The following is a 277,437-nucleotide window of genomic DNA, read 5'->3' on the forward strand; positions in this document are numbered from 1 at the left end:
AACCTGTTTTCTTGAAAAATTATTTGGACTAAAACAAATGCTTTTAGTGGCCACTAGTCATGCTCTATTGACTTGTAATGGTGACATATAGGCTTAATCAGCAAAAATATGAATGCTTACTTTCCTGAAAATGGAAAATTCATTGCCCTGAGTAGGTAAAAAGGAAACACTGCACTACCCAAATAACCTCATTTCTCTCTGCCTTTCCATGTGGCATGTATGAGTAATAATCACTTCTCATTTCACTATTATCTTACCACCAAACACATTTTTCCCATTATTATTACTACTGTTTATTATTCTATGAACTTTTAACTTCTAATTTAATACATGGAAATTGACTAATTACTGAACTACTTCCTCAATGGGTATTAGATATTTTAATAACAGGAGATTGTGGTACTGAATTCTTTTTGTTTTGAGAAAAATTTCTTTTTAAATTTTTTTTTTGTATATTATACAAGGATGAATTTTAAGAAATGTCATGAGTTTTCTTTTCTTACTTTACTTTATCAGAATGAATTCTTTGGTTGCTTTTAATAGGAATTTAAAATATCATTACAAAGTAATAATAATTGATTCTTTTCATAAGAAATTGACTGTTTACGTGATATTGAGATCATTTTCAAGAACACAAAAACTCTTCTTCCCTCAATGGAATTTAAATTCAACAACACCTAACAACTATTGCTTTTCAAAAAATACAATAGGAGTAAGTTGATGTGTTTGTTGTGAATGACACAATTATGACATATAATACAATGTGGGGCCTATTAGATCCATAATTCCAAATGTATGGCTCACCAAATGGAACCAAAAATAAGAGATGAAAAGCCAAAAAAAAAAAAAAACACATCATCATTATGATATAATAATCAAGTAAAAGCAAACAAGCACATCCAAATGATAGTTGTCACAAATCACTAATGATTTTGTAATTATAATTTATTTTTAATCATAACTTTTACTCCAACTTATCCTAAAAATAGTGCATTATTTTAAAAAGTTAGATTATTCTTTTATTACTTCTATTAAAATATTATTATTTTATTTTAATTTTATTAAAGTAGTCAATTTATTTGTTACTGTAACTCACATATAAAAAGACTTAAGAAATATATTGAAACTAAAAAATATATCCAATTTATATGATTTTTAAAAAATTTCAAAATTCAATTTAAGCAATAATTTTTAGACAAAATATTAAAAAATATAATTTTACATATATATAACTCTATTTATAACAAATTAGTGCATATATTTATGTTCAAAAGATATTATTTTAATATAATATTTGAATGTGAATTTATTTATATGACGTGACACATATAGTATATTTTGAAAAGAATAAAAAAATAATCATAATAAACCAAATAAATTAAGCTACATTAGCAAAAAATGACAATTTATTTTAAAATACTTTTTTTGGCTAACTAACAAAAATAAGTACAGTAATTTAACAAAAAAAAATACATATTTAAATTTAAAAATTAGGGTGTCACAGACATATTTTTGGAAACTTATATTAATATTTATGTCTGAAAATAAATATAATTCTTAAAATGAAAGAAGTATTACTATGTTTAAATATGAAATTTGTTTTCTTAAAAAAGAAAAAGATCACCGACAGAATCTCAAACGGGGATAAGAGGGCAACTTTCACGCCCACAAGATGTGTCGCTTTCGATGGTTTTGCTGGTTGTCTGATTCCACGTGGCAAGATCAGGATCACAAGGGCAGCCGCCAGTACATGCGGGGCCCTCCGGAAAACAGTCGTAATTTGAACAGTGGCTGGCTAAGGGCAAGTTGCAAAAGCAGTGAGGCGGGGGTCCACTGAAATTAATCACGTGGCAACGGATCCCATAGAATCAACCTCGAAGCACGTGACTGAGAAAGATTAGGAAAGTTTGGGGGGAGTGCGAGTGATCAGACCCAAACCCAAATCCACAGATGTCTTTTCAATTTTTTAATTGCAATTCCTTTCTTCTTTTTTTCTGCTAATGATACAAATTGTTGCTATCACTGCAATTATTTAATTGGTTATTTTGAAAGATAACGATTTGAAAAAGAAACAACAGAAAAAGATGAATCAATTTGCATTTTCTGACGTTGGAATCATTATAGAATAATAGAGGCCATGTTTTTTCGTCATCAAGTGAATAATTTGATGATGGGTTTTCCTTTATTCTATTATTCCTTTTTCAAAACAATATACCTGTGGAGTTAAGCCTTCAAAATAACCTTAAAATTAAAGTAACATCTCCATTTTACCTAGATTTTTAAATCGTTTCCTTAAATTACAGTAAATTATTTTTATTTAGTTTTTATAAAAAAAATAACTTATTTTGTCTATCGTATTCAGAACTATATCTATTTGATATTAATGTAAGCCTATTCATTTCCTCTATTACTTATAATATATATTGAAAATTGGAAGTCATGTTACTTGGAAGAAAATTAGTACTAATTCATAAAGGTGTGTGTTGAGTAGAAGAATTATCAGATCCTCAAAGCCCCATTTCTCCAGTTTATGAGTCCAAGTCCATCCCACTCTCGCAGACCTCAGTCACTGGAATGGTAATGATTCATCCAAGTGGGCCGTATCCAAGCTCATTAAGAGATTGAAAAAATATATATATATATATATATATGTCCTTTTCTTTTTTTATCTTTTATTAAATTTACCGTGTTAACCTTTTTTCTTCTTTTTTTTTTACTGTACTAAATATCAAAAATATATATTTTTTTAATTTTTTTAAATCCGTTTTGATATTATATTTTTAATTTTTTTAAATCCGTTTTGGGTAATATTAACTAAAAAAATTAAAAGATTAACTGAAAAACAGCTATATTATATTTTTTTTAAAAACTTATACAGTAAAAATGATAATTTTTTTGTTAATTTTAGAATACATTTGAAAAGTTCTATTAGAGATTTGCATTCTATTTTGTGTATTAGAATCAAAGCTACAAGATAACATCATATGAAGTGAGAAGTAAAAACAATGTATAATGTATAGAATTTCAATCATATCAAATGATACATCTTAGTAACATTGTGTCGTAAAAAAATCCCAGGAACATCTCTCATAGTTGAAAATTTCCTACTGATTACAATGCAAGTAAAGAAGAAACCGCAAAGGGGTTCAAAATCAAAGTCATTTGAGAAGAAAAAAGCATAACGAAGAGGGTAGACTAGTCTGAAGTTTGACAATGAAGAAATCAGAATGATCATGCCCCGGCTATTGGAAGCTCGCCACATTCACTAATAACTACCCTCTTTCTGGGACGATCACCTCTGTCGGTTTCTTGTGACTCGATCAACTTCACAATGTCCATGCCTTCTAAAACCTGCCCAAACACTACATGCCTCTGATCCAGCCACGGCGTCTGCCATTTGCCAGATGCAGATCAAAGTGTCAATATGTAAAGTCAAATGCCTGTTATTGCAAAATCTTAAAAGCTTTGTGAGCCTTTTACTTCTACACTTGATCATCAAGAAACATAAACGAGCTCTAATTGAATAAAAACCATCCACGTGCTACGCTTCGATGATGTTTGCTCAACTAGAAAAATTTGGATTTATACAATGTAAATCACATAGGTATGCAAATAATTAATTTGGGTATGCATGATAACCACGTAAATCACAATTAAGAAGAGAAACTTTACTCGTAACATAAAATTCAATTGCATTCTTGATAATGCAAAAATATTACATCAGCAGTCAAGTAGAAGACAACAGGTGGCAAACAAGTGAGGCAGAATAACCAGAAGAAACAAACCCCTACAGACTTTCTTCCAATTTTATGGCCCAACTAGGAAGAACATATGCAAATTTAAGCCCATTTAACTACATCAAGGTTTCCAATTGCTCCCTAGAGAGCAGAATGTTTGAGGTAGCAGTGAAAATTCCCTATTTCTTTTCCAATATCCCTAAAGACTAGGAAATTATCATATTACTAGCATAACTACATACACTCGATCCAAAATTTAATCTAAATAAAGGAATGTGCTGCTTTTTTATTTACTCAAAAACAAATCCTGATCCCTATTCTGATCCACATAGTAGAATAACATGTGCACATAATAATAACAGGAAATAATGATGCATGTGTAAACATATCTGCTCATGGATCTAAATATAAAGCAATTGCTCTACCTTGACAGTGCAAATGAAGAACTGACTCCCATTGGTGTTGGGGCCTGCATTTGCCATGCTAACAACTCCGGCTCCAGTATGGGCCACTGCAATCCACATTTCAGAACACACATTCAACGCCATATAAGTAAGCAATTAATATACAGCACAGGAAAGGAGAAAAAGATACTCACCAAAACAACATGTGCGTGTTTAAAAATCAAAAGATATAAAAAGGTCCTGATTTTCTGACTGCTTATGTCTTAAACAAAATGATTATAGGGGTAATATACAAGGGATCAGTTAAAAAAAATTCATTATCCATCTTCAGCTTAAAAGAAACTACATAAGTTAGAGATTTCATTGAGAATAGACTCCAACCAATAACAAGAGCTAAACATAATAATAAAACTTACGCTTGAAGTTTTCATCTTTAAATGTACGACCATATATGCTTTTACCTCCAGTTCCCTGCAGTAATTTTCAAACTCTGAGTATAAATAGTTTCCAAATAAATGCCTCAAGTACAGAAATAGCTGAAAGTTGTAGAAATGCATATGCAGCAAAGGAAAGAATTTCCCTATCTGAAAAACTCTAAGACTAATGAATGAATCTCTAGATATTAGATTAACCTCAATGTATTCTCTTGTTTCAGAAATAATAAAATGTTTTTCAAAATTTCTATGCAATGTTTATAATAAGCTCAGGATTAAAATTAAGCTAGACAGGAAAAATCCTTAAGTGTTAAAGGAAGCACCCACATTTCCTTTATCAAAGTCTCCTCCTTGAATCATGAAATCTTTGATGACACGATGAAATGCGGAACCCTTGTAACCAAAACCCTTCTCACCTAATCAAGATACAAAGCCAAACTAAATTAAAACACATTCAAAAGCCTAATAAAGTGAGAGAACTTTAAAACTTAAAGTTCATAAAGAATCCAACCTGTGCATAAAGCACGGAAATTCTCTGCTGTTTGGGGCACATCATCACCATACAATCCAATAACAATCCTTCCAGCCAGCTTGGGCACCGGATTGCCAATGCTTATATCAAAATAGACTTTGTTGGTCACCTTTGATTGCAAATCTGCCACCTAAAGTATAAATTATAGCTCCAAACTTTAACACATACATATATACAAAGCACGTTCCTTTTTTTTAATTCAATTAATTGAGAACGACACTGCAAAGAGTTAGTGACATAAATTAATAACTAAAGTTCAAGAAAACAAAACATATAAATTAATTAAACTCAAAACGACCAAAATAAACAGAATATCCAGTAAATAGCTAAGGACCCAGAAAAATCCAGACCTCAGAAGTAGCTCTAATCGAGCTAATAAAACGGGTTTTGTGTTTAGAAGACGTCGTAAGTGAAGAGAAGGAGCCAGAAAAGAACGAGCTTGATGATGATAAATATGAAACATTTGTTGCCTTTGAAACCTTCACCGCCTTGAAAGTACTGCTTAGTGCTTTGACCTGAGGCACGTTTCTTGGACTTGGAATTGAACCCACATTTGGCTGCAATATAAAAAAAAAAAAGAAGAAAGAACAAAAAGAATTGAAAACAGGGGTTTTTGTTAGATAAGAGTGATTGGTTACTGAGAAAATGAAGGCAAAGAAAGAGCAAAATGTAATTTACCAGAGTTGTGAAAGGAGCCGCCATAGATGGAAACAGTGACTGTATGAGTTGGATATTAGAGCTTATTTTACTGATAAGTGAAGAGAAAGTGGGGATTTTGGGTTTTTGCTTTGTGCAGAGAAATCAGGCAATTCGGGACTGCACTAACATACGGCATGTCGTTTCTAGGAAATGACAAAATGAGTCCTGAAAATAGAATCCCTAAATTGCAATATACACTAAATACCCAACTTCCACCACCACATGGCATTATCTATGGCAAAATAACTTATAAATATCACTAATAATAGTTTAAGTCCTAATTAACATAAAATTTACTGATAGGATCATATGAATATACTAATTTTTCAAATAATTAAAAAAATAGTGCAATATAAGCTAATAACAAAAATTTTAATTATATAAAATTAATTAAAATAACAAGTTAAAAATGCCTAATTCAAAGGTATTTGATATGTTAATAATATTATGTGAGTTTGATATATAATATTAAAGATTTCTCAGTTTTTTTTTTATAGTACCCATCTAAAGTTTAATAGGGTTTTTCTAAATAGTTATAAGAAACATTATTTTTATAATAATTACTGTCTCTAATTCTTATATGTGTCATTTTTGTCATTAAATAATTTCAAAAGAATATCTATATTAAAATTTAATATTATAGGTTAAATATGTCTAGTCATATTATAGATCGTATTTCCATTTAATAATTTAATGAGTTTTAATAATTACAATTTATTGAATTTAATATTCAACAAATGTATTATATATATATATATATATATATATATATATATATATATATATATTATGTTTATATATAAATTTTTTATTTTAATACGTGTACTTATTTATTTTAATATGATTATTTATTTTTAAGATATAAATTCAAATTTACGTGTAATTTTATAGTTTTTTTTATTAATTTATTGATCAATAAGTTATATTCGTAATTAAATCGATTCTAATATTAAGAAATAACATATTAATTATAATTTAATATTATATTAATTAATAAATAGTTTTTTAGTCAAATAACAATAGTAATTCTATCATAAAAATAACATACTAATTATATTTTAATATTATATTAACTAATTAATTAATATATTACATTTCTAATTAAATACTAACTCTAATTCTAGAAAATAACATATTTAATTATATCTTAATACTATATTAACTAATAAATAGTTTTCTAATCAGATTATGATATTAATTATATTCTAAAGAATAATATTATTATATTTTAATATTATATTAACTAATAAATTAATTTTGTAACTATTTAATAATTCTAATTCTATAATATAATATTTTAAATATATGTTTAATGTTATATTTAATAAATTAATTTTTATTATATAACAATTTTTTTAATAATAATATTAATATAAAAATTAAAATTAATTAATAAATATTTTAAAATGGTTTTTATATTATTTCATTAATAAATTTTTAAAATGTATAGAAAATAAAAAAATTTAAAATAATTAATTTGTTTTTATTTTTTAGAATATTATATATTAATATTAAATATTAAATTTTTATTAAATTATATATATTAATTTAATTTTATAATTAAAATAATAATAACATTCACGTAACGCATAAATAAACGATCAATGCTTAATTTTTTAACTTTTAATCTTATCAAATGCCATTTAAATTATTATAAATGATCATAAAATAATATTTAATTAATTAAATTTTTTAGATTTTCATCAGTTTTTATTGTTCTTAAAAAAAAATACGTGTCACTCAATCAAGGTGCTCACTCCTAATTATATATATTTTTTTTTACATTATGAATTTTATTGGATTTTAGATAGCATTTTCCTAATAATAATTTTGAGAAGATTTTATTTAAATCATTATCCTCCCCATGGCACTGGGGTTGTTGAAGCCGTTGATACCTTCTATTGCCTTTCCTCACTGTTCTCACTCTTCACTTGTTGCTGCCACTGTGCCAATTACCATTTCAAAGAGACTACCTTCCAGATTCCCATCAGCTAAAATGGCCACAGCTGAAGCTAATACTAATCCAAATTCTATCAGAATCATTGATTCACATCTTCATGTCTGGGCTTCTCCACAGGAGGTAACTTTATAACCCAATACAATTCTAAGAACAGCTATCTTTCTTTTTCAGAATTGTAGGTTTGTCTCATTTCGACGTTTAAAATCTTTCCATTCTTTTGAATGTTTCTCATCATCAATGATAATTAGACACTGTGTGTAATTTTGCTTTTTCTTTTTCTGGGTTGCAAAAGGCTGCAGATAAATACCCTTATTTCCCTGGCCAAGAACCCAGTTTGCCTGGACATTTAGAGTTCTTGCTTCAGGTACAATTTCTTATGAACCTTAATGTGTGTGTGTATATGTTTTATGTTAGGCCGCTTACTTATTTTAGTGAAATCTTCTATTCAGAAGTCATCATGATCCATTTTCATGATAATATTTGTTCCCTTATTGCTATCTGGCACTCATTTATGCAATGTCACTCACTATATAAGAACAACTTTTACAACATTATTTATTTAATTTTTTTTGGTTACCTGGTGAAAATATGCTGATAAATATTCTGCTAATATAAAATGCATATGATTCTATAAAAAGATAAATATTTCTCCATTTTATGTAGCCCCAATATGGTGTTCTATAACGATCTGTATGTTCCATTAGAGACGCTTCGTCCTCCTCTCAGCTCCAACTTCTGTCCGCTTACTAATATAAACGAGTCATACACAACACTCATGATAGCCCTTATCTAACTTTTGGATTGTTCCTTTTTATCTTTGCAGAACATGGAAGAAGCAGGCGTACATGGTGCACTAATAGTGCAGCCCATTAATCACAAATTTGATCATTCTTTAGTGACAAGGTCAGTAATAAGGATAATGGTATTTGCAAATTAATATACCAAATAAGTTTAACCCAATCTAGACATGACTGTTTGTGCATGGGATGGATACCATACTTAAGATACTTGATGCGGATCCAGCACATAGGTAATACAGCTAAGAAAGAAACTAACAACCACAGATCAATTTGGAGTTGATCTCTTGTTAGGTTCAGCCTGTAGATTTCTTGACTCTCTCTACATTTGAAATAAGATTAACAAAGAGTCTAAAGTCAATATTCTGGTATTCGCAATTGCTAACTCATTTTTCTGCTCTGATAACCTGGCACCCTAGTGGACATTCACCACTCTACCAGAGAATATTGCCCAATTCATAAATTTTGTTTTGACAGTGTTATGAAGAAGCATCCAACCAAGTTTGTTGGTTGCTGCCTTGCTGACCCTGCAGAAGACGGAAGTGGGCTTAAGCAGCTTGAAGAACTTGTCTTGAAGGTCCAGTTTTGGTATAAGATAGTCCAATAATTGTCTTTTTCAGAAATCATTTTGATACTCTTTTTCTTACTTGATACTGCCAGGATGGTTATCGAGCTGTTCGCTTTAATCCCTATCTATGGCCATCTGGTCAGAAGGTAATAGTCTTCTAATACAAATTGTCACCAATTCCCAGAATGTTTGACATGACATTTGAGGTAGCTTATATGTCATTGGATGCAAAAATGTTTTTTGCCTATTTCTTGTGGTACGAATTGATAGGGACCCAGTGACCTTTGAGTAATGAAATCAACTATCATAAATACAGTTTTGGGTGAAAATCTTCTTTTCTTTATATGTTTGTAGATGCATGTACTGCCAAGTGATAGAATCTGGAATCTGAGATAACCAACCTGATAAAAGGAATAAAAGGGAAAAGGGCTATCTTCAGTGCAAGGTGGGTACAGGGAGGGGCATCTGCTGTAAGAAGCCATCCTCTTGCATTTTGTGGGGAGACTAGTCTGACTACTCAAACCCACGACTTTCTCTATCAAAAGAGGAACACCATTACCATAGCCAAGCAAGCTGAGGGGAAATCATCACTAAGAACATTCTCTCACTTGAAATGTTAAGCAATGGGGTTTAAGCACGTACAAGAGCAATAAATAAAAAGCTTAATCACTTTGCATTAGCTCAACAGAAATTGTTTACTCAGATAATGCAGAACTCGAGTTCAGATCTCTAGTTTACTTTAATTAAAACAAATATTTGATGGAATTTATGTTCCATATCACTAAATAATTGACAAATGATGGGAGTTGATCCTTTTCAGATGACAAATGATGTTGGGAAGGCATTGTTTTGTAAAGCCGGAGAACTTGGGATACCAGTTGGTTTCATGTGTTTTAAGGTACTACTGTTCTTGTGTATTTCCTCTCAACCCAAGTATTCAAAGTGATTAACATGACATTGTGTGTCATTATGCCACAATAGTCCTTTTCATGCTCGCGTCTTGGATAATATTTACAAGATAAAATTTCAGGGGCTCGATCTTCATATAGCCGAAATTCAAGAATTATGTACAGAATTTCCTTCTACAGTTGTATTGCTTGATCATTTGGGTTTCTGCAAACCATCAACGTAGGTTCTCTTGCATTTTGGCTTTCGTTTTCTATATTTAATTGGTTGAGAGGCTGAATTAGGTTGTTCTTGTGCATACATGTCATGATGCAGGAACTATGAAGAAAGTCTTACCTTCTCCGAGCTTTTAAAGCTATCCAGGTTCCCAGAGGTATGGTTCTAATGATTGTTTTAGCTATTTATAATGCAAGCTCGAGATACTGAAAACCAGTCTCATATCAGTAGGAGAACACTTTATGCCTCTAGCCTTCCAGTCATCAATACATAATCAAATAAAGTCCTTTTTCAATTTCCACCTCAGATACTTGATTTGTTCACAAACATGTGAAATGGCAGGTATATATCAAATTCAGTGCCCTGTTCAGGGTGTCAAGAATGGCTTACCCATATCAAGATTTGGCACCCCTTCTTTCCCAAGTGGTCTCCAGCTTCGGTGCAAATCGTATCATGTGGGGCAGGTCAGTCTTTACGAAACCATTTTTTAAGATGGAGAAAATAGGAATTGAGGAGTAGAGCTCTAACGGAAACATTAAATGAAAATCTGTGACATATTTTTGCAGTGATTTCCCCTATGTTGTTCCAGAATGCGGGTATAAAGGAGGAAAAGATGCAGTGTCTTCAGTAGCCAGTCAAATACCTTTACCCACTTCTGATTTGGAGTGGATTATGGGTAAAACAGTCATGCAACTCTTCAAAGGACAATGGCTTCCATGAGCAGCAAATTATCATATACAAAGAGTCAATTATTTAAATTTTTTGCTCCTTTTTACATATCCCACGTATTTGGGCAAAATAAAGGTGGCCGACAGTTTGATCAATTTGCAAATGGCGCCCGCCTGTCATAATATATAATTCCTACTTCACCGAGACTTGGGGAGCAAACAAATGCACAGATCTCAACCATTTCATTTCACCTGGAGCACTAATGAGAATGCCTGAAAGACTAATTCTACTTGCAACCGTTTTTAAGAATAACTCTGATATGTCAACTTCTTATACAAAATCATGTTACACAATAGCCAGATTTCCGGGCATTTGTTACCGACCCCTGTATCATTATCGCTAATGTGGTGTAAAACGACCGCACGAAAGTGGGGAAAGAGAGTAAAACAAAACTTTGAAGAAAAAAATGAATTAATCTATCTATGCTTTACCTATGAGAGCTGTGAACCTATACAAGTTGTAAATCAGAAATATACAAAAAAAAGTGACACAGATCAATTGGCTAATCCTCAATCCGTTGGATTTCACCCATCATGATCCGGTTGCTTGTTACTTTAAAACCAAGGAGAGCGGGATCAATTTGCCTTCCTTTCTTTCCTTTCTTTTTGCCACTTCGGCCCCCTTGTGTTCCTTCCGATGATTCTGACCCTGCAGTTGTCATGTGGACCTCTGGAGCAGTGGTCTTCTTGGCATTACTTTTAAGCATGTCTATAAATGATGGCTCTGACACATCAGCATCTCCACAAGATGAGGTCCGCCGGAAACGCGCATCCTTCTTGCCAGATGCCATATCTGTGCTCTGGTTCACTGGATTTGCCCCTGCATATTTTAGGTACAAAAAAATATTATTCTTTATAATTGCACACAAATAAACACGGCAAAATTGAAGTGGCGGCCTCTATCAATTGTTGCAATGCAAGTTGCTAAATTCAGTAAATGTGAAGAGTTCCATAAAGTGAGTGGTTAAAAGATAGAATCACACCTTCAACAACAGTTGAACTTTTCCCCCTAATAGCTGTATCTGATACCAGCTCAGACAGGCCTTCTTGGGATGATGAGACACGAGCAACAGGCGGTCGCCTCAACAATACATTCTCTTGTCCTTTAGGTAGTGATGGTACCCTATCAAATAGAGCATAACACATCAAACTCCAGGATTTCTGGTAATATTAAATTTGGAAGGCTGAAAAAAGCAGTTAAGCAGCATGACTGTACAATTACATAAAACATTCCACATAGTTGCAAGAAAAGTGAACCAATTCAAACTATGACCGACAGGCAGTCATCTGAATGCATGATACAGGATGAGCATAACCATTCAACATCCTCAATCTCATTCCCTTTTCTTGCAACCTAACACTCTCATTGTGGAAAATTTAAATGGAAATGAGCAGAATAGAGATTTCAAATAACAATAGAGATACAGAAATGAACATGAAAAGCAACACATGAAAGTAAGGATGTGTTATATACTAAGTAAACAAAGAAAAAAGATAAACTACACAAATTCTTCTATTTTTTATTGCAATAACAAAACTGCCCTTGCAAATTTAATACTGTATATGTTGAATGGATATAATTTCAATACACCATCCACATATAATATCATATGCCATATATTTAAAAAAAAAAATAACAGTAACCAAATACCTACTAGCTTGGGAACAAAATTAGAAATGAAAAGAGATTTTATGAGCAGCCAATTGAACATTGATAAAACTCACTGTTATATATAAAATAAAAACAATAAATAAAGCCAGTCATAAGAACACTTAAGGCTTCGTATTACACAGCATTTTAAAAAAAGAGATGCAGAGAATCATAAAATGGGATTTGAAGTTAGCCATTGAGGTAGACTCTGACTACTAATGTAATTTTTTTAAGTGCTTCCCATATTTTTTTTAAGATAAAAAAAATACCTCAAAGAGTTGATATTTTCAATACTTCCAAGAACACCTTAAGTATACAATAAATTTTTGCATGCATTTGAACCTAAAAGTTATACAAAATGAAGAGTTTCAGATGAACTTTAGTTTATTAATATAATGTCCTGGCTCTTAGATATGAGCAAAGCCTGTAAAATAGATATTATTTACCCCAATAAAATGTCAATCCAAATATTCATACAGTGGTAGCATTGACTACTAAAATAAAGTGAAAATCTAAAACTTATTCCTGTCAACTATCCACAAGCTCAACTTGAAAGGAAAATCCAAGTTTCTTCAAACACAAGCAAACAAGGATTTCAAAGAAAAAAGAATTAACTTACTGATTTATAGCAATATCTTCACCGAATGAGTTTTGTGGTCCAATCTTGTCATCATAAAAGTCTGCATGCACACCAGGAAGACTAATTTTTAGAACTTGTATAAATATAGACCATAAGAATGACATCCAAAGTACTTACTAGGAACACTGAGAGAAGAGTGCCTGCTAAGCGCATTTGCCGGAACCTCTCCATGATCAGTAGTAGCCAAATGCGCTTGCTCAGCTATGCCATTATGAATCTCAGAAGCTGGACCCTTTGTCATACCCTGGCTTTTGGCTCCATACTTCCTCCCTTCTACATCCATATATCCTCGATTGGCAGAGAGCTTCTCAATGAAGCTCAAATCGTTGAGAACAGCTTGGGGATTCTCACTAATGCCTAACAACGATGAATGCCTCTCGTATGTTGCTCCAGATTCGGATCTAAATGGTAATTTTTCTGTGCCCCCAAAATTATTGCCCTGTTCACCAGCTGAAGAAATCTCTGCCACTTCACAAGCATTAGAACCATAAGACCCTATTGCAAATGAGTTGTTCAGGCTGGCTTCTTGGTCTGATACAACACCGAAAGGGTGGTCCGAAGAGCTCGATCCAGTGTAGAGGCCTGATGGCAACCTCTTGTCCAAAGATAACCCATCACTTGGCTGTAGAGAATCAGCAGTTTGGTGACCTGACTTCTGATGTAGCAATTCCATTAACAATCGCCTGGATTTGTCATCATTTGATCCATCTGACATCCAAAGACTCGAGTCTTCAGCAGCCATTTTAGAGTCAGACTCCCTTTTCTGCCGCTCGGCATTGATGTGCACTTGTTGCATTCGAGATTCCATCCAGTCATTTGCTAGTGGCCCACTGCTTTCTGGCCAGCGGCCCCCAATTGCATCCAGGGCTGGAGCATGGAATTGGTTAGGAACTAAGGGGTGATGAGGATTGTGAGGATGGCTGCCAGAGGATAAAGTTCCTACTTGACCAGCAGACTGCATTCGTGTACTCAACTCCTGCATATCTAACCCATGAGCATGAGCCATAGCATTTACAATATCCATATTCATTCCTGAAGCACCAGCAGGCAAAGAGAGAGACCTCTCAAATGGCATTGAACCAGGCTCATAAATTCCTTGCCGCAATCTATCTTGAAATGAAAGATTTCGCTCAAGGTGACTCAGCTGGTCCTCATGTGGTGTCCTCTGCTGCCGCTGATAAAAATCTAACGCGCTTATTCCTGAAGAGTGAGCTTGGGGATTACCAGCAATACTCCTAAGGAAGTGATCATTTTCATTAACTGGCCATAGGGAATCAATGTGCCTCTCTTCTTCCATATTCATCCGCTGTCTCAATCCCATTGGCAACTGCCTTGCCTGAAGCTGTTCTTGAAGAATTTGATGTTCTAGAGATTGCATTTTTCCATGTTGTGCACGTGATAATAGTTCATAAATATCTCTCTGCTGATCTTGCTGTGGTGTCTGACAAAATTTTGCCCGAGTAAGCTGCTCCATAGATGGAACAAGATGCCTCTGTGGGTGATGGGACCGTTGTTGCAGCTCATGAAGAAGTTGCTGCTCCAACAAAACTTGATCACGAATGGCGCGGGACTGTGAGAGGCCAGGATCAGGCATCTGACCATGCAGCAACTGTTCCAGAAGCACCTGCCGAGCTTGTGACTGCTGTCGTTCCTGCAAAAGCTTTTGCTGTTGATGGAACTGCTGCTGTTGCTGTAACTGATGCTGTTGGAGCTGAAGTTGCCGCTGTTGTTGTAGCTGCTGCTGTTGTAGCTGCTGTTGCTGCATCTGAAGTGCCAAAAGATGTTCCAGATCTGGCACAGGATGGTTTGCCAACTGTTGATGGTGAATAAGATTTTGGGCTGGCACATGTTCTAGAAGTGACTCATTTAAATGTGAATGAGATGACAGCATATTTCTATGCTGGAGCTGCTGCTGCTGAAATTTTCGTGACATAAGCTGATCAGCTAAATCAAGATGATTAGGCTCTTGTTCAACAAGTGACAGACGGTGAGCTGCAGTGGCTTCTTGAAATGAGCTGGGGACAGAATGCATATCTTGTCTATACACATCAGCCCATTTCTCTGCAACAGAAGCTGGATCATTTATAGCAGCATACGGGGCAGACCTTCCAACACTGGAAGATAAATCAGATGGCTCAGTTTGTCTAGCTTGAGAGCCTTCAAGCTCAGACCAGAATAAACCAAAAGGGTGCAATTTGTTATCTCTGTGGTAAGGTAAACCAGGTTCAGATAATTCATTTGGAAGAGATGGGAGACCATTTGAATTTGCCAAAGAATCAGGAGCACTCCAAGATGAATGTGTGGTAGGATAACCACTACTCCCTGGTCTTCCAGGAAAAACAATTTCTGAAAGATCAGAAAGAAACATTAAGATATAGGAAGAATATTTGGTGGAAAATATAACTACAGTACAAAAGATACTAAAAAACTCGAGGGAAAAAAAACCTTCATCTTGTGCAACAAAATCATGAAAACTTTGGTCCTCTGAGTGTGATAATTGCAGCGGATTCTCAGGCTCAGATACTCTCGACTGAGCATGCTGAATTGAGAGGGAACTGAAGTCAGACAACGGCTGGCACAGGTCATTTACTGCAGATGAATCAGTATTTTCTGGAACTAAAGTAGCAGGTAAATCAGGCTCCAGCTTTCCACCTAAAGCACCAGACTGCTCCAGTTCAGAACTAGGAAAACCTGCTCCCATCTTAAGGCGTGGCATGACCTCACCTAAACTTTGGAAAGGTGTGCCTTCAGGAGCATCTGCCAAGCGGACTGGCAAGTCTGTCCCAAAATAACCTTCTTCAAACCACAATATAATATCAGCTCCAAGAAATGGTCCTTGAGTAGTCCCATGAGGATCAACGTAATAGAAATACAAGTCCTCAGGTGAAATAACCCTTTCAAGGTCTTTTGCTTCATTTTTACTCGCCAAGTGTGATATGGTGCTACTATGATCTTGATCAGAAGTGGGTAAAACGAACAGAGAATTTGAATCATCAGGAAGCTTAGTGTCGACATCAAAAGAAGAGGCAGACTTAAAATCATCAGGACGAAAATGTCTAATCAAAGCAGAGTTCATCATCTGCCCATTTTCGCCAATAGCAAGCTGAGAACTGACATTGAAAGAAGTGCTGATCTCTATTGCACTTGAAACACCATCATCTTTCAAGAATGTGGCAGTGACTTCATCAGCAGTAACCTTGTTTCCTTCTTCATGATCCACCTCTTTTTCTGGAACAATGTACACTCAGTTTCTTTTAAAAATGAAATGGTGCTTGCAAAACAATTCTCTTATTTTTTATAGAAGTTATAAGAAGAAATTGCATAGGACAAACTGCATGAAAAAATGAATACAGTGCTCACCATTTAACACATTTAAATGTGAATCATGGTTCCATAGGGAACTATTGTCATCGATATGATATGCCCCGTTGCTTGCAGCGTCTTGAAACGGATCAGCAGTCACATCAAAGGGCTCGGACAGAAGGATACCCAGTTTTTCTTCATTGGATTCATACTCTCCAACACCTGTACATAGACAAGGAACATGGAAAAATATTGAGAAAAAAACTGAAGTAGAACATGGAAAAACGTCCAAGCCACTGAGGCCTCCCTTTCCCAAATGAATTGTAAGGCACTCCACTTACCTGAAACACTTTCAGAAGGCCTCCCTTTCCTAAATGAATTGTAAGGCACTCCACTACTTGTGATCTTCCCCTTCCATATGCCATTGAGTATAGACTGCCAGCATCATAAACCAAATAAAGAGTAAGAATAACTTGGTCCAATCGAAATGCTTTCATCCAAATGATACAGGCATCATGATACACTGAGATAGACTCAAATGGAATAACTTACCTCTTCCTCAGCATCAGGAGGAACAAAAGCCAATGGTTCAATAACACCATCTTCAGTTAAAGGCAAAGATTCCTCCATTTCCTCAGGCATTGCAGCAAATGATGAGTCAAGCTTATGCTGACGATAAATGTCGAGAAGCTTGCCCCTTGGGTAGCAAAATTTATCCGCTGTGAAGTTTGGCTTGCCAATGACACTGCCACTCTTGTATGACTGAGAAGCAGTAGTGAAACTTGCAGATGAGCCCCTACTAATAGCATTTGCACTTCCTCGTCCTAGAGCAAACCCCATATTTGAACCTTCGGCCCGCCCTCTCTCATTTCCAAATCCAGGTGCAGCACGGTAGGAAGTGGATCCTGCAGAATGAACCTCCATTCTGTGCCGCGGTCTCCACTTATCACGAGAATCTGACTCACGTTCAGAAACAGAACGGTTGCTAACAATAGATGATTGATTGTCATTATGAACATCTTCTTTCTCTTTATCCACATCTGTTCTTCTCTCAGCTCGGGAATCCTTTTCTTTGTCATCAGGACCCCACCTAGAAGACCATTTGCTATCTCGACGTGCTTCATGCCCAGAGTTTCGGTTGGTGCCATCGTGCCACCTTTCAGAGGAAGGCAAAACTCTATTCTCCATTGTTTCTCTAATTGAAACACTGTCAACACGACGTTCTGTTTTCCTACGATCTCTTCGAGCACCAAGTAAGCCAGTTTCCCTTTCCTCTTCACGCCAGCGGCGGCTGCTTTCATTCTCAGTAGCTATCCTTCTCCAATCTTTTTTGTCATCAGTTCCATCTAAACGCCAACCTTCCTTCTGGCTTGCATCATTGGTATTTCCAAGAGCTACTGAAGTTAAAGTGCGCATGTCCTGTTATACACCCACGGAAAGTCACTCAGCATGAAAAATGCTAATGAGAGCACTGGAACAAAGAAAGTAATAAGAAAAAATCAAGCCCGAAGAAACAGAAATAGCATGAGGCGCGAGGCCTAAACCTAGTGGCATGTCCTAGACTCCCAAGTAGAAATTGCATGGATTGCTCTTTCTACTCGTGTACAAAGTAGGGAAATAACCAAAACAAAAACTATTAAGGCTCTGTATCTGCTTTAGCTTTAGAGCACTTTAGCAACAGCTAACAATGGCATCAACTAGGCAATATTATAGAACTCCATGCCAAATGCTTCCCTTGTAAAAGTAGCTCTCAACCTCAAAAGATATCTAGTACAAAAATAATAGTAACAACAACAACAACAACAACAATAAAACCAGAAAAAGTTAATCCAAGGAAAAGCTTTTCTCATCTTCACTTCATTTATTACTAAGCCGTAAGGTCACAGAGGCATAATTTGTTAACCTTTTTTTACATTTACAAAAAGAAAAGAAGAATATGTATGAGATATTTCTCTCATTTTACACAACGTGGACATAAAACCTGAAATAAAAGAAGAAAGTTGAAGGTTCAAAGCACATTTCCAAGTGTGAGAAAAAGACGTAGAACAGGAAAAGATATTGTGCAAACCACAGGTTCACTAAACGGCAAAATAAAAGAGAAAAATTATAAACCAAAAGTCAGAAAGGATGTTGTTTCTGCATCACATCTAGCTTCCTGCAGCCTGCAGGCATACACCAAGTACAGAATCTCACAGGGAAAGCTCTTCTTATATTATGGTAATAGTAGTGAGTTGATAAATACATAGATGAAGACCAAACATCAATGTAAAGAAGCTTAATAGAGAAACTAAGAAACTACAATAGATGGAAAATAATCTAAGATGAGGGAGAATATACCATCTTGGTCTCACTTGGTTTGCTATAAAGCCACTGAGGAGACAGCGGAATGCTGCTTTCAGATGCCAATTGATCTGGGACAAAATCAAAATCAAAAGTATTATTCACAAAACCAAATAATTGGTTTACCAGTTAAAATCCAATTGCTGAAAGCAAAAGAAAAAACACAAAGGAGATAGATAGATAAAGCAACCTTTTGCCTCGTCATGCAATGCCACATGAATCTTTTCCTCGTCATTTCCAGAAGCTTCAACTGGCATAACAGTAAATAGAAACAAACAAAGCATCAGAAAAATGTATAAATTAATGAAGTTATTCGTCAGCTACATTACCGACCTCAGTGATTACTTATAACTTATCAATTCGTAATGTAATATTCACATTTCAGTCAAGAATAACAAAACAAGTACTAAAAATTACTTAAAGGTTCGCCTCCTCAGTACCTTCTCTGTTTTTTTTTAATTTAAAAGGGAAACTAACAATCTGAAATATAAAGTAAAAAAACATTTGGAGGTCGCCGATAAACAAATCAATTATTAACAGCAAGCAAAATAGTCGAATCCAGAAAGGATAACCTAATTAACAAAAAATAATAATAATAATAATAATAAACAAAAGAACATCGATCTTAACTATTATCAAATAAGGTAATTAAACAATACCTTTTATTTAAATAAAAGCATTACAGAAAAGAGAGAGAGAAAGTGAGTGAAGAAGTACCTTTAGGGTTAAAGGAGTGATCGGAGGGTTTAGAGGAGAGGAGATCATCGGGCAGATCGAGCTTGCGGTCAGCCATCGGACGGTCAAGAAATAAAGAAATCAAACGATTGAAAGAAGAATGGAAGCGAGTGCAGAGATCGAAACAGACAGACAAGCGAGAGGTACAGTTAATTACAGATTGGAGAATTAAAAACGGGAAAAAAAAAAAAAAGAGGAAGTGAAAGGAGAAGCTGGTTCGCCTCGAGAGACAGAGACAGAGAGTTAGGGTTTTGAAGGTTTGATTGAGAAACAAATTACTTTTGTTGTTTGTTCGAGCAGAGAGAGGGAGAGAGATAGAGAGATTAGAGAGGAAACGGGTAGAGGAGAGGAGGGCTGGGCTTTTTTCGGTAGATGTATACATGTATCAACTTTTATTTTTATATTTTTATTTTGGCTAAATGCATATTTCGGCCCTTCAACTTTGTGTGATTTTATAATTAGACTCCTAATTTTGACTTTGGTTCAGTTAGGCCTCTAAACTTTGTGTTTTATACTTTTAACCTCTTTTTTACAAATATTGTGCTCCCATTTGAAAAATATATTGTGATCTATTTAATAAAACTTCATTTATTTTTTATTATTAATAAAAAAATTAAATTTTAATTATTATTATTAAATAAATTTACAATTCTTATTTTTCAGCTTTAATAAAATTCAAGTTCAATTTCTTAGCAATTTACTATTTACTTTGACTATTCTAATATATCATCATTATGACAATAATCACAAGTTCTGTATGAAATCCCAATACTGCAAGGATATAGTAAGCCATCTATACCAGCTCAAGCATAATCTGCAGATATCTACCATTGTAGAAATATGTTTTTATTATTTTTAGTATCAATTTTTCCTCCTCAAATGGATCCTAATAGAATCACATGTTTTCATATTAGATATTAAAATGAGTTTATTGATGATAATGAGTAACATAAAAGCTTTTTCTTTTTTTAGACTTTTAAATTAAATTACAAGATTTGGAATTTCTATAATTAGGCATATGTTTGATTGATAAGCAAAGAATTAGATCGTCAAGAATTAAGATTGATTCTTTGAAGAAACTGAGCATGATAACGATGATTAATTTCATAAAAATTATAATTTTAAGAATTAAAAAGAAATAACGATAGAAAAAAACTAACAAAATTAAGAGACTATGATGATGCTTAGAATTTAGAATGGTAAGAGTGAAGAGATTACTGAAATTTTTGCAAAAAGTAAGAAAAATTTAAAGATTTATAATCTTCAAAAATATCAAATAATAAAAATAAGTTAAGAGATATAAAAAGAATGAAGATTTCTGATAAATTTTTTTAAAAAAGAAATTGAAATTGTTAAATTTATAATCTATCTAACAATTTATGATTTTTCTTCTTTAAAGGAGTCTTTGGTTAGTAAGAAAGTAATAGATAATGAAAGAAAATATGAATATTCTTAATGAAACATTTAATCCACTTTACTAATAAAATATTTTGAATTTATTTGATCTAAAAATATGTTTTGGATTTAGTTGATCTAAAAATATGTAAGTTATGTACTTATCTGTTATAATTATATGTTAATATTATTATTTTCTTTCTAAAATATTTTTGTGTGATATATTTTTCCAAAATTAAAAATCAGAACACCAAATTCAACTGAAATAAAGTCTAAACGCCCAATTGCATAAACTCACAGTTGTAGGGACCCAAATATATGCTTAATTCTTTTACTTTTTATATATTTCTTTTTCGTACATTTCAGGTTTTTCCATTTCTTTTCCTACTTGAAATTCTCTGTTTCCTTTTTTTAATCAAATAAAAATAAAATCTTTCCAGCAGAAGCAATGTTTTTATTTTATTATTTTGTTTCCTGTTTTTTGATAAAAGGAAAAAAAAAAAAAAAAACTGATGCTCTATGTTGTTTTGGTGACTGTTGATTGATAGATTATGGATCTAATTACAACTAATTTGTTATTTGGTTAAACATAATAATAATAATAACGTAATTTAAAAAAAAATTGAGCTAAATAAGTCTTAATAAAATTATGCTTGTAAGTGCAATGAATTTGAACAGAAATTATGAAGAAAACAATTAAAGTTCAAAATATACAATTCAGAAAAATTTTAAGATGTATAAATATATATTCTTTAGATGTTTTACATGGTCATAAAATTATTTTGTTATGATCTTTCATAAAAATAAATAACTTTAGCAGCAAATAAATCTAATATTATTTTTCTAAATACTATTTATGTACATTAGATGCTCTAGAATAATACTACAAAAACAGAAAAATAGAATCAATTAACATAATTAAATAAATGAAATTTGTACGAAAAAAGAGCAATTAATTCATTAAAAATTTCATTTTCTTGAATTGATCTCAAAGGCCCACAACAATATATATTATACTTTTTCATTGTTTCGACATCTTCCTATGTAATAATGATGTTATCAACATGGCCATAACTCATTGCGCCTCAAAATCAATGCAGTCAGAACTGATTTAAAATTTAAAATTATAATTTAATTTTTAAATTTTTTTCAAAAGTAAAATTCAGCTAAAGTTAATTCTATTATCATTGTTATGATGAGATTAATATATAATTTAATTAAAATTATTAAAATAGAACACATATTTATAGTAAGAAATTTTATTTTTATTATATTAGGATAAACATTAAAATTAAACTATGTTAAAAATAAAAATTTTACTCAAATTTAATAAAATATTAATTTCAAACGATTTTAATATTAATAGAAATCCTAGAAAGTAAACTATAATATTAGTTTTAAATTTTCAAATGCATTGATTTTTAAAGAAAGAAATAGTAATTAATTTTATATATAATAAAATCGATATATAGAGCTACTATTGTTTTAGAGTAAATCTTAAGAGGAGTGACTCTTATTGGAAAGTTTCAATAATGTATATATATTAAATTTTTGATACAAATTCACCTATACATACTACTAGTTGATACACTTTATCATTGATTTAAGACCATTTCTAATATTATTTTTAATTTTAAATAATATAATTTCTATAATAGAAAATATCTTAAAAATATTTATTTAAATTCAATGTACTACTTAAATTTTATCTTTATTTTAGTTTTTAAACATTTATAATTTTAGTTTCTCTTTTATTTATTTTTTAGTTATTAATAGAAAATAAAATTTATTTATATCTACTAAATGTATTTTATGATGCATTTATTCAATATAAAGTGGAAAATAGTTTTAGCTCTTTATAATTTTACTCTTTCCTTTATATAACGTAATACATTAAAATGTTATTTTATTACACGACTTTTTAAAATAAAAAGATTTGATATATATAAATATTTAAAATATTATTTTATTATATGACTTTTTAAAATAAATTTTTTTGATATATATAAATATTTAAAATGTTATTTTATTATATAACTTTTTAAAAGATGCTCTAATTGTGCGACCCATTAACTTTTTCCTTTTTTTGTTAATTTTTTTGTTGTGAAATAACTTAATTTTCCTGATTGTGGTAAATATGGTTCAATTAGATTATAGAAAGAGAAAACTTCTCTGAGGCACATGTGCAGAAACTATAAACCAGCTAGCATAATTAATAAATTGATTTTATTTTTTAAAATTATGTTCATATGCTGGATGAATTATGAATAACAAGCCATGTGGACCTTATCATTAATCAAATGAGTGTAGTAATTTACTTTCTTTTTCAATTAATGATAATTAATCTAACTAAACTAGTTGACCAGGCTCGGGAGAGAATGAATACCTACCAATTTAATACAACACTTAAAAAGAAATGATGCAGGCGTCTAGAATTTAATAAGCTGATAGTGTTGTAGATATTTAAAAAAAGGACCCTTTTATCTTATTTCGCGAGATTGTAGTATTTGACTTGGCCACAGGGACGCTTAAGCGAACATACTTCCCAAAATGACCAGAAAAAACAAGAAGAGAAGGAAAAAAGAGAACTTCCTTCTCTTACTTGTGTCAACCTCACTAATCACTGAAATGGGTGTTAATCTTGAATGGGCACAGGTCAGGTTGCATTACACATTTAATTGGGGACAGAGAATGATTAAACAGAGATCTTGTGATGGTAAACACACTGACTGACTGATAAATGAGAATGCTATAGAATTTGATGCTATGTCACATCCAGGGATTCTGATGCTATTGGATAAGGCTGTCTTGATCATTCTCCAGGTACCAACCATTTTAAAAACCAGAAACAGAGATGTTATGAGATCTACAGAGCTACCCTTTGGATAACAGCAGAATATATAATGTTAAAAGGAGAAACAAAAGTCAATCCTAAATGGGCACCTCATGGTCTGGGAGGCTCTACTTTCTTCTCTAAGGTATCGGAAATGCTCCTCTAAGAATCATGTGCACAGTCCGCACAATCGCACAACTCCAAGAATACGGACAATGACATAAAAGAATCAAACAAGAAGATAGGACGATCACGCAAGAATACCAAAAAGCAAGCAAAGGAATTCAATCAACAGGCACTAATTAGCATATCCAAACTCACAAAAGGAAATCATATTATCAAGCATCGTACACTGAAAAAAAAGAAAAAAAATTTCATACATCAAATAAACTGTAAGGGCTCACCCGGTGCATCGAGTGCTAGTTTATTGGCCCGGAACAACTTGCACCAGGGCTCGCCCTCAGATCAAACAGACTATCTTGAAGAGAAACTAACTTTTTCCGGATGATTTCTTACAATCTTGAGTTGATTCTAAGCAATCAGCTAAACCAGCAGAATGCCTCTTCTTCTTACTCCTTTTAGACCTCTCACACATAAAAGCCCTCTCTAACTGCTCAACTCTCTGTGAAAGTGAACTCAACAACCTAGTTTGCATCTCATTCCTTTGGAACAACTGCGTCATTAAACCCATCATTTTCTCATTATCCTCCATCATCTTCTCTAACAATTCTCTACTCTTTCTACACACAGCCATCTCCTCCTTATTTCCTTCACCACCACAAAATTGATCTTGATCTTTCTCATTATCTCCTACTTCCTTCTCATCATCAGGCTGCTTCTCCAAGGAATCAGAGGAATCAGCTTGGCTGCTCTCCCCTTGAATACTACTACCACTACTACTACTCATTTCCATACATTCACTCACATCAACATTTTCCCTAATTGCAGTCAATTCCTCAGCTGGTGCTGCTGCTTCTTCTTCTCCTTCTTCTTCTTTGCTTACATTAGAAACGCAATCACATGTAGAATCAACAGCATGATTTTGTGTCTGATTAACAGCATTCTCGAAATTATTTGAATTGAAACTAGAATCTTCAACGTTAGGAGGTATATCTGTTGTTTCTAGGGTTTGATTAGCCAAATCTTCATCCTTAGCCACATTATTAGCGACAATGGAATCAACTAATTCTTGTAATTTAATAACCTTCTTAATGACAGCTCTTCTTAAATCCCTAACACCAGAATCAACACCGCGAACAGAATCCAACCTCAACAGCAAGCGCATAAGCATCTCATTAACCTTCAGTCTCTCTTTACTATCTTTCCTCATCAACTCCCTAGTTTCACTCATTAATATCTTCTCAATTTCATCAACTTCACTCTTAATTTCACCAATCTTCTTCACACTCTTTCTCACCATAAAACCCCTAAACACCTTCTGGATATTAACTGCACCGTCCAGCCTTGTTTCCTTCGACATTAACGGTAACGGTAACTGCCGTTCCGATCCGTCCGTCACAGGGATCATCACGACCTTACAAGAGGGCGGGGTTCTATGGTCGACAGGTACCTGTTTGGAAGAGTAAGGGCTGTGGTGGTGATCATAGTAGCGAGAGGATTGCGGATATCCGAACCGGTTTGCGTAGAATGGATAATCCATATGATCAATCAACTACGGGAAGAAGAGAATGTGATGATTATTGTTTTCGTTTGGAAATTTTGTCTGATTTTTAATGAATGATGAGAATGGTTATGGTGTGTGTTGGTATTTAAATTCGGCGAGAAACAATTAGGAATGTACTACTACGCATTGAAGAAGGAATTGCGACGCCAGGAGGTTCCAGAAGTTTCAGTGATATTCTTGGCGGGATAGATAGATGGATTTGAGGTTTGACGAAGTTTGGGGCGGTTCTAGATAACACTAGAATCTTCTACTGGTTGGTTGAATCGAATCGTGCACTGCGTAGTATTGTATAGCAAGTCTCGTGTGGGCCCTTAGCATGGCCCATATATTAAAATAACGAGCTTTTCGTGTAAAACAGCAAAAGAATTTAAAATTCGTATGTGAAAAGGTATTACCAGATAGCAAGTCGTCTTGCGATACATGCATTTGCATCTATATATTGTGAAAACAAAGATTAATTATTAATGCACAAGATAATCAATTATAAGTCCACCTTCTATAAATATATTCAATCACATAAATCAAGTAGTACCAAAACAAAATCGGTCGCAGTAAAAAATATAAAAAAGAGATTGTTGCCATCCCATCTAATCATAGGATGTGCACAGATAATATGAAATGAAATTAAATGCTTCCACTAGAAAGGACTATTTGTTAAAAGAAAAGAAAGCAAATCATGAACTAGCTCAGAATTGTAGTATATCATATTATATATTGAATGTTACTTCCAAGAGCCTATTCTGCTAAATGCTCATTTCTTTCCGCATGAAAGATATATGCACTCTTTCTACAGACACTGAGAAGGGGAAAAAGAACGAAGCCCTCTTCAGAAGTTACAGAGGATTAGATGATATTCATTCTGTTTGGGATGCTAATACCAGCCCTCTTCAGAAGTTCACTAGACGCTTCCTTTGCCATTGAAAGTACTTTTTCCTGTCCAGAAACAGCACCAATGAGTACAGTATTAAATTCTGTTGGCGAGAAAGAAGAAGGGTCTTTTCTGGTGGGATGGGTGGCCCAATCTAATAGAAAAACTAAGTTCTACTTTCTCAACATATCCAAGCCCAGTACTTAAACTTCTATGAGATTTTAAAAGAGATCGTATTCCACTAAAAACAATAGTAATAAAAATATTAAACAAAGACTCATTCTGTTGATTAATATGAATGCAATATATTTAGCCAACAGCTGTCTGCTATTAATCTAGACTATACATCATTTAACTGATAAGCAGGAGAATGCTATTGTAAAGTACCTCATCCACATTCAAAATCTTCTTGTCCTTCATAATCCACTTGCCATTGCACATTATGGACACAATATTCTCAGTGCGCATGCAGTAAACAAGGCCTGAAATGCTGCATGATGGTAAAAAGCAAATATATAGTCCATGATGAACACGTGTTTCATGGAAATTGATGGCTGATGTTACGCCCTTACTTCACAACACATCCTAAGTAGATGTTTAAACTCACATCATTTTAGATGGCAAGAATTTTACGTGAACAGCTAAATTTACATTATTTTAATCTTATATCCATACCAGTCATGAACAGGAACCATAGACCATGTACTAGGATTGATCACGATCAAGTCCGCCTGCCAAATTAATAAAATATATCATAATCAGCATTAACTTTCTAGAAAAGAATGTAGAAGTTAGATATTGACTTAATTGCAGTTAAAGCATACGCCAGATAGACTGGGGGATGCGGGTGGGAAGAGCAACTAATTTAGCTAATAGTCCAACCTTTTTCCCAACCTCAATTGATCCAATTTCATCATCCCAGAGTACTGTTTTCGCACCATTTATAGTGACCATCTTGAGAACAGTTTCAGCTGGGAGAACTGTAGGATTAGTTGTTCCATTTGTAAAAACTTCTCTTCCTTTATTCATCAAAGAAGCCAGATACATTTCATCCACTGCAAAGACATGAATTCTGCATAACTTTCCAGTGATATGCTAATTAAAAAGAAAAAGTTGCTCATAAGTAGATATTTAGTATACAAAGATCATTAATCCATTTTTCCTTTTCACTATTTTTCAGTGAACGGGAATGCCATACTACTTGGTACTGACAGCGTCCATCATTCTTTTCATAAGAACCATTTCTTGTTAATACGGGGTGGCAAAATTTTGCATGTCAGTAATAGCTAATCCTGATATTTAAAATTGCAAGAAGAGCAAAATGTGTGCAAGCATTTCCTTCTTGAGAGTGTGGGCAATCTATCAAATAAACTACCCACTAATATGGAAATTACTGAACATGTACAAAAAGTGAGAAAACAGAATATCAGAAGTGAAACAAACCCATGCTCATTCTATTATTTGATGGTGCACCATCAGTTCCCACAGAGACACAAATGCTGGAATCAAGCATCTCCTTAATAGGTGCAAATCCAAGCATTCGCATTGCAGAAGCAGGACAGTGAGATACTTTGACCCCAGCTCTTGAAAGAAGACCAATCTGGTAGAGACAAGATAACAGTACAAACATGAACAATATGATATTGGGACTAGCTGTAGGCAAAGTGTAGAAAACCGGTATTTTCTGGTAACCAAGAAATTATCAATGCATTAACAGCATTGAGTACAAATACATAACACAAGTCAGACAGTTGACGTTACAATGACATGCAAAGGAAAGAAAAATTAACAAAGTGAAGTTTGTCTACAGACTTATTAAGTACGAACTCCCATTCAGAAATGCTAGTTTCAGATCACAATGCAACTTCCAGAGATGCTTCACAGTGAAAAAAACGAAACACTTGCAGAGTTAACACGTAACAACCTAATCTATGAGAAAAGTAGCATGGGATATATGAAGATTTATTAAAATAGTTGTCAGAGTTTCAATAAGGGAACGCAATTGTTGTTGTAATTCATAATAGTATGTAATTCCTAAACATCCAAGACTGTAAGAAAATTGTGAGAACCTAAAACACATACAATCTAGCTCTAGGGGCAGGAATAAGCATGGGAAGCTACAGCCTAAACCAATCTACACGACAATCTCAAGTCCACATACTCACTCAAACTTTCTATAAAATGATGAAAAGAGTTCCCGAAAAAGAAAAAATAGTAGCAGCTATTCACCTCGGCATTGTTGACCCAAACTGTGTGAGCAGCAAGTAAGTTCTTTTGCAAAAAATCTATCTTATCCAGGAATGTAACAGTTCCATGTTCCACTTTTCGTGTATCCATCACAACTTGATTCTCATAAGCTATTTCTGAAACATGCTGAGGATTAGGAAGATTAAATAAATCCATATTTCAAACACAGTAGAGCCAATAAAAAGCAGCAATAATTTCTTATAATAAAATTTATGCATCAAAGAGATAGAGAGAAAGAGAGAGACACTACCATATGGATTCCAGTATTCAGTTCCCTAGCTATATCTCTTGTTTCAAGTAATAGACGATCAGTTGAATTCATAATTTGCCTGATTCCAAACCATACCCTAATGCGCCCCTCTGCTGTATTATGATACTTCTCGTAAAGCTCCTTTTGAGACTGTTCCCTTGAAGTGAAAATCAGACACTATATCTAAGTTCTTTAACAACAAAAACGCACGCACATGCACATATCTCTATATATAACCTCCAATTAATTCTAGACCTGAATACAATCATCTGTAGTTCGACTGGCCCAAGATGGTGGTAAACCTTCACCAGAATCCATAACTGACTGAGTTAAACAAGCTCGTAATCCTAATTCCTCAGCTGCTTTAGCCATTCCAGATACATGTTGCCCTCCCGCCTCAGCAAAACAAGTAACCTAATTCGAACTAATCCATCAGATTTCTTTCCAAAACCAAACAAATGATGTATAAGATTTCGATTCTTGATTCTTGCAAAATCATGTCTCTCTGGTGGCATGACTCCATTTCTTTCAAAATGCTGAAGTCTAAAATTACAGAAGGTTAATTACATTGGATTCTAGCCAATTCTCGTGTTTGGATAGTTCGAATTCAATTCTTTCAACTTCGAAAAAGAAAAGGCGTTTTGCCAATTTTACAAGAATTCAATTCTTAAGTTGAAAAAATTGGATTCTAACAACTCATACACGAAAATTGACTAAACAGAATTGGAATGAATTCTTGCAATTTTTTTTAGACACTCAATAAATATGCAATTAAAGAAAAAAATAACACCAACACCAGAATGGATGAGTTCAATTCCACAAAGTAAGGTGGAAATATAAGAATCAAGCTCAGTCATATTAGATTCATAAGGCCAGATTCTACGGTGCAGCCACGTCATCAAATCCACGTCATCAGCTATCCCTCTACCTAGCTGTTGCGAAGTGTGAACATGCGTGTTAACGAATCCTAGTAGTTACGGAACGCACCGTGTCAAATCAATTAACAAATCATAAAATTAATTAGAGAAAGTTAAAAAAAAAAAATGAGGGAGGGAAATTGAGATATAGAACCAACCAGGAAGCAAAAACTGGCCGTGGAGGTTGATAATATGATCTGCGATTGTGGAGTATTCGCCGAGAATATCGGAGGATTGACCAATCGCTTTGATTTTATCTTGTTCGATAAAGACGCCGCCGTTTCTAAAAACTCGAGATTCAGCGTCCATCGTAACAATCGCCGCATTATGGAGTATTATCAAGACTGAGCTGCTTGTCTTCGTCGCCATTCTGCTTTACTCCGTAGACAGTACTTTGCTGCACGCACTGCTCCAAATGACAGTGAGTCAAAGTTTTGACTTTTTGTATCTATGTTTACTCTCTTCCTCTGAAATAGCACAAAACGCTTCGTTTTGGATAAAACATTTTTCCCTCTCTTCTTTTTTTGAAAACAGAAACTAAAATTGTATTAAATAAAGAAAATTACGTTTGAATCAGATTTTATGTGCAACCTATTTAAAAATAAACTTCTAATATAATTCATTCCTACATGAGTTTTGGTATTTGGTATGCTATATATAAAAATAGAAGTCATTTTAAATTAAATGAATTACAAATTTATATTTGATGTAAGTGTTAACATTCAATTTAACATTTTAGTTCTTTAAAATGCCATTCATATTTTTTTTTAAAGATAAAATAAATAAAATGTCTATTTATACTTGCAAATATTAAAATCTCAAATTTAAAAAGTATTTTTCAAAAATTTATACATAAATCTTATTTATTATTAAATAGTGTGTATATATATTTATATATCAGAAGAATAACTAACTAAAATTAAATTGAACTAAAATTGAATAATCTTATATTAAATTTAAAAATTGTCATAACTACTCTAAAATTAGAATTGAAAACTTTCATAACTACTCTAAAATTAATATAAAAAGAAATATTTGCAATATATGTTTAAAAAATACTGGTTCTCTAGTTTTTTTTAATTTACGGTATGATTATTTTTCAGTTACTTTATCAAAAAATAATCAATATTATAATCTTAAAAAATTAAAAATTATATTTTTATATTTTAACACAATAAAAAATAAAAGGATACTGTAAATTTAATTAAAAAATAAACATAGATAATTTTATTTTATTTTTTCCATTAGAGTTACTGTACGGCATAAGGAAAACTATGAACATCTTTTGTGCCAACTTTCCAAAGAGGAAGGAAAATTTTTCCCCCAAAACATAATGGTTAGGACTTGAATATTGGACCATGCCAAAGTAGCGCTCGGTTTCTAGTCACTTTTGACAAAAGCTGAAAGTAGGGCGTTTTAGACCTTTGTTATTCACTTATATTAGATTGGATGACCCATGCAACCATTTGGTATTCATGGGATTAATTATGGCATTTATTTTTGCTGATTGAGACATTTCCAAGAGGCACCTAATCACTTATGATAACAGTACGAGGACTATTGCACCTCAATAGTGGTTCTCATATCAATTTAATGTCTAATATTAGGAAGTGTTTAGTTCAAAAATGATATTAAAAATCAAATTTATCTAGAAAATGGACTAATGAATGAAGAATACTCATCTATTTATAAAATTTATAATTTCTTTTTTAACTACTTAATGTGAATTATCTTCTTGTTTTAGTGTATAGATTTTTATTCTCTTTGAAATTCTTTTATTAAATAATTACAATTTAAAAGGAAAAAAGAGTTCGAGATCTATTTTGAGATAGAACTGTCCCTAGCCAGTAGACTATATATCCGGTAGTTGTATTTTAAAATTAAACTCGGAAGACTTCAATTTATAAATTAATTTTTTATCATCAATAAGCAAATAGAAAAAAATAATTAGTAAGGTAACAATATAATTGATTATTAAATTTTATATTTAATTTTGTTTTGATTATAAAATTTTGATTTATTTAATTTCTACCATTCAAATTTAATTGTATTGTAATTTAGTCAAATTGCAATAAAAGATTGGAGATGATAAAAATATTCAATAAAAAGGATAATTAAAAAAGAAAAATACGACATACTATTTTCCTATTGATAAGATAATTAAATTATAATTAAAATTAAATCTAAATAAATAAATTGAATAAATAAAAATTTTATAATCAAAATAAAAATATAAAATTTTAATTATTTGCCTTAAAAGAATCTTGCAAATAATTGAGGCAAATTAAATTCAAGAACTGACATCATCACATGACAAATTGAAGGTAGAAAAATATATTAAATTCAGAAGTTAGTGTATGGGGCTCGAACTAAGACATAAATCTGTGAGAAAAAAAAACATGCATATTAATATTAAATCCAAAATCTCTGCCATAAGAAATAAATAAATAAATAAATTGCAAAGGTCAACTTAGATGAACAGGCATGCGTGGTAGCGACATATTAAGTATATGTATATCAACAAAGGTTGCTGTATGAATTTTTCCTTTCAAATTGCTCCTTTTAAAATAATTTTTTTTGAAACGAAAAAGAAAATTAAAATATAATATATTTTTTTTTATTTTCCTACTTATATATAATTGCGCATAATCTATTAAACATTTAGAAAATGTGTATTCAAATTTATATAATACCTTTTTTTAATCCAAACATAAATATAATACTTGAAAACTAATTAGTAATTATCTAATGATTAAGTAAAATAATAAAATTAGAAAAGATTTACATATAAATTGTAGTCAATGCATGAAGGAGTCATTATTTTTTTTTATATATATATACGTAAAGTTAATTTAGAGCACGTTAGACATGATTTGTTACCGATGGTATAAAGTTTTAATACAATTATATCCTCATAGTTCAAATTAGAGATTTTAGTTAAGCTATAAGAGATCTTTATTATTTCATTTATGTACTCTTTGATGTGAGTTATATATATATATATATATATAAAATGTGCTCTTTTTAATGAAATTGACAAAAATGGCGGCTTATTTTTCTTTTTTCTAACCATTGCCTGCCACATTCTTGATATGCTTTGTATCACTATCAAAAATGGACTCCTCCACCTTTCTACATTACATCGACCCATAAATTTATCTACTTTATCTTTTGTTCTTTTGCTCTTTTTAATTTGGGCTACCAGTTCTCCTCTTTAGCTTATCTTAATTAAAGGACGACTAAGCAATCTAAGAACAAAACCCAAAACCCAGTAAAAAGAAAATCTTACTTTTGGAAGGATTAAGGATTATAATTGCAACAACTTGTTTATATTATATATGAGAAATTCTCTATACCACCCCATCAGTAGGTAGAGTTAATTACATAGATGATAATATAAATATAGTAATTAACACGTAATTACTATTAACCTTGTTCATGATTAATTAATCTCAATCAACATAAACATATATATTACGATACAAACTTCCCAGAATACATATGAAAAAGATGGATCATTTCTTTCTTGTTCAAAGATCATGAAAATCTAAACACTGAAGATATAAAACACAGAGTTCATATATTACAATGTAGTTTTCTTACATACTATGATTTCATCACACATACTTGACAAGTTGTAGCTAAAGTACAAAAATAAAGACAGAACCTTTTGCTTTTTTGGACATTGATTGGAAAAGGGATATGGAATTCGGAGACATTAAAGTGCCGCACTTGAAATTATTAAGAGCAAAAGAGAGCAGGCATGAACTGGGATTGGTTCAGCATCTGATGTCAAACTAAAAGTGATTTAAAGCGGTCGTTCTCGACGGGCTGAGAAGGCGATAAGACCCATAATTCTTGGAAAAGCCACAACCTTGTCGTCGATGAGGATGAATAGCTTCGTCGTCACTGGAATCCATAGCCACAAGAACTTTGCAGAAGATATCCACGTTGCATGGAAGTGCAAGAGGGCCTTCAGGATTATACCCGTATTCTGATTCAGCTTCTTCAAGTAGAACTTTGAAAAGTGGATGATTTGCGTATTCTGTCTTGATCACGAATCTTTGTTTCTCTGGTCCAACATACACTGAAAAACATCCTTCAGGAGCTACCCTGCGTTTCCTTGAACTGCTGCTGCTGCTTCTCTGATCATCATCTCCAATTGAAGGGTGGATATGGAGGTGCGGAAGTGATTTGCTCTTAGTTATTAGACTACCAACTAGCCGTGATGTTCTCTTGCTGCCACGGCCGAGTGATTTGCATCTCTCCCATGTCTTGATGATCAGATTTCCTTTCTTTCTTTTCTCTCTAGTAAAATCCATTGATTATATATATGTATATATATATTTGGAACAGAAGCTAACTAATTATGATTATGTATGTATATGGATGTTGAGCTCAAAAACCACACACAACATCTCTCTTCATTAGTATATAACAAAAAGAAAATGAACTTGTATGAAGTTATGAACATGAAATCAAGAAAGAAGATGGATTAATAGACACGATTATTTTTCTTTGGAAAAATAAAAAAGAAGAAGAAGAAAGAATGCTTTCTAGTAATATATAGTGTAAAATTTTGGAATTTAACCTCTGTCATAAACCAAGTGAAACATGAACTTATTCCTTGGCCTCATTGTGTTACTCATATCTATCAAAATCAACAAAGAAAGTTGTAATCATGAAAATTAAAAGAAACCCCAAAGAGAAGCAAACCAAGACATTCACAAATGATGATCAATTATAAATAAACTGATATAGAAATTGAGGGTTGAAGAGAAAGTAGCCACATAAGAGAGAAAAATCTCTTCAGAATTAAAGAAGGAGAAGATGACAGAATAGAAGGGAGCCTTCTGCTCTGATCACTTTGCTTGATCAAGAGGGCAATTCTAGGCAGGGAAAGATATGTAACCAACCTGTATATATATAAATCCCTTAATACACAAAAATATAAATATATTGTTAAAGATAACCCACTTGTCAACGCAAAATGAAAAGTCTATTTCTATATTTTTATTGGTTAAACTATTTCTATTTATTTAAAAAGAAAAATGATCTGTGCCCCGCAAAAATTAAAGTAAAATGAATTGTCCATTTTTTTTAATGTTTTCTACTATTTGATCCTTACAAGGACATGAAGAGGCTAATTTCCGTCAACTAGCAAAAACAGCTGCTAAAAAGTCAATTTGACTCCTGAAGTATTTTGTAATTAAGGTCTAATTTGTCTCGAAACCAGTTCTCAAGTACCCACCAAAACGTTCTACTAATGGATGATTATCCACAAAATCTTTTTTATTCGAAAATCTCAATAAGCCATTTCTTTCTCCTCCTCATATGACAACAAGGATGGTTGGTCTAAGTTTCAAATGACTCATTGTGATTTGAGCTTCTCAAAGATAGCAGTGTTATTACTTAACTTCATTTGTAGCAACGGTTCAATTTGAAGAAGGAAGCTTTTGAGAGAAAGTTGACCTATATAATTTTATTATGTGATTTAGACCGTGGTTGTAGATTTAAATATAAAAATGAACCCTTTATTTCAAAAGCTTTATATCAACTAATTTTTAGACGATTGAATTGAAGCTAATCAGCTATAAATAAAATTTAGTGTAATAAAAAAAACAAATTCATGTAATTAAGAAAAAATGACTTTGGACGAGTTAGACTTAAAAGATTAGTTCATATGCCAAATTGAAACTTTACCAAGAAATAAATGTAAATAAAATCAAAAAAATTCTCTATCATACATGGAAGTGGAGAAGCAGGTTTTACTTTTATTAATTGTGGCAAACGACAAATCAACGGGTGTTAAATATATATATATATAGAGAGGCTGGACTAATTGTACAACTAAGTAATAATTATCTAGTGCATTATTTTGGCACCATCAAAAGGCCACCAGTAGAATATTATGATTATAGAAGAATAATTTAAAACCCAATACATGCATGTGTAGAAATATTACTGGCAATGGGGGAAAAGGCAAGATCCTGCTTGCTGCCTTCCTACTAACTTTAGCAGCCAAAACAGAAACCAATTTAATTTTCTAAATTGTGCAGCTATCTTCTTCTTCTTCTTCTTCCTTTCTTTTTCTCTTCACTATTATTACTTTAAAAAAATTTCAAGGAAATAAAGAAAAAAAAACTATTTGTGAAAGATTAAAGCCAAGATCCAAAAGGGCCAAAAACACATAAACTCAGCCAATTACAAGCTCCTGGAAGAAGTCTTTTTCCTTGAATTTTTATGTTCTTTAATTGGTTTTTTTTCAATTTCATTCCTAATAGCAAGTGGATTTTGTTTTTTGTTTTTTCTAATTAATTTTATTGCTTTGGAAAAGAGAGGATCACTAATTTTTTTGAAGTGATGTTTGTGCCTTGAAGAAATTATTGTACGATTTTGGCAAATCAGATTTAGCTTACAATGAAACCACCTTTAACAGTGCAACTGTTTCATTTTTCTTTTCTTCAAGATTTCTCTTTTTGCAGGGTAGATACTATATATTAATAGATTAAGACATAAATTATAATTAAAAAAGAAAAATAAATAATCCATCAAATTAATTAAAAAATTAGAAGAAAAAAAAAACATTACCATAAAACATCTTATTACAAGTGAAAACTTAACAAAGATTAAACAACAAGTTACCCATAATTGATGTGAAATTCCTCAAAATTATTTATAGCAAAATAATCAATAAAATACTTTATTATTTTGATAATTAATTAGAAATTTCATAAAATAAAATCTCTTCTTCAATCCCACTAATAAAAGAAGATCCAAAGTTGAAATCAATGAATTTACAGAGATATAATTTGGTTTGACCCAAATACTATGATGATCAATAATGTAGACCTACACTCTTCATACATTTTGCCACAGCAACAAAAGATGTGGCCACAGTTTTCACTTTGATAGCTTCTCTTATCTTAATCTTCAACAAGGATATGCATAAAGAACATATGGAGCTTAGAATATGACATAAAAGTATTTGGAGGGGACAATCTCAATTATTGGTCCTCCATATCAATTATGCTATACTATACTATACTATATAATGAAAAGCCTGTACAAAAATATGTACATTTATCATGCATTAAAATTTAGTATATAGAGTAGTTTAACGATAAAATATTATTTTAATAATTTTAACGTATTTATATATTAAAAATATTTATATATTTTTAATGACGTGTCATATGCCAACCTCAGCAACCTAATACCGTGTAATATGCCAAGTGTAGGCTTGTCATTGTTGAAGAAAATTTCATGGCCGGTGGAGTGGAAGTTCTAAACTGATGCCTGTTATTTTATTGCATTTTATTTTCCTCTTGCCATGGAGAATTTTTTTTTTTTATTAGTATTTATTTTTGGGTTTTATACTGATGATAGCAATTATAATTAATTTAATAATTCTAAGTATTATTTAAAATGCAGTGTAAGTATATGGGAATCTCAGGTATAAATACATTTTTCACTTACTATAACTCTAGAAATAGACACATAAATTAACATTTTATAATGTGTTATTGAATGTCAGCAACTAATACATAACCACAATTAAATTTGGTGATAACTCAATCTAATATAAATAAATAAACTTGTTCAAATTAATATGTAAGAGAGGCATGTTTGTTGTTTTGTTTTGACTGTGTCAACAATACTTTGAGAGAGGAAAGACTCAATTGATTGGGTTCCGTCACCTAATGACACGAATCATATAAAATATAAAAAAATTAATCTCAAATGAATCCTCTAAGGACATAATTATCCGATTCTAATCTAATGGTTAGATATTTTTAAAGTGTTGATATATGATATCATCATAAATAATAATGAGACTATTTTTCTAATTTATTAAAAAATAACCCTTCTTCTCTTACTACAATAGATAAATAATAGTTGAGATTTTTATTAGATAAACTAATGAAATGGTATCATTTGGATAAAATATTTTAGTTGAGGAGTTTTATAAAATGTATGGATTTATTTTTTGACAAGTATAAAAATTATTTAAATTTGTAAATTTTAGAAAAGGTTATTTTTTATTTTCACCTAGAATGTAGAAAAGTCTAAAATCCACAATTTTTAAAAAAATGATGGATATTTTTCTATTCTAATTTTTTCTCTTATAAATTTATCTTATTTCAGAATTTTTTTTAACTTTAAATAAAAATTTACTAGTTTTATTTTAATCCACATGATAGAATTCTTAAATACATAAATTCCAAAATTTCTCAAGCCAAATTTTATCTAAAGTTTTTTATAAACACACACAAAAGGAAAAATAAACAAATAAAAACATGAATCTAAAATTTTTTTCCATCTTCATCTTCATCTTCGTAAGTTGCCTTCATGTTCTTTAGGTACCAACAATCAGATTTTGGCCAAGTATTAAATGTCTGAATATTGATAATTTGATTAATTTAATATTTTAATTTTTAATTCAATTTGATAGATATCTTAACCAATTTTAGATGTGACGACACGACTCAACAAACCATTCATTAAACTCATGTCTAGAGAGGTGTAGGGTAGGATCGAAGAGCTTAGTGTGAAACGCTCGGGAAAAGAGTAGAGAATGGGTTGTGCGCCCTCCAGCCCCATCCTACTCAAAAGAATGAAGAGCAAAAAAAAAAAAAAAAAGTATTGTTGATTATATTAAAACTAGAGAGAAATTAAAAATTTGATTTATCATGGGCATGAATTTTATTGCTAAGATAATAATCTTTATACGCAATGCTGACATGAATAATTTTTATTATTTGTGATATTTTAATATTTTTTAATATATAGTTTCATCCAACACTTTTACCATGTATTATACATAGATGTTTTAATATTATTATAAAATAAAATTTAAATATTTATTAGAATAAATTAAAAATTAAAAGAATCTAAGAGATTATAAAAATAAAATCTAAGTGTTTATTATATTAAATAAAAACTAAAATGTTAAAATAACTGTACGTTCAAAATTCAAATATTATGATATCAACTTTTTTTATTAAAAAATTGTATAAGTGAAACTTGTACTACAAATTTTTAAAGTGAGCCTTAGAGTTAAAATAATAATAATAATAGTTTGAAGTATTGCCAACTTGGCACACGTGGAGATGAAGGTAAGAATTTGGTTTTTCACAAATTGCTATTTCTGGTTTAAAAGAATTACATTATAAAAATAGTACATTTTAGAAATTAATTAAGAAATGGATAGATGTTAAGACAAACCTGAATTGATTCTTGGTGCTCTTATATTTCAGATGTGGCGCGTAACACCCCATTTACATCCATTTCCAGATTGTCCGATGATTTTGTTCGTATCAATTAATGTTTCAGAAGCTTAATAAAAATTAAAATTTAAAATATATAAAATAATTTCAGATATGTATCAATAATTTCTAACTCTGACCCCTCCCACTTTTAGCATTCAATGAAGGCTTCTTACAAACTAATTACTTTTGAAATAAAAAAAAACAAATAATAATATTTCAAGAAAAAAGTGTGACAATTTTAATGTCCATATCAATTTGGCAATTATATATATAAAAAAAAAAAGAGTTAAGATAAAAAGACAACTGGACATCAATGGTTTTCCAAATCAATTACAATCACAACTACAGTAGCGCATTTTTTAATACCTCCTTCAGTTTGAGTTATTGTTAAATCCTTCCTCTATCTCAAATAATTTTTTTTTAATTATTTTTCATTTTAATATTAGAATATATATAATAAATTTTATGTTATTTATAAAAATAATTTAATCTGATTTAGCTAGTTTTTTTATTAATATATTAAACATTTTTTAATCTAAATAAAGTATTTATAAGAATAATTTAATCTAATTTTCTTGGATTCCCCACTATTAGAAATCCACATCCAACTAGAATTTAAAAATAACTCTATAATAAGAAGCTATATACAATATAGAAAATAATCCCTTATTATCTGGAGAAATATTTCTCCTTTTTAAAGTAGGAAATTACTATTCTATTAGGATTTTTGGTCATATCTCAATCATTTTATTTTAAAAATGTTAAACTTATATAAAAATTAAAATGAATTAAGGTTATACTAATTAAATATAAAACAGATAATAATCTCAGATTAAGAATTTATTTAATATATAAACTTTGATACTCTTTTATTATATTCTTATATACTTTGAAAAGTACAATTCATCTTGAATTTACTGGTAGATGATTAATGATGTATTTAAATTAATATTCGTAAATGTACGAACTGAATGATAGGTTAGATAATTTCATTACGAAATCGATCTCACTAGTAATTATAGAACATATATTATAAAAACCAACTATCACACAAAATACTGAAAATAAATATATACTCTAAGCCAATGTTTTGAAAATGATATTAAATTTAATAAAAAAATTAAATAATCATAAAATAAATATGCAACTACAATAATTAATATGAACTATATGATAAAATAGTATTTAGTCTAGTTTATACTTAGTAATCCCTTTATTTTCCTTAAGTCCAAATCTAACAAATGAGATGATGATGTATTTTTTTTCCTAAGTCACTCAAACTAATGATGCAACTTAAGTTTCTTATACCAACATATATTAAAGTAAACATGATATTTCTAATACTTTTAACCTAAAGATTTTCATAACAAATATTACTATTAAATTGATATGATAGTCAGCCAATAATAATAGATGAAGCTAATGCATATATGAAGGTAAAAAAAGCATTCATTAAACTAAAAATATATAAAGTTCGTACATAAGTAGAAAACCAAACTAAACACTTATAAAACTTAGCCTGACATATTTAACCCAATAATCATTGTAATTAAATAGAAGACATAAGATATATAAAATAAAAAAACTAAAACTCTCTCAAAATCTAAAGGCCCTTCAAGGAATAAAGAAGATTGATCATCTCTTTCTACGTCTATAAAAGATTTATTTGATTCTTGAAAGAATGATGCAACAAAACTAGCTAAATCTAGAATGTGATGAATTATAGAGATTTCTGCAGAGAATAGTAAAAAAATTTCTCCCCCTCAGAATCGTAACAGCAGAACTCTTTTGTTTTAATTAATTTCTACTTTTTATAGAGATGCATTTGTTAGAGTTCTTTTCTCAGCACATAACTAGTATAATTATCTCTTACTGTCCTAAAAAAAATAAACAACTTAAAAAATAATTATCCACTAATTATATCATAATTACTTAAATCCCCCTTCTTGGGACTTAATGAATTCGGCTAGACCCAAGCTATTTATAGCTCACGTGTCTGATTTTCGAGCCTTTTACAGCCGGAGTCTAATTAAAGCCCATTAGTGCATTTTTAGCTCAAATTCTTCTCTTCGGTGATTATTTCTTGAATTTAGACAAGAAAACTAAAATGAAGTAAAAACATAGATTTTCACCATATTATATATAGAAATATATCATTAATACTCTAAAATACCTTTAAATATCTATATATAATTTGGACCAATCAATAAATTGCCAATTATGACTGATTCTAGTATTTAATAAAACTATTATCAGCTAGTCCTAATATTAAAATATACATCAATTATATTTTTGATATCAATGTATTTATTATCATTTCATAATAATAATAATAATAATAATAATAATAATAATAAATCTTGTTTATATATAAATGTATAGAATATTTATTTTTTAGTTATAATTAAAAAAATTAAAAGAAGTCTTAGATTGTAATTTGAAAAAGCTAATTACGCTAAAGTAGTTAGTTAGATTAACATTTAATTTTATATTTTGTAAATTATATTATTAGTTATAATTCTACATAAGGATAATTTAAGCCAAATATTATAAGACAAGTAGCTGTGAAGTCGGAATTATATCAAATATCAATTACTTTTGTTTTTTGAGCAGAATTATTTTTAAAATTTTAATTAAATACTTTTAGATAGTTGTTAAAGACTAAATAACCATCACTTACTCTCAGACAGTTTTGTTAATTACAACTAATTATGCTTCTAATTACGTAAAATTTATTTACTCTTTATTGAATATAAATATTTCGACTCCCAGCCACATATTTTTTTTAAATAATCTTTTCTCTTATTTTCTTAAGGAAAAGGGAAAAAGTTTTTTTTAATTTTATTTTACCGAATTTAATTTGGATTAACCGCCTCTATATAAACAAGCGACATTAGGGAGAACGTTGCGCCACAACTTCTTCACCAGCGAAAGACGAAAACCTTTTTTGTTTCTTCCTTTTCTCCTTTAAATATTTTCCTCGCTTCCCAAATAGAATTTCCAATGGACAACTCCTCGGTAACAGTGAAGCAAGAAAGTCCTGAACCAATCGTCAACTCATCATCATCATCATCAAAACATAGTTTTAGCGGTACTACTGGTACTGGCTCAAACGATTTTGGTATCAGTTCAGATATCAATGAGAACAATAAGCGAAACAGGAACACTAGTGGTAGTTGTTTTGATTCCTTGAAAATACCTAAAGTTGAGAATTTCTCTGCAATGCCTGCTGATTCTCTTGGTTCTCTTCAAGATAATAATGCGAGAACGCCTTCTTCTACGTTTGATCAAGAAGTGCAGTCACCGTTACCTTTAACGGCTGTTTACAATAATCAAGAAATTTATAGTAGTCGTAATAATAATAAGGCTGCTACTGCTTTACGTTGTTGTAAGCAGTTTTGGAAAGCAGGAGATTACGAGGAAGTTACTGCACATGATCATACTCATTCTGCCGGTTAGTTTTGCATAATTCTACTTTTCTTAAAAGAAAAAATTATTATGAGTTTTTATTTTATTCAAATTTTATATACAAGCTAAGTGCATTTTTTTGATTGTTAAATATTGACTATGGATATTTGTTATTTAGTTGGCATGGACCATGTAAGGATGCATCCGAAGTTTCTTCATTCGAATGCAACAAGTCATAAATGGGCACTGGGGGCTTTTGCAGAGCTGCTGGATAATTCTTTAGATGAGGTACTTAATTATCGCTGTTTTAATTTGTACTTTCACTTACTGTTATTCTTTTTTATCCTAACAATTCTGTTGTTTATTAGTATAATAATGGAGCAACCTATGTGAATGTTGATATCTTGAGAAACCAGAAAGATGGTAGCGTGATGCTGCTAGTGGAAGGTACGTAAATATATGTGCTGGCAGGAGAAGAACTCCTGTCTAATTCAATAAGAATCGACACACATGCACTGATGGATGAATTTCCATTATCCAGGCCATTTTCATTTAGGTTAGATTACTGTTATAATTGCATTATATTCATTCATTGTAATCAAGCTTTTGCGAATGCAGATAATGGCGGTGGAATGGATCCGCATAAAATGCGTGGGTGTATGTCTTTTGGGTATTCTGATAAAAGCAGGGAGGCTGACTCTATAGGCGAATGTGAGCTGTCTGCCAGTACACAACATTACAGAATATATTATTATCCTTCGTTTCTAAATTTTTGATATGATTATGATTTCAGATGGAAACGGGTTTAAGACAAGTACCATGAGGGTCGGGGCAGATGTGATTGTCTTTTCCCGCAGCAAAGGGAAAGATAATATGAGGTTGGTCTCTTTATATTTTAAAGAAAAAAATTGGTTTTGGTTAATTAATTCCATTTATATATGTTAATGTTCTTGTCCATGGCTTGTGCTAAACGACTTACTAATCATAAAAATTGCATTTCTTTTAGCCCTACACAAAGTATTGGATTGCTGTCCTACACATTTTTGAGAGCAACAGGAAAGGAAGATATTGTGGTTCCCATGGTAAAGATAAAAAAATCTGAAATTTTTTTATTTAATAAATTGCATTATTTTCTTTGATAACTCTCATTATTTCTTTTTCTCTTTTTGGATTTTTTTTTTTTCAAAAAAGATTGATCTTGAGAAGAGAGGGCAAGGTTGGGACAAGAAGATTAGATCCTCTTTGAATGATTGGAATGCCAATTTAGATATCATATTGCAATGGTCACCATTTGCAAGTGAAGAAGATCTTAATCAGCAGGTAAGGAAAGTACTATAGCATTATCTTGCATGCTTTGTTTAGTGATTTTCCCTGTTTTGTTAAATAGTTTCTCTCTTGGTATTACTTTGTTGTTCTGTAGTTCAATTCCCTGGAAGATCATGGAACACGAGTCATAATTTATAATCTTTGGGAGGATGAGGAGGGAACAATGGAACTTGATTTTGATGCTGATCCACATGTATGGCTTAAGCATGCTTTTCTTTTTTCACCTCTTAAATTCATAGTATACTATGATCTCTAACGGAATGTATTATTTGTGGCATTTGGGATGACAGGACATACAAATAAGAGGAGTGAATCGAGATGAGAAGAGTATACAAATGGCAGAAACATATCCCAATTGCAAGCATTTCTTGACCTACAAACATTCATTAAGAGTAATGTTCAAATATTTCTTGATTTAACTTTTATCATTTTTCATATGTGCAAATGCATACTCTACAGTCTTGCATTATGCATTCTATTGGTTTAGCATCGCTGAGGATATAAATACTGACAATTTGCACAAGTACCAGAAAATGTAAATGTGCATGTTAAAATGTTGTACCCTGAAACTGCTTTCTAATTACAGTTTTGGTTTATTTTCGTTATTGCTAGAGTTATGCAGCAATTCTCTATCTGAAACTTCCAATTGGCTTCAAAATTGTCTTACGTGGAAAGGATGTTGAACATCATGACATAAGTGATGACATGATGCTAGCAGAGGATATAACATACAGACCTCAATCAGGGAATAATCTGAATGTAATTCCAACCAAACCTAACATGCTGTCTTGTTCGTTTATTCTGTTGTTAATTCCCTCTTCTGCTGCCTCAGGTCAACACTGATTTTAATTTGCTGTGCTGATCTCTCTTTCCACTTCAGGTGGTTGCAAAAGGCAAGATTGGCTTTGTGAAAGATGCTCATCACCACATTGATATTCAGGGATTTTGTATCTATCATAGGAATCGACTCATTAAGGTTAGTTCCTGATATATGCTTTAAAACATAGGAAATATCGTTTCTGAATGATTAACCTGTAGTTGTTTCTCCATATTCTGTTTTCCCATTCTGAAATTTGTCTATAATATTCAAACAAAATGGTGCACATTGAAGGACTAGTATCATTATTGTGCTTATGAATTTTGGTTTTTCAGGCTTACTGTAGACTATGGAATGCTGCTGGAAGTGATGGTCGTGGGGTGATAGGTACTTTCAAAGATTCATTCTGCATTCCACATTGAAGCATATATATCATTTACTTATTTATTCTTCCTGCAGGCGTGTTAGAAGCAAATTTTGTTAAACCAGCTCATGATAAACAAGGTTTTGAGCGTACAGATGTGCTGCAAAGACTAGAGCTTAGACTGATTGATATACAGAAGAGATATTGGTTCGTTCTTCTCACTTTTTTTTTTTTTGGAAATCTAATTTCTTTCTTCTGAAGATGCAGAGTTTTCCAGATTACTTTTCATAATCATTTGTCCATTTTACTATCTCTTTCAATAGGAGTAGAAATTGCCATGAGATTGGTTATGCTCCAAGGTGCAATGTAAGGAGCCGCACTTCTTCAAGCACAAAACGCTCAAATACTAAAGGACAGTGCTCTACTAGTGCTGCTAATAAACTGCCAGCGGTTGCAATTAGTCTAAACCAACCAAGTTCTACCACTGGTGATCAAAGATGTGCACCAACTAATGCAGTTAATCTGGCCGGACAAGGCTCTGCAAATACTAGTAGGACACCCTTTTCTTCTGCACAAGGCCGTCGCGATTGGACTGCAAGCATAAGAAGTCAGCAGATATCCACAGATTCGCATTCTACCCAGGTAAAGTTCTACTTATGAATCTTCTCATTACGATTATCATTCTTGCTGTAAAAAACTCATTGGTTTCATTAATACTCTCTAAATATATATCTTTTCTTGAACTCTCCCATTAAGCAGCAAGCTTACATCAGTCAAGGACATACTAATATCGATACAGAGAGAATAAATACCATGAAAGCAAAGGAGGGTCCTGAATCAAGTGAGAGGTATGCTTAATGAGCATTATGATAGAGATCATGCTAGATAAGGATTTAACATAATCCTTATTCTCTTGCAGGTTGAATGGACGAACAGCAAACATGATGGATGTTTGTATCAAGTCTTTACAATCGGAAAGGGACAATCGGCGAAAACTTGCAAGTCAGGTATGTAATTACTCTCAGTTTCAAAATTAACATTACCCATTACGATTAATACTAATCCTTTATATTGATTTACCTGTTCTTTGTTTTTTTTCTTTTAATTAATAGCTTGAGGAGAAAACCAATGAGCTTGAAGCTGAAAAAGAGAAATTAAACGAGTTGGATCAAATAAATTATCTTCTGATTAATGCACTACAGGAAGAAAGGAATGCATTTGCTCAAGAGAAGAAGGTGTTGGCAGACAAATTAGAGGTAAGAACAAATTTAATTGACCATGCAAACATTTTCATCTTTGGTCCAAAATACCCTTATGGAACTAACTATCCATTGTCTATACCTGAGTTTGGATTGTTGTGCAGGATGCTTTGAAGGAAATTGATGAGCTGAAAGAGAGGGTGAGGCAACCAGAAGATAGCAAATTAAAGAGCTGTAAAACTGAGCAGCAGTGATTTCCAATCTCCAATATTTTTCTTTAGCCTTTTTTTTTGGGTCCCCAATTGGGGAAAAGGTATAATTTTGTAGGGAAAGTAATTAATATTTTATATTACATGAGCGTGAGATTAACAGCTAAAAGTTTCATTTCATGCAAATGTTTGTACAAAAGTATATCCAATTTAGTATTATATTGCGCGCTCCATGTTACAGAGCTATGGTCAAATTGGCTTTTGCATGCTCATGTCTTCTTCTTTTTTTTTTTTTTTTGTGGAGGACTAAATGTATAATTTTAATCAGGCCAAATAAATATTCTAATCCCATTAGCTCCCCGTAATTAATTATTAATTATGAATGATTAATGGTAATAAATAATTTAATTAATATATCTAATTCATAATTGATATCATATATCAATGTAAAAATGGTTTTACTGATATGTTAAAATAAGTCTAAAGAGAATTCCTTCCAAAACTGAACTCATTCGAAAGAATACAGTAATCGAAATAAATCTAATTCCCTCTTTTTTTGTCACATCTAAACATTCATCCCTTTAACCTTTATCTTTCGTTTATTTTTATTTTTTCTTTCCCTTGCACAATTAATTCACCACACAAATCACTAATCAACCTTATTTAAATAAAGAATTTAGAAATGGTAAGATCAGGTTGTCTCCTTTCTAAAATTTCTCTTGCTGCTACAAACTAAAAGCAACCCAAAAAGCCCATTTCATTTTCTTTCACTTCAATCCCCACAACTGAACATGAACATACCCAACAAACCCAAACCTTATCTACTGTGACAACAACAATATCAACAAAGACAATAACTCTATGTACAATAAGCTCCAAATTCTACTTCAACAAGGCTTTAATAAACCCACTTATAGGCCTCTACCAGATCACTTCCTATCTTAAAATCATCATTCTCTTTGCCATCTGATCTTTGCTCTTACTTCTCTGCATGCCCAATTGCATTACTACCATCAGTTGAGTCACAAGGGGATTCCCACTTTCAAGATTGATGTGTCTGCATATATTGCTTGCATTCTGGTGGTAATTACATATTTAATTTTTGTTGTTAAGACAAAAGTTAAATGATAGTTGTAATGATCTTATCAGAAGAAATAAATTATGTTCCTATACTCATTTGTTTTTATCATACATATAAAAGCTCATGTAATTTATAAATAATGACATATTAAACACACCAATTTTGAAATAACTTGAGCAAACCTATTATGGGTTTTGATTCTGAGGGCTATTGGGTGGAGATGGAGGGAGGTACGGTATCCAGGTTCTTGGATCTCTTAGATTAAATGCAGGTGGAGGAGGAGGTGATGATAATGAAGGAATATGAGGTATCCAAGTCCTTGGATCACCTAGATTAAAAGCTGGTGGAGGTGGAGGTGGAGGAGGTAATGATAATGAAGGAATATGAGGTATCCAAGTTCTTGGATCACCTAGATTAAAAGCTGGCGGAGGCGGTGGCTGAAAGAAAGATGGTGTTGGTGGAAGAGGTGGGAATGGGAAAGGCAAAGAAGGTGGTGATGAGTATGGAAATGGAAAGGGAGGAAATGGGAAAGATGGAAGTGGTGGTAATGGAGGAAAAGGTAGTGATGAGTATGGTGGTAAAGGAGGGAAAGGTAATGGAGGCAGTGGAGGAAATTGGGGCAGAGGATATGGCCAAGGGAAAGGTGGGAAGTAAGGGAGAAAGCATTTTGAGGAATTGAAGGAACTTAGCAACTCTTCTTCATTGTGATTTCCACACAAGGTAGCATTTGTTTTAGCTGGCTTGTAACTCAATGCATTCAAGCTGTAAATACAGTGATTATCTTGCTTGGATTTGATTGATATTTGATCAGTTGTTGTCTTTGATCCAAGAACATTACAGGCTGGAGTTGAGCTGCTTATCAAACTTGCTTGGCAAACAGATTCAATTGCTGAACCATCTACACAATCAACCCCATCAACATGTGGTACTTCTAGCTTGTATGTTCCATATCTATCTGTCGTCCTGTTAACGGAGATGTTTATTTGCTCTGCTGTTTTTGGTGCATTGGCTTTGAATGTGCATTGTATTTGAACATCCACACCTGAAATCAATAGCCATTTACAAGTTAAAGATATTAAAAAAGAATAAACACTTATACACAACAATTCAACCCTTATTGCTCCCTTCTTTGTTAATAAAACAGAATGAAGAGATATTGCAAATGAGTTGTTCTTTACCTGGCAAGAAGTAGCTGTGTCTAGAGAAACTGTTGGTTGAACAAGTATCACAGTAAACAACACCAACAACACTAATGCTAGATGATATGTGATTTGCATGTTTAGCTAGGAGGGAAAATGGATGAGCAAGAAAAGTTGCAAGAAGAAAAAGAAAAATGATTGGAGCCATGGCAGCAAACATAGGAGAAGTAGAAAGAAGCTTCTATAAAAGCATCATCTACACTATAGTTATGGCTAGTAGTCTATTACAAAATGCATATCAAAGCTAGATTTTATTATTCTAATAATTCTTGAAATATGCAAATAATGAACCCGTGAGTAGTTGGTGTTAGGACCAACTGTAATCAGAGTGCAGGAAAAAAAATTCTTTATCAATTCACTACAAACAAAGACATGTGAAGAACCCTTTTGGATGGTTGTGAAGAGCAAATAGCTTGAAAACTCTGTAGTAGATTGACAGATAGTGGGGAATTGGGGATATCAGGCTCTACAGTTTTCTTATTTTTAAGGTCCACGAAATGAAAATGACAACTTTGCTCCAAGGGAAAGATTGAATTTTTTTTCTTTCTTTGGCTGCCTTTTTGGCTTGCTTTATGACTCACCATTGTCATTATTGTCTCTTGTTCCTTTTGCGTATATATGGCTACAAATTCATGGCAACTAAATGACAGTCACAAGGCTATTTCTTTTTCCCTTTATCATGCGCTCTTCCTTTAACCAACATATTTTGTTCTTTTTACATCCTGCAGTCAAAACCCAACTTTTGTTGTAAATTTACTTGGCATATGTTAATAATTGGGAAGTTTCAGGAATTGTGAGACAGGGGTAGACTTGGAGAGAAAGAGGTCCTCTTGTGGTGTTAGAAACACTTGTACTTTGTGTACCACTTGAGCAATTAGGAACATGTATCTTTTTTGTACCCGAAGAAGTTCTGGACTAGTTGCTACTTCAAGATGAAAATTACAATCAAAAGCACCATGTGAAGGATAATTTTCTGCAGTATATGTAGAATTTATGTCGCACATTGTGAGTGATGTTAATAAGGATCTATCATCTGAAAGGGGACCCATTTAGATATGTTAAAGATATTCTGCTACTAACATCCAAATCTTCTCAAGTGGGGGCATTTAACTTTTTATTATCAAGAGGTTTAAAGAGAATATACCCAAAAAATAGGACTTAGCTTAAGCATTCTGCAATGTTAAATCTCCTGACATCAGATTTACAAATTAGTGTAATGTTATTGTCTTACAACAATATGTTTTCGAAGGAGTACTAATGATCCAATGTATGTCAACCACTTCAAATTTGAAGCCAGCATTCCACATTGAGAAAACAATCAATTGTAGCTGCCTATTGGCATCTGGCAGTGGCCCTGATAATCTTTTGTCCCTGGCTGCAGGACATATGGGCCTTAAAATGCCAATTTTTGTAAGGACTCTATAGGACCCATAAGTCACTGGAAAGTGAGCAAAGCGCTGCCCAAATCACAAGAAAACAAGAGAGATGACTTGCCAACTGTATACTCCTTCCATGTCCCGCTAAAGCAAAATTGGGCCTTATATTGTCAACCATAAGGCCTTCAAACCATATATGTCCACTTCTATTCGTTTGTTTTTTTTCTTCTAAACTTGGTAAAGTTTGGAGGTTCCAATCGTTTCACACCACATCACTGACACTATTGGTAAATTCCATTGACTATTCATTTATTAGAAAAATGGGCTTCCTTAAGCCTCTTTTTTTTAATGGTTATTACACATCCACTTAATATTTATTTATAAAAACTATATAAAAAAAGAACAAAGCTAAATACATTAAATCAATATATGTTCTAAATTCACCAAAAACAAGTATATATGTTATATATATATATATATGTTGTAAAAACAATAATATATCCTGTGAATAATATCAATCTTTTGGGATTTAGGAGAGATAACTTTTGAAGGCGTGGAATCCTATTGGGACATGCCTATTTACCGAGCATGAAACCTGCACTCATTTTCAATCTAAAAAAAGAAAAAGAATTGCACTCAATTTGTTCAACTTATTGCCAACATCGCTCAGTGGTTGCTGATATGTGTTTGGTCAGTGCATTTGTCGACTTGGGTCAAGTCAACTGGACGTCATAGGTACCTCACTTAATGTGGCAAAATAATTAAAACAATTTTGGATATTATTATTATTATTCTTCCTCTAATTAATACTCAATTATTTGCAGCTTAAATTTATAAGATTAAGCTAAGAAATCTCTTTTAAGTATTACTAACCCAGTTCATCAAACTTCAGGTTCAGGAATAAAAGCAAATATAGAAGGAAGAATCTGTGTAGGAAATGAAAGTATGGATTATATTACTTCAAGAAAACATCCAGTACAGAAGTTAGAAGCTCAGTTCATATATTATCTCATATCATAATAATAACCTCTGATAATCCTACAGTGAGCAACATCATCAGAAACTAAAATTAACAACATAACTTATATATGAACCCTTTTTCTTTTGAAAATGAAAAGAAAAAGAAAAGTTAGATATTCATGAGAAATTAAAAACAATGTCATATGACAATCAAAGCCAAAGAGCACCAGCTTCCTTAAGAAGAGGAACAAGAGTTCCATTAATATGGGAAGCCATAACTCTATCCATGGCGCCAATAAGTTTACCGCCAATGAAAACAACAGGAACTACGCTTGAATAATTCCCAAGTAACCTCATTAAAGCTCTTTCAATCTCTTTCCCTCTTGGGTCTTGATCAAGCTCATAAACAGTCGGATTAACACCCATCCCGCAGAACAATCTCTTAACAGCATGGCACATGCAGCAACTACTGATACTGAATATCACAACTGCACTTTCTGATGCTAATCTCACCACTCTTTCAATTGGGTCTGTACCCATCATCAGTGGTACCATGTAGTACCCATTACTACTCCATGACTCTGCTTGATACTGCATCTTTCTCTATTTTTTGCTTTTGCTTTTGCTTCGAACTAATGAATTGATAAACTGGCTGAGTGATATTGGTGCATGGTGTTGTTGCGTTACATATATATATATATATATATATATATGTAGTAGTAGTAGCAGCAGTATGTAGTGGAAGGGTTTGTCTGTTGCTGTCGCAGCGCGTGCTAAGAAGATGCATAGTAATGTTTTGTTTTTGCTTTAAAAGGATTGTTGTCTGTCGTGAGAAGACATCATGTGTTACACTTATAGAATTTGCTGTGGTAGCAAATGTGTCAGGTTTAGAAGGCGGCTATTTGTCATTTGTCTACTCTACAGAAGTCACCAAGAAAAAAAATAAAAATTAAAGTAAATTAAAATAAAATAGACAGAGGCCATAACTCTAGTTTCTATATTATTACTTGTTATTATTGTTCATATGCCTTTTACTTTTCTACTTCTTCAGACCAAATGTAGAGACATGCTTACAGGCTTTTTCTTTCTCCTCTTCTTCTTCTTCTTCTTCTTATCTAATGTATGGAGAAATAGACGGCTATCTGTGTCCTTGCTGTCGGATCTTGAAATTAAGAGGTTTACCTTTTATTTGATTTGCTTTTGATATCCTTTTATGACGCAATACGCATGTTGGCATAAGCTAACAAAATCAACCATCTTTTTAATTCTTGTATGGTTAATCGAGTTATTAAGAATGAATGGTGTCTCTTAATTTCGTGGCTAATTAATTAGAACTCTCTTATTTTGAAGACGACGTATATTAATGCAAAAAGGGTGTGTAATATTTGCTCCACCACTAAGCATTACTTAGAAATTACTTAACATTGAAAACAAAACTGCAACGTGTGATAATGTATAATCATATCCAATTAGTAACTTTGGTTGTATTGATGATAAATGTTATGGGTTAAGGACAAATGTATTAATTGTTTGTCTAAGTTTGAGGATTTGGAATTCCACTTTGAAAGTATCTAACACCAAATTAAGACCAAACCCATCATGAATCAGAAACCAAACAACACCCACAGGTTGCTTTAATTAAATCTCTGTGCAAATGTCAACATTTTTTATGTACACGGATTTCTCCTAATACCATGGATTTGACCGAGAAAAACGCATTGCATTTTTGTCATTAAAGCTTAAACTGATCTAAGCCTCCTTTTAAATGTTGCCTTTACATGTCACATAATCAATACAAACAAAATATACGACCAATTTCAGGCAGTATTTTATTAGAATGTTAGATACAAATATATTAATATGGAAAACTGGACCAGTACTACAGTATTTTTCAACTCGATTAGCAGCTAATTAACTAAGCAGAATTAAATGTCCAACTTCAGACTAATTAACTCATCTAATACTAAACACACAAGTTAACAAAAGTTTTTTACTTCTCTTATTACATACCAACTAAACCAAAAAGTTAAAAAGGAACATATCTTTCCACTTCATAGTACAAAAACTCCAGTTAGCACAGTATACAATTGGGTTAGAAAATGCAGAGAAAAGTATCCATGAATGAAATATTAGCAAATAATAGAAAAAGAAATAACATTATTCAGTGACCATAAGAAGCATAAGAAAAAGAGGGAGGGATACATAGGCAAATACTCTCTGCTACAAATGTTCACCTAAAGCAAAGACAAAAAAGAAAAGGCGTGGCCTGCAATAACCCAGATCTAGGCCCATATCCAGGCGGCGCTGCTGTTGGGTACGGTTTGCGTCGAATACCGGCTAAATATCAGGATTTCTTACATGGACCCATCTATTTGAATCGGGTAGTAGGGGTCCGACCATTTCCTGTGCAATTATTATTATTATTATTATCTTTTCTTTTGACCTTTTTCAGCTGTCAATTTCTGTCCCTTAACCTTCTTCTTCTCTTCTTTTTCCCATGCAATTCCTAGTTGACCTTTTAGGGTTATGGCAACTTGAAACCTAAATATTTTAACAGTGATAATTGCTGGCAATTGAAAAGCTTAATTTGTCAGGGGAAGAATTATAAACAGGATTCTAATGAATCAAATGAATTGAGATTTATAATGTCAATGTTATTATCGCATTGCTGCGATAGTGATTTTCTAACCATTAATCATATCCTAATCCATTAATGTTCTATATATCTAATAAATCTATTTAAATATTAAAGTATTTACTTATTAAATTTTATTTTACTAGCTTCTTTTTTTTTCATTATTTAAAATATTTAGTATGTATATGAAAAAAATATTTATTTTATATACACATTATTATAACTAAAATTGTATCAAATGTAATCATATTTGTGTTATCCGTTCAATGCATTGATTGTATGTGAGTTTAGATTTTCACATTATTAATTTATTGCATCATATTTAGTTAATACCTATTATATTATACTTAAATTTTTATAAATAGTACGAATAAAATCAATTAAAATGAATTGTTATACGCCTGTAGTTATAAATACCATTTTTGTGATGTCACTAATTTAACCACTTGATTTATAGATGGAAATGTATACATCTAAAATAAAATAACCACTTCCTTTTTTTAACTTTAATTTATAATTTGGATTTTTTTTATGGAACTTTTTCTGTAGTGCATCTTATAGATACTAATTTGAGATTTACCTTATATTACCCTAAACTTCATGTAAGTTTTAATTTGGTATAGTATATTGCTGAAGTTGTAGTGAATCTTTGTTTTTTATTTATTCAAGGACTAACAGACAGACTATGAACTACATAATAGTGATAAGTCAATTTATTATACTTGTCATAAAGATAAAATTTACTTAGTGCAGATGAGAGGACTTGAACTTGAGACCTCTCACTTCTAGCTTAAAAATATAGTAAATTTCATTTATATTATAACGTGTGGGTAATTTAATAAGTAAAAAGAGCCAACCAAGTTAACGGGTTTAATAGAGATTATTAGGAAGTTAAAAGAGAGAGAACTAGAACATTTTAATTAATTTATTAAATTTAATGAATTAAATAGTTAAATAATTATAAATTAAAAAAACATGAAAATAATAGTATAAAAAATTCACATAATTAATAAATTATAATGAAAAATCATTTCAATAGGTTGCATAGTTTTGTTGATTTGTTTTAGGATAAAAGCTGCCTAATAAATGGATGCAATTTCTTTCTCTTTTTTTTTCTTATTAAAAGGAGATTTTGATGTAACCAAAAGAACAAAACAAGATTCTTGAAAAAGATCAATGATAGAACTCAGTTCCTAAAGGAGCTTTTTCTAATTAGCCTTTCCAAAACTACTTCATAATTCAGTTCATATGATGCAAAAGAAACTCCTTTTGGCCAAAGCAATTCTTTTGTCAAAAGCATTTGATGTGTGTTCTTATGCCCGAAAAACTATACCAAAAGAAAAAAGGAAAAACCCCTTAGAAGCAAATGATCAAAAATTAGTATACAAAAAAAGAAAAAGTCTGAAAAATTGTACACAAAATAAAAAGAAAACATTCAAACATTACACATAAACCAACAAAAGAAAGAGACTATCTAATTGAATAGTCTGTCTTAATTTCTTTCCAAATTGCTATACTCCAAAACTATGTTCTCCTCCTTGCCATTGAATTTGGATTTCCATCAAACAATTCATCAATCAAATTCTCAATATCTTCAGGCTGATACTTTATGTACTTCTCCGTCTGTCTACCGGACGAGAAGTATTGCTGAAACCTTCCAAGAAACGACCGATAAGCTGGAATAACAACAGCAGATACAGAAACTCTAAGCTCAGATTGCAGCTGCTCATCACTAACCACCCATGTACTTTGAGTCTTGTGTATTTCATCAAACATAGAATTAAACATCTTGAACCTTTCTTTCAATACAGGCTTTGCCACTTTGCCATTCACTTGCAACCCTTCATGGACAAGACATTGCAATAGTTTGCCCCAAGTCTCTCTTGTATAACCCTTATGATATTGTCTTAAATCAGTCGATCGTTTTCGACACCATGTAGCACCCATTATGTCATTGATCTCATTGCTTCCTTTAATCTTTTGCAGTATATATCTTCCATTGTTCATCAAGAACACAAATCGCAATGCAGGATCTCTATACAATTTTGATTTCATTTCAAGATTTTCATCAAGCAGGTCCATTACCATGTTTAACTGAACTGCAAATGGTGATGTTTTTGGTGTTCCATCATCGTTGGCGCCTATCTTGATCTCTTCTGTTGCCTCTGATGTTGCTTCTGCACTTGCTTCTATTTTATGTTGTAGGAATACCTGTTCCAATGTGTCCTTATACTCACAGGCATATTTAAGATAATTCATTGTGTAGCGAGTTAATGGATGAACAGCACCGCTTGGAACAGGAGTTTTGCTATGGTCTCTTCTTATTGAATTCTCAAGATTACAGAAAATGCTTACGGCTGCTTCTCCAAGCCTGCTTTTCGCAACAGAGGTTTCTGATTTCAGTTCGTCAGAATCAATACTATAAATGGCAGGAATAATATCCCTTAATGTTTCGTACATGTCCAAGAACTTGAACAACTTTTCTGCTGATCTTTTTGTTAAGGCAACAGCTTCTGCAAAATTGAGAAACCTGACCGTTACTGCTAATGCAAGATCACTGAATAATCTTTGAGAAATTGAAGGGTATTCTGAGAAGATAGAATCGCAAAGCTTCTGTTCACTGGGGAACAGAATCGAGTAACAATGCTTAAGGACATCATTCCATGCTGCGATTTCTCCTTCCAGGGCATCCCATTGTATTTTTTGTACATCTTCTATGCTGATATTATTGAATCCTAGCTTGTCCAGTTCGGTGTTGAAAGCATATCGCCGTATCATGTTATAAGCCATACAAGATTCCCTTTTGTATCCTAATGAAATCATCGCCGTCGCGATTTTGTTCATAAGGGTGATTGATTCTTGAGAATAAGCAGGGAATTCTTCTTCTTGGGTCGACTCGAGTTCTGATTGTACTGTTCGACCCGAATCCTGATGATGCAAGCTGAAAGATGTCGCCTTTAATGCCTTTGGCGTTTTAGAATCTGCATTGTTATTGGTATTATTGTTGTTGTTGTTGCGATAGCAAATATCTAAAATGGCTCGAAACTCGCTGTCCAATAATGACACGGCCATGTGCAAAACAGTGCTTGCTCTGTTAAGAGAAGCAGCAATTGTTGGATCATGAGTGAACCGATTGAATGCATTGATCAACTTGGAAATTCGAGACAAACAATCAAAGAAGGACGAATCTTCATCTGGGTTGTCACCGAACCTATTAGAATCATAATCGGACATCTTTTTCTCAACCATTTTCAATAACGATTCAACACAATTCGGAACCTCCAATGGATTGTTAGACTTATCATTATCGGTCCTTGACAATGTATCAACAAATCGATCAACATCTTCCAAGGCTTGAGAGAGACTTAAAAATTCAGGAAAAGAAGAACTCTCCTCAGCAACAATATTTCGTTTATGATCAGACTCGCCAGAGTGTTCCTGCTGAGAGTCTGATTTTGAATTAGTGGCATCTTGTTGTTCGTTTGGTGCAATGCCATTAACAGTTTCTGGTGGGTTGTTAGTAGCATCCATGCAAATGTTTTGGAAAAGAGAAAAGATGTATACAGAAATGCAGGGAGAAAAGACAAGTGAAGAAGATGATTATTTTGGTAATTGAAATTTTGATAAAATTGTTGCTAAAATTTGTTTGGTGGAAGAGAAAGTGTTGTGGAAACCGTTAATTTTACGGGGGAGGTGGGTATTGGCTCATTGACCGTTGACTCTGTGCTTCAGAAAGAAGGGTCGGGTCGTGCAGACGAGTGTTCCATGTCTATGTGTTACGGAAGTTTTAGTTTAGTTTAGTAATTTAGGTGCACATGTGTTTGGTCGTTATGAATGATTACCTTACTTTTTTATTACCAAAACAAAATCCAAATCTTGCAATACAAAGAGAGAATATGTCACATGCCTTTGAGGAAGAAATTGGAGAAGAATAGGGTGGATATGAAATTATATGGATTGAGAGGGAATGTGTATATATATATATCACTTTAGATTTCCATGGTCTATGCAAATGCAATTCTATCTATTTCTAGGTATAAATTATAATGAGATAAGAATATTTATTTATTTTTTCTATGAAAATATTATGTGGAATTATTCTTTATTCTTAATATATTTAATTGAATATCAAATTTTACTCAATTTTCTCATTTAATATTTTAAAAATAATAATTTCATAACTCGAGCATATTATTAAAGATAAGATTAGTTCATTATAGTTTTCAACTAACATTTATAAAATAATTTTATCGTATAGATTACAATTAATTATTGAGCTAAATATTTTTATATTTTAATATTAAATAATTGAAACGTAATAAACTATTATCTCTTTTTTTAATAGAAAAATAGGGTAGTATTAATGGGCCCACAAGGCCCAAACAGTATAAATGATACAAATACAAGGAGAAACCCACGCAACTAGGCTTAAAACTCTTAAGATAATCGGCCCTATGGTTTACAAGGAGAAAGAGTTTACAATATGACTCCTCTTAGAAAACACTTCTTCCTCGACAAATTCTAGGGCAGCCACAGCTGCCATCTTCTCTATGGTTAGGGGCCACAAGATCAAGCCATATAAAAGAACATTGCACTTATTTAGACCTAGCAGCCACCGTTTGCAGCATTGATTAATAGCTTTGAAGCTCAGTTGATCGGAAATGAAGTTGAAACATTCTTTGTCGAAACAAAAATTATATATCTGTAAGCCCTCATCATCCTACCTTTAAACAGTAGAACCAGAGGACTAGGGGAAGGATTCCACCCACTCAACCACTCATGGATCTTTCGATCTGCTAACTTACTTTCTTCTCCATCTCTAGGTACCAACATAAGGTGGCATCTTATAGGATTAAAGCTTGAAAGAAAACCGACTACCGCCGTACAAAAACGAAATCAGTTTTGATTAATCAACTAAGCCAAAAAAGATGCAAAAGATTCAACATTAAAACCAACAAGAATGAACCAACAAAGTAAATTTAGAAAACTAAACTTACATATACATAATAAAATAAAAATTCTACAACCCAAGCACCAAGGGAGTCGCCTCTGATAGTTGAAACTACCAAAGGCAGCCTTACAGGAAAACTCTAGCTTTGAGTACTGGGAAATTTCAGAGCAATAATCTAGAGAGAAGAAAGAAAAAGGAGTAGTTTCTTATTATATATGTTGCATAATAAATTATTTAATATTGTATAAATAAGAATATAGTTTTAAAGTATGCAAAAAGTTTTCCATTATAGGGGTGAAAAATCACAACACTCCATTTAATAGTGATGCACCAAAAGAAAAATTGTTTTTATGTTGGATTGAAGCAAAAATAAGAACAATAAAGGTGGGTTGAAGAGCTCCTGTAAGTTAATTTTGATGGTACGAGTCACCATACTAATAGGTTGTAATGCTTCAAAAGCTGATCCTTCTAATGGGCCACGAATCAATTAACTTAATAGTGAGGTCACATGATCAAGGGCCAAAACTATAATATTCCTAGTCCTCTTCTAATTTCTGAAGGTTAATGTGATCTATATTAAGATGCACATTAAAGAGAACAGTACTACGTCCATGGCCATTTCATTCTACCAAATCTATTTTCTTTTGAGGAATCATTTTATCAAATCTTAAAACTTAATCATGGGTTGTTTTACCAAGAAATCATTTCCATGCCACCATTTTTGTCCACTCTTTGGCATAAAAGAAGAGACCCGCCAAACTTCTTTTTCCTTTTTTAATAATTTATTAAAAGTTCGGATAGCCAGAACACATAAATAGTCATTCTTTTTATATATTATGATAAATAATAAATCATTATCAATATTAATAGATAATGAATGAAATTCGAACTCAAAATTAAGATTTTTTCATTTTTTCCGACTAAAAATATTATACAAGTCAATTTGAATTAGTCCGCTTCTTTATATTATATACTACAGGGGAAGCTTTCAACTTTCATTAACACAAGCATTAGAATTTGCATCAACTCTTTTTGAGGGAAAACATAATGATTCAACTTGCGCAAGTGACATGTGCACTTCTTACTAGGCTTCAATTCACAGGTAGGAGAGTTAATGTTAAAACAATAATACTAGTATTTACAAAGTTGCATGAGCCTTCAAGCAACCAACTAACATCCCATTAGTTTCACATTAAGATCTCATCAATCCAGTTTGTGGAAATTGAAAGATGAATACAGTGTCCACCACCATAACCATTAGTGGGTATAAATTGTAAAATGAGGTACACATTGTGGTGGGGTGATAAATTAGATACTTTAACCTTATATGAACAAGCAAAGTCAGCAGTTGGCACCTCCTACTAGTCGATCTCCAATTTTAATAGGCTTGTTGGAACTTCTCAATGAAAGACTCAATTCTTGGAATCTGATTGTCATTGTTATAGAAGGTACAGTTGACAATGGCATCATCTTTAGTTATTTATTTTTGACATTCATAAAATATCATATACAAAAAAAGTACAACTCAACATTAAAACATTGTACTGAAATTTCAATAAAACTATATTTGTGAAAACCTAATGGATAGAGCATAAGATTGAGATCTCAGTATATTCCATTAATCTATTAGTCATTAATTAAAGCTTAGTTTTAGTAATCTCATAGTGATAATCTTAATGACGTTCGGGCAACATATACTTCAAAAGTCAAAGAATAACTTTAAAATAGACTGAATGAGTTCCAAAAGAAAAATACTTTAAAATGGCTAAAACATAACATTTCTGAAGAAAATAATTCTTACCCACAATGGTAAACATTATTGGTAGCAAAGAACATGAAATTAATGGAGCATGTGATGGTTCAAATTGAGATTTATAAATGGTTATATAAGATATCTTTATTAGTTGACTAAAGAATGCTTCAAACTTTGATGAATAGCATGTGGAGGGACACGTTACATATGTATGAAGGGTGTTAATTAGTTTGTAAACTTTGAATTCATGTGCGAACAATTGGTCAAATATATATCCCATTACAAATAAAATTTGCCATAATATACTTTTAAAGTAGCATTGTTTTGTCTTGCCATTTAGAAGAATTAAATACGTCTGCTTCTTGGGAAATGGACGATTGATAATCCCACCATATATCCAATTGAGGATGAAAGTGGTGGCATGTTGTGGGGGGTTTCATATTGGGTCATCAGACGTGTACCCACATATATTAGCTAACAATAATATTGATGATTTCTTTCTTTGCTTCTGTTTCTTGGAATCTTCCTATGCTTTTGTTGAGCCTTGAGCTGTTGATTTTAGAGCAATGGTGTTCTCCTGGAACCTCCTAATCTAGTGAACAAGGCAATAAACGTTAGCTTTGTTAAATAAATCTTGAACTTTTCTTGACTATTATGAAAGTAATGAATTCTATTATTCAAATGAGTGGTATAAATAAAATAAATAAAAAATAAAAAATATGGGTCATTCTCCTTAGTTAAATCTGAAAACATTCATACTCATTCAATAATTAAAGGATCTCATTTTTAGTTTTTGAAGTAGAAGAATGAGTAAAATGAATGTCCATTATGTCTACCATATGACCTAAACATGGGAAGAGATTATTACTGAATAGACATAACAGAAGAAGAATTGAATAAAGTGGAGTCAATACTCTAGGATGCATGTAAATACAGGAGAGGATAAATGGAGTGGAGTCCCATTTCTCTCCATTTTCCTTATGGTAGATGCATCTACATGTGCAAGATGTTAGCAATTTAAACCAAGGAAATGATTACTAGCTTTATTGACTTTTTTGTCTTCCAATGTTAAGAGACAGAAATGGAAAACTGTAGAACATTAAAATATATAAAATTAAAGAATAATATATTTCTTTAGACTTAGGTTTTATAGAATAAGAAGCAGTTTACAGTCCATGTGACAACTATTTGATCAGTGTGCTCGTAGGTTTTTGCTTAGGAAAATCTTCAATTATGAAATACTTAAAATTTTAACATTATTTTATAGAATATTATTACAATAAATGATCTCTGAAGGGCACATTACATTTCTTCTTTTTCTTTATTGAGTTTTTCAAATGACAGGTTTATGTGTAACCAAAAACTGAAGAATGTAACTGATTAAATTCACACTTGTAATATGAAACCATAAAATATAGTTTTTCAATAATTCACAAAAGCAACAATTGTGTAGTTTACTTAAACGCCTTGGTCTAACACTGACTTAATTCATATATCGTAAGTTCATTTGTTATTGATAGTAAGAAATTTTTTAAATTTAAATTCTTTTTTTTTTATTTTTTTATGACGAGCGAGACATAATAAATTACCTTCTATTGTATTATTTAGTACACGATTCGTTGAATTTTTTATAAATAAAAGAAATATATGTTGATTCCACATAAATTGACACAAAAATTAATGGTTTTTTCGTACAAGGTAGAGAAAATAAAAATTGAAATTTCAAAGTTTATATGTGTAACGATCTCGGACCCAGATCACATGAGATATTATCCGCTTTAGCTCCTGCTAACCTCATATGATTAGTTCAAACTCTTTATATACATCTTATCAACTATTTTTCGCCCCATTTCGATATGCAATTCGATTTATTCATGTACCCTCGTACCTTAGAATGCTGTTATCCTAGAAGCCTGCCAGAAGCCACTCTTTGTCTAGACATCCTATTCTTTTCCGATGTCCACTTTTCGCTCTCATCGGACCGCTTCTTTAGGTCAGGCTGTCATATTTCTACTAGCTTCCGCCTAATTCAAACTCTCCAAATTGATAAAATCGTGAGGCCAGTAAAAGCTAAAATGAACAATATTTTATGTGATCAAATTCTGGATCGTTACAATATGAATATGGAATCTTTTCTAATTTGTTGATATCTCCCTCAGTGTTAATCCTTTTTCATTAGCAAGAAGAAGATGAAGATCCGTTAATTTTACTTTTGCTTATTTTTGCTTTTGGAATATTGTCGGTGGCACGTTATCAACAGCCAAACATTGCCCTATAAATAATCAGTCATCATCTTCAACTATTGTCCAAAAAATATATAGGAGACAAACATGGCATTGCAATTGAGCCACTTGGATTTGTATGGCATTCTTTTCAAAACCATCTAATAAAGAATTGTTTTTAAAAATAAATTCTTTTGTTATATAACACGAATAATTTAGATTAAATTTCTTACAAAATAATTAGGATAGATAAAAGTGGAAAGCTGAATCAACAATTGAAATAATAATTATTATAATTAATGAAATCCATTATAAAATATAATTAGTAAAAGTCATTCATGTGTTCTATAGTACGAATTTTTTTTGTAAGATATTATATTTAGGAATAAATATAAAATACTTGTTATATATTTGTGCATTTAATTAAACATAAGAAAATCATAACTTATAATGCAACCAAAAAATCCAAAAACAGAATATATGATCGGGTGAATTTCTTTTTGATATTGTGTTCACATTCAATATTTAGAATTGTCATTTCTTAATGATTATGAATTATAACTAAGTTGAAAATTTGAAAGAAAGGAAATTGAAAATATCAATGATATTGAGGAATGGATGAAAGAATGTCTTTAATTATTATTAAATTACTTATCCTATTGCTCATATTAGAAAAGATGAGTTTTTTTTTAAAAAAAAATCATTAGTATTCATATATACAAATTAATATGATGCCTTGAACATTATTTAGATGAATAAATAGTAATATAGAATCTAATTAATTGATTGTTTAGCAAAAAATAACACAAGGCCAACATGGTTTCAAAGTAGAAATGGGTTCAGGGAAGAATAAAGAAATAAAATGTCTAGTAGCTAACTTTCTTTCTTTTTTTTCCCTGTCTAATAATATGCATATATGTGTTTGAAATTAGGCATTTTTTCTCTATTCTTTTTGCTATAGTAAAAATTTAAAATTGAACAAGTAAATTTCCTACTATTAGACCTACTATATGAGAATGTACTAATCTAATTATTATCTAAACCAATTCATTAAATAAATATAATAACAGTTAAAAATTTATTTATTGGTTAAAAAATAAAGAATTTTTTATATTATTTTTACTGTGTAAATCTTTTTCAAAAATACTATTTTTTTAACTTTTTTTTTTCAAAAAAATACAGTATGATTATTTTTCGATAGTTTTTTAGTTCTTCAATAAAGTATTTTTAAAAAAATATTAAAAATATTAAAAAAATTATATTTTTGATAAAAAAATAGATATTTTTGTAATTTTTTTCTAAAAAATACTCAACCTTATTGTATGAAACCTAAAATGTGGAAAAGCATAATTTTTAGCAGATGGTTGAATCAAATATTTTGAAACTTCAAATCAAAGGCAGCATTCTTTCTATAATGATGATTCCCATTAGTTAAACTCTCTCAAGATTTTCCTAATGTTCACACCTTTCCAGTTTTCTCCACCGTACATAAATTAATCAAAATATATATTGTCTGTCATACTCTTAATTAACTTCAAATTAAATATGAGGCTTAATTGTTAAAAGAAGAAGAAGAAGAAGAAGAAGAAGAAGAAAAACGTCTACCCTTTGTTGTAAATTTAGTATATACTTGTCATTTACATTAATAATGAACTAAAATGTTTCTTTCCAAATTAACATCCAACAAAATTAAAAGGTCGAAATTGTCCAAGTGTCAAAATATGTTCAAATTGAAAAAGTTTAACAAACCTATAGAATCTTGGTGCCACATCATAAGAATACTTAGCCTCATAATTTAGAGGGAATTTGACCCATATTTTATGATGTTAAATTAAAATATATGATGATTAAAAGTTCATATTAAATTAAATATCATCGTATTTAAGTAGAATAGATAAAATAAATAGAATTTGTTAAATTCAAAAATATGAAAAGTGAAAGATTTATTTTAGCATAATGTACAGATAACAGGAGTAATTTCAGCGTGCCGGGTACGAAGTGTTGAGAGAATTATTGAGCCATGAATCTAATCGTAATCTTAATATTAATAACATTAAGGCAATACTAATCTTCACTGCAATAAAAGTAGACAATAATATCTGATCAAATTATTATGGATGTGATATTTTTCTTTGCCATGTTCACCTTCGTTTACTCCGTCAGTCAAGGCCATTGACACGTACACGCTTTTCACTCTCTTAAAAGTTTTAATCTTTACACTCTTTTTAATCGTAAATTTTCATCTCTGTGAAAGACCCGTCAACATAATCCGCTGTTAAACCCAAAAACACAGCAGAGAAAGAGAGAAATATAAAAATAATGGTCAAAGAGAGAGAAGGCGGAGAAGAATCGAATATGGATGTTGTTTATATTATGTTATAAAAGTTGCGTGGGTAGTGTACAGTGATGGCGTAGTGTAAAGTATAAACGAACCCGAAAGATTAAAAGAAAAAAAAAAAAACTCAAAAAGCCGGCTCCTTTCTGTTTTCACTGCCACCAATTTTTTCTCTTTCCTTTTGTTTGAATTCTTTTTTTTTTTTTCTTTCTCTCTTTCTCACATCACCGGCAAACAAGCAATATCTAGAGTCTGTGTGTTCTATTGTTTATTTTTAATCTGTTTTTTGTTAATTGTTATTGGTATCTTCACAACTTGGATTCCTTTGCTTTGTTTATTTGACTCATCATCGGCTAGAAAAAGAAGAAAGAAGAGAAAAGATGCAATACCCACTCTGAGTTTATAGGTTTCCCGTGATGGGATTTTTGTGAAATAGAGTAAAGTCTTGAGTTTTGATAAAAAGTGAATATCTTTTTGTTATTGATTTATAGAAGATGGGCTGTTTTCCTTGTTTCGATTCAAGGGAAGAAGAGACTCTCAATCCACAGAAGGAATCTGATGATCGAAAGCAAAGCTTGCCCACTGAGTCTTCTAATATATCCAAATTATCTTCTGGTTAGTTTTTATTTTTGTTTTTCTCAGGTTGTTTTTATTTTGTTATTTTTAGTATCCAATTTCTTCACTTTATGATCTGATCTGGGTACTTCTGATTTTCTGTTGTTGCTAGCCTTGCCCTTTTTCTCTTTTTATTATGTCATTGAGTACTTGATGGATTGTTTTCATAACATAAAATTTTGGAGCTTTTAGAATTTAGGCTTCGGTTTCTAGTAGACCCCACCAAATTTTGATTCAGTTTGTAAAAGGGTACTAATTTCTTTTATGAGATGAGATCTTCTGATCACTTTAGTGAGTTGGGTTCGATCTGATTGATTGGTGATGAAAGATTGGAGAGTTTTAGGTGTTATCAGCTCAATACAATTGAGAATTTGAGAAAATCATCTTTACCCTTTATGAGATTGAGTTTTTCATTTTATTGGTACTATCAATTAATCAAGATTATTTTATCTTCTTGGTCATTATGATGCAACTATTTTATTGATCTTTATTTATAAGGTCATATGTTTTGATCTAAATGTCTAGTTGGGAGCAAATGCATAGTTATTTAACTGAGTATTTTGATTGAGTGAGATTTGCAGGAGCTGACAGGCTTAGATCAAGAAGCAATGGAAGGTCAAAAAGAGAATTACCAAGTCCAAAGGATGGACCTGTTCCTGGTGTCAACATTGCAGCTCAAACATTTACCTTTCGTGAACTTGCAGCTGCAACCAAGAATTTTAGGCAAGAGTCTTTCATAGGAGAAGGAGGATTTGGGCGTGTATATAAAGGTCTTCTTGAGACCACTGGTCAGGTAACTTCTTTAGATTGTTTTTGTGTTTGTTATATTATTTGAACTCATGAGTGTAGATTTTATAGATATTTCCTTTTTCTTGATGAATGTCTTTACCCACTTCAAGGACAAAAGACCAAGAATTTTGAATCTGAACTTGTGATGATTTGTGAAGCATGATATTTGAAGGATGGTGCATTTATCAGTACATTTGAATCATGTCATGTTATTCTTAAATCTGCCTTCAAATATTAGTTGTAGAGGTATTTTCTTTGGCATCTTTTTAACTAATAGGGGGATGAAATATTTGGAGGAATTGAAGATTATCTCTGTTTATGACAACTTTGAACTCAAGGCTTAAAGACCACTAGACTATAAAAAAACTGCGCTACTGCTATGACCTAATAGCATGATTATTATACTTTTGTTTTCTGATCTGTCTACTTCTTAATCAAATATAACGCATTCTGACCCACCTATTTGATACTGCAAACCAGTGGAATCCTATCTGATGTTTATAAGTTCACTTACTTTATTTATGTCACGGCTCTCCTCAACTTGTAGGCTAGTTAACGATAGGTGTATACCAGTAAGCTTTTTAATGTTTTACTCCTACCATGGAACGTTCTTACTACATGCTAATGCTTCATGTTTCAAAATATGGGATAAGCCATTGTCAAATATGGTAAGAATATGTTCCACTGGAAGTTTGGCATGCATAGGTCTGAGTTAGGTTTTGAAGTTTTTGCTGTTCCTTGAGGGATTAGTGATTAAGTTATACTGGCTTAGGAAGCAGTGACACTGTTAATTTTATTCTCTCTTAACTTTGTCTTTGTATCTCTAGGTTGTTGCTGTTAAACAATTGGATAGAAATGGCCTCCAGGGTAACAGGGAGTTTCTTGTAGAGGTTCTCATGCTCAGCCTTTTACATCACCCTAACCTTGTGAACCTGATAGGCTATTGTGCTGATGGAGATCAAAGGCTTCTCGTGTATGAGTTTATGCCACTGGGATCATTGGAAGATCACCTTCATGGTAATGACTTATTGTGCTTTGAACTTTCATTTTCAATTTTTGCCATTTGTCTGTTTCCTTTTGCCCTATCAAGTTCAATAATTTCTTCTGCATTTGTTTTAGACCTCTGTAAATATCTGTTATGCTGAATGATAAATGCCATTTGTTGAAATGTCATTCAAACTTGAAAGGAAAACAAAATCTTGAAAGATAGATTCTCAAAGGATAGGGCATGGCATGCTTCATTATCTATGTTGTAGGGTAGCTAAAAGGCTTGTCCTCTAATGTTGGTTAAAATAAGTACATGGGCAAGGTCAAATCAGTTGGACTCTTTGAGTTTCTGAGTGACAGCTAAGATGAGTACTTTATTTATTGGTATTCTCTGACCTTAGTGACTACAAGAGTTAATATCCAGCTCTCTTTCCCCCTCCTCTTTTTCAGTTTCCACATGGGCGATGGAAAGTTTACCAGTAGATGGTGACCTGATGCATATCCCATCTCTGTGTTTCTTTCAATTCCTTTATTTAATCTTTAAATATTGGTTATTTGCCAAGTTTTAATTTAACTAAATTGCATATAAGAAGTAGGGTCACGTTCTTTTGTAAATCATAAACCTGAGCCTACCTTAGGCATGTCTAGAAATGTTGATTAATCATTTCACTAGATGCTCAAGAAGGAAAGAAAAATTAGTAACAGTATGGTCATTGACTGGAAGGAGTTCAGACAAACAAGTAAACTTTAGGGTCCTTATATGCAATATTAGTCTTGTTGCTTTCTGAGTTATATAAACGATACATAAGTTGCCAACCATGTTTTGATAGTTTCTTTTAGCAGTATGTTCTGATATTTGACTAGATTTTATAAAAGGTATAACTAATTTGCTGCTTATTAGAACTCATGGAATGATCCTCTCAGGCTAGCTATCCTGGTTTCTGACATGAATTTAAATTTGCTGACACGCTCAACTACTAAATTTCTTAGTCAACCTATTTATATATTTATACAGTCTATATTTTACCGTTGATGAATAACTTGGGACTGAAGACCAAAGATCAAATAGTGTTGGTTAAAATTTCAATGTCTTGGATACAAAAGCAAATCTAAGGAGGACATATTAAATCCAATATTTGGTCAGATTATTGGTTAAAATTGAATAATGAGCTATCGAGCTTGGAGTCTCTTGGATGATTCTTTCTGATGGCTTGCTCTCTACCAGAGAAATATCTATTCTGGAGTCTAGATTCTAGAAGCTAAACTCTTCATTCATCAAATTATATCTGTAGTTTACACAGGTATAGAAGCATTGGATGAAGTATCAGTTTTAAGATTCTTGGGCCGAGTATTAATAATACTTAGATGTGTGTACCATTTTAGCAATTTCTTGCTGCTGTACTGACCAGTGGTTGATGAATCCTTACACTTACACAGATCTGCCACCTGCTAAGGAACCGCTCGATTGGAACACAAGAATGAGGATAGCAGCAGGTGCAGCCAAAGGTTTGGAATACCTGCATGATAAAGCAAATCCTCCTGTTATTTACAGGGATTTTAAGTCATCCAATATATTACTTGATGAAGGATTTCATCCAAAGCTTTCTGATTTTGGGCTTGCAAAACTTGGCCCCACTGGAGACAAGTCGCACGTTTCCACCAGAGTTATGGGCACTTATGGTTATTGTGCTCCTGAATATGCCATGACTGGACAATTGACTGTAAAATCTGACGTGTACAGCTTTGGGGTGGTCTTTTTAGAGCTGATTACCGGGCGTAAAGCCATTGACAGCACTCGACCACATGGAGAGCAGAACCTTGTCACATGGGTAATACTTCTAATCATCCTTTCATCTTCTTCTCGTATATGTATTTATTCTGTGCCTTTGTAATGATTGTGTTCATGGTGGTCTTATGAATATGCAGGCTCGTCCACTATTCAATGATCGTAGGAAATTCTCAAAACTGGCTGATCCACAGTTGCAGGGGCGTTATCCCATGAGGGGACTCTACCAGGCTCTAGCAGTGGCTTCTATGTGCATACAGGAACAGGCTGCAGCACGTCCTCTCATTGGGGACGTGGTCACTGCTCTCTCTTATTTGGCAAACCAGGCATATGAGCCTAATTCAACGGGGCATGGCCGGGAAAGAGATGATAAAAGAAACAGAGATGAGAGAGGTGGACAGTTATCAAAGAGTGAGGAAGGGGGAGGGTCTGGACGAAGATGGGATTTGGAAGGGTCCGAGAAAGAGGATTCTCCTAGAGAGACTGTTAGGATGTTGAACAGGGATTTAGATAGAGAACGAGCTGTTGCAGAGGCCAAGATGTGGGGAGAAAACTGGCGAGAAAAAAGACGACAAAGTGCTCAAGGTAGTTTCGATGGGAGTAATGGCTAACACCATTGGCACCATTCTTCCACCATCTCTCCTTTCCTGACTTCGCCACCAGACCAGCCTTGCTAAGAAGCATTGGAAGGAAGCTAAAGCACCGAGCTGGTCTGCCCATATGCTCTTAACTTTCTCTTTTTTCTTTAGTTCTTTTTGTGTTGAACATAGAACAAGAAGATGAAAAGGAAGAAGAAAAAGATATAATTGAGAGAGTGTACATTATCTGCTACAAGAGCAAGATAAGAACAAGACGTATTTATAAAAATTTTGAGAGTAAAAACGTCTGGGTCATGTTCTGCTTGCTCTTGTTTAACAAAAACACCTGCTGCTGTCTGCACTTGGTAGTCTTTTTTCAATGGCATTTTACCAACAAGATCTATGTAATATTATCGACTAGTTTATGCTGCGGTTCCCTCTTAATACTTCCTTGACCAGAGCATACTTCATTCATGCTAAAATATCTACTAAGAGGATATTTTGGATGCCTAGCCAAGACACCTGCCTTCTGCATTGCCATTTATTTAGTTTGTTCATGAAGATTATAGAAAACTTACAGCAGAAATGATGGATTGCAATTGGTCTTCTGATCTGATTGAGAATGAAATTACGGTTTAAGAATTATTCATAAATTCACTCGAGAAATAAAAAAAAGAGATTCTTTTCCTATTTTATGTTTGTTTCTTTCAAAACTTATTGAGAGGAGATACTATTTATATTATTAAATTAACTCTCTTTAATGTAGACAATTACTTTTTATATAACCTTTCTTTGGAAGCTACGTAATTTAGATTTGAGTTTGTCTATTGATTATGGATGGATTCAACCGTGAGTGTTGTTAATAAATACTATCGTAGTCATAAATAAATTTGACTATATTCAAAAAGCACATACTAATTTTATTATGAAAATAGAGAATTTAATCCTTTTTCACTTTATGGGTCACGTTTTCATTAATTAGCATATCAAAAAAAATATCTATAGAAGGATTTGGAACCTTCTACACGTTGCCACATCTCTAAACTGGCCAAAAATCAAGAGTGAACCAACTGGGGTCACAAGTTGTTGCTAAAAATACACCTTAGCCGTCAATTATATTTATATGTGAATCAATCTATTCATATAAAGACAAGCTATCAGTTAAGACCATTTTAAGGGGCAGCCTACGCCAAATGCCATGTCTTTGATGTGATCTCAAAGTAGGTGTCACCACTCATTTTTTTACTCCAAAGCTAGGGTTCTACCTCCAGAAATATACGGGCAGTAACTCGTTGTATGAATAATTACGTAGGCATTAGTTTATATAAATTGATATATATATATATATATATATATATATATAAATAATTAAAATAAAAAATATTTTATATCCTTTACGAGCTTAAATATAATTTCATGAATAAGTTAGTTCATGAATAGATTCATAAGTATGCAAACGAGTTAACTCGCAAATTAATGAGTCGTATTAACAAACTTGAGCTTGATTGTTAACAATAATGATCTATTAACAAACTCGGACGAACTTTTACCGAGTCGAGCTCCGAGTAGTTCACGAAAGACTTGGCTCGTTTTCTATTGTTGTTTTATAAATATTTTATTAACTATTGCAATACTATTCATGTAAATGAGTTATTAAATTAATTTCTTGGATGACATAATACAGAACAATAACGAAGACAACAAAATGAAAATTGCTCTTCTTTTATGCTTTTACATGGGCAAGAGAGTTACATTTGTGATCGAAAAGAAAAAAGAAAGTGTACAACATTTAAAGGGAAATTTTAATTTTGACAAGCACATGTGTGACTCAAACTGAATTTTCATTGTTTGGGTTGAAATCATTTGAAGCTTGCATGCTTTTCTCATTGTTATCGTTATTCTTCTTCTTATCCTCATCTATCTGTTCTTGCTGTTTTGCTTCTTGCTTGGATTCGGGTTCAATATTATCAAATGGGTACACCTCAGAGTTGCCTAATGTGCTTAGTACGACAATAGTCTTTAGATGTTCTGGTAGCTTTTCTTCCAAAATAACCTTCTTTGCTTTCCTGTAGATTACATATAACACCATCTGAAGTAGTCCCAAGATGAACCCTAAAACGTTTGGGAGCTATACCAAAGAAACAAAAAACAACAATCAACAACAAATCTTTTGAAATAAAATTAATGAAAAAGTTCCTATATCTATTATTTCTTTTAATTGTATAAAGTCCGTTTCTATATAATTCTTTTGTCATATATATATATATATATATATATATATATATATATAGAAGAGGACCACAACATTTATTTTGATCCTCCTTGATGAATTATTATGGAAATTAAAGAGGAAAAGTTGTAAGGTTATAGAAAAGAACTTACAGCAACACACGTGTCCTTGGTGGAGAGGCCATAGGCAAACCACATGATTGCACTCAATGTAAGGAAAAATGACAAATTGAATGGCATGAACTCAACACTCCTTGTTTTAATAACTTGTGCCTACAATAATTCAGAAAAAGAAAATCTTTACGAAAAAAAATAAAATTATAAAAAGAAAGTGTAAGAAAATTAAAGATTCATCATTCAGATGTATGATAAATTAATTATTTTATAGTTTAATGTGCTCACCACAATGCTTAAGGGTGCTGCAAAGACACAAACAGAAACTGCAACACAAATCCAACCAAGAACTTGGGCACGAACTGAGCTCTTCACTAGAAAATGTGAGAAGAGGATGATAAAAGCAAATAAACCCAAGTTCATTGAAGTAAGAACTTTGAAAGTTGAGACCTGCATGTACATATTCAAGAATTATTTAAATATATTAGTAATCATAATTTGGTGAAAATAATCATTGATTAAAAATTATTCTTGGATCGTTATTTTATATATAAATATATTTAAGTACCCTGTTTTTTTTTGTTGCATAAATGATATACATGATAATGTATATAGTCTCAATGACACATCCAAATGCGTTGATGGTGACAAGAAGGAAAACGTCCTTTTTGAGCATTGCATAATAGAGCCAAAGCATTGAACTGAATAATGCCACAAGATATGGCAGTGATTGGAAACCTTCAGTGGATTTCTTTCTGTAAATTCGATAAAATGTCGGCCTGCAGTAAAAGAAAAAAGTAAAACCAATTAAAAACATTGAGTAATGCTTTACCACCGGTAAGGCTCGTGCCCGACAGGCTCTAGATTACTCTAGATAAATAAATTAAGAAAAATACAGCAAAAGCATACTTACACTGGAGCCAGGTATACCAAAATTGAGATAATGTTACCTGTCATAAATGATAAAAGAAATAAATTGATTTAGTATAAGATCTATCACTTTGATTATAGATAACATGAGCACAGTTACAAAGATTATCGACATCACTTTAAAAAGGTGATCAAATCTTTTACAAAGTGCAATTATTAATGATGAGGTAGATATATATAATAAGGGAAAGTACTTACAGGAACATTATCAAGAATATTACATTGTATTAGATCAAATTTTTCTAAATGTTCATATACATTATGACTAAAATGGAAATATACTTCTATCTAGAAACCAACTGGAAATAGAAATCTTATAGGACAAGAAGTTAATTTCTTTTCATAAGTTAAAGCAAGGGCTAACTGCATGCCACTAAAGCAAAGATTTGAAGAAGAAGGGAGCTATTTCCTAAAACATAGATGAAAAAAAACAAGAGAAACCTGAGATCATAACAGCAACGAAAGAAACACAAACATAGGTGATAAAGTGAGGAAAGGACAAGAAGGATTGAAATAACTCAAGCTAGCCCTTTCCAAGAAATGAAAAAGTGAAGTGAAAGAGTAACTTTGGCGTTAATTATATACCTAAGATGCCAAACGCAAATGCCAAAGGAGGGTGAGTGCTTATTATTGCCATCTTTAAGGAATAGCAGAAAGAACCCTTTGTTCCTTCTCTCTCTTTCTTTCTGTATATATACGGAAAGAAAACAGCAAGCAAAAGAACCTGAGGGCCTCAAATGCACAAGTGAAACCCTAGTTCTGTAATGAAAAAGAAGTGATGGAACTTCAACTTCAATCTCATGCAGATAAAAATGAAGGCAGTGGAGGTATGTATATATATATATATAAGTATCTGGTTTAGGTATGAAATTAAATTGAAGTCATCGTTGTTGCATGACAAGTGGAGACTTAGTAGGTAGCGTAGCACAAAATCATTCTTAATTATACAACCACATATCCCTCACCCACGTGCCCCCTACTTCGCGTGCCAATAATTCCAATCTTATGGCCCCTCTCTCATTCTTATTATTTTCACTTCTTTCTTACTCGCTAATAGTTACCTTCCTGTCTTTTACATGCTCATCGTCGTCGCCCCTAACACCTGCTGCTGCTCATGCAAGCGGCTTAGCAATTTGCTCTTTGCTAACCGTTTGTGTTTATTGGCGTATTACAGTTAATTAAAGATCAAACGAATTCTAAATGAGGTGATTATGGTTTTTTTTAGCTCAAATAAAGTTTTGAATTCGAGTTTTAAGTATATAATTATATTAAAATTTTTAAATAATATTTTATTATATATCTTACATGTTTTAAATCAGTTAAACTAATTTTGGATACTGAATAGAAAAAATTAGAAGATCACAAACCATTTATTGGATTAGTAGTTTAATAATTAAAAACTTGTATTTATCTTCAACATAAATTACTTTAAATAATATGTAACTTACCAAAACGCGATGTGATTTTATTATGTTCGAATTATGATGTAGAGTTTATTTATGAAATGAATAATTTTTTTAACCCTAAGAAAAAGGGTATTGGAAATAACAAATTATGAAGAATTATTAGGTAGGGATGGAAAGCACTCGCCAAGGTAGAGCGTGAAAGATGAGTAAATTAATTAATGTTGTGTAGGGTTTTTTACGTTACTAAGGGAAGACAGCAAGGGTGTCTCCAGCTTCTGGCTTGATAGAGCTTAATTCACGTGAAGAAATTGTCCAAATTACACTCTATTTTAACAAAAAACAGAGAGCTTTTAAGCCGTTTCTTCTCTACCACCTTCTCTCTTCTTCCTTCTTTCTCCTCAAAAAAATACAATACATTGCGCGTAAGCCCTACCTCTGTTTCTGTTTCTGTTTCGTTTCTTGTTTGATTGTGCTTCTTCACAGATCTTTCTATTCCTTGCTACATCTTACATTAAATTACGTCTCATACAAGACGTCTTTTCCTTTAAAATTTTCTTTTCCCTTCGAGACCCTTTTATATTTTCTTTTCTTGATTTTTTTTTAATTATTTTTTGCAGTTATATGAGTCAAAGAAATGACAAAATACGTGACATCTAAATAATAATGATTTGACATAGGTTGTTGTATATACATTTCTCAAATGATTGACGTAATAACTCTTTTACATAAATGGTATTACTAATTAAACATTAGTATATAATAAGAATAGAAGCTTGATATGATAGTAAGAAACTATTAATGTAATGAATTATTACATCTATTATTATTCTACATATTTGGTTTTTATAGCTTTTATTAGTACGTACCTCCTTATAAATAAACTCACTAATTGAACTATGATTATAGGTAGATTATATTAATACTTTTAATTAAGAAACAAAGAAAAATGAATTAAAATATAAAAATTGGAGTCGCTATTATCAACTGCATTCATCTCTCCTTTAAATTGTTAAAGACAGAGTTTACACTTATTGGCTAAAAGAAGGAAATCTATAAGATATCTTATTTCTCTATCACTTAACGATCAGAATTAGAAAACAATGATCTGAAAGCTAAATCAGCTGCACTATAGAACAACTTTTGCTTTTTTTTTTTTTTTTTTTTTTTTTAATTTCTTTGGTTGTTGTTATGTATGATTAGGTTTTGTTTTAGAATGCTAGGTGGAAACCATCAGGCTATGACAGCTTATATTGTTGTCGTTGTGGGTTTCTAGGCTTGTATTTCTTTTTAGTTGTATATACACTAAAAAGGTTGATTTAGTTGTATATATTGTGCCTTTATGATGTAAATGTATATCATGAAATGTTTTTTTTAGGTCTTTCACTTTCTTTCTTTTTTTCCTTTTAGACTAGTGATGCCCTAGCTTCAAACTTACTCATCATTTCTTGGGTCGCCAATTTTGTTAGTTCCTTCTAATAAGATGCACATTTTTCATTGTTGTATATGTCATAGCAAAACTCCAAAACAGTTTCGAGGACAGCATGATGTTAAAATATATAAGAGTACACAGTTTATGCATTGCACTCATATTATATGTTTGTTCACTGTTCTTTTTTTTTTTTTTTTCTCAAAGTCCAGTAATTAAAATTTGATCTTAGCACTCATTATATTTCTTGAGTGTTCCTTATATAATATATGGTTTAAATTTACATTTTATTTCGTGAATTATATATGAACAATTTCAATCAAAGTTTTTGTTCATCCTTTTGCGCTACATGTGTACGATTGACATTCATTTACCAATAGTGGGCATGATCAAATGATATTGTACTATCACTATCTTGGCAGAACAAATATGTACTTGCACTTTCAATGATTACAAAGGAAAGGCTCAGCAAGAATTTCACGATCAATAATTAGATCATGAATCGCTTTCATAGAAATGAATCAATATATATGGCTGTACCCCGTGAAAAATAATGAAAATCAAATTCATGGTATATATAACAAAAATGATCTGAGCCTGACATTTGGCACATAAATGTAAGAAAATACCATCAGATTGTGGCACCCATATGGCACTATAATTGAGAAGTGTTTGATCTGGAGAGATCTCCTATAATTGATTCTAAACAGTTAGCTAGTATGTATATATATGTGTGTGTGTGTGCTAGAAAGGATCAATTGCAAAACTTCAAATTTCAGTCAAATTGGGAACAACCTGAAATAAAATTCTTTTTAATGTTTAGTGGCTTTGAAGAAAGTTCATTTCATTATTGAGGTGGTGGTGGGGTAAACATGGCAATGCTTGAGAATTTTGTGGATTACATTCATTCTACAACATGGATATGGATTCATCTTTGGCCTATTATTAATTAACAACATGCATGCAGTTTTAAGAAAAGTAAAGGAAATTAAAACTTGAAAAAGTTTCTTTTAAAATCTTCTGAATAATTGAATATTCTACCCACCTCTACTTTTTCTTAATTTTTTTTTACTGAAATTTCTTACTTAATTTTATTCCATCCTTGATCATATTTTGGATCGGTAACAGTGATTTATTTTTTTAAATTTTTTTTTTATATAGACTTGGTGTATATATAACAACAAATAAGAAAATAATATATATTTTGAATGTTTTACACTTTAGTGTTGGATAATTGATACATATTTTATTATTTAAAATTAATAAATATATATTAATCATTTGTCTTTTTGGTGTATAAATAGAAACATACATCAATTTTCCTATTTTTTATCTGTCACATATGTTTGTTCCCTTTTGTTTGTTATTGAGATTTCTATAAATCTTTCTTATTCATATTTTGATTTCCTTTTTGAAATATCCGATGATACACTTTATGGGATTTTATTATAAATGTATTGGTAAATATTTATTTCTATCCATGGGAATGAAGAATATGAGTATACATTTATTATTTAAATAAAAAAGATTGTAATTTTTAGTTTTACTTATTCTTATTTTTGATATATATTACTAAACATATAAAATGGAATTACATTTTTACTTTTTTAAGAAGAAAATAAAATATTTTTGTGTATTTGTAAAGTGTTATCTGTTAGGAGTTGCAAGAAGGAGATCTAATGAGGTGGAATTCGTTGAATAATCATCTGAATAGATTACGTGAAAGTTGGAGCTCTCTTGAGCAAAACCCTAATTAAATTCAGCAAAGTTTCTCTTCTTATGCATATCGTCAATGACACATTAATTTTGTTTTTCTTTCTTTCTTTCTCTTTTTTGGATTTGCACTTTTAAGATAGGAAGGCAAAATCATTAATAAATCATGAAGATTTTAAGGAAAGTAATAAAAATACATATCTGGAAGCATTTCCACCAATCCAGAAACTTTCCGTGGCCAAATCAAATAATCAACATTCCATTTGGGAACCTCACTAACTTTCTTATCCCAACAATATGATGTTAAAAGGAACCAATAATTGGTGTAGTGGTACCTTCCTTTTAATTTGAAATTTTAATAAAAATGTAATAATTAATGTATTGTTCTATATATATTATTTTTTAGTGATCCTGACCGAATTCAATTATATTTGAACTTGAGATGAATAAGTTCAAGTCCGATTAACAAAATAATAGTTATTACTATTTTGTTATTTTTTTAATATTTTTACTTTGATTTAAAATTTGAAAGTTTATAGTTTTAGACTCTGTTTCGAGGTTTTTATTTCGATTGTATCAAAATGGCCAATGAATTGAGATTTTCCCTAAAGTCATGACAGATTAATCACTATTATACTTGCATAAGCAATAAAAGATGTTCTATCCCCTGACTGATAAATCAGCCTTCATTGAACTTCACATAAATATAATTTTTTCTAAAATATGTCTTCTGGAGCACAATCTGGTTCTATGGTGTAGTGGTTAGCACTCTGGACTTTGAATCCAGCGACCTGGGTTCGACTCCCGGTAGGACCTTTTATAATTTTTATTTTTCTAAATTAATGCTACAATCTACTATAAATTACAATATTTAGTGTATTATTGAGTCAAATATTTCATTATTTTTTCTTGTAAAAGAAATCATGTTTATTTTTCTAAATCAATGCTACAATCTATTATAAATTATAATATTTAATGTATTATTGAGTCAAATATTTCATATTTTTTCTTGTAAAAAGAAATCATATGTTTAAAAGATGAAAGTTATATAAATTTCTCAATTATTTATCATTATTGTTCTTTTTTTGGTTGGTGATTGTTATTGTCGTTATTAACACTATATATATATATATATATAATTCTAATAAGCATAATCATTCTTTTTTAAGAAAAGAAAATCAATAATGACGCCTAAATAAAAATTTATAAAATTCTGATAAAAAGAATTTATTATTCCTTCGACAGGTAAAATTTTTTAGAATGGTTGGACTTGATCTTTGTCTTCCTCTTGAGAAAATAATACATAAGTAATCTTTTGTACTTGGCTAAAATAGTCAGACAATTCTTTATACTTTAAGTTTGATCTATTAGACATACGAATTCGTCAATTTTTTAGTACTTAAACACTTTTAGAGTTTCAAGTGGATAATGTGATATATACGTGCGGTAAATAATTAAGTAAAATTGACATGTGAGCAAAAAATTTAAAAGAAAAATTACTATCTATTTTATTTAAATAAAGATATAAACTTCATTAAAGATCAACCATTAAAGCCAAGAAATAGAGGATTAGAATTCCACATAGTAGGACCTGACCAAGAACCTAATTGCTTAGCAAGAACAATAGTAATCGACCTACAATCACCAACCAACATAAATAAAAATCATCTCTAATTTTACTATTAAACGCTTGAAACCTTAGTTGGGAGTCCGATTCAATCACCACACCAGAAATATACATTCTTTGACACCAAAGCAAAGCTTTTCACAAAGCTAAACACATCAACAACTCTAGGCTAGCAGACACCCAAAATCTACAGTGACATAGCTGCACTCATTTGGCCAATAATAATATAGCTCCCACCCATTTTATTTTTTGCAGAAAAATCGCAGCAATCCATTTAGGAATCACCCGCATCCATAATCTGTTCAAACATATGTGCAAATCTTGTTAGGAATTGCCTCAAGAAGCCTCATAAAGCCCAAGCGCTAACTTGTTATAGGGTCAATTATTGTGTCCTAAATGAGTCGATAACAAGCACCAAGAACTCATTATGTATGTTTTTTTCTCTTTCAAGATTTTTTCTTTTTCATTTTGTTTCTTCTGTTGATTGATTTTTAGATTTTTGATTTGCAGACTTCGAAAACTTTAAAACAAACCAAAATAGAAATTGCCCAAGTATATATAAGTTACAAATAAAGAAAAAAAAGGAAAGAAGAAAAAATAGAAATTTGAAAAGAAAAAAAAGAATGAGAAGAAGAGGACGATGAAATAAGAAAAAAATGATATTTATTTATTATAACTAGAATAAACCATGCAAGAGAACCGCACTCGCGTATAATAACTTAATATAACGCCATCTGTCCTGTAAACTGTTAAGTATTTATGTATCAGTTAATTAACGAGTTTAAACGTTTAATAAATCAAACTCAAAATAGACGGAACTATTTGACTATTTTAAACAAAGTGCAAGGTGTTGTGTATGTATCAGGCCAAGTTATATTCCATTGCTCGGGTCGTTGGTTGATAAGATGGCTCACCATTTGAAGCTTCCCAATCTGCAGGAGGTCTCGACAGTGGTAGGTTGTAAGAAGCCATGGGTCTGACCAAACATGAGATATACACCTGCCCACCCAATGCTAAAATCTCTCTGCTAAAATACTCTTCCAGGCCCGCGATCCATTGTTGTGATTTGTGGACATCAAATTTTTTTTTTTTCAAAAGAAGAATGAAAACAGTACCATTGCTTATCTGCACGCGCGCGAAAGATCTTTTCTGTATTTCAGGAAATCTCTAGGACATCCTTTTCACAGCTACATATTACTTTGGATATTATCTTGCCAACAACCAGGAATGTTCCTTCATCTTCTTCGATCTCCTTAATAAGCGTTAGGATAATAAAATAATAAAATTATTCTTATTTAGTTCTCATTTATATACTAAACGTGTAAAATAATTAATAATTTTTTTTAATTTTATATAATGTGTACCGATCACTTAATAATTATATGTATATATAAATTTTTTATTTATTGCTACATATACCTAAATTAGAGCGCCAACCGTTTCAGTGATCGGTCATTTATGGGTAGCCATGATTGTCCGAAGGCGGTTGGTAGAGGTGAGAGACAGGGATAAGGTGTAATAAATGAGGTTAAGAGGGTTTGTTGAGAATTTTATGGTTTTGACTGTTAAAAATGAAATCCACAGGTCAGAGGTACCTATTTGTCTCAAACACCCATCACCGTTGTTTGGAAAAGACATTTTAAGGGATAAATAAGACGGCCCAGTTCAATTCTTCATCTTATACAGATTTGATCTCGATATGTTGTATTACTTTTGACTGTTGTATTTTCCATTTTCTGTTATAATGATGACGTAAATTAAATAAATAAATACTTTTCCAACTCCCACATTGTCTTACCAAGGATTTTCCTTCAGTTTCTCTCATTTTCTTGACAAATTAAAAAGGAAATGGATCGATACAGAACTCTAAAAATTATACAAAAAATCCCAAATTCACCGGTTGTCCACTTATACCTGAACCGCCCACATCAACGGAATGCACTTTCCCACGATTTCTTTACCGAATTGCCAAACGCACTTTCATGTCTCGACCAAGACCCTAACGTCAGCGTGATAATTCTCGCCGGCGCCGGCGATCATTTCTGCTCGGGAATCGACCTCAAGACATTCAATTCAATCACCGAGCAGACACTTTCCGGTGACAGGGGCCGAGCTAACGAGAAGCTCCGGCGGCAGATAAAGTATTTACAAGAGGCGATAACTGCGATAGAGAAGTGTAGGAAACCAGTGATAGCGAGTATTCATGGGGCCTGTATTGGTGGTGGTGTTGACATAGTTACTGCCTGTGATATTAGGTTTTGCTGTCAAGATTCGTTTTTTAGTGTGAAGGAGGTCGATTTAGGGTTAACTGCGGATCTTGGCACGTTACAGAGGTTACCTTCGATTATTGGGTTTGGTAATGCTATGGAATTGGCTTTAACGGGTCGAAGGTTTTCCAGTCATGAGGCTAAGGAGTTTGGGCTTGTCTCTCGGGTTTTTGGGTCTAAAGAGGATTTGGATGAGGGTGTCAGGCTTGTTGCTGAGGGTATGATTATTATTATTATTATTTCTTTTTAATTTGAATTTTAGTTTTGTTTGTACTTGATATGTATGATGTGCCCATTGTTCTGGTAGTTCAATTGTTTAAGTTCTTATAACAATCTTTTGCAGGAATTGCTGCAAAGTCTCCTCTGGCCGTCACTGGGACAAAAGCAGTCTTATTAAGAAGCAGGGACTTGAATACAGAGCAAGGGTTGGATTATGTTGCAACTTGGAATTCTGCAATGCTTGTATCTGATGATCTTAAGGAGGCTGTGAAAGCACAAATCCAGAAACGAGACGCTGTTTTTGCCAAGCTTTAAGATCGACCTAATGGTCTGTGCTAGACTTTGCACATCTTTTTCGTACCTTGGCTGGCACACCTACCAAATAGAATAAGTGGTTTTCTTGTTGCCCACAAATAAATGGTACACTGCTTGATTAACCTTGTAATGCATATTATGTTTTCCTGTGAATTATTACAAGTTTGGAACAGAAATGCCCTTGATATAGATGCTATATGTTGAGCCAAATGATGTTTGTTTGATGTATGTTGGAAACTAGATTATCGAACACAATGGTATGGCTTAATATGGGCAGGTTCTTCAAACATTATCTGTTTCTTCTTCTTGACAGTATCATGCAGAGCTTTTGAAAAACTCAGCTTCACCATTACAAAGCGTACCCGACAAATATACATGGCAAAGTGGAAAAAGGTAATCCACCTGCTCGTGTATCATAGGCCAGAAATTACTGGTGCTTTTCCATTATATATCCCTTCAATATTCCAACCACTTGGGCACTCTGAGTGACTACTCACTTTGTCACTTAAATGTTTTGAAGAAGTTGTAAAACAAATGAAACAGACTTGGAAATTATGGAGAAAAATGCGTATCCAAGGTGGATTGCAGTAAGAATACTACTTTAGCTTTAAGGTAGCAAATGAGATGCCTTTGATTTTCGGGTTCTTGAATGTCCAGTAATCACTCTGGCTTTTGACATGTTCTACACTAGATAAGCTCACTTTCTCTACAAGAACCACAAACAGAGAAATGGCGTACGACTTTGAGAAACTGTCAAATTTATACCTAATGCGTCATGCGCCACCACTCTCACAATCCTCTCACTAGTTATTTAGAAAATTCAATTGCTTTTAATCTCTTATGTGACAAGATATTCTCCTTGTGAATATTATGAGTCAAGATACATTTAATACAATATGTGAAGTTGTACTCTGACGCTAGTTACTTTGTCATAATATAACACAAAAATGACAAAAGAAAGATTATTGAAAAACCATCCACTTCGGGACTGAATGATTACACGTGGAGCTTAAATCATCTTTGATGGATATACATTAGAGATTAAAATCATACTGAAACAGAAGGGACACAGAGCAAAAGATTAGAAAAAATGGACGGATCACATTAGAGAAAGAGGGCCAACAAAGCATGGAACATGGTACTAGTGATTACTGAGTTAACCTGGAGAAGATTACCCAAGAGGATGAAGAACAGAAGACATGCACATGGAGAACGTGAAAACAAGAATCTACCTTATCACTCTCTAGTGCACTCTCGAATTGTTTCTGCCTTTCTTTAGTGGTCAACGATTAAGAGGTCCAATACAAGATATTCTTGTGTTCTTCTTCATTGTTCTTTTTAAAGAGAATTGTAGAATGAAGAATCTATGAAATGATGTGGGAATCTCTCGTGCGTTCTTGAATCTGTTTTTATTTCTTTTCTCTCATATAAACATTATATCAGTAAACTAAATATTATACTAACAGAATAAACTATGAATAATGAGATCATGTATATAAAATTAAAAATTGACTATTTTTCTTTTATTTTTTGACTCTCTGTACTAAAATTCAGGCCATACAACTGCTCACTGGTGAAATGAAGTAAGCATTTGTATCTTTCCTGTAATAGCTTATAATGATAAAAATTCTAGAGCGAGTTAATTCATAACAGCCTGATTTTTCTTTCGCAAAGGTTCCTACCGTTCATTCAAGTGTTTCTCGTGACATAATTTAATTATCTCGTGAAGCCCTTGTTTATGGTTTAATTTTGTCCTCGTCTTTCTTCAAGATCAATTAGTCATACAATAAAATTAGTAATAAAATTATAGCAAGAGGAGAGATGATGAGATAATAAGTGTATCAAAATTCCCTTTTCCATGAATTGTAATACAACTATTAAATAAGACAAAACAATTGAAGGCATCAATGGTCACTACAATTAGCTTCGAACATGTGCAGCGTTACCTCATCAAGCAAGAAATTGAGATGAGATTGAGCTAATGGTAGCAAATAAATCTTGATTTGCTTGCCAGTGGAGTCTTTTGTAAGAGATGAAATAGTAAAATCATGGGTGGAAAAGGGTAAGAGAACAGGTGGCAAAACACAAATCTGATTAAATTTGCATGTATAGATTTCATGATCCACGTATCAGACATCAGCATAGATTTCCCTACGTTTTCATTAACGAAATTGAATGGCTCGAAACTAAGTTTTTATTTTGTTATTATTTATCCTTTCGGAAAAACCTATGTTGTCTAAAAATTTAGAATGTATTATAGAGATATTAAAAAGAAAAGAAAAAAAAAAACACCCGAAATTTCCTCTCTTTCTTTATCATATTCCTAAACTTGACCGTTCTGTAATGGGAATATTCTTATCCTAATCCCTCTCTTCATCCAGAGACTTCCTTATTAGGAATATGCTTATTTCTTTTTTTTGGATATTTACTTTTTCAAGATTTAATGTCGAGTTCCATTATACTCTTTAAATACCTCCTCCTTCTATGTCTCAAACTGCAGCGGCAGCCTCTGTCTAAGAATCAAGGTAAAAACCCTCCGCATTCATATACTGAGTCATATTCTTGAAATCTTTTGCTAAAGAAAAAGATTAAAGAAAGATGGCTCTCAAAGCTGTTCATGTCTCTGACGTGCCTAATCTTGATCAAGTTCAAGAAAATGCAGCATTGTCTCTCTGCTCCACCCGCTTCACCAATATATGTTAGTTTCTTGAATCACAAACTATCTTTTTTCTTTTTCATTTATATATGTAGTTAGTGTTTTTTTTTCTGTATCACTTCTTTTTCTTGGTTGGTTTATGCTTATATTTGTATTGGTTTTATGTTTTATGTTTAGGTGTGAATGATCATGAAAGTGGTGATCATGATGTCGCTTTTAAATTCCCGAAATTTGTAGTGATGGGACATAGAGGGAGTGGAATGAATATGTTACAATCTTCTGATAGGAGAATGAAATCCATCAGAGAGAATTCGATTCTCTCCTTCAATTCCGCTGCTAAGTTGCCTCTTGATTTCATTGAATTTGACGTTCAGGTGAGGTTTAGAAATTCAGAACTCCTTGTATTGTGTGCGTGTCTGTGTGTGATATACGGTGACTGTTATGGGCGACGGTTGTTTGTTGGTTCGTTGCGGTGGCAAACTTCTGTCTTCATCTACCGCGATAAACTGAAGTATAACTCTTCAGGATTCTAGTGTTTTGTCATTTAGGCACGTCCATGTGTGCGTGGAGCTGCTGTTTGCCTCATCTTTGTCCCTTTTCTTGTCTCTATTTGAGTCTTAATTGTTTGTTCTGCTACTTTTTCTTATCTACATCCATCTGCCTGTCCCCACAATTGTATAGTGATCAGAATTACAATCTCCATTGGAGGGTACTGAAAATTTACTTCTGGTGGTTTTGCTGTGCTTATTTTCCTTTAACTTTTACTATGGGTGAGGGAAGATCCATTGGAAGAAAACTGTAAACAAAAACAAAATGTATTTGTTGTAGGTGACCAGAGATGGCTATCCAGTCATTTTCCATGACAATTTAATCCTCACTGAAGACAAGGTCAGCTTTTTTTCTTTTTTACTTTCTTCCTTTTCTTTCTGTTGTTTTTTCAGAGCAAAAAAAGAAAAGTAACTCAAGAGTCGTTCTTAAAACTTTAAGCTTGATCAATACTGATTGTTTATGATGTTGATGGGGATAACTTGATTTCAGGGTACCATTATTGAAAAACGAGTTACAGACCTCACTTTAGCTGAATTTCTCTCCTACGGACCCCAAAAGGAGGCTGGAAATGTAATTGTCATTTTCGTTATCTACCCTTTTATCCTTTCTTTTAAAATGATTTTAGTATATTGATAGAGTTGTTGAATCCTTCTGCTCTTATCAAATTTCAGGTGGGAAAGACTTTATTTAGGAAAACAAAAGATGGGAAAATCTTTGAATGGAAAGTTGAAGAAGATGATCCTCTTTGTACATTGCAAGAAGTTTTCCAGAAGGTTGATGGTACAATAGGCTTCAATATTGAACTGAAGTTTGATGATCATATCATTTACAAACAGGAAGAATTTGAACACATTCTACAAGCAATCTTGAAGGTATTCTTGCCATTTTCAGCTTCCATTATTTTGGATATCTGGATTTTGCATTCAAGTAATGGCTTAAAATACATGCTGATTTTCATGGCCAGGTGGTGCTTGAACATGCCAAGGACAGGCCTATCATGTTTTCTAGCTTTCTACCTGATGCAGCTCAGATGATGAGAAAATTGCAGAAAAAATATCCTGTAAACTCACTTATCATGCCTGTTCATTACTTCATTGTTTCTCCTTCCGATTTTTTCCCCTTAATGTTTCTTTTTTTGTGCTTTCTGGAAAAGTCGCTCTCAAGGATCTAATGTCAATGTTACGATCCAGGTTTTCTTCCTAACAAATGGGGGATCTGAAATTTACATGGATGTAAGAAGGAATTCATTGGATGAGGCCATTAAGGTTTGCATGGAAGGTGGTCTGCAAGGAATTGTATCTGAAGTCAAGGCTATCTTTAGAAATCCAGAAGCAGTGAAAAGAATTAAAGAATCAAAGCTTTCCATCATTAGTTATGGCCAATTGAAGTAAGCATTAAATCGTTTGTGGTCTTTTTAGGTGATGTGTGCAAAGTTTGTTGATCGAGGTTTTCATAAATCTAGTTTCACTAACACAGCAGAAAATAGTTGTACATTTCGCAGTAATGTGCCAGAGGTGGTATACGTGCAGCATTTGATGGGCATTGAAGGGGTGATCGTTGACCTTGTTCGAGAAATTACAGAGGCTGTCTCTGATTTCAATAACCCTGCAAAGGCAGGTGTCGAATCGAGATTATTTGGCAAGGAAGGCAAACTGCAATTGGAAACGCTAATATCTGCAGAATTTTCAGCAGACAATCTCCATTTGTCCACCGACTTCGTAGTTCTTCACAGTTGATGAATCAGTGCATCTCTTCTGAGTATCAAGTAGCAATAGGGTATTACACTTTTAGACTAATGTAGTTCCTTGTACACTATCTTCTAAGAAACAGGTTCGTTCATGTGTACGATATATAGTTGGACTTTGATGTAATCTTATACAGTGTAAATGTACTAAAATACAATTATCACTTTCTTGCTCCTGCGTCTATAGTACAGTTCATTTCATGGTCCATAGTAAATGTTTTGCAGAACATATTGGATAAGCCTAATGTTGAAGAACTAAACCTTGAAGCTTTGTCCGAAGGGACCAACGGACAAGAGACTTCAGGGACCAAAGGGTAAGGCCTCAGGTCTGTACAGCTGAAAGTTGTACAGACATGTCATCACAGGTCGCTTTAACCCTTAATAGGGAGACATTAGGTAGCTTAAAGACCGTTGCAACTCAGCATGTATATAATAGAACATTCACATATTGTAAATCTCAGAATTTTAATTTGTAATTTCATCACAGATCAATACAATTTCAAATCTCTTTTTCTACACCTAAACTATTTGTGCAATTTCTTTGCATAATCTTATATGAGCACACAAATTCAGCTCTAAGTAACTTTTTTTCTGTTCAATTAGCTCCATAACTTCAGTATCAATTGAGTTACAATATCAAAGTATCAATTGAGTTACAATAATTGATATTAGAAGCAAAGGATGTATGATGATCGAAATCAAAGTAAAATATAAAAAATACTATACAAAAGGCTAAAGAAATCTAGAATGAGGTAGATTCCATTTCCAAGGAAAATGTAATGTAGTCCTCAGTTGATTCTTGTCCTGGTTCATCAGCACGGTGAGCGAATGATGGGTCATCTCTCAGCAGCGAAAGTTCTTGGTCAATCTGCAAGCATCTTTCTGACTTCCTTAATCCATCCAACTCCATAGCTACTTCTCTCATTGTTGGCCTCTTCTTTCCATTCAATCTCACACAACTTGTTGCTAGCTTTGCAATGGCATGCATATCTTCTCTCCTTGCTTCTCTAGCAACTCGAGGATCTAGTATTTGAAGAAGGCGATCCTCCTTCATCGATGAAATGAAATGCGCAACAAGGCTTCTCTCATCTTCATTTCTATCGAAGGAAATAGGCTTTTCCCCTGTTATAAGCTCAATCATCACAACCCCAAAACTGTAAACATCACTTTTCTCTGTGAATTGGCTTGTGTGGAAGTATTCAGGATCGAAGTACCCAAATGTTCCTTGTACTGCAGTGGTTAGATGAGTTCTGTCAAATGGGATTGCTCTCGAAGTTCCGAAATCCGATACTTTTGCGCTATATTTATCATCTAGGAGTATGTTTGAAGATTTGATATCTCGATGGAAGATAGGAGATGAAGCTGAAGAATGCATGTAAGCCACTGCTCCAGCTACTTCACTTGCAATTCTTAAGCGCAGCTCCCATGGAAAAGAAGATTCTTGGTCTTGTTCGTGAATATGATTGGAAAGATTTCCATTAGGAATGAACTCATAAACCAGTAATGGAAGCTCAGTTTCCAAGCAACAACCAAGGAGCTTCACAATGTTTCTATGGTTTATCTGTGATAGAATGACGACCTCATTTATAAATTGGGCAATTTGGGTTCTGTCAATCGTTTTTGATCTCTTAACAGCAACTATACTACCATCTGGTAGCATTCCTTTAAAAACTGTTCCATATCCTCCCTGACCAAGAAATCTACTTTGGTTATAGTTGTCGGTAGCTCTTTGCAGCTCTTCTGCTGTAAACAATTTTGCCTTTTTACCTCCTCCACAAGATGAGAGTTTTTGTTGCAACAAGAAGCCACCATTCTGCTCAAATAGTCTCTCTTTGCGAATTCTGTTTCTTCTTTCCTTTAGGAAGTGAAATAACTTGTAGCTGAAAAGGAATAAACACAGTAATCCCATGCCAATGCCAGTACCTGAAGTAAATAGAAGAAAAATTTAGTATAAATAAAATTCATGATAAACAAATTAATTTAGATGAAAGAAAGAGAGGGAGACAGACCTAATAGTATTATCAGTTTGGTTGGAAATTTTTTGCTGTCTTGTCTGCAGTTAAGACCTCCTACTCCTCCTTTAGGACATTGGCAAAAGAAATTTTCTGGATCAGCCATGCATCTTTCGCGTCTAAGCGGAACCAAAATAGGCGTAAAAGGAAATATTATGCTGTTCTGTGACAACCTGTTGGCTTCTAGTATGCTTGCAGCATCAGCCCCGAAAGCCTGCCCAATTGATGAAAGTGTATCTCCCCATGTCACCATATACATCAACAAGGAGATCACTCCATCTGCTGTTTGGTTTCGACTCGGACAAGCACACCTTAATGGAACCATCAACTCCATTCCTACCTGAAGGTGTTCAGGATCATAGTAGTTTTGACCCGTCAAGGCCTGGCAGGTAGTCAGGCCTTGATAAGTGTTATTTGCAATTGTAAAATATGACTCAGTTAGATTTTTGATAGTGTAGGGAGTATTATGCTGGTATATACTACCTGTACATGAACAAGAAATAGGAACTACGATTAATTTCTGTGATGGAATTTTGTCTTTGATTGATATATTGTTGATCAAGGCTATATCTGAGGCTTCTGAACCTAAAACGTAAGCAATAGAGATGGGGGTGTCATAAGGGGGGAGAGATAAAAAGGTTATATAAGACTGGCATGGCACTTGATCATTGCCATTGCAAAGATATCCTTTCGATATTGAAGGGTTTACACCGCAGTTCAACTGAGTATTGTTAAGATAATCTTGTTGGCAATTTGATGGTTGATGAATTACAAACAGAAAGAGGAAGATGAAGAAGCAGCAGAATGAAGACAAATCCATTTCCATGGACATGAGTTCTCAGACTGGAATTTAGTTTGGTAAGCTGTTTCTTGTATAATTCTGTTATAGGATTTTGACTTGGCAATTGGCCTGAACCGGGTTCAGCTAATGTTTGGCAATTCTTGGACTTTTGGCTCAGATAATTGCTGCTAACCCAATCTACAATAAGAAAGCGTGGACATATTGGGATTTTCTTGAAAACCTCTAGATTGAGACTGAACTAGGGAAGTGCTTGACGGAGAGTTTGAACTAATAGATCAATCAGAGTTTTTCCAAGAGCTTCCTGAAGTTCCAAAAGACAAGATAAACAAGAGTTCCTTCATTTGACTAGTCATTAGTTACTTATGCCCCAATAATACTAGTACAAGTATTATCCCCATCTTGTCTCTATATGGAAAAGTTCCTTGCTTGTGGGGATTTTGTTTCAAAAGTCTTTGTGCATCATGTGCTTTTCAGCTATGAAACAGACGTTTTTCGGCTTTCATATCTTGAAGCAGGAATATATCTATTTGTTTATTGCAATCAGTTAAGATGTGGTCAATGATGCACTCTACAAGATAACCATTTTAATTAGCATTTGGACTCTTCTGTTAATAGTCCAAGAAGGCTGCCAAGTCATAATTCAGCAGGTGATGCAAGCTAATATATAGCAGATAAATTTCAACTTTTGCAAAATAACTCAAATCCATGGAACCATTATCATTCTTGAGCTTATTCCTCCTCCTGTTTTTAATTTATCAACCATCTAACTGCCAACAAGAATATATCAGTGGCAAGTCATTAGACTGCAGTGAAAATTCTTCTATATCAAGAGGGTATGTTTGCAATGGGATAACCCAAATCCCATGCCAGTCTTTCTTACCTTTTCATCTCGCCCACCCTATGATTCCCCCATCACCATTTCCTATCTTTTAGGTTCAGAAGCCTCAAGTATAGCCTTGATCAACAATGTATCATCCATATTCACATTTCTCTCAGAGAAATCAATCATAGTTCCTATTTCTTGTTCATGCACTAGTAGCATCTACCATCATAATACTTCTTACTTTATTCAAGATTCAACTGATACTTATTTTACAATAGCCAATAACACTTATCAAGGCCTCACTACTTGTCAAGCAATAATGGATCAGAACAACTACCCCAGCCAAGGTCTTCCTGTGGGATCGGAGCTAATTGTTCCACTAAGATGTGCATGCCCAACTCAGAACCAAACGGAAAATGGAGTGATCTCTTTGCTGGTGCATATGGTGACATGGGGAGATACAATTGCATCAATTGCAAATTCTTTTGGTGTTGATGAAGCAAGCATATTGGCGGCCAACAAATTGTCAGAAAACAGCACTATCTATCCCTTCACACCTATACTGGTTCCACTTACAAACGAAAATCGTCTGACAAATCCAGCTGCAAATTTCTCTTGCCAATATCCCAATGGATCTGTTGCAGTTGGAGGAGTAGACGGCATGTATTGCACATCTCGAAGTAAGAAGTTCCCAACTAAATTTGTTGCACTATTAGGTTTGTCCCTTACCTTTCCTTTCAATCAATCTATATTAGCTTTCCACCTTATCTACCAGGGAAATATTTCCTTTTCCTTTGAATCTACTAATCCAAGAAATGCATATGCATTATATTGGCAATTATATTGACATCATGACAAAATGGATGCTAAATTGTCCATGTGCTAACTTCAGGTGTCGGCATTGGTATCGGACTTACTGTGTTTATTCCTGTTCACCTACAAGGTATATCAGTTCCTGAAGAAAAGAAGATATAAAATTCGAAAGGCAAAATTGTTCGAGCAAAATGGTGGCTTCTTGCTGCGAGAACGATTATCATCTTACGGAAGTAGTGAAAAGGCCAAACTATTTACTGCAGAAGAGCTGCAAAGAGCAACAGACAACTATAGCCAAAGTAGATTTCTTGGTCAGGGAGGTTTTAGCACTGTTTACAAGGGAATGTTACCTGATGGTAGCATAGTTGCTGTGAAGAGATCAAAAACTATTGACAGAACACAAATTGAGCAATTTATAAATGAAGTTGTCATTCTTTCTCAAATCAATCATCGAAACATAGTGAAGCTTCTCGGTTGTTGTTTAGAAACTGAATTCCCATTACTAGTTTATGAGTTCATTTCTAATGGAACCCTTTCTCAACATATTTATAATCAAGACCAAGAATCCTCACTTCCATGGGAACATCGCTTCAGAATTGCAAGCGAAGTAGCTGGAGCATTAGCATACATGCATTCTGCAGCTTCATTTCCGATCTTCCATCGAGATATCAAGTCTGCAAACATATTGTTAGACGATAAATACAGCGCAAAAGTATCAGATTTTGGAACTTCAAGATCAATCCCATTTGACAGGACTCACTTAACTACTGTAGTGCAAGGAACATTCGGATACTTAGATCCTGAGTACTTCTACACAAGTCAATTCACGGAGAAAAGTGATGTTTACAGCTTTGGGGTTGTACTAATAGAACTCTTCACGGGAGAGAAGCCTATTTCTTCTACAAGAGCTGAAGATGAAAGAAATCTTGTTGCACATTTCATTTCAATGGCAAAGGAGAATCGACTGCTTGACCTTTTAGATGCTCGAGTTGCTAAGGAAGCAAGAAGAGAGGACGTATATAGCATTGCAAAGCTTGTAATAAAATGTGTGAGATCAAATGGTAAGAATAGACCTTCAATAAGGGAAGTAGCAATGGAGCTGGATGGAATTATGAAATCCCATCAAGAGTCTCTGTCGGGAGATGAAGCATCATTCATTCTTTCCGTTGCTGAAATGGAGAATGATATTAGAGGATGATATTGCGTTTTCCTTAGAAATGGAAACTAATCTTAAACTAGCTTGAGATTGATTTTTGTTCTTTTTCTTTTTATTTAGAAAAGCTACATTGTGCAAGCAATTTCTTCATCATCAGAAAACTAATTTAGTGAATTAAACGTATTCGGTTCAGGGATTTCTTACAAGCGATGCTAACATATGAATCTTGGTTTTAGAAAACAGGATTATGATTCTAATAAGTAAATGAATTTGCACATCTGGGACAAATGACAATTGTCAAGCTAGTCAAAGTACAATACATCCAGTGATGCAAAATTTATAATAAATAGCAGAAACACTCAAGTTTAGCTTAAGTACTCTAAACCATGAAGCTATCTTCATTCTATCATTTCTTGATATTTCTTTTTCTGTCAAATTATCAACCATCATACTGCCATTTCAAAAATATTTTAACAATTCTCAGATGGACTGTGATCCTTCTGGATCCAAAGGGTACCTTTGCAATGGCCATCCAATGCCATGCCAATCCTTTGTAACTTCTCGATCTCGCCCACCCTCTGATTCCCCTGTCAGTATTGGTTATCTTTTAGGTTCTGAAGCCTAAAGTACAGCTTCAATCAACAAATTATCAACAGAAGATAAAATTTCCTATGAGAAATCGATCATAGTTCCTGCTTCTTGCTCATGCACTGGTAGCATCTATCAACATAGCACCCCTTACGCGATTAAAAAGAATGATACATCTTTTGAAATTGCCAATGAAATTTATCGGGGCCCGACGATCTGTTAAGCCCTTCTTGGTCAAAACTATTATATGATGAGTTGAATCTAGATATAGGAGAGGAGCTGATGGTTCCGGTAAGATGTGCATGTCCAAGGAGCTGATGGAAATATTTTCGGGGTTGATGTAGCAAGCATACTAGAGGCTAATATGCTGTCACCAGAGAGTCCAATCTCTCCCTTCACGCCTATTCTGGTACCACTAAAAAGTGAAAGCTGTAAAGCGAATCCAGGAAATTTCTTTTGCCAGTGTCCTAATGGCTTTTCATTAGAAATGGAACCCACCTCAATGTAGATCTCAATCTAGTTTACCATTTCTATTATAATTAATATGAGTTTTTAGTGATGGATGCTCATTACTATATGAGCTTTGCACAATTTCATGGGAACGATATAGTTGAATCAATAAGATTGTGACCATTTTACGTGACGAACTTTTCCTCTATTTCTTCTCAATCTTACTGTTAAATTTCATTTTTTTCATGGTTGAATATATGTATTTTATAATACTAGCAATAAAATATATATTTTTTTCGATGACGGGATAACATGCTCAACAAGAGCTTCCGTGACAAAGCAAATGTAGTTGCCAGTGACGAGGCAAATGCAGTCACCAGAGTTTCGGCGACGAAGAAGAAAAAACATGTTCACTGTGACGAATGCCTGGGGAAAAACTTCAGTGAGGTAGAAAATGTTTAACCATTTCCCAGTGACGAAGACAAATAGTCGCTTAAAGCATTGGTTACAAAGGATTAAAGATCACTGAAATTTTCAGTCGCTAATATGTATCTTCAATGTTTCATGACGAAGTAAAGGAGAATTTGGTGACGATAAAAAAATGATCAATTAAACATTTGGACGACGAATAGAAGTGGTCCCCAAAGAATGATTAGCTCATTGCCGACACTATCTGGCGTATTTGGAAGACAAGATAACGGAAAGGCGGACGACAGATCACAGACAGAAACCACAAGCCCATGATCACATATCCAGTCCAAAGATCAAGCCCACGTTTATATCTCCCTTGCACTGCGCTTTGACTCTCTAGCCTACCTACTCTTAGATTGCCATGTTAGGTATTTAAGAAGTTTAAGTATGTCCTGTATACATCTCCATCGTCAATTTCAATTACTTGATAAGAGCAATTCAAAGCGTAGAAGAAGCATTTCAAAAGCAGTGACAATGAGAATGGTGGGATTAACAGGTGGAATAGCGTCGGGAAAGAGTACTGTTTCTAATCTTTTCAAATCCCATGGAATTCCCGTTGTTGACGCCGATCTTGTCGCTCGTGTATGCTCTGTTAAAAGCTTTTATCTTTCGCTTTTGATTTTGCCAATTGACCTTACTCAATTGAAATTCGAAACGAAGTTTGGGGTTTTTTGTGTGTTTTTCTTGATTTATAGTAGGTGGTAATCTGTTCAGGATGTTTTGAAGAAAGATACAGGTGGGTATAATAAAGTAGTTGCTGCATTTGGAGAGGATGTGTTACTAGCTAATGGGGAAGTGGATAGACCAAAACTTGGCCGCATTGTGTTCTCTGATCCTTCAAACCGGCAACTTCTTAATCGGTACTCGTTATTGCTGTTCTTGTAGCTTCTTTTTCTTATAAATGTGGAATCAGTTTTAAATATTTTTTATGTCACTTACTCATCAAATTGAGTTGCTAAGTACATTTGTGTAGTACATCATGCCAGTTCTTTCGTTTAATTATGCTGCATGAGGTATCTACCTTTGAATGCTGTGAGAAACGACATCTGCTTAGTGCTTGCTGCCTTTGGTCAATGATTACGTTCATCTTATACAGTAGTTCATCCTCAACTTTCCTTGTGATTTTATGTTGGTAATCATGTCATAGCATGACCATGATGGATCTTTTGTATAATCTTGAAGCAGTTTGTTCTGAATAGTGAATTCATTTGCTTGAAGTCTTAAATTAATATGTTTGATTTCAGAATTCTAGTGGTCAAGTTTTCGTGTATAATTTCAAGTCTTGGTGGCTATAAGAAACTTGAATTGACAGACAATTAGCATAGAATTGCATATTGCAGCAGTTGACTTTAGGTCCTGCTTTGGTGCAGGCTTCTGGCTCCTTATATCTCTTCTGGTATCCTTTATGAAATTCTGAAGCTATGGTTGAAGGGATGCAAGGTAATTGTCCTCGACATCCCACTGTTGTTTGAGACCAAGATGGACAAGTGGACAAAGCCGATTGTTGTTGTATGGGTTGATAATGAAACACAACTCCAGCGGCTTATGGCCAGAGATGGAACCAATGAGGAGGATGCCAGGAACAGGATAAATGCTCAGATGCCCCTAGATGTAAAAAGATCTAAAGCTGACATTGTCATTGATAACACTGGCTCATTGGATGACTTGGAAGAACAATTCCGGAAGGTACTATTCCAGGTTACTAGGCCCTTGACATGGTCTGAATTTTGGCTCACAAGACATGGTGCCCTTACAGCCCTTATTTCCATTGCAATTGCGGTTGTTGTTGGCAAAAATGTTATCAGAAAGTTATGATCGAAAATCTCCCAACTCGATATTCTCCTGTTCATTGATCATAGATTTTCGGTGTTTCTTTCTGTTTTGCATTTCTTATCTCAAGCAGTGAAGCTGTTTGTATCTGCCTGTAACTTCCATCCATTCATGAAACCTGGTGTTTGTACTGTGATCTAAATTAAATCCTAAGCTGGTTCGTTTGAAGTCATATGCTGGACACTGACTCAAGTTTTCAATTTCTAGATTACGAGATAAAGCATAATTCATATACATTCTTTTAAGATGATCTAAATCAGAGAGAGATGTTGCAAACTATGATAAAAGATGCATGAATCTGTGTTAGATTTCTTTTTATACACTATTTATATCTGTGTTATATTTCTTTTTATGCACTATTTATATTTTTTAGATTTCTTTTTGCGCGTCTCAAAACACAATTGTTTATGGGTACTCAATCTTTAGAACTGAAAAGATAAGTGAGAAATCTTTTTAATTTGATGGTCTTAATTTTATCTAAAAGGATATTCGTATTTTGATAGATAATTTCTCATTGCCTAAAAAAAAAAAGTATGAAAAACTCAAAACAAATGCTTATTTAATAATATATATTTATAAAAAGAATTAAAATAAATCTTAAATTTGAGTTCTCTATTCATCATCCATCAATCAGCATGAACCATCTAAATTCAAAAAAAAAAAAAAATCACTTTTCTAAGGGTGATAATATAAAATATGATAAGAAAGAACAGTGTATCAAGTAAAAAAAAAGAAAAGGGTCACACACGCGCACACACACATTGAACGCGCAATTCTTTTTTATATTACAAAGTCTCTTACACTCCGTCCTTTCCTAAGGGGATCTTCGTTCTTCGCAAGATCTCTTTCTCTCTCCTCTCTCTCTCTCTCTACACTTTCTTTAGATCTCAATTAAGCTCACAACTGTACCTTACAATTCCAGTAAAGCTAAGATCTTTTTCTTCTAAGTCTTGATCCACTTTCCCGAGGAAATAAGAGTCTCACCTTTTAATCTTTCTTCATTTTCTGTCTCTCCAAACACAAGACTTCCACGCATCAGCTTTTCTTGCAAGTCGTTCTTTTCTTCATGGGGTTCGTGTCAAGCCCTAGACTTCTTATTCTTTTTGCCTTTCTACTTCTGGGTCTGCCTTTAATCGCTGCTCAGGTACTGTTTTTGTGTTTTCTTTTTGGGTATATTTTTTTTTTGTGTGGAAGCAGCACCTTATTATTATTTGAATGTAATTGTTTCAATTTATAATCGAAGTCGTAATCTTTCTGGTATTTTTTATTGTTTGGAAGCAGACCCTTGATGTTATTGGAATTAAATTGTTTCAATTTATATGCAAAGTTTTAATTTTTGTGGTTTTAGGATTCACTGGTGGAAAATGAGAAGGAAGAATCAACTGCATCGATTAAAGATCTTGGCCGACGTGGCATGGTTTGTTCTTTTAGATATTTTTTTAAATTTATATGTGAAGATATGGGTTTGAAATGTGATTTGGGTTTTAATTATATTGTTGAGGTTGTTTGACGTACTTAGATTTGAGGCAGTGTTAATAGTATGGGAGTTATAAATGCAGATTGTTACAAAAGATATTGATGGCAATTCTGTTAATCTGGGGCTTCATGTGGACTCTGGCCTTGGTGTTTTTGATGCATTTATTGCTAGCTTGTCCATGATTATTGTCAGCGAGGTTTGTGCATTCAGCTCTTTCTTGTTTATGCCTGGTTCTATACAAAAAATTTGTTGCTTTTATTTACAAGTGCTAATTCCTGCTTCTATACAAAAAATTTGCTCCTTTTTATTAACAAGTCCTCATTCCTCTTATTATGATGTGCTTTTAATTAAAAAGGGAAACATCTCCATTGATTATATTGATTCATGTTTTGTTGAATGATGATGTTTAAGAGTTGAGTGGAGGTGACTTTTGCTGCTCACTGATCTAATTTTGTGGAAGGATTTTGTTGCCAGATTGGAGATGAAACTTTTATAATAGCAGCTCTTATGGCAATGCGCCACCCCAAGTCGATTGTTTTATCCGGTGCTCTCACTGCCTTGATTGTAATGACTGTAAGTTTTCTATTTCTTTCATATTTGTTCCAATGACTGGAACTTGAAATTCTCCTTTAGTGTATTTGTTTTGTTTTTGTTATTGGAATGCATTTTCATGGAACTCTAAGGGAATGGTGCCTCAACTAGAAATCAGATCACTTCTCTTGTGCTCAATTTTTGTGAAGCTTAAAGCTGTTGCATGTGTCCATTATTAGGTACTTTCTACTGGACTAGGTAGGATTGTGCCAAATTTGATATCAAGAAAGCATACAAATAGTGCTGCGACAGGTACCTAAACATAAATTGTATCTTTTAATTGTTAGTCAGATACCAATTGCCATAATCTCTCCCTCCCCCTCTCCTTGTTTTGTTCCCTATGTAATGATTCAGTGTATGTATTGTAGATCATATGCAATTAACTCTAGTATCAGTTTGCATTTCTAGATTTTCTATTCCTTTGTGGTGAATTGTATTGTTTGTGGCTGTAGAGTTTGGTGTTTGGAAAAGTAGCATAATCCACTTATTTGATTCCCTATGAAATGTATCTAAATACAGGCTTTTGTAGTGTCTTTTGAGTTTCGAGTGCTAGGAAGTAAATAAAAGATGGTTGTGCTAGAATATTGCGTCATAGGAAGCCTGTAGTTGGCATGAAAATTGCAGATTTAAGTTGAAGATCTTGAACATTGTGTATATTGTTTTCAGCATGTCATTTTTCAGTTGGCTTTCTGATAAATGCCAAGTAGTTTACAACAATTAAAAGATTTTATCAAATGTATATGTCTCAGTTTGATTCCAAACCCAACTCCTTTTAAAATCTTAAGATTTTTCCTGAAATAGAACTTTAAAAGTGAAACTGATTTTGGCAGGAGATTTGTCAAAAGTATTAATGCAGAAAAAATTTGCACAAAGGTGTCATACTTCGGACAATAGCTACACTGAAGCATATATAAGTGGTGGAATGATCAAATGTTAACCTTTGTATTTCCTTTTCATATGCAGTTCTTTATGCATTTTTCGGGCTGCGATTGCTTTATATTGCCTGGAGATCAGATTCAAAAGTATCCCAGAAAAAAGAAATGGAAGAAGTATGGTTTTCCCATCCTCATTTTGGCTTTTATTTGTTCTCATCTGGTTTACTGTAGCAAAGTTGATACATTTCCCTTTTCCATTATGTTGTGTATATCTTTACCGCAACTCTCTTTCAAACCAAAGCTTGCTCAACCTCTCTTTTTTGATTCTAAGTTGTATCATTACTTGGTATAGATGTTAGCTTTCATCTTCAGCTTTCAGTTTCTTCACAGATATATAACACACCAAAAAGGACAATTAGTAGTTTTGGCCTGTGGGGATTTTCGGTTTACTTCTCATTGTGTATTGGCTATATATCTATTCCCTTTGCATAATTGGTGTAGGTTGTAGGTTGCCAGTGTTCCTCTTTTAGATTGATATAATTTGTTGGATAGTCATGAATGAGCAATTTACCAGTCAATTGGGCATCCTAAATAACCCAGTTTGTATTCAGTGGGTTGAGGTTCCCAGTACTTGCTTGGATATTGTTTTGAAAGCGGTTCCTACCCCTTCCTCCTCCTCTCATTCTATTTAATGCATTCTCCAGAATGGGACTTGTATCTATATTTTAAAATTGCACATTATGTTCTTAGGTAGAGGAAAAGCTTGAATCAGGGCAAGGGAAAACAACCTTCCGACGTTTCTTTTCAAGATTTTGTACTCCTATATTTTTGGAGGTGTGTCATCTGAACCTCTCTGTTTTATGAAAGTTTGATATAATTCTATGTTATTGTCGTTTGGTAACCATTGCTCTGAATTAGTTTTATTTTGCTATGTAGTCATTTATTTTGACCTTTCTAGCGGAGTGGGGAGATCGGAGCCAGATTGCAACAATTGCTGTAAGTCAACTGCATTATGTTATTGTTCTCCTTATAGCTTTTAAGAGAATAGCTGAATGGCTCTGCCGTGTTTCTCTTTTTGTCCTTCATGTGATTAAATTCTCATTTTTGATTCTTTAATGGAAATTACATTTTATAGTAGTTGAACTAAAATTCTGTTCGTGCAGCTGGCAACCCACAAAAATGCCATTGGTGTAGCAGTAGGAGCTACAATAGGACACACAATCTGTACTTCCTTGGCAGTGGTGGGAGGAAGCATGCTAGCATCTAAGATCTCACAGGGGACAGTTGCTACAATCGGAGGCTTGCTTTTCCTTGGGTTTTCTTTATCTTCTTATTTCTATCCTCCTCTGTAAGAACTACATTGTAGGCTAACCTGATTCTTTATATAGTAGTTTGAGATGCAGTTTCTACTTTTCCTTGTAATTTTTTGTTGAAAAGGGTTTTATACTAACTGGTTTATACCAGACAGTTCTGCTTATTCTTTTGTACAATTAGCTTATTATATCAATGGCGTAATGGTTTTCAGTCAATCTTTATATCTTTTGCGGGCACTGAACATTTATGAATGCTAACTTAAATAGCTCAAGATATATCGCTGATTTGGAAATGCCTGTGATTTCACTAATTCCCCATCCTCCACTGGTTCCTAAAGGAGCAGGATGACGTCTTTTCAACCCAAGATTTTATATTGTGATATGAGATGAGACAAGAGATGAGGCTATCCACCAGGAATCAAAGATGGAACTGATATTTTGTGAACTAAGAACTTGAGCATTGAACTGCTCTGTTAGAAGGGCAGACATTTTCCCCATCTAAACTAGAAATATACTCATTTCTTCGCCTTTAAATTTACTGAATACGGCAGTGAGAGGAAAAAATGGCGTTACTAATTCTCATTTTCTTCCCGGAAGATCCTTCCACCTCTTTTCCCTTCTTTTCCATATGAATTTCAAATGAAAGTCGTTCATTAATAAATAATTGAAAAAGAAACATTCTTGAGACATTTATGTTTTTTTTTTGAGATAAATTAAAATAAAAGAATTAAGTTATTATAAAGTGAAATATCAAGGATTTTTGATCGCTGCTGGTTATCTGGTGGTCAAGGACTGTACTTAATTAAGTCTCGGGAAGTCCCGGGTGGATCTTGTTTCGGTTTATTATTGCCCGCAGCATTACCAGAAAATATACAAAAATATATAGGGAGTGTTCCTGGCCCCTGTTTGTGCAGCTATTTAAATCTTAACTGTCATACTTACTCTGTCAGCAGCTAAACCGAAACAGAAAATTGAAAACTGAAAACTATCACCAGTTTAATGCCATACCTGTAAAATGAGATGGACTTGCCTAAGCACCAAATGCTTTTACACAAAACCAACCCACTTGCCCTCTTCAGTTCCCATAATCACAACAGATATCATAAACACTACTAGCTTTGAGCATCTCTATTATCAACAATTTTACAGGTTTCTTCAATCATTATCTTCTAGTTACTCTAATAACCACAAATATGCAGAGTTACTACACTCTAATGTCATCAAGATTGGATCTTTTCACAATCTGGGTATCACTAACCATCTTTTGGACCTCTATGCGAAGAACTCTCAGAATTTGTCTCATGCCCACAAGCTGTTCGATGAGATTCTTTGCAGAGACGTTCGCACTTGGACTATTCTGATATCGGGTTTTGCTCAAACTAGGAACTTTAAAATGGTGTCGGGTTTGTTTAGAAGGATGCAAAAGGAGGGTGTTTGTCCTAATCAGTTCACTTTATCTAGTGTTTTGAAATGTTGCTCTAGTATATGTGAGATTAGAAATGGGAAAGGAATTCATGGGTGGATTTTGACAAGTGGAATTGGGTTTGATATTGTGTTAGAGAATTCAATTCTTGATCTTTATGTGAAATGCGGTGCTTTCGATTATGCTAAAAGCTTGTTTGATTCGATGGCAGAGAAAGGTACCGTGTCTTGGAATATAATGATAGGTGGATATTTGCGTATGGGAGATGTCGAAAGTTCCCTTGAGCTGTTTCAAAGTTTGTATTTTAAAAATATTGCTAGTTGGAACACAATTATAGATGGTTTAATGAAAAATGGGTTTGAAACTATTGCATTGGAGTTACTTTATAAGATGGTGGAAAGTGGACTTGGCTTCAATTCGGTTACTTTTTCTGTAGCTTTAAATTTGGTTTCGTGTTTAGTGAATTTGGAATTAGGAAAACAGATTCATGGCCGGATACTAAGACTTATAATTCATGATAATGGGTTTATAAGGAATTCACTTTTAGATATGTATTGCAAATGTGGAAAAATGGAAGAGGCATCCAGAATGTTTAGAAATGTGCCTGTGGAGATTTCTTGTGATGATCCATTGGGAGAAATTGTCTCATGGAGCTCAATGATTTCTGGATATGTTAGGAATGGAGAGTATGAATATGCTTTACGAACATTTATCTCCATGGTTCATGAACAGGTTCTGGTTGACAAATTTACACTCACAAGTGTTGTTTCTGCTTGTGCAAATACTGGGTGTTTAGAACTAGGAAGACAGATCCATGCCCACATCCTAAAAATTGGGCACAAAGTAGATGCTCATTTGGGTTCCTCACTAATTGATATGTACGCTAAGTGTGGAAGCCTGAATGATGCTCAGATGATATTTAAGGAAAATGATGATCCAAATGTTGTTCTGTGGACGTCGATGATATTCGGGTGCGCTTTGCACGGACAAGGGAGGGAGGCTGTTAGAGTCTTCAAATGCATGATGAATGAAGGAATTACACCAAATGAGATTACATTTATCAGTGTTTTAACTGCCTGTAATCATGCAGGGTTGCTTGAAGAAGGCTGTAAATATTTTGAGTTGATGCCAAAACTTTATGGCATCAAGCCTGGTATTGAACACTATGCTTGCATGGTAGATCTTTTTGGTCGAGCTGGTCGCTTGAATGAGGCAAAGGGTTTTATCGAAAAAAATGGTGTATCCCACCTGAGTGCAGTTTGGAAGTCATTTCTATCTTCTTGCAGACTTCACAAAAATGTTGAGATGGGAAAGTGGGCATCTATAAGACTGCTTCAGCTTGAACAACGTGATGCAGGGTCCTATATTTTGCTATCAAACATGTATGCCACAGATCATAGGTGGGAAGAAGCAGCTAAGGTGAGGAGTCTAATGCAGCAGAAAGCAGTTAAGAAACTCCCAGGACAGTCTTGGGTCCAACTGAAGAATCAGGTCCATACTTTCATCATGGGGGATAGATCCCATCCACAAGATGCTGATATATATTTTTACCTGGAGAAGCTCCTCGGACGATTAAAGGAAATTGGTTACTCATCTGATGTGAAATCAGTGACACAAGATGTGGAAGAAGAGCAAAGCGAACTTCTTCTTGGTTTCCATAGCGAGAAACTAGCACTAACTTATGCCATTATGTGCACATCATCTGGAACACCAATTCGTATAATGAAGAACCTTCGGGTTTGCACTGACTGTCATAATTTTATGAAGTACACTTCTCAGCTGTTAGGTAGAGAAATCATTGTGAGAGATCTTCGACGATTTCATCATTTTAAGCAGGGACACTGCTCTTGTGGGGATTACTGGTGAAGAAAGTGAGGGACACTGTCATTTTAAGCAGGGACACTGTCATGCATAAACAAAATGCAGGTATTTCTTTCTAAGGCCAATATACGTCTATCCAATTACTATTTTCTGAATCAATGCTCTGGTGGCCTAAGATTTTATTGATTTGTTGGTCAGGCATAAGGTTTTATTGATTTGTTGGTCAGGCATAACATCTTTGGGTTATCCACCCCACCTAACAGAACATTTCAACAGGTCTATAATTGAATTTATTGAAGTATTTGAATGAAATAATTAGTGGAAATTCTTTTGGTTCCCCTATTTATTTACTAAGAGGTTTTTTAATGTAATATAACAGCTAGCTTGAGTTGAATTAGTGCTAGTGATGATATCAAAGAAGCTTCTTTTTTTCATTCTTCTGATGCATTTGAGAAGATTCATTGAACACTAAGAAGGAGGTTCATATAAATGATAATGAACTTTCTTTTTTAATGTTGATGGTTTGTAGTGAAAAGAAAAAAGCTGTTTCCCAAGGGTACGCACCATCAGTATCACATCACTTGGTTTCTCTCTGTTATTTTGGGCTGAGCAACTCTTTTGAGAGTACGGTACGATAAAAATTGTAAACTTCTGAGGATGTATGAATTGGAATTGTCTATCATCGGCCTATTCCAGTCAGGGGCCTGTTGGGCACTTGTTTGCCCTCTTGCAGGTGTTGATTGCATAACTCCAACTCGTGAACTTTACCTACTTCAAAACTCTATGCTAGCAGCCATTTTGATTCGGTTGTTTGATCTAGGATTTTTTCATTCACGAACATTGAAAGATTCTTTTTCTTCTAATATGAGAAGAAAGCTAAGCTAATACAATGTTAAAAACTATTGTTAGTTGTATGGAAGATACTGTATCTTAAATCTCATTTGTAATGCATATTGAAGGTATGACCTATGGAAATGTTTTCATCGAACAACAATTTTTCATATGCTTAAAAGTTTATTTCTGAAGTACTGCAGTTGAATGACGATAAGGAAGAAAATAATGTGGAGAAGGACACGGTTGATGATATTGTGTGAAATGTGGCCGTGGTTAGTGACTTAGCAATGATCGCGGATTAGCAACTTAGCATCAGATGCTGAGGTGAGTAGTTGAAAGCTTTACCACATATGCAAGAATTTTCCGAAACTGGACACAAGCAGATTTCATATACTATCATTTTTCTTCTTAGGTTAAATTCCTGTTACTTTAATATACATGAATCTTTCCTGAGTAGAAAAAGGAAGGGGTAGAAGTAAAGAAACAAAATTACTTTTTTAAGAATTCAAGTTTTTTCTTTTTAAATTAGAGAAAAGAAAAAAGGGTAAGAAGTAGCTTCAGAGGTTTTATTTAGTCTTGCTCTGCCTTTCATGTTGACATAATTCTCTATTTCTGATCGCTGCAGGTTAATTTAGCAGTCAGACCTCAGCTGGGATTTTGTGTTAGGGCATGATCATCGTCAAAGATTCGCACTGATGAAGTATTTACAGTATGCTACACTTGCAAGTCATGACTTGTATATATAGAAGTTGATTGAGATTATGAAATGCTGCCTTTCCACATTGCGAAATCCAGCAACATTTTAATGCCAGGCTTTTACCCTCAACTTCTGCAGTTAAGCTGTAACTTTCTTGTATACAGGTGCCTCCAATGGAAAGGAAGGGGCCTTTTGGATTTGCATCAATTGCGTATTATCATCATTTGATTATGGATTAGGGCTCTTCTTTTCGCTTTTGAAGTCTTATCATAATTATGAAAACTGGCTTCTTGTTACATATGTGCTTAGTTCTAAATTGACTACTACAATACAAACTAAATCAAAGTGGCTTAGTTGGTGTTTTTGCGGGTGTGAGTCCAAGTATTCTCGTCACCATTCATCAAAAACTGTAGGAATTTACACCGCCACAATGACACTAAGAAAATAGCTACCTTCTTGTTGTATAGTCGACCACTTATTTAGATTTCAATGAATAAAAAAGAAAATCAAAATTGCAAGTTGATTTTAACTTAAATGGCTCTAAATATTAACTACAATCTACTGAGTAACTAAATATTAAATAGATGTCTCTAAAATAATATTAACTATATTCTACTGACTAATAATGACTTTCAAGAATTTAATTGGCTGGTTGTGATCTTATCTTAGTTATAGGTACCTCAAAAAAGGTTTTCAACTGATCACTCAATGATTTTCGAAAGTTCCTCTGACCAGGACATCACTTTCCCAACGAATTTCCTGGTTCAATTGGTATTATATTCTGAGCATCAATCATGTTTTTCTTCTTTGGAAACAAGGAAGTGCAGAGTTTGGTCCTCCATGGCCAAGAGACCTCTCTAATTGGATTCAAACAGTAAAGATCGCTTGTATTGCACTCTATGCTTCAGGTTTGGTATAGAGTCCAAACCACTCAAAAATTCTAAAAATTAAAGAAAAAGATAAAGAAAGAAAGATGTAATTATACTTATTAGTAAGACATATGTGTATACATAAAAATTTGTTGGCTTACTCTGCAAGAGAGGCAAGTAAAAGGTAGGAACCCACTGTGTAGAACTAATTAAAACAAAATGATATATAAAGTTTTTGCTTTCTTAATTATTTAACTAATTTTTATTTCTTTAAATGTGTTCAATAATCCACTTGCTCCACATTACATCTTCACATAAGAATTGAATTCGAAATCATAAATATCAAATTACACCTTAATTATCACCCAAGCGAACCTATGGTTTAGGGTTTTATTTTCTTAATTTAATTTAATTCTCTCTCTTTTCATTTTTAATTTCTTTTGAAGATACCTGAGACAAGAGACAATAAGGTGGTTTTAGTTGGGTTGGGACACTGTAGTAGGCAGAAGATAGCAGTTCTACCTACTTTGGATTATTGCATGTCTAAAGAACATACGTATGTTTGGTCTGTTATTTAGGTTAAACTTCACCATTAAACCTGTTAAGGTTAAGGTTAAATTACACACGTCCAAACATACCCATCACTTGTAATGTAAACACAAATGTCTTTATCTTTCTTTCTTTCTTTCTCTCTACCAAACGAAAGCTCATTCTGTAGCTTGACTTGTTGTACGTGAAATTATAATAACTTTGTTATAAAGCCAGCAGCAGCACCACCACCACCACCATACCCAATATAACAAACCCATTTTCAAGTTCTATAAACTTATAGCTAGGGTTGTTTTTCTTTTTTCTTTTTTCCTATATTCTCATCAACCACCAAGCTAGCTAGCTATATTCTTTCTTTTTGTCTGTCTCTCAGTCCACTTCACATATACTTTTATTATTTTCTTTTGCTTATTTGGATTGTTGATGAAGAAATGAGAGATAGAATGGAAAGGCTTGTTCTTCTTCCTTTTTCCATTGGTTGCGTCTCTGAATCAAGTGTGGCTATAGGTCATCATGTACACCATCCAAGAGGATCCAAACCACCTCCTGATTCTAACCCATCTCCCATAATAAGTCTCTCTCTCTCTCTCTCTCTCTCTCTTTCTCTGCTTCTCTCCGCTTCTCTTCTTATCTCTATTGTTTTTGGTCTTGTTCCTAACATTTGTGTTGTTTATCTAGGAACAAAAGAAGAAGATGAGGAAAGTTTATCAAGTACCGAAAGTATGAAGAATGCAATGAAAGTCTTTGCTCTTTCCAAGCCTAACATATCAAATCGATTTCACAGGATAGTCAAGGGTTTCAAGACCTTCTCTCAATTATTTGGTGAGTCTTTTATTTCTTAATTAGAATATACCGTGCACATTCATTAGAATATTTACATTTAATGATATTTGTCATCAATAGTCCAAAACAAATCCCACTCATTTGGTTTTGTTGTTGTCCCTCTTGATATGGAAAGCTAATTTGTTTTCTTATTTTGCTTCTATTTGATCATGAAAAGAAAAGAGAAAAAAAAAGAAAAAAAAAAAGAATCAAGAGTTTGAATGCCTCTTTGGCTACATCTATAATTAATGAGTCGTTCAAATCTTCAACTATATATTGAATAATTACAGGTTTAAAATCTAAAATGTATCAACCTAACTAGAATGTTTTGGTCTACCTCTGATCTTCGTTCTCAATGGTTTCATAGAGAAGATATAATTCTAATTATTCTCGCACATTTAATTGTTGCATTCAATTTAATTTGCTCAATTTTAGTTACCAACCTATCTAAAATTATGATTTAAGTTTCGGGTGAGGATAATAATTTTCTATACACGACATGCTTTGCCATTCATATTCTAATCCTTTTAGTATATATATTGAGTAGTGTATGAAGAAGAAATTGAAGAATTGGAAATGGAAATAGGGCTTCCAACAGATGTGAAGCATGTGACACACATAGGATGGGATGGATCAGCAAATACCAATCCAATTCAAGGATGGGAAAATCTCATTTCTCCTGAATTACTCACTCTTCAGCCTCCTAATTCTTTAAGGCAATTTGAGCTTTCAATGGCTGCACAAACTGATCATCATTCACCTCTTCTTAGGCCTTCTTCTGCTTAATAATTAGTCTGTCTGACTGTCTCTCTCTCTCTCTCCATGTGTATGTTGATCATATATATATAAAAACTTTGTTGATCAAATGATGGTGCATTTTTAGCTTTATATTTAAAGAAAAAAAAAAAGAACATCAAATTGCAATTTACTTCTCTTTCTCTTTCTCCTTCTGTCATGTACTTATAAGTGGGGTGTATAAATATGTGTGGAGTTCTTTTTTTTTTTCACTGTTAAATATTTCTTTTGTGATTATGTGCATGGTACCTCACATAAATACTTGGATAATGATAAATATAATGATTTGAATAGTTATGTAATAATTAATTATATAATTGTTTTTGTTGGGTCATGTTATCACTTTGATTATTTATATTTTTGTTTTATAAATATTTAATTAGTTATTACAACACTAATTATATAATGACTCACTAAACTAATTAATTTAAAATATTTTAGAGAATTTTGGAAATCATAAAAGATAAATTGATATATTGTTTTATAATCAAGGTTATCAATACCATTCCAGTTTTTTTTATTAGATTGGTATGTTTCGACACCGGCCTATGGTGTTTTCTTTCGATTTATGTATTATATAGAAAGTTAGATGTATAAATTTATTAATTAATTTTAAAAATTAATGATTTTGTACATATCAACATAATGATTACTTTCTTATATGTTATTTAACTTAATTAAACTATAAAATATAATACTATTATATCTAATTATTTTAAATTTTTTAATAAAAATATTCATTATAATATTTCAAAAATTTACATTATGAATTGAAAATATAAAAGTATGGTATTCGTTGAGATGAATTCTACATGCTTTTGTCAAAATAGACCGGAAGCAGTTAAGATTTTAAATAAAATAAAATTTTAAAAAATTATCTAAAATTTTGGTTTAAAATGAAATATTTCAGCTGCTTTAGCGGGAATAGAATGCTGATCAAATTTTCTTTCAAATCCAACACTAATTTTTTGTCATATTCACTTTCTTTTGCAATCGGATAGGGCCATAGAGAAAATAATAATAATAATAATAAAGAATACATTATACTACTTGTGGCACTTCATTTCCAATACTTAAAAGTAGATATTAGAACTGTCTTGTGCACCAAACTTGACACTTCCTATCCACATAAAAAAACAGCCCACCCATGTGAAAACTAAGTATGTTTTAGTTTTGATCATTAGTTATTATGATGGTGGTAATTATGGTTGAAATAGATAGGGTAAATAGAGTGGTGGTGGTGAAATTTGGTTAATCTAAGAGATCCAAGAACTTGGGCACCTTACCTCCCTCCATCTCCATTCAATAGGCCTCAGATTCAAAACCCATAATAGATTTGCTCAGGTTATCTCAAAAAATTGTTGTTTATGATAAAAACAAATGAATATAGAAATAGAATGTATTTCTTTTGATCATTACATCTATCATTTAATAATAGGAAAATAAAAAGAAGTTGTGGGTAAATTTAGGGATTGTAATGGCAGGCATTTTTTTAAGTATCTCATCCTAATAGGACCTATTTGAAAAATTAATATGGGTGAATTTTTTTTTTATACTTGTAACGGGTTTGGATTGGTTTTGACTTTTGTATTTGCGGCTAACAAATACTCCTATGATATTAATGTTTTATTTATATTTTGAATGTTGATTTTATTGGTTTAAATTTTATAATATTTTATTTAATTAGTATACTTATTCCAACAATAAATCCATTTAAATATTGAATTATATAATTTTCTCTAAAAAAACCCTTACCCATCATCTATAGATAGAAATAGCAATTTACACCGCAATCATAGGTAAACTCATAACTCGACTTAGATGGGGTGAGAAATATTTGTCTCTCTACTAGTGATAGAGCAACGGCGGGTTTAAGTCATTTCATCATGCTTTCGCCATAATCTGCTTCGAACTATACCTAATATATATATATAATTTTATTTATAAATATAAGTAAATAAATATAATTCTTAAAATATATATTAAATATTATATAAATCTAGACTTTGTTTCTTCAATTACATTTAATAATAGTTAAAAATATTAAATAAATGTATTTAAAAAATAATAAAAATATTTTTTTAGTATAAAAATATATAAATAAATATAGCGGATATTATCGAACTCGATATGATCCCGCTTTAATTTTCTATCCTGTACCTATCGGGCGGGGATGAAAATGCCAGACCCGCTCCATTATTATTCATATTTATAGACATATCTTTTATATGAATTTGTTAGAGTTTATAGATTTTGATAGTAAAATTTCTTATATTTTCTTACTAGTGAATTTAGAAAAAACATATGAAAAAAAAAATATATGGAAAAAGATTTCATGACTGCTAAAAGTTCAATATTTGGAGATAAATTAGGGTCTTCCAACAATAAAGATGAATTTATTTGGTGAAAAAATCGTTTAGAATCTTATATTAGATTTATTTTTTTAATTTTTTGTTAATTTTATTGATGGAATATCATGAGTTTTTTATTTTATTTTTTTTATGGGAGGTTGTTTGTCTTCCTTTATAGAGTTAGGTGGAGTTTGAGTATGTACTTCAAAAGGTCATACTCATTTAAAGATTTGTCAACGACAATAAAATTAATTTGTGGCTCACTATAGTTACCGAGTAAAATATATTTCTAGCCAATACGCCAAACGCAGCCAAAGTATTATATACAATTGTTTCATCAACGTAATCAATGAAGCTTACAAGAAAAGCTAATTTTTATAATAAGATTAGCATATATTTTTTGAGTGCAGTCATATTTACAAATTATACTTTTAATCACCATGAACAAAAAAAACTCTCTTTATGTTAAATCTCAGATTGCATAACGGCTAACTATTTCCTCTCTCTTGATTAAAAAAAAATAATAATAATAATAACAATCCTTTCTCTCTCATCTCAGCATACTTGACATCTCATTTTACTATGTTAACTTTTAGTGAGATCTTCTATGAAATTTCTGCCCGACATGTGCACCAAACTTGACGTCTTCATACAATTTGATCCAAAGAAAACCCCACATTCCGCCGATGTGAGACACCAGTCATTTTAATATATCCACCCAAAGTTAAATCGAGATAAAGAAACGTGGGGTTTAGCATAAAACTAGTGAAACCCACTACAAATACATACAATGTGGACTATAAAAAAGATTGTCAAATTGATGGTGTGCTTACTTTCCAAACCATACTTCTAAGTTGGATTTAATATTTCCACTATTGCAAAGTCTTCGTTGGAAAAATTAAGATAAATGGTCAAAGTGCCATAATAAGAGTTTTATAAATCTATCCTACCAATTTTTTCTTAAAATCAAAGTCATGAGATGGAAAACTTTTCTTTCAAAAAGAAACCCTTTTTCCCCATATGAACAGGGAATTTTCTTTTGCAAGTGAAAATCTTTTTTTGGAAGACATATTTTCTTGTAGAAGAACCATTGCAAATAAAGATTAAACTATAAAATGGACATATATATATAAACTTTTCTGATGAACATATTGTAAATAATTGGTATTGATGGTAAACTAATTTGAAATCAAAATTGAATTTGTCAAACTGGGGTATCAGATTAAGACTAGAGGTACAGAAAAATAATAGAAAAAAAGAAAAACTAATCGGCTCTTACTTCCTCTTATTTAGGAACCGAGACCATAATTAGATCTACAATTTCGGCTATTTTGAATTCGGAATCCATATTTTCATAATTCCCAAGCAACCATTTTAAAATAACTTAAAAAAGGAAAAAGAAAAAAAAAAAAACTAGAATTACATTGATGGAATTAGAATTGTTGATTCAAATGCGGATGCCAATTCGGTTCCAGACCAAAGGTCAAGGATAGGGTTGAACAGAAAAGACATTTAAGCCAATATCCGTACCGAACCGATCAAACCAACCTAAATTTATTATTTAGGTTTTTTTAGACAATAGAAATAAACTAGATGGCATCAAACAATGGCAGAAAGCCCTATCAGTACAAGGGAAACAGCACAAGTAGGCCTAACTAAAAAACTAAACTTTGGGTCAAAGGGTCAACAAATAAGGATTCTAAACACATCGGCCTTTAGGCCTACAGTATTAGATAAATTACTAAAAAGCCTTGTTGAGTCTTCCTCTTAACTCGTTCCTTCTGCCATCAGCACAGACAAAGAGCACAGCAGGAGATCAATAATTAGACCCACTAAAATAGCCTTGCACTATCGAACATCCAACCAGATTGAGCAGAAGGAGAAACCCCAACTCTGCTAGGACAGAAGATGAAGATTGAAAATCACTTTCCAGGTTACAAACTTTCGTTGGAAACTTCCAACGGTTTCGTCATTGGTGAAACAAAGCAAAGGATAATGAACAAAACAACACAAACTGATAACCATCGTCAACCAGTGTTCCCCTCCCTCACTATCTTCCATCAAGCGACGGTCTTCCAAAGCACTAAGGATAGCGAGGCAGTCAGACTCTACCGTATTAAGGGAGGCTGCAAAATAGCCTGCAAAAGCAAAACCGTCAAGGGCACACAACAAACATAGAAAACCAACAGAAGTAGATAGAAATAATACCACACCGCATTATGTAAATCTTAAATATAAGAACAAAAACCAAAAAAAAGAGGATAAAGAGGGGTAACCTTTGGGGACAAAAGCCACCAAAGGCTGCCCCAAAGCAAAACCCTAGATGACGATACTGAAAGGCAAAGAAAATTTTGAGAGAGAAAAGTTAAGAACAGTGAGCCTCCAGTTGATAAGTTGGGTCTAGATTTCAATTTTTCTTACATTTTTTAATTGTCGGTTCGGTTTAGGGTTTTTTTATTAATAAAAAAATTTAAAGATTACATGTTATATATATATATATATATATATATATATATATATATATATATATATATACCTAAAATAATCTTATTTTTCCTCCCTAAATTCTCCAAAAATATAACATTATATTGAGAGATTTAAAATAAGAAATCAGTTTGCAATTGCATTCTTGCACCAAATTTTCATAATACTATTTATTGAAGAATCTTAACAGTTAAAAATCGTGAAATTAGATTAATTGATCGAAATGGATCAGTTAATTAGTTAGAACCATGATCGATTTTAGCTAATGGTTTGGTTAATCCAACCGTCAGCATCCCTTTCTATCTATCAATATATATACAATCTGTATGTGTGTGTGGACAAGGAAGTCTTCAAATCTGGGTTCTTCACAAGAGACATCAAAGTACACGTGTCAAAATCAAGTGGACTCAAAGAACATTCAATTCCTATCGTAACCCTATAATCCAATCTCTTTTTTATTTAGATAAATAAAAAAAAAAAAAAAGTAGAACTGAAGAAAAAATATTGACTAATTCATAATCTGATCCTCAAAATCTAAATCCTCGTCCAAAATTCAACATTTCTTCTCTCCTTCCTCCCCTTCACGCCGCCCAAAAAAGAAACAATTCTTTTGTTTTTTTTGCCTATAAATATCATGTTTAATGAAATGAAATTATCCAAATCCAAATCCTAAAATTCCCTTTTCCTCTCCAAACATTGATACTCTCTCAATTCCAGTTTGAATCGGAATCTGAGTTCGAATCTAAATCTAAATCCCTAATTGAAAACGACGGCATTTCATATCTCTTTCTCTACTCTTTATCCATCTATTATTGAAAAAAAAACAAAAATATTTCCCGTTTTTGTCCCTCTGCTTTGTCTCAGAACAATAGCCTTCTCTTCTTTGATTGTTCTTTTTCTTTTCTCTTTTCTTCTTTAAAAGAAACAGCAAGTCTTGCTATTTAAAAAATCAAACAGAAAGCTTGCTTCTTTCTTTAATCTTCTTTGGGTAGTTAATAATTAAAGGATAAAAAAAGAAAAAAAATGGGATTGATATTAGAAGCAGGCGAAGGAAACGACGACGTTTTGATTCCACCGGCTAATTTTTCAATGGTTGAAGATGGCATTTTCAGATCTGCTTTTCCTCAACCTGCCAATTTCTCGTTCCTTCATTCTCTTAATCTTCGTTCAGTTATGTAAGTCAATTTCTTTTGCATTTTAAATTGATATATTGCAAGTCAATTTTCGTTAAGTTATGTAAGTCAATTCCTTTTGCATTTTAAATTGATCAATTGCAAGTCAATTTTTTTTTTAATGATTATTCTTGGTGATGGAACAGATACTTGTGTTTGGAGCCCTACCCAGAAGAGAATATGGAGTTTCTTCGTGCTCATAATATTCAACTTTTCCAGTTTGGAATTGAGGGCAAAACGGTAATATTTTCAACCCAAGATTTGATTAAATCTTGATGATGTGTTTTATATTTTGTTATTCTATAATTGCTTCACACTTCGATATGAAGTAACATTTTGGGGAAGACATTGATAAGTTTAATTATGTGGAATATGAAATTTTTTCTTGTGATGATATATGAATATGATGATGATATGTTTTGTGCTTGCTTATTTTGTCAGTTGATGACACCTAATCTCAAAATCATTTCTATTTGCAGTCTTCTGTATCCATTCCCAAGGATGCTATTTTGGGGGCTTTGAAAGTCTTACTTGGTATTGAATAAGATGCTTTTTTGTTTGAAAGAATTTTTTTTATTTTCTTCATTCTTGATTTTGAGCACTTTCTTTTCTTTCCTTTTTGTATCTCTCCTTTGCTGTTAAATATTTTTTTGTTGTTGTTTTTCAGATGTTAGAAATCATCCGATTCTGATTCATTGCAAACGCGGAAAGGTATACGATTGTTTGATCTCAAGTTTTACTCTCTATTTCTCCTTCTTCATATGGACTCCATCATTGTAAAAATTATATGATGAAAGATTGTATGTTTTCAAAATCATTTAGCAAACTATCATCCACATATACTTTGTCTAACATCGTGAATATGTTTCTTTATTGCTCTTGAACTTGTTGATTAAATGTGGAGGAAATTCAGTTGAAAAACTATATTTCATAACCGTACCCCTAATTATCTTTCTGAATGGTGTGCTAAGTCCAGCATGCAGGCAGAACTTATATCATATATTTACTAAGCCTTCTATCTTATTTTCAGTGCTGCTTGGTGCACAAGCGGATAGATGACCCCTTCTAATCTAAATGTTTGTGTGATCAATAGTCCTAGTATATAGTGTATTTGATAGGCTGATTAGCCCTTCTCTGAGTTGCTATATGTCATTGTTGGCATTCCTTATGACTAGTTCTATGACTTTTATGCAAGGCTGTTCTCACCTTAAATTTCTTTCTTATCTCCTTTTTGCAGCATCGAACAGGTACACTTGTTGGTTGCTTTAGGAAACTGCAACATTGGTGCTTGTCTTCTGTGTTCGAGGAATACCAGCATTTTGCCGGAGTGAAATCAAGAGCCGCTGACCTGAAATTCATTGAGACTTTTGACTTGATGTGCCTGAGGCAGTGTCTTTACAGCATTATCTACCAGTACCATGGATATGGTTCAAACAAGAGGCGTTTACTTTATAGAGAAGAGAACATACAGAAACCCCAAATTAAGTCAAATTAGGAACCATTTTTCAGTTTGGTTCTTAACAGCATTTGCCAGTTTGTTGCAAGGAAGAATGACTATTACATGTTTTAGTCTCAAATATGTTTTATACAGCTTCATTTGTCGAAACATCATCCTTTCATACTCTTTGTTTCATGCCTCGATATTTTTTTTTCTTGTTTAGACATACAAGAGGAGGCATTGCCGCATTGGCGATGACAGAGATTCATTGTTCTGTAGTTCTGCGCTATAACTTGAATGGCCGAGCTCAGATTTATCTTCAAATATGTATGGATTATGCAGTGTCGTCTTCAAATGTAATACTATTGGGTCTATTTTAATATACTTGCAAGTTGCAATGGCTTTTTCTTTTAATATAATCCGCTGGTGCAAGTTGATGCATGTGCCCATCCTTTCAGTGGGTTTGTCTTTATTCTTTATTACGAAATAGGAGGAAGCAAAGAAGTTTCTGTGTTTCTGTGGATCTATCTTTTGCAGCCTGTGGGCTGGATTTTAGGGTTTATTTCATAAACAAACAACGACAATATAATGCTTCATTTGAACTTGAAATACATTTGAAAAAAAAAATCAATATGTGATTCCAGAAGAGTAATTGTTTTTTCAGAAGAACAAAAGGAAATTGTTAAAGAAGAGAGGTTGCCAAACAAATACAGAAAAAAAAAAAAAAAAAAAGGATTATGAAGCAAATTAGACCAACCATCCTCAATAAAAACTCTCATTTCCTGAAGAGACTTGGCAAATTTTGCAAGCGCATGAGCCTCTATTTGCAGTAGGGGGCGATTATAATGGAAGGTGGACAACCTGAAAAGCATACCTGCAACAAATATAATGCCCTCAACAACCTGACTCATAGGAGTAATTGCTTCATCATAAAAGTGATAAGTAGGAATTGCCATTTTCTTTCTTACTTAATACAACATCAGAAGATGAACCACTAAATTGTAACTTAACATAAACTAATATCATAGTATCATATTATGCTATTAGAAGATTATAAAATAATTTGAAAAATAATTTTCATACATATTGCTTATTAGATTAATTCGACAAGCAGTCAATTGTTTTCTTCTTTCGAATTTGTTAGAAAATATCAAAAAAGAAAATACCTAAGATGAGATTTTTATAAATAAAAGGACTACAAATATTATTTTATGACCATTTAATAGCATATTCAAGTTATTATTTATATATGTTAAATTCTTTATTATTAAGAGTCCTCTCATAGAATAATACTTCAAAAACTATTTATTCTTTAAATATAAAGTAAATAATTAGTTTATTTTTCTACATTTTAAAAGCTAAATTTCACTCATTATTTTAATTTTAATAAATTTACTATGAATATTATGTATTTATTGATTAATATTTTATGTTAATTATATATTTAGTATTGAGTTATATAAATTAATTAATAAAAAAATTCATCTTATAAAATTTATTATTAATTATATTCCTTATTGAACTAATTCATTTAGTGTTGGTCAAATTTTATACATATAAATATTTTTTGGATAAAAAATAAATTTAAATTTATAATTTAAAATATTATAGAAAAATTAATAGTAATATGCGGATAAATAATTAATAGCTGTCTGTATTTGTAAAAAAAAGAAAAATTATTCTCCCAATCAGAGCACGCCACGTAACCAAAGTCACCCGCACTATATAGTACACCAGATAAGCCTCTCTATATATATACACGCAGACATATACTAGCCCAATCTCCGTCTCTGAAAAATAAAATTACCCAATTAGAATTAGGGTTTTTGTGATTTAGGGTTTTCAAAATTCATCAAGATGACAGGAAAGGCAAAGCCGAAGAAGCACACAGCAAAGGAGATCGCAGCGAAAGTGGACGCGGCAACAACAAATAGAGGCGGAGGAAAAGCAGGGCTAAAGGATAGAACCGGTGAAGAGAAAGGAGGACATGCTAAATATGAATGTCCTCATTGCAAAATAACAGCTCCTGATATGAAAACTATGCAGATCCATCACGAGGCTCGACACCCTAAATTACCTTTTGAAGAAGATAAGTTTGTTAATTTGCATGCTGTCCATGGTGCTGACTCTTCCAAAACGCGTCCTGGTGTTAGAGGAAGCTTTAAGAAATGAAAACAATAGAAAAAGAGGGAAGGGTTTGAGGTGATCTTTCCATAAAGATCATAACTTTGCCATGGTTTTTATGTTTTTTGTTCTGGGTACTATGTGGTTGTGTTTTTCATTTTTCTTTTAAGCTGCTACTTCTGATGTGGTGATGATGGAATGTATATTAGTTACTTTGTTATTGTTACTATTATGTTAATTGAAATCGGTCATGGCCTATTATGGGTAATTTTCTTATTTTGTTTGAAATTAGTAGTAGCTGTAGTGATGATAATCATGAAGTGGATTATGGCCTATTATGGGTAATGTTTTATTTTATTTTTTCTTTGTAGTTATTTTTTACTTGAGGAAATTAGTACATGGTGGTATATTGAGTAAAGATGTATTGCTAGTTTTAGTTAACTATTGTGGTTGTATTAATAGTGGGCAAAGTGAGGACATTGTTTGATCATCAAAACATTCTGTTTGTGATTGTTTCCTAGAAATGAGTAGAAAGAATATGGGATTCATCATTATGCAAGTTTAGTAGCCGATGTGTTTGCTAGGGATGGATAGCAACAAAATATGGCAAGTTAGTAGTAGCTTTGAGATAAAGAGTAATAAACAGGTAGTACTGTAATGGTAGCCAGGTGAGCAGATTTGTGTGGCTCGGGAGATCTTAAATAATTGAAAGATCAAACTTTTATGTCTTAATTGTGTGTTTAAGCGACCATATAAGCTAATTGAATAATTACTCGCTGATTCTTAGAATTGCAAAGACAAATTATAGTGTTAGTGATGTTTTTAAGTCGTCTAAGCTTTTGCTGTAGTTATATGGTTTTTCTGAGTGTAATCTTATTCATTTAGGGTTGTGCCATAATTTAGTTTACTTGGGATTTAGTGATTGTATTACCGTACATTTATTTTTTGTGATTTTTGATCTCCAGATCAAGATCAAAGATAATGGCGATAAAGAATAATTAAGTACTTTTATGGTTGTAACTGTTGGTAGAAGTTTATATGGATAGGCCGCCATGGAAAACCATACTTCCTTATCAACTCAAACCATCATCATATTTGGGTAGAATGCCCTCAGCCCCAAATCAAAAATATAAGAACTGAAACCAATATCATTGTTATAACAACCGGATAAAATAAAATAAAAAATATATATCTATATTCTTTTATTTTTTATAAAACATACAGTGTAAAATTATTTCTTCCACTTTTACTGTATAAAAATATTAAAAAGCACAGTTATCTAATTTTTTTCTTTAAAAATATGACTTTGGTTGTTTTTTGATTTTTTAGTTATTTTTTTGTTAACTAAAGAAAAAATTTAATAAAAAAAAACAGCCGCAAAACAGTGATACTGTATTTTTTAAAAAGAAATTTATAAAGTAAAATTAATATTTTTTTTATTAATTTTAAGATATTTTTAAAAATATTTTTAATTTCACATATAATTCAAACTACCACAGAAATATTTAGCCTTTGTGAAGCCACGATATGACAAAAGGGAAAAGGAGCACAAAAATACTAATAGTTTTTCTTTTTTACTTTAAAAATTCGACATAAACTGGAAACTGGAGATTTAGAAAAAGAAAAAAACTAAAATGTGGTGTAGTTAATTGAGTTTTTGGATTCAATCTGAATCGATTTTCCTTTTTTGCTAATCCCATTGTAGTCTCGAATCTAATCTAAGTACCTAATTCATTTTTTTCTTGTTTTCGTTCCCCTCAATTAGTCCACAAGTCTACCTATTAATTTTTCTTTACCAACAATAATTAACACTCATTAGTCTTTCGCATGGATTTTTAAATTAACTTGCTTTTATTCATTTAATGAAAATTAATTAAAAAGATTTATGCAACTTTTGTTTACATTTTTAAAAAAGAAATTACTCAACTCAATTTATATATATATATTAACCTTATCGTTGATATTGTATTTTTAAGAGTTATAATTCAACTTGAAGAGGAACAAATAGACGAATAACAATTAGTTCAGTAGGGCAACGCCATCAAATCCTAGTAGTAAATGGTTTTCTTTCTTTCTTATATTAGGACTAGGGTTATCAATTTAGCGTCTATATAAACCACAGTGATAACAAAGCATTGTAACTTTTGCTTAAATCATGGAGTGCTACATCTCAGAACTCCCATACGACATCATTCAAAAATTCTTTTCCAATCTCCCTTTCAAATATCTTTTACAGTGCAGGTTAGTTTGCAAATCATGGCGAGACATTATTGACGCAGCTAATGGTCAATTCTCAAGAGAATGCTCTAGCACTCTGCTGCTCTTTGTGGAGACGAAAACAATCAGTGTATGTGAACATATTCAAGAATGTCTCAAGATCAACATGAAGTCACCATTAGCCACGGTAGAAAAGACAAGAGTCTCCTGTATTGAAATTCTTGGAAAATCAAGTTACACCCATTGCGAAGCACGCTTCAATTCTGGGTTGAATTGTAGGCTTAAGTTTGTCAATTCTTGCAATGGATTGATTTGTCTAGAAGAGTTAGTTCCTATCTATCTCCCGCATCATTCCAATAAAGTTATACGTAGTTATGAAGAAATTTTACGTATAGTAAATCCAATGACAGCTGATTATATTATTCTTCCACAATTAAGGAAAAAACTTGATTGGAATTTGTATGAATGTGTACTTGGGTTCTGTCATAAGGGTAATCAATACAAGGCCATGAGAATTTCATACAGAGTTGGTAAAAATAGAGACAGAAGTACTGATGATAATTGGCGAGCTCATGTTTACACTCTTGGGTTTAGCACGGGTACCTGGAGAAGAATCGAGAATGTCCCTTCATTTGAACAAAATTCTTCCAGGCCTTTTTCTAATGCATTTGCTAATGGGTGTTTTCATTGGTTTTTCCTTAGGGAAATAATGACTTTTGATTTTGAAAGTGAGAAATTTAAATCTATTCCACTGCCTCACCATGACTATGATGAGGATACATGGATAAACATTGGAGTTCTTAAAGACTCCATCTTTATATCTAAGCATGTCGATCAAGGATATGGTCATGAAGCTATTGAGATATGGTTGATGAAAGAGTATGGTGCTGTGGAATCTTGGGTCAGAGTGCATGTCTTAGTGAAGACTACGTGTTTGAGAGGCTGCTTTGAATATCTTAGGATAATTAAATTCTTTGAGAATGGTGATCTTTTATTGTATAATGGGATGGATTGGCTTCTGTATCACCATGAGATGAAAAAATACACAAGATTGCATATTCCTCCAGGGATGGAAGCTTGTTTTAGTGAAAGTATAAGAGTTGAAGTCATTGATCATGATCCGAGCTTTGCTTCACTCGGAGATATGATGGTGGGAAACAACTTGAAGGTTTCAAATGCAAGACTAAGACGTTCGACACTCTAAATCACCCTGTGAAGAAGATAAGCTTGTTAATTTGCATGATGTCCATGGTGCTGATTCTTCCAAACCACGTCCTGGTGTTAGAGGTAGCTTTAATAAATGAAGATAATAGAAAAATAAAGAAGGGTTTGTGTTGATCTTTCATAAAGATCATAGCTTTACAATAATTTTGTTTTGGATCCTCTGTGGTTGTGTTTTTTCATTTTTCTTTCAAGCTGCTACTTCTGATGTGATGACGATGGAATGCATATCAGATACTTTGTTATTATTATGTTAATCATGAAATCAGTTATGGCCTATTATGGGTAATTTTCTTATTTTGTTTGAAATTAGTCGTAGCTGCAGTGATGATAATCATGAAGTAAGTTATGGCCTATTACGGGTAATTTTTTAGTTTTTTTCTTTAAAAAGATTGTAGTTATTTTTACTTGATGGAATTAGGATATGGTGGTATGTTGAGTAAAGATGTATTGTTAGTTTTAGTTAATTATTGTGCTTGTATTGATAGTGGACAAAGTGAGGACATTGTTTGATTATCAAAACATTCTGTTTGTGACTCTGATGTGTTTGCTAGGAATATGGGGAAGTTAATAGGCTTGAATGCAATTCATCATTCATCTTATGCAAGTTTAGCAGCAGATGTCTTTGTTAGGGATGGATAGCAACAAAAAATGGCAAAATTAGTAGTCTTGAGATAAAAGTAAAAAAAAAGTAGTGCTCCTGTAATGGTAGCAAGCAGTGCATGTCAGGGTGTGCAAATTTTTGAGTCATGGGAGATCTTGAATGCTTGGAAGATCAAACTTTAATACATGATAATGTTGTGTTATCAGCTAATTGAGTAATTCTTGGAATTGCAAATACAGAATTATAGTGTTTAGTGATGTTTTTTAGCTGTTGCTGCTATTATGTGGCTTTTGTGGGTGCAATCTGATTCATTTTTATGTTGGTTTTGAATGCCAGAATGTGGTTCTCTTGTTGTTTCCAAACTGTTGGATTAAACAGCATTTTCCAAATTAATACCTGACAACTCAACAATAGAATAAATACTTTGCTTTTCCTCCAACAATGAGGTTTCTAAAATTCAACTAATATAAAAGAAATCGTCATATCAAAGGAAAATTTTAAAATGCGGAGAAGATATAGATAAATGAGAGAGAGCACATAAAATTGAAAACTATGTATGGATTTTAATATATCTGTATACATTTGCTATAAGATGAAAATGCACTACTATAGATATGATAAAGAAAATTATGACAAGAACAACATTACAAAGACGAAGACCTTATGTTTTTTTCTCTTTTCTTTTTCTTTTTCCTTTTCCATTTGTTTTTAACCTGACAGTATTTCAAAAGCAAAGTTCCTTCTTTTATGATGGAAAGTTTCCCATGATGCGTTGATATACTGATGATGACAGAGACCCATTTACATGCTCAAAGGTGGCCTGGCCAGCATCAAAGTGATCATCATCTCTTTGTTCTTGCTTGGGCAAGACCAACTGCTGGCCTGACAGGAAAGGCTGGCCTGACAGAAAAGGCTGACCTTGACTAATAGGTCTCCCATTATAATTAAAGTCAGCACCAGGCATAGAAAGATTTGCAGATGTATGCAGACTTGATGGCAGCGAAATTTGAAAATCTGGAACAACTGGAGCCATAGAGCTAGAGTGATGGGTAGCACCGCGATTGAATTCCAGAGAGCTGTAAGGCATGGTATGTTGAAGGGGTGGGAACTTCAATGGATAGATGGAGGAAGCCCCGAGCTTCATCTCATTACTGAAATGTCCAGGAAAACTAAGTCTCGAATAGTCATTGTTAAATACTGGTTTTCTATCAAAGCCAGGTGCATAATCTTGCATTTGTGTTTCAGGTTTTGTCCTGTTGGTGTTTCTGGCTAATGTCAGGGCAGGCTGTGCATTGGTAGTAACCTGAGGTAAACTGGTACCACCTGAGCTCAGATTATTGCTGTTTTTGGCTGCAGGCACTTCATGATTGTGTTTTCCCTCATATGTTGTAATGACAAATTTCAAGTTGTGGGAGGCTCTTTCCACATGTTTTCTCACTGAACATCCAGCACTCGTGCATTTGTAATAACTCCTGTCGAAGAAAAAGAAGTCAGAGAGATATTCAAAAAAGAATGCATTTTAATTGCATCAATCAAGCCAACTTTGACCATCTCCAATGTACCTGAGATGCAAATATGTATCACCAAGAGAGTAAATAAAACTAAAACAGATAACTGAAATCCTAAAAGCAAATATATCACTTTATTTTACTCCGAAACATCAAATGTGTACCCCAGTGCTATCCATTTTAAATAAGAAAAAAATTCATAGGAAGATGAAGTTTAGTTAAAACAGTATAAAATGTCAGTACCTAGGGTTTGGATTACCCTTCACAACTTTTTGACCATACTTCCTCCAGCGGTATCCATCATCAAGTATGTCAATTTCACTCTCTATTTGGACAACAACTCTTGGTTCGCGAACAGCTCTGGATGACAGACTTGTTTCAACCAAGCAGCTTTCTATTTTCCTGAACGTGAGAAAATAAAAATTAAAAAAAAAAGAAAGAAATAGAAACAACTTATCATGTTCTTCTGCTATGCAGATACACAGCAAAGAACAGAGATAAATACCTTCTTTTTGACTCGGATTCCTCAATATCAGCATCCACTCCAAGTGATATGCTTCCCTGAGTGGCCCCGTCGTCATCGTCATCATTACTAACAAGTGTGGAAGAAAGCTCTGGTGTTCCTGCTGATTCAAATGTACCAATAGATTTTCCTTGAGTGGTTGATAGAGGATCAGAAAGCTCTGTCACAACAGATGCTGAAGACGTCCTTTCCAGACCCCCATTGGACCCTGGTTGCGGATTTTTCCAAGCAGACCCAATTTCTACTTTGAAACAGGTTGCATTCCCTTCATCAATCTCTGGCACCTCATCAAATGAAGAAGTCGATCCAACATGTGCTCGGCGACTAGGCTGAGGTTTAGGGTGATTATGGGTACCTTTATAGATGATTTCTGTTATCTGACCATCATGAGAACGCTCTATTTTTTTCTTTACCTGACAATTTGGGTGGGTACACTTATAGTAGCTCCTTGGGAATTCACTCCCTTTGACTTGCTTCTGTCCATACTTTCTCCAATTGTATCCATCTTCTGAATTCCTTGCAATCCCTGTTGCAGAGAGTCTCCCTTTCTCTTCTTCCTCAGGATGGCATGTCCCAACATTTTCTTCCGGGATGGAGTCCATTTGCACATCACTCAAGTTGGCATCTGTAACCATGCTATTTAAGACTTTGATGTCAGTTGCCGAATTTTCAGCATAACTCTCTGTGATAGCTTGCTTTAAGAACTCCACTGGGAATTCAAATTCCATTAACGAGCCAACTTCTTGAAAGTCACCAGCATTACTTCTCTACCCAAGAGTAAAAAATGCAGAAGGCATATAAGTCTCAGTTGAAACATTGATAAAATTACACAATTCATATAGTGCTATCAAGTAGACGATGCTATTTAATGCAGAAAAAATCAGATTGTACCGAACCAAGACCCGTATGAACAATTAAAAGAGGTTACATAGCTGCTGCTTCTTGCGTAAATATCATTACTTAAACAAGTACCTCAGCTTCTAAGGCAGCAAAGCCATTTTGAGGCTTCAATGTGTAGGAACCGCCATTACTACTATTCTCCACGTCAGCAGGAGTCGCTGAACTTCCACAATTCATAAGCGGAAACGGGAAACTTCCTGTAGTTGGAGAAGGCTGCACCCAAAAAGTAAAATAAAATAAAAGAGAAAAATTAATATATAATAAAACACATTAAAAACATCAAACACGAAATCATTTGTCGTTTTACTAAGCTAACATGCATATTAAATGTTTTTTTTCTAAATTTGCAATCGACATGTTACATTAAAAATTTTAATTAGTAAAAAATTAAAAGAAAATTGCAAAGCTAAGAAACGGAAATGAAAATAAATAAATGAAATTGACCTGACAATTTGGCAGCATAATCGGTGAATCGAGAAGCGCGGTGGGGCTAATACCAGGCGGAATAGTTATACACGGCGAGCGGACAGCCGCGGCCGGCGAAGTCAAGGGAGTGATTGTACGGAATCGCGCCGTATTAATTCTATCTGCTTTAAAACCGCATTTGGCGGCTCTTCGCTCCGCTATGCTTCCTCTGCTACTCTCGTTTTGGCTAGTGGAGGTGTCGTTTAGAGCATCATTAATGGAGGCCATTTCTAGGGTTTCGGAGTCGGCGAAGGAAGGCTGTTGCCGCGGCGGTGACGGTGGTGGTGGATTGGGGTCCATCATTGGCGGAGACGGTGGATTTAGAGGAGGGAAGTATAAGAGTCACCTGACCGTCATTTAAAATTTTTGAAAATGGATGGAGAGAGCGTGCGTTTACGGGGACTTGGTAATGAAGTTTTTCAGTTCCCGTTTTTGGAGATGAGAATGAAACTAATTGCAGATTAAAGATTGCAAATTAAAATTACTGAGATAATCAGAGAAGACACTGTCTTTGAAGAGAGAGAGAGAGAGAGTGTGTGTGGGACTACACTAGAATTACTTAAAAAAATTAATAATAATATATTAAACTAAAATTAGAATGAAATTAATTAATTGATACATTCTTATCTAATGAATTTTGACTATCTGAAAACTTATATATAACTCATTATGAGTTGTAAATTCAATTGGTTACCAAGTTGAGATTATGTGTTTGAATTTCAAAATTATTTTCCATATTCATTAGACAGATACCAAATATAATATGAGTGGTCACTTTTTGTATTACTCCCCTGAAATAGATAATGAATAAGTTTGAATAGATTTAAATTTAAATATTATTTCATATCTTATATAAAAGTGGTATATAAATAATATATAATTGTGTATAAATAACACTTGTAATATATACAAGAAAAATAGAAAATACTCAACAGAAAAAAGAAAGTTATGGGTGAGCAGAAATACTAGGCTTGCTCATGGTGAACCGAAAAATCATGAAAAGCAATACGGTTAGATTTTTTGTTACGTAAATGTACGGTTAAAAGGACACGTTAAAATTAAATTACCATGTGATAAATCTTCCGTACATGTTAAAATTACACAACTAAACTAAAAATCATTAAAATTCCTAAGTTGGGTTTGCTTAATTTGGATTACTAACAACCACAAAATTTTTACATTCTTGAAAATTTTCATATATTATTTAAAAAATAATAAATATTTTGCATTTTATTATTTATTTAATCACACCATAAGCATGGCTCGTCTAATTTTTAAAATAAGCAATTATTTCATGAAAGTGAAAAGAAAGGCTTAGTACAATCTTCTTGTAAGCAAGTCCATGGTTAACATATGTCAACCTTAGCTCTCTGCATTGCCTCCACGTTTCATTTCATTTTTCATTTCTTTCTTTACATGCAGAAACAGCTGGTGCTTACTGCTCTGCTCAGTTTCTAACTCACAAGCTTGTTCTCTTTCTCTCTCTCTCTCTCTCTCAACCAGCATCGATCATCAATGGAGAAAAAAGAAGAAGAAGAAGAAGGGTACTACAGTCCAATACCAAAAGCAGATTGGTTCACAAAAATATTATATTTCCAATCAGATATAATTTACAACTGCGTCGTCACACTCTTATCACCTTTCAAACTTGTTTCATCCATGCTTTACGAGTCCTACCGTCGCACTGAAGCGACCACAGAAGCCCTGGAGTCTACAGTGCTTAAAGTACCCACTAAAGTTACACAGGGAAGTTTCGTGTTGGTTAGGAAGATAGGGCTAGGGGTTATGGGTGCTATACATATGTTTGTGGTTTTGTTAGGTGTTATGATTTTGGCTGGTTTTCTGGGTGTTGGGTTGGTGCAACTATGGGTGGAGAAGCCTGTGTTTTTGAGAGAGAGGTTGTTCTTTGATTACACTGATGTGAATCCTAAGGCTGTGTTTAGCTTTGGCGGTGTTGATGGTTCTAGCATTTATAAGAGGGGACAAGCGGGTGTCCCAGCTGGTCATTCTTTTCAGGTTTCCTTGGAGCTTTTGGTGCCTGAATCTGATTACAATAGGGAAGTTGGGATGTTTCAGGTAAGCCAATTTCCTGGCTTTCTTTCTTTTCTTGGGGGCAAAAGGCTTCTATTTGATCGGCCAATTTGGTGTGAACTTCAATAAAGTTGGAAAGTTAGGCTGAGCATCCTCACTGAAACAGCATTAATTGTTTATTATTATGGAACTTTGGTGATAATAGGTAAATTCCCTTACAATAATGTCTTAAACCTAATATTTAACTTGTGGAATTAAATGAAGTAGAATATATACTCCTGACTGATCCTTGTAGTTAATATTGAATATTTTGGTTACTGGCATGGAAGCACTGTCTGATTCCTAGTTAATTTGATGTTCCTGCTGTAATTGTCGGTTTTGAAAGATGAGCCGATCAGTTATGCGATGGTCCAATATGTCAATTTGAGTATGATGACATAGTTTCATCTGTGGTTCTTTCGATTCTTTAATAGTGTATATAGGAGTGAGCACATTTGCAGGAATGAAGGAGATGCAACCGAGCAATATTCTGTAATAGATGTATATAATGGAGTTTCATTGATGTGAGAGCAGCTGATTTAATATTGATCTTTATCCTTAATTACCTGCTTTCTGATCAATCGCCATATCAGTTGACTGCAGAACTTTTGTCAGCAAAGGGAGTTGTGCTTGCAAAATCTAGCCAACCATGCATGTTGCCATTTAGAAGCCTTCCAATTAGGCTCCTAAGAACATGCCTCATGAGCATACCATTAGTACTAGGAATCTCTGAAGAAACTCGGAAGATATCTATTGAAATACTGAAGCACGAAGAAGGTTATCCACGGAGCAAAGCTATCAGAGTGACTTTGATTCCAAGATCTGGAACATTGTATGTCCCACAGTTATATGAAGCTGAAATCCTCATGAACTCTCAGCTACCATGGACAAAACAATTGTTGCGCAACTGGAAGTGGACGATTTCTGTATGGGCAACATTATACATTTATATGACGCTGCTTATTGTTCTCCTCTGCTTCTGCAGACCACTTCTCTTCCCAATGACAATGGTGAATTTCGGTGACCATAGGGAGGGAGATTCGAGTATAAAAGATTCAAAAGAGCCTCAGACAGAACCAAGGGATGAGGGAGAAATTTCAGAATTAGTGAGAAAATGGCAGCAAAGGAGGAAGAAGAGAAAGGCAATCTTTTTTCATAGAGATGTATCAGCAACAGTTGGGTCATCAGCTTCGAGCATGAGCATTACCAGGGAAGACGCAAGTATATTGGTGGAAGAAGAAACTGGGGATTCAGAGTCGGTGTGCTTAGATGACTGAGAAATTCGAGTTGTGTACTACTTTATCATACTATGACTATCAGTATAATTATCCTTCATAATGTTGCTACCCTGCATCTCTATTTGTAGAATAATTTTTATTTACTAGATGTTTGAACCTTGAAATCACCGCCTTCATGCCAAGAAACAAAAACTTAACATCTCGTGATGTTGAACATTTTTCAGAACTTGAGGGAAAGAATCACAGCATCAAACATATGTCTCATGTGTGGAAGCAAATAAGAGATTAAGGGCAAAGAACAGTTGCAGGCCAAAAACCTTTCTTATAATCAATAGTACATTTCTAAGCACCATCATGATACCAAAAGAGCTCCCAGTTCCAATCTAGAAATGACAAGCAGAACAGCATACTTCATCCTTCGTGTTCAGTACATATTACATAGTTGTCTACGATTCAAAGGTAAGCTTTAGAAACATAGGCTAACAAAAACGGATTACAACAGAAGTTGCCACAAATGGCTTTTTGAAAATAGTATCTTCATCAGTTCAGACAGATAATTCATTTCGAGAAATGAGGATTCCATCAGTGTCCGCATAAAGAAATTCCCCGTCAGAGATTCTCGTCCCACCGATAGTTATAGGAACATGTTTCTCTCCGATCCCCTTCTTATTAGCTTTCATTGGATGAGAAGCCAGAGCCCTAACCCCAATATCACAGCCATTGATCTCATCAACATCCCTAATACATCCATTAACCAGAATACCTGCCCAACCGTTATTCTGAGCTTGAACCACAGGATTGCCTCCCAGTATTGCGCACCGCAGACTGCCACCTCCATCTACAACAAGAACTCTGCCATTGCCCTTCTCCTCGAGGAACTCGCGGATTAGAACATTGTCTTCAAACACCTTAAGGGTAACTACCGGTCCAGAAAAAACTTGGCGGCGACCATAAATCTGGAAAATTGGCTGGAGTGCACGGAGCTCACCGCTCACAATAAGTTGCGGATTCGCGTCACAAACTTCGGCAGTTGTGACCAATGCCATCTATACCGAGTGCCTAGGTCAAAGAAAGCATCAGATATAAAAGGAAAATACAGAATAAGTTCATCACTTCATATTTCACCATCTTAAACAAGAACGACAAACAAAGGGTTATTAAAGTTAGGAATTTCTGAACTTCGACAAATATGAATTTCCAGTTCCCATAGTATGAGTATGTGCGTGGATCTAAACCACCAGAGGACACCATCAGAAGTCTAGATTTAGAATCCTGTATAGTGGTTTCCTGAAATAACCAGGATGAGTAAGATTAAAGAACAAACAGTAAAAGGTTGGTGTTGCTCTCTTTAAAAGGTAACTACTTGAATGTCCGATTCAACAATGATTGAATTATCTAAAGATCTCTAGGGGAGGCATCATATAGGAACTGAACCAGCTCTGAGGATCCCAGGAAGGAATATCAGATTCAGATTCAATTGCACAAACAAGTTCAGAATCTTCATTGCAATGCCAGGGTAAACAAAAATAAATCTAGGGCCTCTCGGTCTCAACACTAACAATTGAACTTGCAAACAAACAAGATATTCAATAAAATGTGAGACTGATGGAATCCTCATTTCTCGAAAAAAGAGAAGTAAAAGACAGAAACGCGAAATAAATTTCTATTTTAAAGAAATGAATTTTGCCAGTAACTCGAAAGCTGGATGTAAGATATTACACAGTCAGATCAAGAAGCAAGCAAAGCAGTAATAACTATATTATCATATCTTTGCAATTTCATGTCCAAATAAGAAGCATAACTTTCTTTAGCTCAATAAGCGAAAACCATTAAAGATCACGCATTTCCAAAAATCTGCTCTTATTATTTCACAAAATAAGTTGAATCCAAAACTCAGTTTTCTTCACTTCACCACAAACCAAAATAATCTAAATCCAAGCTAAGTCACCAACTTAATCATGTCATTTGCATAAACACAACACAAGAACATTACGGATACTGGCAAGCAGCTTAAGGGAAGTAAATTAAGCAAATCTAAATCGCTAAATTAGATCCAATTTGTACTCAAATAGAAAAAAGGATTCAAATCAATGAAACTTTGCAGCTAATAAGCTAATCAAGAAAGAACAAATTCAAAACAAAACTAACACGAAATATAATTAACATATCGGACGGATCGATTAGCGTGTTGCGTTGCATCTAATCAATTATCAGATCAAAAGAAAAAATGATCAAACGGCTGAAATTTACCAGCTAGTTGAGCCCCGAAAGAGATGGAAGCAACAAGCAAGCACAAAGCTCTATCGCTCTTTCTGTCTGTGTATGTATATATATATATATTAAAGAAATTGGCGACGGAGCCTATGTGTCACTGAAAGTTCAGTTAATTTAACTGTAAAGCGCGTCCAAAGAAAAGTATTTTTCTTTTCTTTTTCTTTTAAATAAATTTTGGCTCTTTATTTAAGAGAATCCAGGTGGCGTCTTTTTATTTATTTAATTATATTATAGATCTTGATCAGATTTTATCTATTTTCTAATAAATTTTAATTTGAGATATTGAAATATTACAAATTAACAAAAGGTAGAATATGATCCTAATTACATAATATAAAGTGTAAAAATCTCATTAGTTGGCTTAAGAAATGGTCTTTGATTAAAATAGAATTAAAATTATAAGTTTATTAGTATTTAAACTTTTTTTCTATCATAGTGGTCTTATGTTTTTCTATTAATTTAATTTTTATATTGAATTTGTTTCTTCTATAACTTTTAAGACGACGGATATCATTAAATCACCATTAATATATATATCATTAAACTCCATTTATTCTGGTGTGGATGGCAGGCAGGCCTATATTTCTTGGTTTTAACAGAACGAGCGTTGTTTTTATCTACTATTATCTAAAAATAATCAAATTATTAATGACTGGACGAAACCAAGAAATAACCCCTCACGTGTAAAATTATAGAAGATCCCCTTTAAGATCAAACAATTTCATCGAATTGAGTATAATTGTATGTCTGATAGCATCTATCTTATTTTTTTAGAATGAGTTGAAGGAGTAGCTATTGTTGGTGCAGAGGAAGCAATAAATTGAGGTTTATCCCTCGGCAATCTCTTATTAACCTCTTCCCAATTCCTTTCGCTATATATATATACTCAAAAAGAATAGACATAATACGCCTAGTCGATTAGAATTGAAAAAAATTTGTCCCTATTATTACAAACATATAATTCACGAAGAGATAAAGAAATAGACGGAACCGGTCGCCTACGTGTTACCTTTCCAAGAAAGATAAAAAATGACATATTAATATATAATATGTTATGTTAATATATTTTTAATATATATTAACATTAACATATATTAAAATTATATATATATATATATATATATATATATATATATATATTTAAATATAAAAATAAACAAGCAAAATCCTATTTCTTAATTCTAAATCATTTTTTATCATATATATATATGTGTGTGTGTGGTTTTCTTTCAATGTAGTCAATTACAATTGTATTTGGAATAAATAATTTTATCATGAAAATTTCAAATTGTATACATTCTTTTAATTCTACTCTTGCAAATTCTTAGACTTAAAAATTATTAAATAAAAGCGAATTTTATAGCATAACAGATTTTTTTAAAAAATAATCGAAGTATTTTATTAATATAAAACATAGCACAACTCTGAAATACGAAATTCATAAATATAAAATATTGATGCGAGTTTTTTTTTTATTATTATAAAATTAATTATCAACACATTCATAGATTTAATCTAATAATACATGCATATCTCACTTTAATTTATAGATTAAATTTGCGTCTCCATCTCTTATTTATTTATATAAATAAAAATGATTATCAATTATGGAAATTATTATATAGTATTTAATTTGATGGTAAAATGTGAAATTATAGTAGAAAAGGACATATTCTACCATTTACTATGTAATTATGACAAGGGAAAAATAAACAAATTAAATAAATGGTTGATGATGGCTGATAGTGGTGATTATCAATTCAAGTGCATGTATCTGTGTTGCAATGCTATGGATGTAACTAAGACTTTAGTGCATTCGTGGAGCACCCTATTTCTATTTCCGCATCGATATAAATAGAGATTATAAATAAATAAATAAATAAACAAGTGGAAGGTAATTTCTAACATGATGACATGATTACGAATTAATTGAAGGATAAAGTTAGAATGTTATAATGGAAATTTTATTGCGGATTAGCGATTATATGGTTGGTATTTCTATTTATAAAAGTTACAAGTTTATTTAAGATTTAATATTAAATATAATTATAAATAACAAGATCATTAATTATAATTTATAGATTTATTAAATATAAGATATTAAAGAATTGTAAATTTATCAATTAAAATATGTATCTGTTTTTTAAATTATGAATTTCTAAACTATAATTTATGAATGTCGGATGTATGTGTGATGAAGTTATAGTTTATAAATTATGAACTTTTTATTTTTAATTTATAAATTTATATACTTTTATGAACTTTTAGGATATTATATATGAACTTCAAGTATACTTCTAATAAATTTATATTTTATAATTTATAAATCTGTTGACTAAGTTACGAACTTGTAGTTTTATAACTGACGTTTACAGTTTTTACTAATAAATTTGTGTTCATAAAATATAATTATATTTTGTAATTTATAATTATGAATATAAAATTATTTATTTTGATATTTTATTATTATTATTAAATTCTAAAATTAAAATATTATTATATAATAATAAGAAATAACTAAAATTAATTTTTGAAGTAAAAATTAATATAATATAATATATAAATATATATTTTAATATAAAAATTAAATTATTAATAAAGTTATATATATATATAATTTCATTTTAATATATGATTTTTCATTATAGAAACAGTAACATATTATATAATTTAGTGTTGTAATAAAAAATATAAAATACACTAAAAATAAAAAATAAAAAAATATAATAAAAATTATTAATAATAATATAGTAAAAATAATAAAAAGGTGGGATAATACTAAAAATAATATTTATGAAGAGATGGTTAAAGGAAAAATTAAAAAAAAAAAAAAGAAAATTCGACCTGTATTATACGCTTGCTACGTGAAGAATCATGATATAAAAATCCCTGAAATGACATGATAGGCTTTCTCCTCCACTTTTAACATTGTGGTTCTAATAAATTTAATTTGTTTTTCTCAAGTGTCTTTTTCTATTGCCACGGGGATCATGATTTAGTTTTATTTAATACTTTTTTCTTTTTCTCTTTTTTGGGAGTTTGGAATTTAGCTTCATACTTCTATTTATTTATTTGGTGAATTTATGTTATGAGAATTGGGGCTTCATACTTGATAATGGCAATAGTGCATTAAAACTCCCAAGTCCAAGTGGCACCATTTTTATTAAAATCCTAAGGTTAGTCAATAACTTGAGAAACTAGATTAGACAAAAATGAAGAATCAACAGTCAGAAGAAAAATAATAATAAAAAAACTAGAAATATAACTTGATAAATCATCTGAGATTTTGGCCTCCAGGATAAGCCAAGATGAGGATATTTCAGAGCCCCACTGCTATTATAAAATTTAATATCATGCATAGAACTGCAATATCCCAAAAGTCATTCAATGGAGCAGCTGTCAGGACATCATATCCATAACCACCACAAATTCTTATGTCCTTGCACTAATAAAAGATCCAAAAACACCATTCAAGATCAGTAGAAAACCCTCTTTAGGAGAACAAGTAACCAATGTATACAGTTCCTTACTGTGACTTTTTAAAATCAAGACGCCAAATCTAGACTACAAGACACAGTGCCAGTAGGTTTTTCAGGTGACAATCAAAGTTTCAATGTACGCCAAAGTGAACTCTGTTACAACCACGACAAAATGCAAACTTGTTTCGAACTCCCATCACTCGATTTATTCAGATAAAGCTAGTGATTACCACAATCAGACTTTGTCCCAGATACACGGTTCTTTTAAGTCAATTTGTGAATCGTTTTCATGTCTGTTGCTTCCTTGAGTGTTCCCTTCTCAGCATGCTCCCACCATTTGAACAAGAAGTTGTCTACAACTAGTCTAAACCACGGCGACAGCTTCAAACCTTCCTCTCCTGCATCTGCTTTCCTCAAGAGCTCCTTCAATTGATCTCGGTTGACATACTTAACATCCGCTACCTCATCAGGGTTTGGGTTTACATTGACATCACGGACCATAAAGAGCAGATAATCAACTGCAAATTAAAGAGGAAAAAGAAAGAACTAAGAGGATTCTGGAAAATAGCAGTAACATCATACATTTCTAAGTATTATCCGAGTAAATGAAATTGAGTTATGACAAATTAAGCCCACAGCATGAAACTGTGAAAGCCCTCTACACAAATTTAGTAGGTATGCAATAATCGAATATGATTCCAGGATCCCAAGATTCAAAGAATGCAATTTGAAAAGATATTAGGAGGAAAACAAATAGAAAACCGAACAGGAGTGGAATAAATTAAACTCAAAGTCTTACGCTCATGCTCTCCCCACTTTCCATCAGAAGGTGCCTTGTACAACATGCGCCCTACTGGAGTAAACTGATCAACTGGGACATCTTCAGCAGGGATGCCAAGCTCATCCAAAAGCTTCCTTTGCGCAGCATTTCTCACACCTAATAAAAGGAAAAGAAAATTATTACTGACCTCCAAAAGCAGGTAGATTGAGTTTTTATTTTGATGTCGACAGATGTAGACATATATACCAAGAGAATCCTCCTCAATAAGCTCAGATTCACGATATAAAGGATGACTGCAGCAAGTGTTTGTCCACACAAGGGGGAATGTCACCTTTGTTGCAGAGCGTTGCTGTCGAGGAAAAAAAAACAAAAATGTATATCACTCAACATACTCAACATTTCTTCCAACCACAGAATGTATTCTTAACTAGATTTTTCCTAATGGTTTTTAGGAGCTTCTATCTCCTATTTCCTAGATCTCAAGTTCAATCACCAATTATCAACTGCAGGTTGCACTAATTATTATTTAGGGAAAAAAGCACCATATTTAGATAACATTTCCATTTTCCTTAAAGAATTAGCTAAAATCATAAGACAAGTTTGACATCCTTTGAATTATAGCTCTAGATTTATCTTCTCAGCATCTACAGTTCTCTATCATATTTGTAACTAGTTTATTCTCAACGATTTTTTTTTGCTTCGAAATGGGTTATGGAAACTGATAAGGTTAGAAGTTGTTAACTCATTAGAAGCTCTTGCTCATCACAATAATTTGTTTGAAAATTAAAACTAATTCTGGTCTTATTGGGATAATGATGCAGAGAAAGATAGCAAGTGGTAAACAACATTAGATCTTAAGGCATAACACGCTAGATGTTACATTTCAAACCCATAAATAGTAATCATATACCTGGAGCAGTAGCTCGTATTTTGAGTTGAACAGAAATACACTAAAAGCTCTGTGCAATGAGTTTCCCTTCAAAATATTTTCCCATAAATGACCTGCAAATTCAGAAAAGCATCAAACGAGAAAATCAATATGGTCATCATTTAATCTGCAGGCATTGCACCATGTTTCCTTGAGTTACAGAAACACAATAACAAAAAATGGAACTCAAAGTTCTAAACGGAGACTTTAACTTTCATTCCTTTCATGCAAATTGCGATGATGACAATTTCTTTGGATTACTTGAATTAGCAAAAACAGATGGTTGTGCATTCACATAAAAAGACAGTCCAAAGTATTTAAGAAGAATCTGTATAAATAAGATACTAAATCCCCAAAGAAGGCTGTAACATAAGAAATTAACTAGCAGAAAGTCATTACAGAAACTTACAGCTATATTTGGAGACATGACCAACAACAGTGTCGCTCTCATCCACTAAAATGCATCTGCAGGACATTAAAATGGGAGTAAGATACTTATACAACAAGTCATACTACATAGCCCCATCTTCCAACTTTGATTAAACTTGCAGAGGCAAAAGTCAAACAAGAATCACAATAACCATCATGCAAATGGATCATCAAGTTCAACAAAATTGCAAAACCTCCATTGTCCAACTAAACCAATTGATAGACCAAAAAAAAAATCTCAAATCTCAATCTTCCATTCTTACTTTGATTCAATAAAGACTCGACCTTTGAAATCAGATCAGTAATCTAATTAGAACCCACCAAAAAAAAAAAATTAAACATATAAAAATGGAAAATGAGAAGAAAATCGAAACTTTGACGATTAAGTTTATTTTTACTGAAAAAACCGGAGTCCCAACAAACCTACCAAATACAAAGTCAAAACACAAACATAAACATGTGAAACACGATAAAAGACATGAAAATTAATTTTTTAAGAAAAAAGAAATGAAACAAGCAACCCAATAAAAATGAAAAAAAAAATCAATCAAAGACATTTTTACGTGTCAACAACCAGAATCAAGGAACAAATAAATAAATTAATGGAAAAAAACAATAGCAAAACATGTAAATAGAAGTAAAAGGGAAGGACAGAAATGAGAAAACATACTCATCCTCAAACATGAGGCGTCTCTGGACAGCATCCATGCCAGCATCAGGAGCGTCACCCATGGTGGAGTTAGAAGAAATGGAGGCGGTGGTAGAGCGAGAAGAGGAAAATACCCTGGAAAAAGGAGAGGAGGAAAGTTTAAGGATGAGAGGGAATCGAAGGAGAGAAGGAGGGGTAATATTGGAATGTAAAAAATAACGTTTAGGAGAAGGAGAAGGAGAAGAAGAAGAAGAAGAAGAAGAAGAAAGTGAAGAAGAGAGCCTTGTGGTGGCAGGGGTATTTAGAAGGCGAGATGTGAGAGACATTTTCTTTTTCTAGAAAAGAGGAAAAAAGAAAACTCCACTTATATTTTGTTTCTTATTATAGGAGCAGGTCGTATATATGGAGTTTGCCCAACTATTTCCATTTTTGCTCATGGACAGCTCTTCTCAATTATAAAATTTAAAAATAACTTTCAAACACACAAAATAATAATAATAATAATAACAATAATAATAAAATTTCAAAAACTCTGTATAATTATTAGATATTTTTTTATTAAATAAAATCAGTAATTGGTAACTTAATTAATTTCAATCAACGGTACTATTAGAAAATATAATGAAAATAATATTTAAAAATAAATATTATCTAAACTCAAAAGGGAAATAATATTTGTGGATGAAGAAAAAAAAATAAAATGGAAAGAACTATGAGGTCTGTGATATTTCTATTTCCATTTGATTTGCCAATTTTGTCCTGTTTCAGAACCTCTAAATTACATATCTTTTTCTTAAAAAATTAAATAAAAAAGATTACAGTGAGGAATATCTGATTTTGATTAAATATAGAAAATCATTTTTAGATAAGATGTTTCTAAAATTCTAATGTTAAAAAAGATAATTTCTATAATATTTTGGCAAAAATGACTTCACTGTAAGTAGAAAGAAATTCAAAGAAAGATTATCATACCAAATAAGTCGACTGCCATTTTTGTCAAATTGTTTTCTTTATTAATATGAATAAGACCGAATCAAATTTAAAATTAAATTAAAGTTTACAGAGTTTGATTTAGTAAATAACTGAATTTCTTTATTTACTAGTAAAAGGTATCTTAATAATAATAATTTCTATTACAGGTTATTAAATTATGCTATTGCAACCAACAACCACCAACTACATCTTTAAATAATTCTTTTACATTAAAAAAAATAATAATAAAGTCTTGGGTCAAATTTTGGCAATTTGTCATCCCCACCAGATTCAAACAATGCAAAGCATATATATATGTATATGTATTTTGGGGTTGTTTTCAATAATTTATTTGCATTATTATACTATTTTATGTCCTATCTTAACCAATATGCTATGAGATGGGAGTTTGTGATCGTTTACTTGCATCAAGAGATTCTGCTTTGTGCCATTTTCATCATTGTTTTGTTTAGACTTTGGATCTGTAAATGAAAAAGATGGCCGCCCACTAGACTGGTTCGGTTGGTATTATTATCTCAAAAAAAAATATAAAATTGGAGAGATTTGAAATGATTTAGAGTACATGTGCTCACGAATCAACAGGAAACTCATATCAGCATCTTAGATGTTAACTTTTACCAACCAAAAATTTAATTTCTATTTCTTGACAGGTTGAAAACAGATATGAATATCTCCAAATTCAAGCATAGCATAAGCATTACAACATGTTTTAATATTAATCACTTTGATCTTCGTGTGTGTTCTCTCTGTTCTTTTCAAGTATCTTTTCGCTTGAAGAATTTTCTCAAGCGAGCTAATGTGATTGAAAAAATCAAAAGAAAGCTGTCTTTCTTGTCATCAATGAACCTGAAGTAGGCCTGCCTCCATGATTTCTTTATGATTAGAGTCCCACAGACTACCCAAAACCCTACAGCAAATCCTGGAGCAATGCCGATGTAAAACCAGAACATATCGATTCCATGCTCATCTTTGTCTTCATCATCGTTTTCCCCTTCAGGAAGTGGCTGAGATGTTTCATCTTTATCGCCAATGCATTTGGTGGATAGTGGCGTGCCGCATAGTGCAGGGTTGCCTTCATAAGTGGAGGAACCAAAGGTGCTAAACTGGTTGGTTGTTGGGATTTTACCAGACAGATTGTTGTATGTAAGGTCCAAGTGATTTAGTGAAGTGATGGAGGCCATACTTGGTGGGATTATACCAGAAAGATTATTGCTTGAAAGATCAAGAGTTTCAAGACTGCGCAAGTTGCCAATATCAGCAGGTATTTTCCCAGTCAAATGGTTCATGGACAAGTTCAAAGTACCCAATCTTGAAGCACTTGTAAACCCACTTGGCATTTCTCCAACTAGATTATTGCCTGAAAGATCTATGCTGTTTACGAGATAAAGTGTACCATCATAGAAATATGTTCTGCTTTTTGCAACAACCCACAATTGCCCTTCATACCTCATAGAATCAAGAACAGTTGTCATGCCACTCAAATTGCCAATGCAGGTAGGGATACGTCCAGAGAAGTTGTTTTGAGCCAGGTCTAGAATGTGAAGAGAGAACAGACTGCATAAATTGGAAGGAATTTCTCCAGTGAACGAGTTTGATCTGAGACTTATAATCAGTAAAGATGGCAGCTTCTCTCCTATCCAGGCAGGAATCTTTCCTGACAGTTCATTCTCTCCAAGATCAAGAGTTTGAAGTTCTGTGCAGTTTGCCAAGGCAGAAGGGACTTCCCCAGACAACTTATTGTTGCTTAGCTTTAAAAATTTGAGTCCAGTAACGAAACCCAAACTGGTTGGTATGATGCCTGATAAACTGTTGTTTGAAACATCTACAACATACACATATGGCATATAATTCCAGAATTCAGGAATTTCTCCTGTCAAATAATTGCTGGCAAGAACAAAAGTCATCACACTGCTTAACCTTGACATTGACAAAGGAATGGTACCATTTAGAGAATTGTAAGACAGATCTAAAGCAACCAAAAAGGGCAATCTTTCACCAAAATCCAAAGGAATTGGTCCAGAAAAGAAATTATTATCTAGATGATATGAGGTCACATTTGATAAAAAAATCGGCAGAGGACCTCTGAAGTTGTTATAGTTCAAGAAAACGACAGCCTGTTCACGAAACCTTATTGTGCTTGGCACTGTACCAGTTAATTGATTGTAACTGAAGTCCAGGCGCTCCAAGAACAAATCCAATTCCCAGAACCAGGTTGGTATGCTGCCAGAAATGTTAGTACGCCACACAGCAAGGTAGCTTAGCATATTCTGATTCCTTAGCCATTCTGGAAATTTGGGGCCAACCAAACATGATTTGAGTTCGAGGTAGGTGAGTTTAAAAGGAGGAATCCAACTTGGACTTATACTGAAAGCCAAGGTGATGTTCGTTGTCGGCTGCATTATCGTTAACTCCTTCAAGCTTGTGAGATTTGCAAAATGAGCTTCTGTTATGATACCTTCAAATTGATTACCTTGGGTATCTAATGAAACCAGTGACGAGAGTTGACCAAAACTGACAGGAATTGAGCCTTTGATTTGATTATAAGACAAAAGGAGTTCTTGTAAGGATGATAAATTTCCAATGGATTCAGGAATGGAGCCTGAAACTGAGTTATGCATAATCAGAAGACTTTTTAAGCTTCTTAAGTATCCCAAAGATTCAGGAAGAGACCCAGTTAGCTTATTATACTGCAAATGCAATGTCTCTAACCTAGAATTGGTGCACTCAGCTAACCCATTGATAAATTCATTTATCTCTCCGCTAAAGCTATTTAAAGAAATATCAAGCATGCGCAAATTGCAGAGTGTTCCAAACCTTTTTGATAACTTGCCTGCAAATATATTCTGAGACAAATCAAGATGTTCAAGAAAGGTGAGTCTTGAAAATGTATCAACTTCACCTTGGAGATTGTTTGAGCTCAAATCTAGGTAAACTAGACTAGATAAATTGAAAAGCCAGGATGGTAATGTGGAGTTGAAACCATTATTAGAGAGATCAAGAGCCAAAAGTGAAGTGAGGTTGAGATGAGGAAGAGAGAGAGGAAAATTGGTAAGTTCACAAGATGGCAAGTGCAACTCTGAGAGTGAAGGAAGCAAATTCACAACATCAAGCCAGTGAGCTGCGGCATTGCTAAGATTGACACTCGCCATGCTTAAGTGTTTCAAGGACGAAAGACCTGACAACCAGTTCAGTTGGATATCAGTCGATTCCATAAAGTTAGAGCTGAGATCAAGATACCGCAAACGCGACAGATTTCCTAGAAGTGGTGGAATAGGTCCAGTAAAGGATGCGCCTGAAAGATTGAGATATCTCAATCTCTCAAGTGATCCAAAGAAATCAGGAATCGGGATATACCCGAAACTGTTCATACTCAGGTCCAAGTAATTCAAGTATTTCAAATCAAGTAAAGAAGTACTTATCTCGCCACTTAATGCATTAGCTGTTCCATAATCATCATAATCAGCAGAGTTGCTTGAATACTGGTTACTGAGTTTGAGCCTGATGACATTTCCACTCCTGTTGTTACACACCACGCCATCCCAACTGCAGCAATCGTTGCCAGTCCACGAGGAGAGCTGACCTAAAGGATCTGTGAGAGCTGCTTTGAACTTGAGAAGAGCTTTTCTCTCAATTTCTAAGCAACTGACACGATGACTGTCATTTCCTGAAGAAAACTTGACAGTTTCAAGAAAGAGAAATTCTGAGGAGAAGAAAACAAGTAAAAGAAGTTCTATGGATGTTTTGGTGCTTGCCATGCCAATTGCAGCTAAAAACGTCAGTGCTGCTATAGTTGTGGCAGTGGAGGAAATCATGCAATTTATGATGAATGATAGAGCCCCCTTTGCTCCTATAAGTCAATTCTCGGTCTGAACCCATTTGCTTGTTTTGGAAACTAGTTTTTCAGAAAGTGTTAGGAAAGGTCGTACTAGTTTTTCAGAAAGTGTTAGGAAAGGTCGTACATTTTTCAAACCCTGGTGCTAGTCAAGTTTCATAAAGTGGGCAAGTATAGATGGAAAGCAAGTGGGTAAATGGAAGTTCCAATAGGGCTGCTGATTTTTCTTTTCTAAAGTCCTAATAATAACAACTTGAACTAAAGTTAAATTGACTTGGGGTCATCCATGACCATGAGTCGTTGGAACCCTAACAAAAAAGTTCTGATCAGGAAAAGTACCTGCCGAAGTAATGATATCTACACTCAGTATTCCCTTTTCGACATTCACCAACCTACTCGGCAGGTAAGAAAAGTAGGTAGTCATTAGTCTTGATCAAGTCTATGCAAGTCAATATATGCAAGACGCATTAAAATACAGAAAAGTAGGCATAAGGGACAATGTCACTTCCTCTCTGGACCATTCACTTCAGTAACCAGATTGCCATATTTGTTCTATTTTTAACATTTTCTTTTTTTTTGCTTGGTATACTGCTTAATTTCATATATGTGGTTGTTGTTTCAAACAACACGCCATGTGATGGGAGCTTGTGATTGCTTACTTCGCTGCTTTGTGCAATTTCCGTCATTGTTTTGTTATCTTTAGGACCTGAACACGAAAAAGATGGCTAGGGAGCCACGAACTATGATTCCGCAAGATGCCATGATCCTACAGCTAATTAAGATAAGAAGTTGTAGCTGTTTGGATTGGCCCCTATTTCATCAGAAATAGGTGAATTGCTACTATAAATAGATTTCCATAAATTAAGAATATGAGTACAAGGCCGCAAATAACTCAGTTCACACAATCTCATGAATCAACATCCATCATTTATACTGATTAATGCAAAACTGGAAACGATCTCTACAAGAAAAGTTTATGATTTTAAAGACACAAACTTACAACAGTCAATATACTAGACAGACAGAAAACAGCTATGGTAGTTCCAAATCCAAGCATAACAGAACTCTACCATGTCCTATTATGAAGCTCGTTTATCCTCATGCGTTCTCCTTATCTTTTTTTCTTGAAGAATTTTCTTAAGCGAGCTGATGTGACCAAAACAATTCCAGTGAGCCTGTCTGTCTTGTTGATTATTGATAATTGTAAAGAACCTAAAGCCCATGTCCTATTAGGTAGCATCATTAGTTTTGATTTTCTTCTGACCACCTTCTCATCAAACAATTCCACTATTCGAGTGGATTTTCCTTCTGTACTTAGCCCGTCAAGTGAGGTGGTAAACGTTGCAATATCAAACTCAACACCAAGTTTAAACACTTTTCCCCAAATCAAGAGAACCCAAAGCCCAGAGTTCATGAGATAGAACCAACAAACAAGTTGTTAAAGAGTATAATTATCATGTGAGATTCCTAGCAAGTCTACTCATTTCAACTGTTAGAAATTGACTTTGTTTAAGTCTGCGTCTTTATACTCACAGCTATAACAAGAACAATAAAATTGAAAATGGAATTGTTGTTTAGGGATTATTAGGGAGACAGAACCATACCTATTTCCACTGCTGGTTGAAACTGAAAGCTCCACAAAGCTTAAGCTCATGTAGCTACTACCAAGCTCTACTGCATCATTATAATAGCTATCATCTTCAATCTCCCTCCATAAAGTGGCAAGCTGGCAATTGCACTGCTAAAGCTAATATACCAGAGCAAGTAAAGTTGCTAGAAAGAAATAAAAGAGATTATAAGCTTATAGCTGTCTTAGAGTAATTACGTCAGTTCCAAAAGTAAAAGCTTTACATTAAACATAGAGTATAATCTACAAAAGCAGGATACTGTTATGAGATGTCAGAAGTAAGGAGTTAGCAATGAAGTTTTATAAGGAGTTCGCAATGAAGTTTTAGTCAATGATTCACCATATTAAGAACTCTGTGATGCATTTAAACTGCAGATCAGTGTGACTGAAAGGATGAGAGAAAGTACCGACCTGCCAGAAATTATGAAATTTCTGTGAAAATCTCAAGTGCCTTGCACATCAGGAGGACTTGATCATGATGTTTTAATAGCATATATAAGCTTTAATCCAAAACATGTCAAAGTTAAGGCATGCTAAGAAGAGATATTTTCGTCCTGTTGTTTGAGTTTCTACATATCAAACTTAAAAGAGGCAATGATGAACTGGAGCCGGCACCCTTGAAGTGCAACAATAGAGACTTAAGTTCCATAATGAATGCGAAACTGACCAAACACAGGGAGTACTAAAATTTCAACACAAGTGTGAAGCAGACCAACCACATGGAGAACCAATATTAACAACCGTTTCTTTTGGTGCAATCCCATGCATATAGGAGATTTGGGAAATCATATCAGTCCCAATGTTATCTAAGAAACTGCAATATTCAACATTCTTGAATATTCTCCCTTAAAATTTGTTAATGATATCAGAAGAGACTGTGTACCTTGACGAATTATGTGAGCATTTTGCTATAGTAAATGGGCTGTTCAAAGGCCTGATCTCCGAAAAGCTTGAAAGCTAAGCTCGTTAGCAGTTGAGCTTGATGCAAATCAACCAATATGAAATACATATAATGATGCAGGCATACAACCACATCTGAGATGGTGGCAATGGCAAAATCCGACAAGCCACTCAATCTTGAAAGTTGGAATTCAATTGAGATAATTACCCAAAGCTGTGCAGAGACAATAAAGAGTAAAACTATAAGATGTAGGACAATGCTAGGTAACTTTTTCTATTAATTCATTGCAACATTAGTGTTTCGTTTGAAAAGGCTTACCCAGTGCACAAAGTGCTCCCCAACTAGAGTATAGGAGTAGGGAGCATGGGCGTATATGTAGGAAGCATTCCCCTCCATTTTTTTAAGAGTGTTCCATTGTTCCACGCCTCAAACTTGAGATCTACAATACTACTGTGTGTCTAAGCCTATAGAATGAGGTGTATGCTAGTCCTTACAGGTTTCTCTACCGAGAAAAAGCAACTGACTAGTGGCATCATGTTCTTGTTAAAAGATATTGAAGTAACCATAACTTGCAGCAAGTAAAAGCTAAATGCAATTTCTTGCATCATTGAAGACAATCACAATCAGGTATCTCACACCTGCACACCTTGATGACCTTGAGAAATCCCTCGTAATTTTCAGAACAATATTGTCATTAGACAAAAGCTCCATTACCAAGCCTGTCATGGTGGCATTGGCAGAGATCTCCTTATCAACCATTTCATTGATGAGTTAAGCTGCGTTTGATGCATCCTTCGGCCTGAAGATATCCTTGGATAATTACATTATCTTAGCCTGGAAGACCTTGTATGCTGCATCTTTTAATCCTTCTTAACAGAAACCAATTATAATTATACTATATGGTCAAACATCAGGCTGCAATTCTTCAATTGAAAGACTAGAAAACAGTTCCTTTGCATCTTCAAGCTTCCCAGCTTTGCACATACCACCAAGAAGAATTTTACAGATCACGTGATTAGGTTTGAGTTGGCTCTTTTTTAGGGCTTCAAATAGTGCCAATGCCTCATCAAGATGCCCATGTTTGCAGAATCCACTAAGCAAGGTTGAGTATGTTATTAAATCAGGAGGGCAGCCATGAGAACCCATTTTCTTGAAAAGCTCTTTTGCAGCATAAGGTCTCCCTGCCTGACATAAGCCACTTATAAGAGTAGTATGAGTAATTGAGTTAGGAGTTAAACCTTTATGAGACATTTCATCAAAAAGTTGTTTTGCCTCATCAATCCTTTCGCTCTTACAGTATCCTTTAATCAAGATGTTGTAACTTAATACATCTGGTGCACAACCCTTGTTGACCATTATATCAAATACTTTTCTGGCCTCATCCATTTGGCTGTGAAGACAATACCCATCCATCAATGAATTGTAAGTGACAACATTGGGCCTTAAGCCCCTTTCAATCATTAAATTGATAATACTTTGAGCCTCTGAAACCATTCCTTTCTTGCAAAACACATCAACCCAGATGCTGAAAGTAACAACATCTGGTCTGATGTTTCGACTAAGCATTTCATTTAACAAAGTCGAAGATTCCTTCCATAGGCTTGATTTGCAGACCCCATGAATTAAGGAGCTGTAAGTGACAATATCAGGCTCCATGGCTATTTGAATCATTTTACCAAACACACTTAGAGCCTCCAAAACCACTCCTTCCTTACAAAGTGCATCAACCAATATACTAAAGGTAACTACATCTGGTTTCATATTCCACTCTAGCATTTCTTTGAATAGTATTGACGCTTGCTTCCATTGGCCTGAATTGCACATACCGTAAATTAAGGAGTTGTAAGTGACAACTGTAGGTGAAATGCCTATACTCCTCATATGATAGAAAAGGTCCACAGCTTCATTAACCAGTCTATTCTTGCAAAGGCTGTCAATGATTATACTGTAAGACACCACCTCTGGCTCACAATCTAGCTCAACCATTTTCTTCATCCAAACAATAGCCGCACTAGTCTTCCCAATCTTACACAGACCATTTACTATCATTGTATGAGTATATACAGTAGGCTGATACCCTCTTGACATAATGTAATCTAACTGTTCCATTGCTTCAACAATTCTACCCTCTATACAGAGTCCATTAATTAGAGTATTGAAAGTTATGATGCTGGGCTTGAATCCAAGTTTAAAGATTTTCCCTAAAACTGAAAACCCCAAGCCCACAAGATGTAAATGGCACAAGCAATTAATCAAGATAGTGAGAGTATAAACACTACATGAAACTCCAAAAAATTCCATTTTTCTGTAAATGGAAACAACAGAGTCATAATGTTTCATTCTAACAAGAGCAGCTAATAACTGATTAAATTGGGTAATACAAGGGAAAGGATTCATATGAACCATCTGATTGAAGTAAGCTAATGCATCATCAAAGTTACTAAAAGAACCACCTTTACACTTGTCTCTCACTGCAAAATTGTCAAAGCTTGCATCTTTGTGTCTATCCCTGCACCTAGAAGAACAAAAACAGGATAATGAACTGGAAAGTGATAGCCTTGGCGATTGGACAATAATACCCGTTTTTAGCTGATGATGAAAGTAGAATCTCTTAAACCCAGAAGAAGATGAAGACCAAGTGTTAGATAAAACGCCTAGGCGCCTTATAAGCGTCTTCACTATCGTCATCAACTAATACAACAAACTTTTAATTATATTGCTACGGAGAGACCCAACTCGCGTTGAGCCACCTGCAGATTTCATCTCACTTCATAAGAAGTTAACCTTGAACAAAAGGCAGAAGCTCAGTTAGTTGGACCAGATGGCCCAGGCCAGAGCTTTATTAGCCACCAAGCCCTAATGCAATAGACCACGGGTTAATGGAGCCCAGTCGAATTACTGTAAAGCCGAGCAGGTCGCAGGCCCGCAAACAAGCCTAAATGCAATACAGAAACTTTTAGTTACCAGAGAAATTAGCTTTCTTTTCTTCTTCCAGAAAAATGCCGGGAGAGAAGAGTCCTGGTCTCAAGATCCTCTGGCTATGGACAATTGGAACCGCTGGCAGTAAAGAACAAACCCCAACTCTCTAATTTTATCTTCATTTTGAGTCCTTTATATGCATATAATACTTATGTACTATTTTTCTTTTATTTTGTTCTTGTTGTAGTTCTGGTGACAAGTGTGGTAAGGACAAGGCTAAAGGACATGGAGCAGTTAGTGAACACTGAACAGCAGCAGCAGCAGCAGAGTACTATCAGTGATTCAGTTATAGTAGACACCACAATGGAGACCCAGGAGGGAATTATTCGAGAAGTGGAATCATAGGTTTATTTTTAGTTGCAAATAAAAGATTTCCATTTTTGTATTCTCACTTTTCTTGCGAAATTTTCCCTAAAGTTACAAGCTTGATTATAGTTTTCAGAAAGCTTGATTGATTGTAGTTTCAATGGGAAAGAATGAAGGGATTTTGTGTCTGTTATGTGGTTGATTAATGTCCTGAATGAATATCTTATGGAACGTCGAAATTCCATCTTTCTACTTTTGATCACATTATCATCTAAATGATTGGTTTTCTTCATATTGTACCATTATTCTAATGGTCTAAGGGGTTGACCATTAGTACTTTGGTGAAGTCCTTGGTTTACGAGTTACATGAGTTAGGGTTATTTCATGCCTTTTTCCTGAACAGTTTGGTGTAGCATTATCAATATGTTTTATCCTATGCAAGTTGTTCGAGTTGAAGTTTTCATTTCTGCTTATTTACAGAGGGGATGAGCTCTTTTTTTTTTTCTTTTTTTGGTGATCAAACAGAGGGGATGAGTTGATAATGGAATTTATGGGCAGCTGAACGGAAGTTCTAGCTCAGCCTTTTATTTTTATGACTTTCCTTTCCATCTATGCTCTAGTAATTTAGAGGCAAGAGCTCAGTATTAATCTGAATGTAATTATCCTCATCAGAGTAACGAGACAAGTATAATGGATACTGTATCATTTTCATTTTGAGTGAACTGAAAAATCAATTTTTTTGATTTTTTTGTCAATGAACCCAATTATTGAAATTGCTCAAGGTAGATGTGAAATAAAAAACGTTTGTGGTTACAAAAGAAGAGTTTTTGTGGTTAGTCATCTATTAAATTAAAGTTTTATGCTTTTGGTTTTCTGAATACCCATAGTTTGTTTTTGTTACTCCCCCTGGCACTATGTTCTCAGAAATCCCTACCATTCTCTCCTCTTCATAAACATCTGGACAACAATTGAAGCAAATTACATCAGGTGACAGCTGAAAGTACCATTCTTCATTTTGCCGAATAGCAGGAAAAAAAAAATTCAAGAAAGAGATCGTGTCTCCATCCTCAGCAAAAAATACTTGCCTACTCTGGTGGGTCTCCGGGGGTGTACAAGAATATTCATCTGAACTTGTTTCTAGTTATAATAGTTTTTGAACGATGACCCCAGTTAGATTCCAACCTGCAACTGATTTAAAGAACAAGGATATTATATTCACTTTATATAATTAGATGACACATTAATTAAACAACATGATTTTATTTTATTTGCATAATGTAACCACTTTAGTTAATGAAGTAGATCTGATGAGTAAGTTCTTAAATGTTTTGGTCAAATTCGAATATGATTACTATTTTATATTATTTCCAAACTATAGTTTACAGACAGAAGTAGAAGAAGTAGACTCTGGTGATAGCTAGCTGGGCTGAGCGTATTGACCTGATGGATCCAAGTTTATATCAAGCCATAACATCTGGAGATCTGAATTCTTTTAACAATCTAATTAGGAACAATCCAAGTAAATTGCTTCAGGTGACAGCTGACCAAGAAAATACCATTCTTCATGTTGCAGCAAAACTTGAAGTATTGCAAATAGCAGAAAGGGTAATAGGTTTATGTCCACCACTGCTGCATAAGCCTAATTTCAATGGTGATTCTCCACTACATATTGCAGCAAGATTAGGCCGTGTAAGAATGTGTCGACTTCTTATTAACTGTGCAAATTTGTTGGAAGTTGAAGTGGAGAAGGAGCTACTACGAATGCAGAATCTTGACCATGATACTGCTTTACATGATGCTGTGCGCAATGGTCACTTTGAGACTGTGCGTTTGTTGATACAGCAAGATTCACAGCTCACTCGGGTTATAAACAAAGCCGGAGAATCGCCATTATTTCTTGCTGTGGATAGGAGATCTTATGAGATTTCGCAACATATTCTTCAAGCTGCTCCTGCAGTATGCTCTTTTAAAGGAAGAAATAGCATGAATGTATTGCATGCAGCAATCATTCGATCCAGTAAGTCCCCAAACTTTTTTCTTTTCCTCCTCTCCTGCTGTGTATAAAGCAAACGTATATTTATACTTCAAGTTTCTTAGTCTCGGTTGTAGAGGATCTGCCTTTGACCGCATCAGGAAGTGGATTGAAGTCGCAAATGCGGTCACTGATCTTCAAGCAATTATACTAATTGCAGCAAAATCAAAAGAGTGATGATCATGATATACATGTTGGTAGGACCTATTATGGGAGGTCCCACCAACAAATATCATTACCCAAATCAAAATCTAATGGCTAACCATATTATCCTCTTCGATGTGTGCCTGCAGAACATGTTTTTAAGATTAAAGATTTGGTTGTCAACATTATTGCTTGCTGCCTGCTGCTTCACAAGTTCTGTTGCTTCCATTTTAGAAGTGTGTTTATGTTTGGCTCCCTTGGAATAGGTAAAAGTTTATCCCCTTTATTTCATGGTTACTCCTTGAATTACTAGTTCTAAACTCTGCCTTCTTAATTTGTGTTTTTGCTTTTTCTCTTTTTCAATCTTTAGCATATAGCACTAGAGAATCTTTTTCCCTCTAGGGGGGATACTCGTTTATTCATTCAGTATCGGACCATCCATAGCAGTCATAGCAAAGTCTCTTCTTGTCAAACTCATCAATACTTTCTCTAAAATAAAACTATGTGAACCAAATTACAACAGATCTTTTACCTTTCCTTTAGATTTCATGCATGAGGTAATAAGAAGATGTCCATTTGCAACTTCTGAACGCGACATCGGTGGGTGGATTCCTCTTCACTATGCTGCATACTCAGGGTATTCTGAAGTTGTTGAACTAATGCTTCATCATGATATATCCCTTGCTCATGTGAAGGACCAAAAGGGCAAAGCTGTAGTGCACATTTCAGCAAAAGCTGGACGTAGAAATGTTATTCGAATGCTTATAGAAACTTGTCCAGATACTTTCGAGTTGTTGGATGATAGAGGCCGAACAGCTCTTCATATTGCTGCAGAGAAAGGAAGAATCAGAGTGCTCAGGATTTTGCTAAACAACCCCATTCTTGAGTACCTGATAAACGCAAGAGATAAAAATGGAAACACACCTTTTCATTTGGCTGCATCTCGAGGGCACCTTACAATCTTGCGCGTACTAGCAACCGATGGTAGAGTTGATAAGGCGGCTATTAACAATGCAGGCTTGACAGCCCTTGATATTGTTGAATCAAGTACACCGCCTAAAAATTATTTAAAGGTATGCTTGGCATGCATATCCAAACTTCAAAAATGTACTAAAAGCAAAACAATAAACATGTTGATTTCAAATTGTTACAGGCTCGAATTACGCGTATACTGATTAAAAGAGGTTCTCTACCTAGTATGGAACAAAGAGCCATCGTAAGAAATACCAAACAGAAAGCTATTGAGGCACAGGAACAAGGCCAATCACAAAAAGTAGAGAGTAAAGCACAGCCTGAAGAAAGTAAATCACAGCGAGATGTTAAGGAGAAGGGAAAATATAACTTAGTGGTATCTACCATCATTGCATCTATCACCTTTTCAGCAATATGCAATCTTCCTGGTGGGAACTACAGCGACAGCAAAGACAATCATCAGATTGGCAAGGCAATTTTGAGTGATGATAAAAATTTCAAAAGTTTCATTATCAGTAATTCTACCGCATTTGGCCTGGCATTTACCTCAATACTACTCCACTTTCTGGCTTCTGTTTTAGCGAAGCGGCGAGTTTACCTTTATGCACGCTTGATAAACATTGCCTTTGTTTCGAATTATATATCTGCTTTCGTCATTCTCTCTGCCTACATTGCAGGATTAAGAGCAGTGCTGCCTAAGTCTTTAGCAGATGATACCCTAACGCAATCTGCCGTTGGTCTTCTCGTACTTTGTTTTCTTTCCTGTTTACTATATGTAGGGTTCGAAATTATTCTCTTTCTATCCTGAGTGTTAGAAATTATAATTGCTACTTTGCTCTTGTATATATTTATCTTGACAAGTTCAATACTCAACACTTCATGTGCTATTTCACTCTCACCAACATGACAAGTCTGTAGAAAGACAATCATCAAGTTGGCGAGGCTATTTTAGAAATCCATCTTATTAAATTCTGTCGCGTTTGGCCTGGCATTTGGCTCAGTACTACTCTAGTTTCTGCCTTCTGTTTATCAATATGCACGCTTGATATACTTGGCCTTCTTTACGGATTATGTATCTCCTGGGCTCATTCTCATTGCCTACATTGAGGGGTTCAGAGCAGTATTGCCTAAATCTTTAGCAGATGATATCTTAAAGACCTCTGGTATTGCTGTTCTCCTATTCCAGTTTCGTATGGTTACAAAACGAAAAGGTTAATCAAGTCACTGAAGTATCCAAGAGATGGACAACAGTAAGAAGCATAGAAGAGGAGAATTTGCAGAAGAAGAAGGAGAAGAAGAAGAATTGGCAGAGAGAGATGATTTGTATCATTGATTTTTTATTATTAATTTTCATTAGTGTTTGATTATATTTTAATTACTGTTTCAGCTCACACTATACAATCCACTACACAACCTGAAAGTCCAAAGTTTAAACTCTTCTTTTATACTACATTTTTCCAGTAATTACAAATAATATATCATTTGTTATTTATGCCTATTATAACACTATAATAACAAACAAAGTATGTACTTTTATAGTCATGATATAGATCAGAACTAAGATATATAAGCTATGCATTATCTCAATTACTGCAAGAGTTCACAAGCTTTAGCAACCCCCTTTACCACTCCTCTGAGAAAGATGATTTCTTTCTGCAGTATCTAGTATCCCTTGAAGCTGTTATTGTCAGGCGTGGAATGTTACTTTTTACGCATGTATAATTTGATTCATTAGTAACATATATATGTGTGTGTTTCTTCATCTTTTTCTTTCCTACTTCCAACAGAAACAAAATTCAAAGGCATCCCTTGTGGTCTATGATGCAGTTTTCAGTTCCAGAGATGACACTTTGTCTCATTCAAACTTCAATGTGGAAATTGAAATCGAAGGAGAAAAAGAAAAACTCAAAATCCCATAGGTATATTAATGCTTGTGAGAAGACTTTTTTCCATTTTCTTTTGGGTTCTCTTTTCTTTCAACATTTTGCTAATGTATAAACCAACAGAGTTTTGAGTCCTAATGCTTCCTATCATATTTCTACAGCATATTTTGAGATATAATTAGCTATTTGATTTGTCATTTCAGTTATTTCTTATCCTTTTAACTTGTTTTTACTTTTGTAGTTTGATAATGTTTGGAGAAAGAGAGTTGATACCAATGGATGTTGAACAGTCGTGAGAGTATGCAAGAAAGAGAATTAATTAACCATAAGATTAGATTGATTTAGTATAAGTAAAGCTAATAAAAAGAACCTTGATTGGATTAGTTTAGTGCAACTGAAGTTAATGAACTAGTTTCGATGGGAAATTAAAGTATTAAACTATTGCTGCCTGCGGGATATCATTAAAAGAAACTATATTCTTCATAATGCAATTCTAAATAAACAACATTATGTTAGCAATAGAATTAATTTAGTTAATATTTTTCTTTTCATAGAGGGTGATGCTAACCGAATTATCTTTTAAATATATTTTTTTTAATTTTAATTAATCTTTTATTATTATATGCAAATAATTCCGCCTAATAGGGCGGGAATACATTTAATTACAGACATCAATAATTAAGTCGTTAACATATTAACTGAAATCCTGTCGAAGGACTTAATAGTTAACTCCTTTAACTATTTTTTAATCTTCTGTTTTTAATAATTTTAATCTGAATATGTATTTTTTTATGATATAATACGAAGTTGAAAGAATTAAAAATCAAAAGGTAACCTAAAATGAGTCAAAAAGAAATAAATATAAAAAAATATGAGAGATTAAAATAATAATTGGACGATGAACTCATGACTATTGAGTCTACCAACCAATCGGTGTTGAATTATTTAAGATTTAATCTTATTAAATATGGCTAAAGTGATTACTTTGCATCCGAAATGTTTTATTAGTCGTTCGTCCCACAAAGCATTGCACTTTATTACTTTCGCTGCAATTATTTTAAAATGTAAAATTGGATTTTTTATTTAAAAGATATTATACATATAAAATTTAATGTTAATTAAATTGAATATTTATAGTAATTAATAAAAATATAATTCACGATATATTGTATAATATAAGAACTTTTATTAATTTATATAATAATACTATTTTTCTAAGACTAACAATTAATTAGATAATTAATCTATTAATCAATATATTTATTATATACCATCTCTTAAAATTATATTCACTATTTAATTAAGAAAATAACATATTAACTAATGTATTAATTATATTATAACATTATTTAATATAATAATTTAAATAAATACATATATAGGAACGCTAAACACATATTTTAACACCTCACTGATATCTTTAAGTAGATTGTTAATTTAAAAAAATGTTATATTTTATCAATGATAAATATTTTTTTTATATGAAATTAGTAGAAAATAGTTCATAGATATAAAACAAATAAAAAAAGAAATTAATGGAACACAAAAATAAAACAAAAAGTTGAGAAAATATAAAACAAATTAACAAAGTTCCAATTGCTCAAAACAAAAAGATCCTAAGATTATTAAAATGTTACAAAAATGCGATTTTCAATTGCCTTATTTAATAAGTTAAAATTAATTGCAAGAATTTTGGTTTATTAATGGAGAATGTAACAAAGAGAAGGTTCTTAGCATTTATGTCTGACCATTAATTAAGCAAACTTCTGATGATTTTACTAAAGTAAGAAGGAAGTTGCCATGAAGCGACTACTGAGTTTCCACACTCAATTATTTAAAGTTTTGGTCAAAAAGAATAGGAAGCCAAGCTTAGCTGAAGTGCTTAAAAAGAGGTGAACTCTGGTGATAGCCAATTCGGTTGAGATTATTGAACTGATGGATCCAAGCTTATATCAAGCCATAACATCTGGAGATTTGAATTGTTTTGACAATTTAATTGGGAAAAATGCAAGTAAATTATTTCAGGTGACAGCTGACCAAGAAAATACCATTCTTCATGTTGCGGCAAAACTTGAAACGCTCCAAGTAGCAGAGAGAGTAATAGGTTTATGTCCGTCGCTACTGCATAAGCCTAACTACAATGGTGATTCTCCACTACATATCGCAGCGAGATTAGGCCGTGTAAGAATGTGTCGACTTCTTATTAACTGTGCAGATTTGTTAGAAGTTGAAGTGGAGAAGGAGCTACTCCGGATGCAGAATCTTGACCATGATACTGCTTTACATGATGCTGTGCGCAATGGTCACTTTGAGACTGTGCGTTTGTTGATACAGCAAGATTCACAGCTCACTCGGGTTATAAACAAAGCCGGAGAATCGCCATTATTTCTTGCTGTGGATAGGAGATCTTATGAGATTTCGCAACATATTCTTCAAGCTGCTCCTGCAGTATGCTCGTTTAAAGGAAGAAATAGCATGAATGTCTTGCATGCAGCAATCATTCGAGCGGGTAAGTTCCCAAACTCTTTTCTAAAGATATTATTGTCGATTTTATCTTTCCCCTTTAAATTAAGTCCAATGGTATGGTTAGTTCAACTGGCAAGGAGTTAGCAAAACCTGTGCCTGCAGAAATTTTAGTTGTTTCATATTCGGTCAGCCATCTTTAATTTAATTTCACTTCTATCTAACCGCAATTAGCAGAAACAATCAAGATTTAATGGCCAAGTATCCTCTTCAATTTGTGCCTGCAGAACTTGTTTTTAAGAGAAGAAATATGGTCGTCAACATTCTTGCTCGCTGCCTGCTGCTTCACAAGTTCTGCAACTTCCATTTTAGAAATGTATATATATTTGACTCCATTGGGACAGGTAAAAGCTTCTTCCTCTTAATTCTTTAGTTGGCAATGAAGAACTGATCTATCCAACCGAAGAACGTCCAAGCCTTATTAATCTGTGTTCTCTCCTTTTCTCTTTTTAAGTTCAGCATATATCATTAGGAGCAAACTCTCTTGGTCGTTAAACTCATCATCACTTTCTCTAAAAGACTAAATCAATATGAACCAAATACAAAAATTATAACGAATCTTTTGCCTTGATGAACATATAGCAATATGATTTTCCCTTTCCTTTTAGATTTCATGCATGAGGTGATGAGAAGATGTCCTTCTGCAACTTTTGAATGCGATATTGGTGGATGGATTCCTCTTCACTATGCTGCATCCTCAGGGAATTCTGAAGTTATTAACCTTTTGCTTCATCATGATATCTCCCTTGCTCATGTGAAGGACCAAAAGGGCAGGACTGCAGTGCACATTTCTGCAAAAGCTGGACAAGCAGATGTTATTCAAAAACTTATAGAAACTTGTCCAGATACTTTCGAGTTGTTGGATGACAAAGGCCGAACAGTTCTTCATTATGCTGCAAAGAAAGGAAGAATTGGACTGCTTGGAATTTTGCTAAAGACCCTAGATCTTGATTATCTGATAAATGCAAGAGATAATAATGGAAACACGCCCTTTCATCTGGCTGCATTTAAAAGGCACTTTAAAATCTTACGCAGGCTAGCAGATGATGGCAGAGTTGATAAAGGGGCTATGAATAATGCAGGCTTGACAGCCCTTGATATTGTTGAATCAAGTACACTGCCTAAACATCACATCAAGGTATGCTTCTCATTCAGATCCAAAATTCAAAAAACTACTAAACCAAGACATATTTAAACATGTTGATTTCAAATTGTTACAGGCTAGAATTACGCGTATACTGATTAAAAGAGGTTCTCTGCGTAGTATGGAACAAAGAGCCATCGTAAAAAATACTAAACAGAAAGCTATTGAGGCGAAGAAACAAGGCCAAACACAAAAAGTAGAGAATAAAGCACAGCCTGAAGAAAGTAAGTCACAGAGAGATGTTAAGGAGAAGGGAAAATATAACTTAGTGGTATCTACCATCATTGCATCTATCACCTTTTCAGCAATATGCAATCTTCCTGGTGGGAACTACAGCGACAGCAAAGACAATCATCAGATTGGCAAGGCAGTTTTGAGTGATGACAAATATTTCAAAAGTTTCATTATCAGTAATTCTACCGCATTTGGTCTGGCATTTACCTCAATACTACTCCACTTTCTGGCTTCTGTTTCAGCGAAGCGGCGAGTTTACGTTTATGCACGCTTGATAAACATTGCCTTTGTTTCGAATTATATATCTGCTCTCCTCATTCTCTCTGCCTACATTGCAGGATCAAGAGCAGTGTTGCCTAAGTCTTTAGCAGATGATACCCTAACGCAATCTGCCGTTGGTCTTCTCGTATTTTGTTTTCTTTCCTGTTTACTATATGTAGGGATCGAAATTATATTTTTCTTTCAGTACTGAGTGTTAGAAATTATAATTGCCACTCTGCTGTTGTATATGTTTATGTTGAGAACTTCAAGTGCTCAACACTTTTTATATGCTATTTCACTCTTACCAACATGACAAGTCTGTAATAAAGATAATCATCAAGTTGGCGAGGCTATTTTAGAAATCCATCTTATTAAATTCTGTCGCGTTTGGCCTGACATTTGGCTCAGTATTACTCTAGTTTCTGGCTTCTGTTTATCCATATGCACGCTTGATATGCATGACCTTCTTTCTGGATTATATATCTCCTGGACTCATCCTCTTTGCCTACATTGGAGGATTCAGAGCAGTATTGCCTAAATCATAAGCAGATGATACCGTTTTTGTTTCCGGAGGAAGTTTAGCTCTTACGCTACCAACTTATGGTGCTTTCTGTTTTTATTAGCTGCCTGAATTTGTTGTAGACTGCACATCACATTTCTTTGTATTTGTTGCTCGTCATCAAGCACCTGATGGATCCTGAATTATATCAAGCTGCAATCTTAGGGGATCATAGTCTCTTTGTTAATCTCAGGATCCAGGAGGTGACTTTCAGCCATGAATAAAACATTCTTCATCTTGGTGCAAAATGTGAGTGAAGATGGCAGAGAAGATCATTGATTTATGATCCTCACTTTTGCATCTGAGTAATTTGAAAGGCGATTCTCCATTACATTTTGCAGCAAGATTGGGAAATTTTGAAATTACACGACTTCTCATTAGCCGTCCAAAAGTCATACAAGCTGAAGCTGAAAGGATGTCCAACTGCAACTGTTGAAGCTAATAGCCATCGGATGGAAGAGTTTAACGAACCATATGCACTTCTTCATGTAAAAAGACATTATTTATTGGCCATGAACATGTAGCAGAAGAAATGGCAAAAAATAACCTAACTATATATAACAAGTTCTGCTATACGTGAAAAACTGTTATTATTAATTCTAGTCCTTTGGTTGTAGTCATTATTAGCTACCTAATTAGTTTTAAATAGGGATTATTAGTAGTATAATTAATTTTTAAATAAGGTAGTTTAAACAAAGTAATTTAATTTAATTTTAAAATGCTATTAATTCTCCATTAACTTAAATTTTGTTGATTATAATTTATATTTATAAATCACTGTCAACTTGTTAAATTTTTAACCTTTTTAACTAATATTTTATTAAAAAATAACGATTCTCTTATTATTTTTTTTAATTATATTAATATTTTTTAAGTGTTACTTATAAAATAATTATTTTTATATAATTTAATAATTTATAAAAGAATTGATAAATTTATGAAAAATAAGTAATTTTTTTTAAAGCAGTTAATCTATTTTCATTTTGTTCTCTTTAATTAAAATAGAATAAAAAGAAAAAGTGAAATATCACACTGCCTAAAGTCTAAACCCACCGCACCAAATCTCCCTTGCTCACATTCACCTTTCCTCTTTCTTCTTTTTTTCCTCTCATTTCTCGAATCGCAGTCTCTTTCCCTCTTACCCTCTCTCCGAACACACTCTTCGATTCTCTAATCCCTTAATCGTCTTGGTTTATGAGGTATAATCTCTCTTTCTCTTTGTTTATCTACACAGATCAATTATTGCGTTTTCGATTTTCTCCTTTTTTTTATCTTCTAATCTTTTGATATGTTTCTTTGAAACGCGATTTTTCTTTTTTCTCCTTTTATCTACACAGATCTGTTTCTTTGAAATGCGATTTTCTTCCATAGATCCCGTTTTCTTTTTTTATTTGTGGTTTTGGTCGATGATTTATTCTTTTTTCGATCTTCTAACTTTAGCTATATGTTTATCCTCGTGTTTTTATTACTCTTCTTTTTTATTTTGTAGTTAATGATTTTCTTTTAATTTTGATTTGCTTGTCGGTTTTTGTTTTGTTTGTTGGTTAGGGTGTTTTGAGCATAGTGAACAAATCTTGAAATTTTTTATTCTTGATTGAATCTTGCTGAAGTGATTATGGATTTAGTGTTGTGGGTTTATTCTTTGAGTTAATCTAGTTAATTGTGTAGGAGATATATGTATATTGCTTCATGCGATGGTAATCTTGTATTTTGTGTTTGATCATCTCGTAATCAATACATTTATAACGATTGTTGTTTTGTTGTTAGATTGAAATTATGTAAAAAAAAAATGATATTATTATTGATTGGTTTTCTTTTATTTCATTTGCAGCTCAAAGGAGAGACCCACTCTCGGGTAGGTGTTGCTATTTTTTATTATGACCTCTAATGATCTTTTTCTATTTTGTAAAATAAATAAGTTTTAATAGTCATTCTTCTTTTCTAAGAACCTTCGACTTTTGTTTCTCTTCTTTTCTAAGAACCGATTGAAAACATGAGGTTCCTTCTATGAATTGTGTCACATCTAGTCATGTTTTAATTTATAACGTTTATACTGTTATACGAAAATTGAAATGTATGGACTATTTTGGATCATATGGCTTTTTGTGTTTTGCACTTGCATGGAATTTTTCTTAACGTCGAAATTAAGCATGTGTCCTTGATATGCTGATCTTTTGTGCTTTGTACTTGGATGGAATTTTGTTTCCTCTAACTTGTCCGTGTACAGTGGCACGCGGATTAAGACCCGCAAACGGAATATTGCAGCACCACTGGACCCTGCAGCATTTGCGGATGCAGTGGTCCAGATTTATTTGGATAATGCTGGTGATTTGGTAATTATTTTGCTTATAAATTCATCATTTTTAGCTATTGTTTTTATGTGTAAATGCTCAAGATATTGGTTAATCTCATTGGACTTATCAAAATTTATTATATGCAGGAACTTATTGCCAAGAGCATTGAATCTTCAGACCTTAACTTCTCAAGATACGGTGACACCTTTTTTGAGGCAAGTTTTTAATCTTTAACAAAGTTCCAAATTATCGATCTTTTTCAGTGTTATATACACACTGGAGAATCAAGATCCTTTTTGGGAAAAGTAGATCCCGGTATACATTTTATGGCTTTTTTTTCTCCAGTTGGCTGTGGACACCTATAATTCCATGAGAATCTGTTTCATTCTATTTGCGCAGGTTGCATTCACAGGAGGCCGCACACAACCTGGCACAACAAAGCCTGATGAGGGGGAGCGCCATCCTTTCTCTTTAATAGACTGTGAGCCTAAGCGTGAAATCATCTTACCATCTGTAATCTACATACAGAAAATTTTGCGTCGAAGGCCATTTCTTATAAAGAATCTTGAAAATGTCATGCGAAGATTCTTGCAGTCACTGGAACTGTTCGAGGAAAATGAAAGGAAGAAATTGGCAATTTTCACGGCACTTGCATTCTCCCAGAAACTATCTGGGCTCCCACCGGAGACTGTGTTCCAACCACTGCTTAAGGATAATCTTGTGGGCAAAGGGCTAGTGCTGACATTTATAACAGACTTCTTTAAGGAGTATCTGGTTGATAATAGCCTTGATGATCTGATTTCCATTCTCAAACGGGGTAAAGTGGAGGAAAATCTTTTGGACTTTTTCCCATCCGCAAAGCGCTCAGCAGAAGGTTTCTCTGAGCATTTCACGTGCGCTTTAATCCCTTCTCTTTTATATTAAATTTTCTCATTTACATAATTCTTAAAGGTTTCCTTTCACATTGTTTTAAATAATCTTCAAAGAGTATTTTGTTACATATGAATTACCATTATAGAATGTTCTTATTCTTTATAGAATCAATGTGAATCCTGGTTCCGTTTTAGTCAAAGTTGTACCTGTATGATTCTTTTTAAACGATTTCCTTTTGCTTAGAAGAATGTGATTCTTACCTGTCTAGAAAAAAATCTTTTATTAGTGATTGATATTCTATTGCCTCGTCTTTTTGGTAGGGTTTTAATTAGAACTAAATGCCTGTAGCTGCATTATGTTCATGCTAAGTTGTTTTGTTAAGATCTATAGTGCTTTTTCAGAAATAACCAGTTTTTTTTCGCAAATGGCAACGATTTAGTTTTCTCTTTCTTAACTTTGGTCACTTTGGTGTTGCTGGATTTTGTGATATGTTGGTTGGTTATTGTGCACTGGGTCTATAATTATCTTGGTAGGTTTTGTAGCATAAAAGCAGGTGAATGGATAAGTTTAGTTGAACTTCTCTATCTTTATTGAACCATTTATCGAAGGATAGGTGTGAAACAATTGGTGTAATTCTGTATTGTGTTTATATGTAATGTGGAATTAACTAATGTGTACTTATTGTATCAGCAAGGAAGGACTGATTTCATTGGTTGAATACAATGAAAAGAAAATATTTGAGGTAAAACTGAAGGAAATGAAATCTGCATTGACAACCCAGATAGCGGAGGAAGCTGACATATCTGATGTCATAGAAACTGTGAAACAACGGGTTAAAGATGCTAAACTCCCAGACACTGAGGTTGTGCGTGTCCTATGGGATGTTTTAATGGATGCTGTCCAGTGGTCTGGGAAGAACCAGCAACAGAATGCAAATTCAGCTTTGCGCCAGGTATGGTTTGGGAACATGCCTTTTTCTTTCTAGCTTGAAGTAATTCTGAAGTTTTTCTTGTTCGATTGCTTGTTAGTATGGGTAAGAGGAAAAAGAAGAAGGAAACCTTATTGAGGCTGCATGTTTTTATGCAGGTGAAAACATGGGCAGAACTGCTGAATACCTTCTGCACTAATGGGAAACTTGAGCTGGAACTCATATACAAGGTTCAGATGCAGTGCTATGAGGATGCTAAGCTGATGAAGCTGTTTCCTGAGATAGTGAGGTCTCTCTATGATCAGGATGTGCTTGCAGAAGACACCATTCTGCACTGGTTCCGCAAAGGAACAAACCCAAAGGGCAGGTATGCGAGCTTATCTCATTACATGGCCTGTTTCTCCCTGCGCCCTTATTTGGACTTCAGATATGGAGTATTGATATCCTACCATAATAATTTTTATCCTGTTTAATGAAACTTGTAGGCAAACCTTTGTGAAGGCTCTGGAGCCTTTTGTTAATTGGCTGGAAGAGGCAGAGGAAGAGGAATGAGTGCAGCTGGTCACAATCATATAATGATATTCCACCTTGTTGCGTGTTCTGTTTGCTATTCGTTCCTGAGACATGAACTCAAGAAAATTTCCAGCTTTTATTATAATGTTTGGTGTGCCCCGTCTGATAATGACGATGACATGATAAACCCATGTACGGTTTAATTACTTGGAATAATCAAAATATTACTTTATACTCATTGTTCTTTAACTATTTTGTTGTCTCACGACTTGGCAATGGTTGGGAAGTGCCGGCCCAAAATGTTAACGCAGATGCTGGCTTGAGCTTCTTTCTGGGTGAAACTTGTCCTGAGTTTCAGTGCGGATTGTACAAGGTGCTCGTTTGTGCAACTCGCACTACCCTAATGTAAAGCTACCTGATAGTTGAACCTAGAATGCATTTTTCAAATCATTCCAATTTCCAAGAGTCAGTCGAGGATCAAATAGTTCGCTCTCTCGTATGGTATGTTCTGTTTATGCTTTAGCGTAACAATTTATACACGTGAGATTTACAGCCGTAGTTTCTGAATTCTTGAGTTTCTATATTTTATTTAATTTAAATGTAATTATACGGGTGTAATTAAACTTGTAGACCTGTCATTCTTGGTTATTTATTTAGGTGTATATAGTAGGATGCTATATTTAAGTGCATAAGTCGTATACACTTGCAATAAAATAGTCAGAAATTTTTAAATATCTCAGTCTACGACATTATTAATATAGCAAAGTTTATTAGATGTAACAGTAACATAAACAAACTACTATAATGGTATAACTATTTAAACATCTAATACATAATAGACTAAAGTTATTTTTAGAATTTCTTCTCCAAATATGCTTATAGAAATCATAGTAATAAAATAAAGCCATTATACTCTTTCATACCCGTTGTAGAGATAAGTGGGGTAGTCGAGCAGGTTTTTTCAGGCACCCGCCGGACTGAACTTGAATGTTAATGGGATGAATTTGGATAAATATCAAATGGGTTGGGATAAATTTATACTGGTATAGGATACCCGAATTCAATACTCGGTTATCTAAATGGGTAATTTTGTAGAGTATCTCTATTAAACCCGTTAAGAATATTCTCATTATTTTGTCCCCTATGGGACTTGAATCTTAAATTTTTTTATTAATTTTAGATTTTTAATTAAAAAGAAGGTCACCCTACCACTAAATCTTTTTTAATTTTTTGTTAAAATGGGACATATATATATATATATATATATATATATATATATATATATATATATATTAAATAATATTTATTAGTAATATATATGTTAATTAATTAATAAATTTAATACTACATTATCAATCATCATAACTATATTTTTATAGTACTATTATACTAAGATATAAAAGAATATTATAAAACCATTTTGTTAGTAAATTAAGTATTACTTATTGATACTAAGAGAAAAGAAAACTAAATCTTGTCAATAAAATTATTATAATATCCAATATAATGTATTAATATTATTAATCTATAATTACATAAAACTAATTCGACAATAATTATGTTTATTAAATAATTTTAACTAATTTTATATTTTTAACTAATTAATATAATATAAATAAATTTTATACAATATTATGCAGTAGAATATAAATTTTAATTTTAATTAATAAATTTTATTGTGTTATTAAAATAAAATATTAATAAATATTATATTTAAAAATATAAAATAATCTCTTTAAATTTGAATGTATTATATAATTTAGTTTTTATTTTTATGATATTAAAATTTAGTATTTATTTAAAAATAGGAGAATCCTATATAAATTTGATAAATTTTTATTAATACATTAAAAGAATATATTATATATATAATTTTTTTATAATTTTAAATAAAACTATATAGTTTTAAAGTAATTTATGTCATTTTAAATAAAACTCTGTAGTTTTATCAAAATTAAAAAAATATAACATTAACATTCAGCCCTGATTCTATCCTCATCTCAAACTCAAGCCTCCACCCTCACAAACCTTCCTTACCGTCGCCGTTGCTGCTGTCACCTTCGTCGTTGCTTCCATTGCCGTCGCCCTTGCTGTAGTCGTCTCGTCATCGCCGTAGCTATTGTCGTCTGCACCCTAGCTGCTGTCGTCGCCACCGGCTGCCGTCGTTGAGCTGTAGTCTTCTCAGCCGCTGCTCCAGTCTCCTGCTCCCTCTCGCCGGTCAAGTATTGTTGTTGTTTTAAGACAGTTATATGGTTTTCTTTGGCTTTTTTTTTTTTGTAGAATGTCATGAGTTTATCATAATCAATCGCTAATCTGGTGTTTGTTTGAAGGTAATTAGAAAGTTAGAACGGTTCATCTTCTAAAGTCAAATGGGACTTCTCTAAAAAGTAAATGCTAAAAAAGTTCATGATGTTTCTTTAGTTTTGTGCATGTATTAATAATACAGACAAGGATAATTAAGTAATACATATGTTAATTAGTCAAAACATGATCCTCTTAATTAAGGATGCATCAACACTTATATATGCTTGCAAATAATCCATTGCTGCGGTGGACATATATTTTTCCAGTAGTTTGGGTACTTCTATGATAAAATTAGTTAATTCTTTTAATGCTAATTTTGATCACAGTACTACATCAGTTCCATATCAGTTGATGATTATCTTGGTTTAGGCAATATATTAGAGAATTAAGAGACTAATCTTGTGTTGGTGTAAGATTAGTATATGTTATTGTAGGATTAGTGGGTGTTGTTTGAGCTTACAGTGTTATTTTGTATTGTTTTCATTAATTTTTTTTAATATATTTTAGGATTGAATTATTTTAAACGGGTTCGTTAAACGGATATCCATTTAATTACCCGAATATTCATATAAACGGGTACTTAACGGGTAGGATACCCGTTACCTATTTAAATATCTATAAAATATATTTATTAACTATTTAATTGAAACTGATTTTAATCGGGTTCGGATAGTATGTGGGTATTCCTATTTGGATTTGGGACGGGTTCGGGTATGTATCATTTAATCGGGTTGGGGTTCGGATATCTTTAAATGAGTGGGTACCCTACCCGTTGTCATCCCTAGAGATAAGCTATAGTAGTCTAAACGCACTTTATTTTTTTTATTTTTTTAAAATTCTTTCAGAGAAAGAAATCAAAATTTAAAATATTAAATATTATTTAATTTGATATATGTATACCTATGATCAAAGTAATGAATTTCACTTTAATTTCGTATTTACTTTAAAATAAATATAATATTTCTATTTGTCTATTTAGAGTTTGAGAAGAGGATACCCAATGAATCTGTAAACGGGTCTATTGAGCTAATTAAGTGTGTACTGTTGCAGATTAGTAGTCTTTGCTCCGCCAGTCGGATTCCAAACCAAAACGCAGAGACGTGAGAGACAGAAAAATATAGTGAAGGATAAAATCAGAGTCATTTTGATCCGATGTGTATATATGATTTAACGACAATAATTTAAACTTTAATTATAAAATGTCCTTCTCTTTAGCGACCAACTGTTACTGCTCTTCACCTGTAATCTGCAACGCTATTTTGAATTACAATAATAACAACCACCGCAACAATCACTCTCACTGTAGCGACGCCGCGTTCATAAAACGCGCGGCAGAGTTAGCAGATAAATCCGCTGGCTGCACCTCTCCACATCCGAATTTCGGTTGCGTAATAGCCACAGCAACGGGGAATGTCGCCGGAGAAGGCTATCTATATGCGCAGGGAACTAAACCAGCGGAGGTTCAAGCAGTGGAGGCAGCTGGGGAGTGGAGTAAAGGCGCTACTGCTTATCTAAACTTAGAACCTGGTGATTGCCATGGAGATCACACTGCTGTCTCTTCTCTTGTTCAGGTTTTGCTTTATATATTTTAATTTCAATTTTTGTTTTGAATACTTAATAACATTAAAAAGATAATTGACAAATTGATAGATTAGGCAGGGATTACAAGAGTAGTGGTGGGTATTAGGCATCCTTTAAGGCATCTTCAAGGTAATGCTGTACATGCTTTACGAAATCATGGTTTGCAAGTTGAAGTTCTTGGAGAGGATCTCCAGAGTAAGATTATCGAGGTAGAATATAATATTAATTTTCATCTTCAGTTGATTTTCTTTAAATCTTTTAGTTATTTTATGCAGTGAGCTATAGACCTTTTATGTTATGATGAATTATAGGATGCTCGAAAATCATGCCTCCTTGTGAATGCTCCTTTGATTCATAGAGCTACATCTCGAGTTCCTTTCTCTGTTCTCAAGTATGCCATGACTCTTGATGGTGCGAATTGTGAATTCATTCATCTTTTTGAAATGAATTGTTACTCTTTTATTTAAATTAAGTTCCAATTACTTCAAGAGTGACCTTGAGGCTTTGACCAAGGAGTATCTGTTAATATTGGTTGCTTTACAGGAAAAATTGCTGCTAGTTCTGGACATGCAGCATGGGTGAGCAGTAGGAAGTCAAGGAATCGAGTTTTTGAATTGCGCAGCAGAAGTGATGCTATTATTGTTGGAGGAAATACTGTACGTAGGGACAGTAAGTATGATTACTACTTTTCTCTATGTGATTGATTACAGGATGTGAAAACGCCTAGTTTTTTTTTTTCAATTTTTTCTACTAATTGAGTTTTTTTTTTTTTGAATTAGATCCTCGGTTAACTGCTAGACATGGTGGTGAATACATGCCTATGCGGATTGTAATGTCACAAACACTTGATCTTCCTGAGGAAGCAAACCTTTGGGACGTTTGTGATGTTTCTACCATAGTTGTAACACAAAGAGGTGCCAGAAGGAGTTTCCAGAAACTACTTGCATCCAAAGGAGTTGAAGTGGTGGAGTTTGAAATTTTAAATCCTAGAGAAGTTATGGAATATTTTCATGATCGTGGATATCTTTCCATTTTGTGGGAGTGTGGAGGAACACTGGCAGCTTCTGCTATTTCTGCGGGTGTTATACACAAGGTTTATCCTTTTCCTGATCTTATAAATTTTACCTCTCCCAAGACTGTTTTGCATCTCCTTACAGGTGTACAGAAACCTGCCTTAGAGGGTATTTCCCTTTTAAAGAGAAAACTTTCCTAGAGATCTTGTGTTCAATATTTTTCTTATAGGAAAGTACAACTCTGTTTTACTTAAAAGGTTCCAATTCACATCGAAATTTAATGATCATCTTAGTTAGTTAATTTCAACAAATATAGATGGCAGATCTTAATCTCAGCTTTGCTAGAACCTGGTGCAGTATCTATCAGTCCTTTTGCCATATGGCACTTGTGTGGCCTTTCAGCATGATGTTATTTCCTAATTTGTTCTGCAAACAGCGTTTTGCTTGTTCCTTCAATCACATGTTATCTTATCAAATGCCCTTTGCTTCTGTTTTGCACAGCGATCTTTTTGAATCAGCAATTAGCTTCTTTATTCTTTGCCTGGTAATCTCTTAAGGATAAAATTTTAATGCAATCCATCTGTTTCTCTTGATTGGCCTTATTTATGGTTGTTACAACTTTCACATTTAAATCCTGCTAAGAAGGCGTATATGCTAAAAGTTTAGTCTATTATGGAGTATTAATATTCTTTTCACGTGTGATCTTCACCTTGCCACAATATTAAGCGAAACACCTAAGATATAATGATCTGAAAGAGCAGTGTAGTTTGAGCATAAGATTTCACTCTCTTGTATCATTCTAAGCAACTGCTTACTCCAAGAGATGAAGTATTGTATTTATAACTCAAACATGAGTTTAACTTCAAATGATTTTCTTTTCTCTTTTACAAAAACCTCCTTGTTGCAGGTTTTTGCATTTGTTGCCCCCAAGATTATTGGTGGAAAGAATGCTCCATCTCCTGTGGGTGAACTAGGAATGGTTGAGATGACACAAGCCTTGGATTTGGTTGATGTTTGCTATGAGCAGGTCAGTGATGATTCTTTGCTTTCCTGTCTTCACGAGTAAATTGTTTTCATTAGACTCTAAATTAGTATTATGATATGCATGTACCTTCTGGGTTTTTAGCAGTTATATTCCTAAATATTATACTGAGCTAAGATGCCAAACTTGGCTTTTAAGTATTGTATTCAATGTTCCTATTTGAGAATGAGCCAGCTATAGGTAATGGATAAGTATGTTATACTTCTAAATATCTAGGTGAAAAAAGTTTACCCAGAATTTGGAACTGACCAACATATTGGAAGTCTGTCTCCTAATCCACCCCCTCTTTTTAATTGGTTCTTTATTTTCCTACTTTGGTTGGCTTTATTCTCAGTTCTAACCAATGCCATTTAAACCAGTGTTCCAGTTGGTCATTTCATAATGCTGAACCAGTTTTTTCTTATAATCCTTCCTTTCATCTTTGGACGAGGATCTAACTATTAGTTTATGTTATTATCATGGACCCTGTGCAATTTTATTTATTAAATTGAACTATTTGAAGCAGATCGAATAGATTATTCAGAAAGTAATCAGTTTCTGGGTTAACATTGAATCCATAGACTGTGACGAATACCTGGCCATCTTAAAATGCTTAAGGGAGACGCATCATCCAGAAGGATGCTAAAGTTGACAGCATTGATAGAAACATGAATTTTAAACACCATTACTTCCTTGATACATCTGACAGCCGTTTATTCCTTGAGCAATTCTCTCCTTAGGGTGGGTTTATTTGGCACTGAAATAGAAGGAAACAAATGATAATGGGTGTGAATTGATGATGCAATTTGTATTTTGTTTTGCAAAATTTATTTCTGCATTTTTATTGTGTTGCATTTCGGCACTTGGACAGGTTGGACCAGATATGCTTATTAGTGGATTTCTCCAACCTATCCCTGAATTGACTCCAGTTATACCATCAGAGAATGAAACTTTTGCAATTGACCCTACTGTCACTCCTTATGAATCGAGCATCATATTCTTTTATAAGACGTGGGATCCTTATGGAGCTTTTTCAAATTTTTCTCCGCATCCAATTCAAATGCTTGATGATAATGGTAACTATGCCACATGGTCAACTGTAGAGCATTTTTACCAGGTACTTACTTTTCAACATGAGTTCTATTTTCTCTTATACGAAATTGTAGACATTGTTTTATAGTTCCCTGAATTTTAGGCGCACAAGTTTCTTGGGGTGAATAATCCTGATGCAAAATATTGCACTGAAAAGATAAAATCGGCAAGAAGTCCAGAGGAAGCAGCACGGATGGGAAGGTCAATGCAAAGGCAGCATCCTCATCTGGTATATTCTGACTTTGAAGGGCAAAGGCTCATGAATATCTACCTTTAAGCAATGAAGCAAAACATAGAGGAAAAAGGAGTTATACTAGAATCATATATTACACCACAGCACTCCATAATTTCTAATGATGGGGAACTATTGGAACTTTCCAATTCTCATGGCCTGACTTCAATTCATATTTGGTAGAATAATCAATCTATAGTAAACCAATGAACAGCATTAATTTTTCTCATGTCTAAAATTTGGCCATCTTGTTACATCGCTGGAACAAATGGCTGCTTCTGTGGAAATTCATAAATGGAATTGTTTGTGATATGTCGGTATAATGTAGAATACAATGTTAACAACACAAAAATATGTGCCTCAAATTGTTTGACAGTGTTGTGATTCAATATTGTTGATTTTGCATTTCTTATTTCCTTAGTAAAGATCATACATCGAGTAGAATGACTGAATTTGTCACTCCAATACACGCATGAACTTTTTCTTTGGAGAACGTTGCATGCTGGAATTATATCCCATATGCTTTTCCGGCAATCTTATAGAAGCTGATAATCCATGCGATGCGCAGGTGAGAACTGATTGGGAGAATGTCAAAATTGATGTGATGTACAAGGCATTAAAATGCAAGTTCTCCATTTATCCTCATCTGAACTCTATGCTGCTCTCAACTGCTGGATCTGTTCTTGTTGAAGCTTCCCCACATGATCTTTTCTGGGGTGGAGGCCGGGAAGGTGAAGGCCTGAATTATCTCGGCAGGCTGCTGATGCGCTTGCGATCAAAGTTTCTTGGCGAGTCTTCTACATCAAGTGAAAGCACTTGCATAGCTCTATAAGTATATGGATGAAATAGGCAATTCCATGCTGAATATGCACATTTGGTTAACATTATTATTATATGTGGATAAGTGATTAATTCATAGTTAAGTTATCACCGTGTTAAACTAATATTGATGTACTTTAGACTATTTACAAACTTCTCTTGTGCTTGCGGCTTATCTTTTTGGCCAAAACAAAGTGGGTTTTGTTGGTCTTATTGGGATGGTGAATACTATGGAATAAGCCTAAATTTGTTCATTGAACTTTTTGAGCTATTTTAACACATAACTTAGTAATATTGACATTCTTTTTTTTCTTTTTTCTTTTATAGATAAAGAGTGTAGTCCCATCACAAACGCCCTCTTGATCAATAAAGAAAATTAAAAAATATGATAATTATTATAATTACTTTCTCTCTCTTAAAGTAAACAGAAAAAGGAAATTTCAATTAAAGAAACACTACCAAATTCACCCAACTAGTGCCACTCTCGTTCCTATTATCCAGTGTAGCGTCGTCCATTACAAAAGGGCTTTGTCCCTTCCTTAGTCTCTGTCCTCGAAGCCTCAAAGGCAACTCTTTTCTTTATTTTACTTTTGCTTTAATTTCTTTTGTTTTCTGAATAAAATTGCACAATAAACTGAAACAAAGAAAAACTGATACTTGCGTGCTTATTTCTTACGCTAGCAACACTTTCTTTACAATACTCTCTATTATCTTCCTAATTTAATTTAATACATTCCTAATCTTAATAGAATTAATTAATAATTAACTTAATTCAATCAGAATTTATATCCCTAATCCTATAAGAAATTGGTAAATTATTATATCACACGACATATATTTATGATGTATTTCAAATAGCTCAATACAAATTCTTACAAAAATTAAAGACAAGATATCATAAAAAAAAGGGTATATGCTATTTTTAATTTTATTAATATATTAATTCATGTTTTCATTATTATTATTATTATTATTATATTATATTAGTAAGATTATTGCAAGTTAATTACTGCAATTAGTTCATATTTTTTATATACTAAACTAATTATATATCAAAGTGTCCATATATGAAATTGAGTTTTATTGTTATATCTTATTGTAAAATTTAAGTGGTATATAATATAAATAAAAAATCTCATAGTTCAAATATAAATTTATTTGAAGTCTAATTATCCATCAAGTTTGTAAAGTATATAATAATACATGAGTTTATACGACAAAAAAAAACTCATATATATATATATATATATATATGTGTGTGTTTAATAAATATTATATTATATATTATTATCAAATCTTTTCATATTATGATTTTTATAATAATATGGTTATTATTCTCTATAGTATTAATATAAAATATAACAAAAACAAAATTTATTGAAAAAAAAGCACTAGCTAATTTATTAAACATAATTTATTTATTCATAATAAAATTTCAATAGTTTATAGGAATCGATCTCAGAAATTGCAATTAGATTATATCATTCCGTTTGGTCGTAGGGTACGTACGAGTAACTAAAACCTAATCAAAATAGGACTTCTTCTTTATTTTCATTTGCATTGGAGTCTCTTTCTTACCCTAAACATATATAAAAGGTTACTCACAAATCTAGTTGAGTTTAAATTTAAAATAATTACAAATATATAAATATGTGTACACATTATTTGAAACCTCTAATTAAGTAGTATTATCTTTCTTATTCTTATTAACATCAAATAGATTACAGAAAGGATCGGGCATAATTAAAAACTTGGTATTATTCTCTATACTATTCTTAATAGAAAATAGAACAAATATCTTTTTCTATTAGCAACAAGAAAACACACCATTTATTGGTACACATTGCTTATTTATTCATAATAAAGTGTCCATAGTTTAGACCTTTTTTTCCTGAATGGGATAGGATTAACTAAAATTTAATCAAAATAGGACTTAAAAAATATGATTTCGTCCTAATTCTATATGTAATTAATTTAGTTTAATATATTCCTAATCCTAATAGAATTAATTAAATCTTAATTCTATTATAATTTTATATCCAAATTCTATAAGAAATTGATACATCACACTATATATATCTACAGTAGAGTTCAAATAGCTAAATACAAAATTCTCATAAAATTGAAGATAAGAGGTCAGATAAAAAAACAGTAAGACAGTTTTAATCTTATTTCATTAATATATTAATTCACGTGCTCATTTTCATTATAATACTTCATTAAAAGGTCATTTTTTTTTTTATCTATATACTAAACTAAATATACATTAAAGTTTTTTTTTTAATAAGGTTTGAGTTCTTTTTCACATAAGGTTGAGTTGTTTTGGATGAATCTATTCTCATACTTGTTTTTAAATATGTATTTCTGCGTTAAAAAGGACAAGTATCATTGGGCAAGAAAATTGAGCCCTGAATTGAAAACCAAATTGAAAGAAGTATTATTTGAAAGGAAAAATGATGAGCCCTGTGCTCATCATTGTTAAGTTCGAAATATTTCATTTTGTTTTATTAATCTGTTGTAAATACATGTTAACTTGGTATATATGTTATATCGGCTCTCACACAGTCTCATGAAATGGGCGGTCATTCCTTATATTAGTTTTTACTAGTTGTGATCTTTTCTTCTTTCTGTAATAAATAACAAAACAAAACTTTTCCACTGTCGCAGACCTTAAAAGTCCAAACTTTAACAAAAAAAAGTCATTTCATTTTCACAGGTTCGTCATGTCTGAAGTTGATAACTCTGGACATCAAGGGAAAGAGACAGAAATAGTAGAGGAACATCTGCAACCTCTAGCTTTTGGTGTAACTAGTGTGGCTGGAAATCATGGTAGAGAAGAGGATGACGGCCATGGTGATGGTGACAGTGGTAGTTATGGGGGTAGTGTTGGTCGTGCACTAGAGGACATAGCAGAAGAACACAAAATGGAGTTTGTGAAAGAAAAAACCGCCATCTTCTTAACGTCACCAGATCTATACTTTTTTTAAACAATGTTCCTCACATCTTCTAGTCTGATGCCCTCCTAACTGCCGCCTATCTCATTAACCTCCTCCCTAGTCCAAAACTCAAAAATCTTAGTCCTTTGGAAATTTTCAAGGGTAGGAAAATTGAACTAGGACACATTAGAGTTTTTGGGTGTACAGCCTTTGTTCATGTTAAACGCTCCCATAAGCTAGAACCCAGCTCTGTCAAAACAGTATTCTTAGGGTATTCTTCAACAAAGAAGGGTTATAAATGCTATGACCCGTGCACTCACAAAACTTACGTCTCTAGGGACGTGTCTTTTGATGAAGGCACACCTTATTTCACCAATCCTCATCCCCCTCATGGGCCTTCCTTATTTTTTCCAGATAATAACCCTTCATTTTTTTACAGTTCAGTTCTCCCACCTCCATCCAGCGAGGACACAGCTTCTGCAGCAAATCCCGAGGCCAACTCTTCAGGGGGAGACAGTATCATTCTCCGGGGCACTTCTTCAGGGGGAGAAGGATCACCAGTCGAAGAAGATGGATCACCACTTGAAGAAGTCGCCCCACGCAGATCATCTAGACCCACCAGACCCCCAGTCAGACTAAGAGACTATGTGTCCCACAAGGTGATGTATCCTATTCAAAATTTTATTAGCTACCATAGCATATCCAGTTCATACAAGACCTACCTAAACAAAATCACCTCCTATACTGAGCCATCCTCCTTCTATGAGGCTAACACCGATCCTAAATGGTGTCAGGCCATGAAGGAGGAGCTTCAGGCCCTTGAAAAAAATAACACTTGGAAATTAGTCCCTCTACCATAAGGAAAAAAACCTGTTGGGTGCAAATGAGTATATAAAATTAAGTATAAACATGATGGAACAGTTGAGCGATACAAGGCTAGATTAGTAGCAAAGGGGTTCACCCAAACATATGGGGTAGATTATCAGGAAACCTTTGCGCCTGTAGCAAAAATGAGCACGGTTCGCATTTTATTGTCTGTTGCTACCAACTCAGGATGGAGCCTATATCAAATGGATGTAAAAAACGCGTTCCTCCAAGGGACCCTTGAAGAAGAGGTTTACATGACTCTGCCTCCAAGGTATGAGACTACCAACAACCAATTCATGGTATGTAAATTAGAAAAGGCCATCTACGGTTTGAAACAATCTCCAAGAGCATGGTATGCCAAACTAAGCTTTTTTCTTTTAAAACTCAATTTCATTAAATGTGCATCTGATTCTTCTATGTTTGTCAGACACACTCATTCTTGCACTATCATTATTCTCATTTATGTTGATGACATTATCATAACAGGCAACAACAATGAAGAAATTGAGGAAGTAAAACAAAAATTAAAAGAGGAATTTGACATCAAAGATCTCAGACAACTGTCCTACTTTCTTGGAATAGAAATAGCCAAATCCCATAAGGGTCTATTTCTGTCCCAAAGAAAGTACGTTCTGGATCTATTAAAAGAAACAGGAAAACTAGGAGTAAAACCAGTAGATTCATCAATGGAGACTAAAACTAAACTTAATCTTGAAGATGGCAACCCTTTAGATAATATAGGGCACTATCAACGACTAGTAGGGAAAATAATCTACCTCACCGTAACCAGACCTGACATTACCTATGCTGTAAGTGTGGTAAGTCAATTCATGCATGCACCTCGTACTAGTCATTTAGATGCCGTCAATAGGATCCTTAGGTATCTCAAGGGAACTCCTGGTTAAGGGATTTGGATGAAAAATAATAATTCATATGACACTATTGGTTTTTCTGATGCAGATTAGATTGGAAGCTGTGACAGGAAATCAACCTCTGGCTTCTGTACATTTGTGGATGGCAATCTAGTAACTTGGAAAAGCAAGAAACAAACTGTAACTGCCAGATCCAGTGCAGAGGCAGAATACAGAGCAATGGCATCAACAGCCAGCGAATTAATATGGATCAAGCAAGTTCTTACAGATATGGGGATTAAGATCAAAGAACCAATAAAGATGTACTGTGGTAATCAAGCAGCAAGACATATTGCCTCAAACCCCTTTTTTCACGAGCGCACTAAACACATCGAGGTAGATTGTCACTTTATAAGGGAAAAGGTTCAATCTGGAGAAATTGAAACTCCATTTATCAGGAGCAATGGACAATTGGCAGACATCTTTACTAAGGCTCTAAACAAATCTCATCATCATAGGCTTCTCACCAAGATGGGTTCCATTAATTTATTTGAACCCACCTTGAGGGGGAGTGTTGAGGAACAAGACCAAAGCACAATTAGTAAGGACCAACAGTCCAGGACCTCCAGGAAGAACCAACAGACAAAGACTGTTGGTCATAGCCTCAGACTGGATCATCACAGGCATCAAAACAGGGAAAAGGAGCAACCTTTCTTCCCTAAGGAAGAAAGGTCACTTCCACCCTTCCCAAGCTAGAAAAGAACGTTAGAATAGGATCATAGACAGCAAAGAACCGTTGCAAGTATACTTGTATATATCAGATCACACATGCTTAATAATCTCAGAATTCTGTATTAACAATTCATCACAGAAATAATATCCTTTCAATATTTCAACAGCATGGATTAAAAAAGTTTAACTTCTTTTTAGTATTTTGGGTCTGAATCTGCCTTTATTTGGTGTTATCCTCTATGCTATGAGTTATATCATCCTAGGGATAATTCTTCCACCTGCGCTGTGGAATACCCAAGCGAAGACTGTTCTCTCTCACTTGATTCTTACCATCGGTCCTTCTTTATGTCTCAATTTTTTTAATTCAAAAACATACTCTTCAGACACTATTGTTCACTCATCGACGGCCTGAGCGGCTCTTTGCTCGTTACAGGCAACAATATACAAAAGAAATTTAGGTGACAACTTAATTCTTATATTATTCTTTTAGAATAGTGAGAATTTAAAATTTTCCATATGCTTAACACCTTAATTTTATCATTAAATTAGGACATGTATTTATTACTTCTGACGAACTTTTAGATCATCAGTTCCGTTAAACTTGTTCATCTCGGATATTCTGAACTTCATAGGTAGCTTGTCTTTACCTATCAAAACCAGCTCTTCCAAATTATTCTGTCAAGCCTTTGATTTCCAGCATGCATTTTGTCAGGGCTGACGCTCTAGCTTTACTAGTAGCAAAGGCGATCTCTCTCTTAGTTTGGTCTAGCATAAATTCATCAAAGTCTGAAAAATTCCATGGCACTCCCCTTTTAGTTGGGTCTTCAGCATTTGTAGCAGCAGTAGCAACTGCATGGGCAGCAGCAGTTTCGGCACAACTATAGTTGAGTCAATAGCAATAAGGGGATTAGCTGATGCAATGGGAGAAGTAGGTGGGGCTTGGTTCGCAGTCATCTCAACCAAGAGTTATTGAGCTCTTCCTGAATCACACCCCTTAAATCATTGATAACGGCGGTAACCCTATTCTGGAGAGAATATTTCTTGCTAGAATTATATGTCATATATTTTTCTAGTAATCTTGTGGAAGCTAATAATCCATGTGGTGTGTAGGTGAGATCTGATTAGGAGAATGTCAAAATTGATGTCATGCTCAAGGCATTAAAATGCAAGTTCTCTATTTATTCTCATTTGAATTCTATGCTACTTTCAATTATTGAATAGGTTCTCATAGAACCTTTCCTATATTATCATTTTCGGGACGGAGGCTAGGAAGGTGAAGCCCTAAATTATCTCGGTAAGCTGTTGATGCACTTGCATTCAGAGTTTATCAACGAATCTTCTGCATCAAGTACTAAAAGCACTTGCATAGCTCTATATATGTATGGGGATGAAATAGGCAAGTCAAATGCTGAATATGTGCATTGGTGTAATATTATTAGTGGCATTAATTTAAAGGGATTCACCATCACAACTTTCCGCCGATTGGAATAGGACTAGTCTCCTACCTAAAAGGGTGCGCAAATATCTGACATATATGAAAGTTACATGATATTAAAATCTGTTGTTAATAAAAACTAGACTGGTCTTAGAGCATCCCTAATAGTGCTTTTTATTTAAATGGCATAATTTCTATAATAAAAAAATTTTAAGAAATATTCTAATATAAAGAGAAAATATTTTATTTAAATGCAATGGACTGTTTATATTTTATTATTTATCTTACTTTTATTTTTATAAACATTAATAGTTTTGATTGATATTTTCTTTTTTTAAAATTTTTATCAATAAAAAATAAAAATTAGAAATATCAATTAAATCGAACGTATAGAAACTGGTAGTGAGAGCTCAATTGATTTTCTATTTTATATTTAAGAAATAAAAAATACATTGGAGTGCCATTTTATGATTGATACCAAATGGGAGCCGAGAGTTGTTCATGGCATAATCCTCATGCTGTAAACTCAAAGCATGGACAGATCCTCAAGTTAAGACACAAGCGGCCTCTTGCCATGGGGGTCTTTCTACTCTTTTGGATCTTTAGATAGCTGAGTTAGCTCTTTTGGATTACACCAGAAACAGATCGTAGCAACTATTAGAACATTGCCATTGGATCAAGAGAAGAGAAAAGAGGAAGTTAGAAAGCCATGAGAAAGTAAGAGAGTATAGAAGAGAGGGAAGCTTACTTAGAGAAACTTGCTTGAATTTTATTACCAAAGACTTCTCCTTATATAGAGTGGAGAGTCGGTACAATCATTCAAAAGTTAGTGGATATCCCACTAATACTAACAAACAAAAGTTAGTGGATATTCCACTAAGGCTAACAAACAATAATACACCACAACTATAGCGACCTATGGCAGCCCACTACTATCACCAATAATACACTCCACTAAGGCTAACAAATAATACACCATAACTATAGCGGCCTACCACTATTACCAATAATACACTCCACTTACTGAGTGGATAATAATTCATAATAAAGACAAACACAATAATACAGAAGAGTGGCCGACAGTTGCATGTGATCAGAAGACGTCATCATATGAGTCATCATCCATTGGCTGGGAGTCTTGCATGAGAGCTTCTTGCTGTGCGCTGGTTAAGGTAGGGTCATCCAGTGGAGTTGGAAAATCAGAGGAGCAGAAATGTTCAATGGATTGTCCAGTTGATTGGTGTCCATTGAATGTACATACTAATGGTGTTGAGACATTAGTCATCCTTGATTTATTTCAGTATTGTAGGGTCTGTTTTAGGTCTTCTGTGATTGCTGGCGAAGCAAGATGTAGAGGGTTATTAAGTGTTCTCCAATGGTAACAGATATTCTGGGTTGCATATGTATTTTCTGTCAATCGGAGATAAGGCCTGTGTAATATAAAAATAGCATGGTATTCCGAAGCTTTGGAAATGTTGTCTGAGAATAACCGATGCTCATGGATAAGTTTCAGGAGATCTTCTGTCCATTGATATGGCGTTTTGAACCAGGTAAGGAATCTCCATGGATATGACCCTGAGTTTGCTTCATTGTTGAAGAAGTGTAAAAGATTCATAATGGGTACTTCTATAGTATGATGATCGTAGATAGGCACCATAGAAACCATAACTCACTTTCATGCTTTGGATGTTCAGGAGATAAGTGATAAATCAGACACCAAGGGTAGTCTGGAAAGAAGAAGTTGGGTTGTATTGGGAGTGAGAAGGTTTGTTGAAAAGTTGCCAAATAATGGAACATCATGTTCCGGGCAAAGTCAGTGACTTGTTTGGTTGTGAGGTTGTTGGGAAGATCTGGTGGTGAAGGAGGTTGCAGGTTGGATCTGGAAGATGAAGAAGCCATAAAGATTATGGGAAGATTTATTGTAGAGGTGAGAAGGACTATAGGTTGATTCTGAGGTTTGGAAAGTCTGGATAAGAAATCCGGGATAAGGTTTCTTATCTCTTTTATATGCTCAACCTTAAAGGCATACATGCTGAACCATGATTTTAATCGCAATAGTTGGGGCTCAGGCAAGGTCTTCTGGTTGGATTCAAGAATCTTTGGGAAGGAAGAGTTGTCCATCCGAACCAGGAAGTGTTGTCCAATCAGGAAGAATTCAAACTTTTTTATCTCGTACTTGACCGCCAAAATTTCCTTGTAGGTCGTGTGATAATGTTTTTCTGAAGAGGAAAACTGACCCGATGCATATCCACATAATTGTTCCTTGTCGTGGAGCTTTTCTAGGAGGATGGCCCCCCATGCATAGTCAGATGCATCTGTTTGGAGAATAAGTTCTCCTGCTGACAGGATTGTAAGAGGTGGCGGATTGTGAGCCAGCTCTTTTAATTTTTTGACAGCTGTTGTTTGTTCCGCTCCCCATGGAGGAGGGTTCTTCTTGAGCATCTTTGAGAGGTGGCACGTGTAACTAGACAGGTGTGGAATGGCCACTCGAACATAGTTCAGGATTCCAAGGAACTGTTGAATTTGTTTTACTGATAAATTCCCTTCTGGAAAATTATCAAGTTTATTTGTCAGGTAGGGACCATATGTGTACTGGCCATTCTTGAAATGCATTCCGAGAAATTCAATTTCTCGTTGGCCAATAGTGTTCTTCTTTTCTGACAACATAATGCCATATTTCTAGATGATGGCAAGGAACTGTTGTAACAGTTGGTGATGGTCCTCTGCTGTTTCTGAGAATAGAAGGATGTCGTCGATGTAGATCAAAGAAGAGTAAAGGATAGGCCCAAAAATCTCAATCATTGTCTTCTGGAATTGAGATGGGGCCGTCTTGAGCCCAAAGGGCATAACAGTCCACTGGTATTGGGCATTAGGGATACAAAATGCAGTCTTGTATCTCTCTGTGGGCTGGATCCCGAGTTGCCAAAAGCCCGCCTTTAGGTCAAATTTAGAATAGTATTGGGCCTTTTGGATGTGGACCTTGAGATTTGAGATCCGAGGGAGAGGAAATTTATTGTCTTGAAGGAAATGGTTTAAGGGCTTGTAGTCTATGACAAGCCTCTTCTTTCCTCGGATCTTTTCAGACCTTTTTTCCACATAAAAGGCTTGGCAAGCCCATTGTGAAGTAGTGGGTTCAATTAGACCTTGTTGTAACAGTGTCAGGCATTCTGATCGGGCAAGGGCTAGGTCTGTGGGAGACATTCCCATGTGTGTGGCTTTAGTAGGGTTAATGTCTTCATTAAGTTTGAAGGGGAGGCTGATATAGAATTGTGGATTTTTCCACAGAGGAAGAGGATGTTAAAAATGTGAATGAGATTCCGGACAAAACTGAAGGAACTTTTCTATGTATGGAAGGAATGGTGGAATAGTATCCGTCACAGAAAACAGATTTGAAGTTTCAGTGTATGGCCGAAACTGTCTTTTGAACTTTATGCCAGTTGGAAGAATTTGGAGCTTTTGAGCTTGGTGATAAACATCAAATCCTATCAGGATATCCTTGTTTGGAAGATCTGAACCAATGATGTGCGTCCATACAACGCAATCGGGGAAAGAAGCGTATTCGATCTTCCGCTCTTGTGATCAGAGTGGTTTTGAAGGTTTGACCATTGGCTGCCCTGAAGAACTGATCGTGGGGCTTCCAATACTCTGATGGGAGAACCATTGGGTTCATCATGCTTCTTTGTGCTCCAGTGTCAAAGAAAGCTATTACTGGTACAGGCTTGGAGTATTTTGAAGATAGTATCTGTATAGGAATATATGAAACTGGGGAAGGTTTTATAGTAAATTGAAAAGTTTCAGGAGGTGGAGAAGAAACAAAGAAAGAAGATAGTAGGGTTGGAGAGAGAGGATATTGTATTACATCTTCCAGAATATTCTCCTGACTTTCTTCATGCAGACCAATCATTAAGATTGGTATTTCACTATCGTCTGAGTCTGAAGAAGATTCTTGTGAGGACTCTGTGGAGTCTGAGAATTCCATTTCTAACCCAAATAAGCTTTCTGGGGTAAGATCTTCTTGCTCTGAAAGTAGAGATTCTATCTCCGCTTCAAAAGAGTCTGCAAAAGATAAAGACATGCTGACTTGTTGAATCATCTTTGCTGATTTTTCTGGATTTCTAGGACAATTTTTTGCATAATGTCCCTTTCTTTTGCAGATGAAACATCTGTCAGACTTGTACCCCTGGTTCCGTTTTTTACGGAAGTATTTGAATCTCTTTGGGTTCTTTTTCCAGAACTTCTTGTTGCTGCGCGTGTATTCCTGGAAATGATGTCCAGATTTCTTCTTATGATTTGTACAGACGCAGTTGGCGGCTTTGCACTTAATCTTGAGGTGGTTCTTGTTGCAAGCCTTTTGGACTATCAAGTCCCTTTGAGATAACCTTTTGAATAACTCTTGTTGATCACACAGTCTCTTAATGGAAGAGAGTGTGAATTGCCAGATTTCGCCAAGTGTAATAGAGGTGACTGGTCTCTTTGTAGTCGCAATCATATTGTTAATCTCGGGTTGTATTTCATCTGGCAGAGAGGTGATGAAGATATACTTTAGTGTATCGTCACCATCATGTCCTCCAATGACATAGTAGAGCTTGGACATAGCCGAATAGTGCTTTTCCAGATCCTTTATCTTTAATGAACAGCATTTTTGATCAAAGAACTCTTGTTTCTGTTGTCTTATGACAAGGTCATAACTTCCAAGGAACTGGTTATGGAGGATCGTTACTGCTGCTGATGGAGTTGGCAGAGTGACAAATTGAAGCCTAGTGTATTCAGGCTGAGACTGAAACCAATCTCTTAAGCTTCCGGTAAACCTTCTGACAAATTCGACAAGGACTTTTTTGAGTGTGGCCCCTTCAAGGGTCATCTGAAGATCAATCCATGCCAAGAATTCGGAAAGCTTATCCTTCCATTTTGATGGTGGTAAGTCATCAAAAGTGAACCAAGGTCCTGTGCTAGCTGGTTTTGACCTTGGGTTTGGAGCTCCAGTGGGAGCAAAGAATGACTGAGCATCCTCATCTTCAGGTTCCACTATTTCTGGACTGGGATCAGTAGCAGAAGTGTTCATGAGGATCTCAGTGATGTCCGCCATCTCTGAATTATCTGAAGAGGATTCTGAATCATACGGACTGATGAGAGATTGCTCTAGAAGTTTGTCTTTAGAGGCTAGAGGAGGAGAGGTTTTCTTTTGCTGGGTTTCTGAGTTTTTTGGGTAAAGGTGAGAGAATGTGCCAAAGGGCTGATAAAGGGTTTCTTGTGGTTGTTCTGGTTGTGAAAGAAAAAGGAAAGAAGAAAAGTACGAAGGAGCAATAGCCGATGAGGTTGAAGCTGCTGATATGAAAGTTGGGATTGCAGCAGACTGGTTCTTCCGGAGATCATTTTCAATTTGATCTATCTGCTTCTTCAGCCGGGAAATCTCCTTTTGCTTTTGCATAAAAGAGGGGGTGATCGGCTGAGGTATCCGGAGTTCTTTGTCCAAAGCTTGATACTTTCTTTGTGGGGATGAGTACAGTTGTAGGACTTCTTGTGAAAAAGTATCTAGCTTGTGGTCTATGTTTTGAACCAAGTGTAGTGCTTGATCCAATTTTCCATCTATCTTCTTCAAATAAGTGTTTTGGACAATAGAATTAGATGTTTGCCAGTTGAGTACTTCTTCAGGGGGTGTCAGCGGTTCTAAGTTTCCAGAGGGTGAGATCCGTGTAGGAAGGATTTCAGATCTTTTGTTCTCTGTTTTTTCCAAGGGAGGGAAATCCTCTGGTTGTAACATGAAACATTCTTGAACCAATGGTTGTACCGCTGATACAGGTGACAGAGATGAAGTAGGTCCAAAAGTTCATGGCATTGTTATACCTGGCCCAACGTTTTGTACCTCCTGTACTAAACTGGACGGGTACTAGGTTTCCAGCCTATAAACCTTTGGATCTGACTGAATCTCCGTTCTGCAAGCTGCAGAAGGGGGTTTGCCATATTCAATGTTGAGTTGTGCCATAATTTCCTTGAACTCATCATAAGAAACGTCAATGACTGTTTTTCCTTTTTTGGCAAGAAACTCAATTGTCTCATCGAACATTGGCAGTGGCTTTTTATTTTTCTTCTGGGAACCATCTGGATCCCGATCATCTGGCTTAGGATGAATCTCTGAACAAGAAGTATTCAGAGACATCTTCTTTGGATTCTTCTGTGGATGCTGAAAGCAGGGTTCAGCATAATCCATATAACTTTTTAAAATAAAGATTTTGACGTACGTAAAAAGTATATTACAATGTTATTTTATAATATAACTTTTTAAAATAAAAAATTTAACATATATAAAAAATATATTAGAGGTAGTCATGGTTTTGTCGGGGTGGTGAATACCTTCACAAAATAAAATGATATAAACGAAATGTCTTTTCTGAGAACAACTAAGGTTTGTATGTGTCTCAAAGTTCATTTTAAACAGAACAGGTGCAAGTTTCCAAAGACAGATGATATATTGCAGTCAAAAAGTGAGGGCAAAATAAAAAAAAAAAAGATTACTGTCAACATTAGTCTTAAAAGAAAAGGTTCTGCTAAATTGAATAAGTTTTCATTACACTGCACGTTAATCACTTTTGGTTGGAAGGAATAACCCAGCATTTGTTATTTGTTATCATCTCAAATCAAACATCTAATGGCTTAGGGTTAGGACTATAATGGCTAAAATTGTTATTTTATTATTGTTGTTTCTTTTTTTGGTGGATTCACGACATTGCTTTGTTTGGTCAATCATTATATTCTTAACACTTAATCATAGATGTCTTTTTTTTTTTTTTTTTGTTTTTTCCTCATAGAAATTATAGAGGTCTTTTAACTCACATGTTAAATGTCGTTTGAGTCATTGTCTGACATTGCTATTAAACTGTACAGTTTATTATATTTGCATGATGACTTAGCCAATGTCTACACCAGAAAGATCTGATCTGAGGAAGATATGATCCCCTTACATATCATGTCCGAAATATAATTGTCTGGGCTACATCGATCTAACAGAAACAATCATTTTTTTTTTATTAATAATAAATTTCTTTTAATATTAGATAATAAGAGAGTTGGAATAATCCAAGTAAAAAGGTTATTTCCTGATTGAATTATGTGGTTAGTATTAAAAGTCGGGAGCTAATCGATTTGAATTGAATTTTAAAGTTACTATTCAATTTGATACTCAAAACTTTAGTACAGACATATAATACATGGACTCTCCACAAATGCATGTCAGACAATTTAATGGCAATTCTTATCTTTGGCCAAACTTTAGGTTTAAACAGGACAATCTTGATAATGACATGCCTTTCTGACTGTTTAACTAGAATAGGAAAACAGAATTAAAAAATGCTACTGTTGTCTTTGTTGGCCTCATTATATATTCCATGGTTCTTGAGAAGGGAATAGGAAGGAAACAAATTCTTTTAACCCATATAATATGACATTACTCATTATGAATATGATAACTCTTATTAACATTAATACAGATGAACAGAAAGGTTTCAACTTGAGTTCTCTTGCTAATATATATGAGGAAATTCTCTTGCTAATATCTTTTCGAAAACTAAAGACAATTGTCCGAAGATCTGTGTTCTTCCTTAATTCATGTCGCCCTTTTAGACCTTACAGTAGAACATTTAAGCATTTACAATGCAAAGTTAATTGATTTCTTTTTAATGTTATTTTAAAGTGCCAAAATTAGTTCAGAGGCACATGTTTTGCATGTACTATTTGTCCCCATAAAGCATCCTTTCTAAGTCAGAAAGTTGAATATGTTAGGGACTTGTGAGAGTGACTGCAATTCTATGTAAGAGTATGGGTGGAAAGATTAGGGTCCTACCCAGCATGTGAATTTTGCATTACTTTCTCTTGTTTGAGACCTTTGCAAAGTTAGCTTCAGATCAAAGTATTTCTGGAAAGCTGTTTTTGACACTTTTCGTGAATTAAATCAAAATAGAAATGCAATACAATATGGTTTAAACAGTGTAGGCCCAACTCAAGTACATGGAAATAAACATTTTGGTTTTTAGTTTTATTATCATGAGATATGTTTCTTGTACAAATTTTTCAGCTATATCCTGCTCAAATATGAATCATTCTGAAGTCTTTCAATAAAAGTTTGATGTGATTTGGTTCAAAAACCATCTAAAAGTCTTGGAGGAAGAAACTTGGTTTCTGAACGGAAGTTCAAGAAAGCAAACGGGTATATATGAAATCCATTACATATTTTTTAGGCTAAAATTTATGTCTTTAGTTCATCCAATTATAGTCAAAGTAAGAAACTTGTTGATATAGCCAATTAGTTAGACCCATAAAATCAAATATATCTTACAAGTATTAATTAACTTGCTATGATTGATTCCTTGTAAAACAATAGAAAATTAGATTCATTGCAATTTGAGTTAGTATTTTACTTTCTAGAAGAGTTTTTTCACTGCACTTTAAATTATCTTAGATTACTAAATTAAAAAAAGAAACTAAATTTATTGTAGAAGATATTCAACTGCTTGCTGCTAGAGGAAAAACTCTATCTGCATTCTCTCTGTATCTCTTATTTTCTTGTTCTTTATTAAAATTTCATTTTTTGGTTCATCGCCGATCACTTTTAGATCGGTGGTGGGACCTTTCTTTTGTTATTAATTAGTATTATAAATAAATATTAATATTTTACTTTAAGAGTTTTATAGCCATTTATTATAGAAATTTTGAGTTTTCTTTTTATAGGAATTTTATAATTCTCCATCATGGAGAGTATTGAATTTTCTCTCTATAAAAATAGTGAAGAAAAAAAAATATTAAATATGACATTCAAACAATCGAACTCATTAAAAAATATCTATAAAGTCTACGTATATATGATTCAGTACCATCCAGTGGAATATTCTTTCTGTAGAACTGCAATCTACTACTCTATCAATACGATTAATAATTATTAGAAATCAAATTTTTACATATATTTTTTGATATTTGATATTTATTTTTCTCATTATTGAAATATCTATATTCTTTCTAAAAAAACTAATTGCTGTGAGACTTAGTACTTATAAATTTTCATATCTTTGTTACTCTTCTGGGTATTTTTAAATTCACCAACTAATTATATGTATATCTTTCAAATGGAAGTAAATAGTCTTTAGTTATGAATTATTTACATTACTGGTAAAAGCAACTTAAAATAATTGGATTATAAAGAACAAAAAAGAAAACAAGAAATCTTCTGGTTAAATAATAGAGGTGGGATGGGATTCCATGTCACTGTGGAGATGTGGAGATTTTGTATCCTCATATTGGTATCTTTTTGTGATTTGTGAACTCAACTGACAGGCAGCTTTTGACATTGTTTTTGGCACGTTTCAAATTTTTGCATTTTGCTTCAACAAATCGACTTTAAATCTTAAAATTCCCATTTACAAATAGTCACTAAACTAGTCTTTAGTAGTTCGGATTTGCATCAAAGAGTTAATAAAAGTTTGCCAAATGGGATTCTTTATCACCAAAAACAATTTTAAAAGAAAAAAATGTTAGGTTGAACAAAGCTTTTCTTCTTCTTTTCTTTCTAATGTAAGAAAAAGAAGAAAAAGATTGATAGTTTTATGTAATATTATAAGTTAAGAGACTGGTAACCCTATCACTTAATGTTTTTCTTTGTTTTCCCTTGGCATGATAGAGAAGTGGGGGCATATGTATGTATATATTCAAGTTTTCCACTTTCAGCAAATTGTCAACTTTATTTTATGTCTGTATCCGAGTCATCTCCTTAGAGAATGTCATTTCTCCCTGGACAACACAAATTTGAGTGAACAAAGAGAGCATAGCAGTTTGTGGAATTTAGCCTCCTACTATAGATGGTTACCAAGACGCAACCCATACCAATTAGAAAAAGGAATCCCCTAATTTGACCAAAGCGATTTGGATTAGACCGAAACTGAACACGCAGTTTGGAGAAATTCTTAGATAAATTGCATATGGAAGAGATAAACCGTGTTTGAGACTATATTTTCCATGTTAATTATTTCAAATTTTATTTTTATGTTATTTTTATCGTTATTTTTCTGAGTTTTCTAATTATGTTAAAAAAAAAAATTAGATAGACTGTTTTTTTATGTTAGCTATTTCAAATTTTACTTTTATGTTATTTTTGTTACTATTATTCTGAGTTTTAAGAATACTTATGTTAAAAAAAAAAAAAAAGAAGAAGAAGAAGAAGAAGAATTTGATTGAACCTATTAATTAGGTCACATACAAACATGCTTAAGAATATTATATCAAACTGAATGTATTGAGGAAAAAGGATAGACATGACACACGGACATGCACCTAAAGGATAGACATGACACGCACAAAAATGAAGTAAAGTGAGTTTCCTAACTATATCAATGTTCTGAATTGATTCATTTTTGTAGGTAACCGGCCAGTCAAGTTTCCAAATAATCTATCAATGCATGTCCTTTTTGCATCTATTATAGCTTTTATTCATATATCCTAGATGATTGATATATATTTTATTATTTAAAATTAATAAATATACGATAATTATATCGATTTGGTTCATCCGTTCCATCAACAATTTTTTCATTATCAAAAAACTCATAATTATTAGAAGCTATTCATTTTTGAATTCGTGGTTCATGCACTGGCATTGCAAATGTCACTACAAGAAAAGAAATCATCAAAATGGCAATAAGATTTTGCGTACTAAATAGCAATACATCAGTGATAAGAAGAAAAAAGCAATTATTTCTTTGCCTAACTTAGACAAAAGTAAATTTAATTACTCACCACTAAAAGATGTAAGGAACAAAAACAAAAGTGATGCATTAACACTGAGAAATAGAAAGCTCAATGATGGATTAAATTACTGTTGGCATGTTTTACACAGTTCAAATTAAAAAGTTAAGTCTAATTAAATACAGGATTAAATTATTAATATTGAGTTAGTGAGGTCATATATTTCCTCATAGGTAGACAAGGACTTTGGTCAAATCAAATTTGGGTAGTATAAAATGCCATTATATAATCATATGTGCTTCCACAATTACCTAATTTTTCAATAATGAGATTATTAAAAGATCGCCATCAAAATATGTACAATATTTTTTCAAGGTTTGTCCTATTTTACATTTTAATTCTTTTGATTTTTCATTTTAAATTGCGTTGATATTTTTATTAATGTAAATAAAAGTGTAACTTCGACGGTGACTTTATTTAAAATAGTGTTTTTTTTATTTTATTTTAAACACCCATTAATATTAAAACTTGCCTATTCAATTTTATAAGTAAAAATAACCGACAACCAGTTAAATCTTATACATTTTTTTTTTCCGGTACACTATTAAAACTAAAAACTTCAGTTATCAAAAATAACAAATTATCTTACAATTTAATATATTACTTCTTGTTATATCAATAAATATATTTTCATATTAATTATATTATAAACGAGTTTAGTCCCTGACAGGATGATATGTTACCTGTTTAACCAAATAGTTTGACTATCTTACAAAAATGGCATGTAAAGGATCAAAAAATTTATCATTAAAAGAAAATAAAGACAAAAAAAGGTATATAATAATAAATTTAAATAGTATTTATAATTATCTCAAATTTATATTTCATTAGTGTCCATCTGCCCCAATTGGCACTTAAATTTTGATTCACATTCTCCACCTTCATCATCACACAGAGTTGACCCTTTTTGGTACTTAAAAAGAAATGAAAGATAAAGATATTTAATTTATATTTAATATAATAGTTAGAAGCAATAAATTTATAAACCATAATAGTTTTCCTCCGTTAAAAAATCACATTCGAATCGCTTTCAAAGAACCATTGATTTCTGGATGACACTGCCATTAATAAATTTATACAATTTTTTATATAAAAGTAGTTTGAATAAATATTTAAATAGGTATTATTAAATAACAGAATTTAAAATAATTTAAATTATTTTTCAATAAATTGTAATAAAAGAATTCGTTTTTTTTTTTTTGTTGCTTAAAATTTCAACCTTTTCTATATGTTACGCATTGAACAATGACAAACACAAATGCAAAGATCATCAACTTTCTATTAAAAAATTCGAATTCTTATCTATAATCACGTCATATGGTAAATATTATAATAAATGATGGGCCATCTTTAATTGAACATGTTAGTGGATAACAATAGTGATAATCAAAGCAAACTAAAGAAGAATTTATGTCTACGGATTTCTGTGATATTGGTGAGCTCACCATGGAAGAAGAACCAGTAACACTGTAGCAGCAGAAATCAGAAAATGTCTCTGATTGGAACAGATTATTTGGTTAATTCCATTACATTCTTTCCCAATTTCAAGATTCTTAATCTAATAATACTGACTCTAGAATTTGGAGTGCCAATTTTTGACTCTGACTAAAAGAAAAAAAAGATGGCTGTGGAAATGAAGAAAGAACCAAGCGATTGGGTAAGTTTTTGAGGGATAGAAATTAGTATTAGTATGAGGAAAATAAAAAGGAAAGAATGTTCTGTGGAATTCTAGAAGCTGGACCCATGAGGACACGAAGATGGCTAATAGGATACCCTACAAGTAGGACACTGTCCCACATAAGAAAAAATGAGGTGGACATTTAGTGCAACATCGCATTCTGTCATCGCGTCATACATCTTCACACCTCTTATTATTCTATGTTTCTTTCTTTGTTAATCAAACAATTGGTAGTTTTATTTTTAAAAAGAATATAGATATTTTATTAATAAAAATTAATCAGTATATTCTAATATAAAAATAAAATATTATATTAAATATTAAAAATATATATGAAATGTCTGATTTTGAATCACTTGTATTGATAAAGGATTATAATGTAATTTTATAGAAAATATGTTCAATTTGATAGTATTAAGCTACACATACCGTTTAATAAAATTTAATTATTTGAACATTTAATTTAATTTTTTTATTATTATAAAATATAAATTCAATACATATATCTCACTCTCTGTATAAAAAAAATTACACTCTTTATAAAATATTTCTAAAAAATATAAATTATAATATTTATCATAATTAATGTAACGAGTTTTAGTAGATTAAAATATTAAATTTTAATGAAAAAAATAAAAAAAATTTATAGTTTAAATAGAATTATTAACTAATTCTATTCTTATCCAAATCCAAGACTTGGAGGTTTTGGATAAAGCTTATGCATACTTCAATTGGTTGCTTTGGAATTTATCATTAACTTTTATATCTTTTATGAGAACCATAATAATTCTTAATTAGAAATTATCAATTTTTAGTTAAATTAATTATTTTGGTGAAATGAGATTTTTGTTATTTTTTTATTGCTAATACTGACGGAACGCAAAAGGCAGAGAACTTTTTGCGTAATCTGTCTATATGTCACGTCACTTTATTTTACTAAAAACTATATTTTACTGCGCCAACATTGACCAAAATATGATGTTGAGAGAATTATTTTATTTATTGTGTACCGGTTGATAATATTGGCGACCAACTATGAAATTAATTGTTTTGTCCCCTCCACTTTTAAAAGTAAATTCTTTCAAAAAATAAATTATTTTCCGTTTATTTTTTGAGAAATAATATTTTAATTATATTATTCTTGTTATTTGATAAATTGGTTTCTAATTTTATAATATTTTCTAACACTAGAATAATGGATATTTATTTTATAGATTAATAATATATCATGTTTTCAAAAGTTATTAATATGGAAATTTTTTTAATATATGTATCTATATTTAAAATTTATTATATAATTAATATATTAATTAATCTTTTGATCAAAACTAATTTAATAAAAACTATAGTATTTTAATTTAATCGTTTTAATCATACAATAACTGTTAATTTTTTAAAATAATATGTTGATTATGTTTATTGTATTAATGTTATATATAAATAATGATTCACTGAAATAAATTTCAAGTAATTTTCGTATTTATTATATTAATAAATTCCAAATTATTATTAAGTTTTAAATGTAATAAGTAATTATAAAATATTAAAAAAATTATTAATTTCTTTTATATATTTTTTAATATTGTTATTTATATTAAAATAATAATAATAAGTACAATACCAATAAAGGATTAATTATCCAATTTATTTCAGCATTACAATCAACATTATAAATTTTATTCCGGCCGTTATTTTGAATTAATTATTAGAACGAAATATTTCAGTAAATATTATATTGTAGGATAAAACTATGAAAATCAAATTGCATAAATTTTAAATTATTATTATTAAATATATATAGTTTAAATTATAAAAAAGTATCAATTAGTGAAAAAAAATTAAACCGTAAAGCACAAGATGAGGTGATAGATAAAAATAAAGAAATGATTATTTAAAGTTTTAGATTTTAAAGTCAGTTTTATTGATAGACAGAAAATAAATTTTATTGAGTTAGAGTTAAGTGTTACCAAACTACTTAACTTAATTTAATGATATATTTTTTTTTCTTTAAAGTTATTTTATTTCGGTCTATTTTGTTAATATCGGCCGGAATGGTAATTTTTGTCCAATCTCGATTATTTCGATCGAAAATATACGAGATTTTGACTGATATAAAAGAATATTTTATTTTATTTTTTTAATAAAATAAGATATCTCGGTCATTCTAGTCAGAATAAAACAGAATCAATAATATTGCTTACAGTATTCTTTAAATATTACAAATAATCTAATAACACATTTTTTTTTAAAGAAAATGGTGTGCTTGACGCGAAATAATTTGCAGGGGAAATCAATTCTATTGAATAAATTTTAGACCAAAGGTTGATATTCAAATCTCAATAAAAGAAAAAAAGTTCATTTATGATTAATAATTAATTTTTCAACTTAAATACATCCATTATATATTGAGTAAGAATCTTGATTTGTTGTTCCTATTATAAAATTCTCATAATTTATTGTACCTTTTTCTCAATATCAAAACTAGTTTAATTGAAGAACCTTTCTTTTTTCTTTCCTAGTGAAAAATAAAAATCATGGTCAAAATCAAACTCAGTTGGCAAATTCTGATGGCTGAAAGTCCCTTTATGCATATTATCATTTGATTCCTTTTACACATTGCCAATTAAAACTGGTCCACTCTTCACCAAAACCATCTTCAATTATTGCCACAACAATCTTAGTCATTCTGTTTTTTATTTAATATTTTAGAGGATATCCAGAAAAAATATAATAAAGTTTACATTTGGGCTGTGATTATAAATAAATTGGTAAGACTATAGTTAATTTAAGAACATTAGATATTTCCTTTTTGGATGATTTTTTATGGGGTTTTTTTCTGGTGGTCGTGGAAGACAGTGTGCCAGCCACTTAAGTCAACGACAAAGTTATTTTAATGATTAATACAATACGAATTATAATATTCCAATATGAAATTTCCTTTTAGAGTTAAATTATTCAATTTATCAACAGTTTGAATTTATTGTTTGAAAAATTTAAAAAAAAAAAAATCTAAATCTATGCATTTTAAAAAAATCTCTTATTTTTTAGAGTTTTAATTTTTCATATAAGATGTGAAAGGTCCAAAATTTTCTATTTTTAAGGAATAATGGATTGCAATAATATTTTTCACACCAATATTATTTCTAATAAATTTATACTATTTCAATATTTATCCTTAATCTTAAATTATTATTTTTATATTTAATTCCAATTATAAACTATTTAAAATTTATAAATTTTAAGTTAAATTTATAAAATTCTAGATTCCCTTTATTCAAATGAACCCTAAAGAAGTTAAGAGACTTGAAAAATAGATTTTTAATAATAATGCTTTGGACTACTTATAGTGTTAAACATGAATTTTGTAACAAATTATAATTCTTAGAACAACTCCTATGCCAGTGAATAAGAAAGTCTTCTTTTGGAGACCAAACTAAAAAACTATGTGCTTTTCAATTTTATGAATAAATGTTGATGTCTTTTTTTATTTTATAAAAAAAAAAATAAACTGTAATATTACACTGACATATAATTATTGGTGATCTATCTTTAATATAATAAAAAGGTAAAAAAGAATTAATATGATACATCTAAAAGTCTCACCAAAGTCAACCATTCCAGAAAACTTCAAGATTGACCTCAGGAACCTTTCCCATTTTTGTTTTTGTATTTAATACAATTTGTTTCCTCATTTTCTTATTTTATAATATAAAAATACACTCAGTTTCACCCTTTTCTTTTTTCTTGCTAACAAATTTGTCACAAGTCAATAATGCATATGGAAACCTAAATTCTTGGTGTTTAAAACTAATAAAAAACAATTAATGTTAAGGTCATATTGCAGCAAATGCAAAATGAATTAGTCTAAAATGATAATATTTTATTGATCTATGAGTCTACCAACATGTCAAACTCAACTAATATTGATAAATTAAGATGAATAATAATAAAATGTATTTTTTTTTTCCCTTCCATCTTGGCCTCTTATCTTTCATATTTTTCAAGCTTTCTCTATAAATATTATATATTAGCTTCCAGAAAGGTTATTTGTAAGTGTCTCTGTTTCCAAGTTGTACCTCTGCCCCTACTTCTCATTAAGTAGATTTAATGCTTTTTAAATGTTTGCCATAAGTGTACTCTTAGCATTGTATTAAAATATAATTTTTTTCTTTTTACCAAAAAAAATAAAAATTTTATGACCTAAGAAATATGCATAATCTATTCTTTGTAGCTGCTCATAATATATATATTTTATATATTAAAATATTAAATTTTAATGAAGTTTGATATTTTACTAGTCTTTTTTGTTCTAAAAATTATATATATATATATATATATATATATATATATATATATATAAAATACACCAAACACCAAAAAGTAATTTTTAGAATATTTTTTTTTTATATACAACTAAACAACAAAATATATTATTTTTCTCAATAAAGTTCTCATCAGAATTATTCTTTTAAAAAGAGTTATTTCTCATCCTTAAAAAGTGAAGCCCAAATATCTATTAGATTATTTAATCTTTCTTTTTTTGGTTGTCAAAAGTAACTGGATTAAAACACTCTTTTATTGGGAAATTTCTTAAGTGGAATAGGTAAGCTGTCAATTGTTATTTAATCTGAAAGAAATCATACTAAAAGTAAGTGAAAGCTTTGCCTGAGCCTGATGTTCTTGGGTTGTGTCCTAATTCTAGCAATGGAAATGGGTTAGTGGAGATAACCTAAAGGGAAAGATAAATAAATGAAGGTTTAAGAAAAGATTAAATATAAAATATGAATTTCTGTGTTCCAATCCTTCACTTATTTATTTAAATTATTTAGACATTTTGCTTATTAGTTCTACCCGCATGATTAAAATTTGCTTTTTATTTCTCAAAAAGGAAAAGCTTTTAAGAAATAAAAAAGAAATTGTATGGCCCATAATCTATAAGTTAACAAGTTACTAGTTAACTCTCTATTTTATCCAAATATTGTTGTTAGGATTAGGAACATCTCTTAAACTCTTTTGCCATATCTGAGAACTTGTGATAGTGACACACAAGGAAGAGAGAGAGACACTCTTCTCTCTCTTTCTCTTTCTATCTCTAAAACCTTCTCTCTCTAGAATTCTCTTTCTCCTCTATCTGTCTATCTATCTATCTAAAGTTTTTATTATTAAGAGCGGTTTTTATGCAAATTTTGCTTCTTCTCTTTTGTGGGTGTTAGTTAGTGGTTCCTATTATTTCTCCATAATAATCAAAGTTTCTGCCTTTCTCATTTTTGGTTCTCTTACCCACAGACTCTCTCTCTCTCTCTCCAACAAATTCACTCCCTCTCTCTCTCTAACCCAAAAATTCAATCTTTACCCCATTTTTTCTAAAAAGAATTTGTCTGTCTCCAAAACTGAGTTCTTTTTATGCCCAGCATTGAATTGTGCTTCTCTCTCTCTCTCTCTCTCTCTCTCTTTTTATCAATTCTTCTTTAGCATTATTGGGTTTGTGTTTTTGCTTCAATCTTGGTCAATCAAATCTTGATCTGGATAAGGGTTTGCTGTAATGAAAATTTTGAAGCTGAATTTTTGTTGGAATTGGTGAAAGTTTTGGATTTGCAATTGAGGTTGGTGAGGAACAATTGTTAATAAATCAAAACAAAAGGTGTCCTTTTTTTATTTATATATCTTCAGTTGAAGGGGATTTAAATTTCTAGAGGAAAGGCTTATTCTTTTTTTTTTTTGTGTGTAATAGATCTTCTTATATAGATCTGGCTTTTATAATATATATGCTTTTTTAGCTTTTCATGATGTGTTTTTGAAAGAAAAAATGGAAAAGAGGGAGTGAAGATTCTTATCCATTAAAAAGTATCTTTTCCTTCTGTAGCAAGTAAGAAAAGCTTTGGCAAATTCTATTCTTCTTTTGCTTATTGGTGGATTGCATGATTCAGAGCTTTTGCTTTTAAGCCAAATCTAAGCTATAGCTTGATTCTCCGGCAGTGAGTTCAAAAGGGTATACTGCAGTTTTCTTATAGATTGCTCTTTAAGTGGTTTGATGCCTTATTGATGAATTAGTCCAACTGTGAATTTAGATGATTTTTAGATTTGATCTCTAATTCTGGAGATTGATGAAGTCGAACTCAGTTGGTTTATAGGCTCTAAATTTCCAGAGATTGTTATTTGATCATTTTAAGGGTGAAGCTTTTGGTTGATTAATCCAATCCCGTCCCATCATTGGCCTGTGAATTTAAGAAATTTTTTAGGATCTTCACCAATCAGTTCTTACGGATCCGTCTTCAGAAAATAGTGGGTGCTATTGCCCGGCTGGTCTGGAGTGCATATTAAATATTATCAGGGCCCTGAGGATGGGGTCCTGCTTGTCTGCAGAAAGCAGGAGCCCTCGCCCTGGTACACCTTCCTCTCCTGGTTTTGGTGTCAGGAAGAAGAAGAACTCAAAGAAGAGACCAGGGTCAAGGAACTCTTCATTTGATTATCGGAGGGAAGAACCACTGCATAGGATTCCAGGCAGGCTGTTCTTGAATGGTTCCAGTGATATTGCTTCACTCTTTACCCAACAAGGCAGGAAAGGGACCAATCAAGATGCCATGATTGTTTGGGAGGTTAGTGTTTATATATATCATCTTTTTCATTTTCTTTAAATAGTAATTCTTCTTGAAATGGTTGATATTAAAAATCAAATATTGTTCTTGGTTAGCTTTGCAACAAGCAGTCAGGGTTTATCTCGTTGCTTGAATAGGAGAATTCACTCCAAACAAATCTAGTGTTCTCAATCTAAATTTCCTCTTTGCTACCTTTGAATCCTCATCTTATCCTTAGAATATGAGTTTTCTTTCCTTGAGAGAACTATAAATCTAGTTAGTAGCATTCTGCTCTCTATTTTAAAGAATTATATTAAAGGCCTATGTTTTCTCTTCTTTATTTCTGGTTCTTGTCCAACCTTTTGCTGTTTCGCCAAACTCTTTCTGTGATTGCATGTATTGGTTTCATGTGATGTATGGAGGAGTATCCTACTGCAAGTTGGTTAGGATTAAGTGTACGCATACTTCTAGTTGGTAACTTAAAAGCAATCGATTAAACAAACTGGAATTGTCTTTGTTCTACATCCATGATAGGCTTATTGTTTTGGCAGACTTCATACAGCATATGATTATGCCAATTCCCCCCTTCTTGATGATTATTGAAACTATATGTCTTTCAAATCCTGGCCATGTTCAGCAAAGGCCAAAACATTCTACTTTTGTCTATTGCACCCTGTTTGCATAACAATGATTAAGAGGTCCTGTGATAACTATTATCTTCATTGTTCAATATGTACCACTTTTTTGCTTTATTTAATTAAAATATGATGTTAAAGTGTACCCCCACATTTGAAAGTTGTGGAAAGAAAAATTCTCAGTGCATTGAGCATGTGGAATTTTTCAGAATTTTGGATCAAGGACAGATACAGTTTTTTGCGGAGTTTTTGATGGACACGGTCCATATGGTCATATGGTTGCTAAAAGAGTGAGGGATCATCTTCCCCTTAAACTTAGTGCTCATTGGGAAGTAAATATAACCAGCGAGGATGTTCTCAAAGAGATAAGCCTTAATACCGCAGGAAGCATGAACTCTGAAGACACCACCTTTGTATCTGCTGATGAAGAATCTAGGGCCTCTGTTGATCTTGACGATACTGTAAAACATCCAGAGATTTTTCAGACATTGAAAGAGTCGTTTCTCAAGGCTTTCAAAGTCATGGACAGGGAACTCAGAATTCATGCAAATATTGATTGCTTTTGCAGTGGGACAACAGCAGTTACACTGATCAAGCAGGTTTCTACTTGCTAGATCATCAAAACTTCTATTTCATAAGATCTAAAATTTTTAAATTTATCTGATATATCGTTCTTCATAATGTTTGCCTTGCTGTCTCTGTAGGGTCGCAATCTCGTTGTTGGTAATGTTGGGGATTCCAGAGCAGTGCTGGGTACTAGGGACAAGGATGACTCTCTTGTGGCAGTTCAGTTGACTGTTGATCTGAAACCGAATCTTCCAGGTAGCTTCCTACTCTTGCTCTCTTTCATAGTAAGAATAAGTTCTTATTGAATATGACCACTGATGGTTTCTGCAAAAGTAGTGTCCTCGCTTGGCTAGGAATTAGGCATTAATACATTCATGTACAAGGGACTAGAGCTCATTGTTGCTTATTTTATGCACATGATGGAAACTAATATTAATTTTTTTTCATCACTAAAAGCCTAGTTATTCCTAGGAATCTATCTTGGGATATAACATATACAGTCCCTCCTTTTGTTTAATTGCTATTTCCCCTAGCTTTCAAATCTGCATTATTACATCTTCTGCTGAGCAATCAAGCTGTAAGAGAAGGGATAAAAGGGCCCGAGGGAAATAACCTGATTTCTACAACCAAGTCTTCCATTTCTTTTCTAATCATCCCACTCTTATGAGAACGTTTGATGAGATGGTAAGAAACCTATGAGGAATTTCTTGATTCCACCTTCACACATCTGTATCTCTTTTAGTTCTATTATCCCTTAATCGCATAAGGCTCTGTTCGGCATTGGGTTTCGCACCGCTCTTAAAAATTGCAGTTGTTTTTTCCTTATCTGCTTCTGGTTGGCCACGGTCTGGAAAAAGCTGGAAATTCACTTTCTCTGCAACCAAGGTCTGGGAAACCCTTAGGTGCTGCAAAAAGCAGCCCAACCTCAGCACTGAAAGGGGGCTTTAATAGTGAAGTCTGTTCTTTCTCCATCATTAATTTTGTTCTTCCATTTGCATTTCTTATGTGCGTATTTATACTGGGAATAGCAGTAGTATAGAACAAGCATATCCAGGTAGGTGGTAATGTACGGAGTGCTCGAGTATCCTAAGTTGTAACATGCATGATACGCTTGCATATAGTTTTGATTGTTTTGATTAGAGAGGTAATTTCAAGTATGTATTTCACTTGATGATAACTCCAGTGTACTTTAATATGTGGTTATTAGCAATCAGATCTTTAGATTATTTGTAAAACAAGAGCAATTAGGCAATTAATGACTCTTTCAAAAGTTGATTCAGTTGAGGATGCTGAGGCACATAGGTCTAAAGACCTAGAGTAGAAATGCACTTACCACAAGCTTGAGTTTAATAATAATAGACTGTAAGAGTAAGTGTACATGCTGGACAAGGAAAAGACTTGCACTGTCATGATGTGTCATATTTTATTGTCCCCCTTCTTTAGCTTATCTTACTGTTATTTTCTTTCTTTTTTTCTTTAATTGGCTATTACAGCGGAAGCGGAAAGAATTCGGAAGTGTAAAGGGCGTGTTTTTGCTCTTCAGGATGAACCTGAGGTAGCTAGAGTCTGGCTACCAAACAATGACTCTCCTGGCCTAGCCATGGCGCGGGCTTTTGGAGATTTCTGCCTGAAGGATTTTGGCTTAATCTCTGTGCCCGACGTATCCTTCCGACGCCTAAGTGAGAAAGATGAATTTATAGTCTTGGCTACTGATGGGGTAAGCTCTTGTTCTAGCATGTAATCCATTTTCGCTTTATTGATTATTGAATGGATTTAACCTCTTCCATTTCTTAGGATCTGATTGAATATTGATTTGTTGCAGATATGGGATGTTCTCTCGAATAAAGAGGTGGTAGACATTGTAGCTTCAGTCCCAACACGACCTTCTGCAGCAAGAGCCTTGGTTGAGTCAGCAGTTAGAGCTTGGAGATACAAGTATCCAACCTCAAAAGTTGATGACTGCGCAGTAGTTTGCCTCTTCCTAGACTCTAACAATGTATCTACCGCTTCCACTGTCAATGCCAATAGCAATATCAATACCAAAGAGCAGCCTACGTCAGAGGACCAAGCTGACGTTGACAGTCAGAAAGAGGATGATCTCAACGGTCCAACTGGATTGGGCCGCTCAGGCACCGTGCGGAATGGGAAAGAGGTACTCTCAGACGGAATTGGAGAAGAAGATAATTCAAAGCAAGATGAAATGCAATCAGAATATGGAATAGAGTGGTCTGCTCTAGAAGGAGTTTCGCGCGTCAACACCCTACTGAATTTGCCAAGGTTTGTGCCGGGGAAGGAGGATAAGAAGGCTGCCGGAGAGACAAAAGCATGGAAATGAAAACAGGAAAAGAAGAAAAAGCAAGGTTTTGTTAGTCCCGGATTTTCTTGATTAATTTCTATTCTTTCTTTTTCCTTATTTCTGCATGGTTTATTTTTCGACAGAAGGGGGAAAAATATTTCGTAGGGCCATTAAAATGTTAAAATTTGGACTGGAGAGGTGGGCCCGGCTATATTAGTGTGTCTGGGAAAGTGTCCTTCCTCTATCTAGGGTGGGTAGAATTGGAATTTTTGTAAAATCCAACTCTCCGTCTATTTCCTTTTCTTTTTCTTTTTCTTTTTCTTTTATTAATTTTTGTACTTCGAAATTCCATGTGTGATCTGTTGGTTTTTGTCCATGTTTATAATAATTTTGTGACAATGAAGCATCTCAAGTTTCACTTGAACATCTGATATTTCCTTTCTTTGATCTTGTCATGTTCTTTATATGGAACTGTCCTTGCTTTGTAGTTCATGTATTTCCTAGAGCAAAACTTTTGGCTCCCACTCTTTTGTTGGTTTGCTTTTCCACTAACCAAAAGCAGAAAACAACTGCCTTGTTCTTGTTCTTTCTGCCTCAAGTGGCCAACTTGAGTTGGGAAGTGATTATTTTTAGATGGAAACTCATTGGCACAGAAACAATTTCGAAGCGGCTGGCTAGGGTGCCATTGAGGCCTAAAAATATCTGCTCCTTTTGACTAGAATCTCAGAGCCACATACTGATGCTTCACTGTTTTCTTGGGATTCTTATGAATTCCTGTGGAACACAGAATTTGCTAGGTTATGGCTGTGAGAGGAGGTAGAATTACGGCAACAAATGAAATTGTCCATCTGATTATCTGTATTTGTATTAAGTTAATTGTCTCGTATTTAAGTGACACTGTTTGAAAATGAGCTGCCCTTTCATTCTTGGGCTGATTAGTCTATTTTAGCATTTTGTCTTCCTCTGTTCATGGAATCTTTTAACTCTTTAACCACAAAAGATTTTGACCTAGTCGACAAGAAATTGCAAGTTGCTTTCTGAAATATATTTTGACTTTTTTAAGTTGTACCGTTTTATACCGAATATTATAATTTCTATCAAACTAAGTTGTCTTGTCCTTGGAACCATGTGAATTAAAATAAGCAATGATTTAGAGAGGATGTGTGTTTATGATCAACATATTCCAGTTTTCCTGATCCTCTGTAAATACATTCCCAATTGAAAATCTTATTTGCATATCCAAAAATCAGCAGACGGTGGCAGGACATGGAAGTGGGGCATGGAAATTTGCCATATGCATGCCCTTGAAAGCGACCTTCTTCGCATCCCAAAGATGATAGGTTCTTTAATATTCTGCAATTTCTGTTTTCCAGACTATCAATGCTGTCTTGCCACCCCTCGGGCAAATTCTGAGTGTCAGGCCAATCCCTTTTTTTTTTTCCTGACAGAAAAGTAACGGGAGATCATTTCTCTATCTGGTTCCCTGAAGGATAGAATATGTAGATGTATCATTTACTTTCTTGGGCGGCTCTCTTTTTGACCTAAATATCCTCAGGAAACCAAGAACCGGTATTCAGCGTTGTCAATGGTTTGGCCTTAACTATAAGTCTGCAAGTAGTCTCACAGAGTCGACTTCTTACAGATTTTTCCCTGATTACATTCTTGGAGCAAAATCTCAGCTTCTTGCAACGGATTACATAAATATCTTTCCATGAGCACAACTGGATAATACAGTGCATTGTGGTTCTACTTTAACTTTGGGTTTTCGGGGTTCTGAAAAACATTTTTGCTGTTTTATAAGATCAGAATAGAATCGCATATGCTTGGTTTCTCAGCTTTTGAATGGAAGGTGGAAGACCTTTGGGTTTTTTTGTTTTTTTTCTTTTCTTGAACTCAGCTACTAGTCTTTAGATGTTAGGTGTAGCAATATCCCCAAAGATTGGATCACAGGATGAGACACTACTGAAACTCTTAATACTGCTAAATTTCTTGAAAATGTTACCTTTTTTGTTTTCTTTTGATATTCTTTATTCAGTGATGCAACATGACAGTACCATGATGTGTCGATTCTGCAAGTTATAGCCATGAATTTATTTTCAGAAATGACTTGAAAGGAAAGTTAAATAAAGATAGGACAGATGTATTTCACACAAATGAAACATAAATCAAAAGGCACTTTCTTGCCACTGGATATATGTATGGTTTTCTTTTTCAGGCTAAAGACTGAAAATTCAATGCCTCTTTTAGCCTGTCTAAAGGCACAATAATCTGAACTTGAATTATTATCTGACTTGAGACCTAAATTATGTATTGGTACAATCGAAGTCTTATTAGAAATAATTACTCTTTCTTCCTTGTATAATTTAATGGAACTTTATTTCTTCCATTATACAGCAGAAGAGGATGAAAATCAAAATGCAATTCACTAAACATTTATGCAGCCTTTATCCTTGCGAAATTTGACTATATTGTTTTCCCATCTAGCCAACGGGTAAAGAAATCCAAGGACTCCTGAGGCTTGTATTCAGGAACTGTATGCCCTGCACCCTGAAGATTGCCATTACATGCATAAGCAAACTTTAAGCATAATTGAGAGGTAGCTAAGTTACATAATTAAGCAAGAAGCTAATAAATTTTGATACCTTGATAGTCAAGAAAATGAGGTTTTTGTCATATCCTTGCAAGTACCTGTAACAAATGATTAAACCATAATCAAGAGCCAACCGAAAAATGTACAAAAATTTACAAACATACTACTGAAGAATTAAACATGAAACTACAGAGAGATTAGATAAAACATACCCAGCAACTTGACCATTGGACATCCATGGTCTCCATTCATCAACTATCTTATATCCAAGCGATCTAGTCCATGCCTGAGTCCCAGTGAAGGGCACACACATGTCATGATCACCACTGCAAGAATTACAACTTTATTTCTGAATCTCCTTGTCAATGGATTAATTAGTTAGTTGACTTGAGTTGGGTACATACCTGTAAATGAGTGCTCGATATCCTTGTGTTGTTAGGTTCTTGTGATAAGATATCATACTTCCAGCACCGTATTCATAATCTATTCTACTTGAGCATAGTTCCCAAGGACCCGCAATTGATTTCTGGTATTGTGTATGAACACAGAATGTCTCAGGGTATAAAATATAAAAATTGTTGAAATATAAGTAAAAACAAGCTAGAATCATTTACTGGTTCAGCATGGATTGCTTTTCTAACTGAATCATCGTTTAACCATGTAGTCGCAACTTCATCACTCTGCAATACAAGAAACTCATGTACAATCATTCCATTTTAAATTTTAATTAAGCATGCAAATAAAAAGCTTCCTGACAAGAAGAAAAATAAAAGTAAATCAAGAGGTAATTACAAAAGGGATTAGATTTGAATTACTTACGAAGCATGGGACACTGCCTTGGCTTGCTAGTTCGGGCCACAAAGGAAATTTACCATTCTTTTCTAGTCTCCAAAGAGGCCAAGCACGACCAAACATTCTGGTTCTGACCTTAAGAGGCCTGTCAGTAACCCCCAATTGCTTGAAGCTATCTGGCAAGCTTGAGTTTCCTTTAGCCTTCTGTTGTGATTCAGGGTCATGGTAGCAAGCCTCAAGAATGTCATAAATGTTGAGGCCCGAGATAGACTAATGCAAAATAATCATAAAACATTATAGTTAGATGCTGTTTATGATCCAGGTTATCAAGAAGGGAAAGGAAAAGAAAAAAAAAAGAGAAAAGAACTTAATCTGTTGATCATAAGAAATGTATGTAGTTGAATTTAGTAAAAGTTAGGCTTCAATTAAAATCCCAACTTATAATATAGCAGTTCTGAAAATTCTGATATCGCGGATTAAGATCTTACGAATATACAAATATAAGAATATCATTGATAAAAAATTTGAAAAAGAATTCGAGTAAAAATAGAAAATTGTCTTACCCTATCTAGTTTATCAAGGCTTGAGTCACAATTAGCAGTGGGATTATAATAGTTTCCTTTGCAAGTACTTTGAATTTCCTGCAAGAGTATTCACTGACTTAATCATGAGAAAAATCCAAACCAAAGGGTCTAATTTAGAGAGGGAAAAAGAAAACACCATTTACAAGAATGTCCAAACCTCAAAAATATCATTGGAGATAAGACCCATCCCATGTGCAAAAGAGACAAGAGCATTGATTCCATCATATTGACTGCGAGATGCTCCATTACCTATCAAGTAACCCTGCATATGTAAATTACATATATATGTTTATTAGCCTAAAAATGATTCATCACATTCACATGTAGCTATATCAAATTACTCTAAATGATTTCTTTTCTTCTTTCCTTTTTTCTTTAAATGACATATACCTTGAAATTGAGAATGGGCTTTTGACCAGATTTTATTCCTGCAAGAAAGTGATATTTAATTTGTAAATTCAAAGTCAGTAAATACAAAAATATATGTCACTAAACTTGTACAGATATAGAGAGCATGCCTTTAGCCACTTCAGAAGCAAGGGTAGGCACATAGATTCCAGCATAAGACTCTCCAGATATATAAAAGGGATTGGTAACAAATTCTGGGTATAATTCAAACCACTGTATATTGTAAACAACAAAAACATGGGTAAGTTAATATTTCCAAAATCATATAGACTGCGAAGCCCCTTTCTAAATAAATTAAACATAAGAACAGTAATTACCTTAAGGAGGAAAGTATGTGTATCAGCTGCAGTTTGTAAGTCATCATTTGTATATTTACTTGTGTTTTTGGAGTAAGAGAGGCCAACCCCACAAGGAGAGTCCAAATATATGATACTCGAAACCTAGGGAATTAATATCATCAAAATTCATGCATTAAGAAAATTAATAGAGATGTTAAATAAAGTTTACAAGCTTAAATTAGTGGACAGTGTAAGAAATGTAAAGAATTTAATTATATCAGTAAGCAATGAGACCTTGGACCAGCTATATGGATTGAGATGCAATGTGGGCAGGCTTCCTTTTTGCTGCCCTTCTTGATAGTTGAATGGTCCTGCATATTGCATACATAGATTTTAATATTTGAAACAAAGAAAATAATACTTTTGTTGTTGAATTAGTGGTAGATAACTATAATTGTTAAGAGTTCAAATTTTGTTTCTTTTCTCCCTTCTTTATATCAGAAAACAAAATGTTTCCTTTGTCTTCCCTTCTCAATATCATTTGATCCATGTATACTGATTAATTAACTCCAACGATCATGCATAGTATAATCAGGCCTTTTTAAATTAATACCTATATAATTCATAATCTTTGATATTTAATCAAATTCCATGAAACCAAAAAATGTTCTATAAACATAATTCAATACTTTTATTGTTTAATAATTAATAATAATATCACAAAAGAGTTAATTAGCAGGATTATATGAATATAAAGTTAAGAGATTTCTAAAGTTTATACATAATTGTTTTTTTAAATAAGAATAATCATTTTGTTACATACTATTACTATAGAAATCATAAACTAACTCTCAGCAGTATACGTAAATAATAACGGATCGCTCTCTCTTATTCTTTATAAAAATGAATTTCGATTTAATGAGATGAACTCTGCCAAATCTGAGCCGTTCATTCTCCTAGTAGCTCTGTTATTGAATAACATTATTATAATAAATGTATTGTAGAGAGATGGCATGATAGTTGGTAGTGTTGATTATCGTCGTTCAATAATTAAAGAACGCACTCATAATTAACTAATATATGTTAATATTTAAAGTTCTTAAGAAGTAATAAAAGATTGTTTTCTTTGTCACTATAAATGGATAGGACTGAATGCTAACAATCAGCAATATGCATAGAACCCAGTAAAAAGAATAATATAATGTTCATTATAGGCAAAAGAACTTTTTAAAAAAAAAAAAGCCTTATTAGAAAAATTCAATTAAGTTCTTATTCTTTCTTTTGATTTGATTAAACCTATTAGCTTTTATAAAATGTCTAATTAAGTTTTTATTCTTTTTTTTTCAATTAAATTCATTAACTGTTATAAAATATCCAATTATCCCCTAATGCTAATGACGTCTAAAATACCGTTAAGTAGAAGAGTCTCATTATTTTGAAAGCACGAATAATAATCGCTCTGAATATTCTAAAGTCACATTTATATATCGTGAGAGAGAAAAAACCACTTCTTCTTCTTTATTTAACTTACATCATAGTTCCTATAACCGTAGAACTTTCTTCCAGGATTGGTTTTCCTCCATGAAATGTACATTTTTATGGTTTTATTGAAAAAAAATATATTGGAGATGGTATATGATATAATTTAACTCAACAATTTGCACTTACCCTCTACTTATAAATGAGTGTAATGAAGAAAACGAAAATATTTTTGACATTTCATGTGAGTAGAAAAATCACTACTCTTCTTTGTAAATTATGATTTATAGATACTAATTTTATAAAAATAAAGAGAAAGAAATAGTTTTTTCTCTCTCACGGGATATAAACGTAACTTTAAAATATTCAGAGCAGTTATTATTCGTGCTCTCAAAATAATGAGACCCTTATACTTAACGTCATTTCGGACGCTGTTAGCATTATGGGTTAATTGGACATTTTATAAAAAATTAATGGATTTAACTGAACTAAAAAATAGGATAGGAATTTAATTGGACTTCTTATAAAAATTAATAAGTTTAATTGAATCAAAAAAGAAAATAAAAACTTAATTGAACTTTCCTAATAAGTTTAAAAGTATTTTTATATTTTTTTTCTTCATAATATAAAATCATAATTTTTTGAGAGCTAAAATTAAAATCACGAAGAATTTACAAAGAAAAAGAAAATTAAAATATTTGAAAGCTGGGGAACATGGCCACCCCTCGGCCCCGTCATTGAAAACAATAGTAGCATTAGTAGGGTCATCAAGCAATTAATGTAATGTTTAGTTGATGAATTTTGGTTATAGAATAATTAACAAAAACAGAAATCATGTGCTTAATTGAAAATGAAATGGAGAAGGCACTAACGTCCCTGTCTTTGAAAGCAGTGGTTGTGGTTTACGCACATATCCAAAGAGAGACGTAATTAGACTGACCCTTTATTTCCTTTTTATTTTTTAATTTTTTTTATTAAGAAAGATTGACCTACCTCTTATTTTATAGTCGCTCTAATTTAGAGCACAAAATTACGTAAATTAAGAAAGGACCAAATATTTATGTTTAGGCAACCACTTACCATATAACCTACCTGATAAGACTTACCATCTGTGGGTAGTATCTGCCTTTTGACAAAAAGATGATCCATAAGCATCGTGAGCAATGGCGTTATTTTGAGTTAAATTATAAATATATTTTTAAGTTTGACTTATATTTTTTCTAGTTTATTTTGAGATTAGAGTAGATTGATAGACTTAGAAATAAATATAATTTATTTTTTCTATCTAAATTTCTCGGACTACAACCCACTCTGATATTTATGCGGTTCCGTCTATGATAATGAGTGTTTTATATATACACTATATTGATGATTAAAATATAGAAATCAAGCCAATAACTTAATGTCTAAATATCATATAATAATAGAGTCCAAGAATTCAAAATTTCTAACTACCGTTGCTTTTTATTCGGATCATGAATAAGCATTTTGTTTTATTTGGTGTTGTTTAGTGGGGGAATGTGCTGCCTCTGATGAGGCATTGCTTTGGTAATGGCCAGCGACATCCGGCAAAGAAATGAAGGAATTAAAGAAAAAGAAGTCATGCACAAGAGAAAGACAAGTTAAGAAAGCAAGGTGTTAATTACACACACGTACCATGCTCATAAACAAATCCATCGAAGCTAGAGCAACCAGGTCCACCATTCAGCCACAAAACAACTGCATCTTTTGATGGGTTTCTTTCAGAAACAATGAAGTAGTAGAAAAGATTCTTCTCATCAAAGCTCACATATCTACACACAAGATGAAACAGATGAGGTATATTACCTATAATACTCACATTAACATAACAAAAGCTTCTGAATTGAATCGAAATTAGGAAAAAAAAGAAAAGAAAAAAGAAAGACTTGCCCTGAGTAGTGTTTTGATGGGAAAGTGCCAGTGAAACCAGGTATGGAGGTTATGAGCGAACCTTTTGGAGCTGCTTCAATGAAAGAAAAGCTCAGAAGCACGCAAAATGTTATAGCAGAAAATAAGTTCAAGTGCTTATCCATGGCTATCATAACTCTACTCACTCCTGACAGTTTCTTTACAAGAAAGCTATCCAATATTTATAACACGTAAAAGGGTTTCCATGTGTGAATTTGAGAGAGAAAGTGGTGATATAAATTATAGAAAATTCTTAAATATATTGCATCCAAACAAACGAATGATACAGATTCCGAATATTTTATATTTAGATAATAAAAAATTAACACATATTTATAATTTTATAATTATCTCATAAATATTAATCATCCAACCAACGATGATTAGAAGCTTCCAAAAGATTAAATCACATATTTATTGAATATTATTGATAAATGACAAACAAAATAAAAGAAAAAGAGATAAAAATATTTTGGTCAAAGGAAAAGAAGCAAAAGTTAGAAAGAAAAAATGTGGGCATACAAAGCCAAAAATATAGAAAAGGGAATATCGAAGGGGGAAAAAGTTAACATTGAATTCAAATTCATAATTGTTTGGACATTGGTTATTGGCTTGTTCAATCATCATTATATTATTACACATAGAAGGATCTATTGCTAGAAAGAATCGTTGGATCCAGAAAGAATTTAGTGATCATTCAAATACTCCATTGATATCACTCCAATTCTTCAATATAGTTTTATATAAAAAAGATTGACTTGTGGGTCTTTAACCTAATACTACTACGGTGGTAATGGTGCATTTATCTAGTTACGAAGAGACAAAGGGGCACTTTGCTGGCAAATACCTTCTGGCTGGTCAGGCCAATCAGGAAGAAAATGATCAGGCGTGAAACACAACTAAAGCAGGTTCGCCCCAGTACTGCACTTTCCATTTACAAAATTCACTACTTTTTCTCCAATGCCTTTTTTCTTTCTTTAATTTTCTTTTTCTTTTTAAATAGATGTTGAAAAATAATTCTGTGCTATGGTCCGCATGTTGTGTAGTTATTCCAGTCAAAAATATTCTCGTGAGAAATGATTCGATTCAATGATAGTGGAAACGTGCACATACCCACTTAGGTATATTTCTGAGTATCAAACTCCTTTTTTAAGTTTGAGTCATTTAATTTTTATATATGTTTACGATTTATAACTTATTTTTTATAAATATTTCTACTAAATCAATTAGAAAATAGTTCAATTGATATTCTTGTTTTCAAGAAAAAAAAAAAATTAAAATTCGAATATGTTTGTTGTCATCCACTAATATAAAAAGACCGTTATCTTTTTTTTTTTTATAAATTTATAACTATCTGATTTGAGTTCCGCAGGATTAAAAAAATTAAAAATAATTTTAATTATATAATTTTAATTTATTTTTTATTAAAAATCTTTTCACGATTGATAAAAGAGAATTGCAAGAATTCAACACCATTGATTTTGTTATATAAGAAAAAATCTATATATATTTTTACCGAAAATTAGAATAGTGATAAGATTGATGATCAATTAATATTTTAAAATGATATCGAATGATTTAGAACTGATTTCTTATTTTGTGGACTAAATCTGCATCACATATATAAAGTTTGAACAGCAAAAACTGATACTTTCAAATGCGAATCTTTGAGACTAACTTAAATTCTACTACTCTCTTGAACAATTCTATTAGCCGAATGTTTCTTTTTCATGTGATTGCAAACAAATCTTTGATTCAAGAAAACACATAAGTACGAAAAGTTTCTGCATGAATTAATAATTTTGCAGGTAGAACTATAAATTATTCAATTATTGTCTTCTACTAGATTGTGCCAAAATTGTCAACTTTATGCCAGCTCAGAAAGCACTAGAATTTCACAAGCTTTGTACCATGGTCCTAAGCTAATGAGACATGATCCAATGGTCAAGGCTGAGATTCCAAAATTAAGAGATTTTGAGTTTAAATTATTATTGAACGAGGGAAATCTGAATTATTTATTAGAAAAATCGATCGTGATGTATGAATTGTATTCAAATCTTCTCTCTTGTTTTTCTTTTGCTAAACAAGAAGAGGAAAAGAAAAAGCAAAAGAAAGCCATGCCCTGCCATGAGAAACTCCACCACCGGGGCAACCAAAGAGTCGACTGGACCACTGTTCCACCAGTCCCTAAATTTTGTTACTATTAGCTAGCAGCAATTGTACTCTTCTTACATCTAGCAATGGAAGCATCTTGTACGGATTAGAAACACTTCTCATGGAATCCTCCTCTATTCTCGCTTTCTTTATAGCAGAAATTGGACCACTCTTCCACTGTTGCATCTGACCTTTCTTTTTCTTTTCTCCTTTTTTTCTTAGTTCAAGCCAGTTAATCACAAGGAAAATCATCCAAGATTACCAAGTTAACAAGACTGGAATATATGTTTAGAGAAAGTCAGTATTCCAAATTAATTAAAATTCAAAAAAATTTAAACCTTATAACATTTAATATCATTTTTACTAATGAGGGAAGCGAGAGGGACATATTCATCCTACTCTAATAAGGGACTCAAATCCAACATCTTACTCTGCCATCAACACTGATGAAGTGTTCTTTCATTTTTGGCAATGAAGAGAAGATTAAGAAAATTTATTAACGAGTAGGGCAATTTCTTGTTAACAAGCTATATTGGTTTTCCATCCAACCAACGGCTATAGAAGTCCAGCGATTCTCTTGGCTTGTACTCAGGAACTGTATGCCCTGCACCCTGCATTGTGATTTTATTTTCAGATCAAAACAATTATTTCGATAAATACATATAAATTAATTAGTGCATAATTAGTGAAAATAACAACGAAACATTAAGCATCAAATGCATATTCCAGAAGTATTGACCTTAATTGTTAGGAAGGTGAAGTTGTAATCATATCCTTGCAAGTACCTGCAAGTTGTTTATAGTGTATATAATCCCAGTAATTTTAATAAGTGGAACATTGGGGAATTAATAAAATCTTAAATTACCCAGCAACTTGATCATCAGATGTCCAAGACCTCCATTCATCAACTGTCTTATACCCAAGTGATCTGGTCCATGCCTGAGTCCCAGTGAAAGGCACACACATGTCATGGTCTCCACTGCACTCCATGGGAAGTTGGCATATTGGGATTTTTATTTTCTTATAAATTTATAATAAAAATAGATAAATTTAAATTTAAAAAGTAAAATCTTTCAGATTTTTATAAATGACAATACGAATTATATCAATTCCTGATATGCAAATATGTTTAAGGAAATTAAACCTGTATATAAGTGCTCGATATCCTTGGATGGTAAGGTTCTTGTGGTATGGGATCATACTTCCAGAGCTGAACCTGGAATAACTTATTCTACTCGAACATAACTCCCATGAACCAGCAATTGATTTCTAAAGTAATTAAATAAAATAAATCAATACAAAAAATTAGTGAAGCAATATATGCATTTTTTCACAAGAATTGAAGATATGGTTTTACCGATTCAGCATGAAGGGCTTTCCTTACTGTATCATCATTTAGCCATGCAGTTGCCACTTCATCATTCTACAGTCACAGAAATTAATTTCTTTTATAAAAACTTATAAACAAAAATAGGAATTGCCTGGAGCTGAACCCTAAACTTTTGCTTTAAGAAGCAGGCACGAGACTATTAATAGGAAATTTTGAATTAATAAGTATAATTTGAAGCTCCAAGTTATGAATTTTTTATCGAAAAAAAAAAGATATAAAAATTCTCCAACAGGATAATAATAACAATAATATAAATACTCATTGAATCTTACATTTAATTTTAATTTTGATATTGAAAATTTAATTTATTTCATTTTAATTATTTAATTTTTTTTATTTGAGTTACAATTTAGTTAATATCGCATTTCTGCCTTCTAATTGCTTTCTTTTATTAGCTATGTTTACCATAAACTGAATACATAAATTAAAATAAAATTGAGTATAAAATTCAATAAATATTTAACAAGATAAATTTATTTGAATTGACTGCATATATAAAGAAGGATAGTGATAGGAATAATTACAAAGCACATGACACTTCCTTGTGCAGCGACTTGGTGCCATAAAGTGCCAGGAGTAAGCTGGCCACGAAGTGGCCAAGCACGGCCATAAATTCTCTTCCGAACCCTGAGAGGCTTCTCTGTAACCCCTAGTTCCTGGAAACTCACAGGCACTGAGCTTCTATTTCCTTTCCCATCTTTATACACACTTGGGTCGTGGTAGCAAGGTTCCAGGATGTCATATATGTTTAGGCCTGCGAGTGCCTGATTAAACAATATATCAAAAGGTTCAAATTCTCTGATAGAGAAGAACATCACACTAAATTCCAAGTGATTAAATTGATGAGATGTTTTATAGAGAATAATTATTTTATTTTATTAGTTATTAGAAAACTATTCATTAAATAAGTTATTATATCTATCATTAGTTTTATTAAAATTATCGACATAATTGAATAATATTTCTTTTTCAAAAGAATGTTTATGTTGTCAAGGGACAGATAAAATGTATGGAACCTCGTAAACTTTGTCGACGCTTGTAGGGCAATCGTCACCCGGACCAGTGTGATTTCCATAGCAAGCAGCTTGAACATCCTGCAACAATGCTCATTCTTATTATCATTCTACCAAATAATATTCAATTTGAACTTGTCCTTTTTCTTTAATTTATTAATATGCAAATTTAAGTATATTTTGTACTTAATTGATTGTAATTATCACCTCATAAATATTATCTGAGATGAGTCCCATTCCATGTGCAAAGGGAACAAGAGAAATTAGAGTGCCATCAAAATCAGTATCCGTAACTCCATTACCCACCAGGTAACCCTACATATCAAAATGGTATTTCGAAGTGATTAAACATAATTAAACAGGATCTTCTCCCTAGAGTTAAATTACCTTGAAATTAATACTGGGTTGTACTCCAGATTTTATTCCTGCAAGAAGAGGTAAATTCATGATTAAGTGGGATGAAATCACTAGCCATTTTTTGGGCACTGTATTGAATTTACTTCCTTATTCCATAAAACAAAACCATATATATAATCCACGTTGGAATTAAGTAATTTGCAGAAGAGAAAAGCAAAGCAGACCTTTCACTACTTCAAAAGCAAGAGTAGGCACATAAATTCCAGCATAAGACTCCCCCGAAATATAAAATGGATTCTTTACGAACTCTGGGTATATGTTAAACCACTATAATTTCAAACACAATAAATCATTAGTAATTGAAGACTGTTGTCTGGGAAAGTTTTTCTTCTCAGTTCTTTTAAAAAAAAAAAACAAAATTTTGCTGGTTAATTAACTGTATTCTTGAATATATAGAGTTGGTCTGAAATTACCTTAAGAAGGAAAGTATGTGTATCAACAGCAGTATGCCAATCGTCGGTTGTATATTTATTTGTGTTATTAGAGTAAGAAAGGCCAACCCCACAAGGAGAGTCTAAATAAATAATGTTTGAAACCTGCTTGCAAGAGAATACGAACCAATTGAATAAGGTTTCGTACTTTACAACACATTTATTGGAAGAGCAAAATGGATTATTAATAAATAAAGAAATTAAATTAAGCATTTGATTGAGACGAAAAGTTAACACTTGAAATACATATTAAGGGTCGAGTACTATAGATACATATGAATGACCTTGGACCAACTATATGGATTGACATGCAACATCGGCAGGCTTCCTTTCGGCTGCCCCTCTTCATAATTAAATGGCCCTGCATAGATTCAGAAAATGGGGTCAGACCCCAAAATAGAAAAGAAATAGTGAGAGAAATATTGAGAAACTGTAGCTATGCATACCATGTTCATAGACAAATCCATCGAAGCTAGAGCAGCCAGGTCCTCCATTCAGCCATAAGACCACAGGATCTTCGGATGGATTTCTCTCAGAAACAATGAAATAATAGAAAAGATTCTTCTCCTCAAAGCTCACATACCTATACAACGTTAAAAATTATACACATATTATGCAGAGATAATAATTTTTAATTAAAATAAAATCTAAAACTCGGATTTATAACGTTTTATAAGATTACTTCTAAGTCGATTCACAACTCTTTTTTCTTTTTAAAAAAAAAAGACAAAGAAAGGGAATACATAGCCTACCCTCCATAATGTTTGGAAGGGAAAGTTCCATTGAAGCCAGGCAGTTGTGTGATGAGAGCATCTTGTGGAGCTGATTCAATCCTTAATGCTAAGCAAACTGATAAGACCCAAAAGAAGTACAGTTTACTCTTTGCCATCACCAAAATATGTTAGATATTAACCTTTTATGACAAAATTGTTAAGCATACAAGTTGCATTATATATATATATATATATATATATATATAATTTACACAAGTCAGAAAGGAAAGGTGACAAAATTCATTTTGTGGATATAAACGAAAGGAGTTTCCAATAAGTAATTAATGTTGAGATGAAAGATGGATCAAAAATAAATTAATCAGGACTGCCTCTTTTTCTTTCTTCTTGTGATCGACAATAATGAAAAGAGGTTGACATGGATGGAAAAAGATACAGTTAACAATGGATTTATGATAAGTCTATTACCGAAGAATATTGACAAGAGAGGGACTCGTCAATATATAGATCCAAGAAAATTCGACATGTTAGACCAATTCTATTTCCTCTTTTGCAGCTAAATAAAAAATATTGTTTAATTATTGATTAAAATAAAAAATAAATGTTATAATAATTTATTAATATCACAAAATACTAAATTATTTAAAATACTTAGTCTATTAAAATTTTATTTCTCATTAACATTTATAAATATAAAAAAATGATATGTATCTAAGAAATATTTAAAATTTATTACTCCCTTTTAATTATTTATCTCTTGAATGTAAAAACACTAAACTATAAAAGAATTTCTTTAATTTTATCATAAATTATTATAATGATTAATTCTGTAAATTTTTAATTAGTGATTAATCAAGTTATTAGACCGAGATTGATTTTATTTTAATAGTACCATATGACAATTTAAAGAGAACGATAAGAGTTGAGACGAAAACATAGAAAATCTCGAAAGATATATTATATAGAGTGCAGGGTAAATATCAAGGAAATAATGACAAAACAATGCAACTTTTGGACTAAAAGTATTGTTGTTGACTTGTATGCTTTGTTTGGTACGCTAGAAAGTAGAAATAAAACAAAGAAATAGATGGCTTAATTGGCGCCAAATAAGGAATTTCTTTTACATAAATTTAATCTATTGTACCATCCGTCCAAAACGTTATTTATATATTAATATATAATATTATTTATTAAGTATAATATTTATATTAATTATAATAATTAAAAGTAACAAATAATTTAACTAATACAGATGCTGCATTTAATAAATAATAATATGTAATTAAATTTGTCGGTGAATAATATGGTAAATTAAGTTTATTTAAAATTTTTGAATACATGACTTTTTATAAAAATAAAAATAAATCTTAAACAGATTAATTCATTCGAATATATAATAAATTGATCCTTTTTTTATTATTTTATTAATAATTAAATTTTAACTAAATTTCGAATAGTAAAAAAGATGATCTTAATCCTCTTTATAGATATCTTATCACCTGATATAACCTATTAAATTAAATTTATTGGAGATGAATTTACTATAATTATGCATTGTTTAATGTTTGAATAACAAAACTGCAATATTCTTCTGATAATGTATCACATCAGTAGAGTTAACAGATCAAACAGAAGCAGCAAGTTAAAGATGCTATCTAAAAATTATTTGTCCAAAGTCAATGATCATATTGGTTTTCCTTCCAACCAACGGCTATAAAAGTCCAGTGACTCTCTTGGCTTGTATTCTGGGACTGTATGCCCTGCGCCCTGGAGTAGCAGGAATTGAATAGATGATTAGCACCCAGTTTAATCATTTAATACTAATTAGTATATGCCATTATTCATCTAGATCTGTTTGGTATATAAATAGAGTTTATAAAAGAGCAAATAAGTATCAAGAATCGTATATGAGCAAACCTTTACTGTAAGGAATGTGAGGTTATTAGCATATCCTTGCAGGTACCTACACACAAACATCAATCTTAAACGAGTGAGCAGCAATTTTCTTTGTACATGTATATGAAATGATCTGTTTGGATAGTTTAGTAGTAGGGAATTACCCAGCAACCTGGTAATTGGATATCCATGGTCTCCATTGGTCCACTATCTTATACCCGAGTGACCTAACCCATGCTTGAGTCCCAGTAAATGGCACACACATATCATGGTCTCCACTGCCACAAGAACAAAAGGAAAGGTTTAACAAATATTGGGTTTCTTTTTTCATTATGTAATCTTTAGATTTAGTAGCTAGGTTAAAGGAAATCTACTACCTGTAAATAAGTGCTCTGTATCCTTGCAATGTAAGATTCTTATGGTAAGGGAGCATACTTCCAGCACCATAACTGGAGTAGTTCAATCTATCTGTGCAAAGCTCCCAAGGACCCGCAATGGATTTCTATGATTTTAATAAACAACCCTTATAAGATAAAGTAATTTATAAATTAAAAGATACAAGTATTAATTTTCTTTTTTATTCTTTACAGTTTTTAGTGGTGGTGAGAAACAAATGTTAATGAATGATGAATGCAGAGGCCTAATTTGAGACCTTTAATTTTCATAAATGTATATCAATTAAATCTTAGATTTACAGTTTTTTTTATACTCACTGGTTTAGCATGAATTGCTTTCCTAACTCTTTCATCATTAAGCCATGCAGTTGCAGTTTCATCATTCTGCAGTAAACATAATTATTATCATCAAAGCTAACAACATTATTAATTAAATGCTGAGACGAAGGGATTATATGTACCAACTTACAAAGCACAAAACGCTGCCGTGGTATGCAAGTTGAGGCCACAAAGTGCCATCTTTCATCTGGCCCCAAAGAGGCCAAGCACGCCCGAACATTCTCTTTCTTACCTTGAGAGGTCTCTCACTTTCCCCTAACTGCTGAAAACTTAATGGCAAGCTTGTGTTTCCTTCTTCTTTTGGGTTGTGGTAGCAGGGCTCTAGTATATTATAAAAGTTTAGGTCCCCCAGACTCTGAACAATAATCAAGCCAACTTTTTGTTTAATTATATGCAGAAACAATTTGGTAAATAAAAAATTCAGATTTTGTTAACGAAATCTATGCTCTTTCTCTTTTTTCAGAGAATGGTGGAACAGTATTTCGACCGGTCTTGTGAATATCGATATTAATGAATAGTAAATATGAGATTCGAATTCGAGATTCTTTCAATTAAGAAGTGTGAAAAGCAATTTGGGTTTTATTTTGAAAGGATGATTTCTATGCACGTATCAGTCTCACCTTGGCACCTTTTCGAACAGCCAAAAGACAAGGCTTGATCCTGTTTCCACTGCAACCAACTTGAATTTCCTATCAAAAGCACAGATTTTAAAAATGGATAAGATGAATACATATGAGTATCAGGGGATGAGAACACCACACTCCAAATGTACTTGAGATGTATAATTAATTGACTTTTTTGTGGATCAATAGATTGACAATTTAAGAACACAAAGATGCATAATTTCATTATTGAAGTAAAACTTTTAAATCCTGACATATACTTTACCCTTTAAAAGTATATATATAGTGGTCACTAAAGACATATTCTGTAATTTAATAATATGGAATAAAAGGGTCCCAATGTCACCACAATAGAAGAAGAATGTTATAGAAAACCTCATAAATATCATCAGAGATGAGACCCATTCCATGTGCAAAAGGTACAAGAGCAACTAGAGTGCTGTCAAAATAGTTGTCTGCCACTCCATTGCCCACTGTGTAACCCTGCATCAAATAGTATGAATTTCAAAGTTTTTAAAACTCAAAATCATATATATATATATATATATATATATATATATATATATAAGTCAATGCAATTTTACCTTAAAATTGATTCTGGGTTTTACACCGATTTTTAGTCCTGCATATAATTAAATAATGCAAAATCAAAGAGTGGCATATACTAAAATTTATAACATAATGTTATGACTTTAATGTATTATTCTTGGTGTACCTTTGACGATCTTAGCAGCCAGAGTAGGCACATAAATCCCAGCATAAGACTCTCCAGAAATGTAAAATGGATTGTCAAGGAACTCTGGGTATAGCTTAAACCACTATCAGAAAAATAAATAAATAAAGGCTCAAGTCAATTTCTGAAAATATGATTTGCATGTGTCTTCTTGAATTTGCATGGGCGAGACATGTAAAAATATTACCTTAAGTATAAAAGTATGTGTATCAGCAGCAGTTTGCAGGTCACCAGTAATGTATTTAGTTGCATTCTGAGAGTAAGAGAATCCAACTCCACAAGGAGAATCTAAGTAAATGATACTTGCAACCTGGAAATATGGACATACAGCAATATGGATGTATATATGCATTAAAATAAAACTGTTTTATTTTTATTTTTTTTTGTTTTTACTTTGATACAACAAAATCAAATTTATGATTAAATTATAAAATATTGTGACCTTGGACCAACTATATGGATTGAGATGCAAGATGGGGAGAGTTCCTTTTTTGTGTTCTTGAAAGTTGAATGGTCCTGTATATATACATGGATTGTTGTAATGAAGCAAATTAATTCAGAATAATTAAGAAAACACGAAGCAATCAATAAAAGAGTAAATTAATCATGAAGAAGAAGATAATATATATATATATATATACTTACCATGTTCATAGACAAAGCCATCAAAGCTAGAGCAGCCAGGTCCACCGTTAAGCCATAAAACTACAGGGTCTTTTAATGGACTTCTTTCTGAAACAACAAAATAGTAGAAAAGATTCTTCTGGTTGAAGCTCACATACCTAACAACACAATGGAAACTCACAAATAATTACTAAACAACACATTTTATATTGAAATTATAGATTAAAATAATTAAAAGACAAAAAATAAATAAGAGGACAGAAAGAAAAACTTGCCCCGAGTAGTGTTTTGATGGGAAAGTGCCATTGAAACCAGGTAAGGAAGTGACAAGTGAAGCTTTTGGAGCTGCTTCAGTGAATGCTGAACTCAAAATTATGCAAAATGAAATACCCAAAACAAACAACTTATCCATGGCAATGATGACCATGTTTATACGTTCAAAGGAAATACAGGTTTTGCATATCCATTGTGATTAACTTACTATATATAGCTGGAGAGAGAGAGAGAGAGAGAGAGAGAGAGGGGTGATAAATTGAATATGAGTAAATAAAAGGAGCTCATAATAAATTTTAAAAAAAAAATGAGTAAAGGAAAGGAGGGCATGAAAAGAAAATCCATGAATATAGTAATTTGAGTAGGGTATGCAAAATGTGCTTCCTAAATCACTTAATTAATCCCCAGTAAAGAATGTTTATGGGCTTTCTCTAATCTTTGATTTAGTTTAATAATACCCAGTAACAGGTGCAAATATATATATACATTAATATTAGTGTTAAGTGAGGTAGGCTAAGTAATAATAACTTCTAGAATCAACTAATCTTATATGTTTATTCAAGAGATGCCACGTCATTTTTATTATTATTTTAACAAAGACTTTGATTTCAGTTGTTATATTGTACGAACTCAATTTTAATTAAATATGATGATTAAATTTGATACTAATAAAAAGAAGAATAAATATTCTTTTGAAACCAATTTTTATTTCAAAAATTAAATTATCGTTGGAAAGACTTTAGAGCAGACGGAACCGACAGAAATTTTATATGTCCACAGAGTCTTTCGTCAAGGATTTTACTATTTTTAGGGGAAGGTTTGACTTTTTTTTTTTTGGCTTATGCTACGTGGCATTAAAGGGCTCAAGAAGAGGATGTGATGTTGCCTTAGTGCATAACTCCTAAGTTGAGTCTCTATTTTCTATTTTATATCTAAAGAAAATGTAATATTATGATCTATTTTCTATTATATTCTATTTTTCTGAAATATACTTTTTATTAATAGTTAAATAATTATAAATTTTTTTACTAAAGTTTATTAATTATTAAATAATAATATTATTTTTTCTATACATAATGAAAAATAAAGTTGAGCTTTAGAATTTTTATTAATTATCAAAATTACTAGTAATGTTGAATTTTAAAAATAAGAGAACGATTTGATTTGTAGGTACATATAATTTATTGAATTCTTAAAATAAAATAAATTATAAGTGAAGTCATTAATGATTAAATAGATTCAATCTATCACGTTATATTTATGAATTAAATCAATTATATAATGGTATATATTTGTATTTATTAATTATTATTATTTTTAAATTATAATAAGAATAATAAAAAAATTTCTAATTTCTTTTATAATAACGTGTGCAATTTATCATTTTAAGGGAATAATATAAATACAATAGTATAATATATTTATAGAATGGAAAATAGGTATACCACATCAGCATCATATTAACAAAACTTATAACACTAAGCAAAATATATATATCTATAACTTTAAAGGAAATAACTAAATTACATGCAGTAATTTATTAAGAAAAATAATGAATAGTTTAAAAAGAGATTCAAAACACAGGCAGACCTTTTCCAGGATAAAATGCAGTGCTGGGAATCAGGACAGGGCACTTTTAGTCCAACTTGCTTACCAACTTTCTAAATTTATATATAATATATTATATATATATAAAAGGAGTTCCTTAGTGGAAGGTGCATAAGCATGATTTGTCATCATTACCCACCGTATTATATATTCCTTTCATGTTCTCAAGTTTGAATTTTACAAGTACATATATAAACAGTCGAACTTTATATATAATTATAACACTCATTTTAGCAGTTATTCTCAGTAATGATAATTTCGAGTATGTAACATATATATATATATATATACAATATAACACATGAAATTAATGTTAAAATATGAAACCTGATAAAAAGAAAATATTAAGGAAAAAAGAAAGCAAATTGGTTTGGTCAAAAGCATAATTAAAGACGATAAAGAGCACCTTTGAAGAAGAAAAACAAAAAAAGAAAAGGCAATGACGATTACAAAGAGGGAAAAGAGAAAGAGAATGAAAAAGAAAAGGAGTTTGGTTGGTTAATGGTTTATCCATTCATTAGTAGTTAATGATATTGTGAATAAGATAATTCGACCGATCCTTTCATTCTTCCCACTTCGGTGAAACCAAAAGCTTCTGTCTGTGATATCCGAGAACATAATGGAAGCTTCTTTTACAGTACCAATAATGCTGGTCACAGTTAGAAGTGATCTACTTGGGATCAAAATCTTAAGAAATATTGAAGTTTTTAGCAATCTTAATGCTGTTTTTTCTTCTTTTTTTGTGCAAGATTTAGATAAGAAAAAATAAAAAAATATATTTATATAGCAAGACAATCCTTAAATAACTTTATCACACATTAATAATTTAAATTAGATTAAAGCACTGACAATTGAAAGAATAGGACTTGAACACGAGTGGCTTGTCTCAATATTGTTTCTTTATGGCTCCTCATAATGGTTTCATTCTTACTGTGCCAATGAGCACAACAAAATAAATGATGATGATGATGACGATAACTTCCTTAAAAACTCTATAACATTAACTGTGTTTTTTATTCTTCTTTTGTTGTTGCTGTTGTTGTAATAATATGAGATGAAATAAGCGAATTTTATCATCTGAAAAGCTTCCTTGACGTCAATCAAATGGGTGTCCCGTCCAGCCACCGGCTAAAGAAGTCCAATGCCTCTCGCGGTTTGTACTCAGGAACGGTGTGCCCAGCTCCCTGTACAATTTCACCAAATTAAGAACCCATATATATAAAACGTTGTAATTACAAAATGGCACTGTGTAGTTTAATTTGAAGCAAAATCCAGACCTTGATAGTTAGAAAAGTGAGGTTCTTTTCATATCCTTGTAAATACCTGCAAAAACATGTAAACAAATAAATAAATTGAAGTGATAGCACTCGGATAATAACTACAAAGAAGATGTTCAGAAACAGATTCGATCATTGAATTACTGTTCCGAGCTAAATAATTAAAATTGAAATGAGAGAAGAGAAAAATACCCAGCCAATTGACCAACAGAGGACATCCAAGGCCTCCACTCGTCCACAATCTTATAGTGAAGTGATCTTGTCCATGCTTGAGTTCCAGTGAATGGTACACACATATCATGATCGCCACTGTCAATTTTAAACATTCATCAATAGTAAATTTATGTGCAGTGCAGGTCAATAAAATGAATTACCAATGTACATCCAGCAATTCCCTTTTTTTTCCTTTAATGAAAATACCTGTAGATGAGTGCTCGATATCCCTCAGAGGTTATGTTTTTGTGGTATTGAAGCATACTTCCAGCATCATGCCAGTATTGCAGTTTACCTGTGCATAATTCCCAGCGCCCTATTTCAGAGTCCTACACATGTTTTTAAATGATTCTTATTCAGTATTTCTGGAAATGGGACTCGAATCTGCCACTCTAAATCATAAAATTTCAATAGATTACCGAGCCAGCATGGATTGCTTTCCTCACTTCTTCATTGTTTAGCCATGCGGTTGCAATTTCATCATTCTGTCCAAATCAATATTTTGTTAACAACAGAATCTTCTTTCTTTTTCTTTTTTTCTTAAATTAATAAGTATAATTCTTTAGCATTGAGAAGGGAAAATTTTAATTTAAAGATAACTTACTACGCATGGAACTTTGATTTTCATGTTACTAAGAAGTTGAGGCCATGAAAGAACAAGTCCCTGTAATACTGGTGCCCTAAAAGGCCAAGCACGCCCAAAAATCCTTTTCCTGACAGGAAGAGACCTTATCTGCTTCCCTAGAGTCCTGAAACTATCTGGAAGTCTTTCATTTCCAAATAAGCCATTGCCATGGTAGCAGGGCTCGAGAATATCATAAATATTTAGCTGATCAACAGCCTGCATATTGTAAATAACAATTCAGGTTAGAACAGAATTAGGCCCGCTATTATAATGATAAGAAGAATTTTTCTTACATTGTTAACTTTGTCAAGTGCAGTACCGCATTCTTTAGTTTTAGCGTCATAGTAAGTTCCATTACAAGCAGCTACTGCTTCCTGCAAGATTCTCATGTATGATATATATGTATATACTTCTCAAGAAAAGCAGAAAATTAAGGATAAGATTTGGATAATAATGTTCGGGGTGTGCCTGATAGATATCATCTGAAACTAGGCCCATGCCGTGAGCGAATGGAACAAGAGCATTGCCATCAAAAATGTAGTCTGTCACTGGATTTCCTATCAGATAACCCTGCATATATGTCAAGGGAATTCATCAAAAAGTAAACGACACCTTATTTATGCTTAAATGGGTTATTCAGAATAGAAATCAATTCTCCTAACTATCGCTGTACCTTAAAATTTATGACAGGTCTGACACCAAGTTTAATTCCTGAAAGAGCATCGAGCATCAAGACCCCATTTATATGTTTAATTTCAATGTTTCAACTGTCTATTGTAAATACAAATATAAATATGTGGTACCTCTCACGATTTCAGCAGCAAGAGTTGGCACATAAACTCCAGCATACGACTCGCCAGCAATATAAAATGGATTTGAAACAAACTCTGGAAATTGCAGGAACCACTGCTTGCACAAAAATATGTATAAACATGTTACAAGAATGTTTCAATCATGCAGGAATTTGATCTGGTCCTTTTGTCTCATACTATGATTTTTCTTAAATTTAAAAAATGAAATTACCTGGCGAAGAAATCTGTGAGTATCAGAAGCAGTTTTTCTGTCTCCAGTTCTATACAAGCTAGTGTTCTGTGCGAAAGAGAAACCAACTCCAGCAGGTGAATCAAGATAAATTACACTTGCAACCTGAAGTGTCAAACAGAATTCCACAAGGTTAGTGGAGATATTTAGTCTATAAGAGGGTACTTCAATGTGTATATGTGTGTGTATATATTTATATGTATAAAGTAGTAAGAGGATAAAGAAATCAAAGATATTACTTTGGACCAGCTATATTGATTGAGATGCAACGTGGGCAAGTCTCCTTCTTGGTTTCCTGCTTCAAAATCAAATGGCCCTGTAGAATTTCAATAAGAAAGTTTTTTCCTGTTATCAGATTTCTTGATCCATAAAAAAGATGGAATATAGATCACATGACAGGTTTTTTTTTTTTGAAACAAATAAAACAAAACTTGAGACCAAATTTCATCATTGCTAGCAGAAAACCTGCAATAAATGTCATGAAAAAGCTAAAGAAAGAGATAGTAATAAGTGATAATAGACAAGTTGCCTGCCGTAAATGCAGAAACAGAGACAAGACAAAAGGAAATTAAAGAAAAAGAAAACGAAATTACCATGTTCATAGACGAAGCCATCAAGGCTAGAGCATCCAGGTCCCCCATTGAGCCATAAGACAACTGGATCCTTCGTTGCATCTCTTTCTGATTCAACAAAGTAATAGAAAAGGTTCTTTCTAGAGTTTACATTTACAGTCACATTCACATACCTGAAACATTAATACACATATCCCATCAATGTCTACATAATCAAAAAGAGAACACCTCCATATTATATGTATCAAAGCGTATTACTCATTAAATAAAGGATTCTAATTCTCAATTTCATCATAAATTATTTGATTTTTGGTTTAAACCAAAGATTAGGTGGTGCAAGGCCAATTTTCACCTTCCAAGAAAATTTAAGAGAGCACTCATACTTAATTTATGTATTCAGAAATTAATTTCTAAAAGCTGGTCACTGCTTAACTTATACATTCAGAAATGGTAAAGTGTAATAGATTGTTAAGAAAAAATCACCGCTCCAATTAATCCTTGTGTCATGGGATCCTTTTATTAGTAAGATATGTATATCATACTGCCAAAATACCAAAAAGAATTAACAGGGAAAAGGAGAAAGAAATATTTGGGACTTACCCTGAATAATGCTTGGAGGGGAAGGTGCCATTAAAACCAGGAAGATGAGTAACCAAAGCATGTCGAGGGGCTGCTTGAATTAGTACAAAATTAAAAAGCATGCAAACTGACATGCAGAGAAAGAGACTTTTGTCCATGGCCACAGTCATACAGAAAGACACAAAGGAAATCTTTTCAATGTCTAATCAAACAGAAAAGAGTTAAAAGGGTGAGACACAGAGGAGAGAAAGAAGCTCTGACGAACTCAGAAATGAAGAATTTGTAGGATAGGTGCAAAATTGATCATGCTGTAATGATTCACTGCATAAATGTGTATGTGTGTATATATATATACAAAGAATAGGAGAATGAATAGTGATGATGGACCATAGTTGGCAGAATAAAAAAAGGTATTTGGCTGTCACTTTCTTATTTAGGATGTACAGATAGTGTATTGGTTATTTATATATAGATTTACCCACCACAAGTTTAATTTTCTTGCATATTTGTATACAGGCAATAACAAGATTGACCATGCCAAGCCCAGTAATTTATGGGTAATATACAGGTTCATATACTATATCTGCTCAACCTATTGCTTTTTATTGTTTTATTCTGATATGTGTTATTGATTATTAGACCCTATTGCATTTATATTTTCTCTTCCAAAATGCTAAGAATACAACATATATTTTGCAGTTTAATAACTGTATTTACAAAGAGGTGAAGAGAGTTTTGAGGGATGGTGATACGTTCTTTAATAAATCTATAAAACAAATAAATAAATGTATTTGAAGATTATTAATAACTAAAAACAAAACATCTATTCATAATTAACCATAATCTATATATAATTTTGAAATATGAGATTAAAGTTGATATATAATTTTATATTTTTTTATTAATTTATTAATTATTAAATTATATTTCTAATTAAACAATGATTCTGATCTTAAAAAATAATAAATTGATTATATTTTATTTGTATATTAATTAATAAATTATTTTTCTAATTAGATTATGATTCTAATTCTAATAAATATTTTATTAATTATATTAACTAATAAATTATCGAATTAAATAATGATTATAATTTTTGAAAATAAGATCATAAATAAAATAATTTTTAATTAAGTAATAATTTATAATCTAAAATATAATAATATCAATTATATTAATTTATATAATATAAAAATTAATTATAAATATTTTTAAGATAATATTATATTATTTTATTGATAAAATTTTAAAACATAAAAAAATCAAAAGTAATATTTAAATATATTTAATTTATTATTAATTTAAAATATAATAAATGAATTATTAAATTTTGTTTATAAATTTAAGTTTATCATCAAGACAATATTGCAATTTTGTACTAAACAAGTATACTGCTTTAAAAAAAATATATTATATAAATTCAAAGAAAGAATTATATTGCAGTGATTAATGGGTCTGAAATCTGAATATTGATGTGGAAAATCTATGAGCCTATGACCCAATAACAAGTGGACTAACCAAAGGTACATAATATCACATTATCTTATCCAAAACCAAAGAGAACAAAAAATCACAGAAAAAAATGAAAAAGAAAAAAAGAAGGCCTCTAAAAATAATTGAAACCAAGACCACATGCTTCAGCAAACAGAATGGAAAGAGATGAGTCCCTCTGCTCTGGCAACCTCCTCTGCTTCACTTCCGGCTACTGGTGGTTTACACCGCCAAAGCTTCCCCAGTAAATGCATTTTCACCAGCTTCAGGCCTTCTACTTCCTCTCCTCGTTACCCTTTTTTACTTAGAGGTCAGGTTATCTTACCTTTATCTTTTCTCTTTTAAGTTGCTAACTTTCTTTTTGAAAGGATTCTTTTCAAGTTACTAACTTTCTTTTTGAAAGGATTCTTTTCAAGCTTCCCCAGTAAATGCAAGGCTTTATATTGTCGGATTTAACATCATCACTGTTAGATTGTTTCTAGAAAATAAAAAAGACTAATTATAATTCCTGATGACTAAATTGCTGCTTATATTATGTCTGCAGTTACAAATGATTCTAATAGGACTGAACTATCTTCTGATGTTGCCGTTGGAAGATCGGAGGCTGATAAGATTGTTGATGGCATGGATTTTGGTGAGCTTTGCAATGAGTTTGAGTGTATTAGTAGCCCCTTGGTTGAAGCTACAGCCAGACAACTCGCTCGTGATATACTAGAACTACGCGAAGGCAATCGTGCACTAGGAACTTTTGCAGTTTCTGTCAGATACAAGGTATTGCTTCCTCCTGCTTATCGTAGCATCCTACCTGAACTACATTTGACCTGGAAGCTGAAATGCAATTTCAGATATGATTTACTGCTTTGGTTGTAGTGAACCGAAACCTTGTACTTTCTTAGTAATTGCAGGATCCAGTCAGAAGTTTCACTGGTCGTGAGAAATACAAGAGACCACTATGGGTGACGGGTGCACTGGACAACCCTTCTGTGGTGAGGACTCCACATTTTCTCTGAGACCCTTTTTCTCATACTTCAAAGTGAGAAAGTTGATCTTAAAGCAAGATCAACGAATTGTATTGAATTTTATTGGTTATCTCTTGCAGGCGGTGCAAGAAATGGTGATGCTGTCAACAAGTGTCTTGAGTATCAAGTGGACAATAAAAGGAAAGCCAAAGTCTTTCCTTGCTAGTGCAGGAGGGGAACTGATAATTAAAGTGAATTCCCAATTCACTTTAAATCAGATTAGTGGCCAAGTGATTGAGCATGAAGAGGTATGGGATTTATCAGCTTCATCACCTATAGCTCAGGCATTTTTCTGGACCTCACGCCGTCTGTTTGCTACACTTGAGACTGGAAAAGATTTGTCTGATTTTGTCAAGAACTTGACAACCCGTCTTCCAGCAGAAAGGGAGAACTTGGAGATTTTTCCTGACCCTTCTGGTGATCCAACAAAGGTGGGATCTTTTTCTTTAGATAGTCGGCAAAGAGATTGAATCTGCATATTCTTTAATTAATCTGTCGCATAATGTTTGCTTTGTACACAGTTCTTTCAAAGAGATGACGGTTTCCAAAGAGATGCATACCAAATTGCACTATTTCTTGCAGTCATATATTTTGTAGTGCAGTTCTTGAGGACAACTTTGTAAAGCCTATTTTGCCTAAGTTCTTCTACCACTGAAGTTGATTGCGACAGTCTAATATTGTATAGTGTTTTATCAATGAATACTGCATTATAAATGCATCAAAAGCTATTCCAAGAAAATTTGAGATGGTCTGTGTGAAAAAAAACAATGAAGAAAGTTGAAAAAGAACAACTTTGTGTATTTTGTATATATGAATTCTGAGTTCTTAACAATGTGTTGATGGTTATATATACATTATGAATTGTTTCTTTCTAACGGTAGATACAACGGTTCTTTTTATATGAGGTAAAGGTAGAAGTGACCTTTCCTGCTTTACAGGAAAGGTTGCTCCTTTTATCTCAGGTCAGTGATGAGAAGCCTGCACAAGCAACCTAGCTTGTGCAGCCTCTGAGACCTTAGCTTGCAGCCTTCCTTCTTCGTTCTTTAACACTACCCCTCAAGTGGGTTCGTATAAGTTTATTGAACTCATCTTGTTGAGAATCAAGTGGTGATTCTGGTTGTCAAGAGCTTTAGTAAATATGTCTGCTAGTTGATCTTGACTCTTGATATAAGGCGTTTCAATCTCTCCCTTTTGGAATTTCCCTGATGAAGTGACAATCAACTTCAATGTGTTTGGTTTGTTCGTGAAACACCGGGTTCGATGCTATGTGGCGAGCAGTTTGGTTATCGCAATGCATTTTCATAGGCTCTTTACTCTCAATTTTCATGTCCTTGAGGACTTGCTTGATCCAAATGAGTTCGCTAGCAATGGATGCCATTGCACGGTATTCGGCTTCAGCGCTTGATCTAACAACTACATTTTGTTTTTTGCTTTTCCATGTCACCAAGTTTTCTCCTACAAAGACACAGAAACCAGTGGTTGACTTCCTGTCACAGCTTCCAGCCCAATCTGCATCAGAAAAATCAACTATATTAGTAGAATTATTTTTCTTCATCCAGATTCCTTGTCCGGGAGTTCTCTTGAGGTATCTGAGAATCCGATCTATAGCTTCTAGGTGGCTGGTGCGAGGGGCATGCATGAACTGGCTTACCATATTCACTGCAAATGAAATGTCAGACCTAGTGACAGTTAAATAAATCAGTTTTCCTACCAAGCGCTGATAATGTCCTATGTTGGTCAAAGGCTCTCCATTTTCTAAATTGAGCTTAATTTTGGTTTCCATTGGAGTGATGGCAGGTTTAGCTCCTATTTTTCCAGTTTTCTTTAATAAGTCAAGAGTATATTTTCTTTGAGATAGAAATAAACCCTTGTTGGATTTTGCCATTTCTATGCCTAGGAAATATGACAGCTGGCCTAGGTCTTTGATGTCAAACTCTCTTTTTAAACTTTATTTGACATCCTCTATCCATTGATCATCGTTCCCTGTTATTATGATATCATCAACATACACTAAAATGACGATAGTGAGTTCGTGAGTGTGTTTAATAAACATAGATGAATCAGATTCACATTTATTGAAATTAATGCTTAATAAAAAACGGCTGAGTTTTGCATACCATGCTCTCGGGGACTGTTTCAGGCCATAAATTGCTTTCTTTAGCTTACATACTAGGGAAGTATTTGAGTTGACTTATGTCCGAGAGGTTGCGTCATATAAACTTCATCTTCTAAATTTCCTTGTAAAAAGGCGTTCTTGACATCCATTTGGAATAGATTCCAGCCTTGATTGATTGCTATTGAGAGAAGGATTCTGACCGTATTCATTTTGGCCACTGGAGCAAAGGTGTCTTAATAGTCAACTCCATTGGTTTGAGTGAATCCTCGGGCTACGAGTCTGGCCTTGTATCTTTCAATGGTTCCATCACTGTTGTACTTGATCTTGTATATCCACTTACATCCCACAGGTTTTTTATTCAGTGGAAGAGATACAATACTCCATGTATCATTTTTTTCTAGGGCAAGAAGTTCTTCTTTCATAGCCTTACACCATTTGGGGTCAGTGTTGGCTTCATAGGAGTTTGTGGGTTCTAAGTGATTTAAGATCTGGCATAGATAGTTGCGATATTGGTTAGATAAGACATTATAGGAAATGAAATTCTGAATAGGATATGTTACCGTATGAGACATATAGTCTCTAAATTTTACAGGGGGTCTAGTTTGTTGAGGAGATCTTCTCAAGGCAATTGCTTCTTCTTCTTGAGGTTGAGCTTCTTCCCCTGAAGGAATTAGCCTTGAGACTGGAGGTGACTTCCCCTGGATTTGACAATCCTGTTCAGAGCTGCTAAGAGAGAAATCATAGTTAAGCGGAAATAAAGAATGGCAAGGTTCATTAGTGAAGTCAACACTGGTTGGGTTGTTATAGTAGGGATTAGTCTCGACAAAAGTGACATCACTAGAAACATAGGTTTTGTGAGTCAAGGTATCATAACACTTGTACCCTTTTTTAGTTGAGGAGTATCCTAGAAAGAGAGTTTTGATAGAACTTTTGTCTAGTTTATGCTGGCATTTGACATGCACATAGCAAATACAGCCAAAAACCCTAAGGTGACCTAATTCTATTTTTCGGCCCTTGAGGACCTCTAGAGGGCTCATATTCTTTAAGGTGACAATGGGTAATCTATTGATGAGGTAGGTGGCGGTTAAGAGGGTATCCGACTAAAATACCAAAGGGACGTTATTTTGAAAAAGGAGAGTGCGAGTGACATTGAGAAGATGTCGATTTTTACATTCAGAAACACCATTTTGTTCGGGGGTATTAACACATGTGGTTTGATGTATAATTCCATGTTGTTTAAAAAAAGTGGAGAAATTTTGGTTTATGTACTCCATACCATTGTCAGAGCGAAAATTTTTTAAATTGGCATTATACTGATTTTTTATAAAATTAAAAAAAATTTTGAAGCGCGAAAAAACTTCATTTTTTTTCTTTTAATAAATAGATCCAAGTGGTGCAGAATAATTATCAATAAAGGTAACAGAGTATCTAAAATGATCATATGCAGTAACGGGGGTAGGTCCCCAAACATCTGAATGTATTAGATCAAAAGTGTTTTCTGACATGCTTGATGACAATGAAAAAGGTAATCGAGTGTGTTTAGAGAATTTACACACATCACAGTTGCTAGAATTCAAATTGTAGCAAAACAATTTATTTAAAATATTATCGGAAAGATGCCCAAATCTCCGATGCATTAGCATGCCTTGGGTGGGATTGATTGACACAAAACATTTCTTGGGAGGATTATGAAGATAATATAGGCCATTTTCTAGTTGTCCTTCACCAATCGTCTTTCCGGAAATTCGATCCTGAAATATGACTGAAGATGGTGAGAAAATAACGTTACAGTTTAAATCACGAGTAATTTTGCCAACAGAAGGTTAGATTTAAAGTCAGGCAGGAATAAAATATCTTTAAGATTGGAATTAAATAAATTAGTGGTGCCATATCCTTGAATTTTGACTTTGTTTCCATTGGCAACTATCACATGTTGAGAATTCCTGATAGAATTAATTTTGTGCAATTTTGTGGGATCCCAAGTCATGTGATCTGTTGCTCTAGAGTCAATAATTCAGGCTTGTTGATAGGATTTTATATTTTTTTGAACTGAATTTAAAGTGGTTTGAACCGAACGTTTAGGTGGCACCAGCGAGATCCAGCTAAGGTAAGGAACTTCGTGTCGCGGCTACCCATCGAGCTGGGAGGACCCGAGCCCATGGGGTTGCTGAACTAAGGCTTGAAGTTGGGCTAGAAGTTCTGTTATGTGGGCCTGATTGAGCTGTTGGTCTTGGGCCTGGCGGACCTGATTGAGCTGCTAGGCCTGGGCCTAAGGAGTCTGATAGGCCTGTTGGCCCGACTGTGTGGACTGGGCCGAATGGGCCTGAAGAGGAGTTGGACTGGACCCAGTGGAGCGGGCTTAAAATAGAGTTAGGCCAGTCTGAATCCGGGTCGGGTCCAAATGCTGTCGGGTCAAGAAATCGGGTCGGATTGTTGAGAAACACTCGGAGTCGGGTCGGGTTTGCTTATATTTTTCTGACCTGTTATATACATCTCTTAATTCTTTCAATCCTAACCCTAACTCATCACACTCTTCTACAACATGTAGCCCCTCTCTTCGGCCGCCACCTTTTTTCTCTCCTCTCCCCTCTCGTCTCATGCTTCCAAAGACTCTCTCCCCCCCCCCGAGACGGCCTCAAGTGCGGGTAGAGGTGCCAGCAACCATTGCGGGAGTGACCCTACTTTTGGCAGTGGTCACAGCGTGCGATGGTGCTTGGTCCTCCTCGCTGTCGGGTTACGTCTCTTCGGGAGTTGTAGGCGTGGTTGTCTGTGAGGTTCGGAAGGGAATTCATGGTGTTTCTCCGCGTTTCTTCGCGCTGAACACTTGCTATTACCTTGTCGATTTTTGGAAGGTCAGACGAGAGGAGAATCTGTGATCTCAAGCTTTCATAGCTTGAGTCCAGACCTCCAAGGTAAGTATAGATCATGTTATGCTCTTTTCTGTATTTCGTCTGGGTTGTTTGATGGCGGAAGATAATTCTGCAACTCTTCCCACCTTATGAGTATTTCTGTTGCGTATTGAGAGAAACTTTTTGTTCCGTGAGTGATTTGAGATAACTCTTGTTTGAGTCTGAAAATATGAGCGAAATTGTGTTGATGGCTATAAAGGCTCTGCATTTTCTCCCAAATTAATTTTGATGATTCCATCAAAATGCAGAGACGGGAAATTTGTGGTTCCATAGTATTTGTGAGTATCGACATGACCAAATAGTCAGTCGTTTGCCACTCCTCCATTTTTTCAATTTCTTCTTCTGTTGGGGCCTCTGGTCTTTATAGTTTTGGGTTTTGCTTTGTCCCAGTGATAAACCCTAGCTTTTTTCTACCGCTGAGGGCAATATACACTATTTTTTACCATTCGAAATAATTGGAATCTCCTTTAAGTGTGATGTTGGTTAATTTTTCATTTTGAAACATGGCTGGGTGAGAAAAGAATTTTTGGTAGGTGATGAGCACAGGTTAAACCTGCTCTGATACCATGTGGAAAAGAACAATGAAGAATGTTGAAAAAGAACAACTTTGTTTATTTTGTATATATGAATTCTGAGTTCTTAACAATGTGTTGATGGTTATATATACATTCTAAATTGTTTCTTTCTAACGGTAGATACAGCGGTTCTTACTGTATAAGGTAAAGGTAGAAGTGACATTTCCTGTAGCTCTTTTTATCTCAAGTCAGTGATGAGAAGCCTGCACAAGCAACCTAGCTTGTGCAGCCTCTGAGACCCTAGCTTGCGGCCTTCCTTCTTCGTTCTTTAACAGTATGATTTTGCACTTATTCTCCTGATTTTGTCCAGGATAAAACAAACCTTCCTCTTTTTTTTTGGCAAATCTTGTAGAAATTGTGTTTGAAATGTTATTGATCAATGATGAGTTTTACAAGTAAGAATTCTGAGATTTACAGTATGAAGTTGTTCTGTTATATACGTGTTTATGTTGCAACGGTCCTAAACTATCTAACGTCTCCTTATGATCTATTCCAACGTTCATTTCTAGTTTGGAAAAGGTTAATCCGCTTCCAAGCCTGTGATGACATGTTTGTTTGCCGTACAGTCTTAAGGCCTTCTCTTTTTCCCCCTTTCTGCTTGCTTATTCTGTGCTTCAAGGTTTGGTTCTTCAACAAATCTGATTCTATTAATTCATTGCATTCAAGCAATTCTTAAACTTCTATTTCCTAATTCCATATGATCCTATTAATTCATTGCATTTGAGCAATTCTTATACTCCTATCTGTAATCTCATTAGTCCTCAATCGAATGAATGTTAAGAGCATGTGAAAACATATTGTTGTAGTGTACAAGTGACAGGTGGGATGCTGAATAGAACAGCTAAATATTATAAAAAGTAAGAAAGTAGAGCAGTGTGCATTTTATTAAAATAAAAACTACACCGTTTAGATATAATGGGAAAGGGGTCGCTAAAATCCACCCTTTTCTTTTCACTCAAAACCCAATTTTTCTTACAGTGGTTCTATCCTTTTCTCAATCTACGACAATTTTCTTCTCTTCTTCTACTCTATAAAAGCATCTCTCCATCTGCTGCACATGAGGAATCCCGTCGTACGATTGAGGTTCCAACATCAATTCATTTCTTTTGCCATTTCGAGTTTCTTCTCGCAGTCGCTCTTCTACGCCTTCCTTTCAACTTAAATTTCTCCTTTTGCAATTTAGGGTTTTTTAACATGTTTTATACTCATGTCAATGTCCACCTTTGTAATTACATATCAATTTTTGTCAATATCCATCTCTGGAGGGACAAGTCACGCACAAACAATTCCATGTCAATGTCCACCTTCGGAGTGACATGTCAGTTTTTTACCCACAAAACTGCTGATGTGTACATTATTTAACGTCATTATTAAAAGTTCTACACGTAGAGTCGATTAAGGATAACGGAACCAGAACATACAAGTATAAGAACTGCTTAAAATGCAGCAAGGACCAAATGAAACAAACTGAGATAGTTACAGGGATGATAATATGAATTTTGCTTCTTCTTTTTGCCTTTTCTGTCTGAATCATTCACCAAACTATGTAATGTGCTAGTCTATTGAAATTTGATGATTGGAAAAAGGGTACGAATCCAACTCCAGCTTCATCCAGGCAAAGTAGCTCACCAACTATGATGATTAGATAACCATAAAGTTTAGGACTACCCCAACTTGACAAATAACACTTGTAAAGAAACTAAGGGAGAGAAAAAAACTGACATGACAACATTAAAGAAGAGCCAATATTATCCAAAAATAGTGAAAAATATATGTCAAGAATACAAAAGGTACGTTTATTCAATGAAAAAGAAAGAATTTAACAGGCACATGTATAAGAACGTTTAAAAAAGAAAGAAAGAATGTTAGTGCAGTACTGTACTCAAGAACCAAACTATACCAAACAAACTTTTGATTATATTATCGTACAAGGAAATCAACTAATGATGTACCACTTGTTGCAGATCATGAAAATCTATGGAATAAGACAAACACTAGTAACAAAAATGTCATAATTCTTCCACTTATCAGTTGGGAAGCTGAAGAGAGATTGTGAGCCCCAACAGAATACACCGTACCAGAACTTTCGTCCCTCACTTTGATGCTTGAAGAGCCTAAGAAAACATGGCAAAAGAAACCAAGAATCAAATCTTTGATCAAGGACAATGAACTCCATAACAGAATGGGGAAAAGACCTTAACAGTTTCATTTCATGGACATTGTAAAATGAGACATGGAGGAAGAACTCTTTCAAAGTCCTATGCGGCTATAATAAACAATTCATTCAATAAGTAAAGGGAGCCAAAACCAATTGGAAAAGATCCTACAGCTTAATACACTTCTGAGAAGACAAATAGCTTACCAACTATGGGAAAATCCAAAGACCACAGATTCAGATTTATGTAGATCAAATTACATGTGCAGGAAAGGAAAAAGAGATTAAGGCACCAAAAGACCATGTTGAGAAAGAGAAGTGATTCAAACAAGTATAATGGATAAAGATGTAACAGAAGGACCATAGTCCATTATAACTTTATCAATCTATTCCCTCCCACCTCCCCCTTTCCACACATGAATCAAGCACACAAACCTAAGCATGGGAAAACAAAAAATAAAGATTACAAGATACTCACAATTGTAATCTGTCCATCCAATGGCCTGATTTTCGAGATCATATAAAACAAGCTTATTTGAGAGCACCAAATCTGCATTGAGAAACAATTTGTGAGTTCATCTATTCACTATCAGCTACAAGCTCTGCAATAGTGAATTGCTATACATCTATTTTCATCCATCTTAATTAGCACATCAAAATTTGCACAATAGAAAGCAAAAGATAACAAGGAGGCTCTGAGACGTTTAGAGCAAGAGCAGTGCTAAGAAGAATTTAAAGCAATGGAGTTCTAATTGACAAGTATTACATTTGTTATGCCTGTCCATTATTAAATATATACAGAATCATCAACTAACTGCAGGATGTGAGATACAAAGGAGTATTAAGCTTTTCACTATTCATTTGACTCCACTGCTTTATATGTTGCTAGGAAGCAGAATACGCAGCATCAAATTACTCAGTTGTAGAATTCCAGGCTATAAGTCCTACTTGTATATGAATTACACTTCCCTAGAGATTGCTATACATTCCACCATCTACTTTATGTGATCCAATAAAAGGGAAAGGAATAGAATATCATACCTCCCAAAAGAGTCATATCCCTACCATCCTTAGATTGCATCCCACTGTTCTGCCAACCAAAACACCAAACTTCTTCCTGTAGAAAGTCATGAAAAGAATGTTTTAATTGGCGAAAAACTATCATTATCACAGAACTCAATATCAAGAACTAGTTCATGGAATTCAAAAGATTAATGAACCAAAAATGTTCCTTTAAACATCTTTTTCCATCTCAGAACATCATGAAATCAGTGCATCAGGACCACAATAATAAAAAGAACCATTCTCTTAATTTTAAAATGATAACACGGCATGTGGTTTGGAAGGTGGTTTAAAACAAAAAAAGATGAAATTTAAACTGATAATAGAATATAAATAGCAATTCTGAACACTGAATTATCTGCCATGGAAAACTTGTTCATGCTAAATTTTATGAATGATGAGCAATGCACTTTACAGAAACCACTGTATAATAAAAGCACTGAGAATGACATCAGCCATTAGGCTTAAAAGTCTTCACTTACATGAATTTGAAATAAATAGTCATGAGGATTAACCGTCAAACTAAGTGAACCATTAAAATGAAACTTGACAACTGGAAATCCTTCATTGACACTGCAAGAGTATAAAGAGAATTTTAGGAGTCTTATATTTAAGCTAAGATAAAAAAATAAAAAATAAAAAGAAAATGTTGCCAATCAGCAGTCAAATTAATGTTAACTAGTAAATTAGCAATACATGCAAAACTTTTAAAAAAGAAACACAAATATAATGTAGCAGAAATAAAAAGTTCCAAGATCGCCCACTAAATTTTCTCTCATACAACAAGGTATGCTTGAACGGATCTGTACAGACGCACCCCATAACATAGAAGAATACCTTTTTCTAGTGTGCGATTTTGATAATTTAGTTCAGCTTAGTATTATTTTAGACAATAAAATAGTCATGTAACTAGCATGTGATTTTCAAGTTAAATAAATGGTCTCAATTAAATATGGTTTAGATGCATTCACAGGCTAATGTTTATTATGTGATCTAACCCTAGTTAAAAAATCTTCTATGACTATGTTTCCAGTAGTTATTTTATCAATTCAATTAACATTAGAGGTTTTCTCTAAATCTAAAATTCTTTTTAGGTGCTTCAAGTCTCAAACTAGCCATCTTTAATATAGAATTCTGTCTTATTTCTTTGTTGAACAACTACTAACACATCACGCCATATGGGCTAAAAACAATAAACATGCTTGGATGGTTATACAACAAATATTTACCACAGCATGGCTTATGAAGATTAAAAAACAAAGACAAATAAATTAACTTAAAAGAAACTTTAAAGAAGTAATTGCACTTGGCACCTTACTTTCCAGTGTACTGAAAACATGTGAATTGCTCCTCAACAGTATGTAATTTTAATCCAGGTTGCTCAGAAACAATCTAATACACCAAAACAAAGTAAATTCATAGCAAGTCCTAAATACAGTAAATAACAAACTTCAAATTAAAAAGAACAAAAAGGAGTTTAGGTACCTTAGTCATCATTGACTCATATACCACCTCTGGAAGATATGCCAAGGTAGTACCACTGTCAATTATTGTTCCTCTCCGATCGCCAGTATCAAATATATCTGTTGGAAGTTCCAGAACATTACCGCCCACCTCTATTTCCTTCATAACTACATTGTAATGTGGCCTAAAGTATAATAATGGGAAAAATAATCATTAACCAAGAACTCACCTAATTGAGGAAAGAAAAAGAAAGCATTTAATCATAGAAAATGAACGAAAAAGTGTGAGAAATAAATTAATGCCCATATATATTTTCACCTGAAGCTCATACCAAGTGATCATTTTAATAGCTGTAAGAGTTTGCTACACGCTAATAGCCTACCAAATTAAACAAAACCAAAAATCGCTTTGGGCAAAGCCGATCATGTTTAATCTCATCAGAAATATTGACAAGAGTGGAATCGTTAAGCTCAAAGTCCACTACCAAGTAGGCCACATCACCAATGCTAGGCGGCAACTCAGGTCATTATTTCAAGTTACTTTTACTATAGAATATAACAAAGTAAAAAAGCACTATAACATTGCAAATGATAATAAAATCTAATACAAAGGTATAATGTTTAGCAAGTTCTAAGGAAAACAAAATTTACCACCATCTCCAATGTATCGAATAAAGCAATAACTTCAATAATGAGAAATGCACAAGCAATAGATTGAGATATTCCCATACTTTTCCCTCCTAGCCATAAAATGGAAGTAAAACTTCTTGTATTAAAGGCACAAGTAACAGTACAAACTTGCGGGGATTTCTATAATGTTATGACTCGTTTCTTTCTTTTCTTTGTCTACTTTACGTCACTTTTATTCTTCTGTTTACATTTTCTTCTTTCCTCTATTTTCAACAAATAAGATTTTACAAGCAAAATCCAAACAGCAAGCTAAGTTGCAATAAGAATATACAATGAAAAAGGTGGGCAAATTAAAAGCAGAATATCAGGAGAATAAGAAAGCTAAGGTAGTTTCACATACTGATTTGGTACCATTGGAGTTGTATTTACTTTTGGTGAGACCACTTCGCCAATGGCAAAGATTCCTCCTCCTTTAACATTGTCTAGGCAATGTGCAAATACTCTTTTAACCTTTCCAGCTGCAGCAAGTTGTGAAATCATGGATGAATTTGCTTGCCCAAATCCAAGTATTCCATCCAGTGCTTCACTTGATGTACCTAATTCCCCAGATTGTTTAGCTCCACATCTGTCCCATAAGAGCATATTTTATAGTGAAAAATAAGCAGAAACTCAGCAATATACAATCAGAGATTCACCAAAAGCCAAGAATGAGAGAATGTGCATATAGGACAGTCTTTGTTCTAAAGGGTTATATATATATTAATTCACACATAGTTCTGTATCTGCTTCAATAGACCTTATTCAATAATTGTGTCTACATTCACTAATTTAAAATTAGATAAGACAGGAACTCATTTCTTGCACATATTAAGTAAAACATATAACATTAATCAATTTTAAGAATGAAATACATCACTGATTCAACATTGTGAATCTGTTTTTACTTAATATAGCAAGAAGGTATAGATCCTTTTAACATTAATTCTCATCATTTGATGCAAGGCCATTTGGAAATTTTTAGCAAATGCAAATGCAAGTGCAATTGCACAAACATGCCAAAAATAAAAGCTAGTTTTATATGAGCATGGAATTGCAAGTTTTATCATGTAGCTCTGTAATGTACCTACAAAAAGTGCAAAGATCATAAGCAGGTTTGAATTATAGGTTGTCCTTGAAACTCACCCAAATATAACACTTCCATTCGCAGAAGAAGTTTGAAGATTTCCAGTCACTCTATCAAACTGCAGATTGTCCTTCACAAAAAATCCAGCTGTTGAGCTTCCATCGCCATAAACAACACTATATTGACAGGGCAGGTCCTTTGTGCAACCCTGAAGTACACCATTGTATGTAGCAGCACAAAAATCATCATCGCAGTAAATCCTTGTAGCAGAAGTAGAACTCTGTGGATCGTATAATGTCAATTTTACCTGTTACAATGTAAAATCACAAAGAAAAGTATTTCTCAAACCAAAGGGAGGGTCAACCTAAAACACGACCAGAATATTGAATTTTAAGATATCATATGCAAACATGATATAAATACTTTTTAAAAAAAATAGAGATTTAATCCAGGTTTTAAAGAAACATACACCGAGGTCGCTTTTTGTGGGACACTTATCGCAATTGGCACAATTCACCCAAAGGATATCACTTCCTGTATCAACTTGAACATAATAATCCTTTGGTGGATTTCCAAGCCCAATTTTAGCAAAGTAAAGGCTAAAAACAATGAATGAAGAAAGAAACCGTGTAAGCACCAATATAATAAATAAATAAAATAACAAGTAGAATCCTTTTATGCTAACATTTAATGAATGAAGAAACTGTAAGCACCCAAAAGAAAAAGAATATATATATATATATATATAAAAGCTTTTTATGGGTAAAATCTAATGAATTCTCATCCATAAACCCTGTATCATTAAACCCCCTATCAATTATAGCAAAGACAAAAGATAAATCTAACAGAATTCCTGATAGATTGACTCACAGCAATAAATATCAAACATTATCCTGAAACAAGAACACTCATTTAAAAAAAAAAAAAAAGTAAACGCAATGATTTTTAAATGAATTAATAAAAAAAGAAACAAACCCAGCTTCAGCAGGATGACCATTGCCACCTAAAGGTAGATCAACGGCGGAGAGAATTCTCCGGTGACGACGAGCATCGTGTTGTTTTAATGCACTAAGGCTACGTTCTTTACCAGCAAACTTATGTTGTACATTAAACACATAATTCCCATTTGATAAACACACAACAAAACCCAATTCAACAATCACCACCAAACTTAATACCGTAGCCAATCTCATCAGATCCATTCTCGTCACCATCCCCCGCTGCTAAGCCCAAACGTTGCCGTATCAAAAAATTGTTCTTTTGAGGAAATAATCGATTTCTGAATAGATTGCTCAAGAGGAGAAGAGAAATGAAAGGAGAAGAATAGAAAAGAAAAGAATTTTTAGAGGCGAAATCGCCCGTTTTCAACGGCAAATGACACGTCCTTCATCCTAAACATTGTAAATTTTTTCTTTTCTTTTCTTTTTTCTTTTTTCTTTTTTGGGAGGGGGAGGAGTCTTTGCGTGTGAGCTGTGACTCTTATGGCTCTCGGGTCTCTCTCTCTCTCTCTCTCTCTCTCTCTTCTTTTCCTCTGTGTGTATATATATATATAAAGCAAACTGGTTGGGATTTTGTTGAGGTTTGTGTCTCTGTTTAAAAGGGCTTATCCATTTTTAGGTTCCGATTTTCATCTTTTGTAAGTGTCTGCACGTTGCTGTCTTCTTCGCTTCCTTTCCTGTCTATGTTTTGTCTCCGTGGGGATGTAATGTCGAATGCTTTCTCTGTCTCTTCCTTTTTCTAAATTGTTTCTAACTATTTATTACTTATACAACAACTCAATCGCAGATAATAAATTTATTTTATTTTGAAGCATTTACAGATTTAACTAATTGACTATATTCAAAATGACCCATTAAACCTTTTTTTCATTAGATGAGTGATACATTAAAAACCGATATTACAAGAGCACACTGTACTTTTGTTAGCTCATGTACTAATTAAGCCAATATAGTTTTCATTGCTCCAATGGAAGGCAATTCTTTTATTAGCAGTCAGATATATATAATCAAAAATAGATGGACACCATATTTTACTTTTGAAAATGCCATTTGAAGAAAAAAAAAAAAAAAGAGAAGGCAAAATATACCCAATTAGATGGAGCTAAAAAAGAAGAAATTAATAAAGGGTTTGGGATGGGTGGAAGAAGGAATAAGGCATGTGGGTGTTCAGATTTGGTCTTTACAGCTACTATTTGCGTGCTCCTTCGACTTTCTATTTATCTTTTTCTTACTAATTTTGATCTAATCCTTCTAAATTAACATGGATTTGTCCCAATGTTTCTTTAATTCCATTTTTAGCCATGTTTCTAATTCTAAATCTTCTATCTCAATAAATAGTGTATATAAATAAATAAATAAAAAGAGAAAAGATAATAATATATCATATTGCAAATAGCCAAATTGAATGTGTTTATTGTAAATGAAATCCAAAGGACGGTTGAATAATTTGCGGACATTGCAATGCAATTTTGAGCCTACTTTTGTCACTTTCTTCTAGCCACTAACGTAAGGATTTAAAATAAAATACAAAATTATTTGTCTATTTATTCAATTTTCTTTTTCCAATCATCCTCTTGCTTCCAAAGCTATATTTAGGTTTCTTTTTAGTTTGACAATTACGGATATTATCAATTCATTTAAGTTAGGGTCCTCTCGCATTTAATTAATGTAGAAGGACCAAAAATATGAAATATTTAATATTTTTAAAACAAAGTCTCAAATTGGTTTGTAGTGAAAAATAAAAGATATTATCATTCATTTGCTTGGAATGTTGGCTTCTCATATCTAGACATGTACCACATATAACCTATCTAAGTCGTTCGAAAATTTTTAAGCTTGAATACGTAAATTTTACTTTGGTTGTTCTAAGCTCGAATATGAAAAATTTGATTATTTTCTTAATAAATTTGAAAATATTATTTTTTAAAACTTATTTAACAAGTCTAGCTTATTCAAAAGTTTTTAAGATAAAATAATTTTATATCTTTTATATAATGAGCTGAAATTGATTAAAATTTTTGACTCATAGACCATACTCGAATCTAAATTTAAAAATTTCAAAATCAATCATATTTGTTCAAGCTTTAAACATGTCTACTCAAAGGTAGGAATTCAACTAATTTATTATTAATATATATATATATTATTATTAAATTGAGCCGGAAAAGACTAGTCGTTTTCTTTGAGAAAGTTAATTGTTGCTTCAACTAAGACTCTAATTATTATTTGACTATCTCAAGTCCATAAAATATAAAAATATTAATTAATGGTGAACTAATAATCTTAGTTATAATTAGACCTAGATGTAATAAAACTTAATTTCTTCTCATATTATTAGTGGGCTCTACATTCTTTCTATTTTCAACTCCACCTTCTCAATTTCCTAATAATTTCAAAAGTTTAAATCCCTTTCAGGTCAAGAACCCTTTCTAACATCAAACATTTTCTAGAGTTTAATTCATTGTATGAGTCTTCTTTTAATGGGAACACAACCTAGCTATTGGCCGCTAAGTTTTAATCCTTTTGGATCTCAAAGTGGTCAATGCTTCCTTAAATAATATGACAAAGGATGGTTCAAAGGGGACTCTGGAGGCTCCGCTGGCTGTTGAAAAAGTACAGTAATTAGCCCATTCTATTTGCACCTGTAAATCAATCATGGATCAAAGGGGATTTCATTTGAAACTATTTGCAATTTGCCAACTTTGTAATTGATGGTCATGAATGCCAGTAGGCCCCCAATTCTGGCAACTGTTCTGTCTGTTCTGTAACTGCTGCTTCATCAAAGATGAGACCTATTTCTTGATGATGATAATAACAGCTTTTCCTCTTTCTATTTTTCTGGGGCCCACTTTTTTTTTTTTAAATAAATAAATTTATGTGAACAATATTAAGACTGCCTTCACAAATATCAATATGAAATGGTTCCCTTTTTAGTATGTGAGGTTCCTCTATAAATGAATACCAAAATTTAAATTTCACTAAATTCAAAATAAATAAATAAAATAAAATATTTTTCTCTATCTTCCCCTCAGATTGGATTTATTGGCTCTTATTATTCTTGTCCCTACAATGTCAATAAAATGACTAATTTACCCTTAAAACTTCTAAGGTCAAGTCTGTTTTAGAATATATATATTTTTTCTTATCTCAAAATTGAAATATTATCTTATAGATTATCATTAAGAGATTTATTTAATAAAATAATAATATTTTATTTTATTTTTATATTAATTTTAAAAATAAAACTGATTTATAAAAATAAAATTAAAAGTAAAAAAATATATTTATTAATTTTAAGGATAAAGCTGATTTATAAAAATAAAATTGAATGTACAGGAATATTTTGATGATGCGGTGAGCATATGATATTTTAACTATCTCTGCACAATTATGTTAGTAGCAAGGCTAAAGTGGTCATTTTATTTCCCCAAGTTTCTCTGACGGCCTCTCATTTCCCCATTAAAATAGACATAGATACCCAAAGATATTACAACATTCTGATATAATCACAAGGCTATTCTTGTCATCCCAAAATTAACAGCCCGAGAAAGAATAATCTCCCCAGCTCAAGTTTGTAGTAGCAGTAGTAGCTGTTGTTTGTTAAATTCAATCCTCTGAAATCTGCACCGCTATTTTAATTGGGTTTCTCCTAAATCAAAGCTCACTAATTCAACAATGGCTATGATCCAATTCTCAATCTCCCCTTCCACTTCTATTCGTTCTTCACCTTCGATTTCCGGTCCCTCTGCGCACCGGATTGTACCTTCCATCTCTAAAGAGCACTCATTTAAGCACTTTTTAAACTCCAACTCCAAAACCAGCTGCTTTCCGGTGACGTCCAAGAACGGCAACTGCTTAGCTTTTACTGTGAAGTCAAGCTTGGACACTGTGGGTCCTAGAGCGACTGTTGGTCAAGTTACTGAAGTCTCTAAAGACACTTTCTGGCCGATCGTTAAGTCTGCCGGCGATAAAACCGTCGTCCTCGATATGTACACCCAATGGTAAGGGAATTTGTGTTTTTCTTTTTTTCAGTTTTCGGTTTTAACCATTTCTTAAATTTTAATGTCTGAATACGACTGCCGTTTCTTGGTAATTAAACGACTGCCCATGGCACATGGCTTATTATTATTATAATATTTATATATGTGTACAAACAAGCTTATGCATGTCAAAATTGATTACAATAAGAAATGAAAAAGGGTTCCTCTTCGAATTTGTGAAGCTTTCATTTCCAGCCTTTTCTTTTTTATTAGTCTGCTCCAACTGGAGGTTGGCCTCGAGACTTTATGGCCCCTGAAGATGATTTCAGTACTATATATCCAATTATTTCCAGTTTCAGGGCGTTGAAAACATTTTTAGCAGTAAAACTCTAGTCTGCTGATTAACAGAAAATATACAATTTCTTTAGTCTATGAAGCAATGTTGCATAATAATAAACCACTGAGAGAATGAGGTACCCATGCCCACTGTTAAAGTCTTGTAAAGCATTATATATAGTAAGAGGCAATGCTTAGATTATAGTAAAACAATCAACTAATGCTAAGAGGCTCTGGAAACTCTTTTCTCAGCTTAATTTCCACGAGCTATCAATCATAAAAAGTACTGGTACAGTAAACTTGATCTTTCTTCTTTCAAAGGATCCTTGAATTTGGATAAAATTATGACATCTTGCATCAGGCCACTCAGATAAGGGGTTGTCTTCTCACTTCAGATCCCAATCAAATGTATATTCCCTATATGTAATTCAATTATTTGGAAAATTTCTCACTGATTTTTGTTATTTCTTTTTCGCTTGTGTTGTTCAGGTGTGGCCCTTGTAAGATTATGGCTCCCAAGTTCCAACAATTGTCAGAGAAGTATCTTGATGTAGTCTTCTTGAAGCTTGATTGTAACCAAGACAACAAGGTCTTTAATTTACCATCTTAGTCCTATTTAAGCATATAATATTTGGACTAATTATACCAGCAATCACTGGAGACACAAGCTTCCAATTTTGATTCATTTCAAGCAATAAACTTCAATTGCATTTCAATTTAGTTACCTTCCTGTTGCAAGATTGACATATTGCAAAAGTAGCCAATGATAAAAGAGTGATTAAAGAGAAAAATGTAACATGTTATTTCTCAATCACGTAATTGAAACAAAATAAATTTGAAATTTAATAATTGAAGTGAATCAAATTGAGATTTTATAACTGAATCAAAACTAATTACAAATTTTTTAATTGTTTTGTATAACTGTCCTGCAATATAGTAATTATACCATTAAGTAAATCTACTCCACCTCTCTCTTTTTCTCATATATATGTATGGCTAACCTCATATTTGTTGGCAGCCATTGGCTAAGGAGCTTGGCATAAGGGTTGTGCCTACTTTCAAGATTCTCAAGGACAACAAGGTTGTAAAGGAAGTCACTGGGTCCAAATTTGATGATCTAGTGGCTGCAATAGAGGCTGTTAGATCCAGCTGAATCACCTTTTTACCTGGGGAAAAAAAGTAAACCACCTGATTGTAGAAACCAATATCTGCTTCAGAATAATTATTTCCTACTTGTATGTATCCGTTGAACTTTTCTTTATCGGGGAAATCAGGTTGGATGAAAACAGGTGCAATGATTACAAAAGGAAAGAAAAGGGGAATTCTGTATTTTTTTTTTCCTTTACCAATCTGAAGAAGCAGTACCCATGAAAAGGGAATGTTGTAAATGCCAATGAAGTACTTGTGAATCAAATTTAGTGAACTGAATAGCATTTCTTGCATGTTGCTGTTGAAACTATTTTCTTGGTTCGAGGTTTTGGTTGCTTACCTCTTAACATCTTCTTTATAGTTTTTGTGGTAACTGAGATTGGTGCGTCTCCAAATTCATTCTAATAACACAAACTGTTGCTGCAGTTTTCTGATAATATCAACAAACTTCAAGATACGGAGGCAATCTGCACGCCCCTGCCCTTGTCTCTCTTTATTGCTTCTAGTATCACGTAAATCCATGCGTTTTTATGTTCTAGGCCAGGATTGTCCAATAGGGTCATCTTTAATTCATTAGTCCATTCAAATGAAATATGTTTCTAGATCTTTATAAATTACTTGCTCAAATCTTAGTCTAGTTACAGAAGGAATCATCCATATGTTACATTGTCACAGCCATAGACAAGCTCAATAATTATTATTTTTTTAGTTTTATCCTTCCCCTCACAAAAGCAATTGCTTTTACCACTTCAGTTACGCTTCAAATATTCGTTATATCATTCTTTATATATATATATATATATATATATATATATATATATATATATATATGTTTGAAATCCTCTTTATCATGCCTACGGAATTTCTTTATTTAATTTTTTTCTCTCTTTCTCGTTGCCCAAACACTCAAAATTCTTCAGTAGCAATATTCAACTCTTTTATCTTCTTGTTCCCTTCCTCTTGTCTTCCGATTGTATCGGAAACGTCCATCCCCTTGTTCGATCAGTCTACCAAGGTAGAAACTGTTAAGATTGATCAAATAACTAAAAAATTTATCTTATAAATATTGTGATTACAGTATATATAGATGTAGACTACAAGCTTTATAATAGTTGAGATATACTAAGAATAAAACTCTAAACTATAATACATCTAATGTGATATAATACAATCATATAAAATAGCATATATCCTTATCAGAAACTTCCTTCAATTCCTTTCCAGCATCATTAATATTTTCTATTTTTATTTGGTAGTGTAGAAAATAAAGAGTTTGATCATTAGCACGCAAACATAATATTGGTTATCTTCAAGCAACATACACAAAAGAATTTTCTCTCTTTTAATCTTTATGTATAAACATTTTTAAGCATCTTCCATGTTTGTATAAGAACTATCAATCACAGTGTATTCTATTCTATAATTTTGATTTGCGGTGGCTTAATGATGGATGTTAGATGAAAACAATTTAAATTTAATTACAAAATAGTACACGATGTCGATGGGAAATAGACTCAGTCTACATTAATATGCATATGTAAAACTTGAAGAAATAAAAATAGAGTATTCTCTATATTTGGAGACCATGCTGATGCTTAAATGAAAAAGTATGTTAGTTTAAGAAATTATTTAAAAAATTATAATGATATTATTTAAAAAATAATGTCTCTTGTATTTATAGATATTTTTCTACATATAATAATATTTGTATGTATATTTTTAAATTTTATTTAGTTAGAAATTTATAATTATAAAAAAGAATTATATATTAAAAAATATATCTTCAGCTGTTATCTAAAGTGAGACACTTGAAAAGTTCTAATGGACGAGACGAGATTTTTAAGTAGCTAGAAGTTCTCAATTCATAGGAATATACATCAATACTAGTTACTTACATCAATATTAATTAGATTATTCATCTTAATAATTAATTTAATTTAATCTTTTTAATATATAAAGTTGAAATTTATCAAAAAATATATTTTATTTAAAAAATATAAAAAAATATAAAAATAACAAATTGAAAGAAATATTTTAATATTTACTTATTAATATTAATTTTTTTAAAGAAATTCTGTCCATTTTATGTGCTTATTAAAGGAAGCTGGAAGGAAGAGTTTTTGTTTATTAGCGGAAAAATCAACAGGTTACGCCAAAGATATAACTGGCACAAGTTTCATATGGCATTCCAGCACGTGGTAGTAACTTCACGAACTCATCCAATCACATAACGCCATATCCATTATATGATGCACAACGAAAAGACTAAAGCACCCCTCTATTTCCCTTTAACTAGCATGCGCACATATATATATATACTATCTACAGAAAACATGATTAAACTGACGTAAATCTTTTCTTCCTTCTGAGGAAATATAAAACTTTTTATAATAATTGTATTCTTTTTATTTATGAAACCCCCAATATTAACATGAATGTATCTCTTTTAAATTATAACTTTTTTATAAAAATAAAATTAATTTATTATAAATATTACTTAGTTAATTGGCTCAAAATTAAATAATTTTCTGATCACTTTTAAAGTTCAATATTTAAAAAATTATAAATTAGATTTTATGAGGGAACATAAATATTAAAGAGAAATAAATTAATATTAAAGTTATTAAATTTCTTATTACAAAAATATATTATTATATTATATTATATTTTACTAATCTTATAATATATTTAAAGATAATATTTTAATAAATAAAAATGCTAATTCAATTTCTTTATTACCTTTAGAATTTATATTATATCAATAAATTGAATTATCAATTTTATTAGAGGTTAAAATAATATTAAAAATTTAGATTTTATTTTATAATTAGCCTAGTTAACTAATTATTTAGCTCTTGTATTGTATTTAATCGTTATTATTATTTTAATTATAAAATTATATTTATAAATATAATTTAATAAATTTTTAATATTTAAAAAAAATTAAAAACTAACTACTTTTACATATTTTTAATTTTATTTTAAAATTTTATTAATATAATAATATAAAAATTATTTTATTAATTTAATTCTAATATTATATAAATTAGTACTATAATATAATTAATATTATTATTTTTAAAATAAAAATTATTATATAATTAAAAATATTAAGTTACTAATAAATATAATATCTAAAAATATTATTTCTTATAATTAGAATTATTGTCTAACTAGAGAATTAATTTATTAGTTAAATATATTATTAAAATATAATTAATATATTTTTTAAAATAACTATTATCTAATTAGAAAACTATTTATTATCTAATTAGAACACTAATAATTATCTGATTAAAAATCTAATTAGTTACTATTATTGTTATTTTTTAAAATTAAAATTACTGTTTAATTAGAAATATAACTTATTAATAAATAAATTAATAGAAAAAATTATAAAATTATATATAAACTTAGATTTTATGTGTCAAAATAAAAAATTTATTTATAAAATATTAAATATCCATTTTAAGTTTTAAATCAGAAATTAATATATATATATATATATATATATTGATTGGGTTTGGGTTTGACCAGGCTGAATTCGGTCCGGTTTTAAAATTGAATCGAGCTGAGCCGCGGCCATCCTTATTTATACAGTTGTGCTTTGTGCCGGTATATATAATACAATAATTAGAAAAATAAGGTCAAAAGTCAAAATTGCCCACCTTCTTCATCATTTAATTTCCCTCTCTTTAAAACAAAGAAGAAAAAGGAAAAACCAAAGATCATTAGAACAGAGAAAAGGAAGGAAGGAAGGAAGGAAGACACAGTGAAGAGAAAAGAAGAGAGAAGGAAAAGGAAAAGAAATGTGTGGAATATTTGCGTATCTGAATTATAATGTAAACAGAGAAAGAAGATACATCCTTCAAGTTCTCTTCAATGGCCTTCGCCGTCTCGAGTACCGTGGCTACGATTCCGCCGGTATTTCCATTGAAAATTCAATTCCCTCCGAATCATCCGATCCAATTCCTTCTTCTTCTTCTCATTCACCTTCACCTCTCGTCTTTCGCCAGGAGGGAAACATCGAATCCCTCGTCAAGTCTGTGTACCAAGGTCTATTTCTTTTTTACTCCTCCTCCATTTTCCGTTTGCTTTGCTGGATTATTTTCTCTTTTTTTCCCTTCAAATTAATACGAGGTTTCGGGTCGGGTTGACCCATTTTGGTAGTTTGCTTTTTTTCTTATTATTTTTTTTCAAAAAAGAGGTCCGGTTAGGTCCGTCTTATGGCGGGTACTAAAACTGGTGTAGAAGGAAAGAAAAGAATTATTGAATTTATAAGATTTTTATAATCAGTTGTATCTTGCTTTTGTGAAATATGAAATAGTATTTTATTTATGTACTTTTTAATTTCTGAAGCTTAAGCTTGTGCTTTACTAGGAAATTAAAAAGACGGGACAACTAAACTGAGTTGTGTCATTATTCCTTCATGAGTTAACACGGGAACTAATTAGTTTCAACTAAAGTTGTAGCTGTGGTACCCAACTGGATATGCACATGTATTTTGAGCTTTTTCTGTATCTTCGGTTTTCTTTTTTTTTTTTTTGAATGAGGATAGTGATGTTTCGTGGACCACTTATTTGTTTCATTTCTTTTTACTAGTACAAAAAGTTGTCTTTTTTTTTCTTTTTTGTCTATGTTTTCTTTTTAAACAGCGGCTATGCAATTTAACTATCATAAATAGAATGTAAAAATTAGACAATGGTTATTTGAGATGTCTAGCAAAGTGATTGATAAATGACGTGAAAGAAATGGAACTATATTGTCATACTTGCATAATGGTGACACTTGGCTTGGCTATGCTTATTGTGTATAACTGCTAACTGCTGGTGATTTTGCTATTCCAGATGTTGCTACTATTGATTTAAATTTGGAGGAATCTTTCTCTGTCCATGCTGGAATAGCACATACACGTTGGGCTACTCATGGAGAGCCAGCTCCACGAAATAGTCATCCCCAAACTTCTGGTGCTGGAAATGAATTCTTGGTTGTACACAATGGGGTTATTACTAACTACGAGGTTCGTTTTGTATCTTTATGCTATTATTAGCTCAATTGAATCTCTAGAAAAGAGTATTGAATATATAGAATAGTTAAATGAAAAAATGCTGCAATAGTTTTAATGAAGTCATCGTTCTAATATCCCTATCGCTGCCGCTTCTATTTGTGTTTGTCGTGGCTGTGGCTTGACACTGAAGGTGCTTCGGTTCCTTGCTATGTTCAGGTTTTAAAGGAAACACTGGTTCGTCATGGGTTTACGTTTGAATCTGAAACTGACACAGAAGTGATTCCAAAGCTTGCCAAATATGTCTTTGACAAAGCAAATGAAGGTGAAGGTAGGTATTATTTACATATGCAATTGAGTAATGAATAGCTTCATTAATTACTTCTATTTTTTGGAATTTAAGGTCATTCCTCTCCAAAATGCACAGGAAGTCATTAGTTAATCATCATTTCACTATTTGTGCTGTAGGTGCTCAGCCTGTCACATTTAGTCAAGTTGTGCTTGAAGTCATGAGGCATCTTGAAGGAGCTTATGCACTTATTTTTAAGAGCAGACATTATCCAAATGAGTTAATTGCATGCAAACGTGGAAGTCCTTTGCTCCTGGGTGTGAAAGTATGTTATAAATGAAATATATGAGCTCCTAATAGCGTTAATTTCTTGCTCAGCAAAATTAAAAATTTGCAGTTTATATATTATTCATTTGTTCAGGATTATAACTTTAAGCTTGAACTATGTTGACTAGAAGTTACTGGATTTTTTAATTAAGTTGTCAAGAAAGCTTTTTTTAGGATCATGATTTGGTGATCGTTTAGTAGCTCATAATATACTAAATTTTTAAAGTATATATACATTGATTATATTGATCTCTTATGCAATTCTATTAGTTCTTTTGTATGGTTAAAATTCCTGATTATAGAAATGTTATTGGTGTCTACTCAGGAATTAAATGAAGATATGAACAGTGGATCAGCATTTCATGATGCCAAATCACTCTCAAAGGATGGTCACGCCAAAGAACTTTTTCTATCCAGTGATGCAAATGCCATTATTGAGCACACGAAAAGGGTCTTGATGATCGAGGATGGTGAAGTGGTTCATCTCAAGGTATTTATTCTTTGTCTGTATCAGTATAAATTTGTTTAATTTCTTATCATAATTATTCTTTTGGGTGTACTTGATTGATTTTGCAAGATGAAAGTCATGATACAAAAGCTTGACAGATTACTCTTACCTTTTACAAAAATCAATACATCAAAGTTTGCCTCCATAAATAATTTTGTGAATTTCTTCATATATATGTAATTTACCATTATTGTTGTTGAGAGGCAGTTAATGCATTGGCATGTACCACACCCTGAGTTAAGTTCGAATAAATGTTTAAGTTTCTAATATTTTAGCAAGCTGTGTGAATGCGTACATGTGTTCTCTTTTATTTATTAAAGAGAATGGTGCATGTCAAGGTTTGAATGGGAGATGCCACAAACTTGGTTAACAAAATTAGTTAGGTGGTTGTAGAAATTGAGTCAGACAGGACAGGACTGAGCAAAAGAATAGGTTAGTCTCTGTGTCTTTACCCAATTGATTATGGGTCAACAATGCACATATGAGCCTTGTCTAAGGTTGAATTTTATTTCTGGTTCTGATTCTTTTATTGTAGACTACAAATGTAATGTGCAGAGCTTAGGGAGAAGAGATGGAGGAAAAATTGGCCATTTACGGGTCGTTACTATTATTTAACTAAATATATTATAGCACCAGTTTGTTTGGCAGTAACATAGATTTATTGTTTCAGGATGGAAGTGTGTCTATCCTAAAGTTTGAAAATGCCAAGGGAAGACATGGTGGTGCTCTTTCTAGACCTGCATCAGTCCAGCGAGCGCTATCAGTTCTTGAGATGGAAGTCGAACAAATAAATAAGGGAAATTATGAGCATTATATGCAGAAAGAAATTCATGAACAACCAGAATCTCTAACTACCACCATGAGGGGGAGGCTTATACGTGGAGGTTCCTGCAAAGCCAAGACTGTCCTTTTGGGTGGACTCAAAGATCACCTTAAAACAATTAGACGCAGTCGCAGAATTGTTTTTGTTGGTTGTGGTACAAGTTATAATGCTGCTCTAGCTGCAAGACCCATCCTGGAAGAACTTTCTGGTGAGTGAGTGCTGTTTGACTGTAGTAAAATGTAGCAGTTTCTAAACGGTGTTTCAATTATTAATTATTAATTTCAAATACTGTTCTTAAGCATTTTTCTGCTTATTGCATATGAAAAAACATAGGTGTCCCTGTTACGATGGAAATTGCAAGCGATTTAGTGGACAGGCAAGGTCCTATATACAGAGAAGATACTGCTGTTTTTGTCAGTCAGTCTGGGGAAACTGCAGATACATTACATGCTTTGGAGTATGCTTTAGAAAATGGGGCCTTATGTGTTGGCATAACAAACACTGTGGGAAGTGCAATAGCCAGGAATACACACTGTGGCATTCATATAAATGCTGGGGCTGAAATAGGTGTGGCAAGTACCAAGGTAAAATAATACTCATTTGATCTTTTTACATGGCATTTGTTATCATTGGTTAACAATGCTTGAACTGTTTTAATAGGCCTACACCAGTCAGATTGTTGTGATGGCCATGTTAGCTCTAGCCATTGGAGGTGATGCTATATCTAGCCAAGCAAAAAGAGAGGCTATAATTGATGGCCTGTTTGACTTGCCTAGTAAGTTCACATTTTGAACTCTCTGTCAACTTGATTCAAAGCTGTAGCCTTTACTTTCATTTGCAGGAAGTTGTTCTAACTTTTTTTTTTTCTCTTGACAGACAGAGTCAGAGAGGTCCTGAAGCTTGACCAGGAAATGAAGGATCTGGCAGAACTACTAATGGCAGAACAATCGCTTCTTGTGTTTGGAAGAGGATACAACTATGCAACAGCATTGGAGGGTGCTTTAAAAGTGAAGGAAGTTGCCCTTATGCACAGTGAAGGAATGCTTGCTGGTGAAATGAAACATGGTCCTTTGGCATTGGTTGATGAAAATCTCCCAATTATAGTCATTGCGACTCATGATGCTTGCTTCAGGTTGGTCTGTTGTCTAGTTGTTGCCTGCTTCCTTATCTAAGATTCTTACTTTAGTTTTATTCTGACACTTTGTTCCTTACAGAAAGCAGCAGTCTGTCATTCAGCAACTTCATGCTCGTAAAGGTCGCCTAATAGTGATGTGTTCCAAAGGGGATGCTGCATCTGTATGTCCCGGGGAATCCTGCAGAGTCATTGAAGTCACACAGGTTGAGGATTGTCTACAACCTGTAGTGAATATAGTTCCGTTGCAGGTATAATTCTGTTGTTAATTTGCATTAGTAACATTCCTTCCGTCCACTATTATTTGAAGCTTTCATGTATTAAATTGATGTCTGCCTCATAGATCAAGTGATACTGTTGATTTTATCTCAGCTGTTTGACTCTTCATGTATGCATATGGTGAATAGGTATATTTATTGATAGAACAGCAGCGTTTTATGTGCCTTCAACTCGGGGCTGAGGTCGTAACATATTGAGGCCTGTTAAATGGATGCAGATGCCATGTTTTAGTGGCTTAAAATACAACACTTGCTCCTAAAATCAATGTTTTGCATTGACGAGTTGCTTGCAATACATCTATGCAATGCATGGAGCTACAAGATGCCTCAATGAGTTGCTCTTGATGCATTCAACATTTATGGATTGTGCATTACATTTAACACTGATTTATCATTGGCTATTGTTTTTCCTTCTGTAACTTCTGAGGCTTGTCTTTCAAATTTTAGCTTTTTTTTTTTGGGTTAACATAGAAAGAACTATTAGTCCTTTTTCTGCCGGTGTTTGCTTCTCAACAATCTATTTATATTGTGACTTACAGGGAAGTGGATACCTCACTAAGATGTTCACTGCATTTTTCTTTTTTCATTGTGCAGCTGCTGGCATATCATCTCACTGTTCTAAGGGGCTACAACGTGGATCAACCTCGTAATCTTGCAAAGAGCGTCACAACGCAGTAAAACTGACTACTCTCAATACTCCTTTGGTGCTTACTTAGGCAAATCTCATGCTTCTTTGGTGCTTATCCTCTTTACTCAGGGGGGCTGCTTACCTTCGTTTGGAAATTATTTTTCAAGTAGCCAACTCTTTTAAAAATCTGTATTGTGGTAACTATTGTGTCGAGGCTGTAAAATTTGTACATTGTAAATAGAGATAGGTACTTCACTAATTGGATTCACATCCTGACCACTCCCCTCGACCCTATCCTACTCGTTAGAGGTTGTATTTATGAATATATATGTTATTATGTTACCCATTTCAAGTATCTCTGGAATCCATTTCTGAGAGGGCCGCTATTTTGTCTTGAGAATAGTAACAGGTTTCTGTGTTGGGGAAATGAGGCTACTTTACAATTCATCAAGTAATAGGGCTTGCACATGCTTTTGAAACTCCATGGAAGTGTTTATTGGGCGAGTAAAACAGAGAAAAAGAAAAGGAATGTTGAATGAAAACTTCTCTCATTTTGTGTTCCATTTATTCATTCATATTGTGATTTAAATTATTAAAAAAGAACTTTAATATTAGAAATCAAAATACATAAAAATAAGGTTTTGTGAGTTAATTTCATTCCTTATTTTTAATTTTTAATTTTTTTATTATTTAATTTCAATTAAATTTTTATTGAATATGAAATGATGGTAGGTAAATCGATATAATAATAATAATAATAATAATAATAATAGTTGTAGTCCTAATAATAATAATTATCATTAATAATTAATAACTATCCATTACTTTTCTCATGCTTAAATTTATAATACTAATTTTTCTATATTTGAACTTTCATTAGATTTTAAATGAAAGTAGACCAAAAAGACTTTAATATTTGTTTGGATTGGAAAAAAAAAGAAAAGAAAATATGAATTTTTATATGTTAGGATAAGTGAGAAAAACAAAAGAGAAAGAACAATAACTATTATTTTTTTCTACATTTTTTTATTTTGAAAATTAAAATAAAAATTAGAAGAAAGAGATCTAAAAAATAAAGAATGGATTTCTTCTTTCTTCTTATTATGTTTCTAAGAAAATTCCCATAGGGCTACGATATAAAATTATTTTTAAGATTAAATCCAAAATTTGATTAAGGACATTAATGGAACAAACTTTAAATTTAGGGACTGCAAGTGAAAATTACCAGTATCCCGGGCCATCTAAAACCCTAAATTCCTGTCCCAAGCTAACGTCTCTTACTTTGCAAATTGAATTAATACGGCATAGTGCAGACTATCAAAACGCTAGCTAATACTTCACCAGTAGCAAACGGGAATGGGGATGAAACTCTTTGACGACGACGAGAACGAGAACATCGACGTCTCGAAGATAGAAATCGACGATAAATTCGCACGCCGATATGAGCACAACAAAAAGCGCGAGGATTTACAAAGATACGAAGAGCTAAAAAAGAAAGGCCAAATTGAAGATTCGGAATCAGATTCAGAATCATCAGAATCGGAGGAAGATGACGCTGAAATCAAGAAATTAAGCAAAAAGAAAAGTTTCAAGGAGTTCTTCAATAATTTAATCAAGGTAAAAGAACGTGACCCTTCAATTTACAAAAAGGATGTTAAATTATTTGAATCCGATAGCGATACTGATACTAATGATGATGATAGCAAAGGAGAAAATGAAATGAGGGATGGGAAAAAGAAAAAAGCTGTGTACTTGAAAGATGTAAGGGCTCAGCAATTGATAGAGGAAGGGCCTGAATTTGAAGAAGGGGAATCGAGTAGTGCGAAGAGAAAGACTTATACTGAAGAACAAGAGGAGCTAAAAAGAGCATTTTTAGAGGCAGTTAAAGATGCTGCTGATGTTGATGGTGATCTTTTGAGAGTTAAAGAGAAGGATTTAAAGGAGGAAGATGATGGAAATGATGTTGATTTTGAGGAGAAGTTGCAGAAGTATTTTGGTGCAGAGGAGGAATTAGATGAGAATAATAAGTTTTTGAAGGAGTTTATTGAGAAACAAATGTGGGTTGATAGGGATAATAAGGATAGAAGTGGTGTTGCAGATGATGAAGTTGATGACTTGTTCAGAGATGATGAGGAGATCGAGAGACAGGAGAAGTATGAGGAGACTTATAATTTTAGGCATGAAGAGAGTGTAGGAGATAGGGTTATGGGTCATTCTAGGATAGTGGAAGGATCGGTTAGGAAAAAGGAGAATGCTAGGAAAGAGCAGAGGAAGAGTAAGAAGGAGAGGATGGAGATTGCTGAGATGGAGAGAAAGGCAGAGTTGAAGCATTTGAAGAATTTGAAAAAGAAGGAAATGAATGAAAAGTTGAGCAAGGTTATGCAGGCTGCTGGTGTCACGGATGATAATGATTTTGCTTTGGATTTGGATGATTTAAAGAAGGATTTTGATCCAGAAGAGTATGATAAGATGATGAAAAAGGCTTTTAATGAAGACTATTATAATGCAGATGATTTAGATCCGGAATTTGGTAGTGAAAATGATGATGATGGGGTTGATATTAAGAAACCAGATTTTGATAAGGAGGATGAGTTACTTGGTCTTCCTAAAGGGTGGGATGCAGTTGACAATGAGGGGTTTTTAGCTCTAAGAGAACGCATTTTGGAACAAAAGGCTGAGAATGGTAATGGTGATGATGAAAAAGGAGAGGAAAATGAGGAGACGAATAGGGAAAGTAAGCGGAAAAGGAAGCGTAAGATGTCTCTTGTGCAGAAAGTGAAAGAAGAATGGCTGGAGGAGTACTATAAATTGGATTACGAGGGTACAGTTGGAGACTTGAAAACGAGGTTTAAGTATGCTAAAGTGCAACCTGAACGTTATGGATTAAAGACAGAAGAAATATTGATGTTGGATGACCAGGAGTTGAATCAATATGTGTCTGTTAAAAAGCTTGCACCTTATAGGGACAGTGAGTGGAAGGTACATAAAAACAGGAAAGACCAACTTAAGGAGAAGATTAAGGAGCTTCGTCGGGGAGGACTGAATCACCAGAAGAACAGTAAGAAGAATAAGTTGAAGGATGATAGTGATAAATCAACTTTAGTTGTGGATTCTCATAAGGACGGGAAAGAAGAGTTAGAGGGACAAAATGTCCAAATGGAAAATCTATCCAGGAAAGCCAAGAGGAAGCGTCGCCAAGCAGAATTGAAGCTTACACTATCTCGAACTTTAGCATACCAAAATGCACAATCCAAGGCTAAGGGAAAAGGCAAGCACTGAGTAATCAGATATTAAGGCGGATGTGGGTTGGAGGTAAGTTAAAAAAAGGGAACCAATTATTGGTTCTGTTGTAATTTTACAATCTTTCCAATACTGAGTTCCCTTGTAATTTTTCTTTTTTAAGGCAAAGACTAGTTATTTTTATAGACGCATTTGATTTTAGGAAACTGTGAATGAAAGAATTCTTGTTTGGTGTTTTCTTAAGATCCATTCTTAATGATATATGAACTTTAGCTTGTATGAAGTAATGCAAACTGTGATCTGGTGAACAAATTTATAGTACTACTGCAGCTATAACGAAATGTCGGTATTATTTCAATCATAAAAGTGATCCTCTGCTATTTGTTTATTAAGATGATCCACTTGAGAACAGTAGCCTTGCCTATGAAGTTGAATAGTTGAGATTATGTTTTCTGCTCTGCCAGAATTTATCTCATTCTTAAAATGCAACCCATTACCACCTGTTGAAATAATGCAGCATATTTGATTCTCTTCAGACATTTGAAGAGATATGTCTAATAGAATACCTGCTGATCATCGCTTGTGGAAATTCTTAATGTAGTGGTAGATAAATTAAAGGATCTATGTTCTGTTACCTTATGTCAACAAAGGAAATCTAGACCCTTAGTTTGATCATTGTTATCAACTCGTTTTGACCATCTGATTCTTTGTGGATTTTATATGTTTGCATGCTTCAATGGCCATTGTTGAAATTGGTATTATTGATGCTCTTCTGGTTGGCTCTGATTATGCTTCAATAGGCTTGTGGTGAGTTCTATTCATGCTCTGATGAAAGTCTGCATAGAAATAGAAAAGAAATGATTGTCTATGTCAGGATTTTCTACTTAAATTGGTAATTTCTAGTATTGCATAGGAAGTGATGATGTAAATTGTAATGTAGAGATATTGTTTTTGGGTAATTACTATTTACCCACTGATGTTAAACATCTAATATATTAGTTGTCCCTTGTATCATTTTTACACTCTTATGATTTTATAAAGTATTAAAAATCATTCAAAACTAATTTTTATTAAATTAGTAAAGAAAAAGCGTTTGATTTTGTTGTGTAGTAAAAAATAATAATAATAATCAAAAGAAGTTTTATTTTATTCAGAATTAAATTATGTAGTAATTTAACAATATTACTCTAAATATAAATGTTTTTGAAATGTGTAAATATTTAGAACTAAATTGTGCTTATTAGACACAATAATAGAGATTTTCTTTTTTCTTTTTTCTTTTATTGGTCTTAAGTTTTCATATATAGGACTAAACATTTCATAATTTGAAGTTGCCTATTTAATTTTCTTTTAAAATCAACTTTAATAATCTTAAAAACCTTAACTAAATAAAATAATATGAATTATTTAAGAAATTATAACAAGCCAAAGGATTACTAAAGAAAAGTTCATCAACATAATAACATGCACTTATAAAAAAAAAAAAGAATTAAATAGCAGCAAATTCATGGAGAAACAATAAATATTTTCCTGCAATTAAATTGAAAATAAATGATAAAATTCTTCTTCTTAGTCATAAAATTAAAATTATTAATCAATTTGCTTTTTTTAATTATTTCACATAATAAATAAATTTAAATATATTATCAATAAGCACATACTAAAAATAGTTAAAGATCTGAATTTACGTTTCTTTTATTTTGAGAATGATGATGGGGGACTTCAAGTTATTTGGCACTGGGATTCTACTGAAGTAAGTCCTGTTCAAGCAAAGATGCAGAGAAAATCAAACTTCTTTATTAGGTGTAGTTACCAGGTTCAATTGTATTGGAATTACAATCATATTGAATTCATCTTAATTGCCAAAATTATGAAACTCTGGCTGTTTGAATCTCCACTTTCCCTTTCCATGATAAATAGAAAAGCTTCTTCTACTTTCTTAATTTGCTGCCTGTCTTATTATTATTATTATACACCCCGCTGCCAAGACTTGCTTTATTTGTTTCCTTTATTTTCTTCTTAAATCAGCCATGGAAAACTGTGGTCGGAGTGTAGATAATTAGGCATATTTACATGGATCTTGTGCTTGTGCCACGTGCAGAAATATTCAAGGGAGTATTATAAGGCAAGAATCCCGTCAAGTCAACCCTCTTAAATCTCAGTTCAAAACATAAGCTACATCTTTTAAATAATCATTCATGGCGCTTAAGATATGTATACTTTGTTATAGCCTTAAATGCAAAGTTTGGATATCATCATCCTTGTACTGTCGTCCAGTCTGACCAATGAGTCTCTCTCCCGAGTTCCAATCTCCATTCATGGACTTCCACTTCCCAATCGTATTCATCACCCTTCTCCTTATGTTTGCGGTACTGAAGATATGGATCAAGCAGTCCAAAACCAGCAAGTCAGCTGCTTTGAATCTGCCACCGGGACCATTTCAGCTACCTATAATAGGGAACATTCATCAGTTAGCTGGACATGTACCCCATCATCGAATGAGAGACTTAGCCGAGAAATATGGTCCTGTAATGCTCCTACAAGTTGGTGATCTTACCACCATTGTCATTTCTTCTGCTGAAACAGCTAAACAAGTGTTGAAAACCCATGATCTCTTCTTTGCTCAAAGACCCAATATTCTTGCAGCACAGATCATCACTTACAACAATCAAGACATTGGATTTGCACCTAATGGTCCATATTGGAGACAGCTACGGAAGCTCTGCTCGCTTCAGTTGCTGCATGTAAAACGTGTTCAATCGTTCAGACCAATCAGAGAAGAAGAAGTGTCGAACATTATTTCAGTCATTTCATCCACCGGAGGATCGCCCATTAACTTAAGTGAGTTGATCCGCACTTTCACCTATCGACTCATTTCAAGAACAGCTTTTGGTAAGATATGGGATGGGGAAGAAGAATATCTAACAGCCATGAAGAAAATACTGATGGAATTGGGAAAATGCGCTACTCTTGCTGATGTGTTTCCTTCCATAAAATTGCTTCGGATGATCAATCGTGGGTCGAGGATTAAAGTAGAGAAGCATTTTGAAAAAGTAGATAAGAAATTCCAAAACATTCTGAATGAACATAGAGCCAGAAAGGGTTTCGCCAACAGTGCTGGCGCAGAGAGTGAGAAAGTAGAAGATGAAGATCTTGTCGATGTTCTTTTGGATCTTCAAAAGAAAGGGGAACTTGAATTCCCTTTAATGGACGAAAACATCAAAGCAGTCATTATGGTTAGTATATGCACAAATATATTAATTAGGTCCATTTCTATTTTTGGCGTTAACTGGTCTTAATTCTGAAGACAATTCCAGTATCACTAATAAGCTAAAGCTTATTTGTATAGTTTGTTTTTATTGATCTTTCATTTTCACTTGTCTCAGGATATGTTTTTCGGTGGCACTGACACGTCTTCTGCAACCATAGAATGGACAATGTCAGAACTGATAAAAAACCAAAGAGTGATGGAAAAGGCACAAGCGGAAGTGCGGCAGATCTTTGGGGCAAAAGGAGATGTCGATGAAGCAGGCCTTCACCAGCTAATCTACCTCAAGTTGGTAATCAACGAAACTCTAAGATTACACCCTCCTGCTCCAATGTTACTCCCAAGAGAATGCATAGCGAATTGTGTTATCAATGGTTATGACATTCCTACCATGTCTAAAGTTATAATAAATGCATGGGCAATTGGAAGGGATCCCAGGTATTGGGTTGAACCTGAGAAATATAATCCTGAGAGATTCCTTTGCGATTCAATTGATCATAAGAAGACTAACTTTGAGTTTCTACCATTTGGAGGTGGAAGGAGGATGTGTCCTGGAATATCATTTGGTATGGCTACGGTTGAACTTCCACTTGCCCGAATGCTATACCATTTTGATTGGAAACTTCCTGAGGGGCAAAACCCTGAAAACCTTGACATGACTGAATATCTTGGCGTTGCAGGAAGAAGGAAAAATGACCTTTACTTAATTCCAAGTCCTTGTATTCCTCCCACCTTCAAGTAAAAGCAGGAGCAAACACATGCAGGTTCTGTATTAGTTTGATATCAGCTAATAAGTCAATTGGCAATTAGTTTTCTAATTAGCTTTTCATTTACCATCTCCATGCCATTTGTTAGTTTTGTTACCTTCTATTTTTTTGGATATACTAATTATTGTAATTAGTGTTAAAAGTTCAGGAAAAGTGAAGAAAGAAAAGAGGAAACTGTGACGATTAAAACTAAAAGTCTATGATGGACAGATCCATCACTATAACATCATAAAAGAGCCACTGGGATCCATTTTATTGACTCGGGTCCATTACATGGACCGGAGTTCATAAATACTTGTTTTAGATGTTCTTCATTTTCTTTTTAAATTATAAAATTACGATAAAATGAATTTAAAATTAAGATAATATTAAAAATAATATTTTGAATATATTTCATTATTCGTTTGCTATACGACCATTGTAATTATTTTAATTATAACTAATAATATAAATTAAATTTATAATAAAATTAAATAGATTTTTTAATATTTTATAATTAATTAAAATATTTAAAAATAATATAAATTAAATATATTTAACGTCTTTGTTAGTTTTTTTTTATATTTTAAGATGTTATTAATATATAATAATATAAAATTATCAATAAATTAATAGAAAAAATTAGAGAATTATACATAAACTTAAATTTTATGTATCAATAATAAATACATGTGTCAAAATAAAAATTATATATGTTAGAATATAGTAATACAAGTCAAGAGTTTTTATTGTACCATATACATATTAATATTTTTTTTTGTTTATTTACATGTACTAAAATGTTCATTTTTTTATATGTATAATATCTATTAAATATAATATTCTATTAATAATTAATTTTCTTTATATTTAAATATTCATTATCTATTAACTCAATATTCATTGCAATTAATATTCATGTTCATTTTGTTTCATGTATTATTCATCAGTATTAGTATTAAAGTTTATTATTTAGTACTACAATGTTCATTATCTGCATATATAATGTTTATCAATATTTTCAAATAATAATATTAATTATTTATGAAAGCTTTTATCATTTTTGTTATTAAAAAAAATTACGATTGATATAAACATTCATCATTTATAGGTATAATTAGTTGGTCAATGAATATTTGGCATTAATAAAAATTATATCCACTAATTTATTCAAATAAACATATATAATACAGACATAACATAAATCATATTTACACAGTTGGTAAACAAAAAAAAAATCAAGCTAAAGGTATATTACAAATATTTATATTATGATATATATATTCTTTTAGTAAAATAAAGTTAACAAACAATGAATATTTAAAGTTTAAAACATATATTTAATGAACATAAGTTAATAAATATTTAATACAAAATTGCATCAGCATTTGACGCGCGTGAGTGTCTGACGCACGCACATTAGGGTATGACGCATATATAAAACTTAAAACACAAATTTTTATACAAATAAAACGATACCAAATGAACCCTTAAATGTATAAAGCTATATAAATAGAAATCCATTTTATAGTTTGAAAATTCCATATGTATACCATACCAACTCTTAAGGGAGTACTATAAGGCATGAAGCCTTGCGGCATTCTCTATTACTATATCAAAAGTAACTAATTTCATTTTGTAAGACCAATAGAAAAGGTAATAAGTCATAAATATTGTTAAAATATCAAAATGTTATAATTATTTTGACTTGCAATTGCATATTACTAAATAAAAATAAGAATCAGGTGTTGATTTTTGTACTCCACTTATTTATATTTGCACTCCATTCAATCTACGTGTCTACACTCTCATCCAATAATAAATGCTAAAATGATAAACAACATATTAAAAAGAAGGCTAAAAACACATTTATCTTATTTAAATAGTCAATTTAATATTTAAATTTTTAATTTAACTTAAGAGTCATTTTAATTTTAGTTTCTTTTAATATCTAAAATATTTTTAGCTTTTAATATAATATACATCTGAATTTTATTTTTTAATAATATTTAAATATTTTTATGCAATACGCATGAACATATTGAATAAAGACACATGTAGATGAAGTTCAGAAATACAAATATACATTTGACCAATTAAAAATAATAATTTTTGTAACATCAATACACAATCATGTCCATCAATAGACTTTTTCAAAACTAGGACTGAAATATAAAGTTATTACACAATTTAGTAATGGTATTAAAAATATATGAGTTTTTTCCGGTTATAATTTATAAAATTATATAACTTTTTTCTTAACTAAAAAGATATTCTTTTGAAGTATTACTATTATTTTTGCTAATCCCATAAATTCATTTCAATTTACCAGTTTATTGGGTTAAAGGGTAAATATAATGGTATTCTCTTACCAGTTTTTTCGCCTGTCTCTTCGCCTTTGTTTCAGGCTCTTGATTGTCAGTTATGGTCTGTTGTTGTTGTTGTTAGTTTCAAGAACATATCAGTTCGCTTTCTTATTCTGCTCAAGAAACCAATTGCTCTTTGTGTATTTCTGCCATAGATTTTGTTTCACATCAGCTCTTTTCCTGTATACTGTAAACTGATGTTTCTGAGCAAAATGAGTTACTATTAAGAAAAAAGAGAATCATTTCATGATCACAAATAAATCATTGATCAATTTTAGTAAGTTGATCAATGGCTTGATATCTCGAGTGTTTCCTTCTATCATATAATTTTAGGTGATCAATTGAGGGATGATGGAATAATGATATCTTAAAAAGAACCCAATATCACTAAACCAAAGTTTATAGTTTATAGTTTATAGGTGACCAAGTTGGTCTAAGGTGGTAATTGAACATGCAGTCTTTTCCATTGTATGACAAAATCAAGCTAATAATTCATAAATATTTTAATAAATTCAGCAATCAAGTAAATAATATTTCTTAACAAAAAAAAAATCAAATGAAGATCTTATATCTGCCTTTATTTATTTGAATGATTGCGTTTTGGTATATATCCTCCAGCTTGTGGGTATACTTTTTTTATATATTTTTTAAAAAAGTGATATGTAAATCCGGTAGGAAATTCTCAAATCTTTATTTGACATTTCTGTTTTTTCTTTTAAATAAATCATATATAATGGGTTGCACGTCATGTCAATGAATATATTTTTGTAATATATTTTAATTAATTTACATGCAAATGATAATTATAAATTTAGTATTTTAATTTTCTGATTCTTTCTATTTTAATGTTTAAGTTTTTCTTTTTAATTCAGTATATAATATCTCTTACAAATTCTACAGGTTAATTTAACTCAATTTATATATGAAATAATTTAAATATTATTTACTGTTATAATTATTTTATTTATTAAATATTTTTTTAGTACTAAAAAATAACAATATTACATTTAATTTTTAATTAATTTTTTAAAATTTACTCATAATCTTTATTTTTAGAATTATTTTTTTAAAAAAATTAATATCTTCTTCTCTTTTTTTCATTTTTTTATTAAATGTTTAGAGAAATGAATCAAGTAGTTGACTCTTTAGCTAATATGGCTTTGGTGTTTCCCGTTGGGATTCATGTGTTGGATGAGATGGCCAGTGACATTCAACAATTGATGAATGTTCATTTCTTGTGTATTTTTTTTTTTTTTTTTTGTTTTTTCTGCTCTCTTGGCTTTTTAAGCCCTCTTTTGTATCCAATATATATATATATATATACACATACATAGATATATATTTGAGGTGAATGTGAAAAAGATAAAAGAATAAGCAAATAACAATTCTTCTTTTATTTTTTATTTTAATGAACGAGAAAAAAAATAAAATAAATTTTTTTAATAGTTAGTGCTGAAAATAGATATAAAAAAAAACATAATATTATTTTAGAAAAGAGTATTTCAATTAATTTACTATTCAAACTAAGTAAAAAGAATTAAGTATCTAAAACATAATGGATTTTAGACTTTTATTAATTTCTCAATTTTTTTTTAAAAAATTTCATAATTTTCATAAAATATCTTTTGAATTTCTCTAAAATTAAAAAAAAAATACATTAATTTATTAGATTTATAAAGTGGTATAATTTATAATTAAATTAAAATTACATTGTATATAACTAATATTTTATATTCAAATTCCTTTGAAAGGTTAAATGATATTTTATATATATAAAAAAATTCTAAGGGGTCAAAAAGTATTGTATAAATATTATAAGGATCAAATATAATATTTGACGTTAATTTTGGTGACAGTCAACATGGAAAATATGACTAGCTTCCATGTTAACATCGGAGTATTTAAAATTACAAAATTAGGTGGTTGAAAAATATTTTCAAAAGTTCATGGTAATATTAAATCATTTAGATTAAATTAAGGTGCTCTAAAATTAAGGTAGCAATAGATGTATTCGCCCTAAATTCTTACAACGGAGATAATCACATCCAAGTCAACTTGCATCAGCTAGGGTTAAAATGCAGCCTATATAATTTTGATATGATTCATCAAATTATCAGCAACCCAAGTTCCAGTTCTCATCCATGAACTTGCCAATGATTTACATCAGTACCCTCTTGTTTATCTTCATGATATTGAGGATAATTTGGAAGAAATCCAAAACCAGGAACTCAACTACCCTAAATCTGCCACCAGGACCATTTCAGCTGCCTATAATAGGGAACATTCATCAGTTAGTTGGATATGTGCCCCATCTCCGCGTGACAGACTTGGCCAAGAAATATGGACCTGTTATGCGTCTTCAACTTGGTGAGTTTACAATCACTGTCCTTTCTTCTGCTGAAACTGCTAGAGAAGTATTAAAAACCCATGATCTCAACTTTTCTCAGAGACCTAACCTCATTGGAACGGATCTGATAAGTTACAACAACAAAGATATTGGATATTCTCCTGAAGGTCCATACTGGAGACAGTTAAGGAAGCTCTGCATGCTGCAACTGCTGAGTGCAAAACGCGTACAATCATTTAGATCAATCCGAGAAGAAGAAGTATCTAAACTCATTTCTTCCATTTCATCCAACGCAGGATCACCAATCCATTTAAGAAAGTTAATCAATGCTTTAACTTTCCGTATCATTTCCAGAGCAGCTATTGGCAAGATTTGGAAAACAGAAGAAGAATATGTAACATCAATGGAGAAATTACTGATAGAACTGGCAAAAGGTCCTAGTCTTGCTGATGTGTTTCCTTCCATCAAATTCTTTAAGGTGATCAGTCGTGTTATGATGAAGGTTAAACTAGAGAAGCATTTTAAACAAGTAGATAAGATATTTCAAGACATCCTGGAAGAACATAGAGCTACAAGGGGATTGGGTAGTGTAGAGAGTGAAAAAGAAGATGATCTTATACATGTTCTTCTGGATCTCCAGAACAAAGGGGAACTTGAATTCCCTTTAATGGACGAAAACATCAAAGCAGTCATCATGGTTAGTATGCATTTCGTTATTTTTTTTCTGTTTTATTTTGTTTCTATCAACATGTTTTTATTAACATTACATTGTTAAAAATAAGTTTACCATTCAATTATCCCACAAAATTAACTCGTATATAAATAGATTTATAAGTATTTTTCTTAAATCTAATTAAGATTCTCGAGTGCGCTCTATTTTTCTTAACTTTGATATCATTGAATCAAAGTCATAATTGTACATCAATTTTTTTGTTCATATGCTTAACTCGAATCAATAAATTCCAGGACATGTTTATTGGTGGTACTTCGACCTCTGTTGAAGTTATAGAATGGACAATGTCAGAATTGATAAAAAATCCAAGAGTGATGGAAAAGGCACAAGCAGAGGTGAGGGAAATGTTTGGTGCAAAAGGAAATGTTGATGAAGAAGGAGTTCATAACCTAAACTACCTCAAGTTAGTAATTTATGAAACTATGAGATTACACCCTCCCGCTCCATTGGTACCTCCAAGAGAATGTAAAGAGAATTGTGTGATCAACGGTTACGATATTCCTGCCAAGTCCAACGTTATATTGAATTTATGGGCACTTGGAAGGGACCCTAGGTATTGGAATGAAGCTGATAAATTTAATCCAGAGAGGTTTCTTGATGATTCAGTTGATAATAAGAAAAATAATTTTGAGTATCTTCCGTTTGGAGGTGGAAGGAGGATCTGTCCTGGAAATTTGTTTGCTATGGCTATCGTTGAACTTCCACTTGCCCAACTGTTATACCATTTTAATTGGAGACTTCCTGCCGGACAGTCGCCTGAAAATCTTGACATGACTGATCAACAAAGTCTTGCAGGGTGTAGGAAAAACCGTCTTTGCTTAGTTCCCAATCCATATTTTCCGTAGCGGTTTAGAGGTGTTGGAATTTGCGTATCTTTTACTGATTTTGCTTGTTGGAATTGTTGATAGTTTCTTTATCCATGTTTTTTTTAATGTTTCAGATTTGATTCAGATTTTCTGGAATAAATCTGATTATAATTTGTTGCTGAAGGTATCAATAGTTTCATAAATAAGAAATTATGTTAAGGTATTGTATTACGATAGGCTTGATTTTCTATGAGTTGGCAAAGCTGTTGCAATATATAATTTCTCGAAAAATCAAATTTGTAATCTCTACAGTCATTTTATTATTCTATAAAAGGGAATAGAATATTTTGACAAATATTTCAATTATAAAATAACTACAAAAAAATACTCAAAAACCATTTTAGGGAATCGAATATTCTGACAAATACTTCAATTATAAAATAACTACAAAAAATTACTCAAAAACCATTCTAGTTATTATTATTAAGTATTTTAATTATCAGGAACAACATATGTAGGCCACCATTACGTCTTAAGTTACAGCGATACACCTAATAAAGAATTCACAGAAATTAATAATTGACTGATGCAGAGCATGGAGAACTTATTGTCCAAAAATATCTTCATATACGAGAAGAAAAGCTTGCTAAATATACAACATAATCATCTCTGAGAGTTTGAACACCGTTTAACTAATAGTTGCGAACCTGATTGAGTGAGCAAGAACGATAAAGCTGATGTAAACCTCTATCTTGTAAAAATGAAATTTAGAATTAATGGTTTACACACATTTCATCATCACAGGCCTCCTGAAGTTTTAAAATCTTTGTTAAGGAGCCGGAGGCTATCCTCGAGAGGAAAATAGTCAATCGTCAAGGTCAAGCTGCTACTAAAGTTCTAGTGAAATGGAAGAACCAACCTAGTGAAGAAGCAACATGAGAATTCTATTTTGATCCGTGCAAGAAATTCCCTCCATTTGAACCTTGAGGTCAAGGTCCTTGAAGGGAGGGAGATTTGTTATAGGAATTGTGAGTAATAAGATGGAGAGGACATGTGTCATAAAGTGAGTGGAGTTGTTAGGAATCTGTTACTCGTTTAAAATAAAATTTCAATTATATATATATATATTGAAACCCAAATTTTGGAGATGCATATAATTGATATCAAGCTATAAGCCCGCGGATGCAACTTTTAATCCAAACATCCAGAAAATTTCGCCGTAGAAGTGGACGTGTATTCCTCCTTTACATGCAAAACTTGTATTCTTTAAAAATTTTGTCCATAACAGTTTGGAGAATCCGATGATATATTCTTTGTGAAAAGATTGAGAGAAAATCATAATGTACATCATCAAAAGAAGCTTAACCTAAAAATAAAGGAAAGATGACTATTTATACTCTAATCATGGAAAAGACTATACTACCCTTACAATAAACCTTTAATTATAGTGTTTAACATTCCCCCTCAAACTCACGATGCGATAGCAACAAGCATCGAGAATTTGTCAGATAAAAAAGAAAACGTGAAGCAGTTAGACATTTTGTAAATAAGTCCGCAAGCTGTAAGGAAGAAGAAACAAAAGGCAAAGTCAAGGTGCCATTCTGAAGATGACGACGGGTAATATGACAGTCGATTTCGATATGCTTGGTCTGTTCGTGAAAGACTGAATTGTGTGCAATCTGAATAGCGCTCTTATTATCACAATGTAAAGGAGTTGGTTGTCGCATAAAGACACCCATATCAGCAAGCAACCATCGCAACCAAACTATTTCACAAGTAGTAGAAGCCATAGCGCGATATTCAGCCTCCGTTGAGGATCGAGAAATGACGTCCTGCTTCTTACTTTTCCAAGAGATAAGGGAATCACCTAAAAAGATACAAAATCCAGTAGTTGATTTGCGGTCAGTGGGATCACCGGCCCAATCAGCATCAGAGTAAGCACATAACTCTAAAGATGAAGCAGATGAAAATAGAAGAGTCTGAACTGAGTCCCGCGGAGGTATCTTAAAATGCGAAGAACAGCAGCCCAATGAACTGTAGTAGGAGAAGTAACAAACTGACTGACTATATGAATAACATATGCAATATCAGGGCGAGTGATAGTAAGATAAACTAAACTTCCAACAACTAACCATCAGAAGCAGAATAACGAGCGTTGAGCTCAATTGGAGTAGCAACAGTCTTATTGTCAGAAAGGCGAGCACGCTCAAAAATATCAGAAATGTACTTAGATTGAGAAAGAAGATACCCTTTTGGAGAAGAAGCAACTTCAATACCCAAGAAGTAACGAAGGGAACCCAAGTCCTTCATAGCAAAACAATGAGTCAGTTCGGACTTTAACAGACTAATCCCGACAACATCATCACCTGTAATAATCATATCATCAACATATAGAGAGAGAAAAATTCAACCAGCCGAAGTACATTTGATAAACAGTGCAGAGTCATGGTGGCTAGGATGAAAACCAAGTGAAGTAATTACAGCAGAGAACTTCTCAAACCAAGCGCGAGGAGCCTGTTTGAGACCATAAAGAGCCTTCCTAAGTCTGCAGACTTCACCAGGGTGATGATCAAGACCAGGAGGAGGGACCATATAAACTTCTTCATGAAGATCGCCATTCAAAAAGGCATTTTTGACATCCATTTGAGTTATATCCCAACGGTGAACGGAAGCAACAGCAATAAGAGTTCGAACTGTAGTCATTTTAGCAACGGGAGAAAAAGTCTCTTCATAATCCATACCATATTCTTGAGAATAACCTTTAGCCACTAAACGAGCTTTATACCTTTCAATAGAACCATCAGACTTAGTTTTAATCTTGTAGACCCAACGAGAACCAATAGCACGTTTACCTGCAGGAAGGAAAACTAAATCCCAAGTATGGGTTTGGTGAAGAGCAGTTAACTCCTCAACCATGGCACGCTGCCAAAGAGGATCAAGAATGGCTTTTTTGAAAGATGAAGGTTCAGAAAGACGATGAATAGAAGCGAGAAAGGAAACAAATGAACTCGAATAACAAGAATAATCAAAATCAGGTTGTTTAGTGGACTTACGATTGCGTACAGGATAGCGAGGTACGATAGTTTCCGCAGTCTCAGAAGATGATTGGGCGGAGTGTGTAGTAGAGGAGCCAATAGAGGTGTCAGGAATATCAACAGAGGATAGCTCATCAACATCAGTAGCAAAAGGGTCAATATGGATAAGATCAGACATAGATATATGGTGAGGACGGTCAGGAATTGTAAAATAAGGAATATGTTCAAGAAAAATAACATGACGAGAAACATATAATTTATGACTGACTGGATCAAAACAACGATACCCTTTTTGACCTGCACCATAACCAAGAAAGACACATATAGTAGATCGAGATGATAGCTTACTGCGTTCAACATGAGGAAGAAGAACAAAACATGTAGAACCAAAAACATGAAGAGAAGTATAATCTGGCGGACGACCATACAATCTTTCATAGGGAGACAAGCCAGAATTATAAGAAATAGGAATTCTGTTAATTAAATGAACAGAAGTAAGAACTGCTCAATCAGTGATGGGTTTAAGGAGGAGGTTGACAAGGCATTGTGAGGACGAGGTAGAAGAGGAGGTCCATTGTGGAGAGGCGGTGATCGATACGACCACTGATGAGACTGTTGCTGCTGCTGTTGATGAAACTGTTGCTATTTTCCTCTACCCAATTTCGGACACTGAGATTTCCAATGACCTTTTTGCTTGCAAAACCCGCATTCATCATGAGCAACAGATCCATATGGCCTGAACTGAGATTTAGAGTTTGATCGAGGAGGCATGCAAATGGAGTAGAAGCTGGAGAAACCTCTTTTACAACCGAGGACTTCAAACGAATTTCTTCAGCCAAAAGTTCACTAACAACAGAATCAACAGAAGGCAGTGGATGACGATGTAAAATAGACCCACGAAGTCCCTCAAACTCATCATGAAGGGCCATTAAAAACTGTACAAATCTCTGCTTCTCTCTTCGTACAATATAGGGCCCAAAGGCTCGTAATTCAGCAGGTTCTGTGAGAGCCAACTGATCCCACAAATCTGTTATAGCATCGTAGAATTCCTGAATACTCATACTTTTCTGCTGAAGAGCACGAATGTCAGACTCCAACTGGTATTGCTTTGCAAAATTAGACTGTGTATACAGTCTAGCTAGGTGATCCCAAAACTCCTTAGCCGTCTCATATTTTGCTAATTGGGTGCCTATCGAATGCTTAATAGAATTATTGATCCAAGTAATAATTTTTGAATTATCAACTTCCCATTTATCCAATAATGCCACATCATCTTGAGGCTTAATATAAGCACCCGAAATATATCCCCACTTTTGTTTCCCTTTCAAGAAATTTTTCATCACGTAGCTCCAATATGCATAATTCTTACCATCCAACTAAACACTAACTGCTTGAAGCGAATCATCTCTAGCTTCAGCCATACGGAACAGACAAAAGAAAGGAAAATTCAACAGAAATCAACAACAATCAATTACTCCAAAGAAGGGGCAACAAATCTACTTTCACATATTGCTTATATGCCATAACCATTTATCAATATGAAACCACAATGTAAAATTTTCCACCAAGCAAATAAATTTAAGCCACAGCCCCTATCAACAAATCCAACCTTAAAGAATTTTGTCGAGCAGGTGGCATGCCAACATCATTGTTTGCTGCAACTATCTTTAACAATATTCTCGTCTTTATAAGAATTTCGTCCGAAACTAATACGCCACGAACAGCAGCAGTCTGCACAATAGATTGAACATGGGAGTTTTGTCGAGCAGGTGGTGTGCAAAGTGGAAATGGCGACGCACAGCAGCAACGCATACAGCACAAGAAGTAGAAGCACGCAGCAAAGAAGAGGAAGAACGAGCAGACGTCGAGGATGGAAAACACAGCAGCAACGAGCAGTAACGCACACAGCAGCAACGCACACAGCAAAGAAGAGGAAGAACGAGCAGACGTCGAGGATGGAAAACACAGCGGCGCATCAACGCACAGAAGAACACACGCAAGCAACACACACAAAGAAAGAAGAGGAAGAACGAGCAGACGTCGAGGCTGTTTCTGATTGCAAAATAATTAAGCTCTGATACCATGAAAAGATTGAGAGAAAATCATAATGTACATCATCAAAAGAAGCTTAACCTAAAAATAAAGGAAAGATTACTATTTATACTGTAATCATGGAAAAGACTATACTACCCTTACAATAAACCTTTAATTACAGTGTTTAATACTTTGAACCATGGGGTTGAAATTTCCCCGTTGAAATCATAAACGTAGAACATTTATATAGCAAATTGAATGCAATCTGGTAAGAGTATTCATGCTAGTGAAGCCAAGGAGATGGAACGAGAAAATGTCATTAGACCTTGAAAAATATACACGTACATTGGAGAAGAAAATGCATGCTCACTACCATATGTCAAGCAATACACAAGTAAGCTAACAACAGCATCCATGGTGGATACGGGGCGAGTGTTGAGAGGAGAAATGAACTTCCCTTGGAATTTTACCTCAATAAAACTGATCAGTGCAGGAATAATGAAGACCGGAATTGCATGGCGATGACTACATGTTAACATTTGTTGAGAAAAATTACATCTTGAATGAGACATAGTCTGTTAGAGAAAAATTGTCTTAATTGATGTTAAAGAGATGCTGAATTTTCCATTACAATTATAGAACCATTACACCACAAATGATGATTACGCTTATATATAAATTTTTTAATTAATTAAAAAATAAAATGAATTTAATTTTTAGTTTTATGAGCTTAATAATGGCCACATCAGCTTTAAAAAATGATGTTCTCTTTTATCATAGAGGGATATAAACTATAGATTTTGTTAAGTTTAAGTGTTTAATTACACTTGAAAACAGTTTAAGGGCTAATTCCCTCTTCGTACCAAACATTAGAGATAAAAATGCATTTTTTTCCGAGTTGTTTTGGTATTTTAATTTTTTTGATTTTTTAAAATAAGTGTTAAATATTTAAATATTATTAGTCTTGATATGCTTAGTTTATATGTTATTCTTTTTATTAAAAAAAAAACTAGTTATATTGTCACATCAGAATTTTATTGTTTCTTAAACAGAAATTGATGGAAAGGAGTTTAGTAATACCCAATTAAATTTTAATGGGTTTAATGATAGAATTTAAAAATTATTAATGATATATAAAATAAATTGAAAGGATTATCAATGTAATTTACCCTTTTTCATCCTTTAAAAACTTATTATTTATTTGAAAAGTTAAACTAATTTAATTTTTTACTTTACTTCCTAATAAAAAGTAAATCACTTTCACATGTTCAAATTTAATATTTTATTTTCTAAATTTAATTTAAAATATTTTATTATATAAAAAATAATATTTTCTATTTTTATAATTATTTAAATTATAGACTATATATTTAAAAAGGAAGTGCGACTAGCATTCACTCCCCGATTCTGGCAGCAGTATTAGAGTAATGGCGACGAAATTGTGTGGAAAATCGAAAGATTTAGGCACATCACCACCTTTTAATGCCATATTCTTCGTACAGTTACAACAAACAAAGTATTTAATTCATAAGCTGTTATGAAATGGCAACACAAATAATTTTGTAAGAACAAAAGATGACAGGTTTATGTAATCTGTTAAGGATTGCACTTTGAGAGCTGTCTTAGTTAGTATTCACAGTAATAAGTAACACATACCAAATGCTACTACAGAAACAAGAAAAAACTTGAGAACATTATCCACTAATTATTTATTAATAATAAAATAAAACTAATTATCTACTAGCTTTTTATTGTTTTATATTTTAGGATTAAGATTCAAATATTAACGGCCACTGAAGTTAAAAATGAATAACAAACCGGAAAGATTTGCATATTTCCAAGTGTTGTTTTTCTTTTCTTTTGTTTCCTCTTTTGGCAATGTAAAGAGAAATGGATAATAATAAAGAAAAGAAACAGTCTGTTATTATTGTTATTTGTCAGCGGATCAATGTGTAAAATAAATATTTTTTCTTAAAAAAGAAAACCCTGAAGCAGACAGGTGGGTAATGAAACAAAGCGACTAACAAAATAACTATAATACATACATAATCTAAAAACTAACTCACTTCTCTCTCTCTCTCTCTTTGGTTTCATCGATCCTAAGAACCCCTCAGACCAATCAGAACAGAAAGCCTCTCTTTCTGTTCACTGCATCTTTCTTTCGATTGTTTCTTCATCTTTCTTTCATACTTACTGCAAAATTGAAATTGATTCGAGTTAAAAGTTAAAAAGAATTGGTGCTTTGCAAATGGCGTCTTCACTTTCAACAACACCTTCGGCTTCGGCTTCTGCAGTAGTGAAAACTACCCCCAATTTGTCTCATTACAGTAGCTATACTCTTTCCAGGGTCTCTTTTCCTCTCTCTCCTAAACCCAACTTCCGATTTTTCTCTCAGGTACAGATAAAGTTCGATTCTTTATTTCTTTCTTGTTTTATCCATTTTCGTGATTTGCTTGGTTTGACTGATTGTTGTGCAAGTGTGTGGAAAAGAAAGCTTTTTGTCGGTTAGTTTATTTTGGGATGGTTTAGTTTTGTTAATTATTTAAATTTGTGTTAAAGTTTGAGATTACTTTAGCTGGTTTTTGTAATTCTGTTAATTGGAGGGGAATGAATGTGATTTTTTTGTTTGTTTGTGCTTCAGTTGGCTGTTTACGTTGTTGGTTTGGGATTTAAGGAAAAAAAAAAAGTAGGAGATGGCAATTTGTTTTTAGATTTGTGATCTCCTTCTGACAACAATTATAAAATTGAAAGTAGAAGAAGACATCATCTTTTCATGAATGTAAAACATTGTATTGGACTCTATAGAAAATGAAACTTCATATATAGAAGGAACTGAACAACATCAGTTTAGAAGATAGGTACATTTGCATTCTAGTATGCTAAATGTGGTATTCTTTTAAAAAAAAAATTTGTGGGCTATGGTATTCTTGCTTCAAATTTAGAAGATAAGTATTTGCTTCAATTTTTGTGTGAAATTCTTTGATTAAATTTATTTGATTGTTCCAGTTGATTGAATTATGGTATATTTTGCATTGAGTATAGAACTTATACTTTTCTTTTTGCTTGTTTTCTTCTTCATTTTGAAGTTACTTGTGTTCTTCTATTTATGTTGTTTGAATAAATGTAGCTTCCCTTGGAAATATTCGAAATAAAAGGATAAACAAAGAGGTTTGTATGAAATGCCAAACATGACACCGCCTCATGGAATGCTTTGATTTGCTATCATCCTACTGTAGAAAGGTGAGGATGAGACACTTAAGTTAATGTAACTCTCTTGCTTGTTTTGGATGACATGCATCTATGGATACAGTAATCTCGCCTACTTTAAACCATGTTTTAATGAGAAGGGAAATGCTTACATTAGAGTGCATTTTGTACCTGTTCCTATTAAGCCTTTAATTTGCAGTTAGAATAATGCTGAACTTGGATATCATAACAAATAATTAAGTGTTATTTATTAGATGTCAAGGGTTTCACTTCTTTTCCTCATGTCCCTTAGCATCCAAAGTAGGCAAATAGGTTAGTTGGTCTGTCAGAACTTGTTATATGTAGATTGAGATTTGTGCACAACTCTAATATATCAACCTTACTGTTATAATATCCAGATCTTCATTTTGAAGTTACTTGTGTTCTTCTATTCTTTGTGTAGTTACTTTTTGTAGAATTTATGCACCAGCATATAGAAATCTGAAACCAGTTGCTACATATGTTTAATAATTTAAATTAGAACATTCAAACTCATGCATATATTTAGTGTGGAAAGAGTGAAAATGGTTTCATCCATGTAGGGTCAACATCCTGGTCGTAACAGCTCAAGTTCAGTGAAAGCCCAATTGAATGAGGTAAGATTCTTTCAATGGTTTTCATTAGAGGATCTGTTTTCGAATTTCTTGGACATGCTTTTGGGGTCATCTGTTGTAAAGGTTGCTGTGGATGGATCCTCAAATGCTGCTGCCTCAACTTCTACCAAATCTGAAGTGCCATTGCAGGATCCAAAGGATGCGAATCCATCAAATGAGACTTCGTCTCCAGCTTTGGTTTCGGAGGAGTCGATATCTGAGTTTATTTCACAAGTTGCAAGCCTGGTGAAGTGAGTGAATTCAACTTATTATTTACCATCTTACTTTATTGAAGAATTTTAAAATAACTATGATTATTCTGATTGCAGGCTGGTTGATTCAAGAGATATTGTGGAGTTGCAGTTGAAACAACTTGATTGCGAGCTGATAATCCGAAAAAAAGAGGCCTTGCCTCAGCCACCATCTCCAGCTCCAGTTGTTATGATGCATCCGCCGTCACCAACACCACCACCACTAATGCCAATGCCACCAACTTCACCTGCAGCTTCCTCTACAGCCTCTAGTCCAGCTTCCTCTGCTCCACCCCCATCATCACCTTCACCTCCTGCTACTAAATCACCCAAGTCATCACATCCACCACTTAAATCCCCAATGGCAGGCACATTCTACAGAAGTCCAGCACCAGGTGAACCACATTTTGTGAAGGTAAATCATCTCTGCTTAGTGTTTTTCTTGTCAGGAATGATGCTAACTTTATGACTGACACGGAATCTCACCGCTGCATTCTTTTTCATATGATTGCCATAGGTTGGAGACAAAGTGCAGAAGGGCCAGGTCTTGTGCATCATTGAAGCCATGAAATTGATGAATGAAATAGAAGTGAGTTAC

General features: G+C 32.9%; 43 protein-coding genes, 3 long non-coding RNA genes, 1 other non-coding gene and 2 pseudogenes across 65 annotated transcripts in view; 28 read left to right on the forward strand and 21 right to left on the reverse strand.

Moving 5' to 3' along the window:
* Positions 1-2,990: 2,990 nt before the first annotated feature.
* Positions 2,991-5,941, reverse strand: LOC8286756 (photosynthetic NDH subunit of lumenal location 5, chloroplastic). The gene is made up of 7 exons (XM_002514828.3): positions 5,786-5,941; positions 5,458-5,664; positions 5,087-5,237; positions 4,903-4,991; positions 4,558-4,612; positions 4,163-4,248; positions 2,991-3,390 (listed from the first exon to the last, which is right to left on the reverse strand). The coding sequence occupies exons 1-7, from the start codon at positions 5,807-5,809 to the stop codon at positions 3,232-3,234; spliced, it is 771 nt and encodes a 256-aa protein (XP_002514874.1). The 5' UTR covers positions 5,810-5,941; the 3' UTR covers positions 2,991-3,231.
* A 1,678-nt stretch (positions 5,942-7,619) lies between these two features.
* Positions 7,620-11,077, forward strand: LOC8286755 (4-sulfomuconolactone hydrolase). Its single transcript, XM_002514827.4, has 10 exons — positions 7,620-7,886; positions 8,059-8,130; positions 8,590-8,669; positions 9,041-9,140; positions 9,224-9,277; positions 9,952-10,029; positions 10,162-10,259; positions 10,353-10,410; positions 10,596-10,717; positions 10,820-11,077. The coding sequence occupies exons 1-10, from the start codon at positions 7,671-7,673 to the stop codon at positions 10,971-10,973; spliced, it is 1,032 nt and encodes a 343-aa protein (XP_002514873.2). The 5' UTR covers positions 7,620-7,670; the 3' UTR covers positions 10,974-11,077.
* Positions 11,078-11,209: 132 nt separating this feature from the next.
* Positions 11,210-20,030, reverse strand: LOC8286754 (protein ESSENTIAL FOR POTEXVIRUS ACCUMULATION 1). Its single transcript, XM_015716702.2, has 11 exons — positions 19,633-20,030; positions 19,106-19,165; positions 18,913-18,986; positions 17,128-17,994; positions 16,917-17,010; positions 16,633-16,797; positions 15,718-16,500; positions 13,390-15,618; positions 13,252-13,312; positions 11,965-12,104; positions 11,210-11,801 (listed from the first exon to the last, which is right to left on the reverse strand). Exons 1-11 carry the CDS (start codon positions 19,706-19,708, stop codon positions 11,485-11,487), a joined length of 4,866 nt encoding a protein of 1,621 aa, XP_015572188.1. The 5' UTR covers positions 19,709-20,030; the 3' UTR covers positions 11,210-11,484.
* Positions 20,031-24,180: 4,150 nt separating this feature from the next.
* LOC8286753 lies at positions 24,181-25,857 on the reverse strand. Its single transcript, XM_002514825.4, has one exon. It carries the CDS (start codon positions 25,536-25,538, stop codon positions 24,369-24,371), a length of 1,170 nt encoding a protein of 389 aa, XP_002514871.2. The 5' UTR covers positions 25,539-25,857; the 3' UTR covers positions 24,181-24,368.
* Positions 25,858-26,176: 319 nt separating this feature from the next.
* Positions 26,177-30,284, reverse strand: LOC8286752 (5-methylthioadenosine/S-adenosylhomocysteine deaminase). Of its 3 annotated transcripts, none has more exons than XM_002514824.4 (10): positions 30,003-30,283; positions 29,722-29,894; positions 29,183-29,341; positions 28,928-29,077; positions 28,660-28,803; positions 27,874-28,030; positions 27,313-27,485; positions 27,106-27,161; positions 26,818-26,920; positions 26,177-26,495 (listed from the first exon to the last, which is right to left on the reverse strand). In XM_002514824.4, the coding sequence occupies exons 1-10, from the start codon at positions 30,211-30,213 to the stop codon at positions 26,406-26,408; spliced, it is 1,416 nt and encodes a 471-aa protein (XP_002514870.1). In that variant the 5' UTR covers positions 30,214-30,283; the 3' UTR covers positions 26,177-26,405. The 3 variants fall into 3 exon arrangements, with proteins under 3 accessions (XP_002514870.1, XP_015572279.1, XP_025012425.1); XM_015716793.3 differs by having other exon boundaries at positions 29,722-29,859; positions 30,003-30,281; XM_025156657.2 differs by lacking the exon at positions 26,177-26,495 and having other exon boundaries at positions 26,817-27,015; positions 30,003-30,284.
* A 3,121-nt stretch (positions 30,285-33,405) lies between these two features.
* On the reverse strand, positions 33,406-34,749 carry LOC8286751 (auxin-responsive protein SAUR40). Its single transcript, XM_015716646.3, has one exon. It carries the CDS (start codon positions 34,164-34,166, stop codon positions 33,642-33,644), a length of 525 nt encoding a protein of 174 aa, XP_015572132.1. The 5' UTR covers positions 34,167-34,749; the 3' UTR covers positions 33,406-33,641.
* An 8,293-nt stretch (positions 34,750-43,042) lies between these two features.
* LOC8286750 (protein MICRORCHIDIA 4) lies at positions 43,043-46,584 on the forward strand. The gene is given in 15 exon segments (XM_048376964.1): positions 43,043-43,235; positions 43,318-43,402; positions 43,531-43,606; positions 43,716-43,844; positions 43,945-44,043; positions 44,141-44,242; positions 44,463-44,663; positions 44,665-44,826; positions 45,003-45,054; positions 45,127-45,238; positions 45,355-45,673; positions 45,791-45,879; positions 45,951-46,038; positions 46,144-46,287; positions 46,395-46,584. Coding segments are annotated over 15 exon segments (1,941 nt in total). The 3' UTR covers positions 46,485-46,584.
* A 538-nt stretch (positions 46,585-47,122) lies between these two features.
* Positions 47,123-48,916, reverse strand: LOC8286749 (leucine-rich repeat extensin-like protein 6). Its single transcript, XM_002514821.4, has 2 exons — positions 48,699-48,916; positions 47,123-48,562 (listed from the first exon to the last, which is right to left on the reverse strand). Exons 1-2 carry the CDS (start codon positions 48,877-48,879, stop codon positions 47,706-47,708), a joined length of 1,038 nt encoding a protein of 345 aa, XP_002514867.2. The 5' UTR covers positions 48,880-48,916; the 3' UTR covers positions 47,123-47,705.
* On the forward strand, positions 48,100-49,775 carry LOC125370726. The gene is made up of 2 exons (XR_007216809.1): positions 48,100-48,240; positions 48,361-49,775. It is a non-coding gene; the product is annotated as an uncharacterized LOC125370726 (long non-coding RNA).
* Positions 49,776-51,026: 1,251 nt separating this feature from the next.
* LOC8286748 (glutaredoxin-C1) lies at positions 51,027-51,736 on the reverse strand. Its single transcript, XM_002514820.3, has one exon. It carries the CDS (start codon positions 51,650-51,652, stop codon positions 51,266-51,268), a length of 387 nt encoding a protein of 128 aa, XP_002514866.1. The 5' UTR covers positions 51,653-51,736; the 3' UTR covers positions 51,027-51,265.
* Positions 51,737-54,653: 2,917 nt separating this feature from the next.
* LOC8286747 (exocyst complex component EXO70B1) lies at positions 54,654-57,423 on the reverse strand. The gene has a single exon (XM_002514819.4). It carries the CDS (start codon positions 57,219-57,221, stop codon positions 55,215-55,217), a length of 2,007 nt encoding a protein of 668 aa, XP_002514865.1. The 5' UTR covers positions 57,222-57,423; the 3' UTR covers positions 54,654-55,214.
* Positions 57,424-57,998: 575 nt separating this feature from the next.
* On the reverse strand, positions 57,999-59,029 carry LOC125370533. The gene is made up of 2 exons (XR_007216568.1): positions 58,688-59,029; positions 57,999-58,564 (listed from the first exon to the last, which is right to left on the reverse strand). It is a non-coding gene; the product is annotated as an uncharacterized LOC125370533 (long non-coding RNA).
* A 5,817-nt stretch (positions 59,030-64,846) lies between these two features.
* LOC8286746 (serine/threonine-protein kinase PBS1) lies at positions 64,847-70,137 on the forward strand. The gene is made up of 5 exons (XM_002514818.4): positions 64,847-65,566; positions 66,148-66,359; positions 67,183-67,372; positions 68,780-69,171; positions 69,269-70,137. The coding sequence occupies exons 1-5, from the start codon at positions 65,446-65,448 to the stop codon at positions 69,737-69,739; spliced, it is 1,386 nt and encodes a 461-aa protein (XP_002514864.1). The 5' UTR covers positions 64,847-65,445; the 3' UTR covers positions 69,740-70,137.
* Positions 70,138-71,412: 1,275 nt separating this feature from the next.
* Positions 71,413-73,802, reverse strand: LOC8285481 (bidirectional sugar transporter N3). Its single transcript, XM_015716656.3, has 6 exons — positions 73,565-73,802; positions 72,963-72,999; positions 72,618-72,828; positions 72,338-72,499; positions 72,089-72,208; positions 71,413-71,834 (listed from the first exon to the last, which is right to left on the reverse strand). The coding sequence occupies exons 1-6, from the start codon at positions 73,614-73,616 to the stop codon at positions 71,535-71,537; spliced, it is 882 nt and encodes a 293-aa protein (XP_015572142.3). The 5' UTR covers positions 73,617-73,802; the 3' UTR covers positions 71,413-71,534.
* Positions 73,803-78,268: 4,466 nt separating this feature from the next.
* TRNAQ-UUG lies at positions 78,269-78,340 on the forward strand. The gene has a single exon. It is a non-coding gene; the product is annotated as a tRNA-Gln (tRNA).
* Positions 78,341-80,846: 2,506 nt separating this feature from the next.
* LOC8274304 (delta(3,5)-Delta(2,4)-dienoyl-CoA isomerase, peroxisomal) lies at positions 80,847-82,162 on the forward strand. The gene is made up of 2 exons (XM_002514816.4): positions 80,847-81,636; positions 81,762-82,162. Exons 1-2 carry the CDS (start codon positions 81,000-81,002, stop codon positions 81,950-81,952), a joined length of 828 nt encoding a protein of 275 aa, XP_002514862.1. The 5' UTR covers positions 80,847-80,999; the 3' UTR covers positions 81,953-82,162.
* Positions 82,163-84,182: 2,020 nt separating this feature from the next.
* On the forward strand, positions 84,183-87,075 carry LOC8274303 (glycerophosphodiester phosphodiesterase GDPD1, chloroplastic). Of its 2 annotated transcripts, none has more exons than XM_048376987.1 (8): positions 84,183-84,650; positions 84,786-84,982; positions 85,437-85,496; positions 85,647-85,727; positions 85,829-86,029; positions 86,122-86,217; positions 86,348-86,544; positions 86,659-87,075. In XM_048376987.1, the coding sequence occupies exons 1-8, from the start codon at positions 84,551-84,553 to the stop codon at positions 86,891-86,893; spliced, it is 1,167 nt and encodes a 388-aa protein (XP_048232944.1). In that variant the 5' UTR covers positions 84,183-84,550; the 3' UTR covers positions 86,894-87,075. The 2 variants fall into 2 exon arrangements, with proteins under 2 accessions (XP_048232944.1, XP_015572117.1); XM_015716631.3 differs by having other exon boundaries at positions 84,223-84,650; positions 86,644-87,075.
* On the reverse strand, positions 86,791-89,999 carry LOC8274302 (wall-associated receptor kinase-like 1). Its single transcript, XM_015716686.3, has 2 exons — positions 88,911-89,999; positions 86,791-88,824 (listed from the first exon to the last, which is right to left on the reverse strand). Exons 1-2 carry the CDS (start codon positions 89,743-89,745, stop codon positions 87,644-87,646), a joined length of 2,016 nt encoding a protein of 671 aa, XP_015572172.2. The 5' UTR covers positions 89,746-89,999; the 3' UTR covers positions 86,791-87,643.
* Positions 90,000-90,442: 443 nt separating this feature from the next.
* On the forward strand, positions 90,443-92,699 carry LOC8274301 (annotated as a pseudogene).
* A 1,599-nt stretch (positions 92,700-94,298) lies between these two features.
* LOC8274300 (dephospho-CoA kinase) lies at positions 94,299-96,018 on the forward strand. Its single transcript, XM_002514812.4, has 3 exons — positions 94,299-94,598; positions 94,731-94,876; positions 95,387-96,018. Exons 1-3 carry the CDS (start codon positions 94,404-94,406, stop codon positions 95,829-95,831), a joined length of 786 nt encoding a protein of 261 aa, XP_002514858.2. The 5' UTR covers positions 94,299-94,403; the 3' UTR covers positions 95,832-96,018.
* A 564-nt stretch (positions 96,019-96,582) lies between these two features.
* Positions 96,583-100,318, forward strand: LOC8274299 (GDT1-like protein 3). The gene is made up of 9 exons (XM_015716802.2): positions 96,583-96,990; positions 97,195-97,263; positions 97,406-97,519; positions 97,798-97,896; positions 98,094-98,166; positions 98,878-98,963; positions 99,540-99,623; positions 99,726-99,785; positions 99,953-100,318. Exons 1-9 carry the CDS (start codon positions 96,913-96,915, stop codon positions 100,139-100,141), a joined length of 852 nt encoding a protein of 283 aa, XP_015572288.1. The 5' UTR covers positions 96,583-96,912; the 3' UTR covers positions 100,142-100,318.
* A 495-nt stretch (positions 100,319-100,813) lies between these two features.
* LOC107260920 (pentatricopeptide repeat-containing protein At4g21065-like) lies at positions 100,814-105,412 on the forward strand. Of its 5 annotated transcripts, none has more exons than XM_048376606.1 (4): positions 100,814-103,451; positions 103,876-104,079; positions 104,381-104,504; positions 104,806-105,412. In XM_048376606.1, exon 1 carries the CDS (start codon positions 101,118-101,120, stop codon positions 103,389-103,391), a length of 2,274 nt encoding a protein of 757 aa, XP_048232563.1. In that variant the 5' UTR covers positions 100,814-101,117; the 3' UTR covers positions 103,392-103,451; positions 103,876-104,079; positions 104,381-104,504; positions 104,806-105,412. The 5 variants fall into 5 exon arrangements, with proteins under 5 accessions (XP_048232563.1, XP_048232564.1, XP_025012366.1 ...); XM_048376607.1 differs by having other exon boundaries at positions 103,876-103,975; XM_025156598.2 differs by having other exon boundaries at positions 103,876-104,504.
* Positions 105,413-106,366: 954 nt separating this feature from the next.
* On the forward strand, positions 106,367-107,983 carry LOC8274298 (CRIB domain-containing protein RIC4). Its single transcript, XM_002514810.4, has 3 exons — positions 106,367-106,868; positions 106,974-107,117; positions 107,665-107,983. Exons 1-3 carry the CDS (start codon positions 106,727-106,729, stop codon positions 107,901-107,903), a joined length of 525 nt encoding a protein of 174 aa, XP_002514856.1. The 5' UTR covers positions 106,367-106,726; the 3' UTR covers positions 107,904-107,983.
* Positions 107,984-111,666: 3,683 nt separating this feature from the next.
* Positions 111,667-112,769, reverse strand: LOC107260923. The gene is made up of 2 exons (XR_001534936.3): positions 112,540-112,769; positions 111,667-112,401 (listed from the first exon to the last, which is right to left on the reverse strand). It is a non-coding gene; the product is annotated as an uncharacterized LOC107260923 (long non-coding RNA).
* Positions 112,770-113,243: 474 nt separating this feature from the next.
* On the forward strand, positions 113,244-115,771 carry LOC8274297 (tyrosine-protein phosphatase DSP3). Its single transcript, XM_002514809.4, has 5 exons — positions 113,244-113,922; positions 114,066-114,159; positions 114,399-114,453; positions 114,587-114,630; positions 115,157-115,771. Exons 1-5 carry the CDS (start codon positions 113,771-113,773, stop codon positions 115,412-115,414), a joined length of 603 nt encoding a protein of 200 aa, XP_002514855.1. The 5' UTR covers positions 113,244-113,770; the 3' UTR covers positions 115,415-115,771.
* Positions 115,772-117,103: 1,332 nt separating this feature from the next.
* Positions 117,104-117,749, forward strand: LOC8274296 (protein METHYLENE BLUE SENSITIVITY 1). Its single transcript, XM_002514808.3, has one exon. The coding sequence runs from the start codon at positions 117,215-117,217 to the stop codon at positions 117,527-117,529; it is 315 nt and encodes a 104-aa protein (XP_002514854.1). The 5' UTR covers positions 117,104-117,214; the 3' UTR covers positions 117,530-117,749.
* Positions 117,750-119,505: 1,756 nt separating this feature from the next.
* Positions 119,506-121,925, forward strand: LOC8274295 (F-box protein At3g07870). Its single transcript, XM_002514807.4, has one exon. It carries the CDS (start codon positions 119,637-119,639, stop codon positions 120,900-120,902), a length of 1,266 nt encoding a protein of 421 aa, XP_002514853.1. The 5' UTR covers positions 119,506-119,636; the 3' UTR covers positions 120,903-121,925.
* Positions 121,926-122,061: 136 nt separating this feature from the next.
* On the reverse strand, positions 122,062-125,450 carry LOC8274294 (probable WRKY transcription factor 2). Its single transcript, XM_002514806.4, has 5 exons — positions 124,899-125,450; positions 124,527-124,667; positions 123,537-124,321; positions 123,275-123,433; positions 122,062-122,995 (listed from the first exon to the last, which is right to left on the reverse strand). Exons 1-5 carry the CDS (start codon positions 125,220-125,222, stop codon positions 122,269-122,271), a joined length of 2,136 nt encoding a protein of 711 aa, XP_002514852.3. The 5' UTR covers positions 125,223-125,450; the 3' UTR covers positions 122,062-122,268.
* An 898-nt stretch (positions 125,451-126,348) lies between these two features.
* On the forward strand, positions 126,349-128,335 carry LOC8274292 (seipin-1). The gene is made up of 2 exons (XM_002514804.4): positions 126,349-126,995; positions 127,583-128,335. Exons 1-2 carry the CDS (start codon positions 126,435-126,437, stop codon positions 128,264-128,266), a joined length of 1,245 nt encoding a protein of 414 aa, XP_002514850.1. The 5' UTR covers positions 126,349-126,434; the 3' UTR covers positions 128,267-128,335.
* A 194-nt stretch (positions 128,336-128,529) lies between these two features.
* Positions 128,530-130,633, reverse strand: LOC8274291 (putative 4-hydroxy-4-methyl-2-oxoglutarate aldolase 2). Its single transcript, XM_002514803.4, has 2 exons — positions 130,478-130,633; positions 128,530-129,286 (listed from the first exon to the last, which is right to left on the reverse strand). Exon 2 carries the CDS (start codon positions 129,271-129,273, stop codon positions 128,773-128,775), a length of 501 nt encoding a protein of 166 aa, XP_002514849.1. The 5' UTR covers positions 129,274-129,286; positions 130,478-130,633; the 3' UTR covers positions 128,530-128,772.
* A 3,344-nt stretch (positions 130,634-133,977) lies between these two features.
* LOC8274290 (isopentenyl-diphosphate Delta-isomerase I) lies at positions 133,978-137,127 on the reverse strand. Its single transcript, XM_002514802.4, has 6 exons — positions 136,789-137,127; positions 136,099-136,154; positions 135,672-135,763; positions 135,008-135,110; positions 134,780-134,917; positions 133,978-134,498 (listed from the first exon to the last, which is right to left on the reverse strand). The coding sequence occupies exons 1-6, from the start codon at positions 137,091-137,093 to the stop codon at positions 134,245-134,247; spliced, it is 948 nt and encodes a 315-aa protein (XP_002514848.2). The 5' UTR covers positions 137,094-137,127; the 3' UTR covers positions 133,978-134,244.
* A 1,245-nt stretch (positions 137,128-138,372) lies between these two features.
* On the reverse strand, positions 138,373-147,447 carry LOC112533690 (annotated as a pseudogene).
* A 7-nt stretch (positions 147,448-147,454) lies between these two features.
* On the forward strand, positions 147,455-151,859 carry LOC112534087 (ankyrin repeat-containing protein At5g02620). Its single transcript, XM_048376965.1, has 4 exons — positions 147,455-149,422; positions 149,472-149,563; positions 149,965-150,654; positions 150,735-151,859. Exons 1-4 carry the CDS (start codon positions 148,849-148,851, stop codon positions 151,359-151,361), a joined length of 1,983 nt encoding a protein of 660 aa, XP_048232922.1. The 5' UTR covers positions 147,455-148,848; the 3' UTR covers positions 151,362-151,859.
* Positions 151,860-154,315: 2,456 nt separating this feature from the next.
* LOC112534091 (putative ankyrin repeat protein RF_0381) lies at positions 154,316-156,951 on the forward strand. Of its 2 annotated transcripts, XM_048376434.1 has the most exons (5): positions 154,316-154,945; positions 155,187-155,303; positions 155,568-156,097; positions 156,180-156,327; positions 156,409-156,951. In XM_048376434.1, the coding sequence occupies exons 1-5, from the start codon at positions 154,372-154,374 to the stop codon at positions 156,807-156,809; spliced, it is 1,770 nt and encodes a 589-aa protein (XP_048232391.1). In that variant the 5' UTR covers positions 154,316-154,371; the 3' UTR covers positions 156,810-156,951. The 2 variants fall into 2 exon arrangements, with proteins under 2 accessions (XP_048232391.1, XP_025012414.1); XM_025156646.2 differs by having other exon boundaries at positions 156,180-156,951.
* Positions 156,952-158,180: 1,229 nt separating this feature from the next.
* LOC8274281 (eIF5-mimic protein 1) lies at positions 158,181-162,003 on the forward strand. Its single transcript, XM_002514793.4, has 8 exons — positions 158,181-158,356; positions 158,989-159,012; positions 159,385-159,490; positions 159,598-159,666; positions 159,851-160,344; positions 161,015-161,276; positions 161,411-161,619; positions 161,738-162,003. Exons 1-8 carry the CDS (start codon positions 158,352-158,354, stop codon positions 161,802-161,804), a joined length of 1,236 nt encoding a protein of 411 aa, XP_002514839.1. The 5' UTR covers positions 158,181-158,351; the 3' UTR covers positions 161,805-162,003.
* Positions 162,004-163,724: 1,721 nt separating this feature from the next.
* On the forward strand, positions 163,725-170,086 carry LOC8274280 (riboflavin biosynthesis protein PYRR, chloroplastic). Of its 3 annotated transcripts, none has more exons than XM_015716779.2 (10): positions 163,725-163,987; positions 165,120-165,640; positions 165,725-165,859; positions 165,962-166,061; positions 166,194-166,319; positions 166,430-166,743; positions 167,571-167,690; positions 168,556-168,801; positions 168,880-169,005; positions 169,577-170,086. In XM_015716779.2, exons 2-10 carry the CDS (start codon positions 165,269-165,271, stop codon positions 169,838-169,840), a joined length of 1,803 nt encoding a protein of 600 aa, XP_015572265.1. In that variant the 5' UTR covers positions 163,725-163,987; positions 165,120-165,268; the 3' UTR covers positions 169,841-170,086. The 3 variants fall into 3 exon arrangements, with proteins under 3 accessions (XP_015572265.1, XP_015572266.1, XP_002514838.1); XM_015716780.2 differs by having other exon boundaries at positions 163,725-163,982; XM_002514792.4 differs by lacking the exon at positions 163,725-163,987 and having other exon boundaries at positions 164,159-165,640.
* Positions 170,087-194,145: 24,059 nt separating this feature from the next.
* On the forward strand, positions 194,146-199,608 carry LOC8274279 (probable protein phosphatase 2C 33). The gene is made up of 5 exons (XM_002514791.4): positions 194,146-195,707; positions 196,531-196,920; positions 197,026-197,143; positions 198,382-198,605; positions 198,711-199,608. The coding sequence occupies exons 1-5, from the start codon at positions 195,453-195,455 to the stop codon at positions 199,221-199,223; spliced, it is 1,500 nt and encodes a 499-aa protein (XP_002514837.1). The 5' UTR covers positions 194,146-195,452; the 3' UTR covers positions 199,224-199,608.
* Positions 199,609-201,345: 1,737 nt separating this feature from the next.
* LOC8274278 (serine carboxypeptidase 1) lies at positions 201,346-207,494 on the reverse strand. The gene is made up of 14 exons (XM_015716625.3): positions 207,227-207,494; positions 206,972-207,108; positions 204,131-204,207; positions 203,876-203,998; positions 203,669-203,771; positions 203,541-203,578; positions 203,308-203,412; positions 203,130-203,207; positions 202,594-202,836; positions 202,389-202,454; positions 202,179-202,300; positions 201,987-202,100; positions 201,827-201,872; positions 201,346-201,731 (listed from the first exon to the last, which is right to left on the reverse strand). Exons 1-14 carry the CDS (start codon positions 207,376-207,378, stop codon positions 201,648-201,650), a joined length of 1,488 nt encoding a protein of 495 aa, XP_015572111.1. The 5' UTR covers positions 207,379-207,494; the 3' UTR covers positions 201,346-201,647.
* Positions 207,495-209,719: 2,225 nt separating this feature from the next.
* Positions 209,720-213,604, reverse strand: LOC8274277 (serine carboxypeptidase-like 20). Of its 2 annotated transcripts, none has more exons than XM_015716679.3 (14): positions 213,402-213,604; positions 213,096-213,232; positions 212,934-213,010; positions 212,632-212,754; positions 212,383-212,485; positions 212,189-212,226; positions 212,009-212,116; positions 211,805-211,882; positions 211,313-211,552; positions 210,756-210,821; positions 210,543-210,667; positions 210,264-210,337; positions 210,138-210,183; positions 209,720-210,009 (listed from the first exon to the last, which is right to left on the reverse strand). In XM_015716679.3, the coding sequence occupies exons 1-13, from the start codon at positions 213,536-213,538 to the stop codon at positions 210,146-210,148; spliced, it is 1,344 nt and encodes a 447-aa protein (XP_015572165.2). In that variant the 5' UTR covers positions 213,539-213,604; the 3' UTR covers positions 209,720-210,009; positions 210,138-210,145. The 2 variants fall into 2 exon arrangements, with proteins under 2 accessions (XP_015572165.2, XP_002514835.2); XM_002514789.4 differs by having other exon boundaries at positions 210,264-210,377; positions 213,402-213,601.
* Positions 213,605-214,917: 1,313 nt separating this feature from the next.
* Positions 214,918-218,456, reverse strand: LOC8274276 (serine carboxypeptidase-like 20). Its single transcript, XM_015716654.3, has 14 exons — positions 218,266-218,456; positions 218,012-218,148; positions 217,809-217,882; positions 217,554-217,676; positions 217,349-217,451; positions 217,218-217,255; positions 217,009-217,116; positions 216,631-216,699; positions 216,141-216,365; positions 215,990-216,055; positions 215,654-215,778; positions 215,441-215,554; positions 215,298-215,343; positions 214,918-215,147 (listed from the first exon to the last, which is right to left on the reverse strand). The coding sequence occupies exons 1-14, from the start codon at positions 218,415-218,417 to the stop codon at positions 215,064-215,066; spliced, it is 1,464 nt and encodes a 487-aa protein (XP_015572140.1). The 5' UTR covers positions 218,418-218,456; the 3' UTR covers positions 214,918-215,063.
* Positions 218,457-220,752: 2,296 nt separating this feature from the next.
* Positions 220,753-224,498, reverse strand: LOC8274275 (serine carboxypeptidase-like 20). The gene is made up of 14 exons (XM_002514787.4): positions 224,200-224,498; positions 223,621-223,772; positions 223,267-223,343; positions 223,010-223,132; positions 222,790-222,892; positions 222,660-222,697; positions 222,455-222,556; positions 222,280-222,360; positions 221,966-222,202; positions 221,781-221,846; positions 221,569-221,690; positions 221,341-221,457; positions 221,149-221,194; positions 220,753-221,055 (listed from the first exon to the last, which is right to left on the reverse strand). The coding sequence occupies exons 1-14, from the start codon at positions 224,346-224,348 to the stop codon at positions 220,972-220,974; spliced, it is 1,497 nt and encodes a 498-aa protein (XP_002514833.3). The 5' UTR covers positions 224,349-224,498; the 3' UTR covers positions 220,753-220,971.
* Positions 224,499-225,664: 1,166 nt separating this feature from the next.
* On the forward strand, positions 225,665-227,563 carry LOC8274274. The gene is made up of 5 exons (XM_002514786.4): positions 225,665-225,979; positions 226,214-226,440; positions 226,575-226,655; positions 226,769-227,119; positions 227,210-227,563. Exons 1-5 carry the CDS (start codon positions 225,811-225,813, stop codon positions 227,309-227,311), a joined length of 930 nt encoding a protein of 309 aa, XP_002514832.2. The 5' UTR covers positions 225,665-225,810; the 3' UTR covers positions 227,312-227,563.
* Positions 227,564-234,019: 6,456 nt separating this feature from the next.
* LOC8274273 (aspartic proteinase 36) lies at positions 234,020-240,469 on the reverse strand. Its single transcript, XM_002514785.4, has 10 exons — positions 239,697-240,469; positions 239,191-239,320; positions 238,781-239,028; positions 237,999-238,223; positions 236,991-237,153; positions 236,824-236,897; positions 235,988-236,078; positions 235,485-235,560; positions 234,922-234,993; positions 234,020-234,402 (listed from the first exon to the last, which is right to left on the reverse strand). Exons 1-10 carry the CDS (start codon positions 239,933-239,935, stop codon positions 234,254-234,256), a joined length of 1,467 nt encoding a protein of 488 aa, XP_002514831.1. The 5' UTR covers positions 239,936-240,469; the 3' UTR covers positions 234,020-234,253.
* Positions 240,470-243,214: 2,745 nt separating this feature from the next.
* LOC8274272 (thioredoxin F-type, chloroplastic) lies at positions 243,215-245,477 on the forward strand. The gene is made up of 3 exons (XM_002514784.4): positions 243,215-243,720; positions 244,525-244,624; positions 245,054-245,477. The coding sequence occupies exons 1-3, from the start codon at positions 243,395-243,397 to the stop codon at positions 245,186-245,188; spliced, it is 561 nt and encodes a 186-aa protein (XP_002514830.1). The 5' UTR covers positions 243,215-243,394; the 3' UTR covers positions 245,189-245,477.
* Positions 245,478-248,826: 3,349 nt separating this feature from the next.
* Positions 248,827-254,529, forward strand: LOC8274271 (glutamine--fructose-6-phosphate aminotransferase [isomerizing] 1). Its single transcript, XM_002514783.3, has 11 exons — positions 248,827-249,240; positions 250,032-250,204; positions 250,409-250,520; positions 250,658-250,803; positions 251,131-251,295; positions 251,984-252,344; positions 252,470-252,720; positions 252,797-252,911; positions 253,013-253,268; positions 253,351-253,519; positions 254,141-254,529. The coding sequence occupies exons 1-11, from the start codon at positions 248,994-248,996 to the stop codon at positions 254,222-254,224; spliced, it is 2,079 nt and encodes a 692-aa protein (XP_002514829.2). The 5' UTR covers positions 248,827-248,993; the 3' UTR covers positions 254,225-254,529.
* Positions 254,530-255,437: 908 nt separating this feature from the next.
* Positions 255,438-257,697, forward strand: LOC8274270 (protein kri1). 2 transcript variants are annotated; one of them, XM_048377036.1, is made up of 2 exons: positions 255,650-255,791; positions 255,878-257,697. In XM_048377036.1, exon 2 carries the CDS (start codon positions 255,894-255,896, stop codon positions 257,451-257,453), a length of 1,560 nt encoding a protein of 519 aa, XP_048232993.1. In that variant the 5' UTR covers positions 255,650-255,791; positions 255,878-255,893; the 3' UTR covers positions 257,454-257,697. The 2 variants fall into 2 exon arrangements, with proteins under 2 accessions (XP_002514828.2, XP_048232993.1); XM_002514782.4 differs by having other exon boundaries at positions 255,438-257,697.
* Positions 257,698-259,102: 1,405 nt separating this feature from the next.
* Positions 259,103-261,511, forward strand: LOC8274269 (cytochrome P450 71D445). 2 transcript variants are annotated; one of them, XM_048376405.1, is made up of 3 exons: positions 259,103-260,650; positions 260,801-261,120; positions 261,216-261,393. In XM_048376405.1, the coding sequence occupies exons 1-3, from the start codon at positions 259,700-259,702 to the stop codon at positions 261,262-261,264; spliced, it is 1,320 nt and encodes a 439-aa protein (XP_048232362.1). In that variant the 5' UTR covers positions 259,103-259,699; the 3' UTR covers positions 261,265-261,393. The 2 variants fall into 2 exon arrangements, with proteins under 2 accessions (XP_048232362.1, XP_002514827.2); XM_002514781.3 differs by having other exon boundaries at positions 259,105-260,650; positions 260,801-261,511.
* A 4,322-nt stretch (positions 261,512-265,833) lies between these two features.
* Positions 265,834-267,944, forward strand: LOC8274268 (cytochrome P450 71D445). Of its 2 annotated transcripts, XM_025156647.2 has the most exons (3): positions 266,010-266,161; positions 266,242-266,838; positions 267,108-267,941. In XM_025156647.2, the coding sequence occupies exons 1-3, from the start codon at positions 266,135-266,137 to the stop codon at positions 267,717-267,719; spliced, it is 1,236 nt and encodes a 411-aa protein (XP_025012415.2). In that variant the 5' UTR covers positions 266,010-266,134; the 3' UTR covers positions 267,720-267,941. The 2 variants fall into 2 exon arrangements, with proteins under 2 accessions (XP_002514826.4, XP_025012415.2); XM_002514780.4 differs by having other exon boundaries at positions 265,834-266,838; positions 267,108-267,944.
* Positions 267,945-274,768: 6,824 nt separating this feature from the next.
* LOC8274267 (biotin carboxyl carrier protein of acetyl-CoA carboxylase 1, chloroplastic) overlaps positions 274,769-277,437 on the forward strand; it is a 3,532-nt gene continuing 863 nt past the window's right edge. Inside the window, exons 1-6 of one of the 5 annotated variants that reach the window (XM_048377017.1) lie at positions 275,006-275,144; positions 275,877-275,989; positions 276,538-276,591; positions 276,673-276,839; positions 276,918-277,254; positions 277,357-277,428. In XM_048377017.1, the coding sequence (XP_048232974.1) occupies positions 275,951-275,989; positions 276,538-276,591; positions 276,673-276,839; positions 276,918-277,254; positions 277,357-277,428 (669 nt within the window). In that variant the 5' untranslated portion in view covers positions 275,006-275,144; positions 275,877-275,950. Of the gene's footprint in view, positions 275,145-275,876; positions 275,990-276,537; positions 276,840-276,917; positions 277,255-277,356; positions 277,429-277,437 lie in introns of all 5 variants that reach the window. The other 4 variants (XM_015716771.3, XM_015716772.2, XM_048377016.1 and 1 more) reach the window with 4 other exon arrangements.

The sequence above is a fragment of the Ricinus communis genome, chromosome 7 (genome assembly GCF_019578655.1).
Source record: "Ricinus communis isolate WT05 ecotype wild-type chromosome 7, ASM1957865v1, whole genome shotgun sequence".
NCBI classification, from domain to species: Eukaryota; Viridiplantae; Streptophyta; class Magnoliopsida; order Malpighiales; family Euphorbiaceae; genus Ricinus; species Ricinus communis.

Bases quoted from the DNA above. Each gene is read 5' to 3' on its own strand.
- LOC8274277 (XM_002514789.4), bottom strand. From the start codon at position 213,538: ATGGCAAAGAGTAAACTGTACTTCTTTTGGGTCTTATCAGTTTGCTTA. The intron at 212,755-212,933 runs GTCATTCATATG...TCTTGCAAGCAG, and splicing joins ATCCATATAGTTGGTCCAAG to GTTTCAAACATTATTTATTT. The intron at 210,378-210,542 runs GTTTAATTTCCT...CATGGAGTGCAG, and splicing joins TATCGAGCACTTATATACAG to TGGAGACCATGACATGTGTG.
- LOC8274302 (XM_015716686.3), bottom strand. From the start codon at position 89,745: ATGTCCATGGAAATGGATTTGTCTTCATTCTGCTGCTTCTTCATCTTC. The intron at 88,825-88,910 runs GTCTGTCTCCCT...TATTTACTTCAG, and splicing joins CAAACTGATAATACTATTAG to GTACTGGCATTGGCATGGGA.
- LOC8274303 (XM_015716631.3), top strand. From the start codon at position 84,551: ATGGCTCTCAAAGCTGTTCATGTCTCTGACGTGCCTAATCTTGATCAA. The intron at 86,030-86,121 runs GTATTCTTGCCA...TTTCATGGCCAG, and splicing joins TTCTACAAGCAATCTTGAAG to GTGGTGCTTGAACATGCCAA. The intron at 86,218-86,347 runs GTAAACTCACTT...GTTACGATCCAG, and splicing joins AATTGCAGAAAAAATATCCT to GTTTTCTTCCTAACAAATGG.
- LOC112534091 (XM_025156646.2), top strand. From the start codon at position 154,372: ATGGATCCAAGCTTATATCAAGCCATAACATCTGGAGATTTGAATTGT. The intron at 154,946-155,186 runs GTAAGTTCCCAA...TTGTGCCTGCAG, and splicing joins TGCAGCAATCATTCGAGCGG to AACTTGTTTTTAAGAGAAGA. The intron at 156,098-156,179 runs GTATGCTTCTCA...AAATTGTTACAG, and splicing joins TGCCTAAACATCACATCAAG to GCTAGAATTACGCGTATACT.
- LOC8274281 (XM_002514793.4), top strand. The intron at 159,491-159,597 runs GTAATTATTTTG...TATTATATGCAG, and splicing joins TGGATAATGCTGGTGATTTG to GAACTTATTGCCAAGAGCAT. The intron at 161,277-161,410 runs GTATGGTTTGGG...GTTTTTATGCAG, and splicing joins CAAATTCAGCTTTGCGCCAG to GTGAAAACATGGGCAGAACT.
- LOC8286752 (XM_002514824.4), bottom strand. From the start codon at position 30,213: ATGGCGACGAAGACAAGCAGCTCAGTCTTGATAATACTCCATAATGCG. The intron at 29,078-29,182 runs GTCTAGAATTAA...TCAAGGGAACAG, and splicing joins CTACAGATGATTGTATTCAG to TCTCAAAAGGAGCTTTACGA. The intron at 27,486-27,873 runs GTTTGTTTCACT...ATGTCTTTGCAG, and splicing joins AAATAATAGAATGAGCATGG to TGGATGAAATGTATCTGGCT.
- LOC8285481 (XM_015716656.3), bottom strand. From the start codon at position 73,616: ATGGCAATAATAAGCACTCACCCTCCTTTGGCATTTGCGTTTGGCATC. The intron at 72,829-72,962 runs GTAAGTATGCTT...CTTTTACTGCAG, and splicing joins TTGGTATACCTGGCTCCAGT to GCCGACATTTTATCGAATTT. The intron at 72,209-72,337 runs GTGAGCACATTA...GAATTATTGTAG, and splicing joins CAGCACCCTTAAGCATTGTG to GCACAAGTTATTAAAACAAG.
- LOC8274296 (XM_002514808.3), top strand. From the start codon at position 117,215: ATGACAGGAAAGGCAAAGCCGAAGAAGCACACAGCAAAGGAGATCGCA.
- LOC8274280 (XM_015716779.2), top strand. From the start codon at position 165,269: ATGTCCTTCTCTTTAGCGACCAACTGTTACTGCTCTTCACCTGTAATC. The intron at 165,860-165,961 runs GTAGAATATAAT...GATGAATTATAG, and splicing joins TCCAGAGTAAGATTATCGAG to GATGCTCGAAAATCATGCCT. The intron at 167,691-168,555 runs GTCAGTGATGAT...GCACTTGGACAG, and splicing joins TTGATGTTTGCTATGAGCAG to GTTGGACCAGATATGCTTAT.
- LOC8274274 (XM_002514786.4), top strand. From the start codon at position 225,811: ATGCTTCAGCAAACAGAATGGAAAGAGATGAGTCCCTCTGCTCTGGCA. The intron at 225,980-226,213 runs GTCAGGTTATCT...TTATGTCTGCAG, and splicing joins TTACCCTTTTTTACTTAGAG to TTACAAATGATTCTAATAGG. The intron at 226,656-226,768 runs GTGAGGACTCCA...TATCTCTTGCAG, and splicing joins CACTGGACAACCCTTCTGTG to GCGGTGCAAGAAATGGTGAT.
- LOC8274298 (XM_002514810.4), top strand. From the start codon at position 106,727: ATGAGAGATAGAATGGAAAGGCTTGTTCTTCTTCCTTTTTCCATTGGT. The intron at 106,869-106,973 runs GTCTCTCTCTCT...TTGTTTATCTAG, and splicing joins TAACCCATCTCCCATAATAA to GAACAAAAGAAGAAGATGAG. The intron at 107,118-107,664 runs GTGAGTCTTTTA...TATATTGAGTAG, and splicing joins GACCTTCTCTCAATTATTTG to TGTATGAAGAAGAAATTGAA.
- LOC8274294 (XM_002514806.4), bottom strand. From the start codon at position 125,222: ATGATGGACCCCAATCCACCACCACCGTCACCGCCGCGGCAACAGCCT. The intron at 124,668-124,898 runs GTCAATTTCATT...TTTTGGGTGCAG, and splicing joins TTATGCTGCCAAATTGTCAG to CCTTCTCCAACTACAGGAAG. The intron at 123,434-123,536 runs GTATTTATCTCT...TCTCACGTTCAG, and splicing joins GAATCCGAGTCAAAAAGAAG to GAAAATAGAAAGCTGCTTGG.
- LOC8286751 (XM_015716646.3), bottom strand. From the start codon at position 34,166: ATGGATTTTACTAGAGAGAAAAGAAAGAAAGGAAATCTGATCATCAAG.
- LOC8274269 (XM_002514781.3), top strand. From the start codon at position 259,700: ATGAGTCTCTCTCCCGAGTTCCAATCTCCATTCATGGACTTCCACTTC. The intron at 260,651-260,800 runs GTTAGTATATGC...CACTTGTCTCAG, and splicing joins ACATCAAAGCAGTCATTATG to GATATGTTTTTCGGTGGCAC.
- LOC8286756 (XM_002514828.3), bottom strand. From the start codon at position 5,809: ATGGCGGCTCCTTTCACAACTCTG. The intron at 5,238-5,457 runs GTCTGGATTTTT...TTTATACTTTAG, and splicing joins CGATTAGAGCTACTTCTGAG to GTGGCAGATTTGCAATCAAA. The intron at 4,613-4,902 runs GTGGGTGCTTCC...AAATTACTGCAG, and splicing joins GAGACTTTGATAAAGGAAAT to GGAACTGGAGGTAAAAGCAT.
- LOC8274270 (XM_002514782.4), top strand. From the start codon at position 255,531: ATGGGGATGAAACTCTTTGACGACGACGAGAACGAGAACATCGACGTC.
- LOC8274299 (XM_015716802.2), top strand. From the start codon at position 96,913: ATGGGGTTCGTGTCAAGCCCTAGACTTCTTATTCTTTTTGCCTTTCTA. The intron at 96,991-97,194 runs GTACTGTTTTTG...TTGTGGTTTTAG, and splicing joins TGCCTTTAATCGCTGCTCAG to GATTCACTGGTGGAAAATGA. The intron at 98,167-98,877 runs GTACCTAAACAT...TTTCATATGCAG, and splicing joins TACAAATAGTGCTGCGACAG to TTCTTTATGCATTTTTCGGG.
- LOC8274272 (XM_002514784.4), top strand. From the start codon at position 243,395: ATGGCTATGATCCAATTCTCAATCTCCCCTTCCACTTCTATTCGTTCT. The intron at 243,721-244,524 runs GTAAGGGAATTT...TGTGTTGTTCAG, and splicing joins CTCGATATGTACACCCAATG to GTGTGGCCCTTGTAAGATTA. The intron at 244,625-245,053 runs GTCTTTAATTTA...ATTTGTTGGCAG, and splicing joins ATTGTAACCAAGACAACAAG to CCATTGGCTAAGGAGCTTGG.
- LOC8286747 (XM_002514819.4), bottom strand. From the start codon at position 57,221: ATGGATGCTACTAACAACCCACCAGAAACTGTTAATGGCATTGCACCA.
- LOC8286755 (XM_002514827.4), top strand. From the start codon at position 7,671: ATGGCACTGGGGTTGTTGAAGCCGTTGATACCTTCTATTGCCTTTCCT. The intron at 9,278-9,951 runs GTAATAGTCTTC...GATCCTTTTCAG, and splicing joins TATGGCCATCTGGTCAGAAG to ATGACAAATGATGTTGGGAA. The intron at 10,411-10,595 runs GTATGGTTCTAA...GTGAAATGGCAG, and splicing joins AGCTATCCAGGTTCCCAGAG to GTATATATCAAATTCAGTGC.
- LOC8274275 (XM_002514787.4), bottom strand. From the start codon at position 224,348: ATGACTGTGGCCATGGACAAAAGTCTCTTTCTCTGCATGTCAGTTTGC. The intron at 222,698-222,789 runs GTACCACATATT...ATGCTCTTTCAG, and splicing joins TGCTGCTGAAATCGTGAGAG to GAATTAAACTTGGTGTCAGA. The intron at 221,458-221,568 runs GTATTTTCATTA...TAAAATTGACAG, and splicing joins TATCGAGCACTCATCTACAG to TGGCGATCATGATATGTGTG.
- LOC8274271 (XM_002514783.3), top strand. From the start codon at position 248,994: ATGTGTGGAATATTTGCGTATCTGAATTATAATGTAAACAGAGAAAGA. The intron at 250,804-251,130 runs GTATGTTATAAA...GTGTCTACTCAG, and splicing joins CTTTGCTCCTGGGTGTGAAA to GAATTAAATGAAGATATGAA. The intron at 252,345-252,469 runs GTGAGTGAGTGC...GAAAAAACATAG, and splicing joins CATCCTGGAAGAACTTTCTG to GTGTCCCTGTTACGATGGAA.
- LOC8286754 (XM_015716702.2), bottom strand. From the start codon at position 19,708: ATGGCTGACCGCAAGCTCGATCTGCCCGATGATCTCCTCTCCTCTAAA. The intron at 16,798-16,916 runs GTAAGTGGAGTG...GTCTATGTACAG, and splicing joins GCCTTCTGAAAGTGTTTCAG to GTGTTGGAGAGTATGAATCC. The intron at 16,501-16,632 runs GTGAGCACTGTA...ACATTGTTCCAG, and splicing joins ACATTTAAATGTGTTAAATG to AAAAAGAGGTGGATCATGAA.
- LOC8274297 (XM_002514809.4), top strand. From the start codon at position 113,771: ATGGGATTGATATTAGAAGCAGGCGAAGGAAACGACGACGTTTTGATT. The intron at 113,923-114,065 runs GTAAGTCAATTT...GTGATGGAACAG, and splicing joins CTTAATCTTCGTTCAGTTAT to ATACTTGTGTTTGGAGCCCT. The intron at 114,454-114,586 runs GTATTGAATAAG...GTTGTTTTTCAG, and splicing joins GGCTTTGAAAGTCTTACTTG to ATGTTAGAAATCATCCGATT.
- LOC8274304 (XM_002514816.4), top strand. From the start codon at position 81,000: ATGGATCGATACAGAACTCTAAAAATTATACAAAAAATCCCAAATTCA. The intron at 81,637-81,761 runs GTATGATTATTA...AATCTTTTGCAG, and splicing joins TGTCAGGCTTGTTGCTGAGG to GAATTGCTGCAAAGTCTCCT.
- LOC8274268 (XM_002514780.4), top strand. From the start codon at position 265,936: ATGAACTTGCCAATGATTTACATCAGTACCCTCTTGTTTATCTTCATG. The intron at 266,839-267,107 runs GTTAGTATGCAT...AATAAATTCCAG, and splicing joins ACATCAAAGCAGTCATCATG to GACATGTTTATTGGTGGTAC.
- LOC8274276 (XM_015716654.3), bottom strand. From the start codon at position 218,417: ATGGTCATCATTGCCATGGATAAGTTGTTTGTTTTGGGTATTTCATTT. The intron at 217,117-217,217 runs GTAAAATTGCAT...TATTTGATGCAG, and splicing joins AACCCAGAATCAATTTTAAG to GGTTACACAGTGGGCAATGG. The intron at 215,148-215,297 runs GTTTGCTCATAT...CTGCTACTCCAG, and splicing joins TCACATTCCTTACAGTAAAG to GGCGCAGGGCATACAGTCCC.
- LOC112534087 (XM_048376965.1), top strand. From the start codon at position 148,849: ATGGATCCAAGTTTATATCAAGCCATAACATCTGGAGATCTGAATTCT. The intron at 149,564-149,964 runs GTCACTGATCTT...ATATAGCACTAG, and splicing joins GGATTGAAGTCGCAAATGCG to AGAATCTTTTTCCCTCTAGG. The intron at 150,655-150,734 runs GTATGCTTGGCA...AAATTGTTACAG, and splicing joins CGCCTAAAAATTATTTAAAG to GCTCGAATTACGCGTATACT.
- LOC8274290 (XM_002514802.4), bottom strand. From the start codon at position 137,093: ATGTCTCTCACATCTCGCCTTCTAAATACCCCTGCCACCACAAGGCTC. The intron at 136,155-136,788 runs GTATGTTTTCTC...AATGTCCTGCAG, and splicing joins CGCCTCATGTTTGAGGATGA to ATGCATTTTAGTGGATGAGA. The intron at 134,499-134,779 runs GTAAGACTTTGA...TTTAATTTGCAG, and splicing joins AAAGTGGGGAGAGCATGAGC to TTGATTATCTGCTCTTTATG.
- LOC8274273 (XM_002514785.4), bottom strand. From the start codon at position 239,935: ATGGTGACGAGAATGGATCTGATGAGATTGGCTACGGTATTAAGTTTG. The intron at 239,029-239,190 runs GTATGTTTCTTT...ACATTGTAACAG, and splicing joins CCACAAAAAGCGACCTCGGT to GTAAAATTGACATTATACGA. The intron at 238,224-238,780 runs GTGAGTTTCAAG...CTTATGGGACAG, and splicing joins AATGGAAGTGTTATATTTGG to ATGTGGAGCTAAACAATCTG.
- LOC8274291 (XM_002514803.4), bottom strand. From the start codon at position 129,273: ATGGCATTGGTCACAACTGCCGAAGTTTGTGACGCGAATCCGCAACTT.
- LOC8274279 (XM_002514791.4), top strand. From the start codon at position 195,453: ATGGGGTCCTGCTTGTCTGCAGAAAGCAGGAGCCCTCGCCCTGGTACA. The intron at 196,921-197,025 runs GTTTCTACTTGC...CTGTCTCTGTAG, and splicing joins CAGTTACACTGATCAAGCAG to GGTCGCAATCTCGTTGTTGG. The intron at 197,144-198,381 runs GTAGCTTCCTAC...TGGCTATTACAG, and splicing joins TCTGAAACCGAATCTTCCAG to CGGAAGCGGAAAGAATTCGG.
- LOC8286749 (XM_002514821.4), bottom strand. From the start codon at position 48,879: ATGTTTGCTGCCATGGCTCCAATCATTTTTCTTTTTCTTCTTGCAACT. The intron at 48,563-48,698 runs GTAAAGAACAAC...TATTGATTTCAG, and splicing joins ACACAGCTACTTCTTGCCAG to GTGTGGATGTTCAAATACAA.
- LOC8274300 (XM_002514812.4), top strand. From the start codon at position 94,404: ATGTCCTGTATACATCTCCATCGTCAATTTCAATTACTTGATAAGAGC. The intron at 94,599-94,730 runs GTATGCTCTGTT...TAATCTGTTCAG, and splicing joins ACGCCGATCTTGTCGCTCGT to GATGTTTTGAAGAAAGATAC. The intron at 94,877-95,386 runs GTACTCGTTATT...GCTTTGGTGCAG, and splicing joins AACCGGCAACTTCTTAATCG to GCTTCTGGCTCCTTATATCT.
- LOC8286748 (XM_002514820.3), bottom strand. From the start codon at position 51,652: ATGCAGTATCAAGCAGAGTCATGGAGTAGTAATGGGTACTACATGGTA.
- LOC107260920 (XM_025156598.2), top strand. From the start codon at position 101,118: ATGAGATGGACTTGCCTAAGCACCAAATGCTTTTACACAAAACCAACC.
- LOC8286746 (XM_002514818.4), top strand. From the start codon at position 65,446: ATGGGCTGTTTTCCTTGTTTCGATTCAAGGGAAGAAGAGACTCTCAAT. The intron at 66,360-67,182 runs GTAACTTCTTTA...TTGTATCTCTAG, and splicing joins TTCTTGAGACCACTGGTCAG to GTTGTTGCTGTTAAACAATT. The intron at 67,373-68,779 runs GTAATGACTTAT...ACACTTACACAG, and splicing joins ATTGGAAGATCACCTTCATG to ATCTGCCACCTGCTAAGGAA.
- LOC8274292 (XM_002514804.4), top strand. From the start codon at position 126,435: ATGGAGAAAAAAGAAGAAGAAGAAGAAGGGTACTACAGTCCAATACCA. The intron at 126,996-127,582 runs GTAAGCCAATTT...TCGCCATATCAG, and splicing joins GGGAAGTTGGGATGTTTCAG to TTGACTGCAGAACTTTTGTC.
- LOC8274278 (XM_015716625.3), bottom strand. From the start codon at position 207,378: ATGATAGCCATGGATAAGCACTTGAACTTATTTTCTGCTATAACATTT. The intron at 202,837-203,129 runs GTAAGACAATTT...ATTTTGCATTAG, and splicing joins GCCTTGATAAACTAGATAGG to TCTATCTCGGGCCTCAACAT. The intron at 201,873-201,986 runs GTATGTTTTATC...CATTTGTTACAG, and splicing joins TCCAATGGTCAAGTTGCTGG to GTACTTGCAAGGATATGACA.
- LOC8274295 (XM_002514807.4), top strand. From the start codon at position 119,637: ATGGAGTGCTACATCTCAGAACTCCCATACGACATCATTCAAAAATTC.
- LOC8286753 (XM_002514825.4), bottom strand. From the start codon at position 25,538: ATGGATTATCCATTCTACGCAAACCGGTTCGGATATCCGCAATCCTCT.